The sequence below is a fragment of the Melospiza georgiana genome, chromosome 12 (assembly GCF_028018845.1).
Source record: "Melospiza georgiana isolate bMelGeo1 chromosome 12, bMelGeo1.pri, whole genome shotgun sequence".
Lineage (NCBI taxonomy): Eukaryota > Metazoa > Chordata > Aves > Passeriformes > Passerellidae > Melospiza > Melospiza georgiana.
The window spans coordinates 17,985,542-18,244,343 of record NC_080441.1 but is presented as its reverse complement, the minus strand read 5'-3'; the positions used below and the strand labels follow the sequence as shown (position 1 = coordinate 18,244,343).

Sequence of the window (258,802 nt, the reverse complement as noted above, 5' to 3'; positions counted from 1 at the left end):
GTCAGAGCAAGCACAGGCAGAGAAGGGTCTGAATTCCCTTCTCCATCCAGGATTCCCCTTTTTCCCAGTGCCAGGCCCAGGAGTTGAAGAGCTGTGGGAGAGCTGGAGCAGAAAAATGTGTGGGGTGAGTGCAGGTCAGTGGTGCTCCATTCCTTCAGCTCTGATTTGGAGTCTCCCAGTTTTTGCTGCACTTCTTTGGAATGGTTTGGAAGCTGGGAATGGGGGAGATGAGACTACAGGAGCTGCTTCCTAAACATTGCTGGCTCAGAAGAAACGCCATGGGGGAATTTGGATTGGAACATCTGCATGACATCACAGCTCTCACCCAAAATAACTGGGAGAAAACTAAATTTTGGAATTTGGGGGAGTTTGGATTGGAAAATCTGCATGACATCACAGCTCTCACCCAAAAAAACAGGAGAAAACCAAATTTCCATCAGGCTCAAAGCAGACCATTGATTCTGCAGCCTGTGAGTCAGGGCCTGGAGGAGAATGGGGCAGGAATTGGGCAGGAATTCCTTTCCCACACAGGCACAGCAGGAGCACCTGGGAATGTTCCCCTGGGTTCAGCAGCCCCAGCTTTGCCAGGACACCCCCAAAGAGGAAATCTCACCTTGGAGTTCAGAATAATTCAGTTAAACATTCAGTTAGCATATAGTAATAATATATATTATTACATAGAATAATAAATATTCAGTTAGCATATAGTAATAATATATATTATTACATCTAATAATAAATATTCAGTTAGCATGTAGTAGTAGTAGTAGTAGTAATAATAATAATAATAATAATAATAATAATAATAATAATAATAATAATAATTCAATTAGCATATTCAGTTAAATATTCAGTTAGCAAATCTCCCAGAGAGGGAGGCTGTGCTGGAAAGGGCCCCAGGGGCTCCAGGTGCCCCAGGCTCTGCTCACTGAAGGGACAAAAATGTGCAGGGGATTCTCTGGGAGGAGGTTGCAGGATCAGCTCTGATGGTTTTTCATTTTTTTCTCTTTTTTCTGCCTTTCTCTCTCAGAGGCTCCTGTGTTGGGTGTCAGCCCAGCTCCCACACAGGGGAACAAGGGCAGATCACGGGCCCAAAATCACTGCCCAGAGAAGAAATTTAAACTCCAATCCAGATTCCCCCAAACAAGATGAACACTCTGATCTCACCTTTGGAGAGGTTCAATTTCTCTTTCCAACCCCAACCCAACAACCTGGCTTTGCAGCTTCCACTGCAGACACCTCAAACCTTGTTTTTTAGCAGGTGAAATCTGCATTTAGAGGCGCTCTGCCCCCACAGCCCAGACTCCACAGGCTCCACAATTCCCTCCCAGTTGCTCCAGGGCTGCTCCTTCCCAGCTGTTGGTATCTCCCAGGGCTCATTAAGGGCTGAATTAGGCTGTCCACGGCCCTAATTAATCCTTCAGCTCTCTGGGAAGCAGCCAGGGCTGTTTTAACCAGCGCTCCTTCCCCGTGGCATCCCCTCCCTGCTGGGATCTGGAGCTGCAATCTGCGAGGGCTGGGAGAGAAATGGAGACAGGCACCTCCCCCTGCTGCTCTTAATTGCTGCTAATTGCACTGGGGGTGCCCAGGGGTGAGGGGACACTGCAGGACACGCTGGAGATGCAGCTTGGACCTGGTTTGGAGGTTCTTTTCCCCAAGAGCACAGGAGGGTTTAGGTGCAACCCCCACGTGTGGGGATCTCTGAAGGACAGGAAAGCTCCACGCAAGGGCAGGGCCGTGGTAAGACCTGGAAGAGTGAAATCAGGAACATCCCAAGCTGAGAGCTCTCAGGGATGCACAGGGTGGGATTTTTGGGATGCTTGTGCAGTGTCAGATGAAACCCTTTTCTGACCCAGGGATGGGGCAGCTGAGAGGATTTTAGAAACTTTTATTTTATTTCCAGTCTCATGAGAAGGGTGAAACAATACAGATGTTATAATTCACACCAACACAATCAGAATCCAATTAATTGCTAATTACAAGAACTATAAGTGCTTCTTGGCCTATCAGCTTTAGCCACACCATGCTGTAAATGCCTTAAAGCCAAAAATCTAAAATTACCCCTCGTGGGTCCTATTACAATGCACCTTTCATAGTTCTATTTCTCTGAAGTATCCAGTCTTATTTGTAACTTATTTGTTTGTGTTGTGGACAGTAAAATGTGTGTGTTCTGTCCCATCTGTCAGAGCTGGGGCAGTTCCCTGCTGTCCATGGGCAGTTTTTCCTTTCTCTCTCCCACACCAACCCTCCCTACAGGAGATCTCTGCTGTCCATGGCCACTGAGTGTCCCTGCAGGGCTGATCCAATCTCAGCATCCCATGGGGAGCTGCTCCGCCCAGGGGAGGAGCCAAGCATTCCTGCCTGGATCCAATCTGGGCCTGGCACAGCACAGCAGCCTCTGCCCCCTGCACTGCCAGAGGAGCAGCTTTCTGCTGCCCTGCATGGCCAGAGGGAGCCCAGGCCCATCTGCAGCAGCCCTGGAGCTGCAGAGGAAAACTCCCCCCTTGTGCAGGATCCCTGCTGCAGCAGAGCCACAGCTGGCACTGCAGGAGGGCTGAGCCCCCATGGCATGGGGCTGGGACACCGCCCTGGCACACAGGGGAGAGGGACTGCTCTCACTCTGGCAGTGGGGTGGTTTTTTGGTTTTTTTTTTTGGTTTGTACTATTGCTAGTACTCAGGCTATGTCAAGGAAGTTATAGGTTGGATATTAGGAAAAAATTTTTCACCAAAAGAATAATAAAGCACTGGAATGCTCTTCCCAGGGAGGTGGTGGAATCACCATCTGTGGATGTGTTTTAAAAAAGACTGGACATGGCACTGGGTGCTATAGTCTGGTTGAGGTGTTAGAGCACAGGTTGGGCTTGATGATCTTAGAGGTCTCTCCCAACCTCATAATTCTGTGATTTGTATTTTTTAATTTTCCTAATAAAGAACTGTTATTCCTACTCCCATATCTTTGACTGAGAGCCCCTTAATTTCAAAGTTATAATAATTCAGAGGGAGGGGTTTTACATTTTCCATTTCAGGGGAGGCTCCTGCCTTCCTCAACAGACACCTGGCTTTTCAAACCAGGACACTTTGAAACTTGTTTCTAGCTCCATTTCTCTCTCAGCAATGTCTGTCCTATTCCATGGCATTTCTAAGTCAGCATTTCTTATCTCAAGGTTTCCATACAGGTGCACTCTGTGTGAGCCTTTTGCCAGGCTTGGAGAATTCCCTACAAATTCATTTCCCTACAAATTCATTTCCCCCATTGCAGGGCCAGGAGCTGGACTGGGTGATCCTGATGGGGGCACATTCTGTGATTCCATGAGCCCAACAAATCACAGAACATCTCTGCCCCTGATGGGAAAATGAGGGCAGCACCTCCATTGGGATGGAGTTTGGGATCCCAACGTGCTCAGAGTGTGTGAGATGGCTGGGGCCAGAGAAATCCTGCAAATAAGATGTGTCCATGCCCTCAGTGTGCTCTGACAACCTGGGAACAGGCTGATTTCCTCACAAACACGTGGCAATTCAGAGAATTAGAGAGAGAGAGAGCTGTGCTGGGAGTGTTCAGGAGCTCAGGGCACTCCTTAGATCCTGAGGGATGGGGGTGGCTGGGCTCGGTCCCAAAGCTGCCACAGGGCTTTGGGAAACCATTCTGTGAAAAGGATGTTGGGAAGGATGAAAGTTTGACAAGAAAGTCTCACAGATATGTGTGCTTAGCAGAAAGGTTTTAATTGTAGAGTCTGATGAAGGAATAGAGTTGGAAGCAAGTTTTGATACAGAAGAAAAGAATTGCTGAGCCAGTCTTACTGGCTAACCAAGGAGGCAAAGGATGTGTTAGTTAGAAGGGGTTTTTATGACTTAGAGCAAAGGATAAACCCACCCCAAACAAGAAGAGGTTTTTACCAAGCAGAAAGAGAGCATACGCAAACAAGCCTGCCAATGTGGCAAGGAGAAAAAAGGTCTCAGAATTTTCCACTGCAAGAAAAATGAAAAACACTTTCTAGCTTAAACTGTAATATACTGACTTTTAGTGATTGGAGAATAGTAACATGAATTTGGTAATTCTGGTAATTATGATAGGCTATAGATAATAATTAAGGTATAGATTGGTTTTACTGTATTAAGATGCTCAGCAAAGAAAAGCATATAATGCATTGTAACCAAAACCAAAGGGTCTCCAGGCCTGCCTGCAGCTGGAGCTGACAGCTGTGGGCACAGCTCTGTCACCCACCACCCTGGATGCTGGACCCTCTTGGATGCAATAAACTGCATTTTGGAGAGCCCCTGGAGTCCCACATCCCCCATTTAGGCTCTTACAAGGGGAACAGGTGGGGGTGTCACAATATCTGGACACAGCAGCAGCAGCTGTGCAGGCTCCCTGCAGGACAGATCTGAATGGAGCCACCACAGGAACACCAGAATTCCCCTTGGAATGGGCTGGCCTAGAGCTGAGCTGTGGGCTCACCTGAGACATGGGGTCACCTGAGCTGTGGGGTCACCTGAGTTATGGGATCACCTGCATGGCAGGGGGCAGGGCTGGCTCAGCAGCTGAGGGTGGCAGCTGCAGGATCCCCTGGGGTCACTTTGGGTGCTGCCACCCCTTCACTGTGACACCTCCCATCCCAGCAGGGCTGTGGGGACACAGCCAGGCCAGGCTGCTCTGAGGGCACTGATGGATTTGGCCACAATCCCTTCCCAGCTCAGCCCTGCTGCAGGCAGGCACCTCCCAGAGCACTCCAACCCACACAGGGCACATCCAGGGAAAGGCTGAATCCCAGGGGAAGGATGGGCTGGGGAGCTCCAGGAGGCACCCTGTGTCCCCAGCCCTCAGCAATCTCAAGGAAACAAACAGAGCTTTACAAGCTGATTCTCAGGAAAAGTCTTCTCATTCCTCTGGAGTGACAAAATCAGGAAGTGATCCCATTCCACAGCTGCACAGAAAATCAGCTGTGGGCTCTTATTGCTGCAGTGGGAAACCTTGCTGAGCACTGCCAGACAGCTCAGAAACCAGGCAAATATTCCATATTTCCACTATCAGTTTGAGAAAAGCCCTGCTGCAAGTACTGATCAGGGGGAATAAGGCTGCTCCAGTCTTGCCTTTTCTTTTTTCTTCTTGACACAAGAGCAGGAAAGCTGAACTATCAGCAGTGTGGTGCAGCTTTGGCACTGCTTACCCTCCCAAGAGTAGGTTCAGACCCTGAGGGTTCACCAAGAAGTCTCAGAAGATTTTGTTAATACCAGAAACAAGAAATGAACAGAGACCTGCAAGTGCAGCCCAGTTTCTAAAGCAGCATTGAGAAAAGTTAGGAAATGATCCCAGAACTTGGTGCAGACCTTGTCCTGCCAGTGCTGATATTCCTGCTGGCAGGTCCATTACAGATGGGTCTGCAGGGTCCCTGCAGATCTGTCTGCAAAGGAAAACACCTACTTTGGTTTTTGAAAATATTCTTGGAGTCAAAGCTTTGTGCCCTGCAGAGGACACATCCAAGGAATCCTGGATTCTGCAAGCAGAACAGGAGATCCCTTTCCTGTGGATCTTATGGCACCTGTCCCATTTGCCCAGCCATCCCTCTTGGGTTTTCACCCCCTGGCAGTGCCCAGCTGCAGGTGGGGGCACTGCTAAGTAAAGCAAATTATCTGTGTCCTTTAACCCCCACTTTGGGTCACAAACTCAGTGTCTCTCACTGCAACCCTCCAAGACAAGGAGGGATTTTTGGGCAGTGCTTGCAGGACTGCAGGACGCTGGGCCCCACCTGCAGCATCCCCAGGTGTGAGGCAACCCTGGGGCCAGGACAGGTTTGGGATGCAGTTTGTGGGGTTGGGTCAGCAGCCACGGATCTCATTATGCATCAGCTCTGATTAGTACCATAGCCAAGGCCTTCTGCAATCAGGCCAGCTCATGGCTTTAGGCTTCCCACTTGAAGTTAAAAATAGTTGGCCTTTGTTTCACTGCCAGCCTGGGCAGTGCTGACCTTTTGTGTGTGCTCAGCCTCTCCCTTAACATTTAGAGATGTACCCAGCCCTGGAGCTGCTGCTCTGCTGCTCTGCTCTGCCTCCTTCATCTCCTGCTGCTCTCCTCAGCACCAGCCCTGTGTTCCAGATTGCACTGCCAGATGTTTTCTATTCCCATCTGTATGGCAGATTATCTTTTGTCAAGTGGGCAGTTTGCCTTATCTCTCTCTTTGAGTGACCACATTCACACCTCCCTGGGAGGGGACATTGCTGATAACAGCTATTGAATGTCCCTGCATGGCTGATAAGAACTACAGCATCCCATTGGGAGATGGGAGCCCAGAGGGAGGAGCCAAGCATTCCTACCCAGATATAATCCAGAGGTTTTGAGACACCAGCACGGCTTCTCCACTGGATTCCCCAGAGGAACAGCAGCTGCCTCTCCTTCCACTGGATCTTCAGAGGAAGAATCCATCCTTCTCTACAGGATCCCTGCTCCAGCAGAACCGCCCCTGACACTGCAGGAGGGCTGAGCCACAATTCCAATGGGACTGCTGCCAACACCCTGACCCACAGGGTGTCAGGCTGGGTTCTGACTCTGGCAGTGTTGTTCTAGTACTGCATTGTTTATTTTATCCTTTCCCCCCCCCCCCCCCTTCCCTATTGAAGAACTGTTATTTCCTGCTCCCATATTTTTTGCCTGAGAGCCCCTTAATTTAAAATTTATAGCAATTCGGAGGGGTGAGGAGGGTTTACATTCTCCATTTCAGGGGAGGCTCCTGCCTTCCTTAGCAGACTCCTGGCTTTCCAAACCAAGACACCCTGCTGGGCAGTACCAGGGAGCTCAGATTTGGGGATATCAAACCCCACAGCCACTGGAAATCCTCCTCTGGCCCTGGAGCAAACACAGGTCTGGGCACGGCACCCCTGCTGTCCCTGTGCTGCTCTGCACACCTCAAGCTCAGTTGGGCTCCCACTTTCTTCTTAGAAACTTGACTTTGCACCCTCTGAAATTCAGAATTTCCACAGATCCTTGCAGCTCTCTGAGGAAGGATCACTGTGTTAGAAGAACCCACAGCCACCCCTCAACCTCCCCCCTGGGAATTTCCAGGCCTTTAAGGGGTGAGCTGCCATGCAGAGGATATTCCTTTATGCAGCCTGAGAATATTTAAAGTTTGGCCAAAAAGGAGCATTGCAGCACATAAGATTTCATAAGCAAACCCCAAACTTTTGATGGCAGCACCAAAACCAGGTGAGTGATCCCTCAGGCAGGAAAAGCCTCACACTTTGCAGGGAGCCACTGAGGAGTCTGATGGGGAACATGGACAGGAAGAAGTTGAACCAAAATCTAATAATCTGGTATTTTGACTGACCACAGGAAGTGAATTTCAAAATGCAAAGGCATAACAGACAGTGGAGAAGTAGCAGATGCCTTAATTTTGTCACTTTAAAATGTGTCCACGGGAAGAATTTCCTCAAAGAACCCAAGTGGGAGAAGCATTTATGACACAAAAAATGCAATTCATCTTCGACTCATCCACCTACAATTTCCCACCAGCTGGATCTGCTCCAAGCAGCTGGGAGCAGTGGGGACCATGACAGGTGGTGGCTTCGTGCCCAAATCCATGGCTGAAGTTGGTCCTGCTTTGAGCAGCTGAAGCTTCAGAGGCCCCTTCCAACCTGAGAGCCCTCAGTTACCTGGAGAGAAACTTCTTAAAAACTCCATCTTTTGCTATTTCAGAATGTGGGAAATGAATTTGTAGGGGATTCTCAAAGCCTGGCAGAAGGCTCATATAGTGTGAATCTGCAAACTTTGAGATAAGAAATGCTGACTTAGAAATGCCATGGAAGAGGACAGACATTGCTGAGAGAGAAATGGAGCTGGAAACCAGTTTCAAAGGATGGTTTTGTAAATAAGACTGGATACTTCAGAGAAATAGAACTATGAAAGGTATATTGTAGGGACCCATGAGGCATCATTTTAGATTTTTGGTTTTAAGGCATTTACAGCATGGTGTGGCAAAAGCTGATAGGCCAAGAAACACTTATAGTATTTTGTAATTAGGAAATATTTGGCTTTTGATTGTGATGGTTTGACTTATAACATCTGTATTTTCTCATGACACTGAAAATGGAATAGAAGTTTTTAAAACTCCTCTCAGTTACCCCATCCCTGGGTCAGAAAATCCAACATCAGAATGCTGTGCTTGTTCTATATTAATCTGATTTTCCTGCTCTGCTGTAATGGTCACACCAGGGATTCTGGAATGCTGTTTCCAAGCAGTTTGTGTGCTCCTCCTGCCCTCTGTGGGATGAAGTGTTCCCACCATCAGAGGGAGATGGAAGGGCTGCACCTCTGTCCTTTGGAGATGTCACAGCTGAATATCTGGGAAATGAGGGGTGCAGTGCTCCAGGCCTGGCTCTGGGGCTGCCCCCCTGTCCTTAGGAGATGCTGTAACAAAATATCTGGGAAATGAGGGGTGCAGCCCCAGACCCAGGCTTGGAGCACTGCACCCCTGTATTTTGGAGATGTTGTAACAAAATACCTGGAAAATGAAGGATGCAGCCCCAGAGCCAGGCTTGCAAATGCTGCACATCCCTGTCCTTTGGAGATGTTGTAACAAAATACCTGGAAAATGAGGGGTGCAGAGCCAGGGCTCCTGACAGAGCAGGACCCCCTGTCCCACCCAGCCCCAGCAGCACCTCAGGGTCCCCAGCTGCTCCAGGCAGCTCTCAGCCCTGGGTCTGAGATTTCCCTTAAATAAAAATTTATTTTTATAAAGAAATAAATCTTTATTTATCCCCAGGGCAGTGGGGAGGTGGGATGGAGGCTGAGCCCACACCACATCCTGACACAGGATGAGCCTGTGAGTCAAAGGAAATGGGAATGACTGGGAGAAGGATCAGGAGTGGCTGCAAATGAAGTAAATTTGCTGAAGACCATTGAGTTTCCCTGAGCCATCTTATTTGGGACCGAGTGTGCAGCAGAGCAGTTCACACAATTCTTATTGAGGATCAAAGCCAAACAATTCTGTGTTATTAAATTATTTTTTTAAATCCCCATATCCTGTCCTCGAATGTGATTCTGACAACAGCAGTGGTGGAAATATATCAGCCATTTAATATAATTCCTTTCAAGGAAACAAGAGTCACTTCAGTTTCTGAAACAAGCCCAGGAATCATTTTCTGTGGGAGAAAACAGACACTGATTATTTACTGCCATTGACGCAGAAAAATTTCCTCAATTACTCCTGGTGCATGTCAGCCATGAGACAGAGCAGGATGGATCTCAAGAGCATCTCTAGCAGAACTTCTCTGAAGAAAGATCTTCAATTTTTTCCACTCTTAAGTACTGAGAAAATATAAAACCAGGCAGTGTATGCACTAGAGAAAAGAAGCAGAACATCATACAAGGAAAAGACACTCAGTGATGAAAACAGGAGATGCTGAATTAATTCTGTAATGTACCAGAGCTGCTTTCCAGGAATCAGGGACAGCTCAAGAGATTCCCATCACTGGGACAAAGGTTAATGCATTGCAGAGTTTGCTCACTTTTCCTTCAGCACAATGAGCAGCTGCAGATGTGGCTGAAGGGATTTGTGGCCACTGCTGCCCTGACCCATGGAAGTGGCCAAGGGGTTCCCAAAAGTGTCTGGGAGAGCAGCAGTGTGTGATCCCCTGGGATCCCTGAGCATGGGAACTACAGGGATCACCCAGGGCAGCCCCAGCCTTGCTCTGGGGACAGCCAGGTGCCACCTGAGCCACCCCTGTGCCCCTCTTTGGGAAAACACTCCTGGGAGGTTCCCCACCCACCTGGGTGGATTTCCAGGGCAAGGAGGATGCTCCAATCCTCCCCAGTCACCCCAAAAAGCTTCCAAACCTTAAAGGAGAGCTGTGCCACACAGTTTGTGCCAAAGTGGAGAACAACCCAGGGATTGCAAGAGGAGTCACACACAGGGAAGCAAGAGGTGACAAGAGTTTGATCACTTGTGTAAAGCACTGAAAAGCCCTCGTGGCAAAGGAGATCTGTGTTTTTTATAATAATTTTTAAATCAATTACTATCATTGTTTTGGAGAGGAGCAAGCAGTGAGCAGCTGGGCTGGGGAAGCTCTGGGTGGACAGCACTGTATTAAAACCCAAAATCCTCAGGCTCTGCCACACACCATCAAAGTCCACTCTCCATTAAAATTGCACTTTTAACTATTTCCTTTATCCTTGGCTGCCCTCCAGAACAGCTGATTCTATAAATCAGCCCTGGAAACAATGAACCTCCTGCAGCAAACACAAATGTAGGGCTCAAAAGCAGTGAGAGGGGAAAAAAAGAAAAATCAAAGCTCTTTATTCTGCAAAGTTCTAAGGTCAGTTTTCCCTACAATTGCTAAAGGGAACAGCCCCAAAGAGAAACATATCATTGTGCTCCTAACAAACCCCTTCTTTCCACCTAAACACTTTTGTTTTATCCACATCCACTCTCAGCTTACAAAGGCTTCCTCAGCTTATTCCAATTCCTTCCTTTCCATAGGCATGTCTTGCCTGTTGCCTTGGGAATTCTTGAGTTCTCATCTCACTTTATTTCCCAGAACAGGGCACAAGGACTTTGGGAAACTCACTCATGGACTGGTAAACAGAATAACTTTTCTTTTATTTCCAAACTGACTGATAAACACCCAGTTTGCTGGAAGAAATTCTTAACTCTGATCTGAAAATCTGAAACCACTGCTGGCAGAAAGCAACTCTTGGAATTTTGTGTGCCAGTGGTCATTTTGCAGGATAAAAAGCTGAGCTCCCTCCTGTCCCTCCATGAAATTCTGTGCTGAGCTAAGCAAGCCAAGAGCACCCACAGTGCTGCAAGGTGATTTCTGACTTACAGTATTTTAATTATGAGCAGAAACTGGTGGATTTAAATGGCAATGCTGCATTCTTCCAGGAACACCTGAGTGAGGAAATCTCCTCTTTAATTAATAAGATTCTTGGATCACATGCTGCTTATCTATGTTTATCCAAGGTCCACTCTGCCCTTTATTTAGAGCAACAGACTGAAGTTTTTTACCATTGTCCCCATTTTTTTTTTTAATATTTCCCTCTTTTGTGGATTAGCTTAAAATATAACTCAGAATCATGGCAGGTCTTTCCATTTTCATCATGGCCTCCCTCCCCCTCTCAGTTTTCCCTGTAAAACAGGGACAAAGCTGTCCTGATGCTGTGGGAGAGGCTGGTTGTTTCACTCAGGGAGGGGTGACAGTCAGTGCACTGGCATCAGCAGGGATGGCCTCACCCATCCATGCCCTGGCATCAATGGGGCAGCCCTGGTGCCAGCTGCAGGGCAATGGGCATTCAGGTAAATGGGCATTGCAGAGAATGGGCATTGCAGGAAAATGGGCATTGCAGGAAAATGGGCATTGCAGAGAATGGGCATTCAGGGCAATGGGCATTCAGAGCAGAGGGCATTGAGGGAAATGGGCATTTCATAGCAATGGGCATTCAGGGCAATGGGCATTCAGAGCAGAGGACATTGAAGGAAATGGGCATTCAGGGCAATGGGCATTGCAGGGAAATGGGCATTGCAAGGCAGTGGGCATTGGAGGGAAATGGGCATTGCAGATAAATGGGCATTCAGGGAAATGGGCATTCAAGAAAATTGGCTTTTCATGGCAATGGGCATTTCAGGGAAATGAGCACTGCAAGGCAATGGGTATTCAGAGCAATGGGCATTCATGGCAATGGGCATTGCAGGAAAACGGGCATTGCAGAGCAGGGGCATCTCAGGGCAATGGGCATTTCAGAGCAATGGGTGTGGTGGTGTTCACAGGGGTCCCAGGATGAGGGAAGAGATGAGGATCTGACTCCATGTTTCAGAAGGCTGATTTATTATTTTATGATATATATTATATTAAAACTATACTAAAAGAATAGAAGAAAGGATTTCATCAGAAGGTTAGCTAAGAATAGAATAAGAAGGAATGATAAAGGCTTGTGGCTCGGGCAGAGAGTCTGAGGCAGCTGACTGTGATTGGCCATTAATTAGAAACACCCACATGAGACCAAACCCAGATGCACCTGTTGCATCCCACAGCAGCAGATAACCATTGTTTGCATTTTGTTCCTGAGGCCTCTCAGATTCTCAGGAGAAAAAATCCTAAGGAAAGGATTTTTCAGAAACAGGTCTGTGACAAATGGGCATTTCAGGGCAATGGGCATTTCAGGGCAGGGCTGCAGCTCCCTCCCTCCAAACCACCCCAGCTTCCCCACCTGCCCTGCCTCTGCTGTTTAAGGATAGGCAGGGCAGAGGAGAGAAAGGATTTGGGGTTTTGTCTCCCTGCCCTCTGCTCTGATCCACCCTTGAGAAGCAGCACCACGCTCTGTGCTGCTCAATTTATCACCATTCTTTGATTTTTTTTTTTCCAAAAAGCTTGGAAACAACGATGGGCCAGGCTCTGGGTTGTGCAGAAGGGTGGGAGCAGCAGCAGCAGCAGCAGCAGCAGCAGCAGCCAGGTTCAGCTCCTGCTGAGCTCCCTGTGGGATCCTGTGGCATCCTGACCTGTCTGCACTGGGCAGAGCTGGGTACCAACCCTCTTCCCTTTTGCACATCTTGGCTTCGGAAGTTCTCTGCAAACAGGCCTGGCCAGTGAGTCACAGCCACCAATCCTCCTCCTCACCCTCTAAACAAATCCATTAATCTGAGAGCTGCTGGCTCTGTGCTGAACTCACCTCACCCCATCTTTACCAAAGGAGATTTCTTGGAAAAAATTCTCAAGCTCATCACTGTGGTTTGGGCTGCAATTTCCAGCGTATAAGCACAATAAAAATAGATGGTTCAGAGCATTTCAACTTACAGAGCACTAGACTCTGATATTGGTTAACAATTCCATGTCTTTCTTTCTAGCTGGGGTTCCAGAAACTTCCTTGAACACAACAAAAAAACCAAAAAGGCCCCAAAAAACCCACCAAACAAACAACAACCACAAAAACAAAAAAAAACCAAAAACCCCAAAACCACCAAAAACAAATGAACAAAAAAGCCAAAAACCAAAAACCAAAACCAAAAACCAAAACCAAAAACCAAAACCAAAAACCAAAACCAAAAAAACAAAACCCCAAAAAACCACCTGAAGCCCAAACTGAGCAGCCAGGCAGCCCCTCAAGCTGAACCCACTGTTTTGCAGGGACACCTGCACAGGGTTTTTTTACTTAGACACAGCTGAGCCATTTCTAAACAGTTTTTGCATAAATCTCATTTTATCTGCTGGAGGAAACCATGGAAAAAAGAGGACAGACAGACAGACAGGGGGACAGCAAGGGCAGTGTAGCTGAAGAGCTGAGCACAAACCCTCCAGAGGGGCCTAGGGCAAACTGCCCCAGCAAGGAGCTGCTCATGAGTCTCAAATCCTGCAAGTTTTTAGAAAAATGTGTCAGAGCCCAGACAAAACCAGCTACTGCAGGTTAGTAAAGCCCTCAATAAAGGATGAATGCACCCTGAGCTGCCATTGAGGAGGGGCTCAGCCAGCAGAGCTCTGGTCCCTCAAGGAATTCCATCATGATTTGCACGGGCCCAGCTCCCTCAGGTGCCTGAGTGCTTTGTGTGAACATGGGAGGATGTGACCCCCATTAAAACAACCAGAGCCACGTGTCTGCTCACAGCCAGTGCAGGAAAAGGCTCTGGGAGCTGTTCCTGCAGGAATTGCAGTATCCCTGCACCACTCTGGCCCATGGAAGGGCACAGATCACCACCAGCACTGGAGTTATTTGGATTCCCAGCCTGGATTTGTGTCCACCCCAGTGTCACACACATCCCCCAGTCCCTCACCCCCCAAGGGGCTGCCTGGGGCTGTTCTGGAGGGGAGGCTTGGAAGGAGAACCCTTGGGTCCCTCAGGATGGCTGTGGTTCCTCCCATGGGCCTCCAAACCCATTTCCTCTTGATGCCTTCAGTTTTAGTTTTCATGTTTTCCAGACTCTGTACTGCATTGGTGTATAACCCTGAACTCCATATAAAGTGTCAGCAGCTCTCCTCACAGCTCAGTCACACAGAACAATCCTTTTCCAGCCCCAGAACCAAGGACACCACACCAGCTCCAGGCCCAAAAAGTGCAAACAACAGAGAACTGAGGAGAGCAATGTGGGAGGATGGGACTGCATCACCTGGAGCTGGAATTGGACAATTAATCCCAACATGGAAATGGACCATAACTGATAAAAGTGTGAGAACTCATGACCCTCATCCAGCTTGGGTGTAGCCCTGGCTGGGCTCTTGTGCTGCCCAAGGTGGATCCTGTGAAGGCCTTTTAATAAATCCCCACTTGATTCCTTTAACTCTGCCCAGCCTCTGCTCCAGGAGCTCCCAAGGCATCAGTGTGGCCCACAGGACCCCTCCAAGGTGTGCTCTGACCCCTCAGGTCCCAGCCCCTCAGCAGCCCCAGCCCAGCCCAGCTCCTTCCCAAACCTCCCCTCAGGGGTGGAATTCAAGCTGAAATTGTCCGACATTTTGTTTTTCACAGCTCAAAGGAGAATTTCTCTCCTAAAGCAGTGTGGAGCAGCACCTAAATGCTGGTTATTTGTTGACTTTTGAGTCAAATGCTGCAGCCTGAAATGTTCGGCATCTAAAATGGGGAGCAGGGAGTGAGGATTTTGGGGAAACGGGGAGTGAGGATTTGGGAACAGGGAGTGAGGATTTGGGAACAGGGGATGAGGATTTGGGAACAGGGAGTGAGGATTTGGGAACAGGGGATGAGGATTTGGGAACAGGGAGTGAGGATTTGGGGAGCCCCTATGGAGACACACGGCCCCTGACATTTCCAGGCAGTGGGAATGGAGCTGGCATTCCATGAGAAGCCCTGAATACCAGCGGGGAAACCTCCTGAGCTGCAATGTCTCCATTTCAGGTGGAGTTTACCCCCTAAAGTCTGGCTGATGCTGCAGTGGGGCTCTTCAGGAGCCACAGAGGGTCTGGAATCTGGGACCATTGGGATGTAAATGGATTTTTGTGCCTGGCAGTGTGATCCGTGCTGAGAGAGAAGGAATGGGAGCAAATCTAAGCAAAATTGTAGAGCTGAGCCCAGGAAAAATATAGAGGGTTTGGATGTATTTGCAGCAATGCAAAAATAGATTCCAGAGGCTGAAATGTGTCTGCTAAAATTATATTTTTTTCTTATAGGAAACTTCCTTCAACAAAATGCTGTCTGAGATTTTTGGGGGATTTCTTCTACTTCAAACAGGACTCATTTAATGCAGATATGGATGTCTAAAAAGGAAATATTTTCAATCTAAGCTGGACATCTAAGCTTGCTCTCCAAAGGCAAAGCAAAGTTCTAAGCTGAGAGGCAGTTTCCAACCACTCCCTCTAAATGTCACTTCAGCTTTTTGTATCCTCTGGTTTTAAAATCAGCACTGGGAATGTAGTACATCAAATATCTACCCCAGCAGCCCAGAATGGTGCTGAGGTCAATTAATATTTGTACACTTTCCTTTTCAATTCCTTTCTGCCCAGTGCTGAAGAGGACGAGGAGATGAGCAGGAATTAGAGGGCGTTTGAAGTGGAGTCTGAGCTCAGAATTGTGTGTTTGCACTCAGCCAGAGAATGGAAATAGCAATGGGTGACCTAAGCCTCCCCTCAAGATTAGCCACTGCAGCAGAAACTCTAAATATAGAGCTGAGCAAGGAAAGACTGAGAATTACTCATAAAACTTATCTGATTCCTACCTGGTACCTCCCAGGGAAGAATGGGGGTGTTGCACAGAACTGGCAGCTGTTTGGGAGCTGCTCAGAAAACTTTTGTGAGCAGAAATGAAGAGGCAAAGTCAGTGAGGAAATTATTCCTTTGACTGAGGTTCCATTGTTTGAATCCCTGCAACGCTGGAGCCAGGTTTTAAGGAAATGTTAATTGTGGCCAATTTTGTAGCTTCGCTCTGCAGCCTGCTAAGAAATTAAATGTCACCGTGTGCCTGAATGTGCTTTCTGAGAAATGAAGCTCTCTTGAAGTCATTTAAATTCCTAATCTTACTGAGTTTAAACGTTGTTCCTTGAAGTGAAGGAATAATTTAATGAAGTGCAGAGTATTTCTGCGTGGCACATCAGAAATGTCCATCTCACCAACCTTTTATCACATCAATTTTCTATTCCCACTCTGGTTCGCAGTGCAGGAAATGGTGGAGCTGGGATCCTTGGGGCAGTGAGCAGTTTATCCTGGATTTCAGGAGAGCAGATCTGGCCCCTCTGGGGCTCTACTGGCACAAAGCCCTCGGGGAAGAGGGGCTGGGATGGTCTCCAAGGATCAGCTGCTCCAGGAGTGGCACATCCCAGCAGAGGGACACTCGGTGCCCCAGGCACACCCTGCAGGCAATCAGGGCTGGGGACAGGAAGGAAAATCTGAGGTTGGAACATCCAAGGAAGCTGAAGGTCACAAATCCAGGAGGAGTCTGAGATGCACCCCAGGCTTCTGAGGGAGCTGGGGCAGCTGAGCCAGGTCCCATCACAGCCAGAAATTTGTGGCAATCCAGTGAAATCCCCCTGCCTGGAAAAGGGGAACAGGAGGCCGTGGTTAAAGAGGGGAGAAGAGGAGGAGCTGGGAACTCCAGGCCAGTCAGGCTCACCTGTGCCTGGCAAGAGCACGGAGCAGATCCTCCTGGAAACTCTGCCAAGGCCAGGGCACCTTCCCTGGACTGAGCTGCTCAGAGCCCACCCTGCTCTGCAACACATCTGGGATGGGGCAAATATTAACATATATTCAATAAAATTAATTATATATTATATTTTTCTATTGCATATTGATATTAAATATATAATTTTATATAATAGTAAATATTAAATATAATATTAAATAGCACAATTAATTAAATGTTTAAAATATAATATCATATATTATTATTATGACAGTTATTTTCAATTAAATAATTAAATAATTAAATATTTACTGATATCTTATGAACATATATTAATATACATAAATATATATTAAATATGTCTATTAATATATGATCAAATATTTAATATATTAATACGTAAATTATATATTAAAATCCCTATGTCATTTAAAACCCTCACTGTAACCTGCCCACCTGGTTACTGGGGATATTTCTGTGTCATTTATATATTAATATGTAAATTATATATTAAAATCCCTATGTCATTTAAAACCCTCACTGTAACCTGCCCACCTGGTTACTGGGGATATTTCTGTGTCATTTATTCGGTGTCACATGGCTCATGATCAAGCTTGATTTGATTAATCGTCTAAGCACACGGAATTTTAACAAAACCAAACGTTTCCCCTATTAATCTATTTTTTACATGTTTGTTTAAGTTGGAAAAATGAACCCAAGAAGAATGCTGGGGACTTGCCTGCAGCAGCTCATTTTTAAAGTGCAATTTTCCCTCCCCCTGTCCCTGTGCTGCTCAGGAGGGATGGTTTTCCTGCAGTGCCAGGGGGCCAGGCCAGCAGTGCCCATTTCTCACCCTGAGAGAGCGATTCCCCAGCCTGCTGGGCTCCTCTCAGCTCTGCAGGTGGGACCAGCTGCTCTGGGGACCCACCTGGCACTGGGAGCTCTGGCATTTACTCAGCAGCTGCTCCAGGTGCTCTGGAAAGCCCTCATTCCCTGCAGCATTTCCAGGGGTTCTGCCCTGGGGGTGGCAGTTCTGGGGCACAGAAGGTTCCAGGCCTGTGGAGTCTCCCAGCTGGCTGGGATAGCTGGGATGCACCTGGTCCTGCTGGCTGGGGCACTTCTGGAGTGTCCTGATGGACTCTCAGTCCCAGCATCAGTGAGGGGCAAGCAGGGAAGGTGCTGAGGAATCACAGAATTCACAAATTCACAGAATTCACAGAATCACTGGGTTGGAAAAGACCTTCGAGATCATTGAGTCCAGCCCAGCCCCAACCCCTCACCCAACCCCTGGCACCCAGTGCCACATCCAGGCTTTGTTAAACACACGCAGGGATGGGGACTGCACCACCTCCCTGGGCAGCCATTCCACAACTTTATCACTCTTTCTGTAAAAAAACTTTTCCTGCTATCCAGCCTGTATTTCCTTGGCACAGCTCGAGGCTGGGTGCTCTGGCTGTGTCAGTTCCTGCAGACAGAGCCCAGCCCCAGCTGAGCACAGGCACCTTTCAGGAGCTGTGCAGAGCCATGGGGGCACCCCTGAGTTTCCTTTTCTGCAGGCTGAGCACCCCCAGCTCCCTCAGGGGCTCCTCTCAGGGTTTGTGTTCCCAGCCCCTCTCCAGCCTGTGAGGAGTAAAAGCCAGAGGAGTAAAAGAGGAGCTCAGAGCAGTTTGCCAATGATGTGTGTCCTCCCCAGCAGAGAATTTCTGTGTCAGCTACAGGGAAGTGATCAATCCCTGGCACTGATGCCTTAGGATTTGAGCTTTTATATCTTCCACATATTTGTAATCCTGAAATTCCTTAGTGTATAGCTCTAAACTCCATACGCAGTGTGAGCTGCTTGTCTTCTCATTTTGGTCAGACACAACAATTCCTCTCCAGGCCTGGGAGTCAAGGACACCTCACCGTCACAGACCCTGAGAGATGGAAACAAAAGTGAGTTATGGGGGAGCAAACTGGGGGTTAATAACTTCATTAGCTGAAGCTGGAGTTGGAAAATTAACCTAAATATGCAAATAGACAAAAAAAAGTGTGGAAACCCATGACCCATTGTCCATTTTGGGTATAGCCCCTGGGGGCTTCATGTGTCTGAAATGTACCTGAAGGCCCTTCAATGAATATAATCACGTTTTAAATCCTTAATTTGGTCTGGCCTCTGTTTTTTTGGTAGTCCCAGCAAGGCACCACAGAAACAGGGGCGATCCTGCAAGTGCAGGGAACCACCTGGGCTGGGAACCACTCTGGCTGGAGAACTGGGGTGAACAATTTACCGTGAGAATTACTCACTGTGGCTGTCTCACTGCCAGCCCCCACATTATTGTCACCATTATCTGGGTGAAAATGCTGGGTGCTCTTCAAAGGGGAGGAAATCATTAATAAATGTAATGAAAAGAATGCCAAAGCTGCATGGAGGCCTCTGGTGTTGCCTGAGCGTGTTAGCAGTGGAAACGTGAATGTGTTGTCATTCCTTGGGCCTCAGGATCTCCTCTGGTGCCCTTCAGCCCCACTGGTGGCTCTGGCCAGGGGAGGAGATGGTGCTGGGCAGGAGGGCACATGTGCCATTCACATTCTCTGAACAGAGACAGACATCATTCTCTCTCCCAGGATTGTTCCTGGGGAAGGCAGCGAGAAGCTCAGAGAAAGAAGGAAAACAATTCTTATCTCTCTGCTTGCTGCCCCTGTTGTTTGGCACATGTGGAATGTGTTATGGGGATTGTTTACCCAGAGGGATTTGTTAATTGGACTCTGCTGATGGTTGTTTGGATTGATGGGACAATTAGGTCAAAGCTGTGTCGTGACTGTCTGGGACAACCATGGGTTTTTCTTTACTATCTCTTTAATATAGTATAGTATTACTGTAATATAATATAGCTCAATAAAGCATTGGTTCAGCCTGCTGGAATCATGGATCCAGAGCACATTTTTCCCTGGCTGGGGCTCCCTGCATGGACAGGCACAGCCAGCAGGGCATGGAGGAGCAGTGCCACCTCAGGGGAGGGCAGTGATCACCTTTCTGCTCCTATTTAAGAGTCAGAAACTCCTTCACAGCTATCTCAGCCCCCACTCCCTGCCCAGTTACCCCAGCCCTGCCCTTCCCTCCCTGCTTCCCCGTGGATTCTCCTCAGCTCATCTGTCAAATATTCCATGGATGTTTTGGGCAGTCCCCACCCTGTCCCCATTTCCTGCCGTGCTGGAGCCGTGCTGGCAGCCCTGGAAGGAAACTGGCAGCGTCACAATGGAGCTTTATCAGCCCCAAACCTGGAAATGTTTCCTTTCTAACGTGACCCCAAGGCAGTTCCCACACCAGGGACCGCCCTCTCCTCCTCCAAGTCAGCCCCGAGGTGTTTGGGGACTGTCAGCCACCAAAAAGGGGCATTTTCCACAACAAGGCAAAGCTGAGTGAAAAGCACAAGGATAATAAAAAATCCCTGCCCAGGGACTTATCCAGCCAGGAAGGAATGGGGGAATGTTGGGTGATGAAACAAAGGTGAGCTAGGTCTTCAATTCACCCCTAGATCTTCAATTCATCCCTAGATCCTAAATTCATCCCTAGATCTTCAATTCATCCCTAGATCCTAAATTCATCCCTAGATCTTCAATTTACCCCTAAATCCTAAATTCATCCCTTCATCTTCAGTTCATCCCTAGATCTTCAATTCAACCCTAGATCCTAAATTCATCCCCGTTGCCACAGGCCCCCAGCTGGGTAATAATTAGCATTGACTACATGATTTTCAGGAGGCTGATCAATTATTTTATTTTATATTTTATTTTATTTTATTTTATTTTATTTTATTTTATTTTATTTTATTTTATTTTATTTTATTTTACTTATTGAGAAACCCATTGCTTCCAGACAGTCGTGACACAGATGGACCCAATTGGTCCTTGAATCTAAACACCAATTAGGTGGCCAATTAAGAAACCACCCTTTGGTGAACAAATCTCTGTTACACATTCCACACGTTCCCAACATCAGGTGCAGCAAGATAAGACTTTCTCATGCTTTTCTCTGATCTCACAGCCTTCCCCAGGACAATGCCTGGGAAAGTTGTGGTTTGCTGTCGGTGGCCAGAGAGTGCTGCCGCACATCCCTAGATCCCAAATCCATCCCTGGATCCCAAATCCATCCCTAGATCCCAAATCCATCCCTGGATCCCAAATCCATCCCTAGATCCTAAATCCATCCCTGGATCCTAAATCCCTGCCCAGATCCTGTGCACAGAGGGGAGGGCAGTGCCTTGCTGGCAGCTCCTGGCTGTATCCCCACCCCATTCCATCCCCACATGGAGTGCCAGGTCCATTCCCCATCCCTGCCAGGAGCAGGAGCACCAGGGCTGCAGAAAGCCCACACCAGGCTCCTATTTGTGCCCTCACCCCTCCTCTCTCTCAGCTGCAGCCACATCCCAGTTTTAATGCAGTTTTCCCCTCTGAAAGCAGCACAGGCATGGCAATCTATCCCCAGCTCATTCTTCAGATCATTTTCTGCCCTGTAAATGAAACCCTTGAGCGCCCAATTCCCTGAGACAAGGCTGGCCCTGGTGGGCAGGGATGGAAATTGCCACACAAGTGGGAACAGCTCTCATCCTTTTAATAATCTACCAGCAGCACAGGCAGAGATATTCCTAAACTCTGATTTTATCATGATGGCATCAGGATCAGAGATGTGTTTTTCCTGAGGCTAGACAGGAGAGAAGGGAAGATATTGTGTTTCCTTGACTACCTTTCATCTGCCTTTAAAACATAATTTTCCTTTATTAGCTGGTTTCTTTGGTTATTGCAAGTAAAATAACGCATCCTGAGCCCTGGTAATAACTTGTATGCTGGTGGCCTTCCCCCTTCTCTCTCTGCTCTGCAGATTTCCTGCTTTCCTCCTCCTCTCCCTCCACATTTTGAACCAGGAAAAATTCTTTTGTTTGTTCACAAATAGAAGGGAGAAAATACTTAACAGGTGATGCGCAGGGACAGATTTTGAGTAATTGCCAAATTTCTATAAAAGCAATGATTTTTCAGCTGGAGCTGGTCTGGTCCTGAGGAGGGGTTGAACATTCCAGACCTAAATTGCTGCTCAATCATCCCACCTAAAAATCCCCTCTGTCTCCTCTGTCTCGTGTCTGGGAACAGGAAAAGTGTGGGAGAATCAATGAGCTCTGTCTTGTTGACACATATTGAGCTAATTCAAATTCAATAATTTTGTCCAGGTTGGATTTTAAAGATATCATCTATTTTCTTTTTTGCTGCTGTTTGAGATGCAGTGGTTCAAAATAAACACTGTTATTGCCCTTAAATGATCATCTGGCACTAGACAAAGCTCCAGGAGGCATTTAGGGAGTGAATCCACTCCCTAAATGGACATTTAGGAATTAGGGCATTTTGGGAACTGAATCCACCTGGAGCTGCTGGGCAGGCCCTGATCCTGTCCTGGCACCACAGCAGGGACAGCAGGTAAACTATCACAGGGGAAAGAATCCTTCTTTTTATTTTATTTTTGCCCTTCAGCCTGCAGGAGGACAACCTGCAATAAACAACATGCAAATGGTGACATTTGTTAAATATTTACTCCACCATAGTCCCAGATGGATTTGCCACCATTCCCTGTCCAGTGTCCAGATAAGAACATGCTGCTGTTCCTGCTGGATGGAACGTCCTTCCTTGGACAACTTCAATTTTAGGGTGAGAAATCCCACTTTTGGGATTGGACATTCTCAATTTTAGGATGAGAAATCCCACTTTTGGGATTGGACGTTCTCAATTTTAGGATGAGAAATCCCACTTTTGGGATTGGACGTTCTCAATTTTAGGATGAGAAATCCCACTTTTGGCTGTGGGTGCCTGGCTGGGAAAGATGGATTTTTTCCAAAGGAAGGAAAACCTGTCATGTCTTTAGATCCCTCATCTTCTTCCTTATTCTGCCAGGACCCACCCAGAGGGCAGGGAAATTGTTAGGATAATAAAACTGGGGTTTGCTCATGTGAGTGTTGCTCTTTAAATTCCAGGTAAGAGCCTGGAGCTGGCTCTGCAGAGGTTTTTGTGCCCTGCTGGAGAGCACAGACCATCATCTGGTGCATGTTCCCCACAGAGGAGCAGGGGCTGCCTTTGAGCAGCACCAGGGGCTCTGGGCTGTGTCATATTAAGTCCTTTTCTGACTTAGAGATGAGACAACTGAGAGGTGTTTCGAAAACTTTTATTTTATTTTAGTCTCATGTGAAGGGTGAGGCACTAGAGATGTTGTAATTTACATTATTACAATTAGAAGTAAGTTCTTGCTTAATTACAATACACTATAAGTGTTTCTTGGCCTATCAGCTTTTGCTATAGATATACCATACTGCAAATGCCTTAAAGCTAATCATCTATAAAAATTAAAAATAAAAAAAACCCCAAACTTAGTACCTTACAGTTAACCAATTGCTAAACAAATACTAAAAAATTACTTTAAGCCTAAAATGTATAAAAAAACTTTTCTAAACTTTTTCTGCAAACTCATTTGCACAGGGGTGTGGGGATGCAGTCACAGCAGGGACAGCCCCTCACTGGAGGTCCCACCTGGGCCAGGTTTGGGGTCTCCAGGACCAGCAGTGGTGCCTGAGCCCTTTGTTCCTGCTCATCTCTCCTTTACCCAGCCCAGCCTGCATCATCCCACTGCTCAGATATGCAAGAAGAAAAACTGCAGGAACAGACCCAAAACAAAATTTGGGCTGTGGATTTGCCCATCCTCAGTTTGAGAGTCCCTTTCTGCCAGAGGATTCTCCTCCAAGGGTTTGCACTGCTGTCAGAAGCACTGGATGCTGCTTGGGGTGGCAGGGAGAGGATCCCACAGGAGCCAATGGATTGGGGAATTTCCCTTTATAATTCAAGACCTGATCATTGAGAGCAGATGTGATGCAGGCACAACAGCAAGTAAACAGAAGCAGAAGTCAAGCCCAAGGTAAAGGCCAAATACAGGCAGATATCAAGGAACTGTCATGGGGTAATTTTTAATAAGTAACTTTTCTTCTCAGGAACTCCTCAGGTATTCTGTGACTCAGTCCTGTGGTGTCAAGGGCATTGTAGTTTGCATCAGCTTTGGAAAGGAAGTAAATCAATGCAGATTATTCTTTAAATTCTAAGATCTTTTAGCAAACCCACATATTTGTTTTTCTCTGTTTTAAGCTTCCTGAGAGATTTGTGGAGGCTTTATTGAAATGTTGTTGAGTTACACCTGACCTGCTGTCACTGCACTGCCACAGGAGCTGGGGGTGAATCTGACACACAGAGCAGCCTCCTGTGACTCCTTTGTGAGGGAAAACCAGCACAGGGGATTTGGGAGCTCTCACCTGGGATTCCCACTCAGCTTGGATGGCGGCAAACTTCCCTGTCCCATGGAAAGAGAGCCTCTGGAACACCCTCCTGTGCGCAGGGCACACCCCAGGCAAACAGGAGTGACCATGAGACCCTGCACTAAGAGATGCCCAAAGCAATGTTCTTCCCATGAGTGCCACACTCAGGATGTGATGAGCCATTGTCCTGGTTTGAACAGCCAGGTGTCTGCTGAGGAAGGCAGGAGCTTCTCTTTAAATGGGAAATGTAAATCCTCTCCCTCTGAATTATTATAATTTTGAAATTAAGGGGCTCTCAGGAAAAGATACGGGAGTAGGAATAACACTCTTTATTAGGGGAAAAAAAATTAAAAATGCAACAATAGAAAACAACAATATGCCCTGCCCCCCTGTGTGCCAGGGCGGTGTCCCAGCCCCATGCCATGGGGGCTCAGCCCTCCTGCAGTGCCAGCTGTGGCTCTGCTGCAGCAGGGATCCTGCACAAGGGGGGAGTTTTCCTCTGCAGCTCCAGGGCTGCTGCAGATGGGCCTGGGCTCCCTCTGGCCATGCAGGGCAGCAGAAAGCTGCTCCTCTGGCAATGCAGGGGGCAAAGGCTGCTGTGCTGTGCCAGGCTCAGATTGGATCCAGGTAGGAATGCTTGGCTCCTCCCCTGGGCGGAGCAGCTCCCCATGGGATGCTGGGATTGGATCAGCCCTGCAGGGACACTCAGTGGCCATGGACAGCAGAGATCTCCTGCAGGGAGGGTTGGTGTGGGAGAGAGAAAGAAAAAACTGCCCATGGACAGCAGAGAACTGCCCCAGCTCTGACAGATGGGGACAGAACTCACAGCCCCAAACCATATCTTACAGCCCAGGACAGCCATGAAAAAAAAGTAGAAATGGAGAGGAGAAACCCCTATGAGGTTCATCACTGGCTCTGCAGTTTCCTACAAGCTTTAGATGGGGTAAATCCCCTCTAGTTTGGGATCTTGCTGCAGCTCTGCCCTGTGCTGTTGGCAGCAGGGACAAGTCTGCTTTGGAGGGCCCTGACACCTTTTGCAGTTTATCAGTGAACCCATTCTCTTCCAAAAGAAGCCCCATTGATGCCCGTTCTCTTCCAAAATCTCCCCTAAATCATCCTTCCCATGTGTTGTAGAGATAGACTCAGCTTTGCAGTGTTGATCTTCTTTAGGATCCCTTTAATTGCAATTTTCTGGCTGGCAGCCTCCCTGCCAGAAATCACATAGGAAAGAATGGTCACAGAAGGAGGAAATTCATTCCTGTGGTGAGTACAGAGGCAACAGAGCCAAAAGTTTTAAGCCCTCCTCCAAAGTGTGCTACACATACATTTCCTTTTTGCAGGGCAAACCATTTAACCTCTTTACCTGTTTGTCCTCATCTCCAAAATGAGGAAGGCAGAACTGACCCAGTTCTTATTATAAAGTCAAATGGTTTCAAAGCATTTTGAAGTCATTAAATGAAAGGCCCTGCAGAAGGACGATGCGTTGTTCCTGCTGGAACACATAACAAGAGGTAAAATAGGAAACCAAGGGAAAGCTGAAATCTCTCCTGAAGCTTTGAAAGGTTCAAGCTCTGCCTTCAGATTGCAGTGTGAGGAGTGTCCTGAACATGCTACACCTATTTAGGATGAAGAAGTAATGGAGTTGACAGAACAGCAGCTGCCTGTCTCTGCTGGGAGAGGATTTCACACCTTGAGAGCAGCTCCTGCCTTGGTGAGAAGCACACACAGGGCTGGGGCAGCTCTGGTTCCTCTCAAGGCTGCCTCAGGTGAGGGTCTGACTCAAGGTTTTGTTTTGCTTTCTCTTTTTCCCTGTACAGCTGAAATTATTCCACCATAAAGCTGTTCAGGAGGGAAGGGTGATGCTGAGAATGGAGTCTGGAGGCTCAGGGGGTGGAATTCAGATCTTGGACACCAGAGCAGAGCTCACAGGAACAACTTTCACAGGGTGCTTGGCTGCTCCACCGTGCCCAGCCTTGCTGGAAAAGGAACATTTAATGCTCCCCTCAGCCTCAGCCACATCTGCCTGCTTTTGTCTTAGAACAAGGCATTGCTGTTGCTGCTAGAAATTCATTTAGGGATGTGTGGGTGCTGCTGAGGTCAGGATCTGGGCATGAGACCTTGACTTGTGTGCACAAAACACCCTTGGAACAGCTGGTAGGAATTCCTAACTGGAGGAAGCTGGAACAGCTGGAGGAGGCTGAGAGAAGCAACCCCAAAATCCAGATTTTAACCTCAGTATGAAATGAAATGAAATGAAATGAAATGAAATGAAATGAAATGAAATGAAATGAAGTGAAATCTTGTATGGTTAAATCAAGACCCTGACACTCAAGAGCAAGAATCACACAGATATCCATTGCAAGTCCTAGGACAGCACAGAGTCTTGGTGAAGCTGCTCTGGAGGCATTTAACAAGGGGAAAAGATTATAATAAGATATGGAAAAAGAACCCAACCTCTTCTGAATGCCCCAGAGATAACCTGAGCACAATTTCCACATGGACACGAGCCCCAGATCTCTCCCTCTGATCTCTGTAGAGCTGACCTGGTGTTTCTCAGTGAATTTATTTCAGTGGGATTTACATTTTTAATGCAGTTCATTGTTCTCCTGGTGGGATTTCCAGCATTAAAGTGTTTATTGATCCTGAGGAAAATAACTGCCCATGACAGAGGAAAGAAAATTAAATGCAACATCGATGCTGCTCATCTGCAATCCTCCTGGAGGGATTGTGGCTGTTTTTCTGTGAGCAGGAGGTGTGCTCTGTATTAATGTCCTCCATCCCAGCCCAGGATTTCATTCTTCACAAGTTGCTGCCTCCTCTCTCACTTCCCCTCTCCCATTATCAGACAGCATCTTGGGCAGGAAGATGTTTTATGGGATTCTGGTTTTTCCTCAGAGGGAGGAAGACAATTATGACTGTCTCTCCAAGATTAAAAGCTTTTCCTGTGTATCCCTGTGTTTAGCTTGCTGGAGGCTGCTTTGTTTAGGCTTTGGGGTTTTTTCCAGGATGTTCTGTCTGCCACCAGGGAATCTTGCAGCCCATGGATCACACAGCTTGGGTGCTCTCAAAGCTGACCTGGAGCCTCTTGGTTCAGAGCAGGGGAGTTGCTTTATCTGTGGCTGGAAGGATGTGGGATGTATTTATAATCACAGCAGCATCTCCACCCTGTTCCCATCAGTAAACACAGAACTCGGGGCAGTTCACCAAACAGGGCCTGCCAAAAAGCAGCCACAGCCAGGAGTGACCTCAAACCAGGCTTTTCATGGGAATTGTGCACAGGGCTGGGGGCCAGGCTCTGCTGTCACCCCTCTGTTACAGGTTCTGCAGAGCCCCCAGAGGCAGGGCAGTGTTTGGAGCAGGAGGGAGAAGGTGCTGAGGTGGGGGAATCCCACAGCAAGGAACAGAAAACAGGCTGGGCTGCAGCCTTGGAGGATTGTTCTGCACAATCCTAACCCATCCTCAAAATCACTTTGATGGACAGCACTCTGGGGCTTTTTCAGCCCAAATGATTTTTAAATTGTGGAGATGAAGTGAGCCAAATACCTCAGATGACATTCCTGGGCAGCTGGAAATTTGGCTTCTTCCAGTTGGTGTCAAAGCCTAATATTTATTTAATGCCAGGCTTTATAGTGCTCCTTATTACATTCCAATATTTTCTTTCCATGTCGGGGAAGATGCCAGCTCATCTTAGCCAAACGTGACTCCTGCAGCCTGAAGTGACTGCCTGGCCACATGGAGCCCATTTCTGGGGACACAGTGAGGAACACTGAGTGATTTCTGCTCTGCAGAGCCAGCCAAGGCTGAGGAGCTGCTCAGGGCTAACAGGATCATCTGCTCCCCAGGCCAAAATCAGGCACCCAGGGAGCAGCAGTGGCTTCATCACCCCCAGGAGCTGAGGGCTGGCCTGACTGACACACAGGGACACCCAGCTTGTGCCAGGAACCCCCACCCAGGGAAAAGGGAAGGGAGAGATCCAAGTCCCACAGCTCTGCAAGGAGTTGGGTTATTCCAGCTCTGCTCACTGTCTGAACAGCCTTCTGGTGCTTTAGTGCACCTGAGGCATGGTTAATCCCAGGAATTGATCTACTAATCAATAAACAGCACCAGGGGTGGTGAGCACCTGCTCTTGGGGCTGCTGGGGAACCACCAGGGGACACTGGGGGAGAGACAGTGCCAATGGACAGGAGGAAAGAGCTCTCTGTGAGGGATCAGACAGCTCTCTGTGAGGGATTAAAGACATCTCCATGAGGGATTAATGAGATCTCCATGAGGGACCAGACAGCTCTCTGTGAGGGATTAAAGAGATCTCCATGAGGATCAAAGAGTTCTCCATGAGGGATCACACAGCTCTCCGTGAAGGATTAAGGAGATCTTCATGAGGGATTAAGGAGATTTCCATGAGGGATCACACAGCTCTCCATGAGGGATTAATGAAATCTCCATGAGGGATTAATGAGATCTCCATGAGGGACCAGACAGCTCTCTGTGAGGGGTTAAAGAGATCCCCATGAGGATCAAACAGCTCTCCATGAGGGATTAAAGAGATCTTTGTGAGGGATTAAAGATATCTCCATGAGGGATCACACAGCTCTCCGTGAGGGATCAGACAGTTCTCCATGAGGGATTCAAGAGATCTCCATGAGGGATTAAGGAGGTCTCTATGAGGGATCAAAGATATCTCCATGAGGGATCACACAGCTCTCCATGAGGGTTTAAAGAGATCTCCATGAGGATCAAATAGCTCTCCATGAGGGGTTAAAGATATCTCCATGAGGGATCAGACAGAGCAGAGGTTGGTGGGTGAGCTGTGATGTGGGGGATCCCCCAGAACAGGCCATTCCTGACAGCTGTCAATGAACCTGCAGATCCTGCCCTAGAACCAGGATGAGCTCTTGGATAATTGCTTTATGGTTAATGTGGAATGCCAGGAAAAGCCACCGTGGGGCAGGAAGGGGAGGATGGAACGTGTAAGCGGAAATAAATCCTGTGGTGTTTTTAACTCAATACAGGTCTTGGAAGAGACATTCCATGTCTACAAACAAACAAGAGGATGTACTACAGAAATGTCATGGAAACATGATACAGAAATATACAAAAATACTAAATATTAAATAGATAAAGTGCATCCCAGGCCTCGAGAGATGTTCTGCAGTTTGCAGGCCCAGCCCTAAAGCTGGTACAGCCCTGAGGGGTCTCAGCCAGTTCCAGACCCTGCACAGGGGCCAGGCTTTGGAGAAGCCCCTCTGGGACCAGGAGACAGAGCCCTGTGCACAGCAGCACAAAACCTCACTGGAGGAAGGCCAGAAGGTCTGTGGCTGCTGTCCCAGCCTGAAGAATTCAGTGTTTATTCTGTTTCCTTCTTCCATGGTAGTGATAAAGTTCTGGTACATCTTGGAAGGCAAAGGGATCCCATTTCCCAGCTCAGCCAGACACACAGACATGCAAAAGCTGGAATCTACCTTGAAACAAACCCCAAAGCCTGACGCCAGCACCTGGCACCTCCATGGAACGCCAAGAGCCAGAGCCACCAGCAGAGGAGTCAGCTCAGATCTCACACCCTGGTGGGAGCTCCCCACAAAAACCTGGGAGATTCCAGCTCTGGGAGCACAAACCCAGCCCTGTCCTTCCCCTCATCCTGGGGGGCAGCACAAAGGGAAGGGAAGGGAAGGGAAGGGAAGGGAAGGGAAGGGAAGGGAAGGGAAGGGAAGGGAAGGGAAGGGAAGGGAAGGGAAGGGAAGGGAAGGGAAGGGAAGGGAAGGGAAGGGAAGGGAAGGGAAGGGAAGGGAAGGGAAGGGAAGGGAAGGGAAGGGAAGGGAAGGGAAGGGAAGGGAAGGGAAGGAAAAAGGAAAGGAAAAAGGAAAGGAAAAAGGAAAGGAAAAAGGAAAGGAAAAAGGAAAGGAAAAAGGAAAGGAAGAACCTCAATGCCAGCCAATCTGTGGAACAATGTTACCCCAAAATCTCATCCCAGTGAGGAGCTTGGCAGGGCTGCTCACACCAGGGGAGGGCCCAGGGCTGCACAGAACTCCATAAAAACCTGGGAGTGTTCTGCCCCAAGGTGTCCATCACTTGGGGATGGCCATCACATCCCTTCTGCCCCCTGTGTGTCCCTGGGCACCAACAAAGGCAGAACACTGGCTTTGATCCTGATCTCAGCCCCTGCAAGAATTCCTTTGTTTCTGTGTCTCCACAAGAAGAGCTCTGTGTGTCATTTGAAGAAGATCTGGTTTATTTATTTCCCATCTTTTCATCCCTGCTCTCCATTTTTATAGATCTATTGGCATGGGAGCTGGATACTTCAGCAAATGAGGTTAACCTCTGACCATAAATTACTGCTCCCTCAGGAGGAAGTGGCCGTGAAAAGGAAACAGCCACAGCTCCAGTGGAGAGCAGCAAAGGCAGAGAGAGCAAGGCTGTACAAATTACAAAACCACCAGCCCTGAAACCCTTACCAGGGCTGGCCATGCAAATAATAAAGTGTGACATAAACACACACAGAGCCGGACTCAGCCTGGCCAGAACAATCATTCAGATGCCAAGAAAAATAAGCAGCTTTCCCATTTTCCCTGGAGTTTCCTATATAATGGCTCTTGGGGACAGCATGTGGCCAAAGACCACGGGCAGCTGAGGAGAGAAATGATCTAATCATGTGTAGCACTGCTTTTCACTGTCCTGCATGCAGGAACAGAGGGCAAGGCAGCCCTTGGGAACATGGCCAGGATAAAACCTGAGGGGCTTTTCCACTCTGATGGGAGTGAAAGCCCAGCCAGGTGCTCTATCAGGTGTCCATTGGGATTTCCATGGCAGAACTGTGGGCTCATCCCACAGCCTGTGCCTGGGATTTACCTCTGAGCTCACCTTGGGAGTGTTTAAAAGAATGAGAAGGAGATAAACAGATTCTTTCTATTTAACTGATCTCTGAGGCACCTCGGGCTGAGCTTCAGAGCATGGAGGGACCCCAAAATTGCTGCCAGGGGTGGGAAGTTGCACAGCTCAGCTGATGGAAGGGAAAGGAGAGAGAATGGAATTCTGCAGGGCTGTGTGGATGGAATTTCTGGATGAGGGGTTCAGGTCTCTGCCTGGGGCTGTCCTGCACCCAGTGTGAGCCTGGGTGAAAACAGAGCTCAGCACAGGAATAAACAGACCCAGGCATGTGGGAAATTTGTCTCAGAACCTCTCCCAGACAGCTTCAAGAGTCCTTTCTGCTCTGCCTCTCATTTTCTTGGCTGATGGGAAGCTCCCTGCAGTTCTCTTAGAATATATTATGGGTTTATGAGGGTTAAAACCCTTTCCACATCAACATCCTGGCCAGCTCCACCACTCCTTGGGCTTTTTGTTCCACGGGTGCAGAGGAAGGAATTGCTTCATTTATCAGCATCAAGTTAGAAACTCCATTGGAAAAAGTAAAGAAAAAAAGTAGTAAGGTGAGCTGGAACAGCCTCAATACCAGCAATGGCTAAGGAAACTGGATGGGAATGATGTAGGTCTTTAAATTCAAGGAGGGTGAAGAGGCAGCAAGAGCTGCACTGAGAGCCTTGAGGAGCAGCAGATGGAAGCAGCAGGTGATGTGCTGGGAAGAAGGCAAAGGAGAGGTTCCTGTGTGCACCTTGCTCTGGAAAACATTGCTGTGGGTGCTAAAAGCATCAAATGCCCTCCAGAGGAGCATGGGGAAGGTCACAGCAAAGAAATCAGGATTATTAAGCCAAAAAACAGCACCTCTCTGGGAGTTTGGCTGGGAAACCAACCCTGGAAAAGACAATTTCCTCAGTGCCCTCAAAGGCTCCAGCCTGAGCCCCTGGAATACAGGACAAGGGTGGTGGAGTGGATGAATCTCTGACAGGAGCAACTGTGGGTGATCTTATGTTGATAAATGTTTCTATGCTGAGTGGGGACATCACTGGAAGCTGCCTCTCCCTCTCCCATTCCTGAGTTCCTTTCCCAGCTGAGCCTTTATTTCCTGCTATCCCTAAATATGCCCTACTATCCTTAGATATTTCCTGCTATCCCTAGATGTTTCCTTCTATCCTTAGATATTTCCTTCTATCCTTGGATATTTTCTGCTTCTCCACAAGCATCCAAAGGCAAAGTTTTAAACCTGCCTGTGCAGAAAGCAGGAGGACAGTGGGAGCCAAAGGGAGGATTTGGTGCCTTTCTGCTGGGAGCAGCTCCATCCCTGCAGCCAGGGCTGTGCAGGCACACTGGAGCTGGCTGCTCCTGGCTCTCCTCCTGATTTCCAGCTGTTAAACTGCATTAAAATAAGGTAGGAGTGCAGCTGAATAACAGGACTTTTCATCTGCTACAGCTGCCAGAGGGATGTGGCCCTTGGAAAGGAGCCTCATCCAGGCTAGGGTGTCACAGACATCTCTTATGAAAAATCTTTTCTTTAAGATTTTTCTTCTTGAGAAGCTGGGAGGCCTCAGGAACAAAATGTAAACAATGATTATCTGCTGCTGTGGAATGCAACAGGTGCATCTGGGTTTGGTCTCATGTGGTTGTTTCTAATTAATGGCCAATCACAGTCAGCTGGCTTGGACTGTCTGGTCAGTCACAAACCTTTATTATCATTCTATTCTTAGCTGGCCTTCTGATGAAATCCTTTCTTCTATTCCTTTAGTATAGTTTTAATGTAATATATATCATAAAATAATAAATCAGCCTTCTGAAACATGAAGTCAGATCCTCATCTCTTCCCTCACCCTCAGACCCCTGTGAACACCGTCACACCAGGGAATGTTCAGTCACTATTAAAGTGAGATCCAGGCTTTCCCTCCTTCTCCAAACCATTTTCCCTGCCTTGTTTTTGTGTTTGGTGGGGATGGAGGAGTGACATCAGCACTGCTGTGAGATTGAAGCAGTAAATAATTCTTTCTCACCACAACATTGCAGAATCTCTGCAATTGCTGTTGCGGGCCAACACTTGTAATAAGCTACTGCCAAACTGGATGGCAAAAAGCAAAAATTAGCAGCTGACTCTGGAATATTTCCCTTGTCATCCAGAGGCATTGCTTTCTTGATTCAAGGAAGAGGATGAAGAGCAGACAAATCACAGAGAACTGAGCTGATACCATGTGAGGATGCCATGATGTCACTTGTCAAAGGGACCTCTAAAATCCAGCCTGGGTTTTCAGGGTGAGGAGAAGGGGTCTGAAGGATGCTATTGTTTTGTTAAGGATGATATCATTTTATTACATGAATTTGTCTCAGCAACAGTGTGGGCAGCAGGGAAGTGATTGATGGCACACCTCCAGTGCTGGGGGCAGTTCAGGAATGGCATTTTGGGGCTGGAGTGAAGGGAAGGGAATGGAGCTGGGAAGGGGCTGGAGCACACCAGGAGATGCTGAGGGAGCTGAGAAGGGGCTCAGCCTGGAGCAAAGGAGGCTCAGGGGGCCCTTGTGGCTCTGCACAGCTCCTGACAGGAGGGGACAGCCAGGGGGGATTTGGGATCTTAACCCAGGGAACAGGGACAGGAGGAGAGGGAACGGCCTCAGATTGTTCCAGAAGAGGCTCAGGTTGGATATTTGGGGAAATTCCTGACTGGACAGGGCTGTCCAGCCTGGCACAGCTGCCCAGAGCAGTGGTGAGTGCCCATCCCTGGAGGGATTTGGAGTCACAGGGGTGTGGCACTGGGGACACGGGGAAGTGCTGGGGAATGTTGGACTCTGTAGTCTCTGAGGGCTTTTCCAACCACAATCATTCAGTGAATCTCTGATTCTGTGATTATTCAGCCATCAAGCTCTAGCACTTTGATGCTCCTGGAGCAAACAGAAAAACTCCTCTAGGAGAATTCTCAGTGTTTTATCACACTGAGAACTTCAGTGTGCTAAAACACTGAGAATAACTTTAGCCCACAATTTGGGACCAGCAGCCCACGACAGACAACTCCTCTGTCTCTCAATTTTATGGCACAGACATGTACAGCAGAACAACTTCTGATTGTGCCAATCTGCACTAATGGAAAACACAGAAAATGCTCGATTTTTAAAACCATTTTTGTAGAACAGCATTGGATTTTTCTACAGCACCTGGGTGCTTTCATGCCTATTAAATTTTAATACAGCAGATAAAATTGGCAGAAATTACCTTGTGAAATGCTCCTTATTACATCTCAGTGTCAGTCTCTGCCTGCCAGATTCTGCTACCTTGAAGAGGTATTATCTGCTACCTTCTGCATTTTGAAGAGTGCCTCACTCCTGAAACAGTCCCATGAAAGTGGTGGGAGCACTTGTGTGTGCCTCTCACAGAGCACCAAACCCTGCAGAGCTGGAGCACTAAACCCAGCCCAGGTGGGGAACTGGGCTGGATTTATTGCTAAGAGATGAGTTAAATTGCACCCCAGCATTACACACCTCCAGCAGTCATCTGTCTCCTTGGAAAGAAGACTTGTGGCAATTTTCAGATCTTGCACCTTGCCTTTCCCACAGGAATTATCCTTCATTACACCCTCACCAAGGAAAGGGAGGGATGCTGCTGTCAGAACAGACCAGTCCCATCTCCTGCAGAGGCTCTGGCAGTGCTGGGGTTGGCTCCAGCAGGTGGAAATGGGAAACTTTCCTGAAGGAAAGGCTCAAAGGGCAGCTGATTTCCTCAGTGCTCTGGGAGAATGCTGGGAAGGAAGAGGCAGATCCTGGCCTTGGAACAGCCTCATCCCACTCTCGGTGGCTCTGCAGCCTCAGGAGGAGCTGCCAGCTCCATCCTCTGCAGGCTGAGGCTGTCCCCAGGGCAATCTCACCTGCTCAGTGCCACGGGCAGAGAGCAAACCAGGGCAGTTTGCTCCTCTGAAAGGCACCCCTGATGCTGTGGGGATGGCAGGGGAGAGCACTGCGGGTGGAGTAAGGGTGACACACTGTGTGGACACAGAGAAGTGCAAGTCCTCCCCTCCTGCCCAACTGTTTTTCAGAGGTTTGGTCCTTTTTTTTTTTTTTGAAATCTGAGTGAGGACTGAGGCAAACCCAGAGCAGTCCCAGTGGAGATCCCCTCTGGGCCCCTCCTGAAGAAAGGCTGAGGCTGCACTTCCACACCCAGCACTCCCACCTTGGATGAAGCCAGAGCAAGGGGCAATAAATCAGAGGATGCCCCTGGATTCTGGAGAATAAGAGAAAGCTTTCTGTGACCTACTAATTGCTGCCACAAACCTCTGAGTAACACACAGCACCCGAGGAAATGTGCCTTTACCTGCAGAAAATCCCTCCAGAAAATCCCTCCAGCAGCCAGTGTGGGCTCAGCACTGCCTGGAGAAATGCAGCAAGTCTAAAGCTCAGGGAAAAAAAAGATGAAGCAGCAGTTTCATGGTGTGGTTTCATTTTTAAACCAGGCTGTGAATGTAACCCTTATCTGAAAAAAAGTACAAGCTCAAAAGGTGGATCTCAACCCTGCCTGCCAAACACAGCAGCAGAGGCTGAGGCAAATTCTTGGACATGGAGATGATAAGAGAAGGAAGCAGAGAGGAGAAATGCACAAGCCAGTCCTCTGAGCCCACCTTGCTGATTTTTCAGTCCTTGTTTTCCTACTGAAAGCCCTTGTTATTCCACCTCTGTCATTCAGAGTAGGAAATCCCTGCAGTATTTTCCTTCTTCCTGGTGCCCAGAAGACAAAGAGCCTCTGTGCAGAAGAGCCTTGTGGCATTGTTAGGGACACCAGGGCTTTTATAAAATCACTGTTTGTTCCTTAAAGGCTGGGAGATGGCAGGTGCCTGGCCTGCAGAGAAGACAGAATCTGGGGGCTTTGAGGAAAGAGGAGCAGCATGTTTTATTTTTACCTGTGAGCTTCACCTGCTGGTGAACATCATGGCAGGGAGAAGCAGCACTCCCAGCCATGGGCACAGGTTTTACTGGGCTGCAGCTCCAGTTCAGCCTCCAGGGCTCAGCCCCGTGCCAGGGGGGAGGCTGCAGTGCCACCCTTCTCCTGTTTCATCCCACATTCCCAGAACATTCCCTCCTTGCTGGCAAATGTGGGACCTGCCAGGCTGAGGCTCCTTGTTCAGGATGATCTCAGCCCCTGTGTCACTGCAGATCTGGAGCACAGCTCTGGTGGGAATGAGGCTGAATCCTCAGCCAGCTGTGCAGAGGAGGAACAGGACATGGAGACCCCAGGAGCACACAGGTGAGCTGTGGAGCTGTGGAGCAGTTTGGGTCCCACCACTGAATCAGAATGCCCTGACAGGGAGATGGTTCCTCCCATCCCACCTGTCCTGGATTGTCAAGCAAATTGTATCTACTTGTCATCTGTACGGCAGTTGTCTTCTGTTCAGTTGGCAGTTTTCCTTATCTCTTCCACACCCACTCCTCCCTCAGGGAGACACCTGCTGATAACAGCTATTGAATGTCCCTGCATGGCTGATAAGAACTACAGCATCCCATTGGGAGATGGGAGCCCAGAGGGAGGAGCCAAGCATTCCTACCCAGATATAATCCAGAGGTTTTGAGACACCAGCACGGCTTCTCCACTGGATTCCCCAGAGGAACAGCAGCTGCCTCTCCTGCCACTGGATCTTCAGAGGAAGAATCCATCCTTCTCTACAGGATCCTGCTCCAGCAGAACCACCCCTGACACTGCAGGAGGGCTGAGCCACAATTCCAATGGGACTGCTGCCACCACCCTGACCCACAGGGTGTCAGGTTGGGTTCTGACTCTGTCAGTGTTGGTTTAGTTTACTGCATTATTTATTTCATCCTTTTATTTTCTTCCCTATTAAAGAACTGTTATTTCCTGCTCCCATATTTTTTGCATGAGAGCCCCTTAATTTAAAATTTATAGCAATTTGGAGGGAGGGGGTTTACATTTTCCATTCCAGGGGAGGCTCCTGCCTTCCTTAGCAGACTCCTGGCTTTCCAAACCAAGACACCCCCTCTGACATCCCACTGAGTCTGAGTCTGCTGAGGGAGAAACCTGGAGAAGGAATGGGAAGAACACATCTGGTTTATTTACAGCCCAAGCAGCAGAATGCAATCGCTGAGAACAGCAAGGTCTCACCAGCTTTTTTCTTGGGAAAGAACATCCAAGAAATGTGTGCTTTATCCCTGGAATTCATGGGCTGCAGCAAGGGCCTGAGCAGGGCTGGGGACCCCTGGGGACAAAGGAGGGCCTGTTGTCTCCAGCCCCACACCAGGCTGCTCCTGAGCACTATTCCTGGCCCTGCACTGACTCATCGCTGACCTTACTGGGAAAGGCTCTCAAATCCAGCCCTGCCTGCCTGCAAAAGCCATCATGGTCTCCTCAGATTGGATTCCACTCAAAGCATGGATGATTAACAAATATAGAATACTTCTGCCTTCCTTCAACACCCAAAGCCTGGGGTGAGCAGGAACTGGACAGACAAATGAACCCTGCTGTCATCCTCTAAGCTCTCCTTGCATTTCCTCCTAAATTTTCCAACTAACTGTGTCAATGTCTTGGGCTGCGCCAAGTCCTTCCAGCAAGAGGAATCAGCACAGCCTGGAAGTGATTTTCCTGAAGCACTTTCTGTTTCTATCCAGAGCTGTTCACAGCTGCTCTTCCCAATGTGACACCTGACTCCAGGTTATAGAGCTGGCCTTGGTGGGAGGGGAACAAAGAAGGCAAAGGTGATGGAGCCAGGACACATTTGGGATTCCTGCTTTGAGGTTCCAGCCTGGTGGCTGCAGCTGCTGACCCCTGCAAGGACAGCACTCCCAGCTCAGCCTTTCCATTGCAGTGGGACACAGCCACCTTTGGGGAAAACTGCACCATAAACAGATTCCCTCTGGCACTTCACTAATTCCAGCCTGTCCTGCCAAAGGTGAAAGGAATTTTAGAATCCAGTTTATTTGCTGCTGGTGATGTTTCTTCATGTAGGTTCAGAGCCAAAACTCATTAAGGGCAGTGGGAATCTCCCCATTCCCTTCTATTCACTCCCACTGGCTCCAGTTCAAGCTTTTATTCAGTCCCTCTTGGAGAGGACAATGCAGATCAGTGATGGCAGCTCCACTATCAGGCTCTTTGTGCCACCATGCCTCATTTCTCAAACCTTCAGCACAATGTCCACTTGTCCTCAGCAACTGCTTCCTTTCAGATCTCAAAAATAAATAAGTCCATGGAAGAAACATTTCTTTTGGCCCTGTGCTGGCTGAGAGCTCGTTTGCAGACATTTTAGTTTTGGGAGACAGTGTCCCTTTGATTCTCCCCATCATCTCAGCACACCAACCTGCTATTTTTGCCTCATGGCTGCACTGAGTCATGGAGCTCGTGCTGGTTTGGTTTGGAGCATAAAGCAGGGATAATTCCAGTGCTCAGAGACAGGGAGCATTGACTTGTGGAATCTGACAGAGCCGTGGCAGCCCAGGCACAGGAGGGCTGGGCATGTTCCTGGAGCACCTGCAGCAGGGAGAGAGAGCAGTGCCATCATTAATGACAGTGCCATGATTAATGACAGCCACACCACTGCTGGGTGGGGACTGGGACAGCTGGGGCTGAACTGGGAATGCTGGGGCTGAACTGGGACTCCTGGGGCTGGATGGGACTGGGACATTTGGGGCTGAACTGGGACATTTGGGGCTGAACTGGGATAGCTGGGGCTCGATGGGGACTGGGCTGGATGGGGACTGGGACTGCTGGGACTGAACTGGGACTGCTGGGGCTGGATGGGGACTGGGACATTCGGAGCTGAACTGGGACAACTGGGGCTGGGTGAAACTGGGACATTTGGGGGTGAACTGGGACATTTGGGGCTGGATGGGACTGGGAGCTCTGGGGCTGAACTGGGATATTTGGGGCTGAACTGGGAGCTCTGGGGCTGGATGGGGACTGGGAGCTCTGGGGCTGGATGGGACTGGGACATCTGAGGCTGAACTGGGCCATCTGGGGCTGAACTGGGACATTTTGGGCTGGATGGGACTGGGAGCTCTGGGGCTGAGCTCCTCTCCCCATGGCCTGGCAGGGCAGGGCAGGGCTGGGGCCCATCTCACCCTGCTCCAGATGCTCCCTGTGGCTCCTGCAGCCACCAAGGCTGAGGGAACAGCCAGGAAAGCTGATCCAAACCTCCCCAGCGTGGATTAGGCAGCAGGAGGTTTTAAACCCTTCAGAGCCAGCACTGGTACGTGGTAAGAGCTGAGTGATAAACTGGTGCCATTCTGGTGCCAAATTAAAGAGTTCACAGCACACAGCCTTGTTGGCTGAATTAACCCCAACACTGCTGGGACTGGCATGGATGGGGTTGGATTAATGCAAACCACTTGTGGTTTTCCTGCCTTGCCACTGTCCAGGCCCACCTGTGCTGTTCCTCCCTCTCTGCACTCCTGTTATTTGAATTATCTCACTGGAGCTGGGAGCAGAAGCCTCCAGAGGGAAGGGAATGTCTGCAGAGCACCAGGACACAAACCATGCTCCTCATTCCCAGTCTGAGTGGTAAGAAAATCCTGCTTTATCCCCACAGAGAGAGAAGGAGTAAGAAGGGAATTAGAATCCAAACTAAAATAAATAAAACAAGCATTCTTGGTCGCTGGCTGAAACTCATTTTTTCTCACACTTTGAAGTTCATAGTCTGGCAAAGGAAAACCCTGCACACAAAATCTGGCTCTGGCTGAGGTCAGTGCTGGGAGAAGGTCTGCATGAAGGTCCCTCAAGGGGCTGGGATATTCTCCTTACCTGAAATGCTGTGTGTGGATGGAACCTGGCTCAGGAATTTCTTCCCCATTAGGTGGATATCTTTGTCTTCCTGCCACAGACTCTGGCAGAACAAAGCAGATCAAACCCTGTGCCTGTCTCCTTTTGTTGATGGCTATTTATTTTCCTTACCATTGCTCTTGTTTTGTTCTCTTGGCTCAGGAGTCTGGCTGCTGCTCCAAACCAGTTAATTCTCTGTAAGAGCAGCATGGGCCCAAGGCCTACATTATATTTATAAGCTGTAAGGATCTCCCCAGGCAGACTCAGAAATAAAGGATTCCAGTCAAACAGCTACAAGGAGATGCTCCAAAACAACCTCAGAGAGGGAGCACAGGAGATGGAACATCAGCCATTCCCAAATGCTGAATTTTAAAGGAGTGCTGCAGCTCCTGCAGCCATGGGAGGGGAGGTGAGTGTTCCTCATCCTTTCATCTCCCATGTTTGCAGCACGAGGAGGAAATGTGCTGCTTTCCTCTGCCCTCTGCACATGTGTTTGAGGGGCTTTTCACTCAGGCTGGTGGAAGGAAGGGCAGCAGGACAGGCTGGGGCTGGATGCCCATGGATGCAGGAGGGACATGTCAGGAAGGCAGGCAGGGATGGAGAAAAGTTGGCACCACAGAAAACCTCCTCATTCTTGACAGTTTTTATACAAAAATAAAATTTCTTGCAGTATATTACTTAATCTACACTTTGCTGTTGTTAAACAGGCCTCTTCAGCTTTGAATTATCCATAAAACCTTTATTTTGTTGTTGTTTTCCCTTCTTGCAGAAAGCAGAAAGTTGCAGGGGGGCTCTGTCAGTGGCTGTGTGAGCTCCTGTCCCTCCCTGTGCCACTGCCACCCCACTGCCACCCCACAGAGGCCACCAGGACGTGCCCATGGCCCTGCTGCTCCCACAGCTCCAGCCCTGAGTGCTGCTGGGAGCCTCAACAAAGCTGGCCAGGAAATGTTTTTCCCAGCTAGAGAAACATTTTGTTCCCATTCTGTGCTTGAGCCAAATGGGGTTTTCTTGAGGCCTTTTTTTCTTTTTCTAAACAAAGGGATAAGTAAGCAAACACGTCTGCAAGAGGCTGATTGCAGTGGCCAAAGCTCAGGCACTGGACTTGCTGAGGAGTTTGACAAGAGGTGGAAATTCAGTTTTCTGACCCAAACCAGGCTCATGACTCAAAATCTGGCACCCAGGACATGACCAAGCTGCAGGCAAGGCTGGGATGGTGCTTCCTTTCCCTGGAAAGTCCATCCCTAGCTGAAGTCACTCCAGCCAGAGCACTCCCACAGAAGGTTTCTGTTTTGATAACATGCCATTTTCCAGGGAAAAATATTTTTATCTGCAAGCTCTCCACCCTGTTTGCCCACAGAGTGACGATGTGAACTCGGGTTTCCCTCCCCAGGGGCTGCAGGATTGTGCAGGGCCCTCAGCCTGGGCTGTGGGCAGGGGCACACCCAGCCCTGCAGCTTTCCTGGGAATTTGGGAGCGCTGCTGGCACTGCTGCTGTCCCTGGGGCTGGGCTGGGCTCTGTGCCCTGGCTGCTGGTGGCTTTGCTCCTGTTTGTGGAGCACATCCCCTGTGTATGAGCACCTTGCCTGTCCTGGAGGGCAGGAATGCCCCGAGGCAGCCTGGGCATCAAATAAACACCAGCTGAGCCCAGGGGCGGGCAGAGTTTGTCACAGAGAGCTGCAAGGCACCTTGGCAATGTCCTCTCCTCTCCCAGCCCCTCTGCCAGGGCTCAGTGTGCAGGACATGGGACACTGTCCGTGGCTGTGACACTGTCCATCCAGGAGGGGACAAGGATGAGCAACAGGCCACAATGGCAGCCTGGGCTGTGCCAACTCCCTGGCCCTGTCACAGGCACTGGAAGCACGATCACCAGCATGGAGAAATGACCTTCAATGCCTTGTTTTGTCCTCCTTGCTTCTTGTTCCATAGGCAAAACTCAGCTCAGGGATGTCACCTCAGCTCATCTTGGTCCCAGCTCTCTGCAGCTGCTTTGGAGCCCCTTTGGAGAGCAATTCCACCCTTCAGAACAGGCTCTGCCAGGGCTCTCTGTGTGCAGCTGACAGCAAAGGCACCCCAGTGCCCCCACCCCACAGACAGGGCAGAATCACCCAGCTGGAATTCAGGACTGGGGCTGAACCCCTCTGTGCCCTCTGTGGCTGAGGGAGCCAAGCAGGAGCCTGGCAGGGAGTCTGTGGGACAGGGGCTGGGTCAGAGGAGCCTGGCTGTGAGTGCTGGAGCTGGGCCTGGGAGCCAGCCCAGAGCTGCACAACTCCTCTGGGATGGAGATGTTTTACCTTTACAGCTAAACCAGCACAGGACGCAATTCCAGACCAAATCTGCAGCCACCCCCTCTGTCCCCCTCCATGGATGAGCACCAGGAGAGGAGAGAGATGAAGGGAAGAGGTTCCAGCTCTGGAATTGCTCTGTGCCAAGCTGGCAGAAGGCACCAACATAACATAGGTAATTCTCTGCCAGGAAGGATGGGAGGTACCACCAAGGGTGACCAAGCATCTCCTGGGTCAGCCAGTTCTACAAAGAGCATATTCCATACCCTGGAATTCCATCCAAACTCCTGCAGGAATTCCCACCCCAGTGGTCTGGGACACAGACACAGCAACCTGCACTCCCCCATTTTTTAATTTTTATTATTATTTAGTTATGGTCACACTGCTGCAGCTGCTGGGTTCCTTGCAAAGCTCCAAGCACCTCATGAGGAAGGGAAATGACCTTTCCTAGCCCTGCTTCTGCTCCCCTGAGCGTGGCAAGGCTGGTGTTTGTTAATATTGGTAAAGAGCTCTGAGCCCCTGGGATGGAATGTCTGTCATGGAAAATGAGCTGGGTGATTAGGAGGAGTTCTAGCCCAGTTAGCAAATGGCTTTTCCCATCTGTGTGAGCAGAACAGGCTGCTGTGCCAGGGAAGTCTGCTCTCCTTTGGAAAGGCTCTAACAGGTTGCTCCAGGCACTGGAAGGTGCTCAGGAACAAATTGTGTCCTTCTTATAACTTTAATTTTGCACATTATGAGGGGAAAATAAAGTATAAAAATATATTATAAACTCAGGAGTGCTTGACCAGGTTCTAATACTGAATTCCTTGTGAAACAACACACTAGAGGCATTTAATCTCAATTAAAAGATCAATTACATTTATCAACAGATAAAAGATTATCTGGGGCATTACACAAATACAACACAATTTATTACCAGCTGGTAAGTAACCTCTAATGCATTTTTAAACACTTCCCCATAAATTACAAATAAACTACAGTCCTATAATTATGTTAGAGTTTTGATTCTCCAGTTAAGTTCCTATGGGATCGGTCTTTACCGTTATCCATAGTTATTTAGGATTCCTTTACTGTAACCCATATCTGAGGAAAGTTGTACGTCCTAAAATTTAATTTTAGGCATAGAAAATACAATTTTTCATCTTGACAAGGATCTGGGCATTTATATGAAGATCATGTTGAGAAAAGCATTCATGATTTAACATTGTGCATGAGAAATGAGGCTTCTTGTTCATAAACCTGGAAATATCTGAGGCCTGGGTTCAATTTCTTGTTGAATTTGGGACACTTCTACAGCAGGTATTAATCCTGACCTTCTGCAGTGCCCATTTGCCTTTGGGATTGTAACTCACAGAACCAAACCTGTGTCTCCCTTTGCTCCAGTGCATGCAGTGAAGAGCTCAGAGCTGTTATGGCATTAAGGATTTAGATTTTGGATTAAACTGTGGTGTGAAAAGGCCCTGTCACCAACCCCATGATCTCCATCCTGTAGCAGTCTGGTGCACCTGCTGGCTCTGGCTTTGCTTTTGCAAACAAACTGAGCAAGAGGAACAAAAAAATGCAAACCAACCCCATCACTGCCCCAGGGACTGGCAGTGCTCTCCTGTGAGGCTCTGCAGGTCCTGCAACACCAGTGACCCCAGGGGCTCACCTGATGGGATTGGGGTTATTTGGATTATTGGGATTGTTGAGGTTATTGGTACTATTGGGATTATTGGGATTGTTGGGACTATTGGGATTGTTGGGGTTATTGGGGCTATTGGGATTATTGGGATTGTTTGGGTTATTTGGATTATTTGGGTTATTGGGACTGTTGGAGTTATTTGGACTATTGGGATTATTTGGGTTATTTGGATTATTGGGATTATTGGGAAGGACAATCTGTGGGGGCAGCTGTGGAGCTTCCAGCACTCTCTCATTATCAGTGTTTTTACATTACAAGGCACACATCTGATATGTGCACTGGAATAGCAGCACAGAAGAGCTCCCTTGGTGCTAGCTGCACTTCAGAAGTGTCCCTTGCATGTCCTGGGACATCTCCTGAGGGTTTGTGACACTCGGAGCTGAGGCTGTGGTGTCGGTTTCTCGGCTGTTTAGGTGGCCTGGAAAGGCCCAGAGTGACCTTGGGCAGCCCGGCGCTTCAAAGGACGAGGAGAGACTTCTGATCTTGCTTCGGTCTCAGTGTTTATTAATTGTTTATCTAAAAGATTTTCTTTCAGCTCAACAGAGGTCTGCACAGCAAGTCAGCCATGGGCACACTGCGAGTCTCCGGGGCGGTCACTTATCTTTATACCTAAGGTTACGTGTACAATATTTATGATTTTTCCCCAATACCTTCTATTCTTATTAACCGGTGCACTTTTAGTAAAGACTAATCTCAAAGTGCCACCATCACTACAGAAGATGGAGGCCAAGAAGAAGAAGAAGAAGGACAGGACACGCCCCAATTCCTCCATCTTACTTCTCTAGACCCCCCTGTACAGAAATCTTAAACCCTGTGTATTATACTCTAACTAACTTATCCCTTCACTATTCACCCCAGTGAAATCTTCCCATCCTCATACAGATGTTATCTCCTGTGTAGGATCAAAGTCTAGCCACCAGACACTTCTGGCAACATTCTAGGACTCCCGAGCCCCCCAAGGGTGGTCTTGGTTGCTCTGCACCCTCATCCTGAGGTGCTGAGATCCCACACTGTGGCTGGAGGAGCAGCCCTGAGCAGGACTGGGCAGTGATTTCCAGGGTGGAGGGAAAAGGAGGGACATCCCTGTGGCTGGAGTTCCCATCCCTGCTGAAATCCTGCCTGGCATGGCGAGGGCAAAGGCACAGGGCAGCTGGAGCCTGGATGTGTGGATGGAGCTGGAGATAATGGCCAGGTGAGGAACCCATGAGGGATCAAGTAATACAGACAACATCACTGGGATTCCCTGAAACACCCCATGCAAACAAGGGATTTTCTCTGAGCCCCAAGAGCAAGGGAGGGTGGATGTTCTCCATCCCACAGGGCATGGGGAGCAGCACCAAGAGCCCAAACTGCTGAACACGGGGTGAAGGGGCCCAGAGAGCGGCTCCTGCAGGACACAGCCCGTTCTCAGGTGGTGTCTGAAGGAGACAGCCCATCCTCAGGTGGTGTGTAAAGGACACAGGCCATCCTCAGGTGGTGTCTGTGGGACACAGACCATCCTCAGGTGGTGTCTGAAGGAGACAGCCCATGCTCAGGTGGTGTCTGTGGGACACAGACCATCCTCAGGTGGTGTGTAAAGGACACAGCCCATGCTCAGGTGGTGTCTGCGGGACACAGCCCATCCTCGGGTTGTGTCTGTCACCTCCCCGGTGTCCCACAGCCTGAGGGCTCTGTGGCCGGGCCATGCCACCTCTGTGCCCTGGGGGACGGCGGTGCCACCTGATCCCCCGAGCTCCGGCTTTGCAGGCACGGGCGGTGCCGGCAAGCAGCCGGAATTCCCTTCTCTGCCCCATCTCAGCAGGAAACCCAGGAGCTCTGTGAAATGACAGGGAGGGAGAGAGAGAGAGAGAGAGTGAAGTCCCCTCGCCTCGGCTGGTGACGTCTCTCCTTCCTCCTTTCTTTTTTTTTTTTTTTTTTTTTTTCCTGTCCCTATAAAGAATCTCGGGCTCGCATCAAACTTCCCTGCGAAAGGCTCGGCGAGGGGAGGGGGACAGCAGAGCCCGAGCCGGCCATGCCCCGGCCCCGCCGCCCCGGGCAGGTGCCCCCGGGCAGGTAGAGCCAGCCGGGCTCCTGTCCCGCCGGGCCGTCTGTCCTTCCATCGGCACCTGCACCTCCCTGCAGAGCCCAGCTCACAGCAGCCTCTGCCACCTGATTTAGCCAAGCTCCGCCGCCGGCAGCAGCGAGTGCGGGAAAGTTTTTTGCCAAACTTTTTGTGGTGTTTTCGCTTCGCTTTTCTCACCCCTCTGCGCCAGCCCGGGAGGCTCCTGAGGTTCCCCCCGGACACCGCCGGGATTGGAGAAACGGGGGGAAAGAAGGAATAAGGGGGTGAAGGTAAAAACCCAGAACCTCGGGAAGAAGAAGGGAAGGCGAACACAGCCCGCAGCCCCAGGATGAAGCGGTGAATGGCCAGAACGATTTAAGTGCGATCAACAAGTGGGAAACCCTGCGCGCCTCGTCCTGCCCGTGCCTTCCCCGAACTCCTCGCAGCGAAGGAAGGAAAACTTCTCCGAGGGGCTCGGCTGCCTCGGGACCGGCCCCGGGATGCTGCCCCGGGCCCTGCTGGCCGTGTGTGCCCTGCAGGGGCTGCTGCTGCTGCACGGTAAGAGCCGGGGCTGCGGGCAGGGGGGCCCGAGCGGTGCCATCCCCGGGGGCAGCGCCCCGTGATGCTTTATTGCGCTTTTCCCTCTTTCTGTGCTCCTCCGGGAGGTGTCATCCCCCTGAGAGCCCCAGAGCGGGCAGGTGTCACTGCCCCGTACCCAAAGCCGCGGGGTTCGCACCTCTGTTCAATCTGGAAATAGAGGTAAAAAACTTAACTTTCTTGAAGGTGTCGCACACCAAGGTCATGTTTAATGGGTGTTCCCCCTGGTGCCATCCCCGGGGGCAGCGCTCCGTGATGCTTTATTGAGCTTTTCCCCTCTTTTTGTGCTCCTCCGCTTTGTGTCACCCGGCTGAGAGCCACAGAGCAGGCAGGTGCCACCGCTCTGTACCCAATGCCGCGGGGTTCACACCTCCCTTAAATCTGATCTTTGGAAATAGAGGTAAAAAACCGAAACCTCCTTGAAAGTGTTGCACACCAAGGTCAGATTTAATGGGTGTTCCACCTCGAGGTTTGGCCGCTTTATTAGAAATAGCGAGTTGTGAGTGTTCACCGATTTGTGGCTTTTTTCCCTCGGTGTGGGAGGGTTCCTTGTTGTGTTTGATCACTCGAGGCAGAGTTGAGGCTTTCAAAGGAGGAGTTGTCTGGGAGCACCTGGGCTATCCTGCTGTCCTGGGGCTCATGGGCACAGACATCATGGGCATTCCCTCTGACATTCCAGTTCTGATTCTTTGATATTTCAATTTTTGAACATTGGTTCTTTGATATTTCAGTTTTTGAATATTGGTTCTTTGACATTTCAGTTTTTGAATATTGGTTCTCTGATATTTCAATTTTTGTACATACGCTGCTTCTTCGCCGCCTTCCCTCCTCAGCCCAGGTGCCAGGTTAGATCCCCTGCTCTCCAAAACTCATTTTCCTTTGCAGCAAACGCCCTGTCCCCCCGGATTTATTCCCAATTTTTGCTGCTATCAGAAAAGCCAAGAGGCAGGTTAATGAGATTTGGGAGAGCTTTTCCATCTGCCGTGTGACTTTTCATTATCTCATTAAGCATGAGGATTTTGCTGGATTACTGAGCTATTCATTCATGACGCTGCAAATTGTGTAAGGGAGATGGGCTCTTGTTTATTGGGGAATTCCTTTCTGACAGAAAGGACTTTTTCATTTTTTTGGGTAGTGGATGTATTGCACAGCACGAGGCTGTTGTTCTTCAGCATATTATATTTTCATAGTTAAGTGGATAGCTTCTGGAAACACTGTGGAGCATCGCTGTCCTTGATTTTCTTGGATTCGTTCAGGGATTTAATGTATTCCTTCTGCAGAAAGAGACTGATTGGCAGGCACAAACCCTGGGGAATCTCACATCTTCCCCACAGTCACCTGCAGAATAAATAACTGAGCCTGAGGTTGTGCTCCAAAGGGCTTGTCCAGGAAAAGCTGAAGCAGCAAACCTGGCAGGTGGCAAGGAGCAGGAATGCTCAGGATCTGTGATGTCCCCAGGGAATGTGTCCTGTGCCAGGTCAGGCAGCAGTGCCCACACCTTGGGCAGCCCTGGGAGGGTTTCTGAGCTGTGTCCAGCTGGCTGGCACGTGCAGCAGCAGCAGCTGTGTGCTTTTGAGAGTTCCAACCTCTGCACAGGCTGGAAAAGCTGCCCAAAATCCAGTGTGGATTTCAGAAGCATAAATCACCACAGGATTTGGGGGATCAGAGAGGGATAATAAAGAGGGATTGGGAGATGGGAGAAAATGTGGTGTGCCCAAGCATTCCTGAGGTTCAGGGTGAAGTGGAGCACAAGGAGTCCAGGGGGAAATCCTGGCTGGAGATGCCCACATTTCAGGGCTGTTCAGGTCCTTCCTCACCCGGTTCCTTTCCTCATCATTTCTGCCCAATAACCTTGGAATTTGGTGCAGATTCTTTCTGCCATCAGTGCCAGGCACAGAGGAGGCCATGAGAAGGCAGAGTCTGTGTCCTGTGGCAGAGGGAGGGAGGCAGGAACACCCCTGTGCCCAGAGGTGCAGAGTGCTCAGGGATCTGGAGCAGCCCTGTGCGTATCAGGAGCTTGGCTCATCTTTAGGAAGAGCTAAAACACCAGCACAGCCTCTGGGTGCCCTCACCGGGCTGGAAGCCAGGGGGGACAGGGCCAGGAGGGCTGAGGATTTGGGATGGCACTGGTGTTACTGGGGAGCCAGCTCCTCACCACCTTGCCCTCAGGGTTCCTGAGCTCAGTGCAGCTCTGCTCCACCTCCCCAAGCCTGGATTTACCCCTCAGTGTAGTTAAACCTTCCCTGGGATCTCTGTGGCCAAAGTTAGGCAGGGCTGTGCTGAGGAGGCTGACTCTGATTCCAACCCAAACACTTCCACAGCAATGCAGAGAGAAGGAAAGCTCTACAAGTGTGAAAGCTGCTCTGCACCAAGGTATCGACTCCTCAGCCACTTTTCCCTCCACGTTCATCCCCAGCAATGAAATTGATGAAATTCTGGCCATTACATTTATCCAGGTCTCGTTTGGGGAATTCCTGACTGATTGGTTGCTTTCAGCAGGGGAAAGAGACCATACAAGCATCATCCCAGTGATTTCCCACTTTCCTCTAAATGCACCTTTAAATTGCCTCCTTTAGTTCCCTGAGTATCAATAAATTTCCACTTTCCTTTTGCTCATTGTTCAGCTTCTTCTCAGCTCCTCAGAGCTCTGGTTGGGGTCCTGCTGCTCAGAACTGACCACGGATTTAATGAAGGTGCAGATGCCAACAGCTGGCACAGGTCTGAGCTGTGGAGTGGCGTGGTGCATAACCAGCCCTGGCAAAAACAATCTGCAAAGAAATTCTTACACCTTAAATTGTGCATGAAGAATTCAGTGTCTTTTACCCACTGACATGATCACCAGAAGGTTTTTAATACCTGAGCAATCCAAGGCACTTTTTGGGTACTGGAATAAACTCAGCTATTTCAGTGCTTTAACACTGGAAATTATTAAAGATTGAAGAAAAAAAATCAGGTCCTGCCTGATGGCTTTGAAATGAAAGCACGTTTGAAATAGATTTTTTTTGTTGTTGTTGTTTAATTTTGCCATGTCTTCTACAAATTGATTATACTGGATGGGCAATGAAGCTTGTTAACACAGAGATTTCAATTAAGCCATGGATCAGGAGATAAAAGCTCCAGGAGCTCGGATTCCTCCTGGTTTTCCAGCCAGGATGGTCACAGAGTGCAGCAGGATCAGTGTGGCTGTGCCAGGGCAGAGGCACTGAGGGTTGTTTTCCCAAAAGATGTGTGTCCTAACTGGTGTTATTCCCAAACATTTGCTTTACTGTGGGAAAATGTTATAAAAAGCAGGGGAGCCTTTTTTAGGCTGGTGATATATGAGCCTCCTGCTGAAGCTGCCACATTTGAAACCAACTGGAAATCTCTTTATACCAATTCAGCCATTTAAGGCAAGGAAAAAAATGTCAAGTATTTCTGAATACTCCCTGAACTTCTAAAAAACAGTATTGTACCCAAAAGAACACCGAGAAAATGAACCAGATTGTTTGTTGAAGGTTTCTGCTGTAAGAACTTGCAGCATTTTCTTTAAAACTTGTACAAAATATTTATCTGTGGGCATTGGTCTGCTCTGTGTAAGAGCAACGGGGTCTGTTTGGGTCATTTCTGCCCTTTCACCCATTTCCTGGATTGTTCATTTTATGATAATTTATTTTATTTCTTTAAATTATCATTTTATGATAAATTATTTGTACAAAATGAGAGCTCAATCTACTGCACTTTGAATTAATATCTCAGATTGGGCTGAATACTTATGTTGTTCATAATATAATAGAATAGTAATATATAATATATAATATATAATATATAATATATAATATATAATATATAATATATAATATATAACATATAATATATAATATATAATATATAATATATAATATATAATATATAATATATGATATATAATATATGATATATAATATATGATATATAATATGTAATATATAATATGTAATATATAATATGTAATATGCAATATATAATATACAATATATATTACATATTATTATATATAATTATATGTATATTATATTATATATATTATATATTATGGTTATATATATTAGTATATATAATAGAATATATAACATAGAATATAGACTCTATGATATATAATATATATATAATATATATATTATATATAATAGGTTATATATATGTTATTATATTAATTAATGGTATTATTATTATTATTATTATTATTATTATTATTATTATTATTATTATTATTATTATTATTATTATTATTATTATTATTATTATTTTAAATAAGTTTATGCACACACGCAAAAGGTTTCCAAGCCCCACAGGAGATTCCTCAGGTACAGGGTACAGCAGGGGAAGGTGATCTGAGCTTTTTGGGGGTCTCTCCCAGATCAGCCCTGCAGTTTGGAGGAGGGTGCAAACCTGGTCTGTCCCTTATCTATTGAGGGATGATTCACATCTGGTCCTTCCAGAGACATCTGCAGGGTGTGATGCAGGAAGGGTCACTTGGGCACCATAAAAGGGACAGGGGGCACAAAGAAGATGCTCTCAGGAGAGTTTTGGGGGCAGCAGCAGCCACCTGGATTTTTTAAAGGTACCCAGGAGTTTCCAGGAGGCAGTGTTGGATTTTCAGAGTGAGCACGAGGAGCACCCTGGAGCGCAGCCCCTCTGAGCTTCACCTGCTCACTCTGGAATTCCTCTGATCCACCTTTCCTTTTCCCTCCAAACCAGCCCGATGGCACTGGAATGGGAATTAGGAGTGGGAGTAATGAAGGGATATTGGAGTATCTAAACAACAGCTAGGATTGAAATAAATGTGTGCAGGTGCTTTCCTTCAGAAAGCAGCTCTGATGGCTGGCAGGACACGAGGGCTCTGAGTGCCCACCAGGACATTCCCATCCAACCATTCCCAGTCACAGCCCCCAGGACAACTGGCTGCCCAAAAAAACCTGGGTAAGATGTGAGTAACAAAGAACTGAGCTCCCCATTATGCACCTTGTTAATTTTTCTTTTTAAGACCACAGAGAAAAGAGTAGAAGCTGCCAAAACCACCAGTCAAGGTTTTTATCTGGAAATGGCATTTGATAGAAGGCTTGCCCAGGGAGCAGAGCTGGCACTCATCTGGAGCAGGGCAGGATCAGCACAGGTCACAGGAACCAGGGTTTCTGCAGGAGGTGTGACCTCAGAGGCTCAGCCAGGAGCTGCTTCCTCCAGTGGGGAGGAGGAAGGACCAGGATCAGCCTGATCCCCTGAGGCTGTGAGGGGCAAACTGATGGGTGCCCATTTTGTGGAGATTCCTCCCTGGCACTGAGCTGCTGCCCTGTGCCACTGCTGACTTGTGTCCCTTACCAACACTGGAGCACAGCTCTGCTCTCTGCTGGACAGGAGCACTCCAGGAACTGTTTTATGATGGAGAATGAGTGAGTCTGTGGAAATCCTCGTGAGTCACTCCAATACCCTGTCCCCAAGCCCCTGGATTAGTCTGACTTTGCAGCACATTCTTTTTGTCCCCACTACATCCTACACCCCTCTCCTGCTCGCCCCCCCTTTCCTGGATGTCTCCTAAATTCCCCTCAGGGCTCAGGATTCCTCGAATTTTTACATCAGGAGAAGCCAAGAGGAATTTCCCAGCCCTTCCACACCAGGGCTCTGCACAGTCTCTCTCCTCTGTCCCAAAATGAATTTTGCCTTTACAATTCTTCCTGGAGCAGAGATTTCTGAACAAAACCAAGTGGGACTGCTTGAGTCCTGCAGTTCAATCTCTTGTTTTCTGCCAGCTCTTTGTGTTCCTGCTGCACTGAATTTTTACAAGAAATCATTTTTGCAAGTCCCCCCAGTACCTGGAAAAGCAGGAGGGGTCACATCTCAAATATGAGGTGTGCGTGACCAGGGCTTTTGTTTCGGGTCTAAGCAGGAAAGATTTAGCACTGAGTTTGACTGAGTAACAAGGAAAGAACCTCATCTAACCCTGCAAATACTGGAACTCTGAAAAAGTCACTTTTCCTTTGTGCCCTGCAGGGAATGGCACAAGCACATGGCCCTCAAAGTTTCAAAATTCAGCCAAAACCCGAAGTGAGGCCCAGAATGTAAAGGAAATATATGGACCAGCCTTCTATTTTCAGATCACTTGCCTTTGTCTTCTTCATTTCCACATAGGTTTCCTTAGATCTTCCTGTGTTTTTCTGAACTGTGGGAACGTGATTGCCAAGGAAGTGGAGAGGGGAGGTTGCAGCCCTGCTGGGATTGTTCTTGATTTGAGGGTCAAGGAAGCCTGACCCTGTCATTACCTGTTCCATTTTTACAAAATCACCACGAACCCAAAGCACCTCAGCCAAAATGTTTGCTTCCTTAGAGCCCCCAGCTCAGGAATTGCTCACCTGGAATAATTCTTCCTCACGGATACAGCGGGGTCAGCTTGCAGGAAAAGCAGGAACCACCACGGGGCTGCTTTGGCCATTCCCCCACAGCCCTGAGGAAAATGGGATTGCTCACAGGGGCACCCCACACACACACACACACACAAACAGCTGAGCTGGGAGCTGTTCATCCTGTTTGCTCCTCGTGCAGAGCTCATTAGCTGAAATCAGGGCTGAATAAACTCATTCAGGACTCTAAGCAATTTCCTCCCGCTGCCCAGAAGCTGCAGTGGGGATGGGAGTGTGGGGCTGCCCAGAATCTCCTCCTCGATCCCCTCACAGCTTCTGTAAAGGGCTCTGCAGCAATAGGGATCATCCTGAGCCTGCATTTCCCTGATTTTAGGACAGGGGTCGGCGTTTCAGACCTTTAATGCGCACATGCCTCCTACAGAGAGTCCCGCAAGAGCTGTAAATGTGATTTTCCCCTCTGTTCTCCTCTCCCTGATGCAGCTGGCAGGGGCAGCTCCCCCAGGAGCCATCACACACATCCCACAGCAGCACTTGGAAGCCCTTGGTGCGGGCAATCCTGGTTCCAGGAGCAGGGAGAGCCTGGAGCAGCTTGCCCAGAGCCCTTTGGAGCAGGGAGGTGCTGGAAGGAGGGCAGGGAAGCTCTGGGCAGCTCCTGCTGCAGAGCTCCAGGTGTCTGTGCCTTTCCTTGCAGGATAATAAATGCCACAGGTGCCCACTGGGTCACTGGGACATCCCCTCCCCTGGGGAAGGGCACCCACTGCTCCTCACTGCTCAGTCAATAATCACTTACAGACAGAAGGGGAAGGATTTCTGAGCTTCCACTGCTTTGATTCCTCACCCTTCTGCATTATTCTTTCTCCTGATACTCCTGAGAGTATCAGGAGGAAGAATAATGCAGAACACAGGTGTGGGGAGAAATGCTTTTCTAAGCTTCTTTCTGACCCAAGATCTCTTTCTCAGCTCTGTTCCTGACACAAGATCTCTTTTTCCACCTCTTTCTGACATGATCTCTTTCCTGAGCTCTTTCTGACCCAAGATCTCTTTCCTCAGCTGTTTTTGACCCAAAATCTCTTTTCCCAGCTCTTTTTAACACAAGACCTCTTTCCCCAGCTCTTTCTGACCCAAAATCTCTTTCCCCAGCTCTTTTTGACCCAAGATCTCTTTCCCCAGCTCTTTCTGACCCAAGATCTCTATTCCCAGCTCTGTTTCTGACCCAAGATCCCCTTCCCCAGCTCTTTTTGACACAAAATCTCTTTTCCCAGCTCTGTCTGGATGTGGATGAGGCAGGCAGTGGTGTCACCTCTCTCTCTCTGCATGACACAGCAGAGCCTGCTTGGAAGGGGTTTGTTACAATTAAAGAATGATTCAAGTCAATGTAAACAATGATGTCAGCCCAAGGACCTTTAAAACACAATTTAAGCCGTTACACGGTGTAAAGCAGAGAGAATCAGGTAACCTTTTGGCCTGCCACATTTTTTCTCTGGAAATGGATCATGTCTGAGTTATTTTCATGTTTACACACTCGGGACAAGCTTTGCCTCTCGCTCACACAGGTTTAAGGCTGTGCTTGGCTGAAGACAATAGCCTGTCTTTGAATTGTCCATTGTATGGCTCAGAACATTGATTTTCTTCTGGCTGTTTACACATTTTGTGGTGGAATCTGAGGGGGAAAAAGGCAGACTGAAGGCTGCTCCCTCACTGCATGTTTTATAAAGGTAGAGATCTTACTGATCTTTCTGGAAAAGTCTTGATTTGCTTCACTGTGAGAAAGCAAAATAAGCTGCTTGTTTTCCAGTGGTGAAGGAAAAACAGAGTGTGCCTGAGCCTGCAGCAGCCCCCAGTTGTGTGAGGCAGCACAGGAACCCTTCCTGCTATTCCTCACATTTATTTTGGCTGCACAGATCATGGAGATTCCCATGCTTTAAACAACTTCCCTTTGGTCTGGGCAGATTTTCTGTGGAGTAAGGGCAGAGCAAGAGGGTTTGGCTCAATAGGAATCCCAGAGAGAGGATGAATCCCTAAAATCCTGTGTCAGCATGAAGGGAGCAGAGTGGGGCAGAGCCTGGCAGCTCCCTGCTCTTGGCCCATCTCATTTTGGGTTTGTCCCAGCTCATCCCACCCTTTTCCAAGGATCATGGCACCTCTGGGAAGGCAAGGCCAGGTGTTACCACGAAGGCACTGAGGACTCTGTGAGCAGTTTTAGTGCTTCATTCCCTGCTCCATCAGCAAGGAGATGGGCCAAGGCTGCAGAGTGATGGGTTTGAAGCTTTGGAACGGCTGTGGCGTTCTCACAATTGGAATGTTTTCCCCTGGCTCTCCCAAGCAGGCAAACAGCCATGAGCTCAGTTCTCTGGGTCAGCTTGGGCAACAACAGCCCTGCTCTGATGAGAGAAGTGCAGGGTGAAAGGAAAGACCTGGCTGGGACATTACTGGGATGGAGGCGCTCCCTGGGAAGGGGAATTCAGGAAAACAGGAGCTGCTGAGCAGGGCTTGTCAAAGGTTCCCCCATCCAGCTCCAAACAGTTCCATCAGGAATTCTGCCATTGTTTACAAGGCTGATTTCTCTTAATATTCCTATGGGATTGTTCTGATCTATTTTATCTATTCTGATCTCTGGTATAAATCAGCCATTTTGCCTTTTTTACTGTTGTCTACTTTGTATTTGAAAAGTAATACTCAGACTCACTTGGTGAAATGCCATTATTAGTTTAATTTGATAAGTCATGAAGCCTTCTTCTAGTGATGCCTCAGGTTTAGCTTTTCTATTTTTCAGATTCTGTGCTGCTTTGGTGTGAGGGTCTGGGCTTCATATGAGGGGATGGTGAGCTCTGTGCACAGAGCAGGGAGACAAAACAATTCCTGCTCCAGCTGGGCACCACGACAAATGATCCAAATCTCAGCCCAAGAGCACAAACACCGTGGGCTGAGAGAGAAAAACAAACAGGATGGGATTGCATGGCTGGAGCTGTAATGGGACAGTGAACTCCAATATGGAAATGGAGCAGAACTGATCAAAGTGAGAGAGCCCATGACCAGTCAGGGATTTTGTGACCATTTTGGTTCATCTTGGGTGCAGCCCTGGCTCTTGTGCTTCCCAAGGTGGATCCATTGAGCAGATTCTTTTAATAAATCCCTGCTTTATTCTTTAGCTCTGACCAACCTCTGTTCTAGGTCAGCCTCCACAAGGCATCACTGGTTACTGAGTTTGCTCTCTCTGGAGCTTTGTGCACAACCATGGTGGTTATATTGCTATTAAAAATAAACCACCAGCCTTATTTCCTAATGTTCTGTGTGGGTGTCAGGGCTGGAGCACAATATCAGCCAGGGCAGGCTCCCCAGACAGGCACCACAACATCCCACAGGTCTACAAGCACAGGCTGATGCTCCCTAGAGAAAGGTTTTCCTTCTCCCATCCCAGCAATATGTGCCCAATTTGCTTTAACTTCTCTTTGGTTTTCTGGTGGGTTTCTGGCAGAAGGACAAAAGAAGAGGACAGGAGTTTTGTCTGGGTATAAATCTCACTTTTCATTTGCCAAACCTGTCCAGCACTCAGGAGAAAATCAGGGCAGTAGAGATGAAAATTCTGTGCTCAGAGTGAGATTAGTGGAGAAGCTGAAGCTGAGCTGGTTTTGATTTCCATGGAGGATTCCTGGCACAGCTGCTGTTCAAGGCCATTTGCCCTTCCACTCTGCAATATCTTTGTACTTTAAAATTAATGTAGGCTTTGAAATACTACCTGGATTTGTGCTCTGGCACTGAGCAGTGCAACTTTGAGCTTCTCCCTCTCTGCCTACCTGTGCCAAGTGAAATCTGTAATCCAGGGTCCAGCACTGCACACTCTGCACGAGGCAAACACCAAAGCCTTTGTGCATGACTCTGGGATTGCTGTTGCAGGGTCTGGATGTTTGTGATAGGGGGTAAACTCTTTCATTTTGCATCCCTGGAATAGCAATGACAGATAATATTGATATATCATTTATGCCATCACTGTGTGGTTCAGGATAAACACCTGAATCACCTGAATCAATCATGAGGCCAAGGCAGAGCCTTTTCTTTGGGCTGCTGATTCTTTAATTCCTGGCTGACCAATGCATCTGGTGTCACCAGAAGTCTCCTTCAATTCACAGCTAAGCTAACCAGACTTAAATAGAGAGAGGAGAGCCCAGAGCAGCCCAATTCAGTCATCTTTCCTGTTTTAAATTCTTTTGCTTATCTCAGTTGTGCCCTTGCCATCTGCTGGTAGTGAAAGCAGGGCAGTGACTCTTGGGCGTGGTGGGGTGTAGGGAGAGTATCTCAAACTCTGATCTTCTGCACTGGGGATGATAAAGGAATTCTCAGGATAAAGGAACTGAGAGGAATTCTCAGCATCCACAGGGCAAAGGTCCCCCTTGTGCTCTTCAGTTTAATGGTTGGTGTCCTATAGGGTGCATTGTGCTGCCAGCCTTTGAAAGGCTACCTTGTTGTTTTGGTTCCATATTGTTCTGAGTTAAATGGTAGGAAAAGAGAAATTGCTGCCACCACAACATTCCCTTATAGGTCTATTCATTATTGATCCCCCAGAGGAAGTGGAGAGTTCCCCTGGACAATGGGCAGATATACAAACGAGCATACATTAACTTTCTGTGCTTGCACAGCTCATTGGGGCTGCACTTCCTCTGCATTCTCAGGAGCACAAATTCAGGCATCAATTGGGTTGATGTCTTCCTCTGCCTTGAGCTGCTGCCTCGTTAGACATTCTGGGTGACAGGCAGCCCCTCTGAACCACAGAACACACAGTCAGAGAATCACAGAATCACAGAACTGCAGAATCACAGAGCTGCAGAATCACAGAATCACAGAGCTGCAGAATCACAGAACTGCAGAACTGCAGAATCACAGAGCTGCAGAATCACAGAATCACAGAACTGCAGAATGGCAGAATCACAGAACCAGTCACAGAATCACAGAACTGCAGAATCACAGAACTGCAGAACTGCAGAATCACAGTCACAGAATCACAGAATTGCAGAATCACAGAACTGCAGAATCACAGAACTTCAGAATCACAGTCACAGAATCACAGAACTGCAGAATTACAGAACTGCAGAATCACAGAGTCACAGAACTGCAGAACGGCAGAATCACAGAACCAGTCACAGAATCACAGAATTACAGTCACAGAATCACAGAACACATAATCACAGAATCAATAACAGAACCACAGAACTGCAGAATGAATGACAGAATTACAGAACTGCAGAATCACAGAACCACAGAGTCAATCACAGAATCTATGACAGAATCACAGAACTGCAGAATCAGAGAATCACAGAGTCACAGAATCACAGAATCAGTCACAGAGTCACAGAACCACAGAATATCCTGAGTTGGAAGGGACCCACAGGGATCACCCAGTGCAGCTCCTGTCCCTGCCCAGGACACCCCACCAATCCCAGCCTGTGCCTGAGGGCTTTGTCCAAGCACTTCTTGAGGAGAGAGGCAGAGGCCTGGTGCAGAAATGCTTTGGGCAGCTGTGATGGAGCACTGAGGATGCTCTGCACTGGGAGCAGAGGGAGCAGGCCAGGTCTGTGGTGTGGCTCTGTGCTGGGGTTGTGCTCCAGGGAGCTCAGGTGAGGCTGGAGTGCCTCAGCTCTGCCCCTGCCCCTTGGCAAACACCCAGGGCAGCAGTGACTGCAGCTCAGGGGCTGCAGCAGGGTGGGATGAGGAGCACCCAGAATCTCTGCAAGGAAAGGCTGGGGGGATTCCAGCCCTCCCTGCACTGTGGGTGCTTTGCTCAGGCCCTGCACTGGAGATGGCAGGTGCCCCCTCAGCCTCCAGCGCATTTTGGCCTTGCATTCCTCCCTGCAGCACAGGTTTTTCCTGCCTTTGTGCCTCTGCCCTGCTGTAAATCAGTAAATCAGGGAGGTTGGTCCTTCCCTTCCTCCCTGGAGGGATGGAGTGATCAATGTCTGGAACAGAAAAAGCAGCTGAGGAGCTGCAGGAGATTTGCTTCATGTGACAGTGTCCACAGGGGTTTTCAGGATGAGGGAAGAGACAAGGATCTGAATCCATGTTTCAGAAGGCTGATTTATTACTTTATGATATATATTACATTATAACTATACTAAGGAATAGAAGGAAAGGTTTCGTCTCAGAAGGCTAGCTAAGAATAGAATAGAAAGGAAAAGAATAACAAAGGTTTGTGTCTCGGAGAGAGAGTCCAAGCTAACTGGGCTGTGGCTGGCCATTAATTGTAAACATCCAAGATAGGCCAATCCCAGATGCACCTGTTGCATTCCACAGCAGCAGATAACCTTTGTTTACATTTTGTTCCTGAGGCCTCTCAGCCTCTCAGGAAGAAAAAATCCTAAGGAAAGGATTTTCATAAAAAGATGTCTGCAACAGCTTCATCTTTCACTCCCACCACCAGAGAAAAGCCCACCAGAAGCTGCAGGGACAGGGAGGCTTCTCAGGCTGTGAGGATCAGGACTGGGGACTGGCTGGGCTTGGCCTGGACTGGCAGAAATCCCTGCCTTGCAAAGCTGCATTTTTTTTCTGGAATTTCTTCTGCTGTGGAGCCTCCCTCAGCCTCCTGAATGGTGAAATATCCACAGCACCCACACCCACACCTGAATGGTGAAATATCCACAGCATCCCCACCCACCCCTGCACTGCTGCAGAGCCACTCCAGCTGCAAACACATCCCAAGAAGCCTCTTGGTTCTCATTCTTCTGGCATGGAGGAGTTTGCAAAGCTAATTCCCAGCCCTGCTCTGATGGATTCCCCCACGGAGAGGCTCTCAGAGTGAGAGGGTTCCAGGCTGAGGGTTTGTTCTCATCCTCCCATGCTGGTGGTGCCTCCTGGAGAGCTCCTCAATGAGCCTGGAGAGCACCTGGGCTGGTCAGGAGCTCAGCAGGAGCTTCCCCTCCTCCTTGGAGCCCTCAAACAGCCCCTTGCTGCTTTCAGCAGCAGAAATAAGGTGATTACAGGCATCACACTGCTCAAGGGAATATTGGGTTATTGGAGTTGAGAATCCAAAGGAGAAATCCCCCCTCTAGGAGCTCACTTGTTCTGGAATCTGAACTCTTTTGGGGAGAGGACAATTTCAGCTGAGCAGCATCCAGCCAGGGCTCAAAACCCAGCCTGAGGTCCTCTTTACCCCTTGCAGTCTGATGATTATTATTATTATTATTATTATTATTATTATTACTATTACTATTACTATTACTATTATTACTACTATTACTATTATTACTATTATTACTATTATTACTATTATTCCCATTTTGACACCCTCCTTTCAACCATGGATATCGCCCTACAAAAGCTGCACCTGCCCAAACCCACAGCTAAGCCCTGAATACCTTTAGCCTCAGCTCATTTTTGGGCCCAGCCCCTTGGATTTGAACCCTCAGAGGGTGGGCATGGCCATGCAGAAAACAAAAGATGAATAATAACACACAGATACAAACAAGACACCCATTTACAGATCCTCTCAAAGCCCAGCATCAAAGCTTTAGTGCTTATATCAATATTTGTTAGTATTTTGTCGTGAGGAAGGGTGGGAAGAAAGAAAAAGAGAGACATTGTTCCTGCTTGGATGTGTTTTGTTTTTCCCAAGCAGCAGAACTTTAGGTATTTACTTTAAGAACACATTTCTGTGTCCAGTAGGTCTGGAATGTCCTGGGAGGACAGGAGAAAGGGAGGCCAGGAGGGGTCAGTGCTGGAGCTGGGCTCTGAGGAGGGGCAGGCCAGGAGTGGATGGGTTTGGGTTTATCCACAGGGATGGGTGGATGGATGGATGGATGGATGGATGGATGGATGGATGGATGGATGGATGGATGGATGATGGATGGATGGTGGATGGATGGATGATGGATGGATGGATGGATGGATGGATGGATGGATGGATGGATGGATGGATGATGGATGGATGGATGGATGGATGGATGGATGGATGGATGGATGGATGGATGATGGATGGATGGATGGATGGATGGATGGATGGATGGATGATGGATGGATGGATGGATGGATGGATGATGGATGGATGGATGGATGGATGGATGGATGGATGGATGGATGATGGATGGATGGATGGATGGATGGATGGATGATGGATGGATGATGGATGGATGGATGGATGGATGATGGATGGATGGATGGATGGATGGATGGATGGATGGATGGATGGATGATGGATGGATGGATGGATGATGGATGATGGATGGATGGATGGATGGATGGATGGATGGATGGATGGATGATGGATGGATGGATGGATGGATGGATGGATGATGGATGGATGATGGATGGATGGATGATGGATGATGGATGGATGGATGGATGATGGATGATGGATGGATGGATGATGGATGGATGGATGGATGGATGGATGGATGGATGGATGGATGGATGATGGATGGATGGATGGATGGATGGATGGATGGATGATGGATGGATGGATGGATGGATGGATGGATGGATGGATGGATGATGGATGGATGGATGGATGATGGATGATGGATGGATGGATGGATGGATGGATGGATGGATGGATGGATGGATGATGGATGGATGGATGGATGGATGGATGGATGATGGATGGATGATGGATGGATGGATGGATGGATGGATGGATGGATGGATGGATGGGGTTATCCACAGGGGTGGATGGAGTTATCCACAATGATTGTCAGAACTCCTCACCCACCCTGTAGCAACCAGCCCAGCAAAACTCCTGAACCCTCAGCACCCCTTCAGCTTTGCTCATGCATGACCAGTATTCTGTCTCTTTTCTCTTTCCATGTGAAAATAATCAAATTCATGCAGAATCCCAAAGGTTATCCTTTTTTTGTGCACCCGTTGATAGAATTGCAACTGTTTCATCTCCTACCAAGCAAATCCTCTCACTGAAAAGGGAACACCAAAAATGAGTGTTCACTGGAATATGCCACCCTGGCCTTTTAATGAAGATGGAAATACACAGGAAAAGCAAAATTCCTGGGCATTATCAGCTTCCATGGCTGTTATTGTCTTTGCCACTGGGGCAATCCATGTGCTGGGTGGGCTGCAGTGCTGAGGGACAATATCTCTGTGCTCAGGAGCAGCATATTCCCAAGCATGTTGTCTTTGGCATGGCCAGTATTTTATCTGCCAGAGCCAATGTTAATGAAAAATTCCTGAAAAATTCCACATTTCAACACAGCCCCACTCTGCTGGGAATAACAATCTCTTGTGACCTGGTTCAAAAGCAGGTATCAGGCAGGATACAAAACAGGGAGGTGTTTCTGACCTCCCTGCCCCAAATTCGGGGATTTGGGGCTGAGTTTTTGATGCTTGCCTGCCTCAGGAGTGATCTCAGCACTCTCAGGTTGTGAGCTCCCTGAGGGATGCACACCCAAAATCAGGATTGTGCTGTCAGAGTGACACTGAGAGCTCCTTGTGTGGCACAGCAGTCTCAGCTCTCCAAAACACAGTGAATTTATGGCAACTTGCAGAGAAATGTCTGCACAGGAGGGGTGTCTCCTTCTGGGACAGCTCTGCCATTGTCCCTGCAGGGATCCCTTTGACACAGGGCAGGAAAATCTGTGACCCATCCCAGCAAACACCAGCCTGGATGGTTTGTCACACATGGCTTCATCTCCTTGTTCAGCAGACTGGAACACCAAGGTCAGGCAAATAAAAATGGGGGGAAAAGCTCCAGTTCTGAGTAAAGTGGCCTTAAATCACTGCCACCAACTGCAAAGTGACAGAGCAGGGAAATGGAAGGGACTAATCCACCTTGATTTGCATGAATTGGGTTCTCACAGGTGGGTTGGGATCGCTGAGCCACCCCTGGCAGAAATCCTAATCCACCTGGCCCAGGTGGGCAGGACAGGGCTGTGGGGCTGGGACACCCCAGCACAGCACACAGAGCCCTGCTCAGCACACCCTGCAGCCCAGCCAGGGCCTGTGGGGTCTGTCCAGGGACTGTGGGTCACTCAGAAAGTGGAGAAAGAAACGAGTGAGCTTGTCCAGAAGCAAGGAGAACCCATGGATCCAGCCTTTCAATGCCCTGCCTGACCATGGGTCCTTTCTGCTCCACACGCTCTTTGTGCCCCATAAATGCAGAGGGCAAAGGCAAATCAAGCCTTACAGCTGCCAGGCCTCCAAGTTCAGTGTATTCCACAGCATCCATCCTGCAGGAAGCCGGGGAGCAGTGGGATTGATGCCCTGCAGGCAGGGTGGGAGGTGTTTGCTGTGCCTGGCAGCACACAGGTAAGAGCAGCTGTAATTGCTGCTGTGCTCCAGCACACAGACACAGCCCTGGGTGAACACTCAGCTCCCAGCCCCTGCAAGGTCCCTCCTGCCAAAATCCCTCCTTGGGAGCTTCGTTTCAGTGGCAGCAGCTCAGTGGGAGCACAGGTTGTTCCTCCTGTGCAGAAAGCATCTGTGCCTGCCTGAGCTGCTGCCTGCTCCTCAGCTGGGGAGGATGCTGAGGGAGGGACAGGTTCCTGCCAATCACAGGCTCACCCAAATATTTATCTCTGCTAAAAGCAGCCTGGATGCAGCCCAAGGCTGGTTCTGGTGGGAGACATCAAACACAATGCACATGAGTCAGGGACAGCACATCTGGCACTGCCTGAGTGCTGCAGGAACAGCAATAAAGAGCCAGCAGACTCCAGCTGCTGAGTTATCTGTCCTGCAACAAGGCTGCAGCTTCCTGCCATCCCCACAGTGCCAGGAGGGTGCCAGGGATCACCTGGGGCTGCTCTGTGCTCCCTGATGGTGCTTGCACTCCTTTCTGCATCAGGGGCTCCAGACTGAAGGATCACCTCTTTTTAGAGAAGGATTTTGGAGAGTGATGGGGCAAAGCAGGGCAGAGCTGCCAGCATTCAGAACATTTCTCTGATATTTTATTTCTGCAAGTATCTGATGCAAATGTCCTTTTCCTGGAAAGATTCCTCCCCTGCCTGCTCCCCCCTCCTCCCTCAGAACGCTGGTGCCAATATTTCTGCTGTGACTTCCTTGCTCCCAGGGCTTTCCTGCTGGAGATTCCCCTCCCCTCTGGCCTGGGGCCGGGGGTCCCTGCACTGTTCTGTGCCAGGAGGAGGGAATGGCCCCAGCAGTGCCTGGGATGCCGGCAGGTATCCCTGAGGGATTCCAGCTGTCCTGCCAGCACAGAGGGGCTCTGGGAGCATGGCTCAGCCATTCCTGGGAGACTCTGATCCTCTTATCCCAAGTGTGAGCCTGGCAGGTGCAGGGAATGCTGGATCCATGCACAGGGAATGCTGGATCCATGTGCAGGGAAGGGCTGGATCCATGTGCAGGGAAGGGCTGGATCCAGGTGCAGGGAATGCTGAATCCATGTGCACAGGGAATGCTGGATCCATGCACAGGGAATGCTGGATCCATGTGCAGGGAAGGGCTGGATCCATGTGCAGGGAAGGGCTGGATCCAGGTGCAGGGAATGCTGGATCCATGTGCAGGGAATGCTGGATCCATGTGCAGGGAAGGGCTGGATCCATGTGCAGACAGACATTTCAGCACGTGCTGGATCCCACTCCTCCCCATCCTCTCAGGAAAGGGCCCTGCCCCAGGACTGTGTCCAGCAGCACCTCTCTCTCCATCCCTCTCACAAATGGATTAGCACAACCTTCAGCCAGGCAGTTTGGAATGAAGCATGGACCGAACCTTGGAGCTGAGGGTACAGATCTGCAGTGCTCAAAGGGTCGTTTTGATCACTTCAGAAAACATCACCTTGCAGAGCAGCCCTGGAGAGAGGCTTATCACTTTAACTTCCCTGATTACCCCAGGACACCAATTTTAGGCACTGTCAAAACAGTGGAGGTCAAATTTACTATGGAGGGCAAGGACCAGTGACTCAATTTTCCTTATTCTTTATAGTCACTTTTCACCTTGAAGAACAAAAGGTCCCAAAGTCAGAGAACGTTTGTTCTTGAGTCTTGCCAAAACCTTTTCTTTTTTAATAAACCATCATTAAAATCTGGGCCCTTTGCCTTGACAAAAGAAAAGAATATCTTTGTGTACACTTAAGTGACAGGAAAAAGCCTGTGAGGCAGGCCTGGTCACAGATAAAGGAATTCCGGACATTATTCCTTGTGCTCCGAGGGGTTGTGACATGGGATTTCCTCTCCAAGTGGTAAATAGCCCTGCAGTTGTGCAGCAGGGTGGGGCCAGCCCTGGCTTCTTTCAAACCAGGGGAGATGAAAGCAGTTCAGGAGAAGAAAGAGGGGCTGGGTGCATGTGCACAATGAATCCCTGGGAATGGCTCAGGGGGGATCCTCCTGCTCCAAGCTTTGCCCCCAAAAACTTCCCGGGGGTTTGGGGTGCTGCCAGCTGGGCTCTGCTTTGGGATGAACAGCTCAGGGCACAGCAAAGGCAATTTAACTCCAAGGAGTGGCCCCAAATCTCTGGTGTGTTCTCCTGTCACAGACATCTTTTCACGAAAAACCCTTTCCTTAAGATTTTTCCTCCTGAGAAGCCGGGAGGCCTCAGGGACAAAATGTAATCAATGATTATCTGCTGCTGTGGAATGCAACAGGTGCATCTGGGATTGGTCTCGTGTGGTGGTTTGTAATTAATGGCCAATCACAGCCCAGCTAGCTTAGACACAGAGCCCAAGCCACAAACCTTTGTTATCATTCTTTTCTATTCTTAGCCAGCCTTCTGATGGAACCTTTTCTTCTATTCTTTCAGTATAGTTTTAATATAATATATATAATAAAATAATAAATCAGCCTTCTGAAACATGGAGTCAGATCCTCATCTCTTCCCTCATCCAAGAACCCCTGTGAACACTGTCACATTCTCCCTGGATTTGGGGGAGACAGGTGGATTCTGTGGGAAATGGGTTTGGTTTGGGATGACTCTGGATCCTTCCTGCCTTCTCTAAAAACTCCCCCTGCATGTGGGGGACTCTGAGTGTCCATCCTGGGCTGGAATGGGATCAGAGAGGGTGGGATCCCACAGCTGGGAGCTCCTCCAGGAGCATCACTGGGATCTGGAACCTGAACGAGGTTCTGTAACTGAGGGCTCCTTTCTGTCCTGTGATGAGTCATGCCCAGGAGTGGGGTCAGCATTTTTGTCAGAAAACAGAAGAGCTGGAGCTGCAGATTTTTTCCTCTTCTCATTTTAAATCAAAAAACATTCAACTTTGGATTAATCCTTTGCATGGAGGGCTCACCAAAGTGCCCTGAGTTGGGTGAGGACAGAGGGAGAGGAACTTAACTCCTGTGCTGAGGGAGACAAGAACATTGAGCTGATTTTATATTTGGATTTCCTTTCCTCCCTATTCCTGTGGCTGGGGGGGTCAGCAGAGGCTGCAGATCCCAAATCTCCCAGCTACAGCCAGACTTAATGAGGAAAGGGAAAGATTTGCGCATTACAGTTCTCCAAATCCTCAACATTCAGGTCTTCAACAACAAACATTCATTTAGGGATCAGCAGTGGAACAGAGAAATTAGCATTTTGCAGGAGTTTGTAAAGGGCAGGGTCCTACATGAGCTTTGCATTGCCTTCTGCTTGAGTGTAGATATCTGAGTTATTTTCCCTTTCATCTGCAATGGGACCTCGTGTCAGCACAGGATCAGAGTGGGGAATCCCATCTGGAAAATGGGAATGTCAGTGAGGTCACACTGCAGCTTCCAGCTCAAGATGCAGTTTGGATGAGCTGTGAGGATCTGGTTCCACTGGTGAATAAAACCCCAGGGAGGGCTGGAGAGGTTGAAATCCTGGCTGTGTTCTGCTCCCACTGCATCCCACTGGCTTGAGAGAGGGTGTCAAGGGGGTTGGAGTCCCTGCAGAGCACAAGGAGAGCTCTAATCAAGCTCAGAACTGGAGAATTCCACGGAAAAATGCCAAATTTTCCTTCTTTCTCTGTGTCTCCTTACCAACCACCCACATTCTCCTGGAAACCGGGGAAAAGAGAAAGTTGCCCTGTTGGCTGCAGGAATCAAATACCACAGCTAAAATTCCTCTATGGCTGCTCTGAGGAACAACAAAGACAGAGAGAGATGAATCATGCAGAGAATTACTCATTTCCAAAGAGTAAACAGGTCATGCTCAGCATTGTTAACTCAGGGCTGTCACTGCTGTGGGAGTTTGGGGAGGGCAGGGGAAAATCTGTCCTTGCTCAGGAGTGGAATGATGGGAACCAGGCTGGAATCTCACCCAAATGTTGGCACTTCTGCCACTTCAGGATCACTACAAATTGCTGCTTTTCTGATATCCTGGTACAATCAATGAAATCTCACCAGATAAACTGTATTTTCATGGCCAAAGGATAAACAACACTGAAAAATGAACAAGCAGAACCGTTTTTATAAAGATTTGTAAGAAGCTAAACAGGTCTAATACTGAGTTAAGGGACTCATAGTTTTAAAACAGCTCAACTGAATTAAGAATACAAAAAGTTATCTGCTGTCCTTCCTCCTGTGGTGATGTGAGCAGGGGAGAGTTTCTGTTTCATCACAGGGGAAATTGTTCTTGAACTTCAGTGCCATTATGGATGAAACATCCCTTAATTTCAGTGCCATTGTGGGGAAAACATCCCTTAATTTCAGTGCCATTTGCAAGGGAAACTTTCCTTAATTTCATTGCCACTGTGAGTGAAACTTCCCTTAATTTTGGTGCCATTGTGGGGGAAACTTCCCTTAATTTCAGTGCCATTGCAAGGGAAACTTTCCTTAATTTTTGTGCCAGTGGGGGAAACATCACTTAATTTCAGTGTCATTGTGGAGGAAACATCCTTTAATTTCAATGGCATTGCAAGGGAAACTTTCCTTAATTTTGGTGCCATTGTGGAGGAAACAACCCTTAATTTCAATACCACTGTGAGGGAAACTTCCCTTAATTTCAGTGCCATTGCAAGGGAAACTTTCCTTAATTTTGGTGCCATTGTGGGGGAAACATCACTTAATTTCAGTGCCACCATGGAGCAAACTGTCCCTTAATTCCAGAGCCATTACAAGGGAAACATCCCTTAATTTCAGAGCCATTGCAAGGGAAACTTTTCTTAATTTCATTGCCACTGTGAGAGAAACTTCCCTTCATGTCAGTGCTACTGTGGGGGAAACTTCCCTTAATTTCAGTGCCATTGCAAGGGAAACTTCCCTTAATTTCAGTGCCATTGCAAGGGAAACTTCCCTTAATTTTGGTGCCACTGTGGGGGAAACTTCCCTTAATTTCAGTGCCATTGTGGTGGAAATTTCCCTGAATTTCAGAGCCATTTCCCCATGTCAGGATCTCTCCCTGCTGCCTCTGCCTGGCCTCAGAGGGCTCTCCCCCTGCTCAGATGTTCATGTCAGCACAGCAGCTCCTGTGAACAAGCTTTGCAGGACTGGGGCTTGATCCACAGCTCTTTTTACTCTCCAGCAGTGTTTTTCTCCTCCCAAAGCTGCTTCCATGCTTTGACCTTGCTCTAGAGCCCAGAAGAAATGCCTCACAATTTTCCTGAAGGCTCTCTTTATTCTGATGGCTATGCAGTTAATGCTGCACAGTCCTTTCTACCCTGAGACCTTCCAGCCAAGGGTTTTACAATTTGGCAGCTGAGGTTTCAGCCTGAAAATTCATCCCTGTTTTTTTACTCTCCCCCAAGAGCCTGTTTTCAATTGGTATAAACATTTTGATAGCTTAAGAGTGCAACAAAATGCTGAGGCTCCCTTTCCAGCTGGAACCCAAGAGTTGTTCCTGTGGCTCCAAGTGTTGCTTGTTGTTGGCTGTGCCAGTGGCTGGGCTTGGCTTGGCCTGGCCATGCAGATCCAGGCACCTCTGGAACCTCCTGGCGCACCCAGGGAAAATTCAAACCCATTTTAATGTGCTTTTCTAGCGATTCTGTCTGCCTGCAGGGTGATCTTCCCCCTCCTGCCCTGCCACACCTCACAAACACCCCTGTGATCAGCAAGGGGCACCAGGAACCTGCTGGTTCCTTCAGCACATGCAGAAACCCCTGAGAGGCACAGGTCACCTCTGCCAGGCCAAAATTCATGGGCAGCACCAAAAGTTTTAGTGATTAACCAAGACAAGAGGGAGCAGAACTCTGAAAGAGGAACCCCAGCAAAGGCTGGCTCTAGCTTGATAAGCTGTTTGTTTATTCTGCAGGGTCTCAGATCTGGATTTCATTTCTGGGATTAGTTCTCTGAATTCTGAGTGCAGCAAATCAAGGCTGTATGCGTGGAATCAGGATGGAAAGAACCTTTTTAATTTAATTGCCTGCATGGATTTGCATTATTCTTTCATCTCTCACCTTGGTGCTTTTCTCCTCCTGAATTCAAATGGTGACATTTTTCTTTCTTGGTGACATCCAGTTTTCATTTTGCTTTCATTCAGTGCTCACTGAACTTTCATCATTCCCTTTTTTCTTAGTCATTTCCATATAGTTCTGTATTCCTTACCAGGCCTTTGGATCCTCTGCGAGAGACAGGCAGGACAGAGCTCCAAACCCTCTTCATTTAATTACTTTTAGAGTCATGTTTGTTGATTTTGTTAACTACCCAGCATCCAAATGAATTTTACTGTTCAAAGGGCAACTGTGAATTTTGTCTGTCTATAGGAACTGCAAGAAACTTTTGGGATGAAGAGGTGAGATTTTTAGGAAAAGCAAACAGTGGTGTGGTTGTTTCTGCTTTGAAATCAATATTAAAAACAGAACCAGTTTGAGGTTTCATAAGAAAAAAAAGAAAAAAAAAGCTTTTAATTAGGAAATTACGCTGTGGCAAAATCCTGCATGGAAAGTGGCTGGATTAGAAGCAGTTTTCCAGGAAACCTTCTCCAGCCAGGAAGGTGTTTCTGGTCCCATCCCAGCGATGCCATGACCTTGTTGTTGGGATGGAAGTGTGGGATGCAGGGGACACCACGTTCCTTGGTGGAATCTGGGCTCTGGATCTGTCTCCCACTACCGGGGGCTGCCCTAAATACCCAGCTATTTTTAGACGAGTCTTTTTCTGTTGCTGCTTTCCATAATAAGAAAAACCTTTGAAGGATTTGTGTTTTTATCCCTATGCACAAGAGGAATTAAAATAAATAAATAGGCCTTAAATATTTAGACATGAAGAGAGAAGAATTTCCTGCCCAGCTCTGGCCGAGTGGCGTAGGTGGCTTTAATGTGACCTGGGGCTGCTCCCGGTACCTGGCAATGTTTGCTTTTCTTGGAAGCAGCTGCACTAAAGCACCTTTAAAATCAGGATCCCACAAAGCAAATCTGCTGTTTCCAGGTCACTGTGCAACCCCCCTCCCTGAGCCACAGTTTTTCCAGATGAGGAACTGATGTGCTGCAACTCAACCAACCTGTTAGAGAGGGAATGGCTCCAGGCACGGCAGAGGAGTCCTGGAAGTGTCTGGGCACCCACAAATCCACCCAAAAGGCAGGACCTGGCACTAAAAACACAGCCTGGCTCTGGGCATCACACCTGGACTGTCACCCACCTGCTGCCCCTTCTCTGGGCTGCTCCCAGACACCAAAAATGCTTTAGCACCAAACCTTTGTGAGTCAAGTGAGCTCATGTGGGAACCTGCGGGGGACAGGAGAAGGGATTTTTGTCAACAGGCAGCCATGCTATGCAGACTTGATAAATATGAGCAGTGCTAATTCGAAGCAGATTTCTCCTTTGCCACGAGCAGAATTCCTCCAAAGGCTGCCATCAAAAACATTATGTCACAGCTGTGGAGAAGCCTCACAAACAGGGGAGAAGTTGGGGTCACGTCAGGGTAGGAGTGCGGCGGAGGCTGAGGAAGTGATTGAAGCCCTGCTCCACGGCCTGATGGAGTTTGTCATTAAGAAGGATTTCACCAAATGATTTGCAGCCAGTTCCCTGGGCCCAATTGGTACTTTCCAGCTTAATGCAAACCAGTGAGGAAACCAGACCTAGTTAGGCCCAGCTGGCCGGGGAGGCTGCAGGCACAGGGCAACAAAACCTCGCCCGGGGCTGTGGAAATGTAACTGAAACTGGGCTTGGTTTTAAGGAGATGGTTAGGTTCCCTCTCCCCATCTCAGCAAACAGCTTTTATCTTGTCTCCCAAAATAGCAACCTGCTATCCTTCAAAACAAACCAGAAAAAAAGGGAAAACCTCCTGAGACAGGCACACAAAGCCGACAGAAGTGGAACACGGAGCTGATCGAAAACAGATTCTGCATCAAGTCCAAAGTCAGCTTTAGCCCATTGCTTCTTAATGGGTAGAGCTCAGAAACTAAGAAAACAAAGTAATTACCCACCGAGCAGCTTTTACTGACACTGAGCATTCACATGTTCCTGACACGTCCAGCCCCTGTATTTGCTCAAATCCATCTCTGTTTAGTGTGGCACATCAACTGACTTGACCTCAGGAGGCTCTGCCTCATTTGCTTCTGGATTTATAGCTCAAGGAGAAATGGTCCAACAATGCTAACAGGGGTGAGCTTTTGTTCTGCTTCACCCTGCCCATCCACCTTCCCTGCTCTGATTTCAGCTCCATCCCTCTCGTGGCCTTCCCCTGGCCTGCTCCTTCTGCAGGTCAGTGATTCATCACACAGGAGGACACAGATGTTCTTTACAAAGAAGCCTTTCCATGCAGGCTCATTTTTTTTCTTAGAAAGGAGGGCTGGGGATGAGGAAAGAGATGGAGAGCAGGAAAAAAGGCCTGAGAATGGGGATTGCCCAGGTTCCACCAGGGTTTGTGTGGTGCTGCCTATGGGACACAGCAGCATCTCCAGGGAGCAGAGATCACTGCTGGACTCACACCAGCAAGGCTCTAAGCAAGAAACCTTGGGGAATGTGGCCTAAGGAAAGCTGGGGTCTCTCTGAGCAGCTTTCCCATAATTATTTGGTGTTCCCTGGGCAGTCATGTTCCTTGAAGGCAAGTTGGATTTAGCCCTGGAGCACGGTCAGAGGTTGCTTTGCAATCCACCCTCTCGTCATCCAGAAAAACTTCACCCAAATTCCTCTGTCAGTTCTTGCCTTTCTTAGAAAACATCCCCAGTCCTCTCTGAGGTCTGCTCTGGGGACACTTCAGAGTCCAGAGTTGAGATTTCCACTCTGCCTTTGAGGGAGCACCAAAGAAGTTTGGAAAGGGAAGGGTCCTGTGCCTCGAGGCAGGCCCTGCTTGGCCACTCAGCAGGACAGCAGAGAATCCCCAAATGTGGCAGCTGGGGCTCTCAGAGATTGTTCCATGTGGAGCACCAGTAAATGTTTCCTGAAGGACATCTCCCAGCACTTTATCTCCTCTAATTCTAAATATTCCTAAAGATAGAGCTGGCATCTCTGCTTCCTTTGGGAGGTGAGTTACACAGGCTGATGGAACAGCCTTGGGAAGGTTTCCTTTCCTCTCCCCAGACTCTTGCCAACAGAAGGAGCAGATAAATGATTGCCCTTGGTATCAGACCTGCCATGATTCCCACCTCTCCTGATAACCACTCCCATTTCCAGCAGTTTTATTATTGTAGCACCTAAAGGCCCACTTATGAGCCATTCCTGATGATTCCCATCTGTTGGGCTTAAATTTTATTTTTCCAGGTCTTATAAAGCTCATTCAGTCCAGGGTTTGAGGATAAGGTACAGGGTTTCCAACACTCTCATGATGGAACAAGAAGAAAATTTGGGAATCACAGATTTAGTCTGCAGACAGTGCAGGAGGGATATGAGTGAGCATCCTTCTGATCTGATACATCCAGGCAGAGGCTGAGTGCTGGCAAAAAAGACCAAAAAATGCTTTCAAAGAAACACACACTTTGCTAAACCATGGTGTCAGGGATTTTGTAACTTCTCTCTCTTCTCCTCTGGCCATTTTAATGTCTCTCCAGGGGATCCATGTTACAGTTTCCCAAAGCCTTGGTCTTAGGATGAATTACCATCATATTTTATTATCAAAGGAGAAGCTGACACACGGGACAATGATTTCGTTGACTGGATATTTGGAAATACTGTTTCACTTGCTGCTATTGCCTCATGTTACATGGAAAATTGCTCTGGAAATGAATGTCCTAAGAGCTAAAATAGCCAGGCCAGGTGAAGTTCAAAGTTAGCACCCCTCAAGTGGGACTTCATGTGGAGTTCATGCTGGGCAGGGCTTTAATTTGTGTGCTGTGGCCCAGTGAAACTTCATTTACCAACCTCTTTAACCTGAGAAAAGTTCATTTGCATCTGTTTGCTGTGAATTTATAGGAGTGTTACTTTTCAAGCCTCAAAGCTGTGTTCCTAAACCGAGTCTGAATGCCTTAAATTACTCTTGGAAGTTGTGTCCTGATTGAAGATGTCAGGGACTGGGTCAGCTCTCCACAACCAGGGCAGATTCTCCACACATGGGAAACCAACTGTTGCATTGAACTCTGGCAAAAATTTCAGTTCCCCACTGACAGCAGCTTGCATGGAAACCTCAGGGAAATCCCTCCTTAACATTTTCTGGTGCCAGTTTCAATCCTGACCTCTGCTGGCAGCTGGGCTCAGTTAGGAGCTGATGCCTGCCTGGGTTATTGCATTGCCCCTGAACACTGAAATAAGGGTTATTGCATTGCCCCTGAACACTGAGGGTTATGGCATTGCCCCTAAACACTGAAATAAGGGTTATTGCATTGCCTCTAAACACTGAAATAAGGCAGTTTCTTATCCTCAGAGAGACAAAACCTGCCTCAAATCTCTCTGTGTCCCACCTGCAGTTCATCACTCCTGGTGCACCTTGTCCCCTTCTTTGGGAAATGCCACCACAGTAAAGGAACCACCACAGAGATTTCCAGCCTGCCAATAACTGATTAATAAGGAAAAAATTAATATTAACTTATCACAGCCACGCAGAAAAGGAAGGGTTGGTGTTTTTTTAAATCTGATTTCTAGTCACTTCAAAAAGAAATTATAAAGAAGGTATAAAAGTGTATAGAAAACCTGTTGAAAACTTCTCTACTACAGCTCTAACTTTTAAGAAGTCTACTCTCCTCAACAAAACATCCACCCTGGAGTGTAGGCATCTTACCAAAGTGTAGGCAAGCCCTTTATTCCAGGCTAAAAAGTCCAGTGTAAAGAGTGAAGCTGGGTAGGACGAGGAGGGAAATCACTGGTGAATCCATAGAGATTTACTGCTTGTTTTTGCATGGGAGGAGCTGGCTCATCTCAGGATGGATTTCAAGACTGACTGATCCTCTCTGTGTACATGAGTAGGTTGGGGAATAGTTCTTGGAACTGAGTCAGCCCAACAATTGCTTTCATTATTTGCAGCTGTACAAAACAAATAAGTTGGAGAGAAATTTTGAGAGGTGCCAAATCCAATCCCATTGATGTGAGTGAGCAGTGTTTAGTGCTGCACACATGAAGCCCATGAATTACAGCTGATGACTCCTCAGCTTCACCTGTCACCTTTGCTAAATGAGCAGATCTGATGATACTCCTCAAAATAACAAAGTAATTAAACTAGAAGTGTTTTAAAGTGCTCCTTCCTTAGCGTCCACAGTAACTACTCACCACATACAAATTGCCTGCAGAGAGGGGTTCTGATTAGATTAAAGGCAGCTCAGTGCAGGGTTTGGACAAGCTGGAACCACAGCTTGTAATTGTGAGGAACAGTTGGGCTGACAAACCATAAAAGCCTCCAGCTCCCTCCATCCATACTCACATAAACCACCAGGAGCTCACCTGGGGGGACAATGCTGAGATGGCACAGGGACACAGGGCAGCCTGGAAAGAGCCCAGAGGAGGCAGAGATAGGTCACAGAATATCCTGAGATGGAAGGGACCCACAAGGATCATCCAGTTTGAGCTACAGACCCCCCAACAATCGCACCCTGATTGACCAAACTCTCCTGCAGCTCTGGCAGCCTCGGGGCTGTGCCCATTCCTGGGCAGTGCCAGCACCCTCTGGGGGGAAGAACTTTCCTGATCTCAAACCTAAACCTGCCCTGGCACAGCTCCAGCCATTCCCTGGGTCCTGTCCCTGTCCCAGGGAGCAGAAATTGGTGCTGTCCTTCCACTCCCCCTTCTGAGCAATCCTTCCACCTTCCTGTTTTCCTACCAGTGCTCTGGAGACAGGGAAGAAATCCTGGCTGTGTTCACTTCCAGAGAAATGCTGGAATGGCTCTGGAGGGCAGGAAGTGCTCCCTGAGCCCTCTGGGAGGAGGGGAAGGGCTGGGGTGGGCAGGGGGAGCACAGAGAGCTGTGTCCAGCTCTGGCCAGGGCTGCTCCCCTTTCCTGAGGGCTCATCCCACAGCCCCTGGGTGCCCTCACTCCTCTGACCCCCAGCTTGGCCTGAGGAATGTGCCCTGTCCTGGAGATGGCCAGAGGAGGAAGGAAAGCTATGTCTGGAGCGCTGATGAAGTAATCCTGTCTGGGAATCATTGGAAACACTGATCTGCAGCCCTGCAGCTTTTCTCAGGAGACCACGCTGGGGGGAGAGGCAAAGACAGCTTCATACCTCACATTTTTGGATTTTTTTTGTTTTCCCCCTAGAGTCTTTAGGGCTCCTTTTTTGTGCATCTTGTTCCCACTGGGTCTGCATATTTCCTAATCATGGAGATGTGCCAGGTCCTCTCTTTCCCAGAGGAATTGCCATAATTTGGATCAAGAAATAACAACATTCCCAGCCTTTTTTCCATCAACATGAGATTACCACATTTCCTAAATACTTCAAATTGTGCTTGAGTGCCTGGCAGATGATTGCAGATGTTGCCACCTCCTTTCCCAGATTTCATGTTTATTTTCCATGTAGGTCTGAGTTCCTGGCTTATCAGCCAGTCCCAAAGTGAGGACATGTCCCCTCAGTCCCCAGCTCAGCAGCAGCACGGTCTGGTGACATCCCTGGCACTCCTTGGGACTCTCTGTGGTGTCAGAGGGAAACAATGGCCCTGATTAATGAGCTGCCACTGCCCAAGACCAAACAATTTTGACCTGGAGCTGCTTTCTGTGACCCCTTCCCATAAATCTGCAGCTGATCCAGTGATCCAGGTCACAGCCAGCCAGGAAAGGCCATGGCATTGCAACTCCAGGGGCTGCCTTGCAGCAGGTGCAGGTGAGCCCCAAAGGTGATGTTTGGGTTGCAGAAAAGCCAAAGAGAGGTCACAGGGTTTGTGTGTCAGCACCCAGAGCAATCAGGTGGCCTTGCTGATTGCAGGAGGAAACCAGGGCGACCCTGTGCCACCTCAGCAGGAAATGCTGATGCATCTGTGGCTGAGGAAAAGCCTTGTAGGAACAAATCCCAAAAGCTGGGCCAAAGCCTTATCTTATCTGCAAACACTTTCTCCACTTAGCAGTTGTTTTTACTGCGCTGTTGTTGACGTCTCCCCGCTCCAGAGTAATGATTTAATTTTTCGTTGTTGTCACTTTGGATCATTTACACCCCAACTGCTGCCTCTGGCTGAGCCACACACAACTTCCATTTGCAGCAGGCACAGAGGAATGGCTGGGAACTGCTCCCCTCTCTCATGACTCAGCTGAGCAAATCCTGCCTTCCCTGGCTGGGAAAATCAATGGGAACAGGAATCCTGTTGCTTTGCCAGAGGTACTCTTGGGTTAACACTTGCATTTGAATATCCTGAAGGAACCTTTGCCATGTCTCCTGATGAGTTTGTGATTGCTAATTTAATTCTGGATGAACTTCTTCAGCTTCTGTAGGAAGGGAAGCTTTGGCTCTGGCCTGGAGCTTCTCAGCTCTGTGCCCACCCACAGCAGAGCCACCCTGGGGGACTCCTGGTTTTTTTGACATGGAAAACCACAGGAAGAGAGGCTTCTAGTAACCATTCCCCTCAAACAAACAAAGGAACTAGAAAATCTTTAAAAGCTGATGAACCGTTTTCCTTATAAATAGTTCAGCTGGAATAGCAGGCAAGGGAGAGAGTCCTGGACAGAGGTGGTGAGAGGCTGAACCCCTTCTCACCTCCTCCTCCTCCTCTAGGAAAAGTGGTTTAGCACAGTGGAGATGCACAGGAAAAGATGAAGGGTTTAAAACTTCGCTGACAAATTATTATCCTCAAAAGACACATGGAGAATTGAGAGAGCAAACAACCTGACCCAAAGCAGCCCCCTGAGCACAGGAAATGGGAGAGAGGCACTCAAACCACACTGGGTCTAGAGGGGAAGTTTTCCCCAAGCAGTCCTGACCCACACATTCCCCACCTGCAGCCCCTCATGGGGGCCTTTGCCCTCTGCATTGACTCAGTTCCCATCAGTGCCTCAGTACAGAACTCAGCAGCCAGCAGAAAAGACAAAAATTGAGATTTTTGTCTCTGACTTACAGCCAAGACCTTCCCCACAAGAGCCTCCCTTCCCCTCTGCTGGGAAAGTCAATGGCAGCAATAACATTTCATTTAGAAGATCTTGCATTGTGCATAGAGAGCACAAAACATTTCATTAAAGTCGAGGAGAATCAAAAATCCTACGTTCAAATTCACAACAAAAAGAGGGGTGGAGATGAGTCTCTTTAGTTATTTGCTACTGTCTTTTTAAACCTTTAAAAATAATAGAAAACCACTTGAGTGTAACAAATGAAATCTGATTCCAGGAGCTGAAGACTTAATAAAAACACCAAATATTGCAAGGCTTGTGATCCAATAATGCTGGCAGTGCTGTGGTGCCTTCTCTTTTCATGGGGGTAACCTTGAAATAAATCCTAAGATGATTACAGGCCATTGGTTTAAACACGCGTGGCTTTTCAGTGAATCCCTGAGCTCTCCAATTCCAGCAAAAATAGATTTCCTTGGGGACAGAAGCATGAAAATGCCCTTTGAAAAGGACACCTGCTCATTTCCAGGTGTGCAGCTGGGAGGGGAGAGCATTGTGCTTTCCTGGGAGTCATTTCTGCAGCAGGGTTTGGAGGGTCTGCCCTGCCCAGGTTTTCCTGGGAGGAGGGCAGGGGACAGCTCTGCCTCTGCACCCCCCTGTCACTGGTGTCACCTCTCACTGCTCACAGGGCAGGGTGTGGTGTGTGGACAGCCCCAGAGTTCCTGAGGGTTCCTGGAGCTTCTGGTCCAGTCTCTGCCAGGCAAGCACAGCTCACAGGAGCATCCTCAGCAATGGCAAAACAGTTTTTAAACGCTGAGGCAATGCAGAGGGCAAAGGCCCCCATGATGGGGAATGCAGCTGTGGTTCAGAAGTGCTTGGGGAAAACTTCCCCTCTAGCCCTACTGTGGTTTGAGTGCCTCTCTACCATTTCCCGTGCTCAGGGGGCTGCTTTGGGTCAGGTTGTTTGCTCTCTCAATTCTCCGTGTGTCTTTTGAGGATAATAATTTGTCAGTGAAGTTTTAAACCCTTCATCTTTTCCTGTACTGTCACCCTCCTTCCCCGATTCAAATCAGCTCCAAACTCTGACTTCCAAGGGGCCCTGAGGTGCCCTGGGCCCAGCTCTCTGCACAGGAGTGCCTTCACATCGTGAGGAGTCCATGGAGCTCACCCATGTGCACAAAGCTGTTTGTGTGCCCAAACCCTCATGCCATCCCTGCCCTAACCTGCCTCATTTTGCTGCCAGCACAGCCCTCTCTGTGATTTCCTTGCCATCTGAAGCAAAGGCTCTGTGGGCTCTGCTCCCCCAGCTCTCCCTGTGGCCAAAAGGGATCCCCACATCCTTAATCAGGGATCACATTGAGCTGTCACTGAGCCCCACCCAGGCACAGCCAGGCTCACAACCATCTGTGAGGGCTGTGCCAGGCAGAGCTGCAGTGCCCAGAGAATGCGTGGAGGAAGGCTGTTACAATTAAGAACAGAGATTAAAAATACTTTTTATCCACGCTCACTGCTGGGCCCAGTATGGAGCATCAGGCTGTGCGTGGGAGGGATCTCCCTGTGCCAAGTGAGATGGAGTTGGAAACCATCTGACAGAGAGGTGAGGGAGGTCACCCATTACCCTCTGCCTGGGGAGCCTCCCGTGTTTAATGTTGGCCCTGCTGCAAAATCAGATTATCCCAGGAAAAGCAGTTTTCAATATATTTTTCTCCCCTGGATAATGTATCAGTCAACCTTTCACATTTGGCTCCCGAGGATTTGTGGTTGTGCTGTGTTTGCGGTTTTCAGCGCCGAGAGCAGAATGTTAAAGCCTGAACTGGAGGTAGGAATGAACTCCCAGATCAGAAATGGTGCAGTGAGGCTCTGGGCAGAGGCTCTGTCCTCACCTGTGTCGGGATCTCTAGCTGGTCACAGTGACTCTGAGAAGAGTTCCAAAGTCTCTTTTCCCAGCCTGGTGCTTGAAGAAGGAGTCAGGGCTCTTCATTTCTCGCTCTCAAGGTTGTTTATTGTTTCTTATCTTTCTCCTGTCCTGCTGAGGTCCATCCAGCCGGACAGTTCCAGGCACTCTGCCTGCTCCCAGGGCAGTGTTATGTCTTTATACTAAAAACTACATGTACAATGTTTACAGTTACTTTCCAATGCCCATCACCTGTGTTAGACAGTGAGCTTCTACTCTAAACCAATCCAAAAGTGCCAACATCACAGCAGAAGATGGAGGCCCAGAAGAAGAAGGAGAAAGGCTGGAAACACCCAGATCCCTCCATCTTGCCTCCTGAACCCCCATACCAAAAACCCCAAAATCTACTTTTCCACCCCGTGATAACTACACTGTTATTCTACCTAAACTGTTGTGGCTTGCTGATCTTCATCTAAGGTTGGTAACTTGCTCCATGGGTCATAATCAAACCCACAGGGGCATTTTGGGCTCTGTGCCAGGGTTTCTGAGCCCCCTGGCAGGGGTCTGGGCTGCTCAGGACAGCCAGAGGGATGTCCTGGGTCCTGACAACCTGGGCTCTTTCCAGGGGCATCTCCAGGCGGGAGGTGCTGCTCTTGTCTTGCTGGTGCCAATGTGTGCTGGCAGCAGCCAAGGCAGGGCAGGGAGTGAGGAGCCTGAGCAGAGGTGTCCCTCCCCTGAGCAGCCTGTCCTTTCCCCCTGGCTCACACAGGGGATGTGCTGCTAAGACCCCTTTGTGCTGCTGAGACCCCTTTGTGGCTCTGAAGGAGGCAGAGCCTCTGCCAGACCTGCAGGATTGTCACTCCAGCACCTCATCCCAAACCATGCCAGGGCATCTAGGAAAGGATGTGCACCAGGAGCACACCCAGAGCAGGGTCAGCTGCACAGGGGATGGCAGGGACAGCTGTGGCACCCAGGACTCTTGTGGCTCTCACAAGTTTTGCCATGGTCATGACACAGTAATGATGGCTCGCTTTTAATTTTATGTCCCTTGTAGCCCTAGAGCAGGACCAAACTTATTTATCAGGGAGGAGAGGACAATGTTCTCTTAGCCTGGGCATTGGAATCTGAGCAGTGCAATCAGAGCACTTCAGCTGCAGCAGGACCCAGCCCAGCAGGTCTGCCTCCCCACCCTGGGCAGGCTGTGGGTCCTGGCTTTAGGGACAAAGGCTGGGGAGCAGGGCTGTGGAAAAGAGGGGGTGCACTGCCAGGAATGTGCTTGATTCTCCCTTGCAGCATCCTAACACCTTCATGAAGGCATGAATCTCCTCAGACAGAGAGAACAAATATGAAAGTGGAGCAGATCCATCCTCCTCATCCAACACGCCCTGGGGCTTTGCCTCCTAAAAGTCAAGTCTATCTCTAAAGGGGCCAGGGGATGTTAGGGATATTGTGAGGTCTCACTCTGCCAGCTTGGCATTAGGTGTTCTGCCCTAGCACAGCCTGACCTTGCCCTTACAACTCTCTCTGTTTTGCCCTCAAAATGTTCTTTTCCCAGCCCACTCAGCTGTGGTGTGGCAGAAGGGGCACAGGCTGTGTTTATATAAACCCTCTGTCACCTGCCAGCAGAGACCAGATGTGTGTGGCACAGGAATTCTCCTCCTGTCCTCTGTGGAGTAGAAAAGCACTGAAATTCCACTTTGCTTATTCTGTTCTTCAGCTCCCAAAGCCAAAATAAACTTTGGGCAAGAAGTAACTCAGAAGCAAAACCAGAATAATTGAAAAATACTTTTCTTTCTCTTAGCAAGAATGGTGTCAAATGTTGTAAAAGCCTGAAGATTCTACAGTCAGAGCAGAGCTCAGGCTCTGACCCCAGACCCTCTGACAGTGCCACACTTGTTCATGAGAGCTCCAGAGGCACCAGCTGAGCCCCCCCTAAGCCCTAAGAACAACTGAAGGCACAAGAGGAGAGAAACAATTTTGTTTGAAACCCCAGGATTTTCTAAGTCCTGGCTGAAGTCACAGCATCAACAGCCCAGAGCAGATCCTGGGAGGAGCAGTGTCCTGGGAGAGCTACAGGGACCCCAGCCCCCCTCAGCTGGCAAATTCATGGCATTTGACAGACAAATTGGAGGCTGTTGGCCATATTCTGGAGCATTTTTGCAAAGCTCAGCACAGTCAGTCTGAGGGAGCTGTGAAATGCCTCAGCACCATGAAAGAACCTGTGCCAAGCTCAGCCCATTCCCAGTGGGAACTGGCTCTGCCTGGAAACCAGAGGGGCCTTGGAGCCAAGAGCAAGGATGGGCTTGCCTGGCAGTGGCTCCTCCTGCAGAGTTTGGGGCTTTTTCTGTTGGTTCTCAGCTCAATGTGGTGCTGCTCCCTGTGTGTGCCATCCTGAGGGTGTTGAGGAATGGCAGTGCTTCCCAAATAAATGGGAACTGCAGGGCTGGAGGCCCCAGCTGCTCTGCTTGCCCAGCGTGCCATGCAATGGCAGCTTGGAGGTGCTAAACAATGTCCCACAGAGCCACTGGAGGGAGCTGGGGTTGGGCAGACTCCAAGGACCTTGGAGATGGAGCAGCAGTGGCAGAACAGGGGGAGTGGGCTGGATCTGTCTCTGGTGGCCAGCACTGGTTCCAAGTCTCAGCCAGGGTCTGTAGGGAGGGTCAGGGGCTCCAAGGGCAGTCCAGCACCGTGGTGTCCGGGCAGGATCCCCTCTGGAGGACTCTGTGGTGCCATGAGGTTATTTGGCACCTGCTGAGTTCCTGACAGGAGCTCCAAGAGCTCCTGGAAGAAGCCAGAGACTCCAAAGTGGGAGTGAGTCACTGCCCACGCTGATGCCAGGCAGAGAGCAATTTACTGAAATCAAGCAGCTCAGAGATGAGAGCAGAGAGGTGGGGGCAGGAAAATCACTGCTTCGTGCAGTTGAAAAGTTAAAGCCTAGTGTTTCTCTCTCTGCCAGATATGTTATCTCCCTGTCTGCTTCAAATAATGCCCGTGCTGGGAGCCCAGGGAGGATTTCAGGATTTCAAACTTGCCTTATCAAGTTTGAGGCACAGGAGAAGAGAGAAATCTGAAGAGCAGGAGGGGAAAGAAAACACAGCTTTAATGTCAGAGCTTTGGAAGTGGAGATCCTTATCAGAGCCTGGTTTCTCCTCTCCTTGATTATGTTACTTTGAATTTGGACAAAGCAACCAGCCTGGCCAACCTGCACTTCTGGTTCTTCTCAGTTTCACTTTCTGAACATTGTCTCATTGTAGATGAACACTCAGATTGTCCCTGGGGACAGTTCCACAGGCAGGAGACATTTCCTGGGCCAGGAGATGATGAGAGAGACCTTTGTCACTGCTGTCATTAATGCCCCTGGTCATCAGAGCCCTGACAAAATCACAGATTCCCCTGGGAGCATTATCCCAACCACAGTGCCCACAGAGCCTGGGGTTCAGCTCGGACCCAGGATTTGGGAATGGTCATTTGGGAAACATCAGGTCTTCAATTTGCCTTTAATATCACAATTGCTTCACAGAGCTGTTCCCCAGAATTATTGTTTTCTCCCATTAATTAAAATGTAATGTATGAGCTCACCCATCAAATTGCTTCCCAAGGACCTGACTCCTTCCATTTTTATATGTGTGCAAAATCCTTTTGACACAGATCTGTTCTCCTAAATCTGCAATAATTCAGTAATAAAGCTGGCTCAAAACACTACTGGCACAAATGCAGGTGCTTGGTGTCAGAAAAGAAAGAGAGGAATAAAGGAAACAAAAACAAACTGAGGGCATCTCCTGGCCAAGCATAAATGCAGCACTGTGTGGGCCCCCAAATTAGGAACTATTTACAAAACAAAGAGTTTGTCTCGAGTGCATTGTGCTGCTTTGACACCACTGAATAGCCCATCTAAACTAATGATGGTTTCTTCCTTTTTTTGGGTCAGGTCTTGCTGAGGAAGAGCTTCTTCAGAAACCAAAGCTGAGCATTTCCAAGGACCAAATCGTCATCTCACCAGGAGACACCCTAAAAATAAAATGCTGGTAAGGATTGCTCCAAAAAACACGGGATTTTTGTCCTTGTGTTGATTGGTTTGGCCCAGCAGAGCCCCAGGACAGAGCAGAGCCTGATGCTGGGCCAGCTGGGAGCTGGGGCTGTGTGGAGGGAGCTGGATGGGCTGTGACAGAGCAGGGAGCAGAGTCTGGGGTCAGCTTGGCCAAGTTCTTTGTGTTGTGTTGCTCAGGGGCCCAAGCAAAACCCTGAGTCAGCACAGGGGAGAGCTCATGGGAGTGGGATGAGCTGTGCTTGAGGACATGGCTGGAAATCCTCTCTGAAATAGGGGCAGATTCAGCTCCTCTGCAGGTAAAATCACTTCTTTGCTCCCTGTCCATTAGGAAACAACAGAGATCACCAGGAACTGCCACCTAGCCCAACACAGGCACTTAAATAAGCAGCAGTCACTGTGTGTACATTCAAAGCCCCAGCCAGTTTAAACATAACATGTTCTTTAAAGCAAATTTAACCAGGATTTGTGAAAGACCAAAGTGTTGCTGCTGTAAATCACAGCAGTGCCTCAGTGATGGCACAATGTGTGCCACCAGCCATGCAGGGACCAGCAGGATTTTGGTGCTGACAGGGAGAGGATGCTCTGGGAACAGGGACACAGCTGACACATGAGGAAGGAGCAAACCCAGAGCACTCTGCTGTGCCAGAACACGCAGCAGCTGCTGGGTCCCACAAAAGGCCTCAGACTGAGATGGATGGAGGTGTTACTTGTTCTGAGTGGGATTTTTACACTTCACTGCTGCCAGAGGACATTTCTCAGGTTTTTCTCTGAGAGTGTTGTAGGAAAAAAAGCCCAAGGTAACACAAACTCTCACAATTTCATTCTCTCTCACACACACAAATGGATTTTACACCTTCTTGCAAGGTTCCCTTGGCTGGCGCCACTACCTGGATGGTTTCCTGCAACAGAAGTTACTAAAAACAGGGAAAAAAAGCAGTGAGAAGATGAATCTAAGCTTTAGGTTTCGCTGACACATCCCTTCTGATTTTTGTCCCAGACTATTTAATTCTTTGTTATAGTGAAAGGTGAATGGGCTCAGACTGTGTAAATTTGGGATGTCTTCTGGAGTGTGAGACAGCTTTTTTCCAAATCCCTCCAGCTTGCCATGTGGCTTACAAGGTCACAATAACCTTCCAGTGGTATTTTTAGCTTGGCAAACAGCAAACATGATGGCAATAAAGTCTGAGCAGTCTTTTAACATCTCAATGGTGCTCTCCATAAAACCTGTATGGACTCAAAGTCCCTGGGGTGCCCCAGGCCAATTAAATCAACATTTCCCAGCAGTTCTCCATGCCCCACCTTTTTAATCTGGAGGACCACCCTACTTTTCTCGTATCACCAAATCAATAAATAATTGAAAGAGTTATGAGCACTTCAGTCCCACATTGCTTTATGGATGCAAAGCAAGAAATCCCCATGACAGGTCTGAGAAACACAAAAGGATGTGAGCATGGGGTGTAACATGGGACCAGGGTCTGGAGCACTTCAGCTCTTTGGTTCACATGATTCAAAACCTGGGAAGAGAAGGAAAGTGTGGTTTCTGAATGCAAGAGTCGCTGGATCAGCCTCTCTGGGGATGTCTGCCCTCCTGCCTCCTCTGCCACGTTCATGGGTTAGCTCCTGGCCCAGGGAACTCTGGAATTCTTTGTGCTTCCACGGGCATTTGGGCTGTGTGGGGCACAGCACGGGGCACAGCCCCAGCAGGTCTGTGGCAATGTCCATCCTCCCTTCAATTCTGAGCTTTTGGGGTTCTTGGCCAAGATTTCCTGGTTTGTGATAGTGGAGCCAAAGCTGCTGCTGCCACTCCCTTCTGGCAGATGTGTGAAAATCCCAAAGCAACAGCCAAAGGCTTCATCTTCCACCAGGATAATGGATTTTGGGGGAGAAAGACTTAAGGAAGCACAGGTGTGAACTCCCAGTGCTGCCCTGCAGAGCCACCAGAGCTTGGATGGACACCAGAGGGCTGTGGGTGACGAGGGGCAGGGACACGGTGACGTGCTGGGAGCTGTGTCCGTGTGAACTGGCTCTGTTCCCTACTCCAGACCAGCAATCCCAGTCCTGGAGTCACCAGTGACGTTGGTAGGGTGGGCCCGAGCTCTGGGTGCTTGGAAGGACAATGGGAAGCTGCTCTGACGTGGGGTGGGGCTGTCCATCCACCAGAACATCCAAGAACAAGGGCGAGGCTGCTCAGCAGAGAGGATATTCCCCCTTTTCCAGTGCTCCCGTCAGTCTGGTGCTGGGAATAACCTCAAGGGCTCCACGTCCGCCTCCTCTCCAGGAAGGCGACAGGGGGACGGGCAGGAACGAGGGCCAAGAGGATGTTTGTGGAAATGTCACTGGATGTCCTGGCAAACGGGCTCTGACTGCACCTATTGCACCCCTGCAGGCCACTGGAACTCTGAGTCCTTGGCTAACTGGGAATGTCACACTTTGGGCATTGCCATCTCAGTCTGGGTCAGCGTGTCTGGGCTGGATTTCTCCCTGGCAGCACCGAGCTGGGGCAGTCCGGGGGTCTCACTCCTTCCTCAGCCCAGCAAATGCCAGTGGGAATTCTCTGAGTGAGAAGGGAGAGCCAACCCCCTGTTCTCGGGAAGAGTGCAAACACACACACAACTCCCAACTCCCTCTCTCCAGCACAACACACACAACTCCCTCTCTCCCACATCAACTTCTTCCCCAGGAAAATCCACAGGAGATTAACCCCCACCCCACCAGTTTCCACACTAAAAACCAGTTTGCTACAAAAAAGACCATCATCTTCATCTCCTAGGCCTGTGTGGTAGCTCTGGTCCATCCCCAGAGCCCTCAGAGGGAGCTCCAGGAGCTCCTGCTGCCATGCCCTGATGATTCCAGCACATCCAGCTGTGACTCACATCAGCTGGGAGCTCTGGGTCCCACAGCAGGTGACACCCAGGCCCTGCTTTTTGTCCTGAACTCCATGGAATTGCATTTTTCATGAGGTGTGCTCAGAGACCCAGCAACAGAAGGGTTCAGCTGGGGCGAATGTCTCATCCTCTGCCCTCCTGGCTTGATGGTCTGGCTGCTGCCACAAGGGGAATTGGAAAAAATGTGTCCTGAGCAGATATTCCCAGACTTGTAACCTGATTAGTTTCAGGCCCTTCACAAAAATCAAGACTGAGTCACTGCTGATTAAGCAAGAAAGGTGATGAAAAATTACATAAATATCCTCCTCTCTCCATGCAGCCTCAGTGCAAGAAAATATACATTAATTTATCAGTTAAAATATGCAAAATCCTCCTTCTTGAACAAACATATAATTTTATCTGATGCTTTGTAATGTTTGAAGTGGCTAAAATACAGTGTTATAGAAACAAACTTGTGTTCAGGCAGTGTGTTAGAAGAGAAATTAAACTTTTCTCCAGGAGTTACTGCAGCTCCCATGGAGCATTTCAGGAATGTCTGGAGAACAGTGTGGGGTGATCGAGCTCAATTTCTGACGGGTGGAAGTGCAAATAGGAAGTATCATTCAGGTTTGGTGTGTGGAGGGGTGACTAGTGGGTTAGCTGGTGTAAAGTTTTCTGGGTCTCCTAGGAGGCTGGGGGAGAATTGGGCCAGGGAGATGAGTAGGGAAAGTAGTAGTACAAATCCTAGAATGTCTTTCATAGTGTAGTATGGGCGGAAGGGGATTTTGTCGCAGTCTCGGCGACCTTTACAATATTTTTGGGAATGACAGTGGTAGGAGCAGTGGGAAGGAGCGGCCAGGAAGGAGGCCCATTTTTGCCTGAATGCAGTGTGATTTGGATGTGTTGTGGTGGCAGGGGAGCCCCGTCGGTGAGCTGGCAGCCGAGGGAGGACAGCCCGCGGGTGCACGTGAGCGGCTGCCGCGACGCGCCCGGGCTGGGCTGCAGCCAGCTGGTCCTCAGGAGAGCCACGGCCAACGACACCGGCTACCTCAGCTGTGCCCCCAGCAGCACCCCCGAGCACCAGGGGCTCGTGGCCAGCGTCTATGTCTTTGTCCAAGGTAAGGATTCTGCTTTTCAAATGGTGGTGGGCTCTGGGAGCTGCCTGAGGCAGAACCAGCAGTGCAGGGGCTTCCATCTCTCTGCTGGCCCAGGAGGGAGCAGCAGCTCTGACACTCTGAACAGACCAAATGCATCTGGGTGTTCATGGCAGCTGAATTCTCAGGGACATGGATGTGAGAACCAGATTACCCATTCAGTTCCAGGACTTGAAAGCTGGATTGTCCCATCAGTTTAGTGTCCCAAATAACAGATACTTCCCAAACCTCCTTTCCTTTTAAGACTAAATTCTTCAATCCTAAAGGACTTTGCTGTCACATTGCTTTTCCAAAGATTCATCCTGAATGCCCAAACCCTCTCTCTTTCCCTTCCTCCCCAGGCATGGACCTTCCCAGCAGGATACTTTGTAATTCCTCCCCTCCTACACATTTGTCCCTATATCTGTGAGACATTCCTAGCAGAGCTGGGTGACTGCATTGGATATATTTTACTGTAAAAAGTGTCCCATTGCTCATTTTTGTTCCCTTTGAGCTGCCTCTCCCCCACATTTCAGAATCATTGAGTTCAGATCCAGGAATTAATGGAAGCAGGAACTTCAGAGGAGCATGGTCCTCTGTGATTAAGTGAATGCAACCTATTGAACCACCATTCCAATAATAGGAATTTTTGTTAGAATATTCCCCCCAAATGCTGAGTTTTTTTCAAATCTGCTTGACAAATGCATTACTAAACACTGAATCATCTTGGATCTTCCAAGCTGAGATTGTGACTCCTCAGATGAAGGAGATGACTTTTAGTGCCTTGAATAGGAGATGACATGAACTCCTCTGGTGCTGGATAGGCTCAGCCTTTGCTTCCCAACAAATAATCATGTGAATTAATTTCATTTTCCTGGTAAAAGCCAATTTGTGGTTCTTTGAATCCTCTTACATAAATGCTGCAGAGGCAGTGAGTTTGTCTGATGGTATTTGAAGAGAGCTGCAAACCTACACCTCCAGAAAACACAAATCTTTGCTCTCAGCTCTGACTCAGGGTCTCGGGGTGTTGCCAATGATGGTGAAGCAACACAAGAAGTGATTTCCATCTCCCATGGGTCTCTGATATGCCCACACAGCTAAATTCAGCTTTTGCACCTCCAGGTGAACACACCTGCTCCATTCATGTGGGTGACACTTTCCTGCCTGTTGAAAACAGCCCCATTTTACCCTTATCCTGCTTTCCCAGCAAGTTTTCCTCTAATTGGAAAGTGGTTTTTTGGCATTACTTCTTAGTTCCTGAAGTAATTTTTTTTCTCCCTTTCTATTTCCTCTCTCTGTTTTTTTCTTGGTGCTCTGGTTGCTTTATCCACCCTGGTTCTTGTGCTGAGCTGTTTCCTTTTCCCATTACACCCAGCTCAGATGCCCCAGGTCCAACATTGTTAACCCAGCTTGTCCCACGCTCCAGGAAACTCCATTCTCTGTCCAGATTCAGTGCCCTGGCTGCCTACCCAGCCCCTCATTACTCTGTGGCAGGAGCACGTGCAGGAAACATTCTGGACCTTTTGGGACTGCCTGAGCACTTTCCTGAAGAAAATATCCCAAGTTATGAAATGCCTCGCCAGGGATGCTCTTGGAACAGAGCTGATCCAAAAAAAAAAAAAAGGCAGGATGTGCTCCTGCTTGCCAAGGTTCTCCTGACAAACAGCACAAAATCACCCTCTCAGGTGCACTTTAATTGTGTCCCACGTCCTCCCTGCTCTAAAAGCTCTTACTCAGACTCCTGTGCTTGAAAAGCCATGGAAGGAAAAGTGGGTGGAAAATCCTCTGGCTTGTCCTGTGCACCCCAAAGCAGAGCTCTGCCCCAGGAGCTGCAGGTTCCTGCTGGGATCTGCCCTGCCAGGCTGAGGAAGCTGCTTGGCCCTGTGAAATGAAGCTATTTATACCTCAGCATGGATCTGTCCTCAGGGCATGCTCTTCCTGCCATTCAGTTCCTGTGGATATTTGTTAGAAGCCAGCAGGCTGTCCTGGGGACCAGGAAACTGCTCTGGACTTAAACAAGGAGTTCAGAGCACACCTATGGCTTTCTTCAACATCTAAACATGCCTTTTGAAGAAAATTGCTGTGGCAGTGTCTGGGCAGCACTGAGAATCCCATCAGCTGTCTCCAAGTGAGGGAACTCAACTCACAGATCCTGGCAGTGCCAGACAAGGGTGAGGCCCATAGCTCATCTCTGTGGATGTTTTGTGGAGAGAGAAAGTGCTCAGGGGAGTGTTTGTGAGGCTGAGCCAGGTGCAGGCAGAAAATGTGGAGCCAGCCCCTGAAGGCTGGAGATTCCTCTGAGGTTACAAGCCATTATTGCCAAAAAAGGAAGGGGAATGGTATTTTCCCTTCATTCCTGGCCGCTGCTTGACACCGAGATGAGAACATGATTGTATCGGAAGCCCTGTTCTTGGCCATTATTTCCTGTGCTGCTCCTGCTTTCCCAGCCTCCCTGGAGGGCTCTGGGAGCTCAGGCAGGACCGGGCACTCACAGAGATCCCTGTGGGGTGGTGGAGCTGTGACCCTGCTTGTCCCTGGGGTCAGGAGGGGCAGCTGCCACCCCTCAGCTGTGCTTGGGCACTGAGGGAGGCACAGCTCAGGAGCTTCGTCCTGAATTAATCGTTTCCGAAGCCTTTTCTTCCTCCTGCTGCAGCTGCAAGTCCCAAGGACCATCATTAAAAGGAAGATAACCCCTTCTCCCTGTTGGAAATACAGAGTAGCCCAGGGCTGGAACAGAAATAGTTGGGAGGTCTCAACTGAGTTAATTCCACCTCAGCTCTGAGGGATAATCTCTGCAGGGAAAGGCAGGGTCTGGTCCCACACTGCAGTGGCAGCTCCGTGGGAAATGCTGCCACAGCCACCCAGACACAGCATCTGCTTCCCTCTGCCTTCTGCAGTTACCCTTCCTGACCAGGGAAACCTTCCTGGGAGGAATATCCCCATTTATTGCAGCCTTTGGGATCCCTGTGCCAAGGGACAGGGCAGGTGTGTGAAAATACAGACAGTCCTCTTGACAGTGTGTTATCCATTTTATTATTATATTGAATCAAAAACACAGGACTGCTCCGGCTAGGAAAAAAATTATCCCAGACAAAACCAGGTCAGCATCCACCCCTTATTCCATATCTTTCCCACATCCCACATTTCCAACACCCCATTGCCTTTCCTGTCTCACATATACACACAGATATTCCCAGCACACAGAAAATGTAACATGGCTTAGAGAAGGTGGAAGAAAAAGGGCACATCAAGCAAAAAAATTCATTCCACCTTCCCAAAGGGCTACCCCAGGCTCCAGTCTAGACAGGAGTCAGGACTTGCAGCTCTCAGCTATTTGAAATACTGTCAGTGTCAGCAAAGTCAGAGTCCTGGGGGGGTCAGCTGGAAGAGCTCCTGGCTCAAATCCTGCCTCAGCTCCATGTTCCCTCAGCAGCCCCTGGGTCACAGTCAAGGATCTGCTGCACATTTTGTACCCCTCAGTCAGTGATCAGAGCAAGGAACGAGCCCACCCAGTCCTGCTGCCTCCACCTTGTGTGAATTTAGTGCTGAGGTCACTGGAGCTGGGCACATCTTACCAAAGAGTGTCTGGAAAAGTTCCTCAGGTTTCCAGGCTGGGATTCCTGCCCACCCCCAATGGCATTTGCTGTGCCACAGCTGCAGGACAAAGAGAGGCACCTCCTCAGTGTATGGGGCCAGCAACATCCTTCATCTTTTATGCAAAGCAGGGCTGTTATTCTATTTCTTGAAATAATTATGGCCATGATAGAGCTGCTTCTCAAATAACTACTTCAGAAACACCAGTCCCACCTCCTCTGAGTGCAACAGGCCCAAAATGCTGTGTATGAGCCCAGGGCTGGCTGCCCACTGGGGCTGAGCAGAACAGGGTGGATTCCCCAGCTCCTGCTCATTCCAGGGGGGTCACTTTGAACACACAAACATTTTAACAGTGGACAATTAAACACTGAACATTTGAGCAGTGTGTCCCCACCCAGAGCCATCAGCTGCTGGTGTTTCACCACCTCAGTGGTAGTGAGAGAGGAACACAGGACTGAGGGCGATTTGCCTTCATCTCTTTGGTTTTCAGCACTGGTGTTCACAAGAGCACAGGAAATCCAGAGAATGCTCCCACAGAAAATTTGAGTTCTGGCTCCTTGTAAAGCTCATGTGGGAGCCATGAAGGCACCAGCCACAGTGCAGCCCTGCCAGGAGTCCAGAGCACAAGGACTGGAAATCAAATTTGAAGCAAGACAGACATTTTTATGGGAGCATGAATGGCTGAGGCCATTCCAGAGGGAATAGGGCAATGCATCCAAGCACAACTTGTCCTGCTGGAGCATCTCCCTGCTGGTCAGCCCCAGGGAAGGGCAGGAGTGAAGAGAGTGGTCCAAGAGAGTGAGGAGAGGTGGTCCAAGTGCTGCACCAGGGTGGAGTTCACATCAGCCTCGGCCCAGGGATGAGCAGCCCCTTGGCCTCATCCCTTTCCCACCATGAGATATCTAAAGAGGCTGGAAGTGCATAGAAGTGCCCCTCAGATGAGATCATATTTTGCTTCTGATGTTCTTTGAAGCTGATTCCTGCCTCCCTAATCCTCTTGACAGTTCACAGAGATAATCAGAAAGTGAGAAGCAGAACTGCAGGGCTGGGTATGACAGCTTTGGGCCTTGGCTCACTTTTCCCAAGATTTTACCAGTGGGAACAGAGCTGGAGCTGCATTTCTTCTTTCTTGAGGCTGCAGACTTGCTGCCAGACCTGGGCCAGCTGAGATAGGCAGCTGCTGAGCTGTGTGCCCTGCAGATAAAGTGGCTGTGCCTGCCCACAGCAGTGCTGGGAGGGTTGGCTGCACATCCCAGCTCGGTGTCAGAGCACACAGAACACAGGCTGTGCCCTGGGCAGGACCCTCCAGGATTGAGGGCTGCATCCAAGGGAAAAGCAGGATGCTTTTAGCTCTGAATCAAGGCATTCAGTGTCTTCAAATCACATCCTGCAGGGTCTCACTTTAAAGCAGAGGAGACTTGAAGGATGCCATGAGTGAGCAGTGCCAGCTCCTGGCAGCTCAGCAGGGAGAGAGGATCCCTCCCCATGGATCAAGAATTTCTAAATGAAAGCCCAAAGGCCAGAATCACACACACTTCCTCCACTGCTTCCTTCCTGGTTTTTATCCACTCAGTAGCTGCTAATTGCTGAGCCTTCCCCCAGGTGGGAGACCTGTTCTGAATGGGGCTTCTGGTAAAGCTGGGGAGTATTTTCCACAAAGTCAAACTTGCCTAAAATCCAATGGGGGTCAGAATTTATGAATTCTTCTGCTGCTTGAAACATAATTCCAGACAAAGCATGGAGGCTTCTTTTTCTGTGGTGTTTTGTTGGGATTTTTTAAATATAAATCTTTCCATTTTGCCTTTATTTGCTTGGCAGCAAGAAGCATTTTGCTTCTAGAATTTTTGAAGTTAACACTTTTTAGAGTAATATTTTTTTCTCTACAAATATTCCTGTGTTCATAACAGTAATCTCCAGGGGAAGAATGCATTTCATTTGACCAAAACAGAATGCTTCTTGTTGACTCAGAATGGCTTCTGGGGGTTTTGCAGTCACTTTTGTTTTGCCTAAAGAGAAAATATTCTGCTTTCTGTTTAATCTAAACATTCCACCACCAATTCTTTTCATTGGCCTGCCAAACTGAAAGGTCTTTTATTTTCAAAGATCCAGTTTCAAAACAAGTGCCTTTATAGGAGTTACTCCTGTACCTAGAGGCAGCTTTGATGGGTCACCAGGGGGAATTCAGCAGGCCAGGCTGTTTCCTTGTGAAGCTTTCCAAAATACTCTGCCCAAAGTGTCACCGCACTGCTAATGCTGCTATTACTGTGAAGAACAGGTTATAAACCTCCTCTCGATGCTTTTTGACCTTGATGAAGACAAACTTCATGGGGATTATGTCAAAACATGAACTTAAAGAACCTGTCAAACTCTGCACAGGCTCCCCAGCTTAGGTATGGCTGAGTGAAGAAAATAAATGGCGAGGGCGAGGGAATTATCTTTATCTGGAACAAAGCGAGAGGCAAAATGAGAATGTTGAGGAATTTCACGGACATGAGCAGCAGTGAATAGCTGTCCTCAGAGGCCATTTCGTGCTCATCATCCTCGGAGCTGGCGGCACCTGAAGGGAGAGGCGATGTCAGCTCCGAGGCTCGGCTGTGAGACAAATACCACCAGACAAATCGCTGTCACGGTGCAGGAATGAAAAAAAAAACAACCCAAATCTTGTATAAAATCCTCTGTGTGTGTGTGTCAGGAGGAGGTTTCAGAGGCACAGACACGGAAATAAAGAGCTGTAGGAGAGATTGAATCGACAACCTGCTGAGTGCAGCGCTGAGGGGTTTAAACCCCTCGGCTCCGGGCTAGGGAGGTGTGAGGGGACAGCTGAAATTGCCCAGCTGAGCTGGAAACCCTCCCAAATCTCATCTCCAGCAGCAATTCATCTCCTCCTGGCCACTACGAGCATCTCAACATGAAGGGTTTCAGTGCCTGAAGGAAAACATTTGACCTTAGAGCCGCTTTTGTGCGCTCCGCGCTCGCCGTCTGTCTGTCCCCGGGGCCGGGCAGGCCCTTCCCGCCCCATCCCGCTGCCGCCGCTTCCTTGGCTGTGTTTGTGTTCCCTGCCGGGCCCTGCTGGGGAAACAGCAACACCCTGGCGTGCCTGGGCTTCCTGCAAACTTCCACTGACCTGGGCAGCCAGACATGCAGTCTGAGAGCCGTGCAAGGACCGTTCCCTCGGCTCCGAGCTGTGGCTGCTGCTGCTAAGTCCCCACCGTGCTTCAGCTCTTGTCTTTCTTCATGAGTAACGAGCTCTGCAGCCCGCGGTAAATCATTCTTTTTAATTATCCCCTGGGAGTTGCTGGGTGTTTCTTTCTGGGTGAAATTCATAGGGCATTTCACCTTCCCAGCTCGGGAGGAACAGATGTGCCAAGCAACAGGGAAATACTCTGTTTTCATAAAGGGTTTCTTTGCTGAGGAATTTCCCCTCAGAGTTCAGTGCCGGTGACTGTGGTGAGGACAACACCTGCATCTCCCATGCCACAGCTCTCCAGATTGCAACGCTTGAGTGCAATTGATTTACACCACCTGGACTGGAGATCTTCCTCCAGGCTGAGGTTATCATTTTGAAAGAAAAGTGACCCTGTCCCTTTTGTTTCAAGAAGTTCTGTCTCTGAGAGACTTTTTTACAAGGAGTTAACTGATTGCTGGTGGACTGGAGGTGGTGAGCGTGGTTGTAAAGCTGGCAGTGACACTCCTGATGTTCCAGCAGATCATTTTTCCACGCCACTGTCAGCCTGAACTACTGAGGGGTTTCGGTTTTTTGTCTGCACAAACCATAACAAAGGTATCAGCTGGCAGTTGATTAGCTCAGAATTTATCCTTTGCCATTCTGTTAAGCCCCAAAGCCAAGCCACTTCATATTTGCTTATCTGCTAAGTGAGCAGCCCAGCTGCCTGGAAAGTGCTGGAAAGCCTCTCCTTCCCAATGGCATTGCTTTGCTCCTGCTTAGGAGGGGGTTTGGAGCAGCTGGAGCAGAACACACAAGGTCTGAGCTCTTCTTTATGTCCTGGGGCTCTTTAGTGCTTGATGGCTGAGATAGTTGAGACTGTCCCATTCCTGGAAGTGTCCAAGGCCAGGCTGGATGGAGCTTGGAGCAAGCTGGGATGGTAGATGTCTCTGCCCATGGAACTGGATGGGCTTTAAGGTTCCAACCCAAACCATTCTGGGATTCTGTGACATTATTTTTTCCTTCTGCACAGAGTCCCACAGGTAGGGAGGGAAACAAAGCCACCCTGGCCTCAGGGACAGACCCAGGTGCTTGACCTTCCCCTGCAGCTGCCTGGCCCTGTCACTGTCCCCTGATGGCCAAAGTGCAGCCCTCACCTCCTGCATGGGCTCTCATGTCAGAGCTGGAGCAGGGAAGCCCCACAAGCTGCTGCCACAGCAGAACCCCCACTCCAGGAGCTGAAAACACAGAATATTCCAGGTCAGAAGGGACCCCCAAGGATCATGGAGCCCTCTTAAGTGAATGGCCAAACAGGGTTCAAAACCACAACCTTGGCTTTATTAGCACCCTGCTCTGACCAACTGGGCTAATCCCAGCGGCTCCCACAGGTATCCATTCACAGGTATCCCCCCAACCTGTTCAGGAACTCTGATATTGCAGATGGAAACAGAGAAGGAAAAGCCCTTTCATAGGCAGAGAACTCTCCAGGCTTGGGTATAAACTGGATAAAGCAATGAGATAACACAAGCCACTGAGATAACACAAATCACAGCCATCTGCTCTAGGACACCTCACTGGCTTAGCAAAGAGGAGAACCCATAAAATAAAAATCCTTTTCCTCTTTTTATTTTTTTAAAGACAGTGAGATTGATGCCTAGGGGACCTGACACCCACAGTGATTAACAATCACCACAGCTGAAGCCATCCTTTCCTTTTCCCAATCTTTATCACCCAGGAACTGCCTCTTGCTGCTGCTAAGTGCATGGTGATTTTAAGATACCATCAAGATTTCAAAAAGTGATGGTAGAAAGCCAGATTTATCTAGTTTGGCTTCCAATTCAGATTGTAGCTTATCTGGTATAGTTTATCTGCAGCCCCTGGTTGGACATGTGGCAAGTCAGGGGCAGGCTGCTATTAAAAATCAGTTAGGACTGAAATGCAGCTTCTGTCACATGCCCTGCAAATCCCTGCTTCCCTTCCCATCAGTAACACCATACCTGTCCTGTTGTCAGCTGGGAAAAGGTAGATTAATTTTAGGTCCCTTGTGAATTGGAAAATTTGGTAGAGATGAGTCTTGGAGTTTTGGAAAGATGGTGGAGAATGGGTTAAATAATTATATTTTTTCCTGAACAAAAAAGTATAATTATTTTTTGAAATATTTTTGAGACATTTTATTCTGTTTTGACTAAGATGCATCAATCATTTCACAGTTCAATATTTTCCTGCCATTTAGGATTATTTCATATTTTCTTCGCTGCCTTCTTTTGATTTATGTAACTTCTTAAACAAACAGTGCTGTTCTGAAATTCTTTCTAAAAATACTGGCAGAAATAATTTTAAATTCAGTGCTGCCATCTTTTCAGTCAAAATTTGATCCTGAATTGTGGATAGTTTGGTATCAGGAAGCTAATTTTTCCCCCAGCAAATTTCCTCTTGGCCCATATCTTTATCCTATTTCCATCCATTTTATACCCTTGTCCATCTCCTGTGACGTGGCACATTCCTTGACCTTCCTTTTCTCCACAGGACAAGAAATAATTGTGATTACATTTCCCCTGACACCTTTTTGCACTTTGTTGCCAGTAGACAAAAATCTACTTTCTCTGCTTTTTCCTATCACAAATAACCCAATGATCTCCTTTTAATTAGCCAGTGTCTTCTCTTAAGTAGAATAAAAATATTGTCACATTTGATACCTCCCAGTGTGGCTCGACTGGAGAGCAAGACTGCAGAGGGATTAAGCTGCAGGGATAAACACTAAACACATTTTCATAATGTGACTCAACAGGAGAATTTTGCATTTTTGGGAAAGTGCACGAGCCACTGGAATGAGAATAAATATTTCCTATTTATTTTGGGGCTTGGACCAAACTACAAAGTTATAGTTCAAAGATCAGGTTTCTCAGCTCCAGGCTTGATTAGAACCAGGGCCTGCCTGACCAGAAAGTTCAGATGTGTATCTGAAACTTCCTAAATGTGGGGAGATTAGAGATCTAATGTTTTAATTCTAATTAATCTCTCTCACATAACGTTTCCTGCAATGCCCTTACACCAAAGCGCAGCCAGAATAAACCAGTGGCGTGGAAGAAAAGCTGGCGTAAAAAAACAGCACTAGAAATTAGAGAAATCAGCCAGATTTTGGGTCTTTGTCTGCCTTGGGTCCAGTGCTCATGCTCAGCCCTTTGTCCCAGGTCCACACATGAATCCTACATCTCTTACACAGTGCCCCAAGTGCCTTTTGTAAAACACCATCACCACCTGAATGTGGCCTGTCACACACACAGCTCCAGCCAACACTTGCTCTCCTCCTGATGCAGTCCATGGTTCCTTTTGTCTGCCAAGGACAAAATTCCCAGTTCTCAGAGCTAAAATGAACCTCCAAACCCCACAAAAGGCAGCGTGGCCACTCTGCTGTGTCCATCCCTGCCTTGGTGTGGTTGGGAGTGAAACTGGGGTGAGTTGAGGGGCAAAGGAGCTCCAGCTTTGCACCCAGCTGATTCTCTGAGGGTTAATTCCAGCTGACAACCCTGGGGTATTTCCATGACATTCCTTATTAAAGGTTGTCATCAGTCAAGAAATGCATGTTGATATCCCCAGGTGAAGGACGGGGGGCTCCCAAAGCCCAGAAGTATCCTGAGCTGGTAATCCACGCAGTTTTCATGTGTCTGCACAGAAATGTGCCACTCTGGGCAATTTCTGGATGAACATTGGGCTAAATGCAAGGAATTGGTCATTGGCTCCAACCCCTGTGTGACAGTGGCAGGGTGTCACTGCATGTCCTGACCCCAAGGGAGCCTTTCTGGGCAGCTCAGTGCTCACTGCTGTGCCCTTCCAGTGACTGAGCAGTTTTCCCAATCCATGTTCTCTTCCCTGCAGACTACAGGAATCCATTTGTGGAGATGCACCCAGAACACCCTGACATCATCTACATCACAGATGATAAGAGAATAGTGGTGATCCCCTGCCGGGTCACCTCGCCAGACATCAAACCCAAGCTCATCCAGGTAAGAGGTGGCTTCAGAAAAGCTCAGTTCAAGCTCTGGGCTGCCAATAAAGTGGGGAAAAACAAAAATTTAAGGGTATAAAGCTGGGTAAATTCCATAAATAATAGCAAAGACCCTGAAAATCCACAAATATGAACCTGTTCTTGCAGTGTGTTACTGCTGAACTGGGTAAAAGGATTTTTTGGGGATTAGGCTGAGTTTAGCATTTTTCTTTTTGTTATGTTGTGGCTTGGTGTTCCTCCATAAATTGGCAGAGGTAGATGACAAAGCACTATTTTCCTTCAAAATTCTTTGCATAACACCTGGCTCTCTCTGAAAGGTTCTCTCTTTATACCTTGAACCTCCTTAGAACAATTGCCCATTTTTGCTTCATTTCATCAATTCAAACCAAGTTTCAGCCTTGGGAATAGATGGCTCCAGCATCCATCCCTTTGGCAGCAGTTACACCTGAATGCCAAGGTCACAGCACAGTCTGTGCAGGCCAAGGCTGTTTGGGATAATAAAAATGGAAATTTAAGGTCTGGGCCCTGATCAGTCGATGGAGTCACTCACTTAAAGGGCTTCAGAACTGCACTCCAGAGCAGTCTGTCATGGAGTGAGGAACAGAACAGAGGTCTCCTGGCTCCAATCCTGCATTTTACGTCAGGAATTCTGTGCCCTTCCCTTCCCCTGCCAGTCTGACAGCTCAGGAAATCCTGAAGGGAACAGGAGCTCATCCTGTGCCCCTTTTCCAGCCTGTTCTGGAGGGACTGTGAGGGGTGATGCTTTTCTGGACATGGCACAGAGGGGTCTAAGCACCTCTGCTCCCCGTGGCAATTCCATGCCTCAGATGTCCCCTTCTCCTGGGAGGCAGCACATGGAATCACAGGGGACTGGGACAGGGCTCCAGCTGCTGCTGGGACCCATGCCATGTTCCCAGTAGAGGTGCAGAGGGACAGCAGGAGCCTTATTGCTTTGGAGATCTCTAATTTTAAATTTCATCAGCAGGGATTAAAAAAGTGGGGAAAGAGGCTCCTCTCCAGTTATCATTTTAGGCTGGATAAGTGCTACCACTTTCCTCCTTGGCTATAAGAATGAAACATCCCCCTCTGATTTGAGCCTGCTTCACCAAATTTATGGCTGGAGCAGAGCTGCAGACCCTGGCAGCATCAGGGTGGCCTTGGAATTCCTATTTCCACGTTTATTATTGATGGACAGCCCTGCTCTTCCTGCTTCCCAGCTAAATTCCCAGTCATTTCTCCAAACACAAACTGCAGCCTGGCTGCTGGAATGAAATCTCCACCAAAATCTCTCCCACAAAAAGCTGTCCCCAGAAGATTTCCCCCTCCAAGGCTGAGCAGCTGGGGCTCAGGGCAGGGAGGCAGAGGTTGGGCACAGCTCCCAAAGGAGCTGGGACTGCTGGGATGTGGCACCTTGGGAAGCTCTGGGATCCAGCTGTGGATGGCACTGCTGGCTTGGCCCTGGCTGGGAATCCCACTGATGCCTTTAGTGCATACCTAGAACAGAGGGCTAGACAAGATTAAGAGAATAAAGTGGGTATTTATTAAAGGTCTTCAGTATGTTCACCTTGGGCAGTGCAGAAACCACCAAGGACACACCCAAGATGGACAATGGTCATGAGTTTTTCAGACAATTATAAGTTTGGTCCATTTACATACCAGAGGTTAATCCTCCAATTCCAGCTTCAGGCAGTGAAGTCATATTCCCCCAGTTTGCTGCCCCCAATTCACTTTTATTGATACTTTTCAGGGCCTGAGGCAGTAGAGTGTCAATCTCAGTCAGAATTGTTTTGTCTGATCAAAATGTGAAGGCAGTACACTCTGGATGGAGTTTAGAGTGAGACACTGATGCAGGGCAGGGTTTGAAGAGCACAAAAGCTGAAATCCTTGGGCAGCCCCACAGCGCCGGGAGGAAGCGGGGCGGGACAGGGGCGGAGGTGAGCAAGGGGGAGGAGAGGTGAGCCAGCCCATCCGACAAATTTAGAACATCCTCTCCTTCCAAATTTAATCTCCAGGAGGCAACTGGACAGGGAAGACAACACTTCAAAGGGAGGAAAGCCACTGTGATTTCCTTCGAGCAGCAATGACGCTCTTTTGTTTGATTGTTTAAATAGGTATTTGTGAATATTTTATGAAGATGTTTAATCTGTGTGTGGTGTTGAAAAGGGCCTCCTGAGTAGGGTTATTTTTCCTTCCCCCTTCCCCCAGGCATTGGGGAGCAGAGCTGCCAAATCCTGAAGTTCAGCTTTATCACGTTTTATTATTCTTGTGGAAAATGGACTCTTTGCCACCGTAAATTAAGTTCCTTATGTTACCATTATACTTTTAAATCATTGTACTCTCTTTAAACATGCTCAGAGAAAGGTACCTCCTGCTTATACTAAGCAGATCCCTGCTATCTCAATATATCATCTTTGTAATTAACAAACTCATGCTTAAGACACACAGCTCAGGCTTTTAATTTTGCTTAATGTGATTTTAATTCAGGGTAAAAAGAGCTTTTTCAGTCATGTCAGTTCTGTTTAGTCACTGATCTGGTTCAGTGTGCATTTGCCACTTCCAGCTTTGACCTTCATGAGTGCTAAAACATGATTATGCCTCAGGTTTCAGATCTCTTTCTGTAATTTCTCCTATTTTTCCTCATGGTTCTAAACAGAGATGCCACAGCTTGATTATTTCAAAAGCATTTACAAGAGATCCTTGTTTCCTGCTGCTGTCAGAACAAATGCTGCTCCAAAAGACAGGGACTGTCTGGCTGTCCCCCCTTCCCCATGCAGCATCACCAGTTCCTCAGCCAGAATTCCTCTGGGTTTGGTCCATGCTGGAATTGTAACAATTGACCCAAACCAAGGCCAGCCTGGTCACTTGTGTGTCAGAGCCCCAAGCTGCAAGCTGTGTGGAACAGGAGGATTGTTTAAACTGAATCCAATTTAAGCTGCTCTGCCAAACCAGTGTCCTGACTGCTGGGAGACCAACAGGAGCTGCCCACAACAGGAATAGGAGCAAAACTGTTCCATCAGGGGTGAAATTCCTGCTTTCAGTCCCTTGGTTAGCTCCCAGAGCTGACGCAGGGTCTCTCTAAAAAGGAGAACCTCCCCTTGCCTCACCTTTGAGCAGCCAGGATATGAGGAGGAGGGGGGAGAAGCAAATAAATTTAATTACCATGAGGTAACTGCAGGCACACTGAGGTTTGCCCAAACTTTTCAATTTTGGGGCAGAAGTGATCTCAACTCTCCAAAGAGCATCCTCAGTCCTAAAGAGCCTCCCTGTGTCCTGCTGGGAAAGCCAGAGCTGCCTGTGCTTCCATTCCCTCACCTGCAAACCCCTGAACCCCCCTCAGGCATTTCAGAGAGCTATTTTAATTTCATGAAGTTCTTTTGTACACTATAATCCAGGATTTTCAAAATTTTTGGAAAGTAAATTACATTCCCTCTAGAAAATAGAGTATTTCCCTGTGTGTTAATAATAGCAATAAACTGATTATTCCCCCCAACAAAAACCAAGCTGCTCAACACTAGTATTGTCCAAGGTAGACTGAGGAGAGTTCATTCTCATTAAATGAATTTTTGCTCCAGTTTGTTTTCCACCTTTGCCTTTTCTATTCTCACTTCTTCCTCATAAGCAGAATTGAGAGGATTTTTTCAAGAATCTCACAACATTACAAGTATTTATGAATTTAGATCCCAAAGGGCTTTAGTCCATTTATTTCTGTGATTTACACTCCTGAGTCACTCAGGCTGCTTCCATGGCAATCCCTGGAGTGCTCTGAGAGTGTCTCCCCATTTCTGTGGGTTAGAGAGAATCTGTGGAGTGCCCACAGACCAGAGCTCATAGATCACCACAGTCAGGTGAGTTAGTGAACAATTCTGATTTTGGGAGAGTGAGTGAATTAGTTAGTGAACACTAATTCTGGTGAGTTAGTGAACAATTCTGATTTTGGGAGAGTGAGTGAATAGTGAGTTAGTGAACACTAATTCTGGTGAGTTAGTGAACAATTCTCATTTAGGGAGAATCTAACTTCACACATGTTTTAAAGTACAATGAGGAAAATGTGTGGTAGCTCCATGTGGCACTGGGAGGAAACACCTGCGAAAAGATCACCCCACAAAATTCTTAGAAGATGGGCATAGTGATTTCCAAAGAAGGAATGAGGGAAATGACTCCCACACATGAGATCTCAGAGCACTGGTATTGTCCAAGGGTAGACAGAGGAGGGTTCATTCTCATTAAATGAATTTTTGCTCCAGTTTGTTTTCCACATTTGCCTTTTCTATTCTCACTTCTTCCTCATAAGCAGAATCGAGAGTTTTTTTCAAGAATCTCACAACGTTACAAGTATTTATGAATTTAGACAAACATTGCTTTAGTCCCTTTATTTCTGTCATTTACACTCCTAAGTCACCCAGGCTGCTTCCATGGCAATCCTTGGGGTGCTCTGAGAGTTGTCTCCCCCCATTCTGTGGGATAGAGAGAATCTGGGGAGTGCCCACAGACCAGAGCTCATAGATAAACACAGTCAGGTGAGTTAGTGAACAATTCTGATTTTGGGAGAGTGAGTGAATAGTGAGTTAGTGAGCACTAATTCTGGTGAGTTAGTGAACAGTTCTGATTTAGGGAGAGTCTAACTTCACACATGTTTTTAAAGTACAATGAGGAAAATGTGTGGTAGCTCCATGTGGCACTGGGAGGAAACACCTGCGAAAAGATCATCCCACAAAATTCTTAGAAGATGGGCATAGTGATTTCCAAAGAAGGGATGAGGGAAATGACTCCCACACAAGAGATCTGAGAGCACTGGGACTCCTGAAGTGGCTGCCCAAGTGTTGAGTTTCAGAGCCACCCCTGCCTAGGGAGGGCTCTCCTCTTTGCTGCTGCTGATCTGTGTGGACAGAGACCCCAAAGCCCCGGGCAAGGTCAAAGCCCTGCCCTGCCCCTAAGCCAGAGCAATCCGAGGGGAACAGGATTCTCACTCCTTGTCTGTTCCCTTGCAGTACCCTTCTTCTGCAGAGATCAACTTCAGGAAGATGGTGTGGGACCCCAAGAGAGGCTTTGTCATCCCCTCCCACTCCTTTGTGCCCTCTGGGATCCTCACGTGCTCGGCCCACGTCAACGGCAGCGTCTTCAACTCCTACTACATGGCCCAGAGACTGGGTGAGTGCCTCAGTGTCCCTGGCACCTCCCAGGTGTCACTCCTTGCTCTGCCTCAGCTCTGTCTGATACATCTCCCTGGGCTGCATCTGTGGCAAGTCCAAGCTGGAATGCTAAAAGTAAACTCCTTCTTCCTTTTTTTTCTCCCTATTCAATAGAACTTGGATTGGAGCCACTCCTGGTTTTGAAAAATGACCAAGTGCTGAGGTGGTACAAAACAGGAGTGTTTTATTCAAACCCCACCAAGGCTTTGTTTGCTTGGATTGAGCTGTATTTACATTAAAACAACTGCTGGTTCAGGACAAAGCAAACAGCAGCTTTCTTTTTGCTTCTGGTCATTAACCACGTGTGATCATCATATAAAAACCTCACTACACTGCTAATTCACATCTTTGCTTTTTAAAGATTTTTCTCTTGGTGATTTACTACATCATTTCCCTTGGATTTACAGCTGAGCTTTGTCTCATAATTAAAATCTGAATTTGAAGCAACTAAACATTAAATATTTGAGTGCTGGGCATTTATATGAAACCAATTAGAATTTATTTTCCTTTTGTTTTCCATGTATTTTCTTTATCTCCTCATATATCTTCTGTTTACTTGGACTTCATTCCCACTAGCTTATGGTATCTTTCTACACAGTCAGCACTCAGCTTTGAACAACAGCCTTGTAAATTTGTGTGGCAGCCAAATAAAAGTCCTGTAAATCTCTCTCTTTCTCTTTTTTATTCCTTGTTGGAGTAATTTTTTATTAAAATCATGAATGCAAACCTACAAAATCTCTTAGGCCATCCCTCTGCACCTCAGAAGGACCCAGGAAATCCCTTTCTATTGTGTGTTACTGTCAGTGCCCAGGTGTGGTTTTGGAATTAGCACCAAAAAGTGATGGAAGTACAGAGCTGGTGTATTTAAGGCATTGACAAAGGTGTAAGAGCAAGACTTGGGGATCCCGTTGGGCGATTTGGGGATCCCATCCAAGGATTAGGGTTTTCCCATTCAGGATGGAAAGGGAGCTGGGCAGGAGAGGGCAGGAGTAACAGGTCTCATGTCCAGCAAAAGAGGATCCTGACATTTTGAGTCCTTTGTCACCTTTGTAACTCTTTTCTGTGGAGCTGATGAGAGGGTTGGAGCCACGGCACATGGCAGGGCAGGCATTCCTGACTCTGTCCATGGGAGCAGGGATCCACTGGTGGATCCCAGACTGATGCAGGGAGTGCTGCTGCTCACAGCTTTGCCTCTCCCATTGCAGAGGGCAGAATACAGAACCTGGCTCTGAAGGCAAGTGCCAGAAAGCTGCTGGTTGGAGAAACTCTCAAGCTGGAGTGCAAAGCAGAGACCTTCATCAACGGGCGCATCGAGTTCATCTGGACGTGTCCCCGTGGCACAGTGAGTGCATGGAGTCCCTGCATTCCCCCTCTTCCCAAAATTCACAGGGATGAGAAAACCTCATTATTGCTTATTCTGAAATTACCCAACCGTTTATAAGCCTATCATTGATTGAACTTTGTGTTTGGATGAATCTAAAACTTCTCAGCCCGACTTGAACCTGCAGATTAAACTGCAAACCTCACTAAATAAACCCTGGCAAGAAAAGCCAGGCATGTTTCCTTCTTTTTGGGAAGAAAAACTCCTTCATTCCTTCTGTCCTGGCTGTCTCACAGTGACAAGTCTCAAATGCAGGTTGTAAGCTGTCAATCTCCTCATCTATTTTGGTATTTATGAAGTAGGAAAAAGCAAAGGAAAACACAGCTGAACCTGTGGAAATCATCCCCAAAGAATGAAATGTAAATTCTGAGTCATGAGCTTTCTGTGGATACAATACAAAAGTGCCAAATTTGAAGTAGAAATAAGTAAGAGAATTAACATTTGAGGTACCAAACCCTCTCACTTCTCCTAAAAAAACAAAACAGAGGGGGATCATTTCCCAAATCAGTTCATTTGTCTGAGATTCTATTCTTGGATTTGCTTGGTGCCGAGAATTAAAATAATTGGGTTTTTTTTTCTTTTTAGTTCAGCAAAATATGCATTGTAAAGAAACATCTAAGCCTTTTGGGAAGGTGTAAAATGTGGTTCCTAAAAACTGATTAACTTTTATTTGTTTCCTTAAAAAAAAAAGAATGTCTGAGTTTGTTTCAGTGAGGAAACTACAGAAAATATAACATAGAATTTACTGAGGACCAGGCACTACAGTGTTACTGAATGAATTTGGTTTCTTGAACCCCATATGGTGGAAAAGATTAGTTTTCCTATGAACTCTCCTTATATTTCTAACATTATAAATGTAAAACTTCTTGGCCAAATCTCTGGGATCAAAAATCCTATCAAAAGCGATAATGCTTTCTAAAATTCCCCAGGAATTTGCATTGGCACTTGGCTGTCATAATATATTGTATTTCTGTCATAATATATTTCTTTTAGAAAGCAGGAGGTTTTTAATACAGAAAAAATACTGACTGTGACCAACATAAATTTAAAAACCCTCAAAACCAAACCCTCAGAGCACAGCTCTGACCCTGCAGCAGTTTTATCCTGAGATCCTTGGGATTCAGTCCTGGAGAAGGGCTGGGATGCATCCCCTTGTTTACCTGCCCAGAATTCAGTACAAAGTGCCACATTTCCACTCTGCTTCTCTCTCTTATTAGACTTGATAATGAAACTTCACAAAAGAGCTCTTCCTGCTGATCTGCCTTTTATATTATTTATTTCAGTGATGGGGAGATGTGATGGTTTTGATATGAATCACTGCTTTCCTTTACTGGCAGCCTTGGAAAGGGTGAGCACAATCATCCAGTTTACTCTGCTTTCTGACCCTGTTTTTTGTGACTCCCAGCACCCCCACCCCAGGAGAACAATGGACCAGAGTGATGTGGTGTACAAAGCTGGCAGCAGCCTGGTAATTGAAAATGTCACCATGGAAGATGGGGGCCTGTACATCTGCAGGACATTCAATGCCACCAGGCTGGAGGCCAATGTCACTGTCACCGTGTATGGTGAGTGCTGCAGCCAAACCAGGATGGACCAGGAACCAGCTCAGCTTAGAGGATAATGCCAAAATCTGTTGATTGAAATGGCACTAGGGAGAAAGTCAACCTTAATCATCTAAAACCTCTAATTAGTCAATGAGAGTCAGCTCCCGTGTCTTCAAACAAATTCAAGAGGTACATTTAGATGGGATATTGGGAAGGAATCCCTCCCTGGGAGGGTGGAGAGGCCCTGGAACAGGGTGCCCAGAGCAGCTGTGGCTGCCCCTGGATCCCTGGAAGTTTCCCAGGCCAGGTTGGACAGAGTTTGGAGCAGCTTTGGGATAGTGGGAGGTGTCCCTGTCATGGCAGGGATGGCACTGGATGGGCTTTAAGGTCCCTCCCAACCCAAACCATTCTGGGATTCTGTGATGTCTGAGAGAGCTGAACTGTTTGAAAAAGCTGGCACCAAGTGTGGTTGCTGAGACCTTGAAAATCCCTCCTGTGGGCTCCACATGGACAAGAGATGCCCCAGGGGCAATGCAATGCATATCTTCTGCTTTCCATGTGAATTCCTCCATGTGGGAACAGCCCTTCCTGGCTGAGGCTGGGCTGCACAGGGAGCTGAGGGAACAGCCTGATCCATTTGGCTCTGTGCAGGTCTGTATTGGAAAAAATCCCATGTGGGAACAGAGCAATCCCAGGTGTGAGCTCTGTGCTGTGCCAGAGCTGCCATTCCAAGTCTCCCTGCTCATTTCTCTCCCCAGAAAAACCCTACATCACGGTCTCACACAAGAAAGGGCCTTACTACGAGATCACCTCAGGACACAAGTCCCTCAAGCTGGCTGCCAAGGTGGACGCCTTTCCTCGGCCCACTGTCACCTGGTGAGTGCCCCAGCAACAGCAGGAACACCTGGGCTCCTTTAGGAATCCTGTCTGGAACAGATCACCACCATTCCTCACTCACCACACGGGTCAGGGATGGGCTCAGAGCTGTGGGCTGAGCTCAGCTGAGGAGCTGTGGCTCCACTCTGGGCTCCTGAGCTCTGGGAGGCTGGGCCAGCCACCCCTCATTCCCAGGTATTATTGTCACTGCTTTAATTGAAGGGATGGGACCACAGTTGGGCTAAAAATAGATAAATCTATTGCTCAGATAAACATCAGTCTCAAAGGCCAGGAGATTTAAAAGAGCACACAGTCAGCCATAGCTCAAAGTAGTCACAAGTTCTTCATTACAAGACAATATAGAACTTTCTGATCCAATGGACAGTCATCACAACGTTTATTTTGCTTTTCTAACCTATCACCTTTACTCACTTCTGCTGCACTGCAGATACTTTTATCCAATGGGCTCCTATCACACATGCACACATATGCTTCTATTATAACATCTAAACTCTCAGCTTAGTCTATACATTTACATTACTACACTATAAACCCTTCACCATTTTATCAATACATTTTCTTACTTACTTAAGGCATATTCTTACTTACAACTATAAAAACATAAGTTTATTATTTTACTGCTTAATGTCGTGTACATTATTTTTACATCAATCCAACTTTCTTCTAAGGCTGCAGATCAAACCCTTCAGTGTCTCTGGAAGTTTCTGTTGTTCCATTTCCCACACCCAGGCTGTGTTCTTCTCCTTGCCCTCCAAGGAAAAGATTGTGTTTCACTTTCTCTGGGCACAGAATGATTTGGGAGATCCAAGGAGAAAGGTCTCAGGGAAGGGTTTCCTGCTTACCCCCAGCAGTGGTGGTCAGCCTGAAGGGGGAAGGGGATAACAGCAAAAGGACATATTTTAACATAAGAAATTGTTTCTCTCCAGAACTTTTAAATAATGTCCTCTAATCCTGTGGCAACAGATCCTTGTAGTGAATCTCCTGAGCAAACTAAAGGCTGCACCAGGAGTGCAATGGATCTGCTAAACAGGAGGGGCAACCAACAGCAACTCCAGGAGATATTCAAGTCTCTCTTTACCCTTTTAACACTTGTCCTCTCTCCTGTTCTGTCTTTAACGACCCCATCCAGTGCCTTTTCCATCTTTACCTGCATGAAATCCCATGGGACAGCTGGCAGGGGCATGCCTGTCCTGGCAGAGATGGCATTTCCCTGGAGCACCTGCCCTCAGCCAGCTGAGAGCCTGGCAGGCAGCAAAAGGATGCTCAGGGCTGGCCTTGCTGCATTTTATTAGCAGTGAAATAACATGAAATCCTCTCATTTTACTGGAAGCAGTGCCAGGAGGTGTTTTTAATTGCTGCTGTTATTTAGGGATGGGGATGTTTTAGGAGCTGAAGTGGGGAGTGACCCCCTCTCCCTGCCAAGCCTTTGTTCCTGGGCTCACTGTGGGGCTCTTTGGTGGCTGCCTGGGACCACCAGAGCTGCCTTCCCCTGGAGCCCCAGCTGTTGATGTTGGAGGTCTCTCAGGATGGTTGTTTTTATGACTGCAGAGGAAGTTTCCAGCATCCTCAGGCAGTGGGAGATGCCCCAGCATCCTTCCACCAGGCCCAAAGCTCCGTGTGTGGCAAAGCCTGGCCTGTTTCTTAACCATAACCCCACGTGTGGGGTAAGCAGTGGAGAGGAGCCTCTCCTGCAGATGCTGCTCTCCTGCCCTGAGGGAATATTCCAGGCTGGGAATTCCTCACTGACCTCCCTATGGACCAACCTTCTCCAGGTCACAGAGTTTAACTTTTTCAGAAGCAGTAAAGGCTCACAGAGACATCCTGAGAGACAATTCTGCTGAATTCATCTCTTCCTTTAAAGCTGGTGACACACATTTTGCTATTCCATGATTTCCCACACGTGCTGTTGCCCATCCAGCTTCATTTGGGGGCATTTAGATCATAGTTGAGCATGTGAGAGGCACTGTTCATTCAGATAAAATCAAACACCTTTTTCCTGTGTGGAATGAATCCATCCCACAGCGCTGGAGATGAGATTCAGTTCTGGTGTGGAGGGTAACAGGAATAAATATCCAATCCAAGCAGTGATTCTAGACCTGCATTTCCCTTGGTGGGATTACCCTTTAGCCCCTAATGTGGGTGACAGGGTTTCTGAGGGTTCACAGGGACATGACAAGCCTTGATGGAACTTCCCACACAGGTACAAGGATGGCAAACTGATCAAGGACAACCACACCTGCTATGAGCCAGATCCACTGAAATACAGACTGGGAATACGAGATGTGAGACCAAAACATGCTGGGAACTACACCATGGTCCTGAGCAACCCCAAATACGGCCTCTACAAGAACCTCACCATGCAGCTGGTGGTGACAGGTAAGGTAATTATACTCGTTGTGTATAATTCCTTCTGCTGGGTTAGTTGTCCTATTTTGTGTGATCCTACTGTGCCAGTCAGCAGGAATGGGTGGCACTTCCCAGGGTTTAGCACTGCCCAGAGATCACCACCCCCCTCAGGAGCCACTGAACCCCTCATTTCAGCTGCTCTGAGGAGTTGGTGTGACCCTGGCTCATGCAAGTCCCTTCCCCTGGAACACTGCACCTCCCACGGCACTGAGTGCTGGGACAGTGGCTCCACACAGGGAGGTGGGAATGCCTGAAAGGCCACAAACATCACATTTTTACAGGAGCTTGGGAGGATATTGAGTAGAGAGGTCTTAGAACTGGGGGCAGAGTTTCCCAAGAGAAGGGCTGGAAGTTTTATCCCTTGAGATTTCAAAGCAGCTTGGGCAAAGCACTGGAGAACATCTGCTGGGACAGGAAGGGTCCCAGTGGGGCTGACGGAAGGAACTGGAGGAGCTGCCCTGGCTTTCATGTCTGTCCATCATCCTGCTCCAGATCCATTTTCTAAATCTGCATTTTCTGTTCTGTCACTTCTCTGCTGGCAGCATTTGAGGGACAGGTTCTTTTTCAGGGGAATTTGGAGAAAACTGTGCACTGAAGCAGGTTCATTTGCCATAGAGGGAAAATAGATACTGGAACACTATTTATTAGCCTGCCTGGGTGGATAATGCAGGGCAGAGCCACATTGTCTCTTTGCACATCCCCTGCCTCTTTTAATCCATTGAATTTGGCAACAGAGATTGAATTCTGAGGCCAAGTAGGAGTTCAGCAAAAGTTAGCTCTGCTTTCCCTTTGTATTTTCCACTTGGGCAGTGAGTAGTTACTGAGACAGGTTTGCTCTCTTTTCTGGAGTGAATTCTTCTCTCCTTGTCCTCTTTACACCTAAAACTATTCTCAATTGTCCAATTTTTATATACTTATGTATTGTTGCTTCCAGCAGTTGTGTTTTTCTCATTTCACCTTTCAGAAAGGAACAATGCCTAAAAAATAGAGAACTTGTCACTTAGGTACATCTGACCTATTAAAAATGTTAAATAAGATATGATAGCTTAAAAACCTGAAGTAAGACATAAGTTAATGTGTGATTTAGGAGGAGAGGGAGCCAAGAACATGCTCATGGTCAGGTCCTGCAGCTCAGCTGAGCAGGAGGAACGTGTTAAGCTGCATAATTTGTCCACTTGAGATTGTTTTTGCACACAATGGTTTTGCCTCTTCAGAGAACGGAAATGTTGAAAGGAAGAGAAATGAAGAATGATAATAAACTATCTTGTCAAGGTAAATATTGGTGTTTGCGTGCACAAGGGAGCGTTTCCTCGAGGAGCTGCTGTTCCCCAAACAGGCAACCAAAAACAAACAGAGCCTTTTTCTGTCAGCAAGAGGCTATTTCAGGATCAAACCACTCCTGCACAAGCTTTTCATGTCCGTGGTTTGTCCAAGCTTGGGGCATCCCACCCCTCACACGGTGCTGCTCATCCTCAGCCTTTCCAGGGATCAGCCCAGCAAGGGCTTCATCAGCAATAATTATTTAATTGCAACCCCCCCATTTCTCAAAGTCCAGCAGCTTCAGGGGTGTCCCCAACTGTCCCGTGGTGATGCACAGGAAAACCACAGAGCAAATGTCCCTTTTCTGGTGACAGGAAGTCAGGGAATGAGAGCAGAACAAGGAAAAACCTGCCCAGGGTGCCGTGGGTGAAAACTGAGGCTGCAGACAGGAGGGTTTGCTTGGCTGCAGCAGGATTGGCACCCAGCACCCAGGGAATCCTGCCATTCCTGCAGCACCCAGGGAATCCTGCCATCCCTGCCAGGCTCTTCCCTGCAGCACCCAGGGAATCCTGCCATCCCTGACAGGCTCTCTTCCCTGCAGCACCAGCCTTATGTGCTCTGTGTGAAGCACTCAGCCCAGGAGAGACTGGTTTTACTGAGATTCATGTGGATAGAGCCCAAAAAGGGCAAAATGGGCTCTTGAAGCTGCTCCAAACTGCCCTTTCTCTTGTGTTTCCCATCAGAGGGCAGGGACATTTTTCAGGAGCTGCTTTTTCATATCTGGGATTTCCTTTCAAGTACACTCAGAAGCTTCAAACTGAAAGCAGATTGGATTTTTCCCCTTAACTCTCCACAAATAACCTGGCACTTTATCTCCAGCCATCATGACTGATACCTGGGTATCACACCTGAATAGATTAAATTGCTTGGAGTTTCAGCAGGCTCTGAGGCAAGAGAAGGAGACCAAAACACACTTTGTAGCCCCTTTCTGCAGGGATTATCTGAAAGAAACCACCTCTGAGCTGGAGGTGTGATTAATGTCTCTGCTCAGAACCAGAGGCAGCCTGCAATTACTGAAGCTGGGATTTGAACACAGGGATCAGTGGAGCTGATGGAAAAATCCTCTTGGGCTTCAAGTGGACACAGTGGGTGGAGTATCAGTTTTGCATGGTGTCTGAAAGGTGGAGCCTGCACCTGATAAACCTCCTGCTGAGTAATAACCATGTACCCTGAGAGTGAAGAGCAATTTCTGTTTGAATAACAGCATTGCTCCCCAAATCCAGGGCCAGCCTTTCACTTCAGAGGTGAATCTAAGAAAGGGAGTGAGTTCTGGTCCACACTGTTGAAGAGAAGAGGGGAAATTACATAAGCAGACTTAGGAATGAGGAGAGAAATGCCATTTGCATGGTTTCTGTTGCTGCATGGGGACAGTGCAGTGCAGAAATGATCAGTAATCACACAGCCCCCTCTCCTGAGAGTCTCTTCACAACAATCCATCGTTTGTGTGCCCCAGGTACTCAGCTGGCACTCAGCGTGCTGTGACAAAGCCATCAGCTGCATTTTTGGGCTGGGTGCAGAGGAAGTTTGAAGTTAAAATTGTTGTGAATTGTTTAGCACAAACAAAGTATAAACAGCAGCAGGGCTCGACCCTCAGATTGCTCTGTATGAATTTTGGCAGTGTGTTTTATTCACTAATAATGGTAGCAGAGGATGAGAACAGGATCAGAAGTGCCCTGTCTGGGCCCTGTGGGCAGTGTCTCTCCTGACCTGCACTGCTGCAGCTTTCCTTGGAGTCACCTCCTGGGTGTTTAATTGTGAGAAATCCCAGAGTTCTGCCCCACTGTAGGCACAGGATGTTTCAGTCCATAGGAATGAGTCAAACATTAGGAGATATTTCCCAAAGCTTGATTTGGTGACAAAACTGAGGAGTACCTGCAGAGGGATCAAGTGGAGAGGGAGCAAAATGGCCAAGTAACTCCAGAGCTGCAGGGTGGGAACTGAGAGAAAAAGGTCCAGCAAGGAACTGCTGGCCTGGAGGAGAATCGTGCAGCTATTCCAAAAATGCCTCTGTGAGAAGTGGCTTAGCTGTGCCTCTGGTCACCCCTGCTCCCACTGCAGCTGGAATTTATTCTTGCAGGAGCACATATCTCCATGTAGAGTCACCTTGGCTCCTTGTAGGACTCAGGTCCCCAGGAGGTAGCTGATTGCATTTTCTAAACACTCCTTCTTTACATATTTACACATCAAACACTGTCCAAGAGTGGCGGGTTGCTGTGGTTTTGTTTTGTTTGATTAAATTCTTACTGAGAAAAGCTTCGAGAAAATAATGTCCTGAAGAATTTGGAAGGGAGGGAGCAAGGAGAAGGAACAATCCTAGCAAACAGCTGGTGGCTGAAAATCTGAGCCAGCCAAGGAGGAGAGATGTGGGAGAAAAGAGTTATTCCAGGCTGGAGTGCAAAGCAGTCTCAGAACAAAACATAAACAACGCCCTCAAATCTATTTCTGGGCAAGCAGACTGTGTTTCATCCTCAGCCTTGTCCAACTCCTCTGTGTCCTTCAGGGCTCCTGCTGAGCCCTTTTGGAGCAGCCAGCGGGCTCTGGCCACCACCTGGGGAGTGAGGAGAGTACTGAAGCACGAGTTCATTCAAAAGTGGGATGAATAAGCTCCTTCACCACTTTGCCTTTCTTCTTTATCCCAAAGTTTCTCTCTTGTGCTCCCTCAAGGCTCTTCCAGCAAATATTGCTTTGTGTTCCAGCTGCTCCAGCCAACTGAAGTTGCATTCCCTCGTAGAGTCCTTGATCCCCCAAGCTTGTGCTGTATCTGTAAGAAAAGCAGGATTAAGGGCTGGAAATAACCTCCACAGCAGGCACAGAAACTCAGGCTGCTGTGAATTCCCCCTCTCCAGGGAAGGACTGGAACAAAAGGGGTGCAGGGTACTGGTCACACCTCAATTTGTTACCAGGCAGGAGCACCTCCACAGTCCTGAATGATGCACATTGCCCTGCTCTGTAGTCAGGCCAGCTCTTCAGATTTTGGTTTAAAATTCAAAGGAAATTCTGTGTCTGACCTTCCTTGGCTTGCAAGGGATGAGTGGACATCAAAGGAGTCCCCAGTGATCTCCACAAAAGCCAAGAAATGTGTGGTGGAGAACAAAACCCCATCACCTCCCCCAGAGCCAGAGCAGGGAGAGGGGAACAAGCCCTGGCTATGAGGTGAATGCATCTCAGCTATGCCAGGGCACAGGAAAATTGCTTTTAGGGTGGGGGAATCTCAGCTACAGCCAGTGCAGGACACAGAGGACATCCCACAGTCCCTTGTGTGTGGAAGGGTCACTGAAATCCTTGAAAGAATTTTGTTTGGATTCTTGGTGAAATGCAGCTGAAGTTCAGCTGAAGGACTGAGCCACAGCAAAGCTGTCCCTTCCCCAAAGTCCTGCCAGGGCTGGGTTTCCTTTGTGGAGCACATCCAGCTCCTGCCCAGCTCCTCAGAGGATGAACCACTCAGGACAAATCAAAACAGAAAATCGAATTTTCCATCTCCTAGGCCAACTGAGCTAAACTAGAAATCCTCAGATAAAACCCATCCAGCCACTGTTCCAAGGTGTTTCCAAGTCCAAGGCTTTGCTTTCCTCCTGGGTTCTGGGAGCAATGTCTGTATGGATATAGGACACTGCTCCAGTCCATGCTGCCAGCTTCAGCCATCAGGCACAGGCAGGAGAGAAACAACTTTATCTGGTGGATTTATGAAGGAAAAATGCAGCAGCACAAGGAGGCTGCAGCAGCCCTTTCCTGCACATTTATGAAAAAATCCTGAAGAATTTTCTCCCTGATATCATCCAAACCCTGCACACTTGCAGCTCCCAGGAGAGCCCCTGATGAAAAAGTCAGATGAGCTATTTTCATTTTGCTGGAAGTGGCCAAAGCAATTTTAGGAAGAGGAAGGTGGGGGCCTGCTGGAGCTTGCCAGAAGGATCTGAAGCATTCAAGTCACGTCTTTGCAGCAGCAATCTTGGTCTGACAGCCCCTAAAACCCACAGTGAGGGGGAAATGGCAGCTGGGGTTTCCCATGCTGTCCCTCAGCCAACCTGCAGGTACATTAACTGATTTCTGGAAAGCAGGCAAAGGGGACAGAGAGAAAAATCCTGAAAAGCTGCCTGCTCTGCTTCAAATGAGCAGCTCTTCATTACCCATTTCCTTCTGAACTCTGTAAGAAATAAGATGGGGACAGACAGAGGAGAGAAATCCCTTTTTTGCCCCAAAGCTGCATTGGGGGTGAATGACAGCTCTGGGAGAGCATTGGGAAAGAGATTTCTTCCTGCTCTGGGAAGAAAGAGAGCTCCAGAAGTGACACAGGTCAGAAAAACCCACTCTAAGTACAAGTCACCAGCTCCCCAATTCCCACTAACACTGAATTTCTGTAATTTTGTGTGATTCAGTTGCCCAGACTCAGATGCCCCCTTATTCCAATAAGACCATGAACTTCCCTGAGTTACTCCCTACCTTAGCTCTAGGCCAGACATTAAACTGAGACCTGGCTGATCCTCCTCAGTCAATCCTGATTTGTTTTTTTTTTGTTTAAGTGGAATTTTTGAAATGTCTGTAACTAAATTCAGAATATGGATGCCTTTTTTTTCCATACCTCTAGGTGCTATTTTATTTCAATTAATATGGCACTGCAAACCAAGCTGCACTGCCATTTTAACACCAAAATTCCCTGTGGGGAAAGTCAAATTCCAGTGATTTTTCTTAATATCTGTTCCTTCAGGATCCAAGTGCCTGCTTCTGTCCCAGCCCTGGCATTGCCAGCCCATTCCAGAGGGTCACAGGGGAGCAGCTGGAGATGAGGCAGGGGCACAATCCTGTCCCTAATTCTGTTCCTGGCTGTGCTGTCTCACAGAGAGATTTTGGGCACATTTTTCAGCTGTTTCCTTGCAGGTACCGTGGGGACAGGGCTGTGCACCCACCTGAGAGCAGCTCTGGGTGCAGGGCATGGGGAAAACAACAAACCAGCAACAAACCAGCAACAATCAACCCCAGCCAAAATCAGCCAGGCTCAAACACAGTGCAGTGGTCAGTCTGAGACCAAAGTTGTGTTTTCAGGTCATTTCACCCTTTTCCTTTAATAAAAAGGAAAGGAAAGAAATGTGAAATGAACCCAGACAACTTCATCATTTTGGGTTTTACTTCAGGGGAAATTTCACCCTTTCCCAGTCCAAGCCTGCACTAGCAAGTTCCCTCTGTACCTTACAGAATATTCACTTGTATTTCCATTAAGTACTGTGCAAACATCAGATAGAAGGCTCCCAAGTGCAAATATTTTTTTGGGAAACAGAAAAGATAAATGGAAAACAAGTTGCAGCTCCATCAAGGGTTTTAATGAAGCCCCCTGTCCAGCAAAGTACCTAAAGTAGAGATTAATGCTTCACTGGCCTCTCTATGTTATTTTAATGATGTGCTTAATGTGAAAAGATTCTCTGAAGCAGTTTAAATGGTAGTGGGGAAGGTGCATAAACAGCAGTTCAGTCAGAGGGCACTGAAAGGAATGCAAAGTTTCTCTAGAAAATGCAGAGAAACTTTCTCTGTGCTGTCCTCTATATTTGGATGCTCCTTTGGGTGACAGGTGTAGAATCCCTCATGGCACCTGCAAGGAATTTAGGGAGAGAAGAGTCTTGCAGAGGGGTTCATGTCCTAATCCTTGTACATATTTTCTGCTCCTAATGCCACAAAGCAGCGAGGAAGGTGAGATTTGCATAATGCTGATCAGTTGGAAACCTGCAGTAAGCAGAAGTGCTTTTTGATTGCATTCCCCAGTGCAGCAGCAGCCAAATCTTTAGTTATTCAGGTCAGCTCTCACAGCAGCAATTGCACCTCTGCATGGCCAGCTGGGGATACAATCACACTTGGAGCCAGAGAGGACGAAAAGCCATTTCTTTGGATACATTTAAAGGCATCTGCACAGCCCTCCTTCCCCAGAAAGCTTTTAAGGTTTGTTTGGCTTCTGCTTCTTGAGAGAGCTCAGCCTGGGGAGAGCCATGGCCAAGGGCTGGAGGGGCTGGGGCAGCAGGTCCAGGGAGCCACAGTGGGACAGAGAGGGAAGGAAGGGATGGAAAGAGCTGCTCTGGCAGTGCTGGCAGAGGGATTTGTACCCCCAGCCTGGCCCACACTGGGCATGAGCAGGGTGAGGGCTTGTGCACAGCCCCTGTGCTGCCCAGTGAGCAAATGTGAGAGAGAGAGAGAAGCTCTGCCAGGTGCACCTCAGTGATGCCAGGTTTGGGCTCCAAGCCCCTCTGCAGGGTGAGGTGACAGCCTGTCCACAGGGGACACTGAGCAGGTGCCAGCCCTGAGGAACCAGCCAGTCTGAGCCAGTCCAAAAGGTCAGGCCCAGCACAGAAACCAGTTCTGTTCACAGCTGTTGGCACAGATTAGATCATGATTGTAGAGTTCTGAAAATATGGTATGGGATTGGCAAGAGTGCAGGTACACCACAGCAGGGATTTTAACATTCCTTTTATACACTCTACATTACTACAAACCACCAGAAACAATGAAAATTTTCATTTAAAAATTTTTAAACTATTAAAATCAGGTTTCCATCACCCATGGGGGCAACTGCTGTAAATAGGATTTGGCCCAGCAAAGGGAAGGACAAAGCTCAGCTGCCAGCAGGGGCACAGTCAGAGGTGACATGGCCATGGCAGTGGGCAGGGGGTTGGAAAGGTTTCACCCCAGGAAATGTCCCCCACAGGAGGACCCCACTGTCACCCCCCAAACCCTCAATGCCCCAGGGCCAGCACCCTGCAGGGACAGGGGAGCACTGGGGCATGGGGAAGGGCCCTGTCCCTGTCCTGTACAGGTGAGCAGGGTCACCTGCAGGGTCTGTCCCCATCCTGTACAGATGAGCAGGGTCACCTGCAGGGTCTGTCCCTGTCCCCATCCTGTACAGGTGAGCAGGGTCACCTGCAGGGTCTGTCCCTGTCCCTGTCCTGTACAGATGAGCAGGGTCACCTGCAGGGTCTGTCCCCATCCTGTACAGATGAGCAGGGTCACCTGCAGGGCCTGTCCCTGTCCTGTACAGGTGAGCAGGGTCACCTGCAGGGTCTGTCCCTGTCCCCATCCTGTACAGATGAGCAGGGTCACCTGCAGGGTCTGTCCCCATCCTGTACAGGTGAGCAGGGTCACCTGCAGGGTCTGTCCCTGTCCCCATCCTGTACAGGTGAGCAGGGTCACCTGCAGGGTCTGTCCCTGTCCCCATCCTGTACAGGTGAGCAGGGTCACCTGCAGAGTGACACCACCTCCACCACCCCCTCTGCAGGGGAAGGGCACAGACACTTGGAAAAGTTCTTCAGTCTCTGAATTTGTGCCCCCAATCAGCCACCACCCCACCTGTGTCATGTGGAAGAACAAATGGGGAGGCGTTTCCCCTCACACTTAAAAAAATAATTGCTTAATCATAAATAATGATTATTTCAATTGATGAATCATTTGGACTCATTTTAGGTCTCAAGTCATATTTAATAGTGCTATAATTGTGGCATGAAGAATTCACTCCTCACTCATGTATGTTCTTGTTAGAGCTGGAGCAAGTTTAGTTATTATTTCTTTTTTAGAAGGACAATTTAAATGACAGTCAACCAAGAATATAGAAAAATGTGCTGATATTAAATGACTGTGATCAGTCCTTGTCTCCCCATGCTCTTTCACACACACAAACACCAGTCCCCCTGCCCAAGTGTGTGAAGCTTTGTTGTTACAGCCCAAACAACAACACTTGAATAACCTTTCACACACCACGTGTGTAACCTCTCACACTGAACTTGGAGTCTTTCTTCAAGTGCAATCACACTTGGGAGGTCAGGCCAGACATGTCGAGCACGGGATTTCAGATGAAAAGAGAAATGTCTGAGATAATAAAAATTGTGCTTCCCCTCCAGGGAGAATTTACAGAATTACTTTTATGATCAGAAATAATTTATTGATGGGAAATGAGATGCTAGGTAAGGAAATTCACTGTTGGTCCCAACAGTTTGTCCTGTGAGTTGCTCAGGAATCACAGAATCACAGAATCACAGAAATTCAAGGCTGGAAGAGACCTATAAGATCATCAAGTCCAACCAATGTTCTAACTATTCAACTAGATCATGGCAGCAAGTGCCACATCCAGTCTTTTTTTGAACTCCAAGCATGTGGAATCCTATGGTTCAGCTCAAGGAGAGCCACACCAAGCAGGGGCCAGCATTTGGGTTCCTCAGGGGAAATGTTAATCAGGACCTCCTGAAGGTTCTTTGAACAGCCAGTGTTTTATGACAGGATGGGATATGACTGAACCTACTCCAGTCAATGCTTCCATGGGGTGGAGAAGGAAATACTGATGTGTTTTCAGGCATTGCTGAGGTCAGAAGATCTTCCAGAGCCTGACCATGAGAAATGCCAAGTGAGAGTCCCAACAAGACACGGGATCAGCCTGGTCAGTCCTCTCCTAAGAGGGCTGGAAGGCAAAAAAAAAAAAAAAAAAAAATTAAAAAAAAAAAAGAGGGAAAGGGCTCAAGATTGATGAGGTGGGCAATAGCTCATATTTACATATCTGGGGCCCTTCTGACAGCAGAAAAAATAAGTTAGCCCAAAAAATAGAAATCTAATCTCCATTCACTTCCCAGCTTGTCAGAAGGCCTCGGTGCAGAGCAGCCCCTCCTGGCTGCACAGGGGTGTCCCACAGAGGGACCCCACCAATAAATCTGTTTGATTTCCTGTTATGAGAAGCAGCCAAAGAGCTATGGCCAGGGATGGGCAGAGCTGTCTGCACAAGGGAAGAGCCTGTGCTTTCACCCCAGCCCCAAAGCCACCCTGTGTGAGGTTAGTGAAAGTTCAGTTCACTTTGGGGCTTTTTTCCCGTTCTCTCTCCTTTCGTGCCTTCCCGTGGGAGCTGCAAGGAGACAGGACAAAGCATTTCTTTCCTGCTGGCAACGAGCAGCCCTGAAAGTGTCACAAAAAGTTTGCTCTTGAGAGATTTCCAGTCTGAGGGTGTGATCTTGTGGCCCCTCCAGATGTGAGTAATGCTGTGACATTTTTAATGGCATTCACCGTGCTTGGTGAGAATTTCTTGGCATTTCTGTCCAAGTGTTTTCCCCACACCACTCTTTCCTCACTCTCTTCTCCCCTCCATCCAGTGCACATTACACACACACAGAAAAGGAAAGATTCCAGGTGAAAAAGATGTTTTTTCCCTAAGCCTGAGGACCCAGTGGCTTTCAAGCAGCTGCTTGAAAATGTTCCTCTCAGGAAGGGACATCACCCCTTCAATTCCATTTTGCCACAGTCCAGGGCTGATTCTGATCCTGCAGCCAAGATGTGACCAAGAGATGTTCCATGGCATGAATTTTCCAGAATTTCAGCAGGTCCCCAACACCACTTGAAAGGGATTAGGATGAATGTGGTAGCATTGCAATGTGTTTTGTGAAATATCACGACAACCAACACCCTTGTTTCTGTGAAGGAATATTTTCAGAACTGCTGGGAATTCCCCAGAACATCAGGTTCTCACTGCATCATCACTTCTCCCAGCAAAATGTTTCAAAACCTTTTATGGATGTAAATTTGCTCATTTGAATTTTGTGGGGGTTTTTTTGTCTTTAGAGAGACCCAAGATCTATGAAAAGGAAACAGATTTTCATAAGGTTGTGAAGGTGGAATTGAGAAGCAAACACAAAATCCAGTGCACAGCAAGTGGGAATCCTGAGCCAAGGATTGAGTGGAAGTGGCAGCCCTGCAGCCTCACAGACACCCTGTAAGTGACTTCCCTGTGGATGAACATGCTCCTGAATTGTTGGGTATCAATCCTAATTATCTGAGCTAAAATCACAAGCAGAGTGAAGATCTCCAGGGTTCTGAGCCCAGCTGGTGTCTGGTTGTTTGTGCACCTTGTGTATTACCTGAATTGTGTTAATAAGGTTTAAAGTGACTAAAGATCATTGAATTTTCCTTTACCTTGGCCAGCAATGCCCCTCTGACTTTCCTTAGCTCTGCTGAATGCTGTGAATATTTGACAAAGGAAATCCAGCAGGATGTGTAGGCAGAGCTAACACGCCTTTTTCCAGACAAACCCGCTGAAGGCTTCACTTTCTTAAATCCATATGGGATTCATGGCACTTCCCAAGGGCTGTCTTCACTCTGCAATCTGGACTCAGCCTCCTGTGGTGTTCCTGAAGCTGGGAGAGGGAATTGTGTCTTACTGGGGACCCTTCTGTGCTGCAGGCTGAGGCGTGAACACACAGCAAAGTCACTGGGGCAAAGCTGCCAGAGAGGAAGGAGGCCAGGGAACACCAGGGTGCCTTTGGGGGTTTGCCTGAGGAGACTTTCCCTTTGCTCCTGCAGCTCCCTGAGCAGAGGGGTCTGCAGAGAGAGGCCTGGGCTGGTGCCCATCGCTTCCCTGGTAGCCCCTGGGCACATGCAGGAGACAGGTCCTGCACAATTCTGACACTTCAGCTCCTCCCTGCAGTGAGAGAGATGAAATCAGGTTTTCCACCCATTATAAAAATGAAGATATATCTAGAAATCAAGGGAGAAAATTACTGGATGGTGGATTGCTTATTTTCTCACTCATTTGTTGCTGTGAATGGCAAGGTATGAGACAGGAAAATCAGGGAGAATCCTTCCCCAGGATTTCTGTACAGCACAGGGATGTTGGGTGATGCAGCCTGAGTTTGGGAGTGCCCAGGGAGGCATCCCCAGTTACTCTGCTCCTAAAGGAATCACCTCAGGGATCTGATGGCTTTGGGCACTGCAGGGCAGCAGTAGGCACAGGACTCTGCCTGGGAGGAGTTCAATGAAACCAGGGTGGAAACACCACATGGAAACCTCTGCATCCTCTAGGAAAACCACAGAGGTGACCCGAAATCTTTTCCAGACCTCTCTGTCTAGGAGGAGAGAATTGGCCATGAGTGCTGAATTCAGCCAGATCCAAACCAGTGACCTGGTGGCAAAGGACCTCGCATAACCCTTGCTGCAGCTTTCTGGCTCTCTGATCTTATCAATTTAAATACAATTGCAGAGTGGCTCTACCTCTGCTGGCCCCAGGGGCAGCCTTATCTTGCTGCAGCAGAAGCTGGAGGAGGATTCCTGTGGGAAATGACACAGCCCCCATTTCCTTCTGTTGTCTGACTTCCTCTCTCTCTCTCTTTCTCTCCCCCCACTCTGCCTCAGCAGTGCCCTTTGAATCCCTGAGCTCCAGCATTGTTCCTTAGAGCTGGGATGTGATTTTACTTCCTCTGAGCTTTTCCCCTTCATCCTCAGGACAGGATTGTGCCTTGCAGGAAGTCCCTCAAGATCTTCTAATGAGGCCCCTCTGAGAGCACCAAACCCTCCCCTGGCCCAGGGTGTTGCCCCTGTGCTTTGTGTGGCTTTGGCAAAGGCATGGCTGATTTGTGGAGGGATTTTCTGCAGCATCAGCCCTGTCAAAGTCCATTTTACCTCCTGAGACCCCGTGGTGGGCTCAAAGCCTTTGCATTTCTAGCAATGAGAAGAGCTGTGTCTCTGCTTAGTGCAGCTGGACCTTCCCACATGACGTGTTCCACACTCTGCTCCTTGCCCATCTTCCAAAATGAAGATTGAAAAGTGTCTTCTGTGGAATGTGCAACATTAAAGGGGCATTCTTTATTTATTTATAAAGTATTTATCCATTCTACTCCCTCAGCCCACACTTCCTGTTGGAAGCTGAGCACAGCAGACACTCAGCAACATCCACCTCCCCACAGTTTGGAGTGACTGGCATTTTGAATTTGGAAATATAACTTATGTTAGCCAGATAAAACTCACATGATTTAATTAATTGCCCAGTATTTTCCATTTCTAATCTTTGCAAAGACTGGGGGGTTCATTGCCGGTCATGCACTGATTTTGTTTGCCTCTGTCTTACAAGGTGCCCTGTAAATAATTTGGAAATGTTGCAAAGAAGGAATGGAGGAATTCCACAAGGATGTACCAGACTCCAGCAGCAACAGTTCTTAGGAGTATTTAAGACCTAAGATTCTTGTCTAAGGTTGACATTTTCTCACTTCAATACACCTCCCTGCTTACCTTGAACACCATCTCTGCTTTTCCACCTCCAGGTGCAATCCTGAGGGGCCAAAAATTGTGGTTTCAGAGAACACAGTCATAGGAAACAAGATCAGGAGCATTGAGAACATCCCCATGAGGCAGGGGGATAAACCAAAGGTATGTGTGGGATGGGATGGGATGGGATGGCCTGGGATGGGATGGGATGGGATGGGATGGGATGGGATGGGATGGGATGGGATGGGATGGGATGGGATGCTCACCCCCAGCTGTGGTTCCCAAGCTGCTGAGGGTTCTTTGCATGCTTGGAATTCCCCAGTGCTGGGATCATCCCAGATCTCTGCTGTTTAAGTTTACAAGTGCTGGGGTTTGGGAATGATGTCACCCACCCTATTTAAACTCTCCCAGGACTTCTGGGTCAAAACCTTCTGTGTCTCCCTCAGTCTTGAGAAAGTGTGAGAGTGGTTCAGTTCGAGGGTGTCATGATGTCATGATGCGAACACTGGTAAGGACTCTGAGTTCATGAAACACTTGGAGAGTTGTTGGTCCTGCCCCCTTTTGTCCTGCCCCCTCTGTCCTGCCCTGTTTCCTCACTCCCAGCAGCAGGAGCTGACCAGGGGTGGTCACAGTGCCACAGGTGCCTGCTCTGATTTCCAGTGTGCAGCTCTCAGCTTAAAGCCACTTCCCTGGAAGTATTAAGGAGGGAGAACCTTCCTTGGACACTTCCCTGCCTGCTCCCCCTTCCAACAGCCCTGGGATCACCCTGCCTGTGTGAATGCAGAGATCCCAGCAGGATTCCCTGTTCAGTGTCCCCAGGTGCCTGTGGTGACACTGGCTGGTGTTCCACACATCCAGGCTGGGAATGTGCAGTGGATTTGGGGCCTCCTGGCTCTGCTGGGCTCTGGCTGGGATCACCTGCTGGACTTGCAGTGGGTTTGCAGCTCCAGCTTTGGAGGTGGATGTCCCAGATGGTTCAGTGTCTGATCCTGCAGGGTGCTGGATCCAATCCTGGCTCCCCTTCGAGCACGGGAGAATCCTTGAGTTAGTCCCGTGCCTAAAGTTAAGCACAAAGCTAAAGTGCTCTCCTGGACTGACTCCAGACTAAATCAGCATCTGGCAGGATCAGTGCCTCAGCCATCTGCTCTTTCTAAGGAGACTTTCCAGTTCTAAACATAATCCAAACCAGAGCTCTGAAAACATGGAGCTTGGGCTGGGAAGGAGAAGATCGGTGTTCACCTCCCATTCCTGAGTTTTTCCATTGCTGGGAGATATTTATAAATTGGATTTATTTAGATGGCATAGTGCCCCTTAAGCTCTGGCTTTAATGTATTCTTTAAGAATTTTACATCTTAGGTAAAAGCAACCTCCTAAAAGTGCTAATTATTTATAAAAATGGAGGTTGGTGACATTCACCTTCAAAGTTTCTTCTTTTTCTAAGACTTTTTGGTTGCTGCATAGGCTGACAAGAGCTTTGAGACTCTCAGAGCTACTGTTTCTCTCCATATATATTATATATATATATAATCAGCTTTTACATATTTCATTACTAAAGTTAGGAGCTACATAATTTTACAATTTATAGTACACTCATTCTTTTTCTGCCTGGCTGAAAACACAGTCTGAGGTGCTTCCTATTAACTTTTATGTCCTGATTAAGATTTATTCAAATTAATATAACTAAATTATAGGAATCTCAGGTTTCACTCCCTGCTTACATTGCAGACAGTTCCTCTCCTTCCCCCTTTCTGAAGTTCCAGACTGTGTTAATTGGAATCTTTATATTAAAGGATATAATTTTTTTTAAAGTCTCTAAGGAAAAAGTCTTCAGACTTTTCCTAGAGTTTTATCAGTTGTTATTTCTATCAGGAATGGAACAGACCAATCCATTCTTACCATGTCCCAGCAAGTAATTCACCTACACTGACCAAGGAGATGAAAAAATAAAGATGCTGGAGGCTGAGCTTTCAGGAGCTTTGTTAGGAACTGGGATTAGCTGAGGTTGGGGATTTTCCTGTGGGATTTGAGCTGTCCCATGAGCACTGGAGTTCCAGAAGGTGGAATTCATCTGGGCTCTAGGATTTGTCAGCACCCAAGAGTTCATCCTTGGGAGCTGAGGCAATAACAGCTGGTCCAGCCACATGTGGAAACTTGAATTAACTGTTTAGAGCTGCTGAAAATATGGAATCACTCCCCTGGAGTTACCAGATCCAGAAATTTGCCCAAAGCAAGCTGGCAGGGCAGCAAGCATTGGTTTTTCCAGCAAGCCCCTGGTGCTCTTTGATCACATGAAGCTCTTCAGACATCTCCTGACAGAAGTGCCATGTAAAATTGAGCTCTCCTGTCATCATCCTCATCATGATTATTCCATGAGTATTCCACAGACAGAGAAGTGAATTTCAGCTCCCCCTGCCTTCCTAAGCCTGAGTCTCACTCCTGAGGAGAAGCACGAGGTTATGGTTCAGGTATTGATGCACTTCAGTGAAGTTTTGGTCTAGCAGTGACCAATGAAATGCTCATACAGCTGAGGCAGTTGCACTGTGATAGTTTCATTTTCCCTGGGGTTTGGGGTCCACCCTGAACTCCTCACTTTGGGAGTTAAAGCACTGCAGGGCTCCTCTGAATCTGCTTTTTCACACCAGGTGTAACACCCGTGACTGCAGGAATTGCCTGACTTTTCAAGTCACAAGGAGCTAGGTTGCAATTTTATTTTCTTTCCTGTTAGCAAAATAACAAACTGGCCTGAGCTTGGGACCAGCAGAAGGGAATAGCAAGACTCATGCATAATTCAGCTCTCTCTGGGGGGTTCTTTTCATCTCTTTTCTCCCTTTCATGTCTATATGAGAGTGGCCAGGCCACGTGGGTGTTTCTGCTGGTGAAATTCACAACCACTCAAGAAAACTGACCCAAAAATGCCAAGTTTAGACCTCCTGAAGGAACAAAAAGTCTCCATTAGAGCAGTGGGATGTGTGTGGTGAGAAGTGTGTGAGCAGCTCAGGCAGGCTGTTCAAATCTGTCACTTCCAGGAGCTCCTGCAGCCCTGTCACCCCAGGCTGTGCCAGGAAGGGGACAGCACAGGGACAGGGTTGGGACACTGCAGCCACTCCCTGGGGTCAGCCCAGGTGTGTCAGGCACTGCCCAGGCACAGGAGCTGTCCCTGCTGGGTCTGGTGAGAGCCGGGCCAGCAGCAGGGACACCAGAACTGCCCTTTGTCTTCCCTGACCTCCTAAATTCACAACCACTCAGGAAAACCAACCCAAAAATGCCAAGTTTTGACCTCCTGAAGGAACAAAAAGAACAAAAACTCTGCAGTCACTGGAGGAAGGAGCAGGGGGTGGTGATTGCTCAGGACCAGGCAGGATTTACCCACCTGCTCCAGGGGCTCAGGGTGATCAGTCCCTCCAGGCCACAGGTAACCCCAGTCCCCAGCCCAGCCCCAGCAGCTTCCCTGACCTCCCAGCTCTGCTCACCCTGAGGAAGGCACTGTCTGCTCCCCTTTCCCCTTTCCCACCCCCTGCCAGAGATGGGAGCAAGGCTGGCAGTTCTCAGGCAGCCCCAGCCTCTCTCCTCACTCATGCTCAGCCCATCCTTTAGCATGTTTTGAGTGAATGAACTCCAGCCCTGGCTCAGCACTGTCAGGCTGTGCAAACAAGTGCTGTGTGTGCCACTCCAGTGGATGGATTAGCAGTGAGCTGAGTGCTTTCTGTGCAGGCTCCCTGCTCAAGTTCTGTAATTCCATCTCCCTGCAGCCACCTCCAGTCCAGCCCTGCCACAGTCAGACAGCTGAGAAGTTTTCCACCCACGTTTTGCTCTCCTCATCCTGCCCACGGGGAGCTAACGAAGTGAAAGAAGAAGGATTGTTAACTGCAGCTCTGGGGTGGGGAGGGGCAGACAAAGGAAAGAGAAAGCAAGCAATAACAAGAGATATTAATTCATGCTGGCTCCAGCTTAAGAAAGGTCTCGTTGCTCTGTCCTTACTACAAGATGTCTTAAAACACTCACAGTGCATGGCTGGGGAATGTTATTTGGCTGCTTCTAAAATAACTTATTTTTATCAGTTTGAGAACATTACATATGGACTTTATTGAACTACTCCATCAGGAGTTTTCCCAGCAGCAAGCTCTATTTACTTGTCAGAGCTGTTCTTCAGAAATCATTCATTTTATCCCTTTGCTTATTGAGCTTTAAACTTTGTTTATTCTTTCCTAGTAATTATTTATTAGCTAATAATCCCTTCCTTGGGCTCGCAGTATTGGGTGGCCTTTGGGTTAAGTCATAGGAAATGGAGTCCTTAATTCCAAATCCAGCCCAGGCAATGCAGGGATGTGTTTGGTTTGCAGTGAACTCCCAGATCCCATCTAGGAAGATGTCTAGACACGACATGCCAATAATTTGTTATTAATTAACCTCGTGCCAGCACTGCCTGCACAGGAGCTGAGGGTGGGACAGCCCCTTGGCACTGCTGCTCACAGGGCCAGGGAAGCTGGAACATGCACATTTCCAGGCTGTAAATAGTGCATTGATGGCATTTTCAGTGCAGAGACACAAAATTTTAAGGCAGTTGCAGCTTTCACATCAATCATTATCCAGCTCAGCAGAGAGTGCTGTGCTCTGGGGTGAGCCCTGCCTTGATCATGGAACCAATCCCAGAGGGGTTTGGGGTGTGAGGGACTCAGAGACCCTCCAGTGCCACCCTGCCATGGCAGGGACACCTCCCACTGTCCTAGGGTGTCCCAGTGTCCAGCCTGGCCTTGGGCACTGCCAGGGATCCAGAGTGGGCACCTGTGCCAGGGCCTGCCCACCCTGCCAGGGAACAATTCCCAATTCCCAATATCCCATCCAGCCCTGCCCTCTGGCAGTGGGAGCCATTCCCTGTGTCCTGTCCCTCCATCCTTGTCCCCAGTCCCTCCCCAGCTCTCCTGGAGCCCCTTCAGGCCCTGGCAGGGCTCTGAGCTCTCCCTGGAGCTGCTCCTGTCCAGGTGAGCACCCCCAGCTCTCCCAGCCTGGCTCCAGCCCTGCAGCAGCTCCGTGGTCTCCTCTGGACTCACTCCAACATGTCTCCAGCTTTTCTACCCTGGCTATGATTCCAGGAGTGGAAAATACTTCTCCAGGTGCAGAGACTGAGCACACACAGGGATTATCCCCTCAGAATTTTTCCACTGTCTGCTAAAGGTCCCCAGATTCTGGGATTGTGCCCCAACAGTTTGCACTGCTAATAAAGGGAAAAGATCCCTGAGTTTGGGTGCTCAAGTTAAAACCATTTTTTCATTAGGGATGGCATTTAGAATAACAAAATCCTTATCCCAACCTGCCACTGTGACCGAACACACACAGATTTCAAATTTCAGCTACCAAACCAACCAGGATTAGGTTAGTTTGACCAATGAGAACTTTATTTCAGATGTTGGAAAGATAACTGGGCTCCCAGGCTCAGGGATTTACCCAGGAGCACACAGCTGGAGTGAAAGGTTGATACAGAATGATTGCAAGGGATTCATCTTACAGGAAAATCACTCAAAATCCTGAATTGCCAGCTCTGGGATCACATGTGGGTCTCTGCTGTGTGTTTAGAAGTCACAGTCTGGAGGGCTCTGGGAGGTGCCAGCTGTGGGCCCAGGCAGGGAAGTGCCTGATCTCTGGTGCCAGGTGTGTAAGGGTTTGGAATCCAAGTCCACAACAATGACCAGAGCATCCAAACAAGACAATTACTTTCTCTCTATTCCTCAGTGGTTTGGTTTGGTTTTTTCCCTTTATTCCTCAGTACTTTTGTTCTCCCGAGAATTTGTCCCCAGATTGTTTCCCACTGTCATTCACCATCTTTTTCACCTTCATATCTAGACACAACTGAGATTAGCTCCAATGAGGTCTCAGGATAGCTATTTGCTCTTTTTTTTTTTCTTTTTCTATTTTCCCACTGCCCTGCCAGACTTTTCCTGAGTTATGGAGCTGGAGATATCAGCATCTGTCTGTGTGTGTGCTCATGAGCATTTACCTCTGGGCCACCAAGCAGCTTGAGGCATTGCATCAGTGTTTAGAAGAGCCACAGTGTCACCCCTAACAATTTGGACATGTCCCAAAATGGATATTTTATGATTTTGCCTGGCTCTGCAGTGTTATCCTGCACTTCCCAGCTAGAGCTGTCACTTAGGAAGACTAATTGCTGTTAAAAGCTGTCCAAATGTATCCCCTCCTGTCCTCAGCATGTACATTTATATTGGCTTTTGCTCTTCCCAAACATGAAATGCTCAGCTCCAGCAGCCATGAGGAGGGAGATGTTGGTCCTGGTTCAGCAGGAATTCCAGAGTGCTGCTCAGGGCTCTGGACATGAGTTCCTTCCCAGCCCATGGCTCTGGGCCACTGCTCCAGACCAGCAGCAGCAGGAGGAGCAGGCTGCTCTCATGGCCAGGCTGGTTTTATAGCCAAGGCAGAGCTCTTTCCACATCATAAATCGCTCAGGACTGCACAGCTCTTTCTGTGCTGGACACCAGAGGGAGTTTGGTTTGCTGCTCTCCTTTTTCACCCCTAAATTTGGGGGTTCCCCATTCTTACCATGAAAAGTGAACACTTTTCCACTCAGCCCTTATTCTGCTGCAAATGCTCACCATCAGAATGGCAAATGCACATGGGATCAAAACCTTTGGAACTCATTTCCCTGCAGGATTTGAAGTGCCAGATCTCAGCAAATCTTAAATAACTCAGAAAATTCATCCCACACAGCTCTAGACGCTCTCATAGGGCAGCTTTAGGAGGGGTAAAGGAATGTCTTGTGTGAGTTTAGTTTAGGATATTAAAAAGAAAGTCCAGAGATGCTTCTGTGCACTTCAAAGAGCTCTCTGGAGATAAGGACAAAGGGCCAGAGAGTGTTATAAGTTTTGATACTCAAAGGCCTTAGAGAGGATGGCAAAGAAAGTGATATTTGTTCCAAATGTGAGGGCTCAGAGCTCCTCAGGTGAATGGCTGCAGGGGAAGCAGAGGAATCCTGCAGGAACATCTCTGTCCTGGTGGCTCAGGGCCTGTTTTCCTGCTCCCACTCCAAAGGAATACAAGGAATAATTAAAGGCTTGGTCTGTGGGTGTTCCTGTGTGAGCCTGAGGGGCTGCACTGTGACAGGGACAGGGTACATGGCTGGGCCTTGGGAGGTTTAAGGAGCACAAGTTCTTAAGGACATGTTTGAGCTCACCCCAGGAGTGAAAGAACGCCCTCCTTTTCTGGTGTGGTGAAGCTCAGGACAAGTGTTCCTTCCTTCCCCATGATCCTCCCTTTCTGTACTTACCAAGTCTTCCAGCACTGGCAGCTTCTCCAGAGCTCCCTCCTCACTGAACCAGTCCTGTGCAGCTCCAAGGAAGGATTTGGACTCATGGGGCTCCCAGCACAAAGGGGCCACATCATTCCCTCCCTTTTCTGAGGGAAAAACAAAATGCTGCAATGCTCTTTGTACCACATCCATAGGAATTACCTATGGATATGTGGATATTCCCCACACAACCCAGAGCTGAAAAGCAGCAAAGGGAAGAGATGGCTGTGGGACTGTTTGAATGGATCCTCCAGGTCCTTCCCTTCAGCTTTTTGCTTGAAGTTGTCACACAAAGACCTTGGCAGGTCCCTGTTTTTCATGGGTAAGACAGGGGAAAAAAGGAATGGTAAAGTTTTAGGAATGAGAAGGGAAGAGAATTAGCTGGGCTGAGATGCTGAGAGACAAAAACCAAGTAGCAGCACTTGTGTGGGACTTTCACCCATTATTAACTAGAAACAACCTTCCTAACAGCTTTTCTCCCCTCACCCACCCTCAGAGCCATTCCTTGTGTTCTCTCTGTGGGCAGGTTGTGAGCACCCTCAGCATGGAGGACAGCAGTGCCTCAGGGATCTATTACTGCGTGGCTGCCAACAAGGTGGGCGAGGAGGAGCGGAGCATCGCCTTCTACGTGTCAGGTGAGCACCAGCACCTCCCCACGGGCACTGCTGCTGCTCTCAGCTCCCTGGGAGCCTGCTGAGTGCTGCTTCAGGCTCCTGGCCATCCCTGTGTGTTGTTTTCTTGGAGTAGTCCCAGGCTGCTCACCCCACCCAAGGCAGGTTGGACATGTCCAGCCCCGATGGCTCTTTGCCCTTTGCAGCTGCAGCCCCAAGTCCCTCTCTATGCCTTAAAGCAGCACTGGTGACATTTGAGAGCTGTCCTTGGGAAACCTCTGGCAAAGCTGAAGCCTTTGTGGTGTTCAGAGGCCTGGAGCCTGTCCCTGAGCCAGGAGAAGGGTTGTTCCCCAAGGAAATCAGCAGGCACACAAAGGTGAGCAAGGCCAGGATGCAGCCTGGTCCAGGCTGGTGGCACTGTGACATTGGAGCCCTGCCTGGCCCTTTGCAGTGCCCTTGGTGCAGGGAGAAGGTTCTCCAAAGAACACAAATCCAAACAAATATCCACTTAACCTTTCAGCACAGGGATTCTTTAGCAGTGAGATCAACATCTACATCATGCTTTCAGGAGAGATGGCAGTTCAAAAAGAGAGGAGAGTCCAGGGACAGCCTCGTTCAAGAGCTCACCCAGAACAAACTGAAACGTTTCTGTGCTCACTTTCTGGATGAGTGGATGCTGGCTGCCAGGATTTGCATCAAAATATCGATTTTTAGAACAAAGAGTGCAGAAGTGTCCTGGAAAGTAAATGTGTGATTTTCACTGCTTGGTTCCTTGCCCATGAGCAAGATGGGAGGGCAGAGCTCGCTCGTGGCAGGGATCTGCACTCCTGTGCCTCTCCTCCCTCCTGGCTTGACTCCATTGCTCCAAAGGAATCCAGCACCTTCCAAATCCCTCCAGCCAAAAAAGGGCTCACCAAACACTGTTCCCATTGGTGTTACACAGTGTGCCAACAGAAAAATGCCATCCAACAATAATGAAGCAGGAGCCATGGAGGGCAAAGATTTCACCTCCATTAGAGGTGACAGGAGACAGGAGAGGCTTTCAGCCTCCAAAAGATATTTCCCAATATTGTAACTCTCATTTACTCAGGGAAATGCCCTTCAAGGTGCATTTTTGGGAGACACAGCTCAGGTATAAGAGGTCTCCATGATGTCCAAGGCAGGCTGAAGACCAGCCATTAATTTTCCACCTCACCCCTTCCAAGTGTTGTGTCCTGCTGGGAATTCTGCCAGCTGCTGTTTCTGGGTGGGTTATCCAACTGAACACAGAACTGCACACTGGTGACTAAACCCAAAGAAATAAGCCAGGAGCATAAGGTCAGATCCAAAGGGTTAGATCATCCATGCACCTTGCACAACTCTAGTTTATTTTAATTATAAAGTTATGTAGGGGGTTTTATTCCACCCACGGTGAGGTAATATTTCAAATTTTTTATTTGAAGATCCATCTAGCGATGTTTTGGGACACAAGTGGTTTAATCATGCAGTTTGAATGATGAAGGAAATGAATCACTGGGTGAAATTACTGACAGTGGTTCTGGTGGGGATGTCTCCATTCACCCAAGCAGAGCAGGAGGTGAACAGGCCTTGGCCAGGCAGATGTGTTCCAGCCTGGGAAGGGAAACTGGGAGTCTGCACCACTCTGGGGAAGAGGCAGATGCTGACCAAGCATGACTGGCTTTTGGAAGTGCTGTGTTTAAAAATAGTGGTGTTTATGGATTAGAAAGGAATGAAAACTTTCTAAATGTGGCTGTCCTGATGCTAAACTAGGTCATGCTGCAGCAGTGCCTGCTGTGGGCTTTCCTCTCTGAGAGCTCCAGCAGGGCCAGGCTGTGGGCACAGCTCTGCAGGTCACCCTCACACCTGGAACAGCTGGAGCAGCTCCAGGTGACTCTGCCCAGGAGTTTTCTCCTGTCTCAGTGTTGAGCGACATCCAGGGAAGGGCTGAGAGGTTCCAGGCAGAGGAGGCCCCACAGCACAAGACTCTGAGCTGGTCACTTTATGGGTTTGAGGAGGTTCATTCTGTGCAGGTCAAAGCTCAGGGCTGAGCTGAAGGCTGGGGTAGAGCTTGAGAGCACAGGAGCAGCATGTGGGACTTTGGGGCATCTCAGAAATGTTTGTAGCATTTCACAGCTCTCTGCAAAGCAGCTCCAAGTGTGGCACCCCTCCATTCATTCAGCAATTTGCTGGTTTTAAAGACCTGCTCTCCCATTGTCTCCTATCAACAAATGAGCTGCTTTCAGACCTTCTGGCTGAACTGGGCTTAACTCACTTCTCCCTGGTGAGAAATCTGAGGATGGCACAGAGGCTGAACTCCCTCAAATCCCTGTTCCACTGGGGCAGGGCTGAGATGTTTTCCCAGGACAAGGCAGAGTGTTCCAGGGACACTTCCTCAGGTGTTGTCCAGGCTGCTCTCTGGGGATGTGCTCACTTCAGTCTGATGTTTCCACCACCACCACCTTCATTTCAGAAAAATTAATTTATCCCTGTGGAATAGTTGTCAGCAACCATTTTGTTCTTCCACTGCAGAACCCCCACAAAAACTCCCACGGACACCAGAATTAGCACTGGGCTCTATTTTTAAATCATTTCTCTGCCAGCAGAGTTCATTTCACGAGGGGTCAGCAGGGTTTGGAGATCACTCAGAATCCAAACCTTATAAGGGGTCCAGAGTGATGAGAAATCTCATGATGCAGTGGCAGCCCCTGCTGCAGATGGCCTGGCTGTCACTGTCCCTCTGCAGCCCTCTGCAGTCTCTCCTGAAGGCATTTACCCATCGTGTCCTGGCCCAACTCCTACTCCAGGATTTTTTTTTTGTGTCAATCCAATCAAGATCTGCCCCCTGTCTGCCTTTCCCCCTCCTGCTCTGATTCCAGAGTTCCCATTTAAGCCTTGGGTGAGCCACCAGATACTCAGGGATGTCATTGTCCAGCTCCGAAGGACATTCCCAGCAGGCTGCAAACTCCCCAGTGCAGGGAAAAGCTGCCCTGGTGTCTCCTGCAGGGATTCTCTGCCATGGACAAGTGTCATTTAATGTCATTTAATGTCATTTAATGTCTAATCTCTGCTCTGCACCTTGGAAAGGGCAGCTCCACAGAGCTGCAGGTCCAGAGTAAATCAAATTCCAGCCTTTGTCTGACTGCACTGCATTCAGCAAAGTGGGATCCCACCCATCTGAAAACTCAGAATGTTCTGGGAATATAAATGAATTATGATAAGAATAACAAATAATAACCATAGTCCTTTTTTCAAGGGTTTATCTGATTGCCAAAACAACTGAGAAAAATGGAGTTAAAGATTCCTGCCCGAAAGAAAATATTGCATTTCCAGCAGGAGATAAAAATCTGCTCTCAGATAGCAGAACAATGGATGAGCTGGGCTGTTGTAGGAGCTTGTGCCACTCCAAACTGCTCATTCCCAGGTGTTGACAGGATTTCTGACAAGCACCACTGCTCCAGATAGAGGGGCTCCCCTTCCCTCCATCCCTGTTCCTGGTGGGACCCCCCTGCCAGGCCCAGGCTGGAATTTGGGAAAGAGCAGAAGTTTTGAATTACACAGATTATTGTGCAAAGCACAGGAAATTAAAAACAATTAATTCCTTGTAAATACAAATGGAGCCAGCCTTGCCTTTGATTTATGCTGCCTTTTTACCTCCCCCCAATGGCTCCTTTCCCTCTTTTGCCACGGAATCCCACACGGTGGAGAGGGAAATTCGCAGCTACTATGCTGTAACCCAACACCAGAGACAAATGTTTGGTGACTGCTGATAAAAGGGAAAAGGCCCTGTGGTGCATTCTTTCAGCCAACTTATTAGGAGCCTTCTAAAACACAGTATCTGTTCAGAGAAAGGAAGTTAATCACAGCTCAGGTTCAGGATTATGTAAGCAAAGCTGTCTGAGAGATGAACTGACTTGAAATGTGCTCTCCAAGCTGCACTCACTCCCCTGATAATCCAGGTAGGAGGAGAAAAGAGAGAGGAGAGCATGAAAAGATAGAGCAGAGCAACTTCTTTTTTCCTCTCTTTTTCCTTCCACTGCAATGAAAATTAATGAATATTCTATTGGAGCTGAAAGAGCTGCTTGAAAGGCAAACAAGATGGGAGAGAATAGCACAGGTTCCAGCTAAAAATATTCAAAATGCTAAATAAAAAATGTCAGGAGAAGGAATGATAAGAAAAACAAGCCGGGCCTCTGCTCCCAGAATGTTAAGTTGGTAGAAAAAAAAAGAAAAACAAACCCTGGCAACTTTCAAGTCCAGCAGCAAAGCAAAACTATGGAGCATCCTTCAAAACTCAGGGCTTGGGAATCTCATTCAGTGGGAATTTGCAGCCCAAGCTGTGCCATGCCCCAGGCAGGCTTATCCCAAGGGATGCTGCACTTGTTCCATGATTTGGCTGGAGGGATTCAGGAGATGTGAAATGCTGCTCCTGCCACAGCCAAGTGTCCCACTGGCTCTCAGTTTGCCCTTTTGGGGAGGTCTGGGTGGCCTCAGACATTCCCCCATGTGGATAAGCAGGATTTGGACATGTTGGAAGCACAGGACATCAGGAGTGAGCAGTGTCACACGAGGCAGCCTGAGCACACAGCTGGCACCAAGAGAGAGCAACTGAGCCTAACAACACCCTGCAGAGAGCAAACTGCACCTCCAGCACAAGGAAATGAGAGAAAAAGAACAATTTCCACAGCTGTGGCTTGAGGGGGTCTCTTCTCTTTTGGATCTTTTGTGAAATATTTCTGGTGCCAGTCTTTAAAAACCATGAAGCAAAAGCTCATGGGTTCTACTCCAGATGACTTGGGAAGAAGAGAGACTTTTTAATCATATCTGAAAGCTCCTCCAGGGCTCTGTATTTTATAGAATGTGTGCTTTATTGTAAGGCAGATTGGTTATTTCAGCAGCCTCACTGTTTCTGCTCAGCTGCAGCTTCTGCAGAACTTTTGCACTGGGAGCTCCTGGGCAGGTTCCAGGTGGAATTTGCAGATGGCAAATGCAGTGCACACTTGTTCTGCTTTAACTCCTGGCCCTCTCTGAGTCCCACCAGCTCATCCTGGCTTGAGGAAGCATCTCACCAACAGCTTGGCACTGAATCATCTCTCAGATTTAGGGCAAACCTGGTCCTGTTCAGAAGGGGGCCCAGAGTGAGCCTGCCAAGGATCCCATCCCTGCTAACACTGATAAGAGATTCCTCACAACTCTCAGTTGCTTGAAAATCCTGACCTAACAGACAGCAGAATAATCCCAGATCACTCTGGGAATCCATGAGCTTTCATTCAGGGGGATAGAGCCCTAAAATTAACAAAATGCCAAGCCAATGAAGTGTCTTCCAGCCCCAATTTACTTGCAGGTCTCTGGCAGCTACTGCAGGGCAAGCTCTGGCCTTCCACTCAGTTTTTCTTGTTTTCAAATGGATTCAGTTTGCCACTTCAGGAAAATTGATTTTTTAATTTATTTTTTAATTTATTTTTTTTTCTGGAGTGAAAAGTTACTAAAAATATATCAAGAAACAGCTCACTCTTTCATGGTCAGAGTCATGACTCAGAGTACTTCTCTGCTAAATATAAGGCCTCAAGGATTTAGACATCATTAGATCAGTTAATCCATCAGTGATCACGTAAATATCCAGCATTCACATGTGATAGAAATAAATATGGGCACAGTTGGAATAAGAGAGAGCTGAGGAGTCTGTTCAGTGGGGAAGAAGGTGTTGCTCCTGAGGGATGGGAATGGGTTTCTTTATTCCTCTGCGATTAATACTTTCCAGCCCTGATTGTGGAGAGGGAAGAGCTCACAAACACATTCATCTACTTGGATAAAAGCAGCTCCTGATTAAACTCTCCCAGTCCATTAACTCCCTTCTATTTCTAAGCTTTCAATTCATTTCCTTAGAATGCTGAGGGCTGGACTAGCACAGGTTAGCACTGGGCAGTGAGAGGAACTTTCACTTCCCTAATTCCCAGCTCCAGTGCCTGTTTCCACATTTCCATGACTGAGGGAGCTGGGGTTGTTTATCCTGGAGAAAAGGAGACTCAGGGATGACCTTATCACTCTCTGCAACTTCCTGAAAGGTGGCTGTGGCCAGGTGGGGTTGGGCTCTTTCTCCAGGAACTGACAGTTTCAAGGACTGCACCAAGGGAAATACAGGGTGGGTATCAGGAAAAGGTTTTTTACAGAAAGGTGATAAAGTTCTGGACTGGCTGCCCAGGGAGGTGGTGCAGTCCCCATCCCTGGGTGTGTTTAACAAGGCCTGGATGTGGCACTGGGTGCCAGGGGTTGGGTGAGGTGTTGGGGCTGGGTTGAACTCGATGATCTTGAAGGTCTCTCCCAACCTGGTGGTTCTGTGGTTCTGTGATTCTGTGAATTCTGTCCTCATTAAACCTTGCTTCTTCCATTGCTGCTAAGAATTTGACCCCCAAGTAACAGCCAGGCAGCCAAAGATCATCTCAGCTGGGATTTCATTCCAAACATGTTTTCCCTTCCTCCTAGATGTGCCCTCTGGGTTGCAAACACCCTCCCAAGTCACAGCCATCGTGGGCAATGATGTCCAGCTGACCTGCCGGGCCTCCAAGTACATCTACACCCACCTGGCCTGGTACTACCCCTCCTCAGAGGCAGCTCCCAGCCGCTCTGTGGTCAGGAAAATGGACAAATATTCCATCTCCTTGACCCTGCTGATTCCCAATGTCACGAGGGAGCAGAGTGGCCTCTACAAGTGCCGAGCCCAGAACGAGCAGAACAGCACGGACACGCTGGAGCAGCACAGCCAGCTCCTGGTCAGAGGTATGTGCCAGGGCACAGTGACACTGGTGTGTGTCCAAACACACACCCTGTGTCCTGCTCTGCTTTGCTTCTGTCATTTACTCTGTGTGGATTGACAGCCTGGCATGGAGAACACTCACCCAGCCACTGCTGGCTTTGGATAAAATATTTGAGATCACATCAAGGTGATTTCAGCAGCATTTCTCTTCCCAGCTCCATGCTGGGTGCAGATTTAGAGCTGGCTGAGGACTAAAAGCATCACCCACCATTTACTGACAGCACAACTGTAAACTGGGATGCTCACCCCAGGTCTGTATGACTTTGGTAACCACTCTCAGCTGTCAGGATGAGATACCAGAATAGATTTGCACCCAGCAGATCCCAAATGTCCCTGGGCAAGTGTAAAATCAAGTGACATGTGCCATTTATTCGGGTGAGAGGGATGCACTTTGTTATAACAATTATTTTCTTACTTACACCCAAGCCCCCAGCTCTTTCATTTCACTGAGATCTTGTGGGAATACAAAGGGCAGGACACCTCTGCCCGTAGGAAGTCACTGAAATTAGTGAAGTTTCTTCTGCTTCAGAGTGAATAAGTTGGGTGATCATCTCTAAGCCTCCTCAGAAGACAAAGGGCTGCTGGCATGGGGAATGGATAGATTTATTAACTACCTTCCAATGGTGAAGAAAACAAAAGCACAGGACTGGAGCAGAACTGAGACATGCAGCAGCAAGTCAGGAAGCAGGAGTCAGAGTGCTGAACTGGCCAGGGATTTTCAGACTGGCTCCTCTGGCTCAGGAGGCACTGCAGGGTCCCTCAGCACAGCCCAGTGCTGCCCTCAGCCTTGGAGGGAATGGCACATTCCCTGTGCAGCCTCCCAGCCCCTTCCCTCCACACACAGATGCTGTGGTTCCAGACTGGCAGGTGATTTATTTCACACACAGACATCTCCCTTTTCCTGAGGCAGAGAGGAAGGGAAGGAGTCTCACTCAGGTATTGGGCAGTGACCATGGTCTGGCTGGTGCCCACAGCACCAGGGCCACCTGTGAGCATCACCTGCTCTGAGGCACTGGCCTTGCTCTGCTCTCTGCATTCAGGCACTTCCCTTTCCTCTCCCCTGGCAGATATTTTTATTCAGTCAGTCAGATTTCCACCTACACACACACCTACACAGCACAGCTATGGGAAAAACACAGCTAGACTGTGAATACATCCATGCAGAGCTGGAATGAGGATCACATTCCTGTGAGGATGACTGGGGTCTGTCATCTGTCTGGCACGTGTCAGACAACTCTTGTGCAGAGCACACATGGAAATGTCCCTCCAAACAGCTTTCCTTCCCTTATTCAAACATTTCATATGTTCTAATGCCCCTCATCTTCTGTCCTCACTGCAGGTTTGGGGTATATTTTATGCTGTGTTTGTGATTTTATTCATTGCTGTCCTGCACCTTTTATAAATGAACATAAAGTGGGTGTTACCGTGGTTTGTAGTAAGGAGAAAACTGCACTCCTGATGGAGGATAAAAAACCTTTAGAACTGTTTCCTCTTTTCCCCTTTTTCTCCTTTTTGCCTTCACTCTGCATGTGCACCACCCACTCCCTGTCCTTTGTTTTCTTCAGAGGATGAGGAGTTGGAGCTGCAGCCAAACCTAAGCCTAGGCAGTGTGAAAATAAACCAAATAAAGTCACCCACTCCTCCCAGACCCTTTGGGGGGATTTTTGATTAATTGATCAATCAAACCTTCACTACATCCAGCCCAGAGAGGCTGTGCAAGGAGGGAGGTGAGGGACGGGCCCCCAGACCTGACTGGGGCTCTTTCCCTCTGTGGCTGCAGCGAAGGCGGCGCCGGTCGTGATCCAGAACCTCACGGACCTGGAGGTCAACATCAGTGGCAAGATCCTGCTGGAGTGCAAGGTCAGTGGGACCCCAGAGCCTCAGGTCACCTGGAGGAAAAATGGCTACCCCATCTCAGCAGCATCAGGTGAGGTCCTGCTGCCCAGAGCTGTTTGGGCTGTGAGATAATGGGCTGGCAGGGTCACCACGACACAGCACCTATGACTGAGCCCACGACTCAGGGACACTCACACAGATCCAAGGGTGCCAGGGCGCTGCAGGGCTCTCCAGCTTGGACTCAGAGCTGGGAGGAAGCTCAGGCCCAGCACACATTGGGATAGCACTGGGAAATCAGGAGTGCTGCTCAGGCTGCTTGTGTGGGACCAGAGTTTGGGCACAAAACTGAGCCCCAGGTGCACCCCAGGGTCTGGCAACACAGGCTGAGCTCTCAGCTGTCCTGGCCAGGACAAACTGCAGCAAAGTCACCTGGCAGAGGGGTTCAGGGCATCCCATGGCATATGAAATGTCCTTTATTTCCCTCAGCACAGTGATGGGAATGTGCTCCCAGCTCTGTGGGACAGAGCCACCATGGGCAGGGAGCCTCACCTGAGCCTGCAGCCCCTCCCCTGAGCCCAGGTGCCTTCCCCGCTCTGTGCCATAGAGTCATGGGGTGTGCTGAGCTGGAAGGGACCCACAGGATCATCCAGTCCAATCCTGGCCCTGCCCAGACCCCCAGCAACCCCACCCTGGGCATCCCTGGCAGTGCTGTCCAAACCCTCCTGTAGCTCTGGCAGCCTCGGGGCTGTGCCCATTCCCTGGGCAGTGCCAGCCCCCTCTGGGGACAGAACCTTTCCTGACCTCCAGCCTAACCCTGCCCTGGCACAGCTCTGGCCATGCCCTGGGTGCAGTCCCTGTCACAGGGAGCAGAGATTGGAGCTGTCCCTCAGAAGGGTTGAAGAGTGCACTGAGGTCTCCCCTCAGCCTCCTCCAGCTGAACAATCCAAGGGCCCTCAGCCCCTCCTCAAGAGACCCCTCCAGAGCCTTCCCCATCCTCATGGCCTCCTGTGGATGCTCTCCAATTCTTCAAGGCTATTTTATATTCTGGTGCTCAAAGCTGCACTGGAGATGAGGCTGCCCCAGTGCAGAGCTGAGTATGGCCTGAGCCCTCCCATAAATCATGGAGAATCCCATGTCAGCAGCTGGTCCTGTGACTTTAATTTTGCAACTTGGACTAGGTAGGAAATCTAGGATCATCCATAATTCAGATCAGAATGTTCTGAGAGAAACTCTTTATAGCTACTGAAATTTTATAAATAATTCTAGAGGGACAAGCATGTAACTCATCCAACCAATGGAAACATAAATAAAATATTTGGAAAAAAACACCTCAGGGTAAATATTTCAGCACAGTGCATGGCAAGTTGTGTGCAGCACTCTTGTTAACAACAACGGTATGCACAGGCAGAACACCCAGAAATTCAAAATGTCCTTCCCTTTTGGATTGCAAGCATGACCTGTTTCCCTATTTCTCCCCCAGTCATCCCCCAGTGAAACAGGAGAACTCTCAGTGCAGTACCACCAACCAGGAAAAATGAAATTGGGAAAATTAAACATAGAGAAGTCTCTCATAGGTCATATCTAGGCAACCTTTCTATTCCCACTGCACCTGGATGCCTGTGAATCCAGAATTGCTTCACACCATTATTTTTCCAAGAAGTCCTAACTTGAGTTCCAGGTTCCCCATGTTAGAAGTCCCATCCCTACCCACAGCCTTCAGGAATTCCACTGAGTTCCCATTTTTCCAAGTGTATCTTCCTGCTATCAGCCACCAATCCTGCATCCCTCTGCTAACTTCTGGATTAGTTTCCAGGCTCTACCCACTCTAAATCAACAGCCACATTTGCTGTTGTTTAAATGATGCCAAATAATTTATCCAAGTGTTGAAAAGGAAAAAAAAGTCAGAGAAAGGTTGCCAGGATTAAAATGTGTCCTCACACCAGAGCCTGCATGGATGGGAGCTCACCTTCAGCTCTGTCTCCTAAAAGCATTTTTGGCAGGTAGGTTATTGTGCCAGCACTAACCAGAATGCCTTGAAACAGGAATTTCCATGGAAAACAACACTCTGGTGATTGAGAGAGTGAAGAAGGACGACGAGGGGCTCTACGAGTGCCGGGCCTCCAACGAGCTGGGCCAGGACAGCACATCAGCCTTCATCAAAATCCAGGGTGAGCCTGGCCTGGGGCATGCAGAGTCCCACAGGGCTCCCTCAGGGAGTCTGGACACTTTTCTGAGCTGGCTGTGCATTCACCTGCAGGTTCTGAGGAGAAATCCAACATTGAGGTGATCATCCTGGTGTGCACAGGGCTGGCTGCCACGCTCTTCTGGCTGCTGCTGACCCTCTTCATCCGCAAACTGAGAAAGGTGAGAGAGCTCCCACCCTGCACAAAGGCTGGCACCTGTCCTAGCTCATGGGAACTGCAGAGTTAGGGACAAACCTTTGGGGCAGATGGTGGAAACACCGGGTAAAATGTCCCTGTAAAATTCATTCCATGGTTTGTGTTGACTTCTCCAGAGAACCCTTGCACTTGTGAGGTTTCCAGCCACTTCTGTGGAACCATAAATTCAGGCTCCTCCCTCTTTATGAGTCAAACTGGCTTGTGAGAATAACAAAACAATACCCTAAATCCTCTAAAATGAGGGCTTGATTTCAGCACTTGACTCTAATAAAAGATATTAAAGAAAGATCCCAGGCTGTCTGCTCTAGAAATGAGCTCAAACCACACAGCTGATTTGATCTCCTTGCTTTTTTTTCACCTTCCTTTTGTGACTCAAAAAGTAAACTTGCAGTAAAGTTTCAAGGAATTGAGGTCTGCTTTCCTGAAACAAACAGGAAAAAGAAAGGCAAGCACAGCTCCCTGCTCTGATCTCACCAAACTGCAGTCCCAGTGCTGATCTCCAGTATTTGAGTAAAATTTCCCCTCTTCTTGGAAACACAGGGATTAAATTTACGTTTTCATCCTTGACCTCAGCTTAGCAGAGCAGTGGATAACAGTGAATTTCCTTTTACATTTCACTCCTGTGCAAGTCTGCGCACAGAACCCACCCAACCACAATTTGTCACTTTAGCAGCATCAGAAATAGCAATTTCCAGCAATTTTAAATTGCAATAAATTGCAGCCATGAAGTGGACAACTGTGGAGAATCAGCACTGCAGAACAAACAGTGACAATGCCAAAATATGCAGGAGGAAGTGCAGCTCCTGCAGTTCCCATGGAAAATCAGTGATTTCCTTTGGCTGATCCAGGTAGATTTTGTGTTTCCCAGCATCAATCAGCGCCTCCTCCCAAGAGCCACAGTGGCAGCCCCACACAAACATTTGTGTCTCAGCTGTGGAACAGAAGCAGGAAGCTGCAGTGATGCATTCCTGGCTCGGAATTAAAGTGCCTGCAAGGCAGGGAAGTCCCCGGGCTGCCAGACAGCTCCCTCCCTTCGGAACTGCAGTTAATCCCCTGAATGATCTCTCCCCGCCCTGTTTTTAGCCCGATGCCACAGACATTAAAACAGGATACCTGTCAATTATCATGGACCCCGAGGAGATGCCCCTGGACGAGCAGTGTGAGCGCCTGCCCTACGACAGCAGCAAATGGGAGTTCCCCAGGGACAGGCTGCGCCTGGGTGAGTGCTGGGGGCACACAGGGGGAAGGATGGTCCCAAGTGATCCCAGATCCTTCCCAGGGACACTGGAGCTGTGGAAGGATGATCCCAGATCCTTCCCAAGGCACTGGAGTTGTTAAGGATGATCCCAGATCCATCCCAGGGGCACTGGAGCTGTTAAGGATGATCCCAGATCCATCCCAGGGACACTGGAGCTGTTAAGGATGATCCCAGATCCTTCCCAGGGGCACTGGAGCTGTGGAAGGATGATCCCAGATCCATCCCAGGGGCACTGGAGCTGTTAAGGATGATCCCAGATCCATCCCAGGGGCACTGGAGCTGTAAAGGATGATCCCAGATCCATCCCAGGGGCACTGGAGCTGTTGGATAATCCAGCAGGAACCTGTCACAGTGCCACCCTTGGATCTGGGATCACAGAGTGCAGGGTCAGCCTGATGGAGGGTGAAATGAGGGATTTGGAGCCTCTGTCCAAATAGCTGCCACTTCTTTTCCTTGGAAAAGGGAAGCCAAACTCTTGACAGTACCTCCAGGTACTGTCCCTGCCAAAAGTGTGATTTCATTCCCATAGAGGAGAAAGGAAAGTGAGTTTTCTTTAGAAGAAAGCTATCAATTCATCAAATAATCACTTCCTTATCAACCATCAGAGCTCAGCTTTGAGCTGTAAAAAGCTCTCATGGAAAAATGAGCCACATTTCACTGAACAGCTCAGTTCACTGGCTGATGGAGTGAGAAATGCAAAAAGCTGGCTGTGTTTGTACAGTGAAACTGTAACATTTGTGTGCACTGAGGAGTGCAGGGAAAATATATGTATTTGTGTGCTCCTGGTGCTGCAGCTGGAAAACATGGAAGGAAGAGAGGACAGAAAAAAATCCCAAAATCTGAGATGATGGTGGGACACAGAAAGTGGCAGAACCAAACAGCCAGACCCTGGGTCAGAGCCCTCAGAGCACACCAGGTAACACAGGCAGGAAGATCCAAATGAAAGGGAAAATAAACAAAAAGAAGAAAGAGAATAATCCTAAATCCCATTTAGTGCAGCTTTTCCCTCAAATCAATGTCAACAACTGAAGGGTTCAGGGGCTGTGGCTCCCTGAGTGCCTTGCTGGCTCTCTCCATGATAGATCAGGGTGCCACATTAACCCAAACTCTGCCTTCCCTGGACTCCAGGCCAGCCCCAGGTGATGTTTGTCCCCTCAATCTGTGCAGGTGTCAGCCCTGCCCTCAGTGAGTGCAGTGATTCCCTCCTCTGCTGTCTCCCGTGCTGGATTGCATCCAGGCCATATGGATAACCCCCTTGTGTATCCATATGCTGCAGGATGTGATGGAGGCTGCTGTGCCTGTGTCTGTGCCCTGTGCCTGGTTCTCTGCACAGCTGAGGTTGCATGTCCCCTCCTGCCTGGTGCAGCTGGGCTCACTCTCAACTCTTGCTTCTCTAGGTAAAACTCTGGGTCATGGTGCTTTTGGGAAGGTGGTGGAGGCGTCTGCTTTTGGCATTGATAAATCTTCAACCTGCAAAACAGTTGCCGTAAAAATGCTGAAAGGTACAAAAATCCCTCTGAGATCATCCTCAGGGAGCTGGGGGCAGCCAGGGGCACAGTGCCCAGCTGGCTGTGCCCTGCAGGGATGGGTTTCCATGTGGGGTCAGCCATCCTGGGGGGATGGATGGATGAAGGGGAGGATGACAGCAGCTCCGTGCTGACTGAGGCTTGCATTCCTCAGGGGAGAAGAGAGCAGCTTCCAGCTCTGTGGGGTGAGGAGGGAAACAGATTACAGAGTGTAATTACACCAGATAGCCCGAAATTGGAGCTGAGCCTTCCATCCCAGCCCAGCCAGATGTAGAACAGTTCAAGGGGCTGGGAAAAAAAACAGTGCCAGGGGAGTGAATTAGAGACATCTTGCTTGCAATTATTGAAATGAAGGGCAGCTTTGCTGTTGGGTGAGGGGAAGGAGGGAACCTGGAGCCTGTTCTTGCACCTAGGGAGGATCAGCCATAGGGCTTGGGGCTGCTCCTCAGGGTGATCCCAAAGGCTCAGCCCATGCTGCCATGGCCCTCAGGCTCTGCATGCCACCATTAACCCCTGCCATGCCACCAGCCCATCACTGCTGCCACGGGACTTGGCTTCTGCTGCCAGCTGCCTCACCTGGTGCTCTGCTACTCCCATTTCTCTGAAATCACAAAAACACCCATTTGTCACCTCTCTGGACCTCCTTCAGGTCTGGTCTCCCCTCTCTATTTTCCTCCTTCCAATCATCTTCTCTCCTGCTGTTTTATCTTCTGTTCCATGCCCATTTGCAGATCCCTGACATCCCCTAGAAGTCCCTGATCCAGACATATCCCCATCTCCATCAAAACATACTGCCCTGGACAGCTCTGGGGTTTCATTGCCTTCCATGCTGTGCTTCCCAGCTGATCCTCATGTCAGCTCTGCCCTGCCAGCACATATTCAGCAATATTTGGCAGATTCTCCATCATTTTACACCTCCCTCCCCTGTGGAGGCAGCTCCTCCTGCTCTGGTGTGCCCCTCCCCAGCTAACATGCCCATAATTCATCACTTTCATGAATAAAGCAGATTCTCTAGTGTCAGTTCATCCATCCAGGGAATTTAAAAGGCTCTGGGGATGCCTGCATTTCTGCCATCTCCATGGAGGATGCTCAGCTCTGTTCTGGATTGAAGCTAAAATTCAATGTGCAGAATTATCTGAAACACTTCTGGGCTGGCTGTGAGTTCCAGCACATGCCAGGGGAAATCAGAAGTGATACCACCCATGGACCCAGCAAACACTGCTGGCTGAAGGAATCTTGGAATAGCTCCATTTTTATGGCACAGTTTGGAGGAAGATTCTGGGGAATTCTACAGACAGATAAAGAGGTTACACCTGTCACACCAAATGATTTGTTATGTAACTGCTTCTTCATATTTAAATCTTACATGATGCAAAGGCAAAGGAAACAGGCCAAAGCCTCTCCTGTTAAAATACATCATGGAGGTTTTAGAGACAAGGCTGGGAAGATAAAGCAGCACCTGAACAAACTTCTGGTCTGAGGGTGCCTGCTTTAAAACAATGTCAGTGGCCAGCCAGGGCCCTGTCATGTTCATGGCTCACACACAGATCTTACAAAATTAATTTCTTTGGTCAATAAGATCTTACAGGTGCTGAGCTTCAGTCATGCTGTGTGTTCCCTGGACATTCTGGGACACAGCTCCCAGATCTGTGGATTCCTCCTGCCCTGCAGTGGAGCATTCTGAGGTGTTGTAGCTGAGTCCTGCTGAAGTGCTCAGCCCAGCAGAGAGGAAGGGACACCCTCAGTGTGCTGGGGGGCTTGCAGGGCTGGCTTTGCTAAGCTTGCAGATCTGAGCCTGGCAAAGGCTCTGTGGGATCAGCTTTGGGGGAAGGGACCATAACCCTCCATAACCCACAGTGGAGAAAGGAAGAGTCACCCAAAGATAAAGTGTTATCCCACTTCATAAAGGTCAGCAGACAATGAAACGGATGAATTATTATCTCTGTGAGTCTGAAAGGCCAAGATACTGCAAGGAACCTGGGTGGGTTTTGTTTCAAAGGATAAACAGGATCTTGCTGTGTCCTGTTGAAAATATCCTGTTGTGTAAAGATGATTTTTTTCCTGTTTATCTTAAGCAGAATGTGCAACTACTAATGAATGCAAGGCTCTAATGTCTGAGCTGAAGATCCTCATCCATATAGGACATCACCTGAATGTGGTCAACCTGCTGGGAGCCTGCACCAAAGCTGGAGGTGAGGAGTCCTCAGGAAATCAGGAGCAAAAAACATTTTCAGACACTTTGGGGTGTTTGAAATGCCTGTGGTGCAGTCAGTGCCAGTACAGCCATTCCCAGCTCTGCTGCTCCTGCAGGATGGGGCCTCATCCCCCCAGGGCTCCTGAGCCTCTCCCACTGTGGTGTCACCTCAGTGTTCTCACTGAGGGGAGAACACTGGATTGCAATGAGGTGCCCAAGTCCTCCCTGTGGGCATTTCCAGGCTGCTTCTCCCTCTCCTTCCCTGCCTTGTCAGGAGGATGCACCAGGCTGAGCCCTTGGCTCCCTGAGCCTCCTCTCCAGGCAAACACAGCCAAAGCCTGGGACAGCCCTGGGTGCTCTCTTTCTCAGCATTTCACCCTCTCCAGGCAAACACAGCAGTTTCTGCTGTGTACAAAGCCTGGGACAGCCCTGGGTGCAGCAGGAGCAGGGACTTGCATGGGGCTGAGCTACATCATAAAGTCCCATAAATGTCAGACCTTTGTCACTAAAACTTCCCACAGTGCCACACAAAGCAGCCCTGCCTCTTCCTGGGCTTCAGCTTCAGGGGAGCAGCTCCTGAGGATGGCTCCTGACTGCTGACCCCCAAAATCTGTAAAACCTCCCCCAAACAAACAGGTTTAAGAGACCCGAGGGCAAGGGAAACCCCAGAGTGAAAGAAATGAAGGAGGAAATCAGGAGAGATGGTGCACAGATCTCTCATCATCTGAGACCCCAAATTCACCATTTTCCAACAGCTGTTGTCCAGTCACCAGGGAAAAGGAAAATTTCAGTGAGGGAGATTTGGGGGGGTGCCAGGGAAGAAATCTTTCCTCCAGCAAGGTGGTTCCAGTTCCTCAGGAAGGAGCAGCCAGCAGCCATGGACAGTGCTGGGGTCTGCTGCTCCCAGGAATTCACTGCAGAGCCCCAAAGCTTGTGTGGGACCAAGGGGCTCCAGCTGAGGGATTTAGGGTCAGATGCAGCAGCCAGGAGCCTTTGCTGGGGTCTGAGAGCAGAGGGGCTGGGACATGGCAATGCTGGGGACTCTCCTGGGCTCACAACTCCCTGAGGGTGCTCAGGACCCCCAGGAGGACCCCAGGCAGAGCCTCAAACCAGCAGCAGGACCAGGGCTCAGTTGTTCTTACCCAAAGCATCCCCAGAGTTCTGCTTGTTCAAGAAACAGCTCAGGGCTGATCAGAGGCTCTGCCTGTCCCATTTCTGAGAAACTTTTTCTCCCAGGAGTTCCTCCATTTCCTATTCTCCATGCTGCCCCATCCTGGGTGGGAGGTGACCCTCCCTCCTCCCTGCCAGGTGCCTGGGCAAACCTTTGTGGGGCAGAGTGTGGGGCAGAGGGTGCAGCAGGACCCACAGGGCACGGAGCAGCCTCAGGTAGGCTCTGCTTTGTTCTCCTCTGAGCACTGCAAGTGCAGACTGAAGAAAAACAGCCTGCAGCTCCAGAGGCAGACACAGATCCCAGCTCCTGTGAAATTCCAGTGCTCTCCCTCCCCTGTTAGGCTTTATGTAACCCTGTATTCCTGATGGAGGCTGCTATTAAGTATGCACATACATTATTTTAACAAGGTATCAAATAACAGAATTTAACACTTTGCCGGGGTGTCTGATGTTCAGCAGTCAGAACTAATGCAGTGTGTGCTTTACAATGAGGGAACAAAATATGGGGAGGCCATGTCTAGGAAGCATTTCAAAGCCATGAATAAATCACTAAGCAGAGCTTTAAAGCTGTTCTGGAATCTGCATTTCCTCAGGGCATCCATGAGGGACATTGGATTTTGAGTTCTTCAGAGCCAAATCTCTTGAGCACGGCCAGATGCCAGCACTGAGCAGAGCTCTGGGGTCAGCACTGCAACCACTGGGATTTGGGGATTTGGGGATTTGGTGTTTTTGCAGCCAGTGAAGGTTTTCAGGCTTGTTTCAGCTGCAGCAGAGGGACTGGGGGGCCTGGAGAGCCCCAAGGTGTGCACTCAAGGTGCCCCAGGGCTGGGTGAGTGCAGAACCTGCAGGAATCCACAGGGAACACCAGGGGCTTGGTTCTGCCTGCAGTGATACCACAGGTTTGAGCTTTTCTATTTTTCAGGTTCTGTGCTGCTTTAGTGTGAGGGTCTGGGCTTCATATGAGGGGATGGTGAGCTCTGTTCACAGAGCAGGGAGACAAAACAATTCCTGCTCCAGCTGGGGACCAAGGACAAATGATCCAAATCTCAGCCCAAGAGCACAAACACCGTGGGTTGAAGAGAGGAAAACAAGCAGGGTGGGACTGCAGGGGCTAAAGCTGGAATGGGACAATGAACTGCAACATGGAAATGGAGCAGAACTGATCACAGGGAGAGACCCCATGAGCAGTCAAGGATTTTGGGACCATTTTGGTTCATCTTGGGTGCAGCCCTGGCTGGGCTCTTGTGCTGCCCAAGGTGGATCCATTGAGGCCTCCAAATAAATCCCCACTTTATTCTCTAGCTCTGTCCAGCCTCTGCTCTAGGGCAGCCTTCACAAGGCATCAGCAGGAATTCAGCATCTCCCAAAGGCTCCTCTGCCTGTCCCTCACTGTCCCAGGGTCACTGCTCCCTCCTGGTGCCCTCCCAGGCAATGCTGGACCTGGAGTGACTGCAGCCCTGCCCCTGCCCCTGTCCTGAGGATGCAGGAATTCCAGCAGGAACCCTGCTGAGCTCCTTCCCCAAGGCCAAGTGCAGCTCTCAGCACTTCCCCTTTGAAGTGCAAACCCCTCAGTCTGAACCAGGGACCTTCTCCAGAGAAAATGGTTCTGGAGATGAAAGTCTCAGTGTTTGGGGTTGATAATATTCCATGTTTATCCACATCCCAGTCCCATGGATTCACCCTGTCTTACATTTGAGGATATAAAGGTCCAGAATACAGTTTTTCCCTTCCCTAACATCTCACACTGCAATATAAAAGCATTCCAAGCAGCTCTTAAAAACCTGCATAACTGTGTAAAAGCAGCACTGACTCTACAGTGGTTTGTAGAGGAATAAGAAGAAAGTGAGAGCACTTTCCAGGCTTTCAGAAAAAGGCTTTCAGGCTTTCAGAAACTTCACTTTTCTCAGAAACTTTTTCTGTTTTTCCAGGCTTTGTCTATGGCCCTGCATACTTTGATTTCCTCTGGTGGCATCAGCTCCACCCAAAACAAACAATTGTGAAGCCAGCAGAGAAAATGAAAACTGCTCCATGTGCAGAGCAAACCAACCTTAACAGCCTCTGGGATTGTGTTGATCATCCTGAATCTTCCTTGTTTATAAATTAGGAATAAATACCAACTGTTACCATCCAGTTGAGAAAACTAACAATGTGTTCCCTTCTCTCCACATCCCTACTGGTTGTGTCACTCCTGTGTTTCCTCATTTCCTCATCTGTATAATAGAAATGCCATTTATTTTGAAGAGGATTTGGTAGGATAAATTAGAATTATGTGCTTTGCAGTGCTTCAAAACTCATTTGACTTTCACTGTCTTTTTTAGGTCCTTTAATGGTCATAGTGGAATATTGCAAATATGGAAATCTGTCCAACTATCTCAGAGGGAAAAGAGGAGATTTCATTGCATACAAGGTAAGAAAATGAGACTTTTTCTGTCATGAGGCAGGGAATCAACAACCACCGACAGAGCTGGATTTGCTCTGCACTGGCACAAGGCAATTGGGTATTTCTGTGGGCACTTTATTTCTCTCCACATTTCAATTTGTACAAGCAAGAAGAGGGATGTATTTTCCCTGCAGGATCTCACTGCTGTCCTCTCCTAGCATCTCCTAAAGAATGAGCTGCAAGTACCCAAACACTCCTGAGCACTTGAAAGAGAGGGGATTACTTGGGAGATACTTCCCAGCACAAGGGGGGCAACAAAATAGCAGAGAAAAACTGGCATTAAGTGAACTAGGATAAAGGGAATCTTCCCAAAACACAAATCTGTTTTGGGGATTTTTGTTTCTAGGCCCCAGGTGAAAGCAGTTCATCCTTCCCCCATCTGCTCATTCCATCCTCTGTCCCTTCCCTGTGCCAGCCCTGAAGTCTGTGCTGTAACACAGCCTGGATCATGGATATTCTCCATCAAAACTAGCCAAGGGTTTGGTTCCCAGACAGCTCTGCATGCACACAACATCTGTGCCAGCACAGACTGGGCTGGGATGGGCACAGGGCAGAAATCAGGGCTGGGAGGGATGGGACTGACTCCTCCTTGTGAATATCCAGTGTGGAACAGGCTCTGTGACTCCAGCCCTGCCAGAACTGCAGCCTCACCAGGACTGCTTTCCCAGATGACTGCAGTACTATTATTATAATTATTATTATAATTGTTGTTAAAGCTATTGTGTGCAGGCAGCAAAGTACGTGAGGGACTTTGTGTGAGTGAAAGAGCTTTTCCTGGTGCACTCCCTCAGAATTTCTTTCTCACCATTGTTGCCATGAGTTGAGGGCTGGCTTTGCCTCAAACCCCAGCACAGAGCCCATCATGCACCCACCTTGAGGGGATTTTTAGCATCCTAAGACAGCAAGAGAATTTACAGCCTCTTTCTGCTCAGCTCTCAGTCTCACCCAGCCAGCTTTCAGCTAACTCTGATGTGGAAAATGCTATCAGTGAAAGGGCAATAATAAATAGTAAACCAGGCTTTATAATTTATAGTTAGAACTAATAAAGCCTGGTTTCCCATTTATTCCCACTTCAGGAAATATAATGTCCAAACATGCTCATCTTCAGAGGACCCTTTCTCCTTATAACATTGTCACATATTTTGAAAGCTCAAGCATTGCATCATACAAAGCTAAAAGTTTGGTTTATGCCATTTCTAGTCCCAGGAAAACTCTGACCAAGCAGAGAAGAGTCTGGATGAGTCCAACAGTGACTTGACTGAACTGATCAAGAGGCGCCTCGAGAGTGTGGCCAGCACAGGCAGCTCTGCCAGCTCAGGATTCATTGAAGATAAGAGTTACAGTGACTCAGAAGATGATGAAGAAGGTAAAAGAACCCTATCTCATCCCAAATCTTTTATTGGGAAGACTTCTGTCACTTGGCTAGTGCCACACACACTGTCACACACTTTACAAGCCCTTACATGGCTTGCCTTGTTCCTGAAATCCCAAATTCTCCCTCTTGCCTGTTCCCCACTCCAACTTTCTCACAAAAAGAGAGATCTGCATTGTGTACAAAAGCTACTCCTGTGGTGTGAGAGGAGAAATAGCAATGTTTTACCAGACTTGGGAGGTCACTCTGTCCCAGGGCTCTTGTCTATAAAGCTTCCCTCACTCCAGCCTGAGGTGTTGTTTCCCCATAGCTAAATGAGTGGCTAATGGATGAGGGAACTTTGTTAATCTCTCCTCTGTCTCTGGGTCAGTGGTTGCTCCCCCAGAGCTGTAACCCTGCAGAGATCCCACACCCAGCACAGTGTGTGGGGCTGGGGCCATCAGCCCTCAAGTGGCACCAGTGGCAACCAGCTCTGGAGCTGTGCCATGTCTCTGCCACGTTTGTGCCACGTTTTTGCCACATTTCTGATCTCTCCTAGATGCTGAGGATCTGTACAAGAGGCCCTTGACTCTGGAGGATCTGATCTGCTACAGCTTCCAGGTGGCAAAAGGCATGGAGTTCCTCGCCTCCCGAAAAGTGAGCTCATTAAAGTCTTCTTGCAGAGTATCTGATGTGAAGGAACCCAAACACACTCTTGACTCTGAGAAATCTGCTTTTTGCTCTTCTGTTAGAGTGCTGGAGATCACGTTAGCTCTGGTGGTTAAGCAGTAATTAGCACTGAAGGGGTTGTGGAAGAACATTCATCATGTTCTTGGCTGCAGGGATTGGCATCTGCAGCAGGAGGGTTTAGATAGAAGGAGTGAAGTTCTCAGAAACAGTGAGACAATTTGTGGAACTGCCTCATAAATAAACACAGAAAAGCTTGTAGAGAAAGCTCCTTTTAGTGTGGTGAACAACACCACTACTGAAAAATGAGGAGGGAGTATCCAGTTATTCCTTTGGTTTGTCAGAGGTGTTGGGGACTGTCAGCAAAGTCAGCAGTGCTTGGATAAACAGGAAACAGTTTGTCCCTGTGGAAGAGCTTTTCAGGTAAATTCAGTGTAATCCACAGGCCAAAGTGTGCACACAAGTGAGCCTCACTCACACACAGCCACCAGGGTGTTGGTTTTCCCAGCTTTTACAGAGATGGGGCAACTGAGAGGCACTTTAAAAGGTTTTATTCCATTATCAGTCTCAATGAATAGTGAGACACAAGAGATGTAAAACTCAATGCCATTCCATCAGAAGCCACCCTATTTCCTGGTTACAATACCTTGGAAATGTTTTTCCCAAGCCTATTAGCTTTTGCCACACAATGCTGCTATTACTCCTAACACCAATCACCTATATTTTACCCCATGTGGTCCTGCTACAATGCATCTTTCACAGTTCTAATTCTCTAAATATCTGATCTTTTTGCAAGACCATATTCTGAAACTTGTTGAAACTTGTTTCTAGTTCAATCTCTGTCTCAGTGTTATCTCTATTCTATGGCTTTCCTAAGTTAGCACACCTTATCTCAGAGTTTGCATACAGATGTACAAGACTGTGTTGTGACTGTGTTCACAGGGTCTCAGGTTGAGGGAAGAGATGAGGATCTGACTCCATCTTTCAGAAGGCTGATTTATTATTTTATGATATATATTACATTAAAACTATACTAAAAGAATAGAGGAAAGGATTTCACCAGAAGGTTAGCTAAGAATAGAATAGCAAAGAAAGATAACAAAGGCTCTGTCTCAGATTCTCTGTCCGAGCAAGTTGGGCTGTGATTGGCCATTAATTAGAAACACCCACATGAGACCAATCCCAGATGCACCTGTTGCATTCCACACCAGCAGATAATCATTGTTTACATTTTTGTTCCTGAGGCCTCTCAGCTTCTCAGGAGGAAAAATCCTAAGGAAAGGATTTTTCATAAAAGATGTCTGTGACACTGTGTGAGCTTTCTGTCAGGTTTTGAGAATTCTTTACAAATCCATTTCCCACACAGGGCAGCCCCCAGAAACCCTGAGTGGGGTTATCCCACCTCACACCCTCCTGAACCTGCACTGGCAAATGTAGCTGCAGCTGTTTTTTGGCCTGTCCTTCCCAAATAATGAGAAAATAGTGCTCCCTTCCTTGTTGTAACTGCAAAAGTTATTTCAGACAGAACAATCAGAAAACTGACTCTAGTGTTGGTTTGTTCCCTGAGTTATTCCCCCTTTTGCACATCCCAGTGTATTTGGAGCAGATTCCCACTCATTCTCTGAGCTGCTCCCAGTGCAGTTCATTTCTTTCCCCACTCCCAAAGAATCTCTCCTGCCTCCAGCTGGAGCAGGGGCTCCTTGCCCAGCCCCCTGTGACCCTGTGTCCCTCCCTGGCAGTGCATCCATCGGGATCTGGCAGCCAGGAACATTCTCCTGTCCGAGAACAACGTGGTCAAGATCTGTGACTTCGGCCTCGCCAGGGACATCTACAAAGACCCCGACTACGTACGGAAAGGAGATGTGAGTGCAAGAAGCTTCAGTGGTTACCCTCAAGCTGGGCTTGGGCAGACCAATAACAGGAGATCTGATAACTTGTTGTGTCTCTGGCTTTTAGGCACGGCTTCCCCTCAAGTGGATGGCTCCAGAAGCTATTTTTGACAAAATTTACACCACGCAGAGCGACGTGTGGTCTTTCGGAGTGCTGCTGTGGGAAATATTTTCTCTAGGTAAGAACGGTTTCAAACCCTTTTTGTTCCCACCTAATTTATGGCTGCTTAGCTAAGAAAAGCTTTTAACAAAAGGTGATCATATGGGGCAGTGCTTCTGTCTCATTGGGATGAGTGCACAGTGCAAACCAGGTGTAAAATAAAGCCAATTTCAATGAGAACTCCACCTGACCAAGGACATGAAAACACTGGGGAGGGGGATCAAAAATCCAAAATCCCGGACCTAACATTTGTACCCACTGAAAGCAACAGAGCCCAGAGATAAAATGCAAGCCTCTGCTGCTGGGAGGAGTGGGAGATTTCTTGGAGAACAATGAGAAGTTTCCCATCAAACCCCACCTGCTTCAGGGAACCCCAGAGCTGCAGGCTCACCCTGCTGTAGGCACAGTGGCTCAGCCCATGTAGCATGAACCCACATGATATTTTATCCCAGCTTGATCATCCACCCCACAAAACCTAAGATTTTCTAGGTAAGAAAAATCTCCTGGCAGCAGCAGCTGTTGGGTTGTGCAGGGGCAGTGCTGGGCTCAGCCTAAACCCTTTTGGCAGCAGACCAAGGGTGGAACGTGGGCTCTTGTGGCTGCATCATTTGCAAGCCACAACATTTCTAAAAGAATAATAATGATGTTCTTTATGTAGTTGAGATGTCATCCCAGGATGCTGTGAGAAATCTCAGCCTCTCTGAGCTCTGGTTTCTGTCCAGCAGATAAAGCTGTGAGACCAACACAAGCAGCCCTACAGACACTTGGACTGTGCTGCTCTCAGATTCTCCTTGCAGAGGGGCAACATTTGTTTTCCTGAGGGAATTTAGGAATGTCAGCTCTGGCTTTTTAATCAGCATTTGCAGACAAAAGAAAACAAGAAGCATTGTCAACTTAAGCTGCTGGATTTTAAAGCAAACTCTAATCTGCTTCTATCTTTGGTTCATGGATCAGTTGAAATTAATGATTGGGCTCAAGATGCCAAGTGAAAATGCAAAGTCTGGAGCTGTTTCTATCCTAATCTTTACTTAGGGCTGGCTGCAAAATCATAACCTGCTCTCAGTCCAAGTCTTTGATTTGGACTTTCCCTGCTCCACATCTGCACACCAAGCAGAAAGTTCACACTTGAGTGGTTGAAACAAGTGGCAGCTGCTGCTTTCCCTGGGGCTCAGCCGTGGTTTTGGGTATTGTTATTTTGGGGTGAGCCCTCCATGGCTCTGTAACAGCATCACTTACTGCAGGTGTAGCAGCAGCAGAGGAAGGCAAAGCACCAGGAGTGCCCTGGTTTTATCAGATTATTCAGGGAGATGCTTTAGCATCAGCATCCAGAGGCACACTCAGGGACAGGCTCTCCACTGGGAACCAAAGGGATGGAATGCTGATGAATCCAAGGGGCACTGCAGGAACAAACTTTGTATCAGTCCCAAAGGTCCTGACAGAATTTAACAGATGGCCTTTAATACTGAACACTAATACAAATTAAAATCCAGTCCGTGAAATTCACCTCTATTTTAATCTATTTTTTAAAAAAACTTGTTATCTGGGTTCTTTTAGCCCCTTTCTTGGCACTGTCCCCTTCTGAATTTGGCACCTCCCAGATGGCTCCAGGGGCTGCCACCCGTGCAGCAGCCCCTGCCCTGCCTGTGACGTAGATCACAAACTGCTTTTGCACTTGGTGGCACAGGCTCAAAACCACTCATTTTCTCTGAGAGGGTTTTTCATCCAGCTCATCCAGGCATGCCTGTGGTTTGGCACTGCTCACATCTGCAGCTCAAATGATAAATATTTAATTAAGGATTTGTGTCACTGATTGAATTCTGTCATATAAAAGTTTTACAGATCATTGAGAGCCATGAGATGGAAGTTATTTGTCGTTGCCACAGGGTGTGTTTTGGCTCCCATTTACAGCTGCTGCTCTCACTGGGTCCCACAGGCTGAACACCCTCTAAAAAAGGGAAAAATACTGATTGGGAAAATGCAGAGTGTAGTTTGTGTTGTGAAGGACAATAGGCTGCCTGCAGAAAGGCTGCATCTGCTTTGGTGATACACAGGGAAATCAGGACTTGAGGGAGTATTAATTTCCATCTGGGGCTGAGTTTGCAATGAGCTTTAAATTATTCCAGTGGGGTCAGCACACCTCGTGTCAGGTGGTGCCAGCAGTGTTTAACACATCCTGAAATCACTAATGGTACAGAATGTCAGTGTCTCCTGGAATTTCAATGTGCACTGTTCCAAAAGCAATCAGAGATAATTATGTAAACAAGCAGTGCCTGGTAGTAACATCAGCATCTCATTATCCCACTAAAATAAAACCAAGATCAAAAGAGGGCTCCCATATCCAATGCATGCCACATCTTTGAGCATTTTGAAGGAGATTTCCCCTAAGGAAAACATCATGTGTAGGCCTTACACCATATGTTCCAGCCTACATTTCTCCCAAGCTGTCTCAGCATTCCAAATCCAAGTTATCAGACTGATCCCATAGTCCAGATAAAGACAGTGCTGAGTGGAAGTGGGAAAGGGAGAGTTCCTTGCTTTTATGATGTGAGCTGCCTCCAGCTGGTAGGAGGCCAGCACTGGCCAAAATATAAATTACTAAAAGATCCTGCAATCAAAAATTAATCATAGAATGTTCAGGGGTTGGAAGGAATCTTCAAGATTATTTAGTCCCAACCCCTCCTGCCATGGGCAGGACACCTCCTGCCAGCTAAACCAGGCTGCTCAAGGCTTTATCCAACCTGGTTTGGAACACTGCCAGGGTTGGGGCATCCACAACCTCCCTGGGCACCCTGTGTCAGGGCCTCACCAGTCCCCAGTAAAATATTTCATCCTAACATTTAACCTAACTGTCCCCCCTTTCAGTTTGTCCCAGTACTCCTTGTCCTATCACTCTTATCCTTTGCCTTCCCTGTATTTGCTCTCACCAACATGTTGCAGTTGATCTGATCTGTGATGAAACCAAAGAGAGAGAGCTCAGACTGTGAGAGCAAGTGGGATTCTCCATCCATGAGATAAGCAGTTAATTCCTGGAATTCTCCATCCATGAGATGAGCAGATAATTCTCAGGTTATTCTGAGCATGACAGGCCAAAGGCAAGACTGGGAAGGAAAATCTGGGTATAAAGCAGAAATGGTGGTGCTGCCTCTCTCCAGCTTACATAACTCCAGGAAACCCTGTCAGTCCTGTGCCCTGGTACTTGCACATCCATGGAATTCAGAAGTGCCGTGGATAAGCATCCCTGGATGTCCTGGGAGCCCATTTGAGCTGAGATTCCTCCTCAGGCAGTGCTGGGCTCTCAGCTCCCCAGTGCAGGCTCTGCTCACTGAGCAGTCAGGCTCACAGAGGAGAACAATTCTGGAGCAGCCACATTTTGGCCCCTTCTTCAGTGCTTTATCCCAAAGATTTCTGCTGTTCTCGTTGTGCCCCCAAGTGCACAGCACATGATGGTGTTTGCAGGAAATATGCAGGAATGTTATAGCCAGTAAATCATACACAGATTCCTCCAGGGCTGGATACAGATTCCATTCAATCTCCCATATTAAGACTTGATGAAATTGTTTCCAAATTCATCATCCAGCCTCTGGGATGCAAAAATGTCCAAGACAAGGGGTATGCTGCACAGGAAGCATTGGCTTGGGGGGGAGGAAGGGAGGGAAGTTACAAATCTTTGTTTTATCCATTGTAGGTTCAGTAGCATTTTAAATCTCAGCTTAGACTTCTTCTGAATTTTACCTGTGAGCTCTGGATTACTCAGATGCCAGAGCACTCTCCCAAACTTTTGTGGGAGTTAACACAAAGGTCCTTCACCGCTTTCAACTTCCACAAAACAATTCCAGTTGCCATGAGCTGTCCTGCCAGGGTTCAGCCAACACTTGAGTGTAAGTGTTGGTAAACATCAGTGAACAGAGTCAGGAAAGCAAACAAGGCTGGAAGGGTGGAAGGTCACTGTCAAGGGAGCCTTCCCTGGAGGATAATGCATCTCCAGTAGCTGGTGAACCAGGAGAGGAGCAACTCCACTCATGGGATTGAACCAAGGTTCTCGTGGTCCTTGGCAGGGGCCAGGTGCCCACAGCCCCTCTGCACCTGCTCACAGGGGCTCTGAGGCCATGAAGGATGAGCAGGAATTGCTCACTGTGTGTATCCTCTCAGGGCAGGATACTGCCAGGGTAACAGCTTGGAAAGCACCAAGGAATCCATTGAACGAGCTGGAACTTTTCTACCACTGACCAAGAGATACTTTAGTCTCAAACTAATCAAGTTTATTTCTCCTCTGCCCTATTTTACCTTGGAGTGGTATCACAAAAGAGGATACAGTGTGATTGAAATCTCTGAAGTGACAGAGCCTGTGACAGGTTTCCAAACAAAAAATGCAGATTGTGAGTGACTGCAACTCCTTCTTCACTCGAGCTCATGTTACTGCCAGGCTCTGGGTGACATCAATGCTCAGCAGAGATCCCCAGGTCTGGGACACAGACTGTGCCACCCTGAAGCCCTCTAATTTCTCCCCCCAGGTGCCTCTCCTTACCCTGGGGTGCAGATAGATGAGGATTTCTGCCGGCGCCTCAAGGAGGGGACCCGGATGAGATCTCCAGAGTATTCCACCCCTGAAGTGTAAGAGCTGCTGGGAGCTGCTGGGAGCTGTACACCTCACAAAAGGGATTGTGGGGAGGGGGAGGAGACCACAGCTGGGTATTTTATGTTCAGTAAAGCTGTGATTGAGTATATTTTGGGTGTCTGACAGCACAGATTAATGCTAACGACAGCCCAAGTCAGCCTGACCTTTGCCAACAAGAAGTTGATCAGATACCCCATGTCAGCTGTAGCTCATGGAGCTACTCATGTGGTACTACATGGAGCTACTCATGTGTACATGCAGCTACTCATGTGTACTACACTACTCATGTAGTTCATGGAGCTCAGACTCCAGATTCTGTGACAGAAACCCAGTACCCATAACCAGGACTTACTTCAGCAGTATCAGCAGGGCCCAGCAGCCAGACTCTAAGTTAGGTGAAAACCAAAATCCTGCAGGCTCAGCTGAGGCAGGAACATGGAAGCAAAAAGCATCCCACATGGAAACTAAACCCGAATTTCAGCACGGGGAGATCTGAACCCCTCTCAATCCAAAGACCCACCCAACCAAGCAGGAGTGGAATGGAAGAGTTTGGAAGCAAAGCTCTCATCCTTTCCCATTCCTAACCCCTGTGTTTTCCTGCAGCTACCAGACCATGCTGGACTGCTGGCACGGGGTGCCCACGGAGCGGCCGACGTTCACCGAGCTGGTGGAGCGCCTGGGGGATCTCCTGCAGGCCAACGTGCAGCAGGTACTGCAGGGCCACCCCTCTGCAAGGAATGTGCATTTGGGGTGTGCATGGGCAGGGTTATTGAACACCACCATGAGATTTCACCTCCTAGCACAGCTCACTAGGAAAATCCCTGCTGGGATGAGTAAAGACAATGTTAACTACTCAGATGTTAACTTTATTTCTGATTTTCTTCACTTCCTGAACTTTGTCTCTCATTTCCAAGTTTATGTTCACCAGTGCTCTTGGGAGCTTTGCAATTATGCAGCTTAAAGCACAGAAAATCAGGTATATAATGATTAATTTCATAATAGTTAAACCAGTTGTTTTCTTCTTCAGTAAAAACAACCAGATCAGTTATGCAATTGTCAATTTAATTGAAGAAGAAATCAAATACTCTCCTCCAGCTCCTTCCTGTTTGTAAACAAATTTAGTGGAGCTGAGTTGAAGAGGGCCCAGTCTGCAATATGAAGAGCTTGAGAGTTTGATTCTATAACCAAAGTAAATTGAGGAGACATAAAAATCATGATAAGGGAATAGGGCACTTAACTGCTTCTCAAAATTAAAAACAAAAAGAAGCACAGGGAAATTTGGACAAATAGTTTCAGGAGCTGAAGGCAGAGTCATTCCTGAGGATTGCTGCAGGGGGTAATGACAATGCAGAGCTCATTACCATGTGCAGCAGCAATTCCTGGGAAGGACAAGAAATTCAGTCCTTTCAGGCTCCCATTTCAAGGCCTGGCTCTTCCCAAGCTCCTGAAGTTGAACAAAACCAAGCAGTTCATGGGCCATTGCTTCTGACCAGGGCTGGAATCTCCCAGCCCATGTTCAGCCACCCCACATCACAGGGTTCCCAGAGTGCCCCAGTTCCCTCACAAAGCCTCCTGCACAGGAATTCTTGGATGAAGTGTGCATTCTACTTCCATAACTTCCACAGGATGTGAGGAACATTATAATCACCTTGAACAAACATCAGAGTTAAGTTAAAACCCAATTTAGTCCTTTCTCATCACAAAGCTCTATAGGATACAACAACCTCTCACATCTGAGATGCAGCACAAAATGAACTTTACCAGCTTTGTGCTCTTTTCTGTTTTTAATTTCACAGGATGGCAAAGACTACATTCCACTGAACATCACCCTGTGTCCTGATGGAGAATCCAACTCCAAAACCTGCCCTGTGGAAGAAAACCTGAACAATGGAGTGAATCGCTGGAGTGCAGTAGAAACTGGGTGAGAAAAGCAGATACAGGGTGGGAGGAAAGAAACATTTCCCTGTCTGATGTCCTCCCTTGGTATGGCTGGTGAAAGAACCAGACAGGTTTGTCAGGGTGTTGGATATTAGACACAAGAGGTGACAAAAGAGAAGTGGTGCAGGACACTGGGCTGTGTGAGGAGGAAACTGAGCTACAGCTGGTGCAGAATCTGCCTGGGCTTGGTGCTGACCCCTTGACTTTCCTGCTTTCAGAAACAACAGCAAGAAGAGACCCCTAAGCGTGAAGACATTTGATGAGGTGCCAGTGGAGAAGGAGAAAGTGATGCATGAGGTAAGAGAGGTGACTGCATCCTTCCCCAGCAGGTTCACAGATCACCAGAAACACTCACTAGAGCTTTTGGAATCATTTGGTAGGAGAGAACTTTAAATCAGGGAGAAGATTTGGCTCTGGCCCCTCACACCCAGGGCTGTGTGACAACAAAGAGGGATCTGCATTTCTCCTAACAAATAATTTAAGGAGCAGCTCACATGTGATTGCCCTGGCTTTGATCAGGCTAAGGAGCTTTATATTCAAGACATATTTCAAGATGTTTTTCCACCATAAGAAAGTGGCAGCTCATTGAAATGAAGTTCTTGGAGGGAAATGTGTCCAGAACACATCCTGGCTGGCCAAGACAGCCAATCACTTAGTGGGGGTGAAGGTGTTCAGTTCTGGGTAGACAAGAACAGGATTCAAGATCCTGATCTTGATTCACACAAAGGGCTTTAACCCTGGGTTTTCCTCACTGCAAGTGAATGTATTTATTGCCAGTTTAATGCCACTGCAGGGTGGGAGAATGTTAAAGGCTTTAATTTTGCTCCAGGGGAAAGCAAAGGCTTGTTTTGTTCCAGAATGAGGGTTCTGCTTGTTGGCTTCCTCTGAAGTTATGGGTGGGATTTTCTTATTTAAAAAATCCCCAAGAACAACTCCTGAATTCCCTCTGTGGTGCAGGCAGCCCCTGGCTGCAGCTCCATGTGCTGCCTCACTGGCACCTTCTGTGTCCCTAAGGAGGACAGGGACATTTCTGCAATGCACAGATGCTCCAGGGGGATCAAAGTTTAGGGAGAAAGCCTGAATCCCTCAGGAATCCTCCTGGCACAGGAAAGCTCCAGCTGAGGGTCCCTCTTGGGCAGAGCCATTCCTCAGAGCAGCTCCCTTGGGAAGGCTCAAGTCTGCAGCTCCAGCTTGTCCTGGCAATATCTCATGTCCTTGCCCAGCACAGCCTATTTGTCATTTGTTCTCTGCTGAGCACAGACTGAGGCCCATTATTGCCTTGTACTTTCCCAGATGGAATTTCTGCCTCTTTATCAATGCATCTCAGGGATTAGCAGGCTTAGAAATTTCCCTGGCTCCTGCATCTTCCCTCTTGCAGGATAAAATCTGTCCCTGTGAATCACACAAAGACATTTGCTAGATCAATGCAGTCTCAAGAGATTATTGCTGCCAGCAGGAGCATTACCTGCCTAAGAGCTCCCTGTTCATTTTCTAATAAACCTTTACATGAGGGGGAAAAGCTTCCAAAAAGGGTGATAATACATCAAGAGATCAGAAATAAATGTGATGTTTCAACAAGGGTCTTTTAAATCCAAATCAGGATGTGATCTGCTTTTGGACAAAGTAAGTGTACTTTGGTTATTGAAGTTTTCTTCATTATCAACCCTGAATAGTCATTAGGTCATTATTTCAAAGAGCTGCCTGAGCTCCCCAAGTGCTCCACCACACCTTCCTGCCATTGTGAATTATCTGCAATCTCTTGGAGATTCTTTTAGCAGAGAGGTGTAAGCAAAATGCAGAACTCCCCAGACAGACTGTTCTAGACCACGTGTTTGAAGGGGAAACAGTCAAGATAAAATCCAGAGACAAGCTGGGTTTTACTGAGGGTTTGACAAACCTCATTAATTCAGGATTTCACTTTATACTTCATAAACTCACTTATAAACTGATCTTATTAACAACTGGTAGATGACCAGAGCATGTAGAAAGAGGCTTTTTCTTGTTATTTATTGTTTGATGAGATTATTTTTTATATCTTGATCAGTTTGACTGGCAAAATCAGACTAAGAGTTTCTCTTCTATGTTGAGGGCTTTTGCTGTCTTGGTTCTGACAAATGCACAGATGTGCAACTTCCCAGCATCACAAAATATTTCAAATGCAAAGAAACACCCAGAGCATTTAATGTTATTAAATAACTTAAAATGAGGACTGTGATGTCTGTGTACTAACTGCAGCCTTAAGACTCAGCTTTAGGTGCAGCAGAAGCACAACCTCAACTTTAATCAAGACAGTTTTGTTGGACAGCTCATTAAAAAATCCATAAAGGCCAGGGCCATCCATCTTTACAAAACACTTGCATTTACAAAATGCTGCTGAACTTCCACTTCCTTCAAATCCCAGTGTTTCTAATTGTGTATTTCCAGTGGGTATTTAAGGAGTTTTTCCTTGGAGGAGCCCAGCCAGAATTATTGGATATATTCTTTATGAATCTCAGTCTATTCATATCTCAGCTATCCTACGTACACGGTGCCCATATGTCATGCTTAATATCAGTTTCAAATTTGAAAATGTCAAATTATTTTTGATATGTTCATTTTAAGGGTGCTCTTTTGGAAATGCAGATCAAAACCTTTAATGTCATAAAAATAAGGGAAACATTCCCAGGCTTCAGAGCAGCATGATCAGGAATTTTTATCTTGGATGAAAACTGATAACACAGGCCTTGATAAAAGAATATCCTGAAGGATTGGTGGCTCCTGCAGCAGTCCCAGGTTCAGATGTCCCTGATGTTCCCTCCTTTTGCTCCCCAGGAGTCTGACAGTGGCATGGTGCTGACCTCAGAGGAGATAAAAAGCCCCAAGAGGTTGGAGATCCGTTCCTGGCCCTATGGGATCATGGCTCTGGCGTGAGTACTCTGGGGGATTTCTTTTTCAGACAGTTCTTCCTTTCAGAGAAATGCTCTTGAAATGTGCAGTTTGGTTTCTGCTGCCAAGAGGAAACCTCTGGATATCCAAGCAAGCTGAGAGGAGATGTCTCTGAATTTCAGCCCCATAAGCAGAAAACCTTGGTGATGTGTTTTAAGATCAAGGGGCAGCAGATTCTGCAAATGGGAGATAATAGGTGGAAAAAATGAGAATACAGAGGTCAAATTTAGCTGTTTGTTCACTGCCTCCCCAGTGTTCTCTCTTAGTGATGGAGCAGAGTTTGAAGAACTTGATTCCTTAATGCAAAAGCTGACATTTGTAATTATACCAGTGTGTGCATTGAAGTCAGACAGAAGGAGTGGCATATCTGCAGTTCATGGGATGTGAGTAAACTTAAAATACTTGTTCACAGCAAAGAGCAGTCCTTTACCAAAGCCCTGATTGCTTCATCATCACTCTGAGACAGAGCTGCAGAGAATTCCCTAAATCCCACCACCCCTGTAATCCCTGGGTGGTGTTGTTCACACCTGCTTTACAAACAGAGGCTGGGACAGGGTTTGCTGTTTGTTTATCCACTCATAGTACAATACAGAAGATTAAAAGCAGATTTTTTGCTTTTTGCTCACAGTTCTTTGTATTTCACTTACAACCACACAGGCAGAGGTGACCCAGTAGTGAAAAACTTCTCCACCTTCCTAACAACATTTACCCATTTTACTGATTCAAATGTCAACATGTGGCATTTCAAAGAATAGCTGCTCAAAATACTAAAAAAATATATTATTATGTGGCAATGAATTCCTTGTCTACTCAGTTAATTAAGCTAATTACAACTTTCCTAGAGTTTTCTCTGAAATCTGCTGAGCTTTGTATGAATTTTCTGTGTACTGAGGAACTCCATGACCTTTCCCAGCAGAGCAGTTGCTTGTTGTACACCAAGTCACCCCTTTTCTGCACTAAAGAGGAGGGAGGGATGAGAAGAAGAAGCCTGGTGCACTTGTGGATATTCTGGGAGAGTTGCCAGGAGAGGGCATGGTCAAGGTGGGGCAGTTCTGGAGGAGGTGACTCTCACTCAGTGGGAAAAGCAGATGGAAAGGGCTTGCCTTGTCTTTTGATGCTTTAGAAGCATCAGTTCCCTGGTGTTTGAGGGCAGGAAAGGAGGAAAAGGGAGAAGAAGAGAGGGGGGAAAGGGAGAAGGAGAGGAAAAGGGAGAAGAAGGGAAGGAAAAGGGAGAAGGAGAGGAGGAAAAGGGAGAAGAAGGGAAGGAAAAGGGAGAAGATTTCCTAAGGAAACATGGACAACACTAACAGGAGCATTAGGATGCTGTGGATTGTCCTGGAAGGCAGTGTGGCCTCAGGAATGTTGTTGCCCAGCAGTATTTTCCCTGTCCCAGGGCTGGAGCTGGAGGGATTAGCAGAGATCCTGATCCATTTCCATGTTTTTATCCCCTGCACACACCCAGAGCATTCCTGCCAGCACAATCCATTGCTATGGAGACCAAATGGCAGCAGCTCAAAAACAGGAGCTGAAATGTCAGGAGCTGCATTACTGTGATGCCTCACCTGGGCTGATTCACCTCTTTGCTGCATGATGTCACACTGACACAAATCCAGCAGCCTCCCTGGTGCCATTTATCCCTCTGAGGATTTCTGTCACCCATCCCTGACAGCTTTTCCCTGTTGCATTTCTCCTGTTTGGATAAAGAGTTGGCACAGGAAGGTTCCCCCTCTGCCCCTTCGAGGCTTTCTCCTGAAAATCTGAGAAGTCAGCACCCAGCCAGATGTGGAAACACAGAAACCCCATAGCAGCCTGTTCTTTAGAGATTTCCAGGAAAACCTTCTGAACTGCCAGCAGGGGAGGCTCTGTGGGGGCAGTGAATCCCTGCCTGGCCCCACCACTGGGCTCTCCCCACTTCCACTCAACATTGCCATGGGGATTCCATCCAGCTCGAGGTTCCTGAGCCCTTCTGTGCCAGCAGAGCCTGCAGACCATCCCAGCAGAGCCTGCAAGGAGCTGTGCTGTTCTCCTGCTGCCACAGCACCCACAGAGCTGTGGCTCTCCCTGCCACGTCCTTCCCTGAGAGTCTGGGCTCCAGCTGAGAAAGATTTTTTGTCAGCTGCCTTTTTTATTTTGAATCTTGCAGACCCTCCTTGGCAGCTCCAACAGTGCAGAGCACCCCAAAGCCCTCTGGACAGGACACCCCTGGGTGCTCCTGCACTGACAAGAGGCCAAACAAGGCTCAAAGCCTGTGGAACATTCTAGAGAGGTCAGAAGAGAGTGTGGGTTTAACAGGGGAGATAAAGTCACCCTTGTTAATGGTGTATCTCTCTCTATCAAAAACATTTACCCTGGATCCTTTTCAAAGTCTTTCTTTGCTAAAACAAAACTGTTCAAAGGCTTAGCATGTTTTCTAAACCAGGGTGGCTGCATTTATTATTTTTGCCAAAATCTCACTGTTTATTTATGCTGCATTCATTCCTCTGTTGAGTTTAAAATTTGCCAACAGCACACACCATGGAGTGTCAGTGTCAAGAGTTTAGTGAGGATGAATCTGATACTCTGGGCCTGGGCTCACTGTTAGGCTGGACTAAGCAAGTCTGAGCTTTTCCTTTTAGAGCAGGAAAGTTCTGGGTGTTTTATGCTGCTGAAGTAGAAAGTCACAGCAGTAGCTGCAGTGGGAGATGGAAAGATTGGCTGGGATAACAACCCTGGAATCAGCATTCAGGGAAGCACAGGGAGCACAGGGGATTTAATGAAGGGCTGACTCTGGTGTCAGCTCCCAGCTCATAATATTATCAGGCTACTGCCAAGCACTGCTTTAAACCTTCCAGAGACTCTATAATCAAGTTATTGTTTAAGATGACAAAAAGATGACTATCTGCTCAGTTGTCCTCCCCCAGCTCTTCCCTTCTCCCCAAACCCAACACCCTGTGCTGCTCAGAAATCCCTGCTTGGTTCTGGCCCAGGCCCACAGCTCAGCTGAGGCCCAGCTGATCCTCCCTGGGCTCTGGATGCTGCACCCACAGCCCAGCTCTGGGCTCTGCCTTTGCCAAAACAAGCTGGGCCCAAGGCAAGGCAGCAACACTGAAATGTGGATTTTGCTCAGCAACAGCAGACAGTCATGTCCAAACACACAGAACACAACAAAAATACAGCCAGGATTAGTCTGGAATCCTTTCTCAGCTTCTCACAGAAACAAGGCATGGAAACATGTTTGCTCCAGGGCAGAATGGAGCTCAGAAATAATAAATACATTTATTGTTGAGCCATGCAGCACCTTGCACTGTTACCTGTCCTCAGGTCTCCAAACTAGAACTTGGAATGAGTAGCTACTCAGGAGTTATGTAAAGCATTTTTTTCCAAGGATTATTCCCTGTGCTTGCAGTAACAAGGACTGGAAGGGGAATTGTGAGAGGCTGTGGGTTTGACTGCAGTGTTTTCCATCCCACTGCTTCTGGACAGGGACAGCTGAGCAGCCTGGCCACACATGTGAGGGGACAGCAGGGTGGATTTGGCCTGGAAAAAGTTTATTATCTGCACTTTGTGTTTGAAAGTGCTTCCAAACAATGAATTCCTGAGCCCAACTCCTCGAGTTCTGCTGCCAGCAGAATGCTGATGCACTGGTGTGCCAGGGGGAACCCAGGATGAAATTCCTCCTGCACAGCACTCAGCTGAAAATGTATTAAAGCAAACTGTGAATCAGTCATAGCTACCAGAAGGAAAAAATAATCCTTTTATTTCTTTAATTGCTGAAAAATTAAAATTTAAAAAAAGAAACAACACTCTTACTCTGAGCCTTATTAAACACCTTTGAAGGCTCCTACAAAGCCCTGAAGCTCCTACATGTTATTAGGAGAGGTAGTCATGAGACAAACTGCTCTACTTGGCAGCAACCAGCCCAGTTTCTCATCTTTCTCCAAACACAGCCTCTGAACATGGCCAGGTTTCCTACATGGACAGAAAAGTCCACTAGTTTTTCCTACTGAGAGCAAAATACCTGGGTTTTTTATGGCAGAGCAGGAGGAGCTGCTGCACTTGGGGCAGGAATCCCTCCCTGCCCAGGGGGATTTTCCTTCTTTCTCCACAGTCCCTTTCAAGTCATTGACCCCAAAGTGTAGATTAACAGAAATTGCCTCCCTCTCACATAAAATAAACAGCTCCACTAATGGTTTCCCAGCTCTTTGATGGTCTCAGTATTTTTCTATCTCCAAAATCTCTGCTTTTGTACAGTAGGAAGAAAAAGCCTCAGCAGGGCACTCAGTCCTTCAAGCTACTGCAGGATTATCCTCTGTGCTATCTTCTAAACAACTTTGGTGCCTTCAGAAAACTAAAATTTTGTGGAAGATTATTTAATATTCAGGCTGTGTCCCCAGACAGGACACCTTGTGCAAGGACAAATGAGTTCTCAGGGTGATCACTGCAATTTGTAAGAGGGTTCCTGGGACCTGTTGAGAAAGGATGAAAGTTTGACAAGAAAGTCTCACAGATATGTGTGCTTGGCAGAAAGATTTTTAAATGTAGAGTCTGATGAAGGAATAGAGTTGGAAGCAAGTTTTGATATAGAAGAAAAGAATTGCTGAGCCTTACTGGATAACCAAGAAGGCAAAGGATGTGTTAGTTAGAAGGGGTTTTTATGGCTTAGAGCAAAGGATAAACCCACCCCAAACAAGAAGAGGTTTTTACCAAGCAGGAAGAGAGCACAGGCAAACAAGCCTGCCAATGTGGCAAGGAGAAAAGAGATCTCAGAATTTTCCACTGCAAGAAAACTGAAAAACAACTTCTATCTTAAACTGTAATGTACTATTAGTGATTGGAGAATAGTAACATGAATATGGTAATTGTAGTAATAACTATAGTATTTATTTATATATATATATATATATATAATAAATACTATATAAATACTATATATATAGTATTTATTATGTGTATTACTATAATTATATATATTTATAACTATAACATATATATATTTCTGTAATTATAGTAATTATGATAGGCTATAGATAATAGTTAAGGTATAGATTGGTTCTACTGTATTAAGATACTCAGCAAAGAAAAGTATATAATGCATTGTAACCAAAAGAAAAGTCTATAATGCACTGTAACCAAAACCAAAGGGTCTCCAGGCCTGCCTGCAGCTGGAGCTGACAGCTGTGGGCACAGCTCTGTCACCCACCACCCTGGGCTGCTGTAACCCCTTGGATACAATAAACTGCATTTTGGAGAGTGCCTGGAGTCCCACATCCCTCATTTAGGCTCTTACCTGCCAAGGGGCCAGGCCAGGAAGGGATTTTGGACCCTGGAGCCCCAAGCACTGAGCACAGCCAAGGCAGGGGCACATTCTGAGGTGCCAAGGACAGATGGAAAGGGAGGAGCAGCCTCATCCCCAGCAGCACAGCTGTGCATGCACAGCAGGCTCTGTCTGTGACAGCAGCATGAAAGGGGAAAATGCAAAGCCCCACAGAGAGCTGTAATTAGGAAATGCACTGAGATGAAAGGAATAGTATTGGAAGTTAATTGCATTTTGGTCTGCCATTAGATAGCAAGTGACACAACTTCCTTCTGACCCAGCCAGCAGCTCTGTCTCTGGAGCAGAGGGGACATTCAGGAGCCCTCCAAAGCCCAGCCTGATCTCAGCTCCAGGCAGAGTTATTTATTCCCAGATATCCAAACTCCTGACCCACAGGGGCAGGAACCCAACAGGAAAACTTGCTGGGAGTCTACAGGGGGCTGGAAATTCCCTTTTAACCCTAATAACCCATAGATATGCAGGTTGGGGGCCAAATTAAAATGATACTTGTGGGAAATGAATTTGTAAAGAATTTTTAAAGTTTACAGAAGGTTTATGTAGCATGTATTTATATGTAAACTTTGAGATAAGAAATGTTGACTTAGAAATGTTATGGAATAGGATAAACATTGTTGAGAGAGAAATAGAAATAAGTTTTAAAGGATGGTTTTGTAAGTAAGACTAGATACTTTAGAGAAAGAGAACTATGAAAGATGTTTTGTAGTAAGACTTATGAGGGGTAGTTTTAAATTATTAGCTTTAAGGCACTTACAGTATCCCCATACTTAAAGCTAATAATTTAAAACTACCCCCCTCAAGCTTCCAAATTAAACTGATGCTCTCAAGCTTCTCCCATGACAACTTTAATACCTGGCAAATTGGAAACCAGAGCATCCATGGAATTGTCTGACACGAGCCAATGGAGCTGAGCAACAAATGAGAATTCCATAAATAAACAAAGTTGTGGTTGCATGGCTCATGGCAGGGAAGTTTATCTGCAGTTTATCTGTGTGTGGAGAATGGACAGCTGCCAAACCTGTAGGATACAAAAGGAGTTTCCACTCCTGTTTCTCTCTGGACAATGAGGTTGTGAAAGCAGAGGGTGCTACATTTTTTGTTGAAGTTCTCAGGGTTACTGTTTATTTTAGAATTTCTGCTCTGCCACTCCACAGGTTTGGTTTCAATGCCTTGTGCAGGTCTAAAAGCACAGAAACAGCAGCTTTGCTCTATAAACTGCAGCAATCCTGGAAGCCAGGCTCATTCTAGGCAGGCAAGACGTGGTGGGCTGGCTCCTACAGCTCAGGCTCACTTCCCAAAGCTGGAGGTGCAAACCTGCCATAGAAAGCCAGCCCAGAACACTGAAATCTGAAATCAGAGCCTGAATTAACCAGCCCATGTCCCACTGCAGCTGGTCAGAGCTCAGCTGTGTGCTGTGACTGAATCTGGCTGCACAAGAGTTTAATGGGTGATGTACAGAACATGAGCACCCACTCTGTGGGTAATTCACAGATGGAGCCTGCAGGCTGCTCCTGTGCAGGAACCACTGCTCTACTCCAGCCAGTGCTCTAACACCTGGGATCTTTCCAGAACCAGCAAAAAAATTATTATTTTTTTTAATATAGTGACAGTGGTTCTGTCAACCAGTGGAAATATCTGCAGCTTGTGGGGAACCTGAAACTTTTGAAAAGTTCCAGATTCAGAGAGAACACAACTTGTAAAGTCCCAGCAGCAGAACCCAGCAGGGCAGATTTACCCTTTCCAGCTGAAAGGAGCTCTGTGTGGCCATTCAATCTGCTCTCTCTGCTGTACCACCCAAAAAACACCTCACACACATAGTTCCCATCCTGGATCTGCCATTTTCCTATTCATGGCTTTGCTGCCCTCCCTCCAGGTGCTGTGTGTGGCTCCTGGCTTTGGTTTGTTCCCTGGAGCAGGAACTGGCTCTGCTTTCTTCCTAAAGCACCCCAGTGAGAGAATGAGCAGCTGCTGGGGGCTGGAAGCACTGCACAAGTGCCAATAAAATGAGTGTAATGAATTATACAATTATTTGATGAACTGTTGACTATTCAGATTTGGTTTAGGGTCATTAAAATGTCACTTGATACTACTTTAAACACATATGAAACACATACACAAAGTGCTTGGGCACTGCCTGGTTTTTAATTCTCCCAGGCACATTCAAGTCATTCTGAGCTGAGGCTTGAGCAGTGCTGTGATGAGTCTGTGGCTGAGGTTCCTTCCCAAGATTAAAGGGTCCTGAGCAAAGTGCAGCAGCTCAGAGGCCACTCTCACACTGGAATCCTTTGGAGCACCCCTCAGTTATCCAGGCCTCTTCCAAGGAGCTGCTCAGTGTCCTGGTTTTGCACCATGGAAGTGCAAACCAAGGTTGACAGAATATAATTTTTAAGGCAGCCTGTGACAGAAAGAACCTTTTGAGTTCTCCACAGCCCTTGCTGTTCCTCAAGGTCACTTTGTCTCAGGGTTCTCCTGCTTTGAACCCTGAGGCTGCCCCATCTGATGGAATTGCTCTGTCCCGTTTTCCATCACCTGGAACAGGGGAAGACAGGAAATAAAAACAGCTGGGATGCTACAAAACACTGCCCTCCAGCAGGTCAGGAATGTTAAAGGGCTGGGGAATATAAAAGGGATTTTGCCCTGCACTGCCTGGGTATGTTCAACACACGCTCCTGCTTTCAGTATTGGTTTAAATTAGAGTCTGCCTGAGATTATTCAGTATTTCATCCCTTATCATGCTTCAAGAAAAGTCATAGCCTTCAGTTCTGCTTTCAGAAAAGTCAAATTTCTACTGACCTGTGTCAGAACAATGAGGGAGGATGTTACTGTGTGTACAGGACAGGTGCCTTTACAAGTAAGGGATCTGTGGTGTACTGAAATGTGGTGAGCTGAAAGGACAGGGCAGCAGAGCTGGAATTACTCCTAAATCTACTTTTAAAACACAGAGTTATTTAAAATACCTCAGTTCCCTCATCCAGTCAGCAAAACTGTCTTACAGAATGCCATAGAAGTAAATAGATATTTTTATATATTTATTTCTTGAAGAAATCATTTTGACCACTGGTTATGGAGACAGGCTGGCTACATCCCCATGTTTGTTCCAACAGGAGGAGAGCTGTCAGCAGGAGCAAGGAATCCATCCTGGCTGACCACGAGACTGTCAAGTACCAGCCAGCAGTGCAGGTGGAAGAGGACACCATGGAGTTCCCCCTGGAGGACTCTGTCCTGCTCCCCATGGACCCCAGCCTGGAGTGCCACAGCCCTCCCCCAGACTACAACTCTGTCATGCACTACTCAGCCCCCCCAGTGTAGGCAGTACCCCAGGGGCTGAGCTCAGCCCTGCCAGGCTCTGCTGTGCCCCAGGGAGCCTGGGTCACACAGGAGGGAGCTCTGCTGGGGTAATGCTTCACATGTTTCTGCTGGCACATCTCAGATGGGATTAGAAACAATTTCAGAGCATCTTCTCTCTTCTCTTTAAAGGCCTATTGCAAGATCTGCAGTGAATTAATGACGTTGTCTGTCAGAATCATAGCAGGAGCTGTAACCCTGAACTGCTGCCACTCCTCCCCCTGGCTGGGGCTGTTCCTTAGCACTGCCAGACCCACAGGTTCCTGCACCCCACTTCACCCCATGAGGGTCATGCCAAGCTGGGTGGGAACATAAGATTCAAGCTGCTGGCCCTGACACATCTGCAGGGATTGGTTAGGCCAGTGCTGGAAGGGATTTGTTGAAAACAGCAGCAGCCACATGAAAGGTTTGGGCTTGGAGAAAAGCTGAGACACCCTTCCTAACTTGGGATTTCACCTCCTGTAAATATTGCTGAAATATTCTGCAATCCAAGCTATTCTGGTTGCAATTTGGATTTAGTAATTTCCACTGCCCAGGGGACAGCATGGCCCAGAGCAGGCTGGTAGTGCCCGTGTGCCTGCTCTTTGGGCAGCAGGGCACACAGTGTGGTTAAACCTGAGCCCCTGGGCTCTCCCCTTGTTCCAACAGCAGTTTATTCTGCAGACATGCAATAGGGATCCTTGCTGGAGATACTCTGCAATGGTTGCAAGGCAAAATCACTGCCTTAAGCAAGAACCTTCTCAACTCAAACAGAACTTCCCAGCTCACACACACTTTTGTGTGAATGTGCAGAAAACTCTCATTACCAGCACAAGAGTTACACAAAAACTCACACACACCCTTGAGGCACCAGCAGGGCAGCAGCATTTTTATGTTTCCTTTCTGCACACAGGCTATTTACTAAAACAACACACAAAACAGAAAATAGCATTTCCTCTGGATTCTGTGGGGATGCCCAAGGGTTTGACCCTGGGGATACTCTCCCTGTTAAGCTGCAAGCCCATGACACACAATTTTTTCTGTCTTGCCAAGGTAAATACTGGTATCAAATGCAAAGCCCTTCCTGGTTCAGGGTAATTCAAAGCTGTTGTTGCAGCAGGACTGAAAGGATCACAAATTCTCCCATGTGAGACACTGACAGTGGGTTTGCCCCTGCCCCAGAGGTGGGGGTGGCAGGGACAGTTACAAGTGTGCCCAGGTGCCCTGTGTGCCCTGTGCATCATCACAGCAGCCTCACAAATCAGCAAACAATCCTTAGCCTTTCATGTGCTCTGTAACAATCAGAGTTGGCTTTAAAATTTAGGAAGGGAAAGGTCTCCAGGCTGCAAGGAGAAAAAATCAGGATGAGCAAGATGTTCACTGACAGTGAGGGCTGTAACCTCCTGAGTTACAAACTGATCTGTAAATGGCTCCCTGTGCAGCTTCCTCTAAGCTCTGCACAACCCTTTCCTTTTCTCCCTTGATTTGACTTCTTCAGTGGAAAAAGAATTTTTTCTCATGATTCAGACTAGAGGAGGATGAAATCCCAGCCTTGCAAAATGATGCTGTTACCTTGGCAAAGACAGCTGCACGCCCTCGCAGCAGCCAAGGAAGTTTTCTGGATGAGTGCTTGCAGTGGGCTGTGCTGAAGGAATCACAAACAAGCCTCAGGTATTATCAAAGGGGAAAACAAATCTCCAAACCCACCCCATGTTAACTGTGAACTCTCAAGCATCTGAAGGATGGGCTCTGGGGAACTGCACTGCTTCTTCTCCTTGACTTCAGAGTCGCTTATAAATCACCTGCAGTCCCTCCAGAGCCCCTGCTCATAGTGCACCTGCTAGATAGGTGTGGGCTGTAGTTGCTTTATGGTCATTTTGCACTGCTTTGTATTTTAGTACCTATGTATTAAGTAGAGCTGGTCAGAGAAGAGAAGAAACTACTGGGAAAGAATTCTGATGAGCCCCAGGAAGCTCACTGGATTGGTTTTCCATCAAACACTGTTAGCTATCTATAGCTCTGATCAATCAACTGATTGATCAATCAATCAGTTCTTGTGGAAATAAATGACTGATGAGGCAAAGGAAGAGAAGGTGCAGCCTGTGTGTGGCTCTGCTGTTGATGCCTCAGCTGGAGATGTTTGTCACTGCACCTTGGGCTGGAGGGTGAGAAAACGGCGCTGAGAAACCTTCACTGAGGAACTCTGAAACGCAGGAACCAAACCTGCAGGTGTGCTCTGTGTTTTGAGGAGCATGGGAAGCTCTGCTCTGCTGGGGGAGCTGAGCACGGGGCCTCCCCTTTCCCCTCTCTGCAGGACGAGCTGCAGGGTAGAGGCACAGGAGCACACCTGGAGCACATCTGGGGAGCGGGGCCATTGGAGTGTGGGGCGCCAGGGCCCTCCCGGCTCTCTGTGACAACCAGCAGCCCTTCTGTGCCACCTGAGGTGGTGGCACAGGCACAGCTCCATGCTCCAGCTGCTTACAGCCCTGGTAGCACTGACAGCCCCACTGAGGGCTCCTCTGCAGGGGCAGAAATGAGAACATCCTGAGCACATCAGCGATGGAAGGGACTGACTGATGTTTGGGCAGCTGTTTCCAATGTTATTTCATGGAAGATTTTTTCCTCCTTATAGTAAATGTAACAATGCCTGAAAAGTATTATTGAACATATTCTATTTTATTTACTAATATTTTGTTTGTCCTTCTCTTGCCTCCCTTAATTTAATTATTGTTATCTTCTTCCAATGATGTATATAGTGTACCCTGTAGCAACAAATATAGTATTTCATTTATATGGTAAAATTTGTAACATTTTAGTCCAAAAAGAAAGAACTACCCAGATGTAACAGAGTTAAGTATTGTACTAAACATTTCACTAATGCTTGCAGGCCAGGCTCCAGTTTACAGTGCCCCATAGTGCCATGGCACAGCAGCTCTCTTGGCTGGGAGTGCCTCTGCCTCTCACTTCTTCTCCATTTATTAGTTTCAGTTAGGAAACAGGAATCTGGAGGAATTTGGCAGGTTTATCTCATTCCTGGAAGTGTCACCATGTGCAGCATGTGTTAAAGGTGAGGGATTCCCACTGCCTGGGTTTTTATTGGAGGCTGGTGGATTGGCTAGAGGATCAGAAGGGGTAAATTGTTTAAATGATGTGATGTTTATTATTTTTTCAAACTTCTCAGGGATTCTTACTCGACTCCTGTCTGCCAGCTGCTTTCTCTAACCTGAGCTCAGTGGGATCTGTATTAACATGTACCTTTGTTCCTTTGATGGTGCTCACTCCTCCTGCTTTTGTGCTCCTGAAGGCCCAGAGAATCAGGGCAAAGGAATTTGGAGCTCTCCATGGAATTTTGTTTTCTCTTCTCCAACAATCACCTCCCACCAGTTGTCCAAGTGCCTTCACCTGCATGTTCTTGTTCAGGCTGGTGTTGTAACCATCTCCTGTCCCCCCTTTTCTCTATTTTTCATTTGTTTCTTGTTATTTGCTCTCCCAGTCCCCTTGGATTGCTTTGCTCTGCCTTTTCCCTAAGATCAGGTGTAGGATCATTTCACTGCTGTTTATCCTGTGCTTGCAGAGGCTGAACTAGATAATCTAAAGTGAGATTTTCACATTAAACCCTCTATATATAGCCAAGGAAAATTAGTTTGTATTAGTTTGTCTGGAAGTTCTTTGTGTCCTTCCCTGAATAGGAGAAGCTTTTTAATCTACTGATTTTTCAATATTGGTGTTTGGAGCAAAATGAAGGCTGGTGACTGTGTGAATGTGATCTTTCCCAGAGTCCTTTCCTCAAACAATGAGGTTTCTGTAAGGTTCTCCCCACAAGAAGGGGATCCCCAGCAAAGTGTATCCCAAGTATCTGCTTGGGATGTCAAGGAAATCAGATAAAACTCAAAGTCTGAGTAAAGGTGTCAAACAAACCCCCTGAGTGCTGCAGGGGAACACACCAGGGCTCTGCTGACACCCCAGTGACACAAAGTCTCCCTCCCTCACCTGCCTGGCCAATGCCAGGACACCCCAGAGCACCCAGGTGTTCCTGTCACTGGATTTGCTCTGTGCTCACTGCAGGAATCTCAGCTGCCAACCAAGCCTGCAGCTGGCCAGGCTGGGTCCTGATGTTTCCCCTCATTTATCCTTCATGTCCTGCCTCACTCTGCAGATTCCATCTGTATGGGGATGTGGGCTGGGCTCCAGGATCCCTAAATCCCACCAGCACCAAGGGGACACACCAGGAACTGCTGCAAACAGTTCCTGTAGCAAACAGCTACAGAGCAAGATAAGCATTATCAGGTTTCCCTGAACACAGGAATTGCTCAGGGTCAGAATCACACTCACAGATCAGCCTAGAGGTTTTTCCTTATCATACAGTGAATTAAAAACACAAAAGGCAGCAATAATTCTTTTTCTCCTCCCTGAAAATGTAATGGCCAAATGCTGGGTTCCATTTTCCTGGGTTTTTACTACACCACAAAAGAACAGAAAGAATTTTGCCAATGTCACAGCACCAGCACCAACTTGCACAGGTGAAATTCAGGGAGGAGTTTGGGATTTGGGCCTCTCAGGAGTCAGGCAGTACAGGGGACTGTGGAGGTGCTGAACCCAAGCACTGGGTGGTTTGTTTGACATTGTTATTTCCATTTCTGTGAATACAGAATGGAAAACCTGCTGGCCTGGGTCAGTTGGGACCACAAGGGTGACAGGGAGAACAATGTGGGATGCACTGAGCACTGTCCTGTTCTCCTGGTAGCACTAAATTCATTTTTCCTTAGACCTTGAGTTGTCAAAGCAGCCACTGACAACTGGGAAAAAACAGAAACTTGGGACCTACAGAAATAAACGAAGGAAAACTGGGGAAAGCCAGGAACTTGGGACTTACAGAAATAAACTATAAAAAGTCCCAAGTCCCAGGAACTTGGGACTTACAGAAATAAACCAAGTGCCATGTTCAAACCACCAAGGAATGTTTGTCTGCCATGTTCCTGTCTGCCTGAAGAATGTATGCACTGAAAACAACGCTTTCTTATGTAGTCAAAAATTGTACTGTATCTATTAACCAAAAAAATAAAAAAGATTCTATATTTATACAGCCCAGGGCTCCTCTGTGTCATCTCTTGGTTTGAAAAGTGTTGTCCTTGAAGCAGAATAAAAATAAATAATGCAACAATTTTGAGAGACTTTTGCAAGGCATAGATCTCATCCAAATTTCTACAGGGGGTTCCAAAGTTAGGACAGAGGCTGCCACACTGCTCAGAGGGAGCTGCCCACTGCATTCGCTTTAAAGATTCACAGACCTCTGAAAAAAATGGGCAATTTGCTGCAGAAATGCACCAAACCAGCCTCTGCCAAGAACAGCCTGTGGAACACAGACATTGTGTCTGGTTACTGCTAAGATATCTCAATAAATGGGGCTGAGAGAGAAGAGAGAATCACGATTCTGCCTGCTAAGGACAGCCCTTGGTCACCAAAGCGTGTCAGTACAGAATCTGTGCAACATGAGGGCATCTGGGGCTAGTTCTGCCTCAAAATTCCAGAGGCTGTGTTGGATTTGGCTTGCCATAATATTCTAAAAAGAACACCATTAAATAAATACTTCCCAATACATTACTGAATTCTCTTTTGAATAAACTCTGCAACATTACTGAATTCTCTTTTGAATAAACTCTGCACTGTTGAAATACAGATTATTCCATGCTCTCCATTTGTTGTGAAGGATTCAGAATGCCAAGGGAAAAAAATCTCCCAGCTCCATCCAAGTGCAGCAGACCTGCTGCCACTTTCCTCACCAGCTGGCTGCTTTTTCTGGAATACCAATCCCATTCCTCCTTCCACTTTGGTGGCATAGCGGGTAACTACCAGCAGAAAAAAAATGAGATTTTTTTTTTACATAGTGACAAATACCAGTTTCCACTCATGCCTTAAAATAAATAGTGGTATTAGGAAACAAAAAAAAAAAGAAGTGTGTTAGAGTTTCAGAGCCATTCTTCCATTAGCAGCCTTAAAAGTTATCTGGCTGTGTATTTTGCCAGTCACATTAAAAACTATGAAGCACTCAAGTCACTTCAAACATTTTAGTTTCTCTTCATTCCCTGTTCCAAACACTCCTAGAAATAAGTGTCTAAATTATACATGTCATTTGAAATGCAGCAATCTCCTTTCATCCCCATAATGAGCAGGAACATTCTTCTCTGGGAACTGAGGGATGGTTCAGTTCCTTACGTAAGGCGTGAGTCACCTCCCGCGGAAACCCACGGATTAAAGAGGGGAAGCAAAATATACAAAATTAACTCTGATTTGCTTTTAGCACCAAATGTGAATTATTAATCACACCCAGCTTGAGTTACACTTGTGGAAGGGACCTTGCTACAGCCAGGCTCCTTTTCCCCCCTTGGAATTTGGGGGAAAAGGACATTGGGAATGCAGAAATGGAAGCTTTGCTCTGGGTCTCGGCCAGGGGATGTAACTTCTTCATCCCCTATTTTTTGCTGGATGGGATGGAAAAGATTTTTGTTTTTACAGCAGCAGCACGTAGAGAGGCCAGGTCAGAAAATCTCAGCCTGAAGTATCGAAGCTTGGTGGCTTTGGGTGATAAGAACCCCAGGAGAAAATAGGGAGTAGCAAGAGAAATATTTAGGATTAAGATACACAGATTTGGTAGTGGTGACATTAGAAAGCTGAGAAGAGAATCCAGCTGATTGCCAGTCAAGTCCTTTTTCCTTCCTCCCATAATCAGACTTAACTTGAGAGGGTTTATAAAGTGCAAAGGCTTAGAAAGAGTAGAAAAATGCTGTTCATTTTCACTGCTTTGGACACACTGAGGCCATGAGCAGCAGATGATGATGTTGTGTCAGAGCCTTCCAGAGGCTCCCAGCACACATTCCATGGCCAGTTTGTGGTGGCACACAGAATATGCACTGCTGGGATGGGCTGGCTCTGTGTGGAGGGTGGAAGAAGCCCAGCAAGGACCATAAAGTGATTGTTCTTCTGTCAGCACAGTCAGTGAGGAGTGGCAGTGCTCCTACAGCCTGATGAGAGTCATTAAAACTCTGAGAGGAGAAACTGCTCTGTCTAAACACCTCCAGGGGCTCAGGAAGCAGAACTGAATCCCAGGAAATCCCAGCTATGGCAGTTCACTCCATCTCCCTCCACGAGGCACAGAGTGAGAGCTGCCTGTTCCTCTCTGCAGGCAGTGAGGACTTTACTCCACATCTGTACCAACCACAAGGGCAGAGTAACGTGGCTTCTAAATACTCCTGGTGTAGATTTCCTCAGGGAGCCTTTCAGAGAGGGCTGTGGCTCCCAGGAGTAACAGGATTGAAGCTGTTGTATTACCAAATGTCAGGATAATGAAATAAATCAGGAGAGCCTCCCATATTCTTGCTGTGAGTTTGTTCCTCCTGACGCTTACCCTGAGTATGTGATCCACACAGAGCCCCTGGGGCTGATTCCAGCTTCTTCCTCACTGAGCAGAAATAGCACCCAGTAAAGAAGAAATATTTCCTCTGAGCTTTAAGCTGTTCACCTTCTGGGGCCAGAGATTTTTCTTCAGAGTGTGAGCTGAGCACAGAGGAGATTAAGAGATGGAGTTATTCTGTCAGACATCCCCAGGCCTGTGAGCACATGGAAGGAGCTTTGGCTGAAATGAGAAGTTACAGCTCTCTGAAAAGTGAGTGATCCTTATAACCAGCATAGGAAAAGGTAGGAACAGATGTCCACAGGGTGCTCTTGGCTAAATCCATGGTATGGGTGGTGCAGGATTAAGCCCATCTCTTGATATTTTAGGGCAAATTGCAACTCCACAGGTGGTTTAGTCAGTTTGGTGATGTCACTCAGAGTCATCTGACCCATCAAAGCAAAGGCAAAAAATACTCTTTAAAATATTAAGAGTGACATCAGGAATCTTATGACATTCACTGAGGACAAATCCTGCACTTGAGAAGGACTAAACCCCCTCTGTGACACATTTTGGGGCTGACTGACCCTGCTCTGTGCAGGAGGGTCGAGTTTGGACCTCTTGAAGTCCCTTCCACCCTGAATACTCCAACAGCCAAGTCTGAGTCATTGTTTCATCCTAGCAGGCACTAAATCACCAGGATAACCCCAAGCCACTCAGGCCTGGCCTTTCCAAACAGTGGAGATGGGGCTGCTGACTCACCTGGAGCCTCAGCAGAGCTCTGGGAATCCTGGAAAGTGGAATCTGCTAATAATTAATGACTTTTTTATCTGTATCCAAACAAAAGGTGTGGCAACACTGATCTCACATAGCAAAGTGAAACAAAACAAATTACATTCTTGTGCAAAGACAAGCCTAAGTTGGCTTCTCTAGGAAAACTCTGAGGTATTTTTACCTCACAGCTTCATAGATACTCTTGTGCCTTTTGCTTTCTCCTCTGCTTCACCTGTCAGTTAACAAACAGCACTCAGGGCTCTCTCATGACAGAACTGATGCATTTATCACACCCAAACAGTGACATTAGACAGTAGCTACTCATGTCCACTCCATTAATTGTGAACTGTCCACTTCCCCAAGTCTCTTTCAGGGAAAAGATTCATCATGCTATGGATCCTCTGGAAAGTCAAGTCTCCAAAATAAAATCAAATTCCTGAAATCATTATCAAAAGTTTTTTAAAACCTGAGTCTTCTCCTTTGCAAATAAAGCAGGAATGTTTCTCTCTGATGTCATGTGGGGGAAAGAGGCCCAAGCACTTGTCAATAATACCCTGATCCTTGTCTGAGTCAGACATGATGACTGTTTCTCCATTTACCACGATTTTTTCTGCTCATGGTTGTTACAGTGAGAACTTTGTAATTTCTGGCTTTTCCCTCTTGTCTCTCTTTCTTCCCCTGTAACATTGTTAAAGAAAATTTCAAGCCTGACAGCAGGCAGGATCAAAGAGAGCAGGAGCATAATGAAGTCCTTGTCTTCCCACTAAAGAAAACTCATCCCTGGAACTCCCGTATGTAGGGCTGTGCCTTCTGCCCTTCCAGGAGGAGCAATATTAGCTGGGCTTTTTAAAGCTGGGACTACATACTCAGTGATCCTCAGGGCCAACAGAGCAAACCTGGCATCTCTGGACACTCATCTTGGAGCAGCAGTTGTTATTTTTAAACTGGACCATTGTCACAGTGAATTCCTCAAAATCCCAAAGGTTAAGTTGTTTTTCATAACTATGCATTAAAAAAAAACCCAAAACAAAACAACAGAAAAAAAACCCCAACAGCCAACCAAGAACTTTATTATTTTCTGGGAGAGTTTTGACCTTTTATTCATGTATATTTTTCAAAGCCAGCCCTGCACTGTTTATGCCCCAAGCTAGAATGTCACAAGCCATCTTAGCAGGGAGCAGAAGCACAGAGGCAGGGGGTAGGCAAGGAGAGCAGGTGGAGGGGTGTGAGGAGCAGCAGTGAGGGGGATTGAGGTAATGGGATCTTTAGTGTTGATGCTGAAGCACCTGGGATGGACAGGATTCATTCCTCCCTTCCCCAAAGCCTCTGGAAGAAGCCCCAAACCCCTCGTGCCACAAGGTCAAGATGGAAGAGCAGCAGGAATTTACAGCTCCCTGAGGAAGGACAGGAGGGTGGAGGGGAGCCAAACCCTCCTCTCCCCAAGCACTGGGAGAGCTGGATCCAAACCTGGCTGTCACAAAGGACTCCTGGCCTGGGTGATGGATTGTTTGTGAATCCAAACTGCTCTGGAGGTGACAGCAGCAATTGCTCCTGCTGTCAGGATGAGTCACAGCCAGCTCAGACACTGAGACCTATTGACTCAGCATCCCTCCTCTGCTGAATGAGATTTTCCTCTGTGCTGATGAAACACTCTTTGGCCTTGATGTTAATCTTTGGATCTGTAAGATCCCAGATGCCTTCAGGATGTTGTAATAAATGGCAAGTGCCAACAGATTGCAAAGGAAAGTGAGGTTGTCTTCTTCCTGGCATTTGGACCATTATTTCCTTCCAGGAAGGAAAAGGCAGGAACTGAGGAGAACAAAGGTGCTGCTCTTCAAGTGATCTTCTGGAGATGCCTTTATCACCAGCTGGGGGCTGTGTACAAATCACAAATGGGACAGGACTGCTGTGGAACATGCCTTGAGCTGGGTTATTTCCCAGCATCACTATCATTCCATGGTTATGAAAATGGGAAGATGCCAGCAACTCACATCTCAGGCAGCAAAGAACTTCATGTTACAACTTACTTTAAAAGTTTTTTGACCAATCACACATAGCAAAAGCACATTAGTTCTATCCAACCACTGTCTACCACAGACAGTAGTTCTATCCAACCACTATAAGCACAGGTACCTTTGGTTAAACAATGCTTGCTTATTTTGGATACAATACCTGCTTGTGAGCCTTAAAACACAATGCACAGAGCTCCATTATTAAGCTTAGAACTTCCTAACATCTGGCTAGATACACTTTTCTACAGCTTAGGGAGTTATTCTAGACAAGCATTAATACACAATCCATTGTTCTATTTGTCCTTACCTTCTACTTTTTACATTAAAAGTCTGTACTTTTTTTTCTGCTGACCAATCTCATGGCTGCTGCTTAGCTCTAATCACAGTTCTGCTGTCTCTGAGGCCTGCCTTTTGCAGCTTTGCCAAAACCCTCTGATTTCATGGATTCCCACAATTCCCCCTCTTGGTTCACCTAAAAAGAAACCTTCATAAATGTGTTGTTTATTACTACCTTGCATTTCATAGCTTTACCACAATATATCTGCTTATTACCTACTTAAAGCATCTTTTTGCTCCCACTAAGCATTGCTACATCACAACACAGCAATTTTAATGCTGGTAAAGTCCAGTCAGTTCAAAGGGCATAAGTCATGTCTGATAACAATTACAAGTCATTGTTTGAAAAAGTGAAAACCAAACCAGCTCTAATCACAGTTCTGCTGTCTCTGATGCCTGCCTTTTGCAGCTTTCCCCAAACCCTCTGATTTTATGGATTCCCACAGCCATGGTGCATTGCTTGTCTCTGCTTCTTCCTGGGGCCAGGTCCTGCATCAAACCTCCTCAAAGAGCCACAGAGGAGCACTGACGCCACAGCTCTGTCCCTGGGAGCCAACATTCATCCCAGCCATGGGAAGAAAGAAAATTCCCAGCTGACAAAGAGAAAAGCAGACTCCAGATGTACTCAAGAACAAATTTTACCTATTCAAAATACAGGCAGAAATTCACTTCAGACTTCAGCAGATCACAGCTCTCTAAAGAAAAAATGTAATGTAATGTTGCCCTAAATCATGGTCAGTAATTCCCTTCCCCTAGCATTGTCCCAAGGGTGGCATAATTAACAATAATCTATTTATTAGGAGTTCATTTAGTACACAGGTGCCAGGGACTTTTTTATTTCAGTAAGACTAACACCTTTCTGTTTTTCTGGTTTAACCCCTTTCAGTAAAGAGGAATATTTTAATGGGCTTAAATACCAACTACTCACTGAGTAATTTGTGAGCAAATGCCAGTTCATGCTGCCCTACTCCAGCCTGATCCAACAGGAAAAGACCTGAAAAGGGAAAGTAAGAACTTTGGGAGGTGGAAAATCCATGCAGGGGCAGCAGGATCTTAGTGCTGTGACATTAATCAATTTTAGCACATCCAGGATTTGGTTCAGCCCCCCTGAGCAGCACCACACAGAGCTGCACTGAATCTGGATTAATGCACAGTCACAGCACTCGATTCCCTGGGATTCAGGGCACAACTTGTCCTGCAGATAATTCCCTCCTCTCCTGCTTCCATGCCAAGCTCCCCAAAAGGTGCTGCAGAAGAGGGGTCATCACCTGGAGGGAAACCCAGAAACAGCTCCAAAAAAGCAGCAAACCAAAGCAGACCATCAGAACCCAGACTGGCTTCCTAGTTTTTCTTTATTTTAGTTCTCCACTGCATTTGGGACTTAGGAATTTTAGGAAATGCAAACCAAACAAGAATGTAAGGAAGCACATTCAATTTTCTCCAAAGGCTGACAAAGACTGCCTCTGAGCACAGCACGAGTTACCTCATTAAATATGAAAAATGCCAATAAAGGAGAGCATAAATTCCAAAATGGATTCACGACCCTCCTTTTGTTTTTAAAGACTCTTCAACATAAGCTTGAAATCTGGGAAGAAGCACAGCACAGGCTGCATTTGCTGGGGTTTAAATTCCCACATTTCAGAGTCCCCCTCCCCATTCCCAGTTCCTCCATTTGGGCTGGGTCAGTCTTTGCTGCTGCTCTGGAGGGAGCAGGAACATTTCTGGTAATTATTGATAGCAGAAGAATCTCTCCTAAAAAAAACACACACAGAAAACTTCAGGGCAGGCCTAGAGCAAGGCCAGGCACAGGAGGACTTTGGAACAGGTACAAATCCAGCTTCCAGAACTTTTGCAGATGGTTAATTCCTGTCCCCATCACCAAATGTGACTGTGAAGGAGGAAATTAGGAACATGATCCTGCAAGGAGATAACTGTAATCAGGTTGGCAAAACCAGCTCTTATTGATAGAAAGTAAAAGCTCCAAACTTGAATTTTTGCCATAAAGGAAAATTTCTTTTTTCCAGAAAGATTCTATACTTCAGAGTAATAAAAGGAAGAACTAGTATTGTGCTTTTATTTTAAAATCTACGTCCTCAAAAGTGACAGGAAGCATCATATGAAATATTTCTAGGTGAAGTTGAAAAGAAAAGCACTTCCCAGAAGTTTGTCACATATGCCTGCAAAGAATGCTTGTTAGAACTTCATTTTAATGAGGGATGAAAGGGATTGCAAAGAGAGTCAATGAAACTTTAACACAGCTCCAATATTTACATTTGCTGGTGAACATAATTTGCTCACAGAACGATTGGAAATGTTATAATGACACTTCATATTTCAATATTTTTGTGTGCCACACAGATAGGAATGTGTATACATTTGCAAAATCATTTCAATGCATCACCACTGTGTCTTACAGGGCTGAGAAAATGAGTAGAAACTTAAAAAACCAGTAAAATACCAACTTTGACCAATTGAGAGCAGGCACTGCTTGTAAAGTGAGGCACTCATCTTCACAGGACAGAGAAATTACCACAGCTCTTTCCTGGAAAAGTTGTGGATTATGGGCATAAATTTATGAAATTGCTCCAACTTTGGTAGTTTTTTAGATGAAAGAGCCTGTGGAGGGAAGGTTTGGGCTGTGTTAGATGATGTCTGCAGAGGAAAACTCCTTTCAGGAAGATTTGCAGAAGGCAAGTAAGAATATGCTGGATTTTTCCAGATGAAGACATTAAAATCTTCAAGTTTTCAGGCTTGAAAATCCATCTGGAGAATTGGTAAGTGAATTTTTTAGGGAAAGTGTAAGGTTTCACCCCAGCTCCTTCAATGCACGTCTAAAGGGAGAGAATCCCTTTGTCAGCCTGCAGTAGAACTCTGACAAACCCTGCCCCACAACAGCTGGGCCCTCAAAACAGCTGAGAAATTTCAGTGAAAGGGCTGGGAGCCTTGAGAACTGAGGGGGGTGTACAAGAAACAGAAATTAGGACTGTATGAGGGTAAAAGACTGAACAAAACCCTAATTATATTACTCTAAAGGTGCCAAGTATCTTAAAAATATTAATTTTGGAAATGGGAGGAACTGGAGGTTTGCATTATTTTGTTAATTTTGTTAATTATGTGATCATTTCTGTTGAAATTTACATTCCTCTGCCAGGTGTGTTAGAATGTCACAGCACCAAAATATCAAAATATCAATACCAAAATATTGGGCTGTCCCATCCTCCCTCTGAGGACAGCCAGCAATAGAAAACCCCCAAGAATGGCTGGCAGGGAGCAGGCAACAATCCTGGCCTTCCTCAGGATTCCCAAAATCCAGCAGTGCTGAGATGAGTCAGGAATTCTGGTTTTTACACCAGTTTTTGTGCACAGATAAAACACCTTTAATTCATAAGCTGAGATCCTGGTGTCCACTCAGCAAGAAAGGAATGGGTGCAAGGGAATTCCAATCTTTCCCTTCACTCCCACAATGTCCTTGCTTGCAGTGTTCTTGCTGGCAATGCTTTTGTGAGGGTGCCTGGAGGCTTTTGTGCAGGCAACAGCAGTTTGTCATTCCAGTATCCAGTCCTGCCTTTGGAAATTATTAAAATCCAGGACATCTCTGGAATGGGAAATTAAATGTGTTCTCCACCAAACCCTAAAACTGCTCATGTTGCTGGCAGCTATGTTAAAACAAGGGTGTTCAAATAAAATTCCTATTAAAAAAATTGAATTGAACTTTTCAATGGAATTAGATTTTCCTGAAATTTTATTAGCTGGCAGGTTCATAAACTACAACAGAAACAAAGCAGGAAAACCAAATCATTCTTTATGAGCTATAAAAAGGTAGCAAAGGGGACCAAAAAAAGGGAATATTTTGAAATATTAAGTCTACAAATGGGAGTTTTGTCTTCCTGACAGTAAATGGCTCCTACAGATTTGTTAAGGTTATAAGCTCATAAAATGTAGAGTAAAATGAGGTGTCAGCTAAATTCCAACAGCACTCCCAGCTCCACTCCCATCCCAGTGCAGGAGGAGATTAAGAAGCCCCCCAAGCCATCCACAGCCTGGTGGCACTGGCTTTTCCCAGGATTCCCAGGGAATGGCAAAGTGATCCCAAAAACTGCTCAGGGGACAGCAGCAAAGCTGGGATCCAGCTGTGCACAGCAAATGTTCCACTGGGGAATGGCAGCCACAGCCCTGCCCCAGGCATGGCTTTGTGGCCTGGGCTGTAAGATATGGTTTGGGGCTGTGTGTTCGGTCCCATCTGTCAGAGCTGGGGCAGTTCCCTGCTGTCCATGGGCAGTTTTTCCTTTCTCTCTCCCACACCAACCCTCCCTGCAGGGGATCTCTGCTGTCCATGGCCACTGAGTGTCCCTGCAGGGCTGATCCAATCCCAGCATCCCATGGGGAGCTGCTCCGCCCAGGGGAGGAGCCAAGCATTCCTGCCTGGATCCAATCTGGGCCTGGCACAGCACAGCAGCCTCTGCCCCCTGCATTGCCAGAGGAGCAGCTTTCTGCTGCCCTGCATGGCCAGAGGGAGCCCAGGCCCATCTGCAGCAGCCCTGGAGCTGCAGAGGAAAACTCCCCCCTTGTGCAGGATCCCTGCTGCAGCAGAGCCACAGCTGGCACTGCAGGAGGGCTGAGCCCCCATGGCATGGGGCTGGGGCACCGCCCTGGCACACAGGGGGCAGGGCATGGTCTCACTCTGGCAGTGGTTTGTTTTTTGGGTTTTTTGTTTGTACTATTGCATTTGTGTTTTTAAATTTTCTTAATAAAGAACTGTTATTCCTACTCCCATATCTTTGCCTGAGAGCCCCTTAATTTCAATAATATAATAACTCAGAGGAAGAGTGTTTACATTTTCCATTTCAAGGGAAGCTCCTGCCTTCCTTAGCAGACATCTGGCCTTTCAAACCAGGACACCCACCCACACATCCCAACTGATTTGGGCCTGGATGTTCCCTGGCTGCAGCCAGGCTTGGCCAAGGAACTCCACCTGGCACATCCCTGCACATCCCAAGCTCTGTCACACACCAAGACACTCCCCATGATCTCAAGGTCCCTCCTGGCCTTGAAGGTCACAAACAAGCAAATAAGTCTTGGCTGACTGCAAAGAATTTTCTTCTGCTCCTTGCAAGATTAAATCTTAAGGGATGATTTTGCCTTCCCTCCTCCTGCATTTTGAGTTAAAACCACTCTGTTCACCTGCTCTCCTGGAAGTGCCACTCAGTAATTGAAACCTCATTGCTCTCCAGCAAGGGCTGCATTCCAGAGCAGGGAAAAATACCCAATTTTCTGTAAGGAATTCTGTAGAGAAGAATGCTCCAGTCTGAAAAGCACTGGAAAAATAGATTGTTTTCAAAGATTTAGTTGCAACTGCTCTTGAAGGGCAATACCCAATTTACTGTCACCCTCAGGGCACACACTGCTCATCCCTCCAGGAGCACAGCCTGGAAACTCTCAGCTGCTGCTCAGCAGGTGAATCCATTGCACTGGGAGCTTATAGGAATATACTAAATATATACAGCTGCTTCTATTTATCAGCTTGGTTCTGTGGCTCTGGACTTACTCAGCAAAATACTCCAAACAATGGCTTTGCCTTTGGGAATTGGTTGCCATAAACAAACCAAAGAGAAATGAAACAGTCTGAGGTCAGGCAGTCCTTTGACCAGGGCACACCATTCAAACGTGTCTAAAATAACTCCATGTCCCTAAATAACCAAAAGCATCTCTGAAACAGTGTTTCAAGTGTTTGGAAATGAAGCGAGAGGCTTCTAGTGGAATCTATGAATTATGGAAGAGGATAAGTGGTCATTCAGCAAGGTTTACATCCTCTTATCTACAGGACTTTATGGTAGAGATAGTGTTATAAGCTTCTTGCTGTCCCCTCATTAATAATATCATTAATGCTAATGCAGATTAATACTTTAACCAGAACAATCTTCCAGAACAGTTTGATTGTGTTTGAAGAGTAATTTCAAACCAACCCCTCCTTTTCCCAGATCCTGTGAGAGGTTCTGACTCTGCATCAGCTCCACCTGCAGCTTTCCAGGAGCAAATCTGGGCAGAGGAAAACTGGCAGGGCACAAGAGGTCCAGACACTCCAGACACAGTGCTGGCTGCTGTTCCTGCCCAGTAAATGCATTTATAACCCCAGATAATGACCCCATTGCATGGGGGCTGTGGTGGGAAGGGCTGCTGTGAAATGACCTCTCCAAAGAGTGCATCGTCGTGCTGGAGCTGAGGGTCAGGCTGCCCTAACTCCCAACATTTGTGCATGTTCAGCAGTGACTCATGAAATTATGAGCCAGGGCTGGTGACCTGCAGGAATTCAGAAAGAGACAAAAGAGAGCTGAGCATTTGTGTGGGTAATTAGAATGTCCACATTTAGAAGGGGTCAAAGAAATACAGTATTAGAGGAGAAATACAAATCCATTTGGATTCAAAGTCAGAAAACATGAGAAAAAATTCCCAGAAGTTGCTTAATATATTTTTATCCTATTGGCAACTTTTTGCACCTTTTCCTGAAACCTGTGGTCCTGGAAAATGCTGGGTAATAAACATAGCAGCAGCTGGGACAAGGAGTTCTTTTGGACAGGTTTGAATCCTGTGTTCACATATAACAAACAACTTCAAAATCCTCATTGTGAACTGAGAACTAAAAGTTCTCACCTACATGTCCTGACAGTGAAGAAATAACTTTCTCAGGAGCATCAGTGCTCACTGTGTACAGTGGGAGTGTCTGTACAACCTGGAATAACCCAGACCCGTGCCAGGGCCCTGTCTGGAACACTCAGGGAGCATTTGCAGAACTCCAGCACCATGCACTCCCTTTTCCATGCATTCCCACATGGATACACACAAGCTTTCCAGAACCTGACTCCTTCAAACTGGAGCCACCATTTGCTCATGGAAGAACATCTGGAATAGCAAAGGCAGGAGTGCTGGAAATGCATCTTTCCTGACAGGAATCCCACACCTCAGGCTCCTTCTCTAGTTCAATTCTTTCTTCCCTTGTGTTGAAATCAACCAGACAAATGGAAGAGCTGCACTGAGGAGAAAATCTCATCTGCACAGGGAATCACTCACAAAGCTATTTAAATATCATCTGCTCTGGCATTCCTAGAGCTTGCTGCCAGCTCAGGACTGTTTCTCTGGGGCACAGCTCAGATTTGCTCTCAAAATACAGGTAAGCAATCAGGTTTGGATCTGAGGGGCCCCTAAAAATCATCTGGTTCCAAGGGCAGAGATGACACCCAAATCCAGACACAGCCCTACTGTTCCAAGATTTCCCTGCCTCTCCTGTGTCCTGCTTTGAAAAGCCAGCTGTCTGCTCAGGAAGGCAGGAGCCTCCCTTGAAATGGAAAATGTAAATACTCTACCCTTGAATTAAATTATTATCATTTTGGAATTAAGGGGCTCTCAGACAAAGATATGGGAATAGGAATAACAGTTCTTTATTAGGAAAATTAAAAATACAAATGCAATAGTACAAAAAAGGAAAACAAACCACTGCCAGAGTGAGAGCAGTCCCTGCCCCCTGTGTGCCAGGGCGGTGTCCCAGCCCCATGCCATGGGGGCTCAGCCCTCCTGCAGTGCCAGCTGTGGCTCTGCTGCAGCAGGGATCCTGCACAAGGGAGGAGTTTTCCTCTGCAGCTCCAGGGCTGCTGCAGATGGGCCTGGGCTCCCTCTGGCCATGCAGGGCAGCAGAAAGCTGCTCCTCTGGCAATGCAGGGGGCAAAGGCTGCTGTGCTGTGCCAGGCTCAGATTGGATCCAGGCAGGAATGCTTGGCTCCTCCCCTGGGCGGAGCAGCTCCCCATGGGATGCTGGGATTGGATCAGCCCTGCAGGGACACTCAGTGGCCATGGACAGCAGAGATCCCCTGCAGGGAGGGTTGGTGTGGGAGAGAGAAAGGAAAAACTGCCCATGGACAGCAGAGAACTGCCCAATGAACAGAATGTGGTATTTTCTGGGGTCCCCTGATGAAGGGAGGAGTGATGAATCTGACTCCATTTTCTCAGAAGGCTAATTTATTATTTTATGTTACTATATTATATTAAAGAATACTAGAATAAACTATATTAAAGAATAGAGAAAGGATACAGACAGAAGGCTAAAAGACAATAATTAAAAAATCGTGACTCCTTCAGAGTACCGACACAGCCTGACTGTAATTGGTCATTAAGTAAAAACAATTCACATGAAACCAATCAAACACCCACCTGTTGGTAAACAACGTCCAAACCACATTCCAAAGCAGCAAAACACAGGAGAAGCAAATAAGATAATTATTGTTTTCATTTTTCTCTGAGGCTTCTCAGCTTCCCAGGAGCAAAATCCTGGGCAAAGAGATTTTTCAGAAAATATGACAGTGACAACAGCAGAGAACTGCCCCAGCTCTGACAGATGGGGATGAACACACACCCCTGGCCACATCTTGCATTTCCAACCTAAGACACCTATGACCCTGGGCTTCCTCCTGAGGGATTTGCTGGTTTCCACACCCAAAAGCTGATAGAGAAGGCAGTTCTGAAGACTTTCACAGCCATTTTGTTAATTCTCCCAAGAAGCTGACTATTAATTTGGCAGCTTCCCAGGAATATTGATGCAGGAACTACCACAATTGCAAGGTGCTGTGCTCGGGAACTGCTCTACAAATCAGCTTCTTGATGGGTTTTGAGTTTTCATCTTTGCCATGGGGACAAGAAGCCAAGGAAATTGCTGTGATTAATGTTTTATACTCAGGATTTTGAGGAAGGGGTCAATACATGTCATCAACAAATCTCTGTCCCATAGAATCACAGAATATTCTGGGTTATAAGGGATCAAACAGGATCATCCAGTCCAATCCTGGCCCTGCCCAGACCCCCCAACAACCCCACCCTGGGCATCCCTGGCAGTGCTGCACAAACCCTCCTGCAGCTCTGGCAGCCTCGGGGCTGTGCCCATTCCCTGGGGAGTCTCAGCAGTGCCAGCACCCTCTGGGGCAGAACCATTCCCTAAAATCCAACCCAAACCTGCCCTGGCCCAGCCTGGGTGAGGGAATGGTGTGAACAGCACCCCTGGGGGGTTCAGTGTTCTTTTAGGCAGCACACACACTGGTAATTCAGTCTCCAAAACTGCTCATATTGCCTTCATTAAAGAATAGTTCCTGAGGATTTTTGTCTGACTTAAAATACCTTTGAAAAGAACAAATTCAGTGAGCCAAAATAGACTTCATGGCCTCTGTCAAGTCTGTAAGAAGTGGAGACCTGATTTGCTCTTACATCACTGTAAATCAGTATGAGCCACCAGAGAGTTTGCTCACACAAGAAAAGGGAACCAGACCCCCATTTTAGGTTCTCCTGACCATCTGTGACCCCTGTTTTTCAAGACCAACAATACATAGCCTGGTTTCAGGCATCCTAATCGACCAAGGCTTTTATTTTTTATGTTAATTTATTCAGCACTCATAAAGTCTTCCTGTGGTTAATTAGAGAACTCACTGGAGCCTGTCTAAAGATTTTATAAATATGAACACATTATCTCTTATTGTATCTCCTTTCCCTGCCTATTAATCTCACAACAATTAAAGTAAATGTTTCTTCAAGAAAAAAGCTTCTAGGAAACTCCATGCTAAAAGGCAACAATTATTCCCAAGTTCATTCTTAAGGGAAAGAAGAACCCAAAATGCTACAAAACCAACGAAAACGTGGTAGAGAGAGAACATGTTGGAGAACAAGCTGCTCATTTTATAGCAGGATGTGATGTTACACCAGTATGAGCATTAACTGAAACTGGAAAGAGATTAAATCCCCCCTTGGATAAATGCCTTGACCACCCCATGACACTGAGGAGCTCCTTTAACTTTGTTCCTTGAATACCCAAGGTCTAAGTAAGCAGAACAGATCCCGGAAAAACTGGAACCAAAATAATTCATAGCTTTTCCTGGAGATAAATTTGATTCTCCAGTAACTCAGCTCTAGTGAGAAAAAGTTCAAGTTCAAAGAGCTTCCACACCTTGAAACAGAATTAAAAAATCAAGGAAATTTTTGGATAGGTAAATATCTCTGCATATAAATATCTCTGCATATCCTCACTGGCCCTGAGACCTTCAAAGGCTCGTGGCTGAGGAAATGCTCTGCAAAACAAATCAATCCCTCCTGGACCAAATCAATCCTGGCTGAAGCTGCAGGAAGGATCCCATGCTATGGAGCAGCAAGAATGCTGATGATAGGAACTGAAATATTTCTCAGACACTCCAAAAATTATTGGAGACCACACTCCAAGAATTGGCACGGGCATTCTGAGGGATGGTTCTTTACCAGCACATTCTGCTGCATGCTTGAAGGAGGTGTTTGAGACAGGAACAGGGGAGGGAATATGCAAAAGAGCCATTATCAACATTTACTTGCTCTTCCACAATTCAGTGGAGCAGCACAATGTAAATTTTGCTCTGAGAAAAGGCTTCATGCAGAATCCTGCAGAACTCAGTTCCTCTCAACAATATTGAAGGTCAAATTCAGGAATCAAGAACTCTTGTCTAAGTGAGGATAAAGATCAAATATAACTAATATTTATTCTTTGGAACATAATCACAGACAGTGATTGACTTCATTAAACAACTTCTCTGGTCAATTCTGATTTTGTGCATTTAAATCATTCCACAGATGAGTCAAATGGATTCAAGAGAAATGGCCCTGAAAATTGAAATTGCTCCTTGTGTAACTGAACATTGCTTTTGCAAATTCCCCTGTGGTTTCACATGGAGACAGAATCTTTCAGCACTTCCTCATCTCAGCTGCTCAATATTGGGATTTGTTCAAACACTGCTGTGCTCCTCTTTATCAACAACATTGAAAGGCAGAATTATTTCATAACCCTGTGTGTCCATTGAAGACTTCACCTCACTGGGGAAGGAGTTTATTCATCTAAAATCACCACATTTACAACAAGGCTGGATGAAAACACATCCAAAAAGAGAACTCCCACTTCTCTCCTTGATTTTTTGCAGTGTATTTCATTTGCCTGATCAGTACAAAGCATGCAGTTGGCTGGCAACCTGCTCAAGCTCATTTTTCCCCAGTGCAGAATGAAGATCTCTACAACACAAACAGTCCTGTTAATTCTGGGAGCTGGGCTAGATTAGATTAGATTTAAAGTCTTGGAAAAGAAAATGAGTTAGCCACAATCTTGACAGCAAAATAACAATGTCTAAGTTTATGTTGGCTGTTCAGAGCCCACAAAATAAACACTGGCATAATAATCTCATTAGGAACTAATTCCATGAGCTGGCCATTTCAGGGATGACCTCACAAATAAACAATCCCAAGTATTTCTTGCCTGCTTGGACTGTACACTGCAGATATCAGATGAGAAAGGAAAAGTATAGGTTTGAATTACACTGCATAAGTGAGTTCTACTGCTGTAATCCTACTTCTCTGCTATTTTTATAATCACAGGAGTGTTCTATTTCATTTTCCCCAAGGTGAATGGCACAAAGGCATATGGAATAAAATGAATTTGCCTTCTTTACGACTATTTTATCATCTTACTTTACCAGACGAGTAATGCAAATTTCTTATCTCCTGCACAGCAAATCTTTCTAGCCTTTATTCTACATTATTGTGCATGTAGCCATATACACAGTCTCATACATACAAATTTAAACAGTGAGAACAGTATTTGAAGACCCAAAGAGAAAAAAAATGAGGTGGGTTATGTAAAAATAGTCCTGATTACAAAGGCAAACAGCAACATTACCATAAGGGCAACATTCACTCGGAATGTGCATTTCTATTAACTCTTTTTAATAGATATTTCCTCCCATTTGCTTTCATTTCAGAAGTTGCATTTAAATTTGCTCTCTGTGTTTGCTCACAGAATAAAAGTTTGTCAGAATTGTCACTCACTCTGTTACCCCTCAAGAGAAAAACTGGAGTCATTACTGAACCAAGTGCTGACCTGGAACCGATAATTCTTTTTTTTAATTATTTATTTATCCCTACCTAGCTAATAAATCACTACAGAAACAAACCCAGATTCAGAATATCCATCTAAACAATTAAAGAGATTTGTTTCAGTGAGAAGACAGTGAATGCAGTTCTGGGATGGGAAACTGTATCCCCAAAATCTGTTACTGCATCAGGAGCTCTGGCAGGCCTGGGGAGGGACTGAGTACTTTTGACAAGGCACAGTCACAGTGAGGGGTGAAAGTTCCTGGGGTTCCATGGCCAAGGGGAAGCTCTCTGCTCCCAAAACCCCTGGCATGTGCTCGTGCAGTGAGTGGCAAACAGCAGGAATGAGCAGAGGCAGGGATGAGCTGAGGTGGGATTGGGCTGAGGTGGGAATGAGCTGAGGTGGGAATGGGCTGAGGTGGGAATGAGCTGAGGTGGGAAAGGGCTGAGGTGGGAATGAGCTGAGGTGGGAATGGGCTGAGGTGGGAATGGGCTGAAGTGGGAATGGGCTGAGGTGGGAATGGGCTGAGGTGGGAATGGGCTGAGGTGGGATTGGGCTGAGGTGGGAATGGGCTGAGGCGGGAATGGGCTGAGGCGGGAATGGGCTGAGGTGGGAATGGGCTGAGGTGGGAATGCACTGAAGTGGGAATGGGCTGAGGTGGGAATGCACTGAAGTGGGAATGGTCTGAGGTGGGAATGCACTGAGGTGGGAAAGGGCTGAGGTGGGAATGGGCTGAGGTGGGAATGAGCTGAGGTGGGATTGGGCTGAGGTGGGAATGAGCTGAGGTGGGAATGAGCTGAGGTGGGAATGAGCTGAGGTGGGAGTGAGCTGAGGTAGGAATGGGCTGAGGTGGGAATGGGCTGAGGTGGGAATGGGCTGAGGTGGGAATGGGCTGAGGTGGGAATGGGCTGAGGTAGGAATGGGCTGAGGTAGGAATGGGCTGAGGTGGGAATGGGCTGAGGTGGGAATGGGCTGAGGTGGGAATGAGCTGAGGTGGGAGTGAGCTGAGGTGGGAATGGGCTGAGGTGGGAATGACCAGAGGAAGGAGTGAGCAGAGGCAGGAATGAACAGGAGAAGGAATGACCAGAGGCAGGAATGAGCAGATAGGAATGACCAGAGGCAGGAATGCCCAGGCAGGAATGAGCAGAGGTAGGAATGAGCAGGTAGGAATTACCAGGCAGGAATGAGCAGGGGCAGGAATGAGCAGGGGCAGGAGTGACCGGGCAGGAATGAGCAGGCAGGAATAAGCAGAGATAGAAATGAGCAGGTAGGAATGAGCAGGTTGGAATTATCAGGCAGGAATAAGCAGAGATAGAAATGACCAGGTAGGAATGAGCAGGCAGGAATGAGCAGGAAGGCTGCATGATGGATGCAGGAACGCTGGGGGCAGGAAGGCTGCGTGCAGGAAGGCTGGATGAAATAACGCCGGATGCAAGAACGCTGGATGGTCTCCCAGGGACATCCAGCGGTGGCACTGGGGAAGTCAGAGCGATCCGGGATCCCTGGTCCTGCAGGGCTCTCGCTGCCACACAGAGCCCGCAAAGCGGGATCCATCCGGAACTCCCTTCGGTATTGCAATGTGACAGGCAGAGCTCTGCAAACCGCAGCGTGGATGGATTAAAAATAAAAATAAAAAATAAAAATAAATTTTAAAATAAAATAAAATAAATTTTAAAATAAAGTAAAATAAAAATAAATTTTAAAATAAAAATAACAATAAAAATAAAAATAAAATAAAAATAAAATGTAAATACAAATGTAAATGTAAATATAATTATAATTATAATTATAAATCCAAGTCAAAAGCCCAGGAGCAGCTTTGACAAGAGGCTTCCAGGGGCTCTGACACCCGGGAATGTCCAGCACACAGCACAGTGAAAGCTGCCCAAATTCCAGGCTAGATTTGCACATCTGATTTAATTCATGCTGTTTGCATCAGCCCATGGAGGTTCCTCAGGAGTGTCAGGGCATTCTTTGAAGCTGTGTCCCTCCTCCTGGGTCCCTGCTCAGCAGAGATTCAGAGGTGACAATGTGGCCTCTCTCTGGGTCAGCAAGATCCAGACTCCAGATTTGTGTCTGGCAGGTCCAGGGCAGGGGCTGACAGCCCCTCCTGACACACAGGGAGGTTTGAAACAAGCACAGAGAAAACGATGGCAAACCAGGGAAAGACAAGAAACCTACAGGTTATCCACCCTCCTTCCCTGACAGTTCAAGATACTATTTCTCAATGGAAATGATCTGTTCAAGATACTATATCTAAGTGGAAAAGGTCAAAGTTAATTATTAATAATCATTTTTAAAGGTAGAATTAAGAATTTTAGCCTGATATGAAGAAGCCCAAGCTTGAGCCCTGTCCTTCCTGCTCCTCAGTGCTCATTCCCACAAATTCTCCCCCCTGGTACTGCAGCTGTGCAGCCTCAGCTCCCACAGCCTGGCACACTGGGGCTGGACATTGCATTCCCAAAGGAGCTTTGGGCCTCTTTCTTTTAGCACTTTTGTGCAAATAAGTGGGAATGAATTCAAAGGCTTATCAATACCTGATTTGCCATTTTTTGGCTGAATCATTTAGGAAATCCAGCTCCCTTCCTTCAGGAAAACCCAGTTTTCCCAGGCTTTGCTTTGCCTTTCTCCTACAGAGCCAGGGTGGGTGGAATGTTCTCAATGTTCTATTACCCAGGTCAGCAGCTTTAAAAGTCCCTTTGTATCTATGATTAAATGTCCTCTTCAAGATTGCAGGTGGTTATGACACTGTGTACAGGATATTTTAAAAAGTTTCTTCCTCACCCCTCAACTATTGTTAAACTCTAGGAGATGTTATGGAGGGAGAGAGGCAGGAAAGGTTTGAGCTTGTGGGAATTTATTTTTTTATTCAGATTTTCATGCTTAAGAGACTGGGCATTTTTTCATCATGAAGTGTTCTAAAATGCCAAACTCTCAAAACAGTAATTATATTTAATAAAAAGCAGGCTACTGTGATCTGGGGCCTACCTCAATATCTAATAATTGAGTTAATTTTAAAACATTGACTCAAGATAAACTTGTGACTTCAAAGAGAAATGAGAAGTCAATGAGAAAGCTCTTGGAGCATCATCACCACTGTAAACAGTGAAGTCAATGCAAAAATTCACATGGAATGGCAAAAAAACATTTCTGAGGCCCTGAATTCACAGGGGACTTTAATTTGTTGGGTTTGGGTTGGTGATTTTTTTCAAAATTGTCTTCTAAATTGCAGAAAACTGATGAGTAATATTTAATCTTAGTGTTTGGGGATGGGATTTAAAAGTGCCCTCTGGACTGTAACTAATTCAGTGTAACACAAGCACAGTAAAGCAATGAAATTTCTGTTCTGACACTGCCAAACTGGCTGGGGGAGAGTTCAGGTGGAAACTGCACCTTCTGTGCTTTACAATGGGCTTTTTATTTCAGGTTCTAAACTCTTCTGACCAGGGCTTTGAAGACAAAGGCTGTCAATTGAGTTCTAGGGGTATTGAAAAAAAACCCATAAGATTCCAAATTTACTTTATCAAAATGTTATGGAGTAAAATGAAATGTAATTAAAGTAAAATGGCCTGAAGAATATTGCTAATAGTCAATGCCTTTCTTTATATAACAGCTGGGGCTTTCTTCTAGCAATTATTCTAGTATTTTCTGTACTCATAATCATCTAGCTCAGATAAGTCCTCCACTGGTGGCATGTGTGATACCTCTTTGGATTTTGGATCCTTATAATAAGTTAAAAGGTTTTAAAACCCAAAGGAATTCACTCATGCCACAGGTAGAGTTGTTCTAATGGGAGCTTTTTGTGTTTAAAGTCTGTGAAACTGCAAATTTCTGCTCAAAGGTGAACTGACTTCAAACACACCTTGAGCAAAGCAGACAAACTGAAGCTCCCTCAGATAAATATGGCTCATCTGGAATTTGAGCTGTAATGGGCCTCAGAGGCTGGAAATGAAATTCCTCCCTGTGGAGGGGACAGTGTGTGCTGGAGCCTCATCCCCTCCCAGCTGGAATGTCAAAGGGATCTGCTGGGGGCTCCTGCCTGACCCCAGGGACAAACCCAGCCCAGGCTGAGCTGTGCTGAGCTCCCTGTGCCAACAGCAGCTGCCCCATTCCCTCCTGGAGCAGCCATTTCATGCAGATCCCTGGATCCCTGCCAGCTGATGGGATCTGGATCCCCATGGTTTGATCCTGTTCTTTGGGCACAGCTGCTGAGCACTGAGCCAGGCTTTATTCTGGACTGAGCTCTGCAGCTCCCACCCAAACCTTGCTCTGCCAACAGCTGCAGCACCCAGGAGCTGCTCCAGAGCTGAGTGAACCCTTGTGACCCCAGATCTGAGGCTCCTCAAACACAAGATTTCTATAAAGCACCACAAGCCATTAGAAAAGGAGCCTTTAAAGCTTTAGGAGAAGCTGGAATTGTTAAAGGCACCTGTCTGAGCTCCTGGGGAGTGCACAGGGCCAGCTCAGCCTTTGCCTCCACCCCTCTGCAGTCAAAGAACCTCAATCTGGCCAGGTGGAAATATTCCTGACTCTGCCATTTAGCTGTGCTGGTGACAAACCAGAGAGTGCTTGTCAAATTTAGCTCTAATCTACTGAGAAAAGCTGCCATGGTCACCTCAGAGGAACTTTGATCAGTGTGATGTGGAGTTACATCTGAGCAGAGGTAACAAAAGCCAGTTGGGTTCATGGTGCTGTTAAATAAATCCCTGATCAGCTTTCATCTCTAAATATACAATTACATTGCACATCATCTGTCCCTGAGGAGCAGCCAAAGGGTCTGGGTGTGGCAAAGGCACTGCTGTCCCAGCCCTGCTGTCCTGTGGGGCTGGCACTCCTCTGACAGCTTTGGGTGAAGTGATCCCCCCGTGGTGAAGGCACATGAACACACCTGCCAGACCAAACTCACAAATATTCTGTTCTCCACAGTCTAAGTGGGCACTGATTACTTTGCCACCTCTCAATACTTGTCTCTTTATTTTTTTTTAAATCTGTTTTATAATATATATCATTAATATAATTAATAATTAATATATTAATACAATATGCAATGCATCTTTTCAAATAATCTTGGTTTTAATTTGCCTTACAGGGGAAATTTTGCTTTCCAGCCTTATTGCAACCCATTGCCTAATTGAGATGTCAGGGTTGTCATTGGTCCCTGCTGCACCCTCACAGGCCTTGATACACTCTCATTCCAAACAGTTCAGGTAATCAGTGTTTTCAGATTCTATAAATTCACAAAAATTCTTGTTTCTGAACTCTTCTGGTGAACTGCAAAGTGCATTTACAATTAAACACAAACCAGTCCACAAAATATTTTTTTTGCTACCTGGTGGTTCATGACAAGTTCTAATTTGACTGTGACAATTCCAATTGTATCACTAGCTATCAAAAAATGAAAAATAAGATTATCCACTGCATCTTTCAGTATTGAATAACTTTAAAAGTGTTTGGAAGGTGTTTGGTCTACAGTTTGTTCTGATATTATAGTAATTACATTCTTCCAGCAAAGCAGGCATGAGAACAAGAAATGCCTCCTCTCATCACAGTCCCTCAGACTCTATCAATGCCTTTTGGTGACAGCAGAAAATGATTGCCTGTGCTTAAACCCTCGGTGGCTCTGAACAAATTTCATAAAAACTTGGAGCTGTTGAAGATTTTCTGTCTGAAATTGGCCTCCTGTCATTTAAAAAGTAACAAAACTAAGGCTAGCTTCAAACCATGTTGAGGAGAAGGACAAGGTTTCCTGGGCAGGAACTGAAGGTATTTGGAGGATCTATGGATTAGAGTTGAAGATGCCTTGTCTCCTCCAGGTGAATATTCCAGATATGGCAGCACAATTGCATAGGCAGAGCAGTTTCCAGTGATTAATGCTTTGTCCTTGGGCACCACGGCTGCACTTCAGCTCTCCGAGTTTCCCATTTAAATGCAAATGCCCTCAGAGAAAAGGCAGCTCCATGGCAGTGCCATAAGTTTAGCAGGAGTTCCCATTGTGATGCCTCTTAATCAGGGCAACTCCTGCACAAAGGTGACTGACAAGGCAGCTCCTTCATCCCTGGTGAAATCAAAATAGCTCACTCCATAATTCCAGAATGGTTCTGGGCACCAGGTTCAACAAGGTCTTTGTGAATGAGATAATTCAGCCACTTCTGCAGCTTCCCTAGTTCAAGATAAATGAGTTCCTTTATCTGCAGGTTTTTTACTATTACTCTTCTTAATGATCTGAATTACTTCTCCAGTTTTAAAGATGTACATTTTAAGTGACCTGGCAGATTTGACATCCTCCCACTTCATCCTTTGGATCATTTTTGCCTCAGCAGTGATTCTGTGCTGGGTACAGGCTCTGCCCTTGGTTCTGTCCACAGAGAAAGAATGGGGAGATAGAAGGGAGTTGCTTCTGGATAACACATTTAAATTCCTTTTACATTAGATATTTGTGTGTTCATCAAACATTTATTCAAAGTAATCAGGAGAAACAATTTCCTTATCCCTGGAAGCACCACAAGCAGAGTTAAATCTTTGAGGAACAAGCTGTTGCTGCCACTGAATCACTCCCTAGCTGCTGGTATTCAAGCCCTCCCAGAAGCAAACTAAACCAATTCCCAGATGCTCCCAGATTTCAGCTCCTGAATGAACTTCATTCCAAGATGCAGTTTATTTCCCATGGTTAGGATGAAGCTCTGATGTAATAGAGATTTTAGCAATGTACTGAGTCATGCTGGGCTCCAAAATCTCTCTGGGCTGCTCTGCTGGTCACTAAACTGATAAACCTGGGTGACTTTATCATCTCTGAATCCCACTGCACGAGTTTGGGATCCAAACTCCTGGGACCTCTCACAGAGACAGAGGCAAGGAGAAAACCAATCTTCCCAAGTGCTGGCACAGGAAGGTTGAAGGAGATCCTAAAGCAGAGGACACAGGGGTAATTTCATCCAAACCAGGGATTTCAATCATTTCAATTTGGCCCCACTAATTACTCCAGTACAAGGTTTGTTTTGAAATACAGGATGAAGGGATGCCCCATGAAAATAAGAGACTTTATAGATAACACTGACTAAAGAGATGAGACAGAGCTGCTTGAACATTAACATTATTCACAAATTACTTTTGAGGCTTGGAAATAATATTTGTTTTCTGTTGGGATGAAAGAAACTCTGTGACTGTAACTGTGTTAACCTTCCTACTGCTCCAAATGCAGTCTCCTAAAAGGGACAGGTCTCCCTCAAGTGAGGGAAAATGTGGGTTCAAATATTTATCCATGGAATGAACAGTATCAGTCTAAACTTAGAGGAGGTGGGACAGGATGGACACTGCATCCCTGGACAGGGGACAGGATGGACACTGCAGAACTGGACATGGGACAGGATGGACACTGCAGAACTGGAGGTGGGACAGGATGGACACTGCAGCCCTGGACATGGGACAGGATGGACACTGCAGCCCTGGAGGTGGGACAGGATGGACACTGCATCCCTGGACAGGGGACAGGATGGACACTGCAGCCCTGGAGGTGGGACAGGATGGACACTGCAGCCCTGGACAGGGGACAGGATGGACACTGCAGAACTGGACATGGGACAGGATGGACACTGCAGCCCTGAAGGTGGGACAGGATGGACACTGCATCCCTGGACAGGGGACAGGATGGACACTGCAGCCCTGGAGGTGGGACAGGATGGACACTGCAGAACTGGAGGTGGGACAGGATGGACACTGCAGCCCTGGAGGTGGGACAGGATGGACACTGCAGAACTGGACATGGGACAGGATGGACACTGCAGAACTGGAGGTGGGACAGGATGGACACTGCAGCCCTGGACAGGGGACAGGATGGACACTGCAGCCCTGGAGGTGGGACAGGATGGACACTGCATCCCTGGACAGGGGACAGGATGGACACTGCAGCCCTGGAGATGGGACAGGATGGACACTGGCTCCTCTGGCTGATCATCCAAGAAGGGAACTGCTCCACCCACTACAGCACTGCTGCCTTTTGCTAACAACAACCTCCAGAGACCCAGGAGGCCAAAATGAGGCAGAGCAGCTCAGCTGACCCTGGGAGATATCATCAGTGTGCAGCAGGCAGCTCTATATTTAGCTCCAGCTAACGTCACTTGTCACACATGGGGATGCACTTTACCTCCCTGGTGTGTTTGAGAGGCAGATAAGCTCTGCCTCACACTCCTCCTTTTGTATTTGTGAATAGTTCTCTGGGCTCAGCTGCATTCTTCATTCAGCAGCAGAGGAATGGATGAGGATTTCAAGTTGGAGAGTGAAACAGGACTTTACAAAAAGCCAGCAGCTCCTTATTTCTTCCTCCCTCATCCAGGGGCCCTAAGTCCCCTTGGCAGCTGTTTGGCCTCATTTTCCTGGAGCAGGGCAGTTGCAGGCCAGTGGGACTAAGTCAAAAGCACAGACTGTGTTTAGCCTGTGTAAAATAAGCCAGTGGTATTGAAGTTAGGCCTTCACACCCCAGAACACTTCTGGCAGGTCCTCTGGCCCAGGAGAGGCCGACTGTGATTCTTTAACCCCAGTGCTGCATTTCTTACTTCAACAGAAATGATAAACAAGTGATGCTCATTCCCAATAACCTCCTCTCCTTAGCTGGCTTGTCAGGTCTGTGCTTGCTGCTGGGCTCACTGTGGGGAACCACTTGGTTCAAACCCTTTGATTTAGAGTTTTCCTGGAGCTCCTTCTATCAGAGCAGTCCTGCCTGACCAGTCCCTGTTCCCCCCTGAAACCAGCATCAAACCACCCAGGGCTGAGCACTGTGGCACAGTAAAATGGATGGGTTTGCACCCAAGCAGCATCCAGGCTGCCAATGCTCAAAAGGAAAATCCTGTTTTTAATATGGAAAAAGATGTTGGCATTCCCCAGCAATGAAAGGGGAGTGGGGCACACGAGGGAGGGAGGGAGTCAGATCAGCAGGCAGAAATTTGACCCAGGCAAGGTTGTTAAATGAAATGTGAGAACTGAGGATGGAAAAGGGGGAGAAATATCAGAATTTAACAGAATTTACTCAGACACACTCAGGAAGCAGATAAAGAAGTAATGCAAATGCTCAATCCTCTCACCTATAAAGTGATCCAATGCACTGCCTGGTGTTTATGTTTACTCTTCCACTGAGAGGACTAAGCACTGTTCCAAAGCTCTGGAATCTCTGTTCTTTTAAGGGGATTTACTGGCTGGGCCAATGGCTTAGGATTTAGTGCTTTGGGAATTCTGCTCTTTGTTGTATCCCAGTTCTTGCTCTGCAGTTTCTAAATGAAGGTCACCAATGCAGCTCCTACTCTGGAGAAGTACAAAACTTATTTTCTCTAGAAAGGATGGCAAACACTGCAAATAACTCCACCTACAACATAGCTGGCAGTTGCTATTGTCAGCCTTAACAAATGTTTCTCCAAAAGACATTATGTAGATATCATTATGTATAGAGATGCATAAATTAGTGACCAAAATTAGCTCAAGTAGCTGATTGAGAAAAATATTTCTTGCAGGCAGGGTCAGCATTTGACTGGGCCAAGTTCCAACTAAGCTTAAGCAACTCATTTGATAGGGATAAGCAAACACTGGCAAACAAAGCAGCTGAGAGCTCTTGTTGTGTAGCACAGACACATCCAGCAGTATTTTTGTCCTGCATTCCCCACTGTGGATCTGCTGTCTCTCCCAGTGATTGTGTCCCTCTGCCAGGTGCATTCAGCTCAGGACAACAGCAGAGACAGACCTGAGCTGACTGAACTGTTAGGCCCTGTAAGAAAAACTTCTCCAGATCTCAGCTGTCTCAGAGGTGCCCAGTGTTCCAGGCATAAGTGCTGCTGGTTTTCTGCTAATAAACAAAGATGAAATTTGGGGTTTGCTTTAAAAATGGATTGAAAGTACTGAAATAAAACACCTTGTTGTCTCAAAGTTGTGACTTTAAGACTTGTGGCTCTCTGGGACCTCTTCAGAATTCAGTGTTTAAGTGTGGTTCAGGCTGTGGGTGAGTTCTGAACTCTGTAATGCCCAAACAATTTAGTGACTAGAATTTCTAGAGCCAGACTGTGACAGTGCTCACAGGGGTTTTCAGGTGAGGGAAGAGACGAGAATGTTGACTCCATGTTCAGAAGGCTTGATTTATTATTTTATGATATATATTACATTAAAACTATACTAAAAATAATAGAAGGAAAAGTTTCATCTCAGAAGGCTGGCTAAGCTAAGAATAAAAAGGAATGAATAATAAAGGTTTGTGTCTCGGACAGAGAGTTCAAGCTAACTGGGCTGGGATTGGCCATTAATTATAAACATCCAAGATGGGCCAATCCCAGATGCACCTGTTGCATTCCACAGCAGCAGATAACCATTGTTTACATTTTGTTTCTGAGGCCTCTCAGCTTCTCAGAAGGAAAAATCCTAAAGAAGGATTTTTAATGAAAAGATGTCTGCGACACCAGACTTTGAAGAGGAGACAGAAAATCAGATGTTTTGAATGCAGGGACTTGTCACCATCAGTCACTGAGGTCCCTCATGTGCCAAAACCAAACACTGAGCACAGGTGGGTGGCTGTTTTCTGTGCTGTGCATGAAGAGCAGCTCTGTCTGTTTGGACGGTCAAGAAAAAGTGTGAAATGAGGACTATGAAAAAGGAGGAACACTGTCTGAAATCTAGGATGCTGCTCACCCTGCAGCAGCACAGCTACAGATTGCAAAAAGCACAAGATGTTGGCCAAGATAGCTTAGAGCAGGCAAATTCCATGGAAGCAGAAGTTCAGAGGGAATATGACTCAGGTTCTGCAGAGAACAGCATGAAAGGAAGATTATGAGGAACAAAATGATGCTGGGAATGTGGAGTGGGTGATCAGGATGAAGGGGAACACAAGAGTCATCTGAACAAGCACTCATTCAGGACAAACAATGAACCAAAAAATGGTACAAATATCAGAAGTCTCTCTCCACTACAATCTAATTTCTTCAGTTTGGTGGGGTTAAACCCAAAACATGAGTGAGTGAATGCTGCTCACTGTGTGCTTGTGTCAGGCTGTCCATGAGCTGCACACACAAGGTCTAAAATCTGTGATTTGAATGTGCTGTCTCCCTCCACCAACAGGTGCTGACAAGAGTGAAGCAAACCAGAAGCTGAAAAATGAAAAGCAATGTAATTTTCAAAATCTGTAACTTATTTTCTCCCTTTTACTTAATATTGAGCTAAAATAGAGCCAATTTTCTCTAAAAATTACTCTGATGTACTGTCATGTTCCCATGTTAGTTGGCTCTGTGGTTTTGCTTTTTTTGGATGTTTTTTATTTGAGTAATTTGTGGGGTGGTATTTTGTTTTGTTTGAGGGTGTTTGTTTTTTTTTTTTATTCTGGATTTTTTTGTTGCTGTTTGTTGGGGCTTTTCTTACCAAGGAACTATAAAGAAGTTTTTTCCACAGAGATATTGGAATTTTTTCTAAACTCCAGTTCTCCTGTCACAAAATTGGACATTCACAACCCACAGTAACATCACACAGATCCACTGTGAACATGGCTCCAAGTAAAAGCTTTATGAGGGTACCTCTATGTACCCCTGCTGAAAACAGATTTTGCTGGTCAGACTTCTCCACTCAGCTGAGTTACTCAGCCATGTGTAAGTAACCAGCACAGGTTTACCTGATTTAAATGCAGCTATGCTGATTTGTTTCTCCTAATCTTGATCTTGAGAAGCTGCGAGTCAAGTGGGTCTGCACCTCTTGTAGCATTTGCCTGGAAAGTGTGAGGAAATGCTGCCATTTCTGGAGAGTTTGTGCACTCAAGAAGACTCAATCCCTGTTGGAGACTTTAGTTTTGTTTCCTAAAACCCTTCATTTCCTTTCAGAGGAATCAAAATTAACTAAATATCGCTGTCTGAACCAAGTTTTCCCACCGAGCAGTCTTCTAGCCAGAGGAGCACTGAGTTTGTGGCTCATCCATCTGCATCCTGGAGGAAGAACCCCAGGAAAATGACACCTCCCCAAGTCCCAGCTGCACCAGAGGCTCTCCTGGGTCCCTGGCTGCAGTGATCCAGGCACTCTGCAGGACTGGGACCAACCCAGGTATGAATTCCTGCTCTGTTCTCCATGGATGCCCTGCCCTGGCCATGTCCCTGCAGCCTGAAGTATCAGAGTGACACACGCCCACTGCCATGTCCCTCCAAGCACAGAATTCCTCCTGGGAGCCCCTCAGGTCAGCTCCAGTGGCAGAAAGGAGCTGCAGCACAGCCAGAACCTCCCCACTGGCTCCTCTCAGAACCTTCCAGGGCTGTAATTAATGGAGAACTTTGTGCATGTGGTGAGTGGTTGGGGGTGTCAGGTCCTCACTTCCTGTTCTCATCTTATTGAAAAAGTTCCAGACCTTCTCGGTGATTTCTCATACACAGCTCCTCACAGCACAACCAACAAACTCCAACTCTCTCCTCAACCACCTAACCCACTCTTTTGTAGCACTCTTCTTCTTACTGGACACAGCTGTGGCCTATTAGGAGCAGGGCTGTTCCTATTCTTTGGTGATCAGTACAGCTGCAACTCCTCAGGTGTGAGACTACCAGCTGCACTATCTTTATTTTCTTACATTCTATCCCTCCACAACTTCCAGAGCTACCCAGGGGAGAAGAAAGGCAACTCCCCTGGGAAACCCCCCAAAAAATGAGTGTGAGCCCTGCCAGACAGTGTAAAGTACAAAAGCTGAGCTCCTCAGGCACAAGGCTCCTGGCAATTCCCACTGCCTGTCTCCCAGACTTCCCTAAGTGCTGCTCTGTGCTGTGACATCTGACTTTGAAGCAGCAGAGGCATGAGTGACACAGGTCCTTACAGCCCATGACATGGACATTGCCATTATGTAATCTGTGTGCCAGCCCAGGTTTATTTTTACAAGCATTTCTGTGCCCTCCATAAGCACTTGGCAATTACTGTGACACATGCTCCATGGTCTGGGGACATGGGATTGAAAAGGACATCAGTGGTTCACAGAGTGCAGCCTCCTGCATATAATCCTGTTAATGAGTTAATCAAGCTTTAATTTGGGACTAGGTACAGTCTGCCTGTGCTGCTCCTGCTGGATTCCATTCTGGAGCCATTCCTGAGTCAACAGGAGAGGTGTGGAGCTGAGGGGATGCACACTGAGGATGTTCTGCACAGGAAACAGCCAGGGATATGCTGCTGTGTCACTGACATATTTTCCGAAAAATCCCTTTGCCAGGATTTTTTCTCCTGAGAAGCTGAGAAACCTCAGAAAAGAAATGTCAACAATAATTATCTGCTGCTGTGGAATGTGGCAGGTGCATCTTTGATTGGTTCCATGTGAATTGTTTTTACTTAATGACCAATCCCAGACCAGCTGTGTCAGACTCTCTGGTCAGTCACAAGATTTTATTATTCATTCCTTTCTAGCCTTCTGATGTCTCCTTTCTTTTTCTTTAGTATAGTTCTAATATATCGTTTTCTTTTAATATAATATATATTGTAAAATAATAAATCAGCCTTCTGAAACATGGAGTCAAGATTCTCATCTCTTCCCTCAAACACCACCACACTACTGCCTCCAAGAAAATTGCCTAAATGGGGAAAACCCTGCAGGTGCTGTTCCCTGATCCTCTGTGTCTGAGCAGATCTCCAGCCTGAGGAGCCAGTGTGTCTGAGCTGAGGAGGAAGCAGGTTCCACAGAGAAAAGCAGGTTCCACAGAGAAAAGCAGGTTCCACAGAAAAGCAGGTTCCACAGATAAAAGCAGGTTCCACAGAGAAAGCAGGTTCCACAGAAAAGCAGGTTCCACAGAAAAGCAGGTTCCACAGATAAAAGCAGGTTCCACAGATAAAAGCAGGTTCCACAGAAAAGCAGGTTCCACAGACACAGCAGGTTCCACCGACCTCCCTGCCCAGCTCCCTGCTGCTCTCCCTGCAGAGCTCTGCAGGCTGCCCAGGAGATGTGGGAGAGGAGAGGATTTTAGGGAATGCTTTGTGTTTGTTACAAAAGGTAACAAACACAAAGCATCCACTTCATAACTGTTCTTTGTTCTCTTCAGACTCAAAATTGATCAGAACAATTTTGCATCAAAATTTGATTTTCATGGATTATATTTCACTTTATATCAATTTAATTAAATACTAAATACTTAAAAATTTTAAACCACTAATTTTGAATCATTTCAAGTCTGAAAATTGAGGGGCTTTTTTACTCTTATGTTTATTTTTATGTTATTTTTTCTATCAACAGGACTGGTGCTAAGAATAACAGATGCAAAGTGGGAAGGTGTTTCAGTATGCAAGAAGCAGGCATCTTGCTCTAGAAAAAAAGAAAATATTCATGAAAATAAGCAGCAGGCTTTGCCTAATCATTGTTTCTTTGTTAGTGATCAGCTCAATTTTAGTGTTATTCAAAAAGTAGAATTAAAAAATACCCAGCCAGGCCTTCAGCTTATACATCTCCAGGTAACCTTATTTTGTAGTAGCAGTCAGTGTTCAGGGACATTCCTTAGTGCTGTTTGATTCCTCCTCACCCCACCCCAGCACAGCCTGGTGTAGGCAAGCATCAGTCCAAGGACAGTCTGCAGACAGTGACTCCTCCTGGTGACAGAATTTTGGGGTCAGTGTTTGCTCATGTGCACCCAGCCCAGACCCCAGGAAGAACCAGGCTGTGCAGAACACCAGGAATCTTGGGGTGCACTGAGACCAGAATGGGATTTTCTAGAAACCAAAAGTATTTCATGACCACACATAGAAAGAAGATGATGCAGCTGCTCCCTTGCTATAATAAACTTACTCTTTCTCATGTAGATGAACTCTCATCTCATCCCATGCAAATTTAGAAATTATACTCTCTGCAAACACAACCTTTAATCCAAAGGAAGGTTAGGAATAAACATTTCTAGGAGTGGTCCCAGTATTTCCCAAGGTTTGTACACAGTGTAAGGAGCTCACAGCACTCAGTGACCATGTGGGAATCACTTTCCCTCTGGAGATGGAATATAGGTGAATAAAAGCCTGGCCCAGGACTTTCCATGGCACTGAGATAACAAACTGCACTCACAGAACAAAATTCCTCTCTGACCTCAGGAGTTCAGAGACCAGCAGTGCATCCCACTCCTAAGGGAGGCTGCTGCTATTGGATTTTCTGTGGAAAAGGCTGAGTATCCTTAACCTTAAACAAATAATTGCTTTCTGTTTGATTTTCTTTGGTGGTATAAGAGGATTTCATTTGAAAGCTTTGAAGGCCTGAGCTCTGCACTTTCTCTGGACCCCCTCAAGCTGGTGATGTCCTTCCCATCCAGCTCTTAGGTGATGCTTCTGTTCTGTGAGAAGTGATACTCAATCAATGATGTTCTCTCCCTTTTTTCACTCCCACTTTTTGGCTGCACTATCTATTAGACTGTGAGCTCTTTGGCAGGAGGAATGAGAGTTACCATCTGCCTGTGCAGTGAGGAGCACTCTTAGATGCAAAAAAAGAGAAATGCTTCTGATAGCTCATCAAAAGATCAATTAATGTTAAGGCAGAAAACATTGAAGTCAGGAATTCCCAACTTGTCCCAGCTTTGAATTCCCCTTTTATCAGATAAATACTATCAAAAACTCCTCTGAATTACTGGGGACCCTCCTTGAAGCTGCCAAATGTTTGAGCTGCAACTGCAAATCTGGTAAAGCTCTCTGTGGAAAGGCAGAGCACTGAGAGAGGCTGGTTCCTCTGTGGAAAGGCTGAGGGAGACACCACGGTACAACTGAGAAATCCCTTAAATCTTTGTAGTCAATTAGCTCAGGAATTACCTGGTAAATGTTTAGCAGAACCTCTGCTCCCTACAACAAAAGCAACAAACGCTTCTCAGCACTCTACAGAAAGCTTAAGCCATAAAATTTGCAACTCCAAAGCCAAAAATCACAGTTGTAAAAGCTGCAGTTACACAAGAGCACTGGATAAAATATTAAAGGCTACAATCTATAATATAAGCTGTGTCTCCTGCTGTCTGTCAGTGAGAGGGTGTCACTGAGAACTTCTGCACACCCCTGGTACAGAATGGGCCATCTGACTCCCTGCAAGTGCTGCACACAATCAATTTTCTTCATTTTTGCATGTCCCAAACTGCCAAGTCCTTGGAACAAAAGATGATGATAATAACAGATTAACTCTTCTTTCCTGAGCTCAAGCCAGGGAGCCATCACAACCTGGTTTGAGCAATATTCCTGAACAATCTGCAGTTAGACAGAAAAGATGTTTTTGAAATAACAATGGCAGTTGCTCAAAGGTAAATCTCTGGGTTTTGATAAAATAGCAATCCCCTTCAGCTCAGTCCATAGAGGTGAGAGGAGAAAGAGAAGGAAGAGCAGCCTCTCATTCCTTCCTTTCACAGCAGCCTCAGGCAGCTTAGCACTGATGTCTCTGTGTACCAGGCAATGAAATCCTGGAGACTCAAAAGTGGAGCCCTGACATTCTGAAAGAGGCAATTAGCCTTTCTGTGCTTTCCACATTTCTGCTCCTTGAAGAAGGGGAATGAAACCAAATTGATGAGGGACATGTGGAGATGGGAAAAGCTGACTTGCTGTAAAGAGTGGAAAACAACTCCTCAGTACATAAAAAATTGGCTGGATTTATAGACTTGCTCTCTAGGCAAGTGTCTGAAAACTGCTCCTGCAAGTCAAAGATCACAGCACAGGTTCTCCATTAAAAGTGAACACACTTCCTGTGCACATGGCAATGGAGACACAGCTGGTAAATAAAGACCAAGCAGTCCCAGACCTGAGAACCTGCTGCATCCATTAACTCATCAGGACAGCTCCAGGCATCCCTATTTCCTAGCAGAGGGGGATCTGATAGGAGGAGGATTACAGTGACATGGTATTATCCAGATGTGAGGGAAGTATTGGTGCCACTTCTGTCTCTGATGATCAGCAAGATCCCTGCTGGCTTCTCTTGACCCTTAAGGACAAGACTGGGAGACCATGGGGGAAGGAGGCCCAAAAATTTGCCCATTTCTGGCAATTCCCTCTGGCAAGCACAGAGGTGACACTGCAGAGGGACCTGATCTGATTCAGCAATGCCTGGGGCTCTGGAGTGATTTTATTTTCCATTAAATTGGCACTACTGTGGGATTCTGCTGTGAAATGTTCCACTCTGGGGCTAAAGGCAGCCTCTGTTTTCCAGGGCATTCCTCAGCAGGGGAATCACCCCAGGGTGGGGAATGCACCCCTCAGGGACAGAGAAGCCTCCAGGCCACCCTGCCCTGTGCTGAGGGAAGCTGGAGCTGTGCAGACAGGAGCACTCAGCAGGGGGAACAGGGCCTGCCTGATCCCAGCAGCCCAGGAACACGAGGGGGTGGATGTGGAGGTGACTCAGCTCACAGGAGCATGTAGCTCAGCTGGAGATGAAATCCTGCTGAGCCTGGAGCACTCTCATGATGGTTTTTAAAGGGCTTTTTCCATGATGTGAAGATACAGCCTAAGGAACTGCTTTGGCCAGTGTTTGTTACAGGTCACAGCAGCCCTCAGCCCCATTTCTTGGGCTTTGCTGGTTCCTCTTTTCACTCAAGCTCTCCTGAGCACTGCTGTGATCTCCAGCCCTCATTATTCACTTGCAGGATGTCATGGCTCAAAGCTCCAATCAAACATGACTTCGTCTGCCCTGGACAGGTACCAGTGTCCTTGTCACCCCCAGCAACAAGGAATGAGCCTGTTCCCTCCCCTCACATGGATCTGGAGCTGCTCCCAACAGCACCTCATCAGAACCTGAGGCTCACACCGACACTTCAAACTTCTCAGAACTACCGAATGGTGAGGAGAGTGACCCAAAAAACCCATCCCCCACACAAACACAGCATGACAGGAAATGTAATAGCTAATGGGGTTTTGCCAGTGCAGCAGAACTATTTTGAGCACTTGGTGTGGACTCCAGCAATCTTGACAAACCTTTTAAGGATTACCAAGCTCTGAAGTAGAAGTTTATTTTCTAAATACTGTGATGCAAGAACAGACCTGCAAGAGCAACTCTGCTCCTGCTACTTTCCTAACAGTATCAGCAGAAGGGAGCAAAAATATCTCCTACCTCTTCTATGATACAGCAAATGTGCAAGGAAGGCAGTTCTGTTCTCACTTCATCCTCATGTTGGACTCCTCTAATCAAACAGAATGGAATGGAAAAGGTTTTTCCTAAAGGCCATTAGAGTTTGCTAATTATTGTGAATTGAGGATCAGTTCAAAATAATGTGCCTTTTTAAGTTTGCTAATATTTACACCATCCCTGAGAGGGGAAAAAAGGACAGCATGGAAGAATAAGTGGAAGAATAAGAAAAAAGCAGTCTGCAAATATTTCATTTTCTCTCTCCTATTCCCTGAAGCAGCATTAGTATCAGCTGAAATTAGAAAGGAATACATTGAAATAGTTCTTGCCCTGCCAATGTGTTTCTGAGGAGTGGCACAGTGCAGGTGAGTTTGGGTGCAGTTACCAAGAAGGACAACACTCACACCTTTTGCAGGACCTCTCCTTGTCTGAGGCCTGGCAATCTTTCCTGTTGTTGAATTCCAATCTGCCTCTAAACAGAGACACTCAGGGAAGCCATTTCCAGAGCTGTGCACCTCAGCTGTGTTTCAAAGCTATGCTATGCCTTGATTTGACAAAGAAACCAGCCAGTACCTGGCTGTGCAGAATACCTTTCTCCTCACACTTAAGACACAACATTATTTAGGATTTCAGCAGCCAAAATCACAGCCAAAAAAGTGCATGAAGCAGTTCAGGCTGATTATTCTCAGACAAAGATGTAACAGTTCTAAAATTCACTTTACAAATTCAAAGACCTTATTGCAAAACAGTGTTTGCTTAAACCTTCAATGGATGGAGCTGGAAAAAGCAGGAAGAAATACTCTGTTCTATTGACACTAACAAACCCACAGCTCATTCTTGACTTCCTCATTCAAACACACCATGGCTTCACTGCTGGTTTTATAATTACCTTCAAAGCATGTAGTGTTAACCAGAGAATCACAGATTCATGGGGTTCAAAGACCCTACACCTCTTACAGAATCCTCTGGTCTAGCACTTCTGGTCTAACACCCTCCTCTCCTTTACAGTCTCCCAGTGACATTTTACAGAATTATTTACAAAAAAATCCTCTCCCTTTGCTGTTTCACCACATCTCCAAGCAGACCTGCAGCTCTTTGTGCCTCAGTCTCTGATCCCTGAGGCCTCAGGACATGCAAAGCTTCAGGGATCCTCTCCCCTCTGGAATCTCATTTTAAAGCCAAACCTTCATTTGCCATTTTGCTTTGGAAATCTACCTCACAAATGTGTTTCTTTCTATTTCTGGTGACATCCCAATAGAAGAAATATTTTATTAACAAGACTCCAGCAGGTCCTGTAAATACTGAAATCACTGAGGCTGCATCATCTGGCAAGAACAACCTTCTGGATGGGGTTTGGATCAAGCCAGCCAGTGCAGCCAGCCCAGAGTCCCTGTTGTCTCATAGCAACAGGATCATTTGCTGAGGAAGCAGCACTGATCACCAGCTGGAGCACTTTTTGTTGTGGCTTATTCATGAGACAAAGTCAGATGCATCCGTGGCTCTGAAATATCACTGGGACATGCCTTGAAACCCAATTTCATCCCCTGTGGCTGATGCTCACAACCCAGCAGCCACAAACAGGAGAAGGGTGCAGCTCTCTTCTTGTTTCCAGCAGCAATAACAGAAATATATTCAGGAATATTAAGACACTGAGCCACAAGGAGAAGCTGCAGCTCCTCATTCTTTCTCAGGGCTCCCTGAACCTCTCAGAGCTTCTTTACTGCTCCCTTCATGACAATTTCTGGAGCAAGGAAGATTTCACTATACTGGATTTGTGATTTGTGTTGTGCTCTGTCCAGCAAGCAAAACCAAATTTTTCCTTTAACAACTACTTACATCTAAAAGTAACAAAAACCCCCAAGGGAACCCAAAAGGGTAATCTCAAGCACAGTCAGCCTTACAGAGGTATTTCTATGCCAGACTGTTTGTTTGGTTTTGTGGGGAATTTTTTGTAACATTTAAGCCCAGATTTTACAAAGGGAAACTTTTTGGATGAGACAATCCAAAAAGGAGAAAATCTCTGTTGCAGCAACCTTTTGAAAATTTTCTACATGTGAGATTTGTTCATGAGGTGAGGTTTGCAATCACAAACCATAACCCAGTGAGATGCAAATGGTAATATTCTTCATCATAAACTGAGAAACAAGGCAAGAAACCCCCCCAAACGTGTGTTTTAGTGAGGTCCATGGAGCTGTGCTGAGATGCATTTGTATGCAGCCTGCAAGAGAAGGATGTTTTCATCTCAGGCTGCAGGTATGGCACGAGCAGAACATAACTAAGCATAGCATAACATAACTGTGCCAATGGAAAAGCAGCTCATATATCAAATGTGATGTTTTGTCTCTGATTTGATGGGCCTGGAAATATTTGACAATGAAGGAATTTCTGTGGTTTAATGAAAACCTGGACAATCTGTCCCTGTAACACCACATCCAGTATCCTGTGACTCCAAACAACCAAACCAGAGCTAAACCTCTGCTGAGATTTCCAATTGCTTTAAATGTTAAAATTGTTGCTGTATTATGAAAAGTGATAGCACTTTGATAAAAAAGATCCCACTTTGAACATATTTAAAGAATAGCTCTGCTAAGGAAGAAGCTGCTATTTCCCCCTGTTGATTTACAGAGTAAAACTCTGTTTCAGCAGATGGCTCATTAAATTTTTGCACTGTGACTGTAGTAGGAGAAGGAAAAAAGGAACAAAAAAGAACAAAACCAAACCTCCTCACCATGATCACAGGAATAAGATGCACTGGCTGCTTACTGTGCAATAAAAACTTATTTTAGCTTTTATTCATGCACTGAGCAGCAGACAATATCTAAACCCACTTTACAATTCTCCTCATGTTTACAAGCCAGTCCCTATTTCAAGTGCCTTTGTTTGTGGATAAGACATCTCTTTAGAGGAAAGACTGAAAATTCCATCTAGCATTTCCTGCTGTAATTTCTTTTCCTTAGAAGCCTTTAAAAGGGAAGATTCCTGTTCATGATCTGTACACCTTCTGCTAAAATATGAGTTCCAAGTTTGGACCTCAGCAACAATCTTTATTGCCATCTATTCCATGGCCTGCCCTTCCTGTTTTCCAAAAACAAAATGCTCTATTTATTTTAAAAATGGGATATCCTGTTGGAAGGCTTTGAGAAAAAAAAGAACATACTGAGCCTGGGACCTCAAGGATTCCTTCCGGTGCCTTAAGAGAAATAAAGAAATAGTTCTAGTCAAGAAAAGGAAATATGGCAGGAAAAAACACTTGGGAGTTACAATCAGAGCAATCCTAGAGAAATAAATAGTACAGAAATAATTAGAATTACATAAATGGTTCTTTTTCCATGTACACCCACAGTCCCATTCAGGAACTGCAAGGAAAGGGGACATGACAGGACATTGGGAAGGGATGTCCAGACAGCAAAGATCCACACAGAGAATCACTGCCATTGAAACAACCAACATTATTAGAGAATTCTATGAACTGGAGCTACTAATAATATATTTAATCAAATGTAGGATCCTACGCTCAACAAACGTTCAAATAAACGTTTTTAACCATGACTCTCTATTCTCAGAATGTCCAAACTCCATATAATTATGCCAAGTGAGTTCTAATTACTTCCTAGAAGTATCTATGCAGATAATCATCTACCCCCAGACTATCTCATGCTCAGTTGAGCACCACAGAAGTCCCAGTGTAACAGATTAGATTTGAGCAGAAATATTTATTCCACTGCTAGAAGTACAAAGATAGAAAATATCTGCTAAATACTTTGATCTCCTTGGATATCAGGCACTGTAAAAAGTATGAAATGCCATTATACAGCTGTAAAAGTGGAAACAATGAGTGTTATGCAAAACGAATGCAATGATGTGTTTATTCAAGCATGCTGTCTTCCAAATAATCAGAATTTAAACTCAGATACTTTAGAGAAAACTTCAGTAAATCACACTCTGCACAATCCTGGAAAACTACACTGACAATGTAGCTTGAAGCCCAAGGATTGAGACTCTTTAAACATTGTATTGCCTGTGACTCATGCAATTATCACATCTTTACCCAGCTCCTCCTGAGCTCTTTGTTCAGAACCATATTTTGCAGCAGTAAATTGCACATGCTGTTTGCTCTGGGCTAAAAACACCTGCCCCTCCCTCAGCACCTTGGCAAGGAGAGCAAGCAGAGGAGCATCTCTGCCTTCTCCCTTTTGGAAAGCTGCCCCTGGATCTGGTTTGCTTTGAGTACCTTTGTGTCACCTATCGTTGTGGTGTTATGAGGGTCTAAGGATGAGGTGAGAGATGAGAATTGACTCCAAGTTCTCAGAAGGCTGATTATTATTCTATTCTGTTCTATTCTATTCTATTCTATTCTATTCTATTCTATTCTATTCTATTCTATTCTATTCTATTCTAATCTATTCTATTCATATACTAAAACTATACTAAACAAAGAGAAAGGATCCATCAGAAGGCTAAAACAAGAATGAATAATAAAAACCCATGACTGACCAGAGAGTCCAGCACAGCTGGGCTGGGATTGGTCATTAATTAAAAACAATTCACATGGAACCAATCAAAGATGCACCTGTTGGTAGCAACCTCCAAAGCACATTCCAAGCAATCAGAAAATTATTGTTTACATTTATTTTCTGAGGCTTCTCAGCTTCTCAGGAGAAAAATCCTGGCAAAGGGATTTTTCATAAAATGTGACAGTAACATTGCCATACCTTCACTCAGGTTCTGAGGACAGACCAGCATAGTGAGCTCCCATGAAGGGGACTCACAGGTATTGTCACTTCCCAAATAAACAGATTAAATGCCCACACATTGCTATTTTGAGTCCCTCTCTTGCTGCAGCATTGCAGGAGGTGTGCACTTAAAGCTGTACAGAGCTTCTTTCAGGGTGATGTTGGAAGTTTTGCTTTTAACACCAAACTTCAATGTTTCCAACTTATGAGTTTTTATACCAGGATTTGCAGAAATACATTCAGCTAACCAGTACAAGTGAACCCAAACTATTTGATTTATTTTTAATAATCTCATCTGGTTCATAATGAATTTTTAACAATGGCAATTGCAAGCCTACTACTTAGAGTAGCTTCCCTCAAAAGGGCACAGCCAACAGAAATAGCTGAAAGGCTCTTTTTGAGCTTTCTGAGTAATTTCTGAACCCTAGAAACCACTCAGAGAGCCATATGCAAGCTTACTGCTCACAAACCCACATTTCAGCTGCTGAGCATGAACTTGTGTCCTTAACAGGGTGTTGGAAGAGACTCAGTCCAGTTCTCCAATTTCCTTGAGCTCCTCTGTTCCAAAACCATGGTGAGGAATAGGATTCTGCCATTGTACCCTTGAACAGTTTGAGATCCATTGCCATAAATTAAAGATTAAATAACATGGCAACAGCAAAACACAACTTGAGCTGTGCTAAACCCTGGCTCTAGGTTTCCTCAGCTGCTGTCCTGTATCTTTTATTTCTGCTCTCAAACACTCAAAGGTTTGAGCTGAGAAGCATCAGCAGTAGCAGTGAGCAGGGAATTGGTTATGAGGTGCTGTGTGATGCCCCCTGAGCCCATGTCAGACAATACAGAACCAATACTCCCAATGCACTTCTCCCTTTGCAACTCCCATTTTTCTCCAAAAAATTTATTTCTTTGCCTGTTACTCCAGCAGTCACTTCAGTCCTTGTTTATGGCCTATTTTATTCGTGCAAACTCCAAATTCCTGCAGCACTCTGAGGAGAGCCTTGAATATCAATGAGAAGAGAGCTTGGGGAGTTGACACTTATCTGGACACTTCAAATAAAACCATAAAATTTGGGTTTCTAAACAACAGCATGAAGTTTAATTTCCAGGGACATAAACGATTACTTGGCTGGGGAGGTTGGTTTTGTTTCAGGGTTTTTGAGGTTTTTTGTTTGTTTATTTTGGGTTTAGTCTTTTGGGGGTTTCTGGAGGGTTTGGGGGGAGGAGGGTTTGGAGGTGGGAAATTGGTGGGCCAGTGGAAAGAGCTGGATGCAGGGCTTTGGAGAGAGGATAATTTCTGTGCTAATGCTCTTTCACACGGAGCTGGGGGTGGGGATTTAATCAATGTCGGTATTAAACGGAGCTGTGAAACTTGCTGCAGGCAGCACTACATTGATCCTTTTTTAGCTTGGTCAATCACTAAGTACAAATGCGAGCGGCAGCTCCCAGGTACTCCATCAGCCGGGGCTCTGCCCGTGCCGTGGATTCAAAGTGCCACCTAGTGGGAATTGTCACTGCAGAGAGGCCACTGCGGTGACTTACCTTCAGCAGCGACTACACAGCTGTAGGAAATGTTCCTGTGGACCCCTCACCTATGCTGAGACACTCTTGTGTCCAGGGATATTTTCCATACTAAAGGAGGGGGGGAAAACACACTCTTGAAAAGACAAAATAAAAATTCTTGATGTTAGTTAAGAATTCAATGAAGATAATCCACATACAGTCTGTGCTCAGCAGCCAAGTGCCCAAATCCAGAATGAGCTCCTAGAGCCAGGTGTTCACAGAGCTCTCAAAACCATCACCTAAGGTAAGGAATTTCCCCAGACAGGATTTAGCAGCCCTAATATTAAAATATAACACAACTTCCTTCTAAATGTTAAGGAGGGGTTTCCAGCAGCAGAGAAGGGATAACCACAAACACAAAACCCCGTGGATGGGAATGCTGGATCCTATTTTGCTGGCCTCAGCTGCTCAGTGAGCTAAGCAGGAATTCCCCTCAGCCTGGGGCTGGAACCTTGTGCTGTGCACCAGGTGTGAGGTGAGCAAACCCATCTCTGTGGGTGGGTTTTTGTCCTGTTCCTGTGGGCTGCAGGTGAGACAGCAGGCAGGACAGAGGCTGTGATCTGTCTGCACTTCTGGGAAGGTTATGGAGCAGTGAATTATGGGGTTAAGGCTGCCACAATGTCACCATTTCCAATCCCACTGCAGCAGGGCCTGACTCACACAGCCCAAGGAGATCCAGAGCATTGCAAGGTGTTAAAATTCAAAGCACAGAGAACAAGAGTGAGCAAAGGAGATTCTTTTTTTCAGAACTAGGAGTGTTCTCTCAGAGTTCTGGTGAGACAGCTGGTTACTGTAGCCATCCTAAAGGCTACACTTATGTTAGCTGGAAGTTGGGGGCATTATTTTAAGAGCAAATACACTGATTAACAAACACAATACATTTGAAGCACAGCTACCCTTGAGAGAATACAGGATTAAAGCCTCACAGTCCTGCTCATGGCTCCTCACTGCCATCACCTCCTGAGACCATTCCCTGGTGTGCAGTAGATGTGCCATTCCAGCCCCGTGGCTCAGTGCCACCTTGGATGGCAGGAGTGTCCCAGCCCTGCCTTCACACCCCAGCTCTGTCACTGCTCAGCGATCCCACTCTGTATTGCAGCACCTTTCAGACCTGTTTAGCCCTGAAAATTCCTTGTAAAAGTTAATTTTTAAAAGCCTGGCACGTTCATAACAGTCCACTCCAGGCTTCAAAGGAGAGAAGTAACCATTAATCAAACACAGAGCAAAAATCCCTGCAACATCTCCAGAATTCCAAGCCAGGATTCTTCAGGAGCTTTGCTGCTTCCTGCAGGTGGACATGTGACAGACACGAGTCCTGCTCCAAACAGACCTGAGCAGGCTGAGAACTCTGAAATCTGAATAAGGTCACGGTCCCTGCAAGCCCGGAAAGGTCTCCTTGCCATGCAGGCAGCTGACCAGCAGCTGTCCCCATTGCTTCACCGGAGTCAGAGATCAGCCTTGGAACGGCAACACGCCTCCAAAAATGCGTGCTGCTATTCTTGGGAGACCAAAAAGAAAAATAAATACTCAGAAAAATAAAACAGAGCTACTGGAGGTTCTTAGATAAGAATTTGGGATGTGTAGGACAAAGTCTGCATCCCAGGACAGGGACGTGGTTAAAATGTGAGACAGATCAGTGTGGAAACACAAGGATGGGGCCTTAGCAGATCCATGGCTTTGTGACACGACAAAGGAAAGCTCTGGGGACTCATTCATGCAGCAGAAGAGGAATAATCAAAGTGGACTGGAGGATCCCAGTGCTGCTGCTGTGTCTCTGCCCACACCACCATCACCTGATAAAGCCTCTACCCAAGATCTCTGGTGGACACCCACCCCCAGCTTCAGAGGATGGAAACTATTCAAATTTAGAACTAGAAAAATGCATCTCAGAGAGGCCAGAGGGTGAAGGTGCCCTCTGGCACCTCTGGTTTTAGGAACATCTCCATAAAGTTCTTTTCCCTCTTGAGAACTCAGGGCAATTTCTCATTTTCATTCACTTTGCATTTGAGAACTTTTGAAAATATTTAGTTTTAAATTAACTATATTAGCATGTGATTATTCACAAAGCTCCAGCAATTACAGTCAAATTACTGTGGTTTAACTAATAGGTAAGACTGAAATTATATAAATTATAAAAGCTTGGACTAACCAAAGCTGAAGTACAGCTGGCTGGAGCCAGACCAACTTAGGGTACTCAGGAATCCAAAGGAAACAGCTTTGTGGGCACAGCATGAGGCCACAGGAGCAAAAGCATTGTCACTTCAACCATCCCAGATTGTAAAGCCCTTTCTTTAGGCAGTATGGAAGAGGAAAAATCTCCTTCCCTGTCATTATATCCATGTATTATTGGAAGCACCAAAAGGCATTTTATGTGATTTTTCTAATACAAGGACTAATCACCATTGTGCTGCTTTCAGTAGCTCCATGAGACAAATTGAACCATTGTGAAATACAGAGCAAAATGTTCCTCATGGAACAATGCTGCAGTGGGAGAGAATGAATCCATGGCTGGAGCCTGGTGGATCCAACATTCCTGAACACTGAACAAGGGCAGATCCAACTCAGCCCTTCTGCAGAGCTCTGTGCTGGGCTCTACCAGGTACACAAAGCCTGCAGGAAAAGTTTCCTTGAATGAACATAATTAGAACATTTTGCAGACAGCTGGAGGGCTCCAGTAAAGCAGCAAATGCTGCTTCTTCCTCTGGCTGATTTATTGCTACACCTGCACTCAGGAGAGGCATTGAAATTCCTACAAAGATGAGGCTTCAACAGTTTTGAAGAGGAAGAAAGTAAATGAAATCAACTTACAACAAAAAGATGTAAAGAATCTTTCTTTGTAACTATTTCAACACTCAAGAGCTACTGAGCAACCACAGTGCTCTAAATTTGAGAAGGGAGAAAAACACTGGAGTTAAAAAATAGGAAGATCCTACTACATTAAAATCACACTTTAAATGCAGACAGGCTGTTCAGAGACACCTAATTCTAAACTGGATAAGTTTATTTTCTGTGATTTATTTTGCTGCTGCAGCAGAATTAAGCAGTTCAGACCCATGACCCACTGATCACTGACTTCCCTGGATTTGAGTCCTTCCCAGCAGCTCTGCTGGGTAATTTTGAGTGGCCAGCTGTCACAGATGTGCAAATTGCAAGTGAGTAAGCTCACATATGCAAGCAGCAGAAACAGCTTCTGGCAACTTCCCACAACCTAATGATTTTTAAAATACCTTTCAGCAATTACACCAGCAAAACATCAGCCCCCAAAAACAAGCAAACAAGCAAAAGACACAAATTTTACCCAAGTGCACAGCAGGAAAATCTAAAATACTCTGAGCAGGTAGCTGTGCTTCTGAGATTATCAATCAAAAAAGCTTTTTCCACAAGTCCAGCCCCAAGGCACACTGTGGATGCAGCCTGAGGACACCACTCTCTCACTAAAGGAAACAACAGTGCTGTCAGGTGTGCAAACTGATTCCTTCCTCCTGAGAACCTGGAAGCTTAAATGGTGTTAAAGTGCAAAAGACTCAGAGAAAAAATACACCTCTGAACAAAGAAAAAACTCATTATACTTTGCACCTGTTTAAGGAAAAACTCATTTTAACAAGTTGAATCATTAATAAAGGTGCAATTAAGTATCACATCATTAAAGGAACAGGAAGGAAAACAGGGTGAACTCCCATTAAGGGACAATGCTAAGGTATCCATCTCGTTTAAAAAGAGAAATCCACACTTTCTCTCCTTGCTCCTGGTTACAGATGATCTCAGAGGGATTTGTTACTCACAAACATAAGCTTGCTCCTGAAAGTTAGGAAACTGCTTTCCTTAGCTTAAAAGCTATAATTTGTTCCCATATTTCCAAGAAAAGGTGTTACAAGAATAAGAACAAAAAAAAAACCTTCAGGGAAAACTATCACTCATTTCAATATCACAACCAAGACATAAGCACAGGGAAAGTGACAAATTCTGCATTCTCTCAATAACAGATTCCCTTTCTGTGAACGTTGGAGGTTAGAATAGAGGAACTTCAATCACTGTGGCAAGCAGCCAGCTCATGAATAGCTTGCTAACATCAACAAGACTATTCGTATGAACAAATGCTCAAAATGACTATGAGACTTCTTGTATATCCTTTGTAATGGTAAAATCACCAGGATTACTGTGGTTTCTAAGTGCTCTCCCACACAGATGAAGAGCTGAAGTCAAGAAGAGTGCTCATGTGAGGAGCTCTGTAAGAGCTGCTGTTAAACACTGAACTGCTCCTTTGGTTTTAGCTTTTAAAAAAAAAGAACACATTGGAGCAGAACTACTACTGGACCAGCAGACACCAGGCTTTGACTAACTCTGAGTGCCTGAAGTGAGATCCTGACATGCACTGCTCAAGAAAAATACAACTTCTACTGCCTGAACTGTTATGGTTAACTACCTACTCAGCTCTGCTGGAAGACCACGAGATTTCAAACCACATTCTCAAAGTAAAGAACGGGGCTGGCAATACATAAAGATCTGTGAGAAAGGAAGCACTGGAACTAGCAGCAAGGTGGGGTTGCCTGCATGGGCAGCCCTTCATTTGAATGCAAATGTAATTTTGGGGCAGGCAGTTATCTGTGACATCAGGCAAGACCTTAGTAAACTGTTACCACCAGCACCTGGTAAAACCATTGTTAATCATGTGTAGTAAAGGGACATCAGGGCAAGCAGGAGTCATTTATAGAGCCAGGCTGGGCTAGAAAAGAGAGAAAGAAAGAGGAGGGGAAGGGAGATCAAACAAACCCTGCGAGGAGCAGGATGTCCCAGCAAGACAAAGGCAGGCTGTGAGCATCATGTACGTGAGCTATCTGTTGGATAAGGACACCAGCATGTATCCGGGATCTGCAAGGTGCACCAGCAACAGCCTGCCCGTGCAGAACTTCGTGTCTGCCCCAGCCTACTCCGACTACATGGGATACCACCCCGTGGCAGCCCTGGACAGCCACGGGCAGCCGGCGCCCGCCTGGGGCTCCCACTACGGCCCCCAGCGCGAGGACTGGGGCGCCTACGGCCCAGGCCCTTCCAGCGCCGCGCCCGCTGCCCACATCAATGGCTCGTCCCCTGGCCAGGGCTCCTACAGCTCTGCTGACTACAGCTCCCTGCACCCCGCTGCTGCTGCTGCACCCTTACCTCCTGTAGATACAATCCATGCCCAGCAAATCTCTCCCAACAGCCAAAGGCACAGCTCTTATGAGTGGATGAGGAAAACCGTGCAGTCCACGTCCACAGGTAGGAGGGCACGGAGGTTTTGTGATGAGAACAGATTTTAACTTGTTGTTGTGTCATTGGGGGGGGGTTTGCCTGTTCAGAGGGAAGGATTCAGATTGATAAAGCAAGATCCTGATTGCTCTGAAGGATTCTCTTGCTAGTGGTTAAATATTGGTTCAGTTACTGGATGGTGGGTTGGTCAGTTGGTTATTTCTTGTGTTTCTTGTTTGACCTTTAATCCTGTGGGAGATGAAAAGTGTTGCAGAATGATTTGTTTGTCGGGGATGAGCTATTTGTCGGGTGCAGGGAAAACTCGGGGCTCAATCTGAGTCATCAGCAAGTTCCATTTATTGAAGAGAGCATCAAACACTTATACAGCAAGTAAAAAGCTCATGAATATTCTGTAATTTACACCGTCCATTAGCCACACCACAACATCAACTTTTCCCCATTCCTTAAAAATTACATCTCTCTCTTCTCATGTCTCTTTCACTATTTATTATCATACTACAGCTAAGCCCAAAAACACACTATCTTGCAAGTGCAAGACTTAGAATTAGCCACAGCCTTATAATTTTCCAATCTCTAGTCAGCTAAAATCTCAACAGAAAAGCAGTGTTCTTTCATTTCCCACTTCAGATATGTTTTTAAAGTTGTGACATCCAATAGTTGCTTTTCATAGGAGTTCTGTAGATTGGGATGGAATAGGAAGTATTGTATTCACCACCACCTATTCTTTGCTTACTTTCCTCAAGTTTTGGAGTACCTAGGAAAAGTTCAAGTAAAATATGCATAGCAGGGGGTTGGCAGTAAGGGTTTCTACCAGAACCAACCCCTCCAAACCTCAGAACACTGAAATGAGATCTGCAAGATCAAACAATGAGTCAATGCTTTAAAAACAGGGATGATAAGGAAAGGCTTGCTTCACTTTGTAGTAGCAGCTCTCAGAATATGCAGGAATACAAAGATCCATGGTAACACAGCCTGGTAATACAGCCACAGATTAGGCTCTGCTGCATGACAGTCAAGGAGTACAAAACAATTCTTCAATTGTATTTAAGCAGCAAAAATTAGCCATGAAGCTTGAGGGAAAGGTTCTGTTTGACTGGGAGGAGGAACAAGAGAAAAATATAAACATTGAGCATCCCTAAAACAAAAATCAGCACCTTGTATATGAAAAAAAAATATTAAACAAGAAAGGGGAGTAGAAAAAGAGGGAAAACTGCCTGAAAATAACAGAGGCATAATCTGCTGTATGAAAGTATTTGATCCTCTGAGGTGCTGAGCAGCTTTGACATGCATTGAGATCAGGAGAAATTAGGGATGCTCAATTCCTCCCCTAAAGAGATGCTCCCAGTATTTCAGTGCTGCATCCCAGGAAGGTTCCTTCCCTTTCCCTCCCTCCCTCCCTCCCTCCACACCTGCCTGTAAATAAAAGTCTTCAAAGCAGGGACTGAATCAATCTCTGGTGGAAAAGCAATTCCTTAAAACAGACATTAGAGAATTGAAAGCAACTGCATAGAAAAGTTGTCTGTATTAAAATAATGCATCTAATTTGTATGGGCAGAGTCCTCCTCACTCCTGCTGAACACAACTTTAGCTCATGGAGAGTCCACAGAATTCAATAGAGCAATCAGAACAGGCTGTTGCTCTGTGTGAACAAGAATTTTTTTTGGCGGATGAAAAAGTTTGTATTTTTAAAATCTTATTTGTTCTTCACTGAATATTATCCAAGAAAAAAACAACATAGGGCCTGTTTTGAAAAAACTTGCAGCTTGCTTTTGAGGAGTCCTTACAAGGGCCACAAAATTGCTCACTAATTGTGAGATTTACAGATGGCAGAAAAACCACTGCTCCTCATCCCTTCCTTACCTGCTCTGTGCTCCTGTGGATTCCAGTCACACCAAAGGAGCAAAACCTGATTTGTTCTGTGCTGTCCCTTTGCTAGTGGGACACTGGGACAGATTGATACAGCACACACACAAATAGAGATATAGTTACATAATATAAAAATCCCATTCTAACTGCTGCTCAAGAACAACTTAGAGATTTCTAACTTTCCAGATTTCAAGCCTGCAAAGGTCAGAGCATTCCCAGGAGAGCTGGGAGTGTCTCCTTTCTGGAGTGGTCTAACAAGATATTGAGCATATCTGTGTCCAGAACTGGAGAATTCAGCAGGCCACAGGAACAGACCCTCCCAAATGCCCATGGGTCAGTGGAAGGCCACATTTAAAAGCTACTGAGTGCTGCTTTAGGGAAAAATCCAGAGAAGAAATTCTCCTGCTGCCTCTTTTCCTCTTATATATATTAGTATTTCTGCTAGGTCAGGCAGGCTCAGTGCCAGCAGATCTGTTTCACTGGAGTTGGTTCCTTTCTCTCCCTTCACTCCTTATCCTCTGTCTTTTTGTGTTTAAAAGCAAGGGCACTGGTATCCTTCATGGTTTCCCAAAAAATGAAATAACTTTAAAATGTTTTCCTTTGGGAAAGCACCTGAGTGAGTTTGGTTCTGTGCATGCAGGTGTTGCAGTGATTTCAGGGGTGTGAGCAGGCTCACTGCAAATGTTGTTTGCTGGATCATGATCAAATCCCTCCAAATTTTCTTAGATGGAATACAATTCTTTTTACATCCTTCAAGCTGTCTCTGTTCACTAAGCATTATCCTTCTGTCTCTTTACAAAACCTTTGGGAATTTCAGTAAAGGTCTGGTGTTGCAAGAATGAAGGAATCACACTTATTATTTATTATCTTTCCTTATTCTCTGTGAAGAGATACAGACCACTGCTCTTAAAGATGAAAAAAATGAGACTCTGACTTACCTGAGGCGATCACAACAGTAATAATTTAGACAAATTAATTTTGCTATTTATTCATTATATTCGGCAAAGCACTAATTATCAATACTATCACTACCAATAATATTTCACTGTGAAAACAGTAACTATTAAAACAAGTAATTTTTGCAAGATATCTCAGAAGTACGCAAGAGATGTTCCTGTAATCTTATCCCTTTAAGGCTGGGAGAGATTCTTGCCAAAGGTTCACTCACTTTGAGTAGTCTGGCTTGGAGCAGCTCCAGAAACAAGGCCCTGAATCCGTGGCATTCCCATCTCCAGAGATTTCATGGTTATCTTCTCTTACTGGTGCTTTGCAGCCTCATGTCCTGACAGATGACAAAGAAAAACACTTTATTGCAATTTCTACCACTGCCTCGTGCCCTCCAGGTCTTTTGATACTGTTATCAACACAACTAACCTGAAACAAAGGAACAAATTATTGCAAGTTTTACTTTGTAACTTTAAAAACAACGTCAGTGTAGAACCATGTGTTCAACTGATGTAAAGTGAAATTTGTGAGGGTACCTGAAACCTCTGGAAAAACTAATTCTTTAAAGTGAGATTATCACCCTGATTTGATACTAGTAGAACACATTTCCTGCAGGAAAGTCCTGCTGAGGTTTTCATGCATCCTTCTTTCTCTGACTGAAGGATGGCTGAGTGTCTGCAGGGATTGGATCCTCAGTGCAGAGCACGTAGAATCCAGGGGCCTGTCTCTGCACTCCTCAGGAAAAAGCCAATGTGTTTTGACTCACAACACTTGAAGGGGAAGCTCTGAGTACTCAGGATTTTCAGCCACAAATACTAAAAGACTCTACTCCAACCCTTACACTGCTCCTGTCTCCTCAACCTCTCCTTGGAGAGGGTGAGCACAGCAATTGTAACACAGAACAGAACAAAGCCACAGATAGAAATGTGAAGTGGAAATTCCACACACACACAAGACATAATTACAGGCAAATTCTTTGATGGAAAGTAGAATAAAACCACCTTAGAAGAAGCTACAAATCTCGTCCTGTTGATTTCAGGATTTTTATGGAGCTGTGTCATCACTCACACAGGAGTAGACTTGACTTTATGACTGTGTGAGAAAACAACACACACCTGTGGTAAAAGTGTGCCCAAAACACTGAGTTTGAGCAGGGAACTCCCAGGAGAATTTGCTCACAAAGCTGAAAGTGCACCTTAAGATCTGCACTTATGTTACCATAAAACAGGGTGGGGACACGTTTTGAAACAGGTGAACTGATCCAGAGGAGAGATTTCTTCCTGTAGATGACAACTCTCCTATCATTCTTATTCAATAAAAATTTACTCTGCAGACACAGAAGACAGTTTTCTGCTGCTGATGACAGGAGGACTGAGAGCATCATGACTAAAGTCACTGTAAATGTATCACACTTAGTCTTTGAAGGAAGGAGTTATATTCCCTCAAATGGAAGGAACAGGGGCAAGCCTCTTTAGAGACCATTTCTGTAAAATACTGAATGCTAAAGAACACACAACACTTGGGAAAAATCTCAGTTAATCACTTTCCTTTTAGTCTACAGTCATTGGCAATGGGATTTCCCTTGGTTTGGCACTCAGAAATCCACTGACATTTTCTGCAGGTTGAGTGCTTCTGCCTGTCCAGTCATTGCTTAAAGAGAATAAAAATTACTCTGCTTTGGATGCAATTCCTTCTATAAATGAAGAAGAATAGAAAAGTTTACACTAGCAAAGGGAAAACCAGAATTTGGCCAATGAGCTTTATTCCAGAATAGCAGAACATATTCAAAATTGAAAACAGAAGGGAAAATTCAAGTCTGTTGAAAGGTTTCAGTTCTATGATTCTATTCTGTTTTTTTCAGCATGAACAATCTGAGCATGTATAAAAGAACAGATGAGAGAGATGCAGCAGAAAATACAAACACAGAATTACACTGAGTTTCACAAACCTTTAGCACCTAACTTTGCAGTAATGCACAGGGCCAGGACACCTATTTATCACACCAAGGCTTCTGGCAGGAATATTATGTAAGATTTGATCTATGCCACATTTTCTAATGCAGTGGCTGGTGGAGTTTTTTTTAAATTTAGCTTTACAGAACATCATGTGCAGCACAATGTTTGTCTTCAAACATTATTTAAAATTACTTTTGTTTTGCAATTTCAATTAAGTCAGTGAAATTACTGACTTATGTCAGGGAGAATTTGCCCTTTACTTTTCCTACACTTTTGAAATACATAAGTAGTTAGAGTCCTAAACAAAACTGAGGCCTGATCTCTGTCAGTCTACATCTTTATAAACTCAAAAATTAGCATCAGTTTTTTAATACTAAAGGAACAGAGAGATGCAGGTGGGAGCAGAGCATATCCTCAGGCCAGAAGCTGTTTGACATTTCTGGGATGATTTTAGGTAACATCCAGTCACCAAGGACAGCCATAACTTCATCTAAAACACTGTTAAACCCTGGAATCCAGGCTGCAATGCTTTGTCAGCAATCCCATAGAAATCCCACACTATCCTATCCTAGGACATCTTCAGGTAGCTTCTGATTTTATGAAAGATGCTGGATCATGATGCTGGTTTATGATGCTGGTTTCAGTGACTGCAGAATATTCCTGAAAAGTGAAGAGAGGAGGCTCTGAAAGAGGGCCCAGGGCTGGTTCTAATGCTAATTTATTTTGCTTTGTAAACAAGTTGTGAGGTCCGATGGTGGTGGTTTTTTTTTCTTTTCCTGGCCTACATTGTCTGAGGTTTTGAGGCCTATCTGTCATATTGAGGCAACAGACCCTTTTAACACTTCTCTTTGCTTTGATATGCAGTCTTGTCTCTTCCTTCTCCCTCCTTTCTTCAGGAGTTATATTGCCGGAAAGGGTGATGATTTTCACAGCAAATAAAGAGGCCTTCTCCCAGCTTTATTGTCTTCAGAAGAAATACTCTGTGAATTTTATGACCAATGGGAAAGCTGTTCCCTTCCCCCAACTCAAAACTTGGCCAGTCAAAAATTGCCAGAGTGGGTGTGATGGAGCAGCGTTGTTAAAGTATATCCCACAAAAAGATTTCCAGCTCCGAAATCTCTGATTTCTTGCTGCTCCAAAGGCACTCCTCAGTAATCACTAGTGCAAAAAGGGTTTTGACAAAACTCCCTCTTCTTATATAGCTCATTAAACCCAGGAAATCCACTCCCCCAGCACAAAGGCAGGCAGGCTGCAAAGGTAGCTGCTTCAAAGCCCTTTTGTTTCATTTCTCTTCCACCCAAGCACCAATAACCTCTCCAACCACAATTCTATGGTGGAACTGTTCATGCCAGAATATATTCCCTATAGAACTGACACAGCACTGCTGATTGTAATCTTAACCTGTCACTAACAAAAGATAGATTAATCTAAGACAGTACAAACTCAAATGTTGGCTATTTCACTCACCTAAGTGAGGAAAATTTGCAGGATTCCCTTAAAGAATTGGATTATTACAAGGACTTCTATCATTGCATCATTGAATTCTGCCATTATGTCCTGAGAAGTGAAGAACATCCTCCCACTCTCTCTGGGGTGAATCCACTAGTCCCACCTCAAATTTTACTCAGGTAATATTTGTCCTGGAAATAAAATGCAATTTAAATTAAAACCAGTAGGTCTGCAGAACACACTGGAGTGGATCTGCTCTAACAGATGGAATTCAGAAACTGAAGTCCCAAACTGTTTAGGGATGGGTTCTGTGGCTGCTGTTTGTTAACTCTGGTAAATAAAAGTGTGCTTTGCCTTTGAAAGGAAATGCCATGTGCAGACTAATTCCAGCCCAGCATCCAACAAAGGCAGTAGGAAGACTCTCAGTGTACTCAGTGAATCAAGGAGAGTAAAAGCCTAACAAACTAAAACATGGCTCTGCCAGAGCTAAGTGTCTCTTGGAAGACTCTGGCAGATCTTAGCTCCCACTGTCTCTTGTCTCTCACAGACAGTATTACTCCACACATTAAAAAAAAATCAAATTATTAAAGATAAGGTTTATTTGACACATCAGAGAATTGTTCTCAGAGCATTTCTCAGAATTCCTTACTTCTGCTCTTTTACTTTCTAAATTATTTTCTTAAGTTTGAGAAAGAAATTAGATGTCAAAGCTCCCAATCTTCCTTCAAAAAGAATCCAGATATTATCAATTCCACTAAAAGAACCTGAGAGCTACTCATACAGAAATAAAAGATCTTATGGGAAAAAGTTCTGTTTTCCATGTACATTTAATTTCTTCTTCTAAAAAGAAAAAACAAAAACAAAAACAAACAAAAAACCCCACCCAAAAAAACAAAAAACAAACAAACAAAAAAAAAACCACAACCCTCTCCTATCCAGGTAGTAAGGATTTAAGCACTCAAAACCAGAAACAGGAAGGTTTTTCTTGAAGTTTACCACCTTGTTTTGGCAATAGAAGAACATTTGATATTTGTCTGTGCCTTCTGAATGAGAATAGAGGTCAAGATAAGATCACCTTGTTGCTCTTTTGTGTACTCCATCTTAACAACACAAAGGACACTAAGGAAACATGTTAAACATTTTGTCCTGTAGAATGACCCCAAAGTCTCATTTGAAGAGGAAAAAAAACCCTTAACCAAACTACCAGTTAAAGAGATCAAAAGTTAAAAAATATCAAGTGAGGCACTAAAGCACCACAGGTTACCATATGTTAAACAAACAATTTACACTTCCAGTGAAGGAAAACAAATGTCCTGGTATTTATGTGGACTGAACTGAATCACTGCTGCTCCTTAGAGACTCTACAATTCTTACCTTCGTGCTCTAAAATTAGCAGCACTTTTCACTGGATTATCGGTGTAAACGTCACTGGGCTAATTCTGCTTCTGCTGCAGTTCCCCAGCGGTGGAAATGCCAGGGAATGAGAAGGTCCTGCTCATCTTCCCCAGCAGGCAGCACCTTCACACACAGGTAACACATTTGAGACAAAGGACTGAGTAGAAGCCACAGCCTAAGGAGCAATCCCACACCTATTTTCCCTATTGAAATATTCCAAATAATCAGGCTGATGATGCCCAGAGCATTGTAAAGGCACTACTGATGCTCCCCCAGGGTTGGAACATGGGAGCTGAAGGATCAAATTCTGATGAAGATTTAGTTCTACAAACCTGGTGAGAGTCCTAGAGAACCCCTGTCTTGTAGGGTGAGCCAGAACCATCCCCATCCAGGCTATAAAAAGATTTATTTACAGCATTGCACTGCCCAGGACTTTCAGTGCTCACCAACTCTGGCTCTGGGATCTATACAAATAGTACAAAGAGGAGCAGAACCTGAAGAATTTTCTAATGCAAGCAATAGGTTGGTGAGTCAAAAATTCTTAGAAATAGCCAAGTCCTGACTGTCAAATACTGGAAGAGGCAAAATTGACCCTATATGGTGTGCATGGCAAGTGGAAAGCAATGCTAACTTTAAATATATTCCATAAAAAACAAAGAGACACCACATCTCCCTCCACACCTCCATAGATGCGGGAAAAACATTAACCCAGGATTCTGCTGTAGTCCTGTACCCTGAATTCTGCTCTGGGAGCTATGAAGGGGAGTGGGAAGAGGGGTTGGTAGGAATAGGCCTTTGGCAGCACTGGGAGATGGCCCCTGCAGCTCCTCTCCCCAGCCAGGGAAAGCTGGTGCCTCTGGGGCTCTGTGCCAGGGGGATCTACTCAGACACTAAAATGTCACCAACTCCATGCCTGGGAATCTAATTCACCCCATTCCAAATGAACTGCTCTTATTAGAGTGTAATTATTAGGAGCTTGTGGCACCTGGTTTTTGAGGAGTTAGGCATTTCTGTAACCTTGTCAGAAAATGCTCTGTAAGCAAACAGGAGTAGCTGTGCAAAGGCACACAACACCTGCAGCAGCAGCAGATGGGTACAGGTACAAACACCTGACTTCTGTGCATCAGCTGGGAGAACCTGAACCTGAGGGGGTTCTTCTGCTGCAGTGACCACTGAGGACACAGTTTCACAACCTCCAGCACCACAATGGAATACAGAGCAAAAAAACACTGAAAATATATTCCTGTCCCAGACAATTCACTGGCTAAATATCCACATCTGAAGGAATGTCCATATAAATACAGGTAAACAAGGGAGCATCAAAAAATGTTAAGATTGTGGTCAGCAGAGATGAGAACACTGGTTTAAACACAGCAATGATCCAATTTGTTAAAAATGTGGGAAGACCTCAGGCTTTGGCTTTAAGCAGGTGCTGATCTCCAATATATTGCTTCCCTAAATCATAAACCACAGAGAAGGGAGCCAGCAGCAGCCTTTTCCATTCTCAGCTTTCTTTCAGAGCAGCCACACATTCTGTCCTCAGAAATGACCCCGTATGGAATCCATAAAATTTCAGCTCCTTGCATCTGTGCTCCCTGGCTCCTGTCTTCTGCCATTGCCTTTTAATGCCCTGGATGCTGCTGAGCCGTGTCTGCTCCACTCAGCTGCACCCACAGCTGAAGGGAGGCAGCAATGCTGCTCCCAAAACAGCAGATGCTGCAGCTCCCTGCCCATTGTGAAGCATTATTGCTTGCCTTTTCTCTTTTTTATGAACTGTCATCTGAAAATCTATGTTACTGTTCCCTGTGCTGTTATCAGGTCGTGGGCAGACTGTGCCAGACTTGATGGGAAAACACAATCTCCAAACTGCAGTAACAATCACAATGATGTGGGAATTTTTCTAGCAACAAGAAGTGAGGAATTTTGGAAGCTTTCAGTATTTCTGTGCAGTAAAATGTCCTTGACAGTTTTCTCTGAGGCAGGTAAGAGTGTCAGCTCTAGGGACAGAGACAAGAGCAATGCAACAGCAGGCAGAATGTTTGCAGCAGAGCTGGGAACAGAACCCAGGTTTCCTGGCTCCTTAGTCTTACCAGGAATGCCTTCCCTTTCCCAAATGATAACACAGGGGTGATAAAGAACATGAGAAGCAGTTTATTATCTATTTACTAAGGAGCCAACCTAGTATCTGATGGTATGAACCTCTTGTGTTGTAAATCAAGACAAAGTCAAGGGAGTTACTCTGGGTAAGTGCATAGAGAATCAGGCCTAAAATCCCCACAGATATTTTCAAATGTAAAGTCAGATATTTTGTGGTGAAGTGAAAAAAGTGAAAAAAATTCTAGCTTGAAGCAATGTGTTCTTCTTTCAAAACAGGTAAAACAAGAACGAGAGAGAAGTACCGAGTGGTTTACACAGATCATCAGAGATTAGAATTAGAGAAGGAGTTTCATTACAACAGATACATTACAATCAGGAGGAAGTCTGAACTGGCTGCAAACCTAAGACTTTCCGAGAGACAGGTAGAGTATGGATCAGCCATCCAGGCTTTCCTTTGAATTTCTGACTGCTGCTGAGATGAGATAACTGTGTGGTAAATACAGAAATGTTAATGCCTCCAGTAACCAACACTGGGTTCCCACTGCAGTAGAACCCAAACTAGGGCTCTGCAATAACCCAGGAAATGCACACACCATCTTTTTCCTATTCTGAAAAACACAAGCTAAACCAGATCACCAAACTCCTGCCTGGATTTCTCTCTGGGCTGTGGCAGCAGGGAGAATTTCATGCTGAACTTTCTAAAGCAGAAGTCCTGGTTCTGCTGGGAATTCAGTGGGAATTCCAGAACCAAATGCAACAAGGTCAGTCTCAGTGGAGATGGAAGTGATGAGCTCAAGTATGGGCAGGACACTTGAAGTGTTTTGTTTCCTTGGCTGCCTCGTACCTTTTGTTAAAGTTTCCTACATACATGCTACTCCTGCCCCATTTCCTCCCCTCCAAATTACACTTCTGTTCCCAGCAGATAAATCAAAACACAATCCCATGATTAGTTCTGATTAACTATTGTTTTATGGGCTCTGCTGAGCAGGAATTGTCCAGAGCCCACCCATTGGAGCACTGTCCATCCAACCTGAACCTGCCTCACACAGCACGTGCTGAGCTTACAGAAAGGGGGAAGCAAACACCCATTTTGCAAATATTCCTCAATCTGCTGCTGAATGCCAGGATTTAATTGTTGAAAATTAAATTGGTTTCAACTAGATATAAAAAATACACCATGTGTCTTTTTGCTGGCTGTTAAAACATTCATAATTTGACTTAATAATGCTGAATTTGAATATTATGGCCCTGCTTGTGTAAACAACCAGTGATATTTACTTGAAACTTCCTAGCTCAGTGATAATTCCTGATGAATGTTTTGTAAGTGTATTTGAAGAGGTAAAACAAAAATATGTGATCTATTTCTTTCTATATATTGGGGAAACTTGGCAACAGCTTTTACAATATTTTTTCTTCTTCACCATCATCAATATATCAAGAACAAAATGAATTACAGTTCATACAACCTACATCTCTGAAGTGTTTTTTTAAAAATGGAAGATTAAGTAAGAAATACCTGATAGACTCCCACCACCACCCTTTTGTACAAACTAAAAAACTCCATCATATGAGCACAACTGAACACACACTGTTCCATCCCAAGTTTCTCTGCACACTACCTAAAACCTCAATCGATTTTCTGGAAAAACTTTTTCCTGCCTCTGCTAAAATCCAAAATGCCCTGGAAGGGATATCTCAAAAGGACAAAGAAAAATTGTTTAAACAAGGAAGGAAAGATGCAATATCTAAGAAAAAAAAGGCAAAGTGAAGCACTGTTAAAACATAGGAAGGATACAGAAATAAAGGAGATGATGACGATGAGAAAGAAGAGAGAAAATCAGACTTCAAGGGAAGAGAAATTTGCATGAAAAAAAGAATTAAAAGGAAGGAGGGCAACAGGTGAAGAACAAGTCATACAGATGCAGCTGGCCCTGTCAGCTTTCAGTCTGACATTACAGAGCTGTTCTTACTTGGACTTATTTGATAATTGGCACATGACCCTGCAGGGCCTACTAATTCCTCCCTGCAGATCTGCTTCTCTAATTTAACAACAAACCAGAATAAAAACCTCAATCCACAGGCAGGTAAGAACACTGAAGCCAGAGGGTAATTCTGGAATGTTGGTTTAGTTTTTCAGACTGTTCTATATTTTCATACATTTTGACAAATGTATGAGAGAAATTATGAGAATGGATTATCTCTGCACAGTCAGAAAGCAAGAGATCTGAGAGGGCTTGAGACTAGTTTAATAGAACATAATTTGGTACTGAAATGATATTCCAGAACTAAGACAACAAAAGGAACTGCCAAACATCTCAGATGGCAGCCTGGGACTTAAGAGACCTGGATTAAATTTACATGGGCTTTGCATGTATTTGAGTCCTTCAACTGTAAAATGGAATAATATGCCTCAAGGAGAAGCACCCTGAGACTGTCACAGAGTCCTTAAGATGTTTTGTTGGGCTTCACCAGTGATTTTCTTTTAAAATTCAGCCCAGGAGCCACAGGTGTTATCACCTCTCACTGTTTTACCTCCTTTCCAATCATTATTCTCTTTCCCCTTCTAGTTTCTAACAAAAAATAACTGAACAGACCAATATTTCTCAGTAAAATATTGATTTTTTTTTTTTCTCTTTGGGCTATAGAAAACAGTGACAGAAGTGTTTCCTTTCTGTCTGCACAAGAAAACACAACAAACCTGAATGAGGTAGCTTGACTTATTACACTGACTAGACATGATGCAGAGCCACTTCCAAGGATAAAGTGCTGGAGTGCACAGCTTCAAACCAACCCTGGGGATTCACATCCAAAGCCAGTCCAGTGACCACAGAACATTTCACACCTCAACAAGTTCTGCAGTATTTTCAGCTGACCATTACTCACCTTCAGTCCACATCCTCACTTATCCCACCCTGATGAAGATCCTCCTTCAGCAGGTCCTTCATGCCTTCCCCAAGGCGGCTGTGTGCCTGTGACAGGGCAGGGACACTGGTGCCACTGGATTGTGTGGAAAGCAGCAGCAGATTCTGGTTCCATCTGCAAATGAAGTAGAAAGCACTCAGCTATTCAGGCACTGCTAAGATAATATTTTGAATTTATGTTGTGTATTGCAGGTGAAATTCTGCCCAGAAGTAAATTTCCACTGGCTTCCACACTGGAACTCACTAATTAACGTGCACCATCCAATCAGGAAAGCTTTTGTGCCTCAGTTTATAGACTAGTAGCAGATCTTGGCTTGCCCTGTCTAGGGCACACAGTTTTCAGTGTAACAATATTCTTGCATAATTCTGGCAATCACTAGGACACATGAGATTCTGTTCTGTTAGATTTTGTTTCAAAAAATTAAATAAATCAAAGCTCATTCCATAAAGAAATAACTGAACTAACAACAAAACTCACTTTTTATCAAGCTGTTAATAAATATTTTATTACTAAATACGAAGGATTACCTGTATGAAAAACAAGCAAACAGCTCTGTTGTCTCAGTTTGTCATTGCCTTTCCCAGTGGTCTTCATGCCACTGATTTTCCCTATGACTCTGCGACTAAATACACAAAGGACCACATTCAGTCCTGTAGCAACTGAAAACAATTCTCCTCTGCTCCTGTGCAGGTGAAAATCTGGTTCCAGAATCGCCGAGCCAAAGAGAGGAAATTAATGAAGAAGAAACTGACTCACTTTGACGGCAGCAGCAGCCTGGGCTCTCTGCAGAGTGACTCCGGCTCGGTGAGCCCCATGGCGGGCCCTGAGGCACAGCCTCACCCCGACATGGCCGCTTCACTCTTCCCAGCGCCGCCGCCGCCGCCCGCCCTGCCCATGGGCGGCTTGCAGCACGGAGGGACCCTGCAGCAGGTGGTGGCCTCGCAGTGAGCCTGCCACGGTGGCACCGAGCCCACGGAGCGACACCGGAGCACTACAGGGCCCGGGGGGGGTCCCCAGCGTGCCCCAGCCCGGGGCACACAGGATTCAAGGACACTAAACCAGAGGCACCGCCAGGCGTGCAGCGCAGCACGAGCTCCGAGGGCCACGAACTGCAGGGGTCCCTCGGGATGGGGATGCCTGTGCCACAAGGCTGGGAGATCCTTGGAAGGGGATGCCTGTGCCACAAGGCTGGGGGTCCCTCAGAAAGGGATGTCTGTGCCACAAGGCTGGGAGATCCTTGGAAGGGGATGTCTGTGCCACAAGGCCAGGGGTCCCTCAGAAGGGGATGCCTGTGCCACAGGAGCCCTCCAGTCTGGGAGCAGCCAGGGCAGCACGGGGAAGGAGAGCCCAGGAGCAACCACAGCCACTGGTTCCACTGCAGACACAAAAAAAGCACCAAACTTGGCCCAGGCAATCAGTCCCACACTGCTGAGGCCACTGGTTCCATGACAGACACAAAAAAAGCACCAAACTTGGCCCAGGCAATCAGTCCCACACTGCTGAGGCAGCTGTGCCCACGTGGCTGTGCCTGAGAAGGTTCCTGCTCCTCTGATCTCCACAGTACTGATCCCACTCACGGACTTTCCACATGCATCTTGAGAAATGCAAACCTGGCTGGTGGTTTGACCCACTTGATGGAAAGCCTGGAGCTGGGTGGTTGGACTCACCACATGTTAAGGGCAAAGGTCAGGGATGAGATTTTTGGAATTTTTGGGCTTTAACAGATATGATTTCCAATGCTCCATACACTGGTATAAATAGGCACTCTTCCTGTAAACGTTTTGAAAGCATTCTGGAATTGTGAATCTTGGCCCAAGTTCATTTTTGGACAAAGAAAATTCATGTCAGATTAATTTTGGATCCTAAAAGAAAGAGCAAAGCGGGGCAGAAGTCCTTTTAAAAAGGGTATTTCAAAAAGTGACTGCATTTCCTGAGACAGCAGAGCCCAGGGATAAAGATGCAATAATTGCATTCAACCAATTTTAAATCTGGTCCTGTTTTATGAGTTACTATGACACTAATAAAATTTCAGAAGCCAAATTAATAGAAGAAAAGCAAACAAAATACTTCACTTAAAAGAAAGCTCTCAGAATTTTTCATGTGGGTCTCAATTCCTGAAGGGCTGATCCCTTCCATAAAAAGCAGAATTTGGTAGGAAATCAGTACTTAACAATAATCTGGATACTTATTTCCCCAATATGGCTCCCAATTGCATTCACAAAACTTCTGTCTGCAAAGGGAAAATTTTTAGACACATGAGTGATTTGGGAAGTTATACCCTCATTTTCTAAAGCAGTTTATGAATTTAGGATTCCTATCCTCAGTAATTTCCATCAAGGTATCCCCTGAAATCTCTCTGTCACTGTTGCAAAAAAGACTTAGGAGCATTAAGTCATTAGGCACTACATTCTTGGGTTTGTTCTTTAATTTTAACAAATAGTACTATTAGAGTATCAAAATGTTGGTGATGTGAAATTACTTTGTATATAAAGAGCATTAAAATAAATGACTTTTTTCATAACCATTTTGCAATGTGTATCAACTACTGCAGCAAGTGAACCTGCAGATTTCCATGATCAGTCTGTTCTTGAATGGCAATATCAAATTTAATAAAAGAGTGATGGTAAAACAGTTTAGAGAAATTAGAGGAGCATGGGAAGAGCAGGATGGTTCAGGGAGCCAGCAGCTTTCACTACTTAGTAACTGGATTGATCATTTTGTTTGCAAGAAGAACAGTGCTAAACAAAGGTAGAGTTCAATGAAATGGAGAAGGTGCACTGTAAAATTGTGAAATTCCCACTCATGCCTGTCACAGTGGTGCTCCATTTGCTGCCAACAGCACAGGTAACACAGGGGAGAGGAAGAAGCTGCAACTCAAAGTTCAGCAACAGAAAGTCTCCAACTGATTTCCACATGGTAGGAAAAGAGGAACATGGCAAAGTGCACATGGGAACAAAAGGGATTTCCCATCCTCATCGATGAGCGTTGCATCAAACTGCTCTCCCAAAAAAGAGCCATTGGATCTACCCAAAAGAGGAGCCACTGGAAATACACAGCACAGCCATTGTGCTGGCAGAGGGAAATGTCAGAGATCTTACTCACATTTACACAGATAGTTAACCTAACAGAAACTGGAAAAGCTTCAGTAGGAAAAGCATTCTCACATTAGCCAATGAAATGGAATTATGCTTGAAAACTAGAGAAAAAACAATTTAAAAAAAAACAGATTTAGACTTTCAAAAGGTAAGAATACAGAGGGAAACTTTGTCTTTTGCACTGATACACAATAAATTAAGACCTAGTTCTAGCTAAGTGATCAGGAGCCTGGCCCCAGGGCTCTGCAGAATCAAGTCCACAGCTACCTATTTTAATCCCATTTTCATGACACAGCTTAATTTCACATCAACATTTCTAAAAGGAAAAAAGTACTTCAAGGAAGAACTTGAAGAAATGTTTCTGAACACAACATCTTTCTCTTTAAAATTATTTAAACATCATTCAAAGAGAGTGGGATCTGGCAGAACGACCTGGTTTATCTTGTTTACATGTAGAAGAGTTATTGAGGAAGATAAGTGACCACTTTGAAGATCTGCTTCATTTCTGCTCCAGTTTGCTGAAAGCATGCTTGCAATAGGTTGCTATGTGTTTCCAATCAGAAGTTGTTAAGTACACAAAATAAGGCTGGATTTTATTTGCAGAAGCACATGTTCAAAGGTTAAAATTTATTGCTCCAAAAGCAGTATCTATAAACCAGGGCAATACCTTAGAGATTATTAACCTTCTAGTTATGCCAGTGGCTGTTTTAAGTAGTTAAGTTTTTTTTGTAAGAATTCTCAGCAAGAATTCTCTCCAGTTAAGTATTTCCAATGGGCTCTAATCCTTTAAACAGTTGCCCACCAAATCCCAAGGGAAATGATTTTTCTCTAAGAAGCTTGTGCAGTGCTGTTAACTTGCTGTACTCTGTCCAAATAAAAATAAGAGAGACAGAAAATTGCAGACAAATCAGCTGAAATTATTTGGGTGGGTTATGAAATACTGGTGCCATCCTCAAGCTAATACTCACTTTCTTCCTAACTCTGGGTATATCAAATAACTCATCACTTTTATCACATCTGAAAACTCAGGACACTAAAGCAGAGTACTGTGAAGATTGATTGGTTGTTAGGGAAGTGCCTTGAAGAAGAAAAGCATACCTTAGGCTACATCACAGGAATATCTAAGCCCTTAATCCTAATTGTGATTAAAAGAACTATCAAGGAATATCCAATTTTCAGAAGAATTCACTAAACTTTAAACCCTGTTTCCCAGCTACAACTGTGATCTAGATGGTACAAAAAATCAAGCAAACACCACCTTCTACCAAATCTTCTTGCAATTAAGCAAAATATACAATTCAAAATTATATTTCTAAAACAAAATCTTCAATTCCCACTTAGGGGTTATGGGACAATGACAGAGCATCAAGTATGTGTCACCTTCTACCCAAGGAGGAGATTCAAAAATACATTAATTGTGGATGTTACCATAAAAATTCAAAAGCAGATTTCTGCTTTAGCTCCCATGGTTGGTTTGCTGGGGCGGTCCAGGGGCACTGAAATGACACATCCCTGAAAATGACTCACAGTCACATTTCATATGGCACTGGATGTTAGTTGGACACAATATCGTGCAAAACTCACCAGCTAAAGAAATAGGCACAGGTTTTATGATGAAAATGTTTGCCAGCTGTTTTCATACCCAAAGCACACAAATTGTTCCACTTCTCTAAAAAAAAACCCTGTTAGTAAATGTCTGCCAATAAATGGAGAGGATTAATTAAGATGCACCTCTTGGCCATCCAAGGCTCAACAAACAGAGTCCCTGTGAGGCAGCAGAGACCCTACATGGGCAGTGACCCCTGAGTTAAATGTGTGGGGCAGAAATGCCAGGCTGGCAGCACCAGAAAGCTGCAGCTGGCAGGCAAACAGGGAAGGAATCGATTCCTTTGTTACCTCCTGCAGGAAAGCCAACACCAAATAAAGCCTGCAGGATTCACAGGGAGCACCAGCAGTGCCACCCAGCCTGGGCAGGAGGGATCAGCTCAGTGCCTGCACTGCTGGGGAAGGAACCAAATCAATGGCAATCGAGGAGCTGCTGTTCATTTTCATGGTTCTGCTAAAGAATTGATTTACCCTGGGGTTCACGCACAGGCTCTGTAACTCCTACTGAATTCAAGCTGCTTGTGGAGCAGTAAGGAATGCTCTTATTTCTGTCAGTATTGATTTGGAAGCAGAAGTTAAATCATTTCAATTTCAGAATAGTAAGACCCTCTCCTTTAGCTTCAGACCATTCCTTCCTGGCAAAACTGATGCAGAGTATTCATAAATAGATTAATAAAACATATTTTAACATTTAGAAATTAAAGATAAGTCATTAGCAGCAGTTAGAAAAACAGAAGTGGGGTAAACACAATCAGCTCTCTACCAGCCACTTTTCATCATTTTTTCAAAAGGATTTCTTAACAACCAAAACTTCAGAGCATGAAATTAAAGTCAATACCACTGAGGAAGGCTTCACAGACAGCTGGCATCTTTATTTCTTCTGTTGCTCTCTTATAGAAAACAGATCCCCAGTAGGGATCAGAGACACAGGGCAGAACTGAAATTGTGCTATATCCCTTCTTCCTTTTCCCCAGAAAATTCAGCTCAGCAAGTGAGAACAGCTCAGTCAGCACTGCTCATTGAGCTCTCTGAGCTGTGCCACATCTGCCATGTGCACACGCTTGCATTTCAAGCCCTGAAAATGAGACCTAAGTAGGGTTCTGTATATTAAAAAAGCCCAATTTAAAAGGGCAAATAAAAATTTCAGAAGCTTTGTGTTTGTTAAAGCTTCAGGAAACGCAAAAGCCACCTCTTTAGCTGTATTTTAAGATTTTAAACCCATCTGCTTTCCTTCATCACTAGTTGGGTTTTTTCCCCAACAGAACTGCCCTCAGCTGACAGCAAATCATGTCCTGACTGACCTTTCCTCAAGATTGCTACTGCTGCCTAAGAATTTTAGGAGGAATGAATGTGCATGCAAACTCAGCTTGAATACACGGTCAGTAACACCTCCAAAAAACTGCATTAGAACAATCAGCAATACAGAGCTCCCTAACAAAGTCCTGAGCGTGAAATTCCAAGCATTCAGCTCTAAAACATGGGCTAGGAGCATTCCTGAGCCTGCAGTGGTACTGGAGTGGTCATCTGGAGGCAAGAAAACAACCTGAGCCACAAAGGGGCACATTCAGCTCACCTGCTTTTTGATTCTCCAAAACAAAAGAGATTTCACATCACTTTCATGCTTCAAAGACAGATTATTGTCTTCTTATCTCCATATAAAAGGAAGAGTAATTTTATGAGTAAGGGTTCCTAATAAAAACTATCAGAGTTGTAAACACCTTTAATGTAAGTTATCATTCTACAGGCAAGTTTTAAAGTAACAGTAGTCCTGAAATTGCACTTTTAATAGCTGTCATTAAAACACTTAATTGCACGTTTGTGATTATGTTATTATTACTGGGGTGGAATTGCTCTCTAGAGCAGCTCTTATACAATAGTGCACCATCTCCACTGCCTGTACAAACAAACCCTTCAGAGTTCCAGTGGTGAGCACCTCACTTGTTATTATTGATAGTTTTCATCAACCACTTGTTAGAAAACTAGAAAATGTTCTTCCCCAAAGATCTCAAAGTACATTTGATTTAACACACATAAAACTTCACTTTAACAACCACTGAGACAACTTCCCATGGCTGCTGGTTTAGTAGATAAATTACACCTGGAATTTGAACAGGTGAATTAAGAAAACAGCCTTGGAGTTCAGTTTTCCTGGCAATCCATCTCTCTGAATTCTGCCAAGGAGCACAGCACTGCTGCTGCTGGTGCCACACAGATCTGTCCTGTTTCTGCAGAAAGTGCTGCAAATACAAGACTCCACATGGCTGAGCTTTCTGGATGTCCAGCCCACTGCCTGAGAACTGTTTCTTACCAAAATTTTGGTAGCCTCAAACTACAAGACAACATGCAAAGGTACAGCTCCTTTTTAATATCTCCACCCTGTTCTGTTACACAGAATAGGAGATATCAGACCCAGGGTGCAGATCATTTGAACATTGCTATTTTAGTTATCTTATTCTCACTTTGGTGTTAAAAATCTGCAGTCCTGCTCAGCAATCTTATCCTGCTATGTAAATCTTTTTAAACAAAATGCCTTATTCAAAGCTTACTATTGTTAGCTGATATCAAATCAGTGTAGCAAATTGCCATCGGAGTATCTTGATCTAATTATCTTCTGGAAAGAATTGAAATAGAACTGAAGAAAATTCAGATAATGGAACAGGCAAAACAAGAAAGGGAAAGGAGGAGCATAAACAAAAGATAAAAGAAGAACAGAGAATAAAGGATAACGCTCTGAGGTACAAAAAATATGATTAAGTGATACTGAAATTGTGGGGGTATGTGCAGAGACATCCCATAACACCTCAGGGATTTAAAATGTTCCCATCACCTACTGCAGAATATGAGATTACATCATTCACAGGGATGTGAAAATGGTGGGTTTGGGGGAAATCAATCAATGGGGCAGAGCTGAAATCTCTGAGCAGCCAATGCTCATGGATACCCTTGCTGCAGATGGAGCCAATGGAGCCAAAAGCTTCCCCTCCTATGGGTCTGCCTGTGACTGACAGCCCTGCACAGCACTCAGCAATCCAGGGGAATTTAACTGGGGGATAATGCTACAAACGGGATAAATATTCCAAGGATATAGGTAACACATCTTCTTTAATTTGGATAACATTCAGTACTGTGGGCTCTTAACAATTATGTTACAATTCCATGTCTTTCAAGATAGAGGGAATAAGAGCCTCCTTCCATTTATTTATAATGTCTATTTTTATAAAGGTACACCAACTACAGAAGTTTTTATTTTTTCCATGCACTATCCCATGCAACTTGCCTCAACATTCTGAAGATCCCAACGTTTAATGTAGAATTCTGTAAATATACCAAAATTAATTACAAAGATTTTGCTACACTTCTCAGTACAAATTCTTTCCCCAAAAAGCCCAGTCCTAAGGAGAAGAGGAATATCTTTCCTGTCTGTAAGTATACACTTAGAATCCTGTAGTGCTGGAATTAGAAGGGATGTGTGAATACGAGAAGTGTCAAAATACAAAGGATACTGAATGAAAACCCACACCTCTGTAAAGGGAAACAACTCATTGTAATTTGCACCTCTTTTGCAAGCATAGCCCTTACAAATAGCTCATTGCAAAGAAACCCATCCAAAATAAAAATACAGCGAGTTCACTCCACAAACTGCAGCTACACAACCCAGAGAGGCAATTCTAAAGTCCTAGGGTGTGGCTTAGTTCTCCTGTTAAGAACAAGCTGTTAGTAACAGGATATAAAGCCGCTTTCAGAATGATTTTTCTCAGAGGGACACGAACATTGACCCGGGGAGCATCCGTGTGTCACAGAGCAGCATCAGGGCACTTCTGATTCACAAACTTAACAACCCAGATGTCTCTCCCTGCTGATTTCCCTGGCCCAAGCTGCCAAGGGAAGCAGACTATAGCCAGCAGCTTCAGAGTAAGGAACCAGCCTCCTTTCAGGCAGATAAAGGTTGGCTTGAAACAGAAGCCAACAATATTCCTGGGCCTAATCAAAGACTTTTTTCATTACTTTTTACAGTCATTTTCTTTGTACTTCTGGCACCATCTTTGTTAGGAAGATTTATTGTCTGCTTTTTAAAATTTATCAGTTTGCAACGGCCACCAGATGAAGGGATCTCTTAAATCACTCTGTATGGAGAGAGTGTGAACATGTGTCTTACAGTCAGAGCTTTAAAGTCTCCCATTCTGGAAAACCTCTTACAAATATCAACAATGTGAGGAACATTTTTGAGACGTTTATACTCCAGACATGCTGTTTACAAGGTGCTCTATATTTTGAAGTTATTGAATTGCAATTATTCAAATTGACTGTATCTGTGAAAGACTAAAAAGGAGATTTTTAAAAATATTTGAGAAATTAAGAGAGTAACAGATTTATTTATTGATTGATAATACCTGATGAAATAAAGGTTTCAGACAAGAAGAATGTTAAACATTGCTATTATAGTTACCACTCTAATTTCTTTTAAAAGGGTCGATTTACTTAACTATTTAAGTTACAAATCCAAGCAACTGTTGCATCATCTTACAGGACTGGGATCACTGTTGAATATCAGGGCAGGATAATAGGAGAGATAAAAGTTCTCTGAAAGAGAAAGCACCAGAACCAGCAGCAAGGTGGGGTTGGTCAGCCCTTCATTTGAATGTAAATGTAATTATGAGGCAGGCAGTTGGGCTGACGTCAGACAAGATCTTGGTAAACCATTACCACCAGCACCTGGTAACACAGTTGATAATAAAAGAGGATGAAGTAGAAGATTCCAAGCAGAGTGGCATTATTAGAGAAAACCAAACACAAATATTTTTGAGCAGTAAAAGAAGACGCTGAGGACCAAGATGTTGTGACGCCGTGTTTACAGTTGGGACAGCCATGTACGTGAGCTCGCTCTTGGAGAAGGAGCCCAGCATGTACCCAGGACCTGCCAGGGCCAACAACAGCCTGCCCGTGCAGAACTTCGTGTCTGCCCCAGCCTACTCCGACTACATGGGATACCACCCCGTGGCAGCCCTGGACAGCCACGGGCAGCCGGCGCCCGCCTGGGGCTCCCACTACGGCCCCCAGCGCGAGGACTGGGGCGCCTACGGCCCAGGCCCTTCCAGCGCCGCGCCCGCTGCCCACATCAATGGCTCGTCCCCTGGCCAGGGCTCCTACAGCTCTGCTGACTACAGCTCCCTGCACCCCGCTGCTGCTGCTGCGCCCTTACCTCCTGTAGATACAATCCATGCCCAGCAAATCTCTCCCAACAGCCAAAGGCACAGCTCTTATGAGTGGATGAGGAAAACCGTACAAACCAACACTGCTGGTGAGTGCAAATTCAACTTTCAACCTCAGAAAGCATCTTCTGCTATCACTGAGCTTAGAAATAATTAACTTTACTTGAAGCACATAGGTTGGTGGGACATTTATGACATTTATTTAGCCCACTGCTGTTTAATGCAGTTTTAACTAAATTTATGCTAGTTTCACTTTCTCCCATAAAGGCTTTCTGTGGTTGCTGTAGTGGAATGGTTGATGTGGTCTCAGCTCCAGGGATCCCTGTTGGAACACTCTGTAAAGCATTTTGTATGATAACATGATAATCATGTAAAAGTGATGATAATCATGGAAGTGTTATGGAGCAATGCAGCAACATTTAACACTTACAGACAGAAATACTACATAGTTATTTTGTGCTGCAGGGGAGATATCAATATAGAATCAGGTTGATCTTTTTAAACCTTATAGACTTCTCAATAATTATAAAGAAAACCATGTGCTCTGATCTAACTGCAGTGATTATGTAATTTTCTGCAATTTTCCTGTGTCTCATATTTTTCTGCCTAGATTCATTAGGTGAGCACAAATATTCCTAGAGAAGCAATCTGACTCAAACAATCAGCATAGACTATTTTGTTTGCAGATCACATAATTCTTTGGTTAAACTCCCTTTTAATTTAATTTCACATCCGTTTTACTTTCCTTACGTGCCATAATTTTTCAGCTTCCACATTTACACAATTAAAAATCTCTTTTCTGCAAGTGGCACTCACTGATGTGCCTGTTCTTGCCACAAGCTGCCTGCCAGATGAACGTTTCCATGTATATTCCCAAGGTGGAAACTGGGTGTAACAAGGTTTGCTAAATCTGTGGTTCAGGTTAAAAGTAATAAGTGTGTGTTAGAGAGCATCAAAGAAATGCTCGGAAAAAAGCAGAGCAATTACAATTGGAGCAGTCTTAGAAAACACAGAAAATCTGCACTGCTGCTGCAGACAGAATCCTCCTTCAAATGGTTATTACTCAGGAGCAAAATTAGCCTGGTAATTGTTTCCTAATTATAAAGCAGACACACATTGTTTTGCCTCTGTTACTAAATATAAAATGCCTGGTGAACATTAGGATATCACAGTGCTCTCCTGCCACTTGGAGCCTCTACAAAGGCCTCCAAAGCCAGGCAGAGTCAGTCTGCTGTCCTCCTTCTGTATACTCATGTAAATCCCAGTAACTTCATTAACATCTTTGGAGATTGCCAGGTGTAGAAGTGATGCAAGACTTGAGTGTAGATCAAATTCAGCTGAGACTACTGAATGTCAATGAGGCAGCCCTGGCTGTGTCATGCTGGCACAGAATTTTCAATGTGTGGCATTTTTGAAGAATAACATTCTTAAAGTTTAACACATTTAAAAATCTAAATCCTTGCTTTACACTTATTGAACAGTCTTGGACTTGTCCAAAGTTACAAAATATATTTGCAATTCAGAGGCACTGTTTTGGGTCTAAATTCATCTCTAGTCTCAAAAGTGCTTACACAGGATTTACTCACGTTCTGAAATACTTTATGAACCACTCAGGACAGGTGGAACAGAGCCCATCAATATCTGCATGTCCTGAGGCTGTGCATTCCTAGAACCCAATCCTTTGAAGTGTTAAAAACTGCCAGAACTTCACAGAAGTGAGCTCAAGGCATCAACCCACCTTAAAAAAGGAGATCGTGAGAGTGAAGCACAAATATGGTAATTGTGCAAAATAAGAAAAGTACCAAAGACATTTAGCTTTTCATTGGTGTTAAAAAAAAAAAAAACCAAACTCAAAAAGAAACCAGGAAATTTTAATCGGGTCACAGAAAAAATTGTGATAAATGGAAGAGAATTCAAATAAATTACAAAGCTAAAATTATGCATGTAACTGCTCTGCACCACCTTATCAGTGTTTTCTCTAGAAGAAAACTGACTTGATGCCATTATAACCCCTCTTTGAAACACACTTGCTGTTTTTCCTTATTGCCATAATGTTATATGGGTTATCAAAGTAGCTACTGGTTCCTCTCCTTCAATGTTATCACTGCTTAATAAAGTTCATTGCTTTAAAATCCCAGAGTGACAGCCCTAAACTCTACCAATACATTTCTGTGCATAAACATGTGGATGTCCTTAACTCCACCAAGGTGTACACACATCAGTGTGTGTGAGCAGAATGGAGTAACAGAAACCACAACACATCCCATTAGATGAGAGAGCCTCTTGAAATACTGTGCTAAACACAGTGGGAATTATTTTGAGTGAGGAGATGTCAGTGGGAATTTTTCCTCTCTGTTTAGACTCTATTAAATACATTACATTCTGTTTCAATATTCTTATTTAGCATTTGATACAAAACAAAATTAAATTGCAGGTAAAGTGAAACAAAAATTTACCTGATCAAGTCAATCTTCAGGATGAAACAAGATCAAAGCCAGAAGTGCTCTGTCCTTTCAACAGATAAAATGTGATTTGAAATGAAACATCCTCTGACTAAAGGACCGTAACTGTATGTTCAGAACCAACCCTTGTTTTACTTCAAACACAAAAGCATTGCAAATATACAAAGCAATAAGACATTTTTAAAAAATCAAACATGGAAAGTGGGCTTGATAAAGAGACCTTCCCAGTCAGGCCCTCCAAGTGAGGAAAAGAACATCTAAGGAATTCCTGATAATCTGATCCTGCTTTTACTGAAAATCTACGATAAAATCTGCCATCCACTTCAGTTATGCTGGAGCAGAACTTCCAATTATCTTCTAAACTCTGTGTAATCAACAGCGTAAGATGTGTATTTTCTGAGAGCAAGAGAACCTTCAAAGTGTAAAACTCACTGAAAAGGTATCTAAAAGGCCTAGAAAAAGGTTTTAAAGCTTCATATGACACTTCATCGGGGAGTGACCCATCTCAGAGAGAGAAGGGTCTTTAACAGGACTAAACAAAAGATCAACATGATTTTCATATGTTACAAGCTCAGCCACAGGATTTTTTTCAAAATATAGCCAAGACATCTTATGTCTTTGTTTAAACAAGCTGTGATGTACAAGTAATTCAGATTACAGAACAGCAGAAACATGGCCAGAAAGCAAAACAGAATAGCAGGAAAAAAGGCCAGGCCCCTGCTTTAATGCTAATTTATTTTTCTTTGTAAATTAGTTGTGACATCTATTTTCCACTGGCCTACATTGTCTGAGGTTTTGAGGCCTATCTGTCATATTGAGGCAACAGACCCTTTTAACACTTCTCTTTGCTTTGATATGCAGTCTTGTCTCTTCCTTCTCCCTCCTTTCTTCAGGAGTTATATTGCCGGAAAGGGTGATGATTTTCACAGCAAATAAAGAGGCCTTCTCCCAGCTTTATTGTCTTCAGAAGAAATACTCTGTGAATTTTATGACCAAGGGGAATGGGGAAAACTACTCCTTTTCTCCACCCCCTCAAATCATGGTTATATTTGCTGATTATAGAGAGGCCGGAATAACCTTGTTGAATTTTAACTTGTTTTCAAAGATTCCCTCTGAGCCCTCAGTTTACAAGGAACCTGAATATCTATACTATTGTTAGCATTAGAACTATCACTGAGGGCAAATATTTCAAAGCCAATGATTTGTACCATGAAAAAAAGTAAACTCAGTTGAATTATTTAGTCCTGCAAATTTAGGCAGGAAAATCTTCTATGCTGGAAGTTGAAGTGGCAGAGGATTTAGGAAAATATCCCTAATTATGCTTATTTCAGCTATGTCTACCTTCAGATAAAAATATCCCAGTCTGTCCTCAGTGTCGGTCCAAAAGTAAAGAGAACTGAGGAAAAAGTATTCCTTCATCTATTTCTGTCCCTTTTTCTTCTGCTAAGATGAAAGCGTCTGACATTTGTTTAGGGCTTGTAAATTCCAAACCAATTGGCTTGTGTTTCTGAATGTGAAAGGGGTTCTTGATAAGATCTCCTTGTCGCTCCTTTGTGTGGCGTGTGCTTCATCTTAACACCTCAATGGATTTTAGGGAACCACTTTAAAGGAGTCTTTGTCCTACAGTTTGTCCCAGAAAACTCACATCAAAAAAAAACTGGGAAGATCAGAAGAAAAAAGGAAAACTATCTAGTTGGTTGTTGAAAGTGCAAAGGAGAACAAATAAGTTGAAAACTGATCTCTCTGGATTATTATTACATGAAGAATTGCTTAAAAATTATATTAATTGAGAGATACATTCTAAACATTTAATAATGCTTCTCTTAATAGTATTTATCCAATATATCTAAGAATATTTCTTTTATACATTAGAGAGAGGATGATCCTGTAATCCCTTTACAAGATTTTATTGCCTCATCTTACAAATTGTCAAGTACCTCCAACTGTAAAGGGAAGCCCAGCACAGAGTACCCTCAGGGATATCCTACAGGCACTCAGCACCTTGCAAGACTGGACCTTTTTGAAAAAGTACATTAAATTATTATTGAACTTCTGAATTTATCCTATGGCCACAAGAAAGGAAAAGCATTTCAACATTTCTATTAGGACACAGCTTTGTGCTACAGAAGCAATCTTTAGAAACTCAGATAAAGAAATAGGCCACAGTACAACTGCACAAATTGTGACTGAAGCTCAGTCTTGAAATGCTGGGTATTTATGCTCTCAGAGACACAGAAGTCACTTCACTGAGCACTGCAATGAAACCCCTTTGAGATTAATATAGCCAGCACCAATTATGTACTGCTGTGAATTATTTAACATGCTTCAGGGTGTTTAGCACTTAAGAGCTTCACATTTAAATCTATGTTTACAGGGAGGGGAAATAAAGAGGGGAAGACAGTTATGGTAACCAACAGTCTGTTACTTCACCCTGCACCTCTGTTCCTCCTCTGTACCATAGAAAGCAGTCCTATCCAAGTGTCCTGTAGTTTAATTAATGTCTGGGAAATGCCTGAGATGTTTGCAAGCTGCTATGGAAAATCCAACTCAATCTATGAATAATCTTTCTTTTCTAACCAGGTAAAACAAGAACAAAAGAAAAGTACCGGGTTGTTTACACAGATCACCAGAGACTGGAACTAGAGAAGGAATTTCACTGCAACAGATACATTACAATCAGGAGGAAGTCAGAACTCGCAGCAAACCTGGGACTCTCCGAAAGACAGGTACAGAGGTGTGCCCTCAGGTGTGCCCCCAGCGCCCAGGCACTGCCAGGGACGGGCACAGAGAGCAGCCCTCAGGTGTGCCCACAGTGCCCAGGCACTGCCAGGGACAGGCACAGAGAGCAGCCCTCAGGTGTGCCCACAGTGCCCAGGCACTGCCAGGGACGGGCACAGAGAGCAGCCCTCAGGTGTGCCCACAGTGCCCAGGCACTGCCAGGGACGGGCACAGAGAGCAGCCCTCAGGTGTGCCCACAGTGCCCAGGCACTGCCAGGGACAGGCACAGAGAGCAGCCCTCAGGTGTGCCCACAGTGCCCAGGCACTGCCAGGGACGGGCACAGAGAGCAGCCCTCAGGTGTGCCCATAGTGCCCAGGCACTGCCAGGGACAGGCACAGAGAGCAGCCCTCAGGTGTGCCCACAGTGCCCAGGCACTGCCAGGGACAGGCACAGAGAGCACCCCTCAGGTGTGCCCCCAGTGCCCAGGCACTGCCAGGGACAGGCACAGAGAGCAGCCCTCAGGTGTGCCCACAGTGCCCAGGCACTGCCAGGGACAGGCACAGAGGGCACCCCTCAGGTGTGCCCACAGTGCCCAGGCACTGCCAGGGACAGGCACAGAGAGCACCCGTCAGGTGTGCCCCCAGTGCCCAGGCACTGCCAGGGACAGGCACAGAGAGCACCCCTCAGGTGTGCCCCCAGTGCCCAGGCACTGCCAGGGACAGGCACAGAGAGCACCCCTCAGGTGTGCCCACAGTGCCCAGGCACTGCCAGGGCACACAGCAGCAGCCATCTCCTGCCTCTCTGCATTTGACACAGACAATCCACTACACAGCCCCATAGTTAATTTGACAGAACCCTCCAGTTATATGGAACTCAACATTAGGAGTCAGCTCATACTTTAAAAAGTAGTTATTCTTACTTTCTAGCTTGATGCCATCTGGAATTTAAACAGTTCAGCTTAACAGGTCTTAGCTATGGTCCCAAGAGTTACAACATTCATAATTTTATTTCTTCTTAAAATCACACCAAGTAATGGCCAGCAAAAAATCCAAAGCATTTGATATATTTCAGCTGTAAGACAGGAAAGTTAAAACTCAATCCAATGAGATATCTAGGGTTTTTTTTTTTTGTTACAAATATATTGCCACAATTTCCACAGGCCACATTCTTCCTCTGTCAGATTTCAGCATATTCAGGGGGGTTTTACAACCTTGGATTTTCAAGTAAGGATCTCTTTTTGCCACTCATGTGTGTAGCCCAGACTATCCATCCAGGGAATGTTCAAGTGCATATTTGCATCATTGCTCCCTTGGAGAGCAGCTCTGCCTTCACTCCTGTCTAGTACATATTTAATGTCTGTCCTGGATAAAGCCAGGCTGCTGAGCAGGGCACAGGAGCCGTGTTAGCCGTGTTCATACAGACACCAGAGCAACTCAGGATGAGAATTCCCTAAAATCCCTGTGTGGGAGAGCATTTCTCTCAAGCACAGCTCTGCAGTGTGTGGAAATAGTAACTGCTGGATCCAAGCCTCCAGAATTGCAATGGCTCTGCTACAGCTGGAGGAGAAGGGCAGATTTGGTGATACTGAATTAGTCATCTCATTTAAAAACCAGATCATTGCCCTGAGGTAAATATTAACTAGAGATCTTTCTTCTTAGAATTTTACAAGCTTTTGTTCTTTCTAAATATACACATTCAGGTCTCTGAAAATGTTCCTCTTTCAGTGCTTTCTCTGATTCTGCACTCAGTCTGTGGAAGAGCAGGGAGCAGAGAGGGACCAATGGAGGCTGGAAATGTAGGAATGCAGAGACAATCAGTGGTGTTTTAGGATCAAGCACTGGGATTTTATAAATATATTTTAGTGCCCAGACCCAAATAGTGCAGAGTGCACTGCACAGACAGTGAGTGCTCCCAGGCAGGAACAACAAAACCCAAGTTTATCATGGATGGACTAAGTTTGTCACACAGTGGGATAGAGCTGCACTGGGAAATTTTCAGAGAACTGCAATTATGAGAGATTTGCAACCTCCACTTTAATGTTCTGCTGATTTAGAACACAGACATGCCTGGAGTCCCCAGTGAGCCTGCAGAAAACCAGCAGTTTCCTTTTACAGAGCTGCTGCTCCTAATGCCACCCCATTTTTACCTGGAAAGTTCCTTCAAGTATAATAGAGACAAAATACATAACTGATCAGCACTTCCACAGGACAGACAAAGCTAAATGTTTCTTCATGCCAATACCAGCAGGGTAGTAAAAAATAAATATAAATCACTGAGATTTTTAATACAAAGCAAGAGTACAACTTTCTATATTGTACAGTATTCAACACGCCTCAAAGGCTGTAACAAATACTGTGAATTAAGAACACAGTTAGCAAGCAGGAAAACAAGCAGAAGTTCCTCCTCATTCACACTTTCACATAAGGAAAGAAAATAGAGATCCTTAAAGTAAATTTTAAACAGATAAGTCTTTCACCTGCACAATGAGCCTGGGAAATTGACTGGCTTTAAGTAATGCTGATATATCTATTTACACACATAACAGTACATATGTATCTGCAAAATACATGTTTAAATATATATTCCAGTAATAAAAACAGTCAAAACTTCTAAATACATAAGAATATATATACACACAAAAATCACTCACAACATAAATGAAGAAAAAGAACCCTCACTACTTGGCTTTGAATTAATCTGTAACATAGATAATAAAGAAATCTTCACAATTAATCCATAATTGCATCTTCATAAATTATGACACTGGCAAAGCTGAAATGATGAACTCTGTGGCCTGAGTCTCAATGAGTTCATTGATTTCTGTGTTCCTAAATATAACACTGTGTGTTCGCTTTACACCAAGGGCCCAAGAAAAATAAGAAATCAAGAAAGAAAAAAATCAATTTTCTATTGGTTATTATGCCAAAAATTAATACAGAATAATGCAAAAACTTTCACTGCACAAATTAGGTATTTTGGTTAGTGGAGGGTTTTTTGGTTTGGTTTTAGCTTTGGAGGTTTTTTTCCTCGTGGCTTTTTGTTTGTTTGCTTTGGGTTTTGGGTTTTTTAAATTGTGGTTTTGGACCTACCTACATTTCCATTGCAATGATTACTGTAAAAAGTTGAGCAGCACTTTGAATTAATCAGATATCATTTATAATGCCCCAGGTGAAAATCTGGTTCCAGAATCGCCGAGCAAAAGAGAGAAAAATGATCAAGAAGAAAATCTCGCAGTTCGATGGCAGCGGGGGCTCAGCTCAGAGTGACTCTGGATCACTCAGTCCAAATGAACTGTCAAATTCTCTGTTCCCACCACCACATGCAATAAATGGATTACAGCCTAATGACATTCATCAAGTCATAGTTTCAGAATGAACAGAGGGAAAAAACCAAAACAGGAAAAAAAGGAAAAGCAAGAATGGATTTCTCCACCACTGCCACCTCTCACCTTGGAAACTCAACTTTCCAAGGGACCGTTTTCATTTATCTGCCTTCAGAGTGCTGATTTCTAAGCAGGAAATCTGAGCCTATAAGCAAAATATTTTAATTATTGCAAAAATCTCAGGGACTTTGTGCTGCTAAGATTCTTTTTTTGGTATCTTTGCTAGCAGGTAATTTGCTTTAGACACTGACACAAAGAATGATCCAGCTGAAGATTCAGTACAGGTAGTTCTAGTCTGATCATCCATATACACAAAAACTAAGAGAACTGATTATAAAATAGAGTCCTATTGCAGAAGATATAACCATCTGGGTGTGATTGGTTTGTTCCATTTATATAATTAGAGGAAACTGTAGATGTTAATAAATATTTACACTTAAATGGACTGAGAAGGATGCTACTTTTTGAAAACATCAAAACCATTTAAAACACTTTTAAATGCTCAAGGACCATAATAATGTTGCTATACCAACATACTATGCATTTAATTAAATAACACAGATCATCTCTGTCCTATGGAATTGTATTCAAGCAATAGTGAGATACAGAATATACCAAACCTGCCAAGATTTGTTCCACTGTAAAAAATGCAATTTCTCATGTGCATTAGGAAATGCCAGAAAATTTGGAAGACAAGTATTACCTCAATCTTCTAGGACTGCACATATTGCTCAAAAATCCAAGCACAAATGGAATGGAAACAGAACTGTTACTACAAGCAAACCACCAAAAAGCAAATAAAGAATTTGCTCGATGTCTTTAAAGATTGGAAGTGAAACAGGAACAGTCTCAGGCCACTGATTTTATCCCTGACACTTATTTGGGGCTGAAGACAACAACTCTCCCAAAGTAGCTGAGAGAGTATTTTGAAGCTGTCACCTGCAGATGAAATGTTTAATGAAAAGAAATGTTCACTTGATGGGCACTCCTGAAAGAGCACAAATTAAGGAATGAGTGGGGTTTGCTTTAATTACTGCTCCATGTTGGCAGGTGAGAAGGTAGCAATGGTATCTGAGAGACAAGTGATGAGTCTGGCAAAAGCAAAGAAAACCCAAAGCACTAAAAAATCCCCAAGCCCCTCAGTTGTACTGTTCTTTGGAATTTCTTAAGATGACCTTTTTGCTAGTATAGAAGTAAACAGCTCTATTGGGAAGATTTAATATTCCTGAAAATGTCAAGGGGAGCAAAGGTAATGAAAAGGGAGAAAAGCAGAACACAAACAGGAAACAGCATTATGAAAATCATGCCCCACATATTTCAGCAACATCAAACTCTTGCTCTCAGAAACAGTAGAATAAATTCTGCTTTTCTTTGTGTCAGTGAGCATCAATAATGCACTGAACGCCATGGACAGGACTTGTCAAAGCTCTCAGCATCTGGATTCAAAACATTAGATAGCAAATTTGAGGACACGCCTCACCATTCCCTGTTTATTTAAAAACAACTCTGTTAGAGTAACTCCAGGAAAGCAGTTCTGTCGGCAGTTACAAATATAACACTCATCAGAACTAATTTCTGAATTTTATCTTTGTAGACATAAATGTCTCAAACTAAACTAGGAAGAAATGCTGTAACATAGATTAAGACCTTACTGTAAACATTTTGTGGGTGGTTCCCCAATATATTTTCTAGTCATCTCCTATCATATGGCTCAAAGAAATGGGTGTATTCTAATGCAAACAAACTGTAAACAGAAAATCTTGTGTACATAAATAATTATAAAACTCAGCCTGATGAGAAATTGAGCCTACATCTGCTTGGCTTTAACTCAGGATCTCCTGAATCTGCTCACTGATGTTCCAGTGGGATCACAGGGACATTATAGGAGCAAGAGCACACTGTGGAACATGCACACACACAGCTGGTTCTGTTCACATCCACAGAAATGCACATGTGACACACACAAGCCTTTTTTCTATGTTCTTCAGTGAAATAAATCTGGATTTTTTTCCTTGGGAGAGGAAGTTTCCCCTGTTCCATCAGCCCCTCTACCTGGGTTGCCCTTCTATACATGAAGGATGTAGAGAATAAAATAATCTCTCAGGAAACTCAGACATACAAGAAAAAAGGGAAGTGAACCTTTACCTCAAATCGGCAGACAGGCCATTTCTATGGAAACCAGGAGAGGGCTTTTGTGAGGCTTAGCAGTGGCACAGAAATGGAGAGAAAGAAAACTTCTAGTTTTCAGATTTTTTTCTCTGATCAGTTTTTATATCAACAAGGAGGAATGGCAAGTACAGCTATAACACACAACACATCATTCATTATATTTGTGTATTAGAAATGCATTGCTTCAGATTTCCCTCCTCATTTATGATGAAAATGAAATGAAACACAGATATTTACCAGGTTCACATTCAATGTATTCAAATCATCACTTTGCAGACTCTAACCAAGCTCCAGGCAGTCAGGAAACACCACCCTGCCCTGGCAAACTGCTCAGAGCAGCCACTCAAGCACTGACTGCACTCAGAACAAGCACAGCTAATAAAGAATCCCTGTAAATGAGCCCATTGTAGGTGTTTTTAGAGTTGGAATGGGATACAAAGCACCTCCTCTGGCATGTTTAATATCAGTCTTGTCAATAAAAACTGTTTCTCTTTTTCATGATCTTAATCCCAAATTTTATCCATCAGTTGTGTTTTAAATGTATCCCAAGCAAATCTCTTTCATCTACTAGAAAATTATCTCCAAGCCTACAGAGTGGAGTAGATTATCTTCTCTGACTACAGTAAAGTCAAGAAGTTATTCCCTTTATCTGTTGCTGTGCATAACTACCCCCAATATGGATCATAATATCCCTTTCAACCTAAGTACAGTGGCACAGCTGGTTCTCAAAATAATCTAAGGAAAAAATTCTTAAACTCTTTAAGACTAATCAGGATATTTTTTTGTAAACTCCATCAGAGAGTGATTAACTGCAGTCAGAGTATCAGCTCAGGAGAAGCCAGTGTCCTGGTTTAGGGCAAATTTTGGAGAAAACTTTTGAATTGGGGTTTTTTTTAAGAAAGCAAATCTAAGTGGTTCTTCTTTTAATTGGCTTGGGAAAAGATTTCTTTGGAGAAAAAGGGAAAAATCCTGTTTATTTAATAGGTAAAGTATTTACTAGCATAAAAAATGAACAATACAAAACAACCAAACTTCTTGCTGTTTTGAAGACATGACAAACATGGAAAGTCTTTTTTGTGAGGTGCAGCTCAGCTCACTCAGTCTGTTATCAGTCCCTGTGCTGCTGGAATGCAGCATCTCAGGCACAGTGGGCTACAGGTGTGAGTTTTTGGTGTTCTTCTGGGTTTTTAGTCTAAAGCAGGTTTGAACAGGTCTAAGAAAAAGAAAAGCCACAGTTTGGGGAACTTCTCTGCCTTAGCTAGCAAAAAAACTCACTAAAAAGCAAAGGAGAGCTCTCTCCTGCTGTCTGCTGCAGCCAACACAGTCTAGGAGAAGCATGCTGGGGAGCAAGTGCAGCTTCTGATAACAAACTGAGCTTCTTCTTTCTCCCTTTGCTCTCTGAACCAGTTTTAGAGGTGCAGAACTTCATATCTAGCATGAACAGACAGCTGGGGATACAAACATCATAAAGTCACCTCAGGACAGCCAGAGGGAGGGGGAAATGGCAAACAGCTCAAAGGAAATCCTTACCCTGCCTCTTGCAGGCTGTAGACACTTTATCAGAGTGCAGCTATGCCATGAGCCAGAAAACATCATCCCAAACCAAAATATAAATGGAGTGCTTCATGGTGGCACACTTGAAAGGGCCATTAAGGACTCCAGGCCAGCCTGGCACAAGCCCATCCTGGTCATGCTCTGCCAGCATGGGAACACGAGATCAGGATGTGCCCTTGGATGGAGGCACCACAGACAAAGTCCCTGCATTCCCCCATTTTCTGGGC

The 258,802-nt window shown here is 46.4% G+C and overlaps 3 protein-coding genes across 4 annotated transcripts; all 3 read left to right on the top strand.

The window, feature by feature from the left end:
* The first annotated feature begins 45,412 nt into the window (after positions 1 to 45,412).
* On the top strand, positions 45,413 to 176,839 carry LOC131088533 (vascular endothelial growth factor receptor kdr-like). Of its 2 annotated transcripts, none has more exons than XM_058032664.1 (30): positions 45,413 to 46,031; positions 82,416 to 82,512; positions 86,315 to 86,517; positions 97,166 to 97,293; positions 102,284 to 102,443; positions 103,690 to 103,826; positions 105,271 to 105,430; positions 106,168 to 106,285; positions 108,507 to 108,682; positions 119,603 to 119,753; positions 122,074 to 122,179; positions 129,838 to 129,946; positions 136,403 to 136,696; positions 138,514 to 138,660; positions 140,612 to 140,737; positions 140,827 to 140,933; positions 142,052 to 142,187; positions 143,624 to 143,728; positions 145,831 to 145,944; positions 149,435 to 149,523; positions 150,757 to 150,922; positions 151,467 to 151,564; positions 153,334 to 153,456; positions 153,551 to 153,662; positions 158,155 to 158,254; positions 158,862 to 158,967; positions 160,055 to 160,179; positions 160,415 to 160,493; positions 163,008 to 163,102; positions 171,537 to 176,839. In XM_058032664.1, the coding sequence occupies exons 1-30, from the start codon at positions 45,974 to 45,976 to the stop codon at positions 171,739 to 171,741; spliced, it is 3,930 nt and encodes a 1,309-aa protein (XP_057888647.1). In that variant the 5' UTR covers positions 45,413 to 45,973; the 3' UTR covers positions 171,742 to 176,839. The 2 variants fall into 2 exon arrangements, with proteins under 2 accessions (XP_057888647.1, XP_057888646.1); XM_058032663.1 differs by having other exon boundaries at positions 145,828 to 145,944.
* A 46,484-nt stretch (positions 176,840 to 223,323) lies between these two features.
* On the top strand, positions 223,324 to 237,327 carry LOC131088610 (homeobox protein CDX-1-like). The gene is made up of 3 exons (XM_058032809.1): positions 223,324 to 223,759; positions 233,734 to 233,879; positions 237,070 to 237,327. Exons 1-3 carry the CDS (start codon positions 223,324 to 223,326, stop codon positions 237,325 to 237,327), a joined length of 840 nt encoding a protein of 279 aa, XP_057888792.1.
* Positions 237,328 to 245,945: 8,618 nt separating this feature from the next.
* On the top strand, positions 245,946 to 254,882 carry CDX4 (caudal type homeobox 4). The gene is made up of 3 exons (XM_058032780.1): positions 245,946 to 246,378; positions 251,332 to 251,477; positions 254,639 to 254,882. The coding sequence occupies exons 1-3, from the start codon at positions 245,946 to 245,948 to the stop codon at positions 254,843 to 254,845; spliced, it is 786 nt and encodes a 261-aa protein (XP_057888763.1). The 3' UTR covers positions 254,846 to 254,882.
* Positions 254,883 to 258,802: the final 3,920 nt, after the last annotated feature.

Bases quoted from the DNA above. Each gene is read 5' to 3' on its own strand.
- LOC131088533 (XM_058032663.1), top strand. From the start codon at position 45,974: ATGCTGCCCCGGGCCCTGCTGGCCGTGTGTGCCCTGCAGGGGCTGCTG. The intron at 103,827-105,270 runs GTGAGTGCATGG...TGTGACTCCCAG, and splicing joins GGACGTGTCCCCGTGGCACA to CACCCCCACCCCAGGAGAAC. The intron at 143,729-145,827 runs GTACAAAAATCC...GTTTATCTTAAG, and splicing joins TGCCGTAAAAATGCTGAAAG to CAGAATGTGCAACTACTAAT.
- LOC131088610 (XM_058032809.1), top strand. From the start codon at position 223,324: ATGTACGTGAGCTATCTGTTGGATAAGGACACCAGCATGTATCCGGGA. The intron at 223,760-233,733 runs GTAGGAGGGCAC...CTTTCAAAACAG, and splicing joins CGTGCAGTCCACGTCCACAG to GTAAAACAAGAACGAGAGAG. The intron at 233,880-237,069 runs GTAGAGTATGGA...GCTCCTGTGCAG, and splicing joins TAAGACTTTCCGAGAGACAG to GTGAAAATCTGGTTCCAGAA.
- CDX4 (XM_058032780.1), top strand. From the start codon at position 245,946: ATGTACGTGAGCTCGCTCTTGGAGAAGGAGCCCAGCATGTACCCAGGA. The intron at 246,379-251,331 runs GTGAGTGCAAAT...TTTTCTAACCAG, and splicing joins CGTACAAACCAACACTGCTG to GTAAAACAAGAACAAAAGAA. The intron at 251,478-254,638 runs GTACAGAGGTGT...ATAATGCCCCAG, and splicing joins TGGGACTCTCCGAAAGACAG to GTGAAAATCTGGTTCCAGAA.